General features: G+C 62.1%; 3 protein-coding genes across 7 annotated transcripts; 1 reads left to right on the top strand and 2 right to left on the bottom strand.

The window, feature by feature from the left end:
* Window positions 1-15,094: 15,094 nt before the first annotated feature.
* On the bottom strand, window positions 15,095-30,524 carry LOC123827956 (basic proline-rich protein-like). The gene is made up of 7 exons (XM_045852397.1): window positions 30,506-30,524; window positions 29,097-29,304; window positions 28,830-28,956; window positions 27,339-27,484; window positions 26,660-26,850; window positions 19,163-19,239; window positions 15,095-16,867 (listed from the first exon to the last, which is right to left on the bottom strand). Exons 1-7 carry the CDS (start codon window positions 30,522-30,524, stop codon window positions 15,095-15,097), a joined length of 2,541 nt encoding a protein of 846 aa, XP_045708353.1.
* BACH1 (BTB domain and CNC homolog 1) lies at window positions 15,717-53,236 on the top strand. Of its 5 annotated transcripts, none has more exons than XM_045852505.1 (5): window positions 15,717-15,831; window positions 35,574-35,869; window positions 38,523-39,860; window positions 41,436-41,642; window positions 49,803-53,236. In XM_045852505.1, the coding sequence occupies exons 2-5, from the start codon at window positions 35,633-35,635 to the stop codon at window positions 50,274-50,276; spliced, it is 2,256 nt and encodes a 751-aa protein (XP_045708461.1). In that variant the 5' UTR covers window positions 15,717-15,831; window positions 35,574-35,632; the 3' UTR covers window positions 50,277-53,236. The 5 variants fall into 5 exon arrangements, with proteins under 5 accessions (XP_045708461.1, XP_045708462.1, XP_045708464.1 ...); XM_045852506.1 differs by lacking the exon at window positions 15,717-15,831 and adding an exon at window positions 15,963-16,019; XM_045852508.1 differs by lacking the exon at window positions 15,717-15,831 and adding an exon at window positions 16,281-16,301.
* Window positions 53,237-82,980: 29,744 nt separating this feature from the next.
* GRIK1 (glutamate ionotropic receptor kainate type subunit 1) lies at window positions 82,981-268,581 on the bottom strand. Its single transcript, XM_045852535.1, has 16 exons — window positions 268,464-268,581; window positions 167,745-167,912; window positions 163,525-163,782; window positions 157,786-157,967; window positions 144,712-144,765; window positions 141,782-141,955; window positions 137,350-137,493; window positions 126,125-126,232; window positions 119,430-119,543; window positions 117,740-117,943; window positions 116,847-117,070; window positions 112,078-112,196; window positions 107,904-108,121; window positions 98,689-98,914; window positions 95,762-96,015; window positions 82,981-83,136 (listed from the first exon to the last, which is right to left on the bottom strand). The coding sequence occupies exons 1-16, from the start codon at window positions 268,579-268,581 to the stop codon at window positions 82,981-82,983; spliced, it is 2,721 nt and encodes a 906-aa protein (XP_045708491.1).
* Between the last annotated feature and the right edge of the window lie 8,418 nt (window positions 268,582-276,999).

Here is a 276,999-nt window from a genome sequence, read left to right as displayed (position 1 = left end):
CGAGTCACCCAGTCGCCTCAGGGTCTAAGAGGTCACTGCCCAGAATGAGCCGGTATCATTTCCTCAAGGTCTGTGGCGTGTTTCTTACCAGACGGTTTGGAAACCGGCACCCGCCCAGCACGCCTCCGAGGGCACTGCCGCCCGGGCCCTCCCACCCCGCATCGTCCTGGAGACCCTGCCCAGCGGGGCCGCGCCGGCGTGAAAGTACCTGTTTCTTTTACAACGGTTTTTCGGAAATGTTTCCAATGTGCAATTCATTCATTCATTCATCCATCCCAGAAACGGGTGCTGAGACGGCGCGGGAAAACCCAGGCGCGCCCACCACTCCCCGCTGCGCCCCCCAGCGGAGGCCCGCAGGCACGGACCCCGGCCGGGCGCGCATCTCACTCGGCTCTGAGTTACCGAGAATACTATTGCATCTTGAAACAAAATGGCTGTGTTTTGGAGTAACAAGGAAACTTTTTTACGAATTTTTTTTTGTGCAAGTCACTTGACTAATACAATTTTTAAAAGATTTTATTTATTTATTTTTAGAGAGGGAAGGGAGGGGGAGAGAGAGAGAGAGAGACGTCAATGTGGGGTTGCTGGGGGCCGTGGCCTGCAACCCAGGCATGTGCCCTGACTGGGAATCGAACCTGCGATGCTGGTTTGCAGCCCACACTCAATCCACTGAGCTACACCAGCCAGGGCCGGAAATGTTTTTAAAACTTAGTCAAATATGAAACTTTGACACCATCTTGAATTTGCCCCCGGCCCCGCCTTGCTGAGGGGGCCGGGAAGGAGTTCTGGAGGCCCCGCCCGGGGGTCTTCACCGAGAGGTCGGTCAGGGGGTCCTCTGCCCCCCCGGCGCAGCTGCCCTGCTGCCTGTGTGATGTCTCGGAGCTGCTGCCTGTTGGTTTCAGACACGATTTTTCTTCTTATTCAGATTGCGTCGCTCCCCCAGGACGGGCGATATTCCTCATTTGCTTTTTAGGACAGTAGTAGTTTTTGATTACAAAAGAAAAGAAGTCTTGAATAAGTGCTGAGTGTTTATGTGTCACTCGTGGGAGAATGCAGAGTTAGAAAACAGATGGACAGTTCCCCTCGAAGGACCAAATCCACGAGGAACTGCGGCCCACGTGTGCTGGGCAGTGGGGGGATGTTCACAACGGCCACGCCTGGAGGGACCCAGGGGCCCGGCCGTGGGGCAGCGGGTTGTGGAGCCGCCGTCCCCTCACACGGTTTGACACCATCTGGCATTCTTAACCAATCAAGCACCGCGACGCCCACACCTGGGCGAGTCTTATACGTGCAGGCCCGAGTGGGAAACACCACAGGGCAAGAGATTGTCCTCAGCGTGCTTTTTTAAAAAATGAAGCCAGAAACAAATAAAAGTATTTACGTTTTAGAAATACAGATAAAAATGTTAAAAAATACTTGTTTTCAAACCTCTAAATGTCCTGTGTATTACTTCCAAAGTGTCAGATTTCAATCACAGTTCATGGTCACCAGTCCCCAAGATGGTCCCTGACGGCCCGGGGCGCCCGTGTCCACACCCCACTGTGACCAGCATGCGGCTGTGCGCCCACAGGATGTCGCACGGAGACCGCGTGGGGCTCCTGAGGCTGCGCCCTGAAAGCAGCGTGGGTCCTGCCTCGCTCCCCCCGATGACTCCCTGCGGCGCTGGCTGTCACCCTGTCGCGGGGATGTCCAGGCAGCTCAGAAGAGGGGCCCACAAAGCCTCTTGATGACGATAGCAGTAGGAGAGTGGTCATCTCGGAGAAGTCCGAATCCCGTCCGGCCTCCGGCTGACCATGGCCTGGATGACGTCAGGACTACAGCCTCGGGAGTGGCTCTCGGCCAGAGCCACCAAACCAGCTGCTCCCGAAGTCTGACGGGCGGCAACTGCGCGATCATGAGCGCCTTTGGCTCCTCTGAGCCGCTGCCGTCTGCGACTGTCAGGTTACACAGCGGCCCGTACCCGATGCAAAGTCAGCTGGTTATTGTTCCTTGAACTCCAGGCTTCCACTGGTTGGCTTCTCCCCACCCCCCGCCCCCCCCCATAGATTTTGGAGACAGAGGAAGGGGCGGAGGGGAGAAGGGAGAGAGAGAGAGAGAGAAACATTGATGTGAGAGAGAAACATCAACTGTGGTTGCTTTCTCATAAACACCCTGACTGGGAATCGAACCTGCAACCCTGGGAACCCTGGGAACTCTGGGACGATGCTGTAACCCACTGAGCCACCCTGGCCAGGGCTGGTTATTCACTTTCTTTATACCAAGAACCTTGTTCACATTTTAATAATAAATTGTTTCAGAACAACTTATTGCTCTGTTATGTTTCTTTATTTAAAAAAGACATAACACTATATTGAACGTTATAATTCCAACAAGTCATTATAACAGGAATGAATTTTTCAAAACTAATTCAAGCTAAAGAAATCAGACAGAAGACTTTTTACTACATAATTCCACTTGTAAGAAGTTAAAAAGAAAAGCACAACTAATTTGTGGTGTTAGGTTTCAGTACAGAGAGTGGTTATCTTTTGGGGACTCCGGTGATTATTGGGGAGTCATCCGGGGCAATGGAAACTCCTGTCCACAGATCTAGGTGTGGTTACACGGGGGTATGCCCTTTGTTAAATGCTCTAAGTTTTAGACTTGATGTGTGCATTTTCTGTATGCATGCTTTATTTTAAGAAAAGGTTTATACTAAGTTAAAATAAAAGAAACAAGGGAGGCCCAGAGCAGTGTGGACACGAGCAGGGGAGGAAAGTGCCTGACGTCAAGGATGTTTCAGAGGCAAATCGACAGGACTCGGCGGCTGGCTGGGAGGAAGCCGGAGGCGCCGCAGGTGAGGGCAGGTAGCCGGGAAGGAAGCGGTGGACACCATGAGCGGAGAGTGGGGGGCAGACACCGGGGAGCCCGAGTCCGGTGGGAGGGGACGACGTGGGGGCAAGGAGAGATGCGAGTCCGGCGTTAAGAGGCTCCGGGCGGTGACCCTGCCAGGGGCAGCTGGAAGGGAGGACCTGAGCTCGGGGCGGGCGAGGGGGGCGGTGTGGCGTCGCCTGCACTCGGACGGAAGCGTTGGGGGGGGGCCATCCTTTGTGGCGACGGAGGTGCTCCCCACACACTGTGGTCTGGCCAGTGTGCGTTTCCTCTCGGACGCCTCTGGCTGCTCCTCCTCGCGCCACCGCGTCTGTTCCGCCTTGACTGGACGGAGGTTCCTGCGTCGCCCGACCTCCCCCGTGAGAGCTCCGGGGGCTCGTTGTGACTGTGCCTTCGGGGGCATCGTCGCCTGACCCCGGGCACTGCCTGGCTGTGCGACCAGTCCGTCCTGACTGTGTGTGACCGGGGCGGCGGGGGGCAGCCTGCCCGCCCCGTGCGTGAGGCTTGTCGGGTCCTTGGACGTGCATGTCTGTGGGTGCCCCCAGCCTGGAAAAGTATTCCGGCGTCACAGCGATAAATCCTGTCTCTGTCTCCGCCCTTCCTGCGGGGGCTGCAGCCGCGGGTGTCAGGCTGCTGGGCCGGCCCCTGGTCGCTGATGCTCTGCTTTTTCTGTTGTTTGTTGTCTTTCATGTTGGGTGGTTTCTATCACTGTGTCTTCAAATCAGCCAACCCTTTCCTCTGCGTCGCCCAGGGGTGCCTGAGCGTGTGGCGTCTCTGGGCCACCCACTAACTACACAAACACTGATGAGAACTGATGAGCAAAAAAAAAGGTTCTAAGTAAATTTATGGTTGTGCGTTGGGTCACAGGTGGGCCGTGGGGTGCACACCCCTGGATCTGTTAATTCCACCCAACTGATGAAATTTTCATTTAAAATACTGCATTTCCCTAAGAATTGGATGTGTATCCTTTTACTATATCCCACCTTTCTACTTAAAATGTTCGATTTTTCCTCTACCTCCTTGGAGATATGAAACGTAGTTACAACACTAGTGTAGTACCCTCGCCTGCTAATTCTGTCATGTGTGTGTGCCTGTCATTTCTGGATCCGTTTCTGTTGACGGGTTTTTCTCTTCATGACAGATGGACGTGTTTCTCTGCTTCTTCGTATACCTGGTAATGTTTGACTGGATGACATTCGTGGTGAATTTCACCTTGTCGGGGTGCTGGGTACTTTCGTAATTCTCCTGAATGTCCTTGAATGTTATTGGGATGAAGTTGTGAAAATGGGCTGATCCTTCCAAGGCTTGTTGTTACACTTTTCAAAACGAGACCACCGCCGCCTTTAGGTTAGAGCTCCCTCCGCCCGCTCCCGAGGGGCAAGGTCCGAGACCCCGGCCCAGCGCTCCGTAAGTCCAGAGACTTCCCCTCTGGTGTATGGGCACCGGGGTCAGTGCGGCCGCGCCCGAGCGCCAGCCTTTGCTCCGCTCGGCCCTTGTGCAGGGGTTTTCCGGGCGTTTCCTGCGTCCACCAGCGTCTCCCTCGCAGGCAGGCGAGCACCGACCGCGCCGGGGGGCCGCCGGCTCCTGTGGGGGACGCTGCGGACTTTCGGGTTCTCTCCGCGTGTCGCCCCCTTCCCGCAGCACCCCACCCTGCCTTGACCCGCCCCCAGCCGGCCAGCCCCAGCCCCAGCCCCAGCTCCCCGGCTCTGGCTGGCCACTGGGCACCGCCTGGGCTCACGCCGTCCAGTTAGCAGTCCAGGGCGCACGTGGGGCTCGTTGGGCGTGTGCGTTCCGTCCCTCGGGGAGCACGGTCCTATGTTGTCTGCTCCTAACACAATGGTTTCGTTGTGTTTTCTTAGGTTCAGGCCGTTTCTGCTGGGAGGGCCCGTGGTTTGCTGTGTACAGTGGGCACCCACATTTTTGTATCGGGGTACCCTTGCTATGTAAGCATTATGCCCATTTATAATACACATCCTTGGTTTTCCCTCAGAAATTTGGGCAAGAAATGCACCTTGCACATGGCAAAATACGGTAAGTATCATCCCCTTTACTGGATCTGGGTCATGAGCAGAAATCTAGACGTCGTCTCCGGCAACGTTTTTGCTGCTTGCTGCGCCTGAAACAAGGTGTGTACAGAGGACCGGCCCTTTCCCACCGGCAGCCTCGTAAATCTTACCTGCTTCTGTTTACGAGCCAGCAGTAAACAGGCCGCACCTGTGTGACTCTCTTCCCCGGGGACCCGGGGCCGCATGCCTCGCATTTCTCAGGTCTCCTATCGCCGCGTTCTATCTGCGTGACTCCTGCCGTTTCCTGCTCCTGCCCCCTTGCTCTCCAGGGCCTCCTCGGCTGCTCCGATGCTATCTGTCCGCTCTGCTGGCTGGCGGGCGGCGGCAGCCAGTCGGGGCCGGACCGGAGTCCCGGCTCGGTGACATTCCTCGAGCCCGAGCCGCCCGGCCGGACACTGTCTTTGGGGCTTTTGCAAGGACGCTGCACTGACCTCTCAGGACGCCCCTCCCGCTCTCGACGCTGGCGTCAGCAGGATGAGCTCCAGTGTGGCTGCCAGCAGCATAGAGGCCAGAGCACCTGAGTCCAAGGCCAGCCTCCCACCTCGCTAACTTCATGTTACTGGGGACAGTCCTCAGCCCTCCCAGCCTTGGGCTCCCCGTCTGGGACGGGACGGTTGGGTGGCTGTGCGGACCTGAGGAAGAGCGGAGGAGGTGCTTAGCAGAGCGACGGGCGCACAGAAGCAGCGACACAAGGCGAACTTGTACAAGCTGAGGATAAAGGGGTGTTGCTCTGTGACCTTCAGACGTTTGGGGACTAGATCAGTGGGGACACACCCCATGAGGACCTGCTCCTCGAGGGGCCATTGTAACGGGTCGGGGCCCCCACCCCCCGGTGGTGGGCTTTGAGATGCTGTGGGGCCTCTGGTGCTGGGCGGTGCCCCCTCGAGCCGGACGCCCAGGTGGACCTGTTCACGGAGCCGGGGCGCCCGGGCCACGTGGGTGCAGGCCCGGGACTCGCTGGTGGCTGTGCTGAGGCACCTGGACTCGAGCCCAGGCCTCGGCCCTTTCCTGCAGCCTCCTCTCGCTGCCTGCCTTGCCCGCGTCCAGACTTGCACCGGGGCCGTGACTCCGCCAGTCTTTCCTGGCCGCGGCCCGACTTCCTCTCCAGCAGGCGTTCCTGTCCCCGCCGCACGGCGAGTCCAGGCCTGTCTCGCGTCTGCTGTGCGCAGGGCCTGGAGCTCCGCCCTGGAGCTCCGGTCTGGCTCCCGCTGGTAGTCACGCTGAGCTCACGGTGCTCAGAGCGTTTCTGGCACCCGGTGGCGGGGCGGTGGGTGCAGACTGCCAGGGTTCCCTCTCCAAGTCTCTCTCCGTCCCTCTGGCGGCTCCTTCCGACTCCCTCCACTTAATCCCCCCCGAGTTTTAACACGGGAGCCCCTCCGCCCCCATCCCCGGTTTCCCCTCCTGCCAGCTACATGGGACCGCGCCCCACCTGCCCCTTGTCTCTGCCTCCTGCAAACCTGGAGCTGCCCCCTCGGCCGTGTGCCCGGGGGTCTCGCGCTCGCTCAGCTCTCAGCTGCAGCCTGCTCTGGCGAGTGTGTGTGCTCCGCAGTCCTTCGTACAGCTGTGCTGCCCACAGTGCGGTTTTCCCTTTCCACGCGATTCCTCCCTTGGACTTGCACACTCGTTTGGTGTGATGCCGGAGAAGCAAATCCCTTCTTTGGCCCTCCGGTTCCTCATCGTGACACGGGGGGGGGGGAGTGCCTGCAGGTGCCCCCCGCTTTCCGAGGGTCTGTGCTACGCTGCTTCCCTTTCACAAAGACCTGCATCACTGCCTGTTTCCGCTCACCATAAGAAGTGCAGAGCAGTTTTCATTTCTGAGAGAAAAGGCAGAACCAGGAACAGTGGTCAGTGTCTCCGCAGCTGTCCTGGAGGCCGCGCAGCCTGGGCAGTGAGAGTGGCCGCCGGGCCCCTTCCGTGGGAACCACGCTCAGCCTCAGGCTGCGTCGCTCCGGACCATGTCCGGGACCCTCGGGGCTTGGTCTCCGTTTATTTTGTGCGCCCGGGCAGAGGTGTCGGACACCAGCGGCCTCTCCGCTGTCCGCCGCTGCAGCTGGTGGAGGGTCCCCCAGGAACCCCTGCCTTTGGGGAAAGGGGGAGCCTGTGCCCGTTTTGGCTGCTGTGAAGGTTAAACACTCCAGCTCCTCGGTGAGCTCCTACCCTGCCCCCAGCGTGGAGCAGCCATTGGTTTGTCCCTCTGGTGGGGCAACTGGAACCCCGAGACGGCCCTGCTTGTGTTCAGAGGGAATGATGCACCCCCCCCCCCTCCGCCGACACTGGAAGCAGGCACCGACGGGGAGCAGGCTCAGAGAAGCGGGCACGGCCTGGACCCGGAGGTTGCCCCGCGTACCAAGCACTTACAAAGTAGGTGAAAAGGTACGTCTGCCTCGGTCTTGGGTCTGGTTTCCCAGAAGCGGGTCCCGAGACGAGGATTCCCTACAATTCATTTATTCGTTATTGTTTCCTCCCGGAGAAGTCAGGGAGAAGGGAAGAGGAAGGACAGAGAGGAAGGGGGCGGGGAAGGGAAGACCCCGAGCAGGGGTGCAGGAGGCTGGGCCGGCCCCACGGGGACGTGGAGAGAAGGGAGGCGGCATCGGACCAGCCCGAGGCAGGGGAACCTGCTTCCACACTCCTGTGCCCTGCCGCCGGCCTTGACCCGGGGCGGCGGGGCCCAGGCGCTCCTGGGTCTGCGGGTCAGTGAACGGGGGGAGCCCTGTGGTGCTGGCCATTGGGAGCAAACCCCGTGGGAGCTGGAGCGGGCCCGGGCGTGGCGCAAGGGGTGGAAGGGCCTGGGCAGCCACCGACTCCGTCCTCTCCACTCCCGCCCACTGCCTGTGAGGTTGTTCCTGCCGGAAGCTACTTGTCTCGGTGCCCAGGTCCGCTCTCCCCTCTGAGCACCAGAGAGTCCAGCCAGCGCGTCCCTGAGATTCACGTCGACTCCGCGAGCGGAGCTCCCAGAGGGCTTCCCGCTCACAGGTGACGAGTGTCCCCCTCACATAACCGCAGACCTGCACCCGAGGCCCTCGGCTGCACCTCCTTACCGCCCCACGGGACTTTCTGTTCTCTTCTCCGCACCAGCAAACTGTGGTGGGCGGGACCTGACCTCTGCTCTCTGTGACTTCTGTCTGTCTTTGTGCCTAATGCGTTCTTGGCTTCCCTCGTAATACGGCCAACTCTTACGTGACCTGCTCTGCGTGCTGTTCACAGTGCTCTCTGGACACGGGTTCACTTCCCGCCTGCAGCCGTGCTGGCGACGAGCGTGAGTGCAGGCACGCGTGGGGGTCAGGAGTCTCGTCCTGGGGTCCTTCCGCATCCTCACAAATGACTCCCCTCTCCCCGCGTGAGCTAGTAACACCCCAGACGCGTACACGCGCAGTGCCTGAACTTGCTGGTCCGGACAGCAGGCAGCCCACTGAGTGGGCTTCTCCGGCCTCCACCAGCTGGCTCCACACTCCCTCCCGACAGGGAGGCCAGGGTCCTGCCACGAGACCCTCGTAGGTGATCGTGATGTAGAAATTCTCCTGCAACTCTCACTGTAGCATAGATTCATGATTTTTATGGAAGTGATCGCAGATCATACTTTAAAAAAGGATGTAACTGCACATTGTACGATGTGAAGCTTTTCAACATACTTATAAATCAATGGAAGAGAACAATATTGAAATCCATGGATTTGAGTTTATTTACTTGTGTTTACTTGCGGGATCTTCAGGGCAACTGTCAGGTGGAGGAAAGGGCTCTCGGTCAAGGAGCCTCGGCCCGAAAACTCGGTTCCTCTTTTGGAAAACGGGGCTACTTCTACCTCATCTGCCCCAGAGGGGTGGCGCGTGGAGGGAAGCGAAAGCTGTGACATTGGTTTGTAAACCCTCAGGTGTTAGATGCGCACACAGGGGAAGGAGAATGGCAGACAGATGTCTCTGAACCCTTCCTTGTACTTCTGTGATGTTTGCTGTCCTTCATTTTTCTGCTGAATATGGTGAATTTGTACTTCTCAGAGTATTGTTTTTAATGTCATACTTAAAGATGGTCTTTTAATGCAAACCTCACTGAATAGGTAGCACTCGTCCTCAAAAACTGCGCCCGCTCTTGGCCACCGCCTGCGTGGGACCCCGCGGGCCCCCTCAGGCCCCCACTGGTCCATCCGGATGCCTCTCCGGCCGCACACTCTCCCAGCCGCGCTGTCCTCCAGACGCTGCCGCCCACCGTCCTGTTGAAGTGCACTTGAACCCGGCTGGTGGGAGGGTCTCCACAAGCTCATTCTTGTCAGAGTGATGGGAGTCATCCATTAATGTGGTGTAATGTGCTTGCCCTTTGAAACCATCTTTGTGTGAACAGAGAATTTCAGAGCATGCAAAGCCTTCATACCCCCCAAATGGACCTCCAAGTGATCTCAGGCACCACCCAATAGAGAAGAAAGGCAGAACTCCACCTGCCCGATGTGGAACAGAAATGTTTCAAGTGGATCTTTGTGATTAAAGCGAGAGAGGGGTGCGTGCTAATTTTTTCTTCCCTCTGCGCTCTGTCCTGTGCTGCTTGCAGATGGTGTTCAGCTCGATGTCTCATTGCTGGGGGCGGGGCTCCAGTTACGTGAGAGCTCATTTCTGGGGCCCAAGGGGCCACATGGTTGGCCAGAGACAGGCACCCAGTGCCTGTCCTTGTCTGCCCAAAGGGATTTAGAAAGATTCCCAAATGCATTTCTTCTGGACACCTCTTTAAGCCTGGAGGCAAATTTCTATTCTTCTATTTAATTTAAAATGATGCTCTTAGAACTTCATTAATATTACTTTGAAAGCCTCCTTTTACATAGATGAAATTTGCAACTTATTAGTATATAAAAAGACATTTCCTCTTACGAAATAGCACCGGCCACCTCCTCCTTCCCACGGCCCCCCTGCCCAGATGCCGGTCTCTTCGCGCCGACGGCCCGCAGGGACTCTGCCTGCTTCGGTGCACGTGCTCTGTTGACTCCGTGCAGGTTTGACTCCTCAGTTATGAAGTGCATATAAGAGGGAAGAATTTAAGTTACCAGAATGATTCCCAATAATTTCTCAAGTTCTCCTCGTGTTTTTCTGGTGCTTGAGCCCGTGACGTTGTTCCGAAAGATCTGAGCTGCCCTTCCTCCCTCCTCGGCGCCCGCCCCCCATTTCCAGAGGTTCGCTCCCTGGGGTTTTATGGGAGTGTCTCCAGGGGCTTATCTGCGACCCAGCTGTGCCTGCGAGGGCAGTCCTGGACTCCACAGCAACATTCCCCGCGATTTCATCGCAGGATCTGCTCGTTGCCTCTGTGACCGGTGACACGGTCGCGCTGCTCTTCACAGCGAGTCAGTGTCTGCCGGTCGCCTGCTCTTCACAGCGAGTCAGTGTCTGCCGGTCGCCTGCTCTTCACAGCGAGTCAGTGTCTGCCCGCTCTGGGGTCCTGCGCGGAGGCTGCGCGTCTGCATGGCAGCCCGTCTGCATCCACGTAGGCAGGACGCCGGGCTGCAGGGTCCTCGAGCACGCCTTTGCATACTAGGGTAGAGCGGCCTGCCCACGCCCTGAGGTCAGGAAGGGTGTCAGCTAGGAGTGTTTCTGGCCTCCGTACTGGAGATGCAGCTCCAACTCTGGAAGCTGGACAGAGTAGGTTTCCCTGTCTCAGGATGAAAGGGGAGGCCCCAGCGCCCTGAGGGGCGGCCAGCTGCTCCGGAGCCAGCCTCTGCTGTCCAGCCTCGGGGCTGAAAGGAGAGCGCTCCACCTCCCCTCATTCCAGGCGTGAGGGCAGAGGGCAAGCGTGCACAGCAGCTCATTTGCTCTTTTTTTTTTAATCAGGAAAGGCAGAGCTTCCCCAGAAGGTCCATCGAGGGCATATGTGCTACATCTGCTTGACCAGAACTAGGTCACACGGCGAAGGGAGTGGGAGGGGGTGCTTTATGTGAGAAAGGAAGAGGGGAGATGGACATTTGCTCACCAATGAGCGGAGTCTGCCAAAAAGGGGTCTAGGAAGAGGGAAGTCCCTGCTGTCACAATGGACAGTCCGTGAAGTAGGCACCACCTGGACCAGCCACCTCAAGCGGTGCCCGTCAAGCTCACCTTGAACTCGCAGGCGCAGAGACTGAGCTGTGGACCTAGCCGTGGGGACCCATCTTTAGATGCATGTGCACTGGAGGCTGCAGAGAAGGGCAGAGCGTGGAAAGGTGATGTGTCAGTTTACTGTGTGAATGCTGCCGGCAGGTGCGCCAAGCGCTGGTGCCCAGCCCCTGAATGATGTCTGCCCCAGGGACCAGTGCAAGCACGAAGCCAGAGCAAAGGGATGTGAGCAGCGTGTGTGTGTGGGGGGGGGGGGCCTGCGGGCTCTCATGGCGCATCTGGTGGAACCGAGCCACGGAAGGCTGTGGCTGCCCCCACGTCCTGCAGGTCACAGCCCTGGGAACAAAACGCTGTGTCCTCAGCCGAGGCGTCCTCACCCCTGGGCAGTGTCGGGCATGCCTTGCTTGGGTTGGTGTCTCTGGCTGTCGTTTTAGGCCTCAGACCTTGATGAACTCTTGACAGCCCAGTTCTAACCTCGCATGTGCTAATATGTTCACTCTGGTCACCCCCAAGTCTTGACCTGGTCCATCAGCCAGGGAACTGGCAGGAAGCACACAGACCACTCACAAGGGTGAAGGGGCTATCCTGGGGCCGACCCCGGCGTGGCTAGGTGGAGGTCACTCGATGGAGTGGGGGGCTTTGATAGGCGAGCGCAGCCACAGCCAGTGACTGGGCAGGGAGACAGCTGTGGTCCGCTGACACCTCCCATCGCTCAGATACACCCCAAGTGATGGAGCAGGGGAACCCGTCCACGCCGGGCCTAGAAACCTGCCTCCTGTGGCCCGAGGCAGGGCAGGAAGGGCTGGCCAGGGACTCCGCAGTGGCCGGTGGTGCAGAGGCAGCCTCCCCGAGGGGTGGTTCTTGCTCTTTATGGTAGCATGTGAGTCTCTGCTGGCTGGTGGGTCTCAGTGTATAGCTTTCAAATGTCAGAGGTCAGTCACTGCTGTTTCCAAAGCACGTCCTGCACAGGCCAGCTCAGTCCAGGCAGCGGGCTGTTGGGCTGGGCCATGGCCCGCACCCCTCTCGCTTCTCCGGGACTTCAGAACCTCCTCCTCCAACTGGGGTCGCTCACGCCCGACTCCCCCCACCCTAGTTTGCCTGTCATTGTCTTACCGGGTTTCCCTTTGTCCCCGGCTGCTGGGGACCTAAAGCCAGTTCTGCAGCTCCTCCTTGTCAAGGCGTATGCTTTGTGGCATGCATTTGTAGCTTCTCCCTGGCTCCACTGTATTTTCTTTCCATTGTTTTTCTTTTATTCCTTCTTCCAATCTACACACACACTTCTCATATGGAAGTGCAAGGACATCTTCTCCACCTTGGCTTTATTGACACTGTGGGCCAGAGAGTTCTTTGTTGTGAATAGGGGACAAGGTGTCTTTATTCCCAGTGTGTTAACTGCGGGGGTGTCCTGTGCATTGTAGGATGTTCAGCACCTTTGCCCTCTACCCACTAGCTACCTGCACCCCCTCCACCCCATATCAATACCAGCACCTCCTGGGGGATATGTTGGGCAAAGGAGGGAAATCTGGGACACAGCTAATCTGTAACTGAGGAATGTCTCAAGTGTCATCTCAGGCCAAGGAGATCGATACAGGTTCACAATTAAACAGTCCCTTTCCCATATTCTGTTTTATTTAGCTGAACTTTCCTCTAAGCCCTGATCATTGGGGTTGTGGTTCTTCTTACACATTTAACTACATTCTCAAACTTTATTCCATCATCAGATACTTTAACCAAAACACCCCGAAACTTAGTGGCTTAAAACAACAATCATTTATTATGTCGTGATTCTGAGCTGATGGGCTTGGCTGGGCTGGAGTCCCGCGTGAGCTCGGCCAAACGAGCACAGCCCAGAGGGCTCGCGCCCACGCCACGTGTGACGCTGACCACGGCTGGTTGCTCTCTTGGGTGTCATGGGCGTCCGTGGGAGAGGCGGTGGGCGGTCCCTCGCTGGGCCTCTCACTGCGTGGTGGCAGTTTCTGAGGGGGGGTTCCAAGACAGATGAGGTGTTTCAGGAAAGACGTGGGAGACGCCAATCTCCTGAAAGGCCAGACCCAGAACGGCCAGAGCATCCCTTCTGCCGTCCTCTTGTCTCCACAGTCACAGGCTGGACCCACTCGAGGGATGGCGATCAGACTCCCTCCCTCGATGGCACAGGGACAGAATCTTGAGGCCACCTGTAGGCCACTGGGGCTCCAGCTGACTCTGAAGTATCTCCCTCCTTGGGCCCTCAGTTGAGCCACTTTGGTGGTTGTTAAATCTGGTGTCTGAGCAGCACGTCGGTCCCACTGAGCTCTTCTGCTCCGACGCTGTCCCTGCCTTTCCTTTTTCTGCTGCTTAAAAAAAAATCTTAGACTGTGGACATCATCTCAAGCCTGAGGCTACATTCCCTTCACCTTGTCTGTTTTTTTGTTTAGGTGTCAGGCAAACATAATGGCCAGTTCGCCCATGTGCTCCTTTTCGTGTTCAAATAAAATACGTTCTCTTTGTACAAAAACCTTCCGACCTGGGGAAAGGGGTCATCCCTATTACTTTTGAAGGGAGATGTGTGTGTCCATTGGCAGTTTTGTTTTTCAAGTTAGTGAGACTGACTCTTATTTTATCTTCACGCCCCCCCCCCATTTAAAGCTCATTTTTATCCTCCCATCCCCAATTTTGTTGATTAAATTAGTGAATGAACATTTAAAGACAAAGGGAGCCAAGGCCACTGGAGTTGGACTGAGCTCTCTAGAATTAGCCTGTGAAAACCACCCCATGATGTAGACACCTCTGCACCATCCCTCAGCCCACGGGATAAAGTCCAAACTCTAGGCAACTGGGTGGGGCCCTTCCCGTTCTGACTTGGTTTTATTTCACTGTCTAGTTTCATTTTTCTCCCTGGCCTTATGACACACCACGAGTTCTCCCTGGGGACCTCTCCAGTGTGGCCTAAAGACCATCTGTGTCACTGCTGAAACTGCAGATCCTTGGGTCCCAACCAGACCTACTAAGTCAGACTCTGGCAGGGCCCAGGAGCCTGCATTTCACAAGTGTCCCAGGGGCCCTTAGGTATTGAATATATTAACATTTGAGAATCCCTCCTAACTCTCAGTACCTTGGTATTGTAAGGCTTTTCACACTATGACACATCAGGTAGAAAATATCACCACCATCATCCAGGGGTGTCCAGATCACAGCCCACAGGCCGCACACAGCCCAGGATGGCTGTGAATGTGGCCCAACACAAAATTGTAAATTTACTTAAAACATTATATTTTTGTGATTATGTGTCACAATGTACTTAATGTGTGGGCCAAGACAACTCTTCTTCCAGTGTGGCACTGAGATACCAAAAGGTTGGACACCCCAGACTCCTCCCAAAGAGGAGGGTCTGTTCTTCTGGAAGAAACAGCCCACCGGCAGGTGGAAGGAGAATGAAGCCTCAGGAGCTGACTGTGTATAAGGGCCCCAGCCCTTTCAGGGCCTGCGCCGGGCTGCCCTCCCCTCCTACCTCACTGAGTATCTGTCTGCACCCCACCATGAACGCAGGCGGCCTGCAATGCCACCGTTGTTCCCTCTGGACTGCTGGACCCCATTCCTTCCACTTAAGTTCCAATGCAGACATCACCTCCCGCCTGGCCTGAGGTCATAGGGACACCCACTGGTTGCACCCCCATACAATTTCACTCATGTCATTTTCTTGTGGATTTTGGATGTAACTCAAATGTCCCCAAGTGTGGGAGCCTGTGAGTGCAAACACAGCCACTTTCGTGATAACACAGGACTCTCATCCTGGTCTCCTTCGCTGCCCCCCCCGCCCCCCACAACCCCCCTTCCTGGAGCTCTTGTGTTCAGTACCAAGTCCCAACTCTCTGAAGCTGCTGCTGTTCAGCCACCAGTTCCCACCGCCCCTCCCCCGTCTCTTTCTCCCCCCCTAAACTCCAAAGCCAAGGGCCAAATTCCTTCGTAAAGCCCTGCGGACCCTAGTCAGGCTAGTGGCTGAGTCACCGAGTGGCCGCATCTTGTCCAGATGGATGGACAAGCATAGACTTTGCCACGGGCGCATCTCTCCGTAGAGACGACGCTTAGAACTGCAGAAGTGCTGCGTGGCTCCGGAACGTAACTTTAAAACTGCCGCCGAGTGAAGGCCAGAATAAGCGGCCGTAGACGAAGGCCGAGCAGGCGCTGGCTTGGGCTCCAGGGTCCGGAAAGCCGCAGCGGAGGGGACCCTGTGTCTGGGCGAGGGGCGCGGTGCTGCGGCATGCTGCCCAGGCGCCGGGCGCAGGGACGCTCTCCCACCTGCGGGTGGCAGTTCTCCGCGAACCTGGGCGCCCCGCCCCCGCCTCGGGGACAACGCCGGGCCGCCGGCCTCCTCCTTCCCGCCCCCAGCAGGGAAGGAGGCGTCCTCGCGTGGCCGGAGCTTCCAGCAGCCGACTGAGCGGACCCTGTCGCCGCCTCCCGAGTTCTACTCCGACCCCGTGGCGCGCGTCCCCTCCCCGCGAGCACGGCGCGAGCGTCAGTCTGCGCAGCCACAGCCACCCGGACCCTGGCGAGAATCCCTCCGCTAGGCGCTCCGCGGCTGCGGGGCGGGGCGAGGTCGCGGGAGGCGGCCTGGAGGCGGGGCCTCGGCGCCCCGGGAAGGGCGGGCCGGGGTCTCGCGAGGAGGGCCTGGGGGCGGGGCCTCGGGAAGTGGGTGGGGCCCGGCGCCGGGAGGTGGCGGCGGCCGCGGGGGCTGAGGGGCGGGGAGCGGAGCGGAGGGGAGGGAGCGGGCGGCCGGCCTCCGGGAGGCGGTGAGTCACCTGACCGCTGCCCGCCCGGCTCGCTGGCTGCAGTCGGTCGGGCCGCGCCGCGCCTCGGCTCTGGTGAGTGGCTCGGCCGTCCCGCGCCCCTTCCCGGAGGGTCCCGGCGGCGGCGCGCGGTGGGGGCTGCAGGCCTGTGCCGGGCGGCGCGGGGCGGCGCGGGGCGGCTGCCTGCTGGGCGGGGAGCGCGTCGCCTGGCCGTGGGGGTGGTGGCGGCCCCGGTTCCTGGAAGTGGCAGTGTCCGCCGGAAGGTGCGACTCGCCGGCCTGAGGTCGTTGACCGGCCCGCGCCGTTCTTCTCCCGGGTCGGGCTGGGCGGTTACGGGCCGGAGCCTGCGGTTTGGGGCGCCGCCGCCCAGCCCGCCTGCGGGGCACCGGGCCCGGCCGGGCCGCGGGGATTCCGAACAGCGCCCGCGGCCGGCCGGCTCCGCGCGGTCCTCCTGCCCCTCCCGGCCCCGCCGCGCGGTGTGTGCGGCGCGGGGCGGCGGCGGGAGCGTCTCGCGGGCCGGGCTCCGCCGGGACGCGCCGGCAGAGGTGCGGGCGCGCGGGGTGGGGCGGACACCTCGCGAGCCGTGGCTGGCGCGGCCCCGTGACGCTTCCTTGTCGCTGGGTGCAGCCGTGCGGGGAGCCTGGTGCGGGGGCTCGGGCGGACCGGGCGCAGGGACTGGGACAAGGAACAAAGACTCTTTGTGCGGAAGCTGACGTTCGAGAAGGGTGTCGGGCCGGGACTGGGACCCGCGGGGCCGCGTGCGGGGACCCGCTTGCGGGGCCGGTGCGCGGCTCTCCCCGGCCCCTGCTGCCTCCCGAGGGTCTGCTCGCGCGCCGGGAGGAGCGGCAGCGGCGCGCGCGGCGGGCGCCGGGGCGCGTCCCGGGGTCTCGCGGGAGCCGGCGGCGGCCTGCCGGCTTCCTGCGGGGCCGGGGCCGGGGCCGGGGCCGGCGCCGGCCGGAGGCACCTCTGCCTCGGATGGCAGAGCCCTCGGCGGAGAGACTCGCGGTGACTCCGCCTCGCGTCGGATGGTCTTGGTTTCGGGGTCGCATCGCGTGGTGTGTTGTTGCTGTTCCTCACCTCGGGCTGTGGCCGCGGTTCGCCGCGGTGCACTCTGTAGGTTGGGCAACAAGGTAGCATGACTCGTTGAAAAAGTTGGGCTGCTGAGTCATTTGTCCCAGCCCGCGAGGGGACTGGGAACAGCTGGTGCGGGCCCTCGGTCCGGGCCTGCGCTGCGAAGGGACCCACCTCCAGGGGCGGAAGGGGGCCCGGCCGAGTGTCCGTCTGACGCAGGCAGCCGTGGGTGAAGGGCAGGGTCGCCCGGGGGAGGCGGCCAGGTAGCGCCCAGGTGGCGTGTGCGCCCCGGGCAGGTGCGGCCCGGCTGAAGGCGTGTTGGTGGCGGCGTCGCTCCCGGGGAGCGCCACCGAGAGCGGTGTTGTTGCAGCGTCTCTTCTCATCTGGGCTTGTTTTTTTGTTTCTCTGTGTTTTTTTTTTTGTTGTTGTTGTTGTGTGGCTTATCCATTTCGAAAAGTGAACTTCAGTTGTTCTTCGTAAGGATTCTTCGTGAGACCGCGGGAGACTTCCCCTTGCTGCTCGGCCCCGCTGCCCATGCGCACTCGAGCGGGTCCTGGTGGCAGGTCCGAGGTGGGGCGGGGAGGGGGGGGTCGTGTGGGCGCAGGTACCAGGTCTCCTTGGGTCCAGCCAAGGAAGAGCTTCTGGCGAAAAGCAAACCCGTATCTATTCCTCGTCTCAGTTATGGTGCGAGTGTCTTTCCATCTGTGGCCATTGCTTTGTGCTGTGAAATAGGACCGCTGCCTACCGGCCCGTTGCTGACAAAGTTCAGGAACGGGAAATGGGGGTGGCATCTGGCCCTCACCTGTGGTCAAAAGGATGACGCGGTAGTTCTTTGGTGGTAGTTTATTTAACACATTTGTATTTGAAAAAAATGGTTAGGGAAGTGTTGCTGTTCTAAGTTTGGGACTAGAAGAGATTGGAAGTCTCATTTTTTAATCAGGGTCTCTAAGGTGGGGTGCAAAGTTACCCATTTGGAAGAAAATGTGAAAACATTGATTTTTAAAATTTAACTTGTATGTACAGTAAGAAAGACATTAACTTCAATCACTGTTAACAGCAGTACATGCATGTAACGTGGGTGCATGACCCTTGTCTTCCGGGCACACGGACAGTTTACTGACCACTGCCAGTCACAGAACAGGTGGCGCGCTGTTTCAGAAAAGCCCCTGGTTTCCCGATTCGTTCAAAATGTTCTTAATTTTCACCTAATTTTTGTTTCATGTGTAGTCGTATTCTTTTTTATGCTTTAAAGATTAGAAGCTTGAGTGTAAATTTCTTATTGTATTGTTGATGTGGGGAATGGAAGCACCAAAAAGATAGATTTGCCCATTACATTGAATACAAAATACATAGTGTATTTTGAATTTGGAGGCAAACCAGGTGGTTGGTTTGTTTAAGGACGTGTAGGAACACATGAAAGGATGCAGTGGGCACACCTGAAGATGCCCGCACGTTGGAGTGTGCTTTCGGTATGAAAGTCTTTTAAAATTGCCCTGATTGTACGTCTGCCTCTTTCGGGCCGAGTGCACACCCTCCAGCAGTGATTAATACGAACAAGTTGAGCAAATCACTTGGCAAGGGGCATTTCCCTTCCCAGGAGAATGAATGTGCTGTAGTCAGAACATCGGCCTTTTGGGCAGCGGGGGTGTGGGGGTGATTAGTACCTGGGGCTCCGCGCAGCCTCCTGGCCGGGCGCCAGCTCCCGGTGCCTGGTCTGGGAGACGGGAAGCTCAGAGTGAGGCGTGCTGAGCCTGTTCGAGTGCCCGGTGGTCAGAGTCTCCCCACACACAGTGCTGATTCAGGGCGTTCGGGAATCTTCTCCTGTAGTCTCCTGACTAATACTCTGGTGGGGGGGCCGGGGGGATTGCTTTAGCCCTACCACTTGCATTTCCTGAGGGCTCTGCTAGACGGAGGGTGTGTTTTATGAGGTGCAGTCGATGATTTATGAAACTGTTTTGATTTACAAAATGTGCCGAATAAAGTAATCCACCGGAACCCAGGATACGGTAATTTGAGCACCATTTGCCAAACCCGGGACCCTTGGAGAGAGCAGGTACTGCGGGACTGCAGACGAAATACAGACCCGCACGGTGGGCAGGCACGCAGTGAGCAGAGTGGCTGCGCGGGGTGGGAGGTTGCAGCCAGACTGGCTGAGGGCAGGTTCCGGCTCGGTCAGCAGCTTTGGAGCCCTGGGCAAGCTGCTTCGCCTGCTTGTGCCTCATCTGGAAAGTGGGGATGATGATAACAGAGTTTGCACCATAGAGATTGCTTGCAAATAAAATGCATTGTTACGGGTTACGTGGTTAGGGCACCCATACACGTCAGGTGTTGTTACCTGTCGCTCCAAATCCCACACGGGTTTGGTGGCACAGCCAGGCTCTGCAGGCTCCTCGTGCTGAAGGATGAGGGGGGCTGGGAGGTGGAGAGAGCGGGTGGTGAGCTGCTGGGGAGACCGCTCAGGTGCAGGGTCCAAGTCAGACGGCCGAGCTCCTGGGGCCGGGAGGACTCGGGCAGCCACAGCCACGTGCGTTGGAGGCGGTCAGCACCAGTTCGCTGGGACTGGCTTTTGGAGGAAAAACACACGTGCCGTCTGCCTTTGGTCCACTCCCCACACGAAGGTCCAGGACGCCGTGGCCGGGCAGGCTCGCTCGCGCCCCACTGCCTCTCCCAGCGGGACAGGCCTCACTCCTGGGCGGTTTGCCGGGAGCGTCTGCGCTGTGAGTGCGCCTGCCGGTTACCTCTGAGTTTGCCTTCTCTCTGCGCGATGTGTCTGTGCTAACGGAGGACAGTCCTCCGTGGTCAGAGTTCCTCCTGTGGCTTCTCGCGCCTGTCGGTGGTTCAGAAAGGTTGTGTCCGACGTTTTGGCCGCCCTGCCTCTGAGCGGGTGGGCTCCTCGCCCTGAGCGGGTCCTCCGCCGAGGCTCCCGGGGCGCAGTCCACGGGCCTCGGTGGTAGTGTGTTCCGGAAGGCGTTGACCGCTGCACTGGTTGTGCAGAGTGGGTTCTCTTTTGTTCTGTGCTTTTGAAACTTCAGAAGTTTTAAAAGCGAAGGAGAGAACATTATGTGTTGTATCTATTAAGCAGTGTTAAATGTGTACTGAGTTGAAACTCTCGATCAGTTAGAATTCTGCTTTCTGTTTTCGTCATTGGTGTAAATATGGAGGAAGCAGCTGAATTTAAAGCATCTCCTTTTAGTTCATCTCCTGAGATGGAAAGAGAATTTGTTTCGTGACTTTTTTTTTAACCTGTAAGTGACCTGGAATCGAATCAAACAAAATGTGACTTGGATTGTCCGGGTGTTAAACCTCTTGTGCGTCTAATACTTTTCCTTGAGTGTCATCGCTCCTTAGAACAGGCCTCATTTTGTGTGGGCCAGGGGCAGTTTGGAGAACGTTGACGGGATAGTAGAAACTGCCGCTGAGCGAAGACGAGGGAGGAGCAGAGACTCAGCGGCAGCCGCGTCCTGGCCGCCGCCCCTTCCTCAGCACGGGCGCCTTCCGGAAGGCGTTGCCCTGATGCAGCCGAAGCTGCGCGCAAGTCACGCTCTTCTAAAAATAAACTTAAATCGTTTTCTTAAGGCCTCAGGGAACTCACTCAAAAGAATTTTTCATAATAAATATTCCCACCTTGTGTCTGATAAAGTTATTTGTACTTGTGTATTTGTCATTTCTTACACTCGGTCAGTTATAGTGGGTAGTTTCACTCCACTTCCCTGCCCCCTGTTAAAGTGGAGTTACACTAAAAAATGTTTTATACAGGGGCCATTTTTTCAGTTCCTTTTCACACTGTCCCCCTTCCAAGATTTCAGACTGAACAGTAGAGTTAAGGAAACATCCTCTCTCTGTCCCCGTGTTTTTCTCACTGATTTCTTTATTTCTTCTTTCTGTTGACTTGTCTCCATCATCACCCACTGGTGTGGCTCAGTGGGTTGAGCACCAGCCTGTGAACCAAAGGGTTGCCAGTTCGATCCCCAGTCAGGGCACATGCCTGGGTGGGTCCCCAGTAGGGGATGAGCGAGAGGCAACCACACATGGATGTTTCTCTCTCTCTTTCTCCTTCCCTTCTCTCTAAAAATAAAAAAACACAATTTTTCAAAATTAAAAAAAAAGATGTATTGGTTTTTAAATAAATTTATTAGGTTGTAATTTTTGGGAGTCATTTTATAATAAGCGTGTTTTTTTGTTTTGGTAAGATCAGTAATTTCATTACTGTGTATTTTGCACTTAAATATTATTTTAAAAATGTGAAGTGCTTATTAAATCTTGGCCCAGGAGACTTTTCATTTCCAAGGCACCTAAGATCTGTTAACTCTGTTTTTCTGACAAGTGTTCCCAGCATGGCTCAGGACTCTCCTCACGGTAGAATTTATCACTTAAATTAGGAGGAGAAATAAGTAAAAGAGCAGTTTTTAAAAGAAAAATTATTTATTTTTAGGCAGAGGGAAAGGGAGGGAGAAAGGGAGAGAAACATTATTGTGTGGTTGCCTCTCTTGCGCCCCCTACTGGGGACCTGACCATGTGCCCTGACTGGGAATCAAACTGGTGACCCTTTGGTTTGCAGACCGGCACTCAGTCCACTGAGCCACACCAGTCCGAGTGAGCCATTGGCCCTGTTAATCACTTTTTTTTTTTACATTGACAAAAGACTTCTGAAGTAGAAAAGCATTTTTGCCCAGATGACTTAGTGTTGCACCTGTCACCCTGAGAAGTCAGAGGAAACACCTTTTGGGAGTGAGCCTGCAGGTACTGTTGTTTTGCCTACTTCGTTGGCTCTTTGTGGTAGAGGACTGCCACAGCACTATTAAAACTAGATACATTTTTTCACTTAAAAAAATGTGTCTTGCCTCTGAGGGCATGCCTGTGGTTCTGGCCTATCTTCTTGTCTGTTTCTGACAGCAGGAGTCTGGGGACCCTTCCCTCCCTGGAGCAGGTGGGGGGCTGTGCTCAGGGGCCGGGGTGGGGGCCAGGGAACTCCAGGTCAGCCCCCTCTCTGGCACTCCGCCGCAGGTGGCAGTGTGGCACGTGCTCCAGCTTCTGTTTGTGTGGGCGCTGGGCAGCTCTGATCCCGGGAGGAAGTACAGAGTGATTGTGCTTCTGAGTTTCAAGGCACTTGGGTCTCTTCTTCCTGTGCCTGCCGCGCCCCCCCGCAAACTCCTCACAGACACAGGCAGCCTTCGGAGCACGAAGATAGCAGGCTTGCTGACTTTGTTTCAGCATGCGCGGTATGCTTGCATGTCTGGTATTCAGTTCACACTTGATTTATGAGACAAGCATGTATCCCTCTATGTGCCAGGAACTTCTGTAGGTAGTGGCAGTGCTCAACTTCTCAGAAGTTACAGTCTGATGCAAGCCATCCCTCTCGCGTGTGAGGTGTGCCTTGGAACCGTAGACGGTGAAATCGGGAAAGCCCCAGGAATGTCCGAGGTAAATGAGTAGTTGAGTCGGGGAGGCCGCTTGTTCTGACCACCCTTTTGGGGGGCTTAGCAACGGAGGGGAGTAGAGAAGGGGGAGAGGCTGGTTGGGGGAGGTCGGGTCAGGTGGGCGTGGGTCTGTGCATGCAGCTGTTTGAAAACCAGGTCAGTGGGAGAAGCTTGGAGACGCAGGGCCCGTCGTTAGTTTGTCTTACGATGACCGTGACGACTGCCGAGAGTCCAAGTATCGCCGGTGAGTGTGGCCAGGTTTCTCAGGAGACGACTGTTTTTCCCCGGGTTTCTCTGGGTCGGTGAGGCTTTCCCTGGAGCCTCACTGTGGAGCCGCCCTGACCCAGGCCTCTCTGGAGGCTTGCAGGCCGACCTGGCACTCGGGCCCGGGCCTGATGCCGCCCGTGTCAGCGGGGGTGGTGCCGGACGGGCACAGGTGGGTGGCCATTCCTCCCGCGTCGGGACTGGGTCTGCCCCCCCGGAAACACGCGGCCTCGGGCGGGAGCAGATCTGAGCGCGCACTCGGGCGGTCGGTCGCGGGGGAACACGGGGGCACGTGGGGGCGAGCAGCGCCTCCCGCTGCGCACACTGCGGGGGAGGGGAGTCGGGGTCTCGGGCGGCTCCTTTCCCTTCTGTCTCACTGCGTTTCCTCCAGTGACCACGTGTTAACTTCAACGTCAGACCAGTCACAGGAATGTTTTATTTAGAACTTCCTTGAAAATGGAAAATGCCCACTGTCTCCAAGAAATGACATATGGAAGGGAGATGTTTCTTTGGCTGTTCTAAACAGTTGTGAAGTTCTTTGCCATTCTCTTAACACCACTGTCAGGGAAAGGAGAAGAGATAACGTCTCACTGCGTCTGATTGTGCGACACACCCACAGACCTGCTCTGAGTGTGCAGGGCAGGCCACCCGTCCCGCCTGTGGCTCCCACGGAATCGGGGTACAGACAGGGACACCGCTGCCTCTGCACACACACTGCCCTCCCGGGAGGGAAGGCGGTCTTGAGTTCAGCCGGCTGCCGCTCGTTTCTGTGGACGGTGTCCTGGGGGCGCCCCCAGACTGCGAGGGCGCCCTGGCGTGGTCAGAAGACATCCGTGTGCGGTTCCGGTTCCTCCCGAGTCCCAGGCTTTGGTGCCTTGTGTGTCACGTGACAGGCGAACAGGTGACGTAAACATGCCGACCGTGTTGCAAGCTCATGGAGCAGAAGTTACTTGCTGATGCACTTTTCTCCGTGATAGTAGCTGCCGAGGCTGTGCCGCCTGGTTCGGGGGGGCTTCTGGAGTGGCGCTGCTCCTTAAGGTGGAGTTTAGAAGAGACTCGAAATGTGGCCAAAGCTACTTCTGTCTCCAACAGAAATATAATTAGTTGTCCCTCAGATAGTCTCTGAACCAGCAAACATTTCAGTTTTTCGTTTAACAGGCCTCCAATTACTATTTGACTGAGTTCTGCAGGTACTGTGTTTTGGAAAGCGACCGTGTTGAGGGCTTAGGTGGAAAGTCTGCAGCTTGGAAACCCCCGTGTTAGAGATGGCAGTTTGACTCCCCAGTTAACGTAACTCACAGCGAGCGGACTTAAACATGTTGGTTTCAGCTGTGTACACTGAGACATTGTAGCACCATGGTGGCTGTCAAGGATTAGTGGATTAGGTTTTTTAAAATAAATCATTTTAATTTAATCCTTCTACTTCAGAAGTTTCACATCTATGATTCATGCAGTGTTCTAGTTGCTCCCCTGCGACTGCTGCCTTGTTAAAATTATTACCTAACTTTTCTTTTGCTCTTGACCCTTTCTTGTGACTCAGATGGGTTATGAGTTGGAGTGAGGTGGTGTTTAAGGAACGGCTGGGAATTCGAAGGTCACTTTTTTGGTGGTTGTTTTTTCTTGTTGTTGTTGTGGTTTTCCCCAGTTACTTTGCATACTGTATGTGTCAGGTCTTAGAGGCTCATTCTGACCCTGATCTTGTTTTAGGGCTTTTGCTCCCACTACGTAATCAGAAATAAATAATTTGGATTATGGTTATAATTTGTATAGTTTGAAAACAAAACAACATGAAGAACCTCTGATATTTCCGTTTGGGTGCAGGACACGGACACTCAGGGCTCTGTGTGGAAAGTCACCTTTGATGACGTCTCTCCTAGCATTCTGTCCTTGAACTTTCCACGTGTTGTCGGGGGCAGCTGTAGGATTTGATCTAAGTTCAGCACAGCTTAGCGTTAGGTTCCCCTTAGCACTCTATGAGATTGTTTAATCCTAATCCAAGGAGTGTTAATAAGAAATTCATTAACCAAATATTGAGTAATAAGGGAACATTTGCTATTTCTTAAATATTGGGCTGGCCAAAAAGGTCATTTGTTTTTCTCTGTACGATGGCTCTAGTGGTGCTTAGCTTTTAATGTCACGTGAAACAGTGTTGTTAGATTTGTTGTGACAGCTGTCATATCAGTGCGCATTAAAAAAAGTTATCAGAATTGGTGAACTTTTGTGCAGCCATTTTAATATTGAGGATGGAAGAAGACATACAACATTTTATTTGTATTACACTTTATTATTTCAAGGAAGGTAAAAACGCATCTGAAACGTAAGAAAAGATTTGTGCAGTGTGTGGAGAAGGTGCCGTGACTGATCAAACATGTCAGACGGGGTTTACGAAGTTTCCTGGGACTATTTTGGCCAAATAAATCTTTGCTGTGGGGCCGTCTGTGCACTGGAAGATGTTTAGCAGCCCCCTGGCCTCTGCCCACGAGAAGCCCACAGCGGGAGAGAGCTGACGTGCTCAGAGTGGCCAGATCAGTGAGGTTATTGGTGAAAATGAAAGTGTGTCTTTTACTTTACTGAAAAAACTAAATGGATGTTTCGGCCAACGCAATAATACCCTTTTAGTCTGTTTGACGTTGTTCTCATCACCAACGGGACACTCACGGCATTCCCCTGTACTCCTTGTTTTCCCACCTGTCTTCGTCCCTCCCTCCCCCTTCCCGCACACACACACACACACACACACACACACACACATAGCACACGTGGCCCTTTGGTCACAGAACGTGGATTGAATGTCCTCTTTGGACCTGGAGGCAGAAGAACTTGTCATCCTGCTGAGCTGCCGACCCTTCAGGGGCCCCCGCCCCTTCACCTGCAGTGGCACTGTCACGGTGGGCCACGCGGGCACAGTGTGCTCTTTCAGCTGGAAACGCTTTAGCCTGTGAAGTTGGCGGTTTTCTCGAGCAGACTTGGCCAGTTTTAACATTTTCTGTTTACTTTGTTGAGATCTTAGGCTTACTGAATTTTTATTTTAATTTCCTTTTTAAAAAGATTTCATTTATTTTTAGAGAGAGGGAGAAAAAGATGGAGAGGAAACTCAGTCAGTTGCCTCTCGCATGCGCCTGTCCGGGGACTGAACCTGCAACCCAGGCCTGTGCCCAGACCGACACTGAACCAGCGACCTTCACCTGGTGGAACCACGCCCCAGGAGCTGAGTAGCCACATCAGTCAGGGTGACTTCTTATTTTTAAAAGTTTAGGAATCTCTGCATTTTGTAACTTAATTTGTGGGTTTGTAGAACCTTTTAAAAAGGCAGTTTTCTTTCGGTCACTCACATCGCAAAGGTGACAGTCATGATAAAAGATGGATCTGTGCGAAGCTCGGGGCTGCGAGGTGTGCCGGACCCCCCGGGCCGTGGAGCAGGTGTCGGCGCCCTGCCGGGGGCACTGGGGTTCGACGTCCGCCACCTCACGGGGGCCACGCAGCGCTCATCTGTCACGCCGTGTGTCCCCGTGGCGTCCCGTGGCAGTGCTAACACAACCTGGAGTTGATTGTCTTTTGCACCTCATGGTTCTGTGTATTTTTTTCACACTCGACCCTTTCCAAAGGGCTTCCTGAGACCGGGGGCTGGGGGCACCCGCCTGTCCCCGCCGCACCTCGCCCTCCTCCCTTCGCCGTCCGCGGGGACCCCGTTTCCAAGCCGTGCCCTGCCGTTCGCGCTCCTGTCCCCATCGCCGTGAGGGCGTCCTGGTGGGGGCTGTGGTGCCCGGCGTTGCCGTGAGTGTCTGCGCAGCGGCGAGCCCGCGTCTGCTGGCGGCTGGAGGACGCAGTCGGAGGACGCGTCTCGGGAGCCCTCGGGCGGGGGAGCGAACGTGGACTGCGTCGTTAACGGGGGCACGCTGCTTGCGTGTAGTTGTTGCCTGTTTTATGTTTTTGGTTATAGTAGGTGTTCGCGATTGAGAATCTAAATGCAGAAACAAACAAAACTTACCCAGGGGTAACCACTGTTAACACTTGGACACACATCCGAGCTAAAGGGGGAGGAACTCGGGTTTCTGCACACGCCAACTGTGAGGTGCCGTCCATCGGCAGACGCACAAGTGGGCACTTGTGCGTGTGAGTGTGCACTTGGGCACGTGAAGCTGCGATTAGACCCAGTTGGGGCGTGAGCGTGCCCCGCAGTCCGTGAGCGAGCGTGTCTTCGTCGTGGGGCCGGGGGAGGTCACGCAGGACCTGTGTGCCCACAGGAGGGGGCAGGCCAGGGCTCGGCCCTGGGCCCGCCAGCGTGCGCAGCAGGACCACGGGAGAGCCGGGCCGTCGGAGGGTGCGGAGGCCTGGATGCCGACTGCGGGAGGGACCCCGAGGGCCTGAGCCGCCTGCGGAGCGTTGCTGGGAGGCTGTGCGAGGAGACCGGGGTCACGGAGCCTCACAGAGGGTGTTCCTGGCGTGGCCGTGGAGGGAGAAACCTGACTCTGGCGGGGCCACAGGACACTGGGAGGCCGGCGAGGGGGGGAAGGGGGGGAGGTGTGACCGTGAGCGGCCCTGTCGGCCGCTCGCTGAGGGGGAGCAGCGCCTTCCACTGTGGGCGGCAGCGGCTGGGCAGGGTCCAGACGCTGTACTTTAAGAGGAGAGTCGTAGCAGTGTGTTTTGTATGGTAATGGGAACAATGGAAATGCTGCATGTTCACTTTTTTCATGTCTTTTCCTGCGAGACTTGGGAGACATTTGTTCATTTTGCTGGTCTTCTGAGAGAACCGGCCCGTGGTCCAGTTCAGCAGTCCCACCAAAAGCAAACGCAGTTTGACGCCGTGAGTGGGTTCCTGTGGGGACCCACAGGAGGCTGCGGCCTCCATCAGGCCCCGGGAGGCAGGTCCTGGGGTCCTCCGTGTGGGCGCCGTCCAGGCCGGCGGTGCCGTGGGCGGTGCTGCTGCCGGGCACGAAGTCCTCCGTGGGGTCCCCTGCCTTCCCGCCCCCTGGCTTCTACGTCAGTATGCAAGGTTTCCGCTAAAGGCTGATTTTCTTCTTTTTACCAAATTCTTTTTCTATTTGTAGAATCTTCAAAAAGTTGCATTTAAGACTTGCAACCAAGTTATCAACAATGTAGACTTAATCGAGTTTTTACTTTTTTTGGTTTACCGTCTGTTTGTGTATCTTTTTAGTTTATGTTTTTAATGAAAATGGTACATGTTGTTTTTTAAAACATACAGAGATTTGTCGGAAAGAAGCCTCATCTGTTGCGCCCCATCCCACCTCTGATGCTGGTTCACGGTTAATGTTTATGTTTATCCATTTTGCTCTTTAATTCTTTAGGTGCTCACTTCTGTGTCTCTAAGACGTTTATGCCTGCGTGTTTATGAACCTCAGACGTTACCTGTTGGTTTCCTGTTACCGGGGTTGTTGATTTTTGTTGGCGTCTGCCGTCCCTCTCACCTGTACTTACGACTCTATTGCTTTTATTGTGTTACTTCTGTTCCTGGTTGCCTCTACAACTCGAGATTATTTTTTCAGCTGTCTCACTCGTCTAAGGAAGCACCTTTTTGACTTCGGAGAGTGTCAGTCACACAGACACACTGCTGCTGCAGACAGCGGCGGGGAGGGGGCGGCTGGGGGGAAAATGAAGCAGGGACCCGGCGCCACCTCTAACGGAGAGCTTCACGCAGGAGGCAGGAGGCTGGGAGCGGGAGGAAGTGGCGTCATGACTCAGCGGTCCTGAGCCCGGTCGGATAAGACGGTGGGGGTGGGGGGGGCAGCACGTCACCACGGGGACCGTGCAGGAGGAGGAGGGGAGTCCCCGAGGCTCTGGGCTGCGGGGCGGGGGTGTGTGTGGGTGGGTGGGGGGTTGGGGGGGGCCTCTGGAGCAGTTCCACTGACAAGACAGAGGCCTTCGCCGGCGGCGGGGAAACCCTCTGTGGCTGCGCACTGCCCTCAGGTCAGTGGGGGGGAAGGGGGGGGGCCTAGAAGCCGGCGACGTGTAGCGGCCCGGAGCCCCGCCGTCAGCGCACTCGGGTCTGCACAGCGCCCACCCGCGGCCCCCGCTCCCGCGGGTGACGCGGACTCACGAACAGGTTCACCGACAGCTTCACTTCCCTCTACGTGGGGCGTTCAGACACGCCCGGCACCTGCCTCCGGCTCTGTGTGTGCGTGTGCGTTTCGTGAGTAGACTCGCGCTCGCGTGCCCACCACACGCGTGTCTCCTGTGTCACGCGCCCGAACGCGTGTCCTGCGAGTGGGAGAGGAGCCGGGAACGAGCTCGGGCTGGCGGGGCCCTGACTCCGTCTCCTCCCGGAACAGCTCCCCCCTCTCCCTTTCCGTTCTCGGGGCGCACCTCCCAGCCGCCGTCGGCGTCACTTGCGTCGTGCCGAGGCTCCCACACACTCCGTTCTCCGGCAGCCGCCACGAAGCCTCGCAGGGCCTGTCTGGCCTGCAGACCGGCTGGCCGTGTCCGTGTGGCTCTGCGGGCGGTGCTGGGGCTTGGCAGCTGCGGGCGCGCTGCCCCCTCCCTCCCCGCGGCCTCCCCGGCTGCCCGTGCCCCTCAGAACCTTTCCTGGCGGGGAACGCAGGTGCCAGCCGATGGCTGGCGAGCACTCAGTACCTGCCGGCCAGTGTGCTTAGGACACTGCGCGTGTCACTGGGCTCCCCCGGCTGGGCCGGCGGGCATCGCGCCGTGCGGGCTGTGCCGTGCTGTCCGCGCGGGGACCCCCGGAGCCAGCCGCTGCTGCCCTCCTTGTGGGCTTGGGGTGGAGGGGTGGAGTCTGCGGTCCATCGCCGCTCCCTGGTGACCCCCGTCCTCTGAGGGGTGCCTGCGGCGAGTGCAGACCGGGTGGTGGAGGAATGAGGGGGCCCCTGGAGGAGGCTGAATTGGGGAATTTTCCTCCTTTTGGGGAATTTTTTGGGAACTTTTATTCTTTGCTTTTCCCTCCCCTCAGTTTCTTCTGGAAACTCTGCGTTAACCGGGACAGTAGCTTCAGCATGTCCCTCTCTGCTCGTCAGTTGCTCGTCCCAAAAAGCCTGCGGTCAGCATCATACTTGATGGTGACCCACTGAGCAGGGAGGGAGGCCAGGGCGCCCTCTGTCTCCACGGTCACCGGTGGGTCATTGTAACGGGGACAAAGGAAAGAAAGGAAGGTGGGACGACGCACAACTGTCTCTGTGTGCAGGTGACATGACTGCCCGCGTACATAGAAGACCCTAAGGAATCTCCGAAGCAACTATCAGAACTAATAGGCGAATGAAGTAAGCTTGCAAAATTCAAGGTTAACATTGAAAAAGCCAATTTTATGTTTAGCAGCAAAAAGCCAGAAAGCGAAGTTAAACAACTCTGTTTATAGTAACTACAAAAAAACATAAACTACTTGGCAATAGATTTAACGAAAGATGTGCCTGACCTCTCTTCGCTGGAGACACCGGGAGAGTTCTGAGAGAGGCGAGAGGAGACCCAGGGGAGCGGAGGGTGGGCCGTCCGCACGCGTCAGAAAACCGGTTGTCGGGTGTCCGTTCCCCCAGGTGGACATACGGAGTCACTGCGGTCCGAATCAAAGTTCTGCTGGCTCCTGAAACTCAGTGAGAAGAAGAAAACAGCCCAGTTAAAGGTGGACAGAAGACCTGAACGGACGGTGTTTCACGAAAGAGGACGTACAAACGGCCAAGAGACACACAGGCAGATGCTCCCACTGTCAGCCGTCGGGAGGTGCAGATGGGAACCGCAGGGAGGCCCCACGGCGCATGGTTAGGGCGGCCGGGAGTGCCGCCGGCAGTGCCGGGCCGTGGAACGAGGGGCAGCTGGGCTCCTGCGCTCTGCCGGAAGCAGCGTGGAACGGTGCCGTTGCTTTGGAAGACAGTTCAGCAACGTCTAAGAAGTTCGACGTAAACCTGCCATAGCACCTAGCTCTCCACTCCCAGGTGTTCGTCCCTTCTCCCGAGAGCAGGAAGTGCGTGTCCAGGCAGTTGTTCACCGAAGCTCTGTTACCATGGTCGCCGACTGGAGACAGTGCAGCCGCCCACCTTGATCACCGTCGTCCATCTGTCCGTCCGTCCGTCCGTGGTTAAGTGGGTCAACACACGGTGGGAGATCCGCCAGGAGAGAGTTGTCGAGCAGCGAGAAGAGACGGACAGTGTGGTCGTCACGGAGCTGCGGGGAGAGCCCGAGCCAGAGGACGCCCGTGTGGTCCCCAGGCAGTGCACGCCAGTGTGGGGCGGCGCCCGGCAGGCTGCTGGTCCCCGGGAGCCCGGGCCGCGGGGAGGGGGAGCGACCCCACGGGGCTGGCGGCGTTTGGAGGGGAGATGGAAATGTCTCTGTCTTGACCGTGCACGTATGCAGATGTCAGAGCTCACTGAGCTGTACACCTTAAATAATGGTTTGTTCTGTGCATTCATCACCTGGACGTGGATAAATGAAATAGTGATGCACGAGTGCATGGTAGAAATATGTACTCAGTCAACTAGCTCTATTGGCACGGGCCAGTCCCACTTGCTAGTTCACATTTTCTTGACATGGTCCTGTTCCGTGGCGATGCCACGGTCCTTCCAAGGATCAAGTTGCTCCTAAACATGTTAAGCAAATGAAAGACTTCATTGTTTTTCAAGTTCTTTGTACACTAGTAAGAAAATGTAACAGCGGCATCAGTGTTTCTGGTTTGGGTTCTGGAGCTTGGCTTTCCTGTGCTCCTTCTCCTCTTTCCCCCTTTCTTCCCCTCCAAGCCACTGTAAACTCACTGCCTAGGAATCTCGAGGTTGGATTCGTTGGCTTGGGAAGTGAAAACCTGCCTTTTGTCCCTGACCTCTCGGTGGGTGAGTCTGTGGCCTTCTTTAGACTCTGTAACCGTTGGGACTGCTCCCCTCTAAGTGTAGCTGCAGCTCTGTACTTTAAGATGTGGAATTACACCAAGCGAATGTAACAAAAGATCCGTGAATACGTAATTTTTAGTATTAGGAAGAGAAAGTGGAAAGAACCTAACTTTCCCCATACGGAACCTGACATGATGTTGCAGAATCACGAGCTGCAGGAAGTACAGGACCTCCCGCCCCCGCCGACTGGGGTGCCTGTGGCCGCAGCCCTGGCACCGAGCGCCGGCCCGCTGTCCCCCGTGTCACCGAGAAGGCGCCTCCCACCGGCGTGCCGTCTGCGGCGCCGCTGGGAGCCTGTCTGCTGCTCGGCTTGCGGGGGCTTCCGCGTTCTGTTTCCACTCAGCCTTCCTCGGCGGGCTCATCCGTGAGCCTTGTCTAGTCGTACTTGAGACTTTCCTGTGCGACCGAGGGAAACGGGTTTAGGAATGTGGTCACCCCATGCGGTGTTTAAACACGGGTGACGTTGAAGGTCTGCGGGGGCTTCAAGAAAACAGCGGGTCTCGGCCCCCGGGTCTCGGCCCCCGGGTCTCGGCCCTCGGGCTGCTCTTCCCGGCAGCTGAGCTGAGTCTTCGGGTGTCGGAAGGAGGCCGACTGACATGCCGTCTCTGATTTAAGTGCCCGCAGACTTTTTGATGTTACGGTTCTTTCAGAGTTGGGAATGATAACAAGAAAAGCCCTATTTTTACAGAAATTTTTTCCTGTGCACATCTCCACTTAAACTAAAGAAGTTCTTACAAGGGCCCTTAAAGGAAAGACGAAGGACCAGTGGTGTGCGCACGCAACGCCCGGGGTCTCTGCCTCCCCCCCGAGAGCGCGAGGATCAGGCTCGCTGGGCGTCTGAGGAGTACGTGCCCCCTGGGTACCTTGGGGGTCCTGCAGCTGGATCTGGCTGGGGGGTGTTGTGGGGGGCCCTGGCCTGCACTGGACTGGGGTACAAGGGAAGGGCGGCTTCTGGGTGCAGGGGCTGTGAGATCTGTTGTGAGGGTCCTTGGGGGTCTCCTTCGGCTCAAGGCATCACTTTTCCTTCCGGCATCTGTAGGCCCTGCTCTCCCTGAGCGCCGGGCCGCCCCTGCCGCGAGGCGCCTGCTCTGCTGCGCGCAGGGTGGGTGCTCGTGGGAAGCACAGGCGCCGCTGCCCAGCGGAGACGCGGAGTGTCGGGGTGAGAGTCTCGTCTTCTCGGTGAGTCTCCGGTGTGAGGCAGTTGGGGGGCAGTCTCCTCCGTGGAGACTCTGGAAGCACGGCCCCTGAGACGCGAGGCCGTCCATGCAGGTGGACTCGGCCCCCACACAGCTCCTGCCGAGTTCCCGCCGCGGAGGGTGCAGGCCGGGCTACATGACCGCACAGCCGCCGGAGGTTTTTGAAGTTGTTTTTTTAGGTTAAATGATCCGTGAAGTCTCTGACATGTGATGGAGTCACAGTATCATTTTTCATTTTCTTTATGATTTCGAAAGCACGAACCTCAAGTGGCTGCTGCATCAAAACGGGGGGTAGTTGAGCAGGAGAGCAGGGGTTATTTGTAGAGGGGGTTCGGGGAGCTTTGAAGTGTCTGTTCTTTGTCAGCATTACTGATCGGCAGTTTGCCGAGGTCAGCAAACCTTTGTTTTGAATTTTAACGATAGTCTGTATATTTCTGAGAATATAGAAAAAACCATGGGTAACAGAAGAACCCAAATGCGGTGTTAATCGGGGAACAGAGTCTGAGGTCTGGAAGGTCCCCTGGGGGAGCTGGATCTTACTTTGCGAGTCTGGGAAGTGGTGGACGGTGGCCCTGGTGGTGGAAGAAGGTGGCTCTGGTGGTGGACGGGTGTGTGCTGGTCTCACCTGTCTACGCACAGCTCGGTTGCACTGCTGGGTGAAAATGGATCAGTGACCACTCGAATGGCTCTCAGAATCGGGAAAAGTGAGTCTCAGAGGGACCCTCTGTGGTGCCCTGTGCCGGGGAGGCAGGGTCTCGGGGCCTCGCCTGCCCGAGGCGGCTGTGGTGGCCGTGCCCGCAGTTGCCACCTGGGGTCACTTGTCCTGCAGGGAGGGACACCTCCGGCTCCCAGAGGGCCGAGCAGGGGCTCCTGTCACTCGCTCCCTGCGGCCCTGGACAGGCTGCCCCTGGGCAGCGCGAGTGCCTGTCCCCGTGGCGCGTGCGTGGAAGTAGCGGCTGCGGTGTGTTCGAGGACGATGCACACGACCTGGGGTTTGGGTTCGCAGTGAAAACACTAAGTCACTCGTTCAGAAGCAGGTCCCTGCATGGGGCCAGGTGCTCCGTTACGGGCCTGTGGTTAGAGAGCGAGTCCGGCAAGGTTTTCACGTTCGAGCAGAGACCTCAGAGTTTTGAGGCATCAGCCAGCGGGAGAGTAGGAGCCGGGCAGAGGGTGCAGCCCGGGCCCTGCGGCTGGGGGGAGGCCGGTGTCTGTGGGGCAGGAGGGAGGAGGGTGGGGCTGGGGAAGAGCGAGGGAGGGAGGCAGGGACGCGAGAGAACGTTGGATTAGTAGGCGGGAAGTCTGACCACGCACACCTGAGGACCTGCCGAGGGTTGAAAACCGATCGTAAGGACTTTGGAAGACACTGTAGGATTTTGGGGAAGGGAGAATCCCTTGGACGTGGGAGAGTCGGTTGGAGGGATCGAGAGGGTGTGAGGGGAAGGGAGCTGTCCCTGTCGCTGGTAGCAGCGGGCGTTTACCCTTGGCTTGCCGTGGGCCGGACAGCGCAATGACCCCTCCCCAGCCCCGTCCCAGGTGGCCACACGGCAGCCCGGGGGGGCGCCCCCTGGCTCTGCTGCGGGCGAGCAGGCCCGGAGGGCAAGCAGCTTGCCTCGGGCCAGTGGTCAGTGGCCCCCGCAGGGCTGGGGTGAGCCGGACGGTGTGGGACCCCGAGCCCCGGGCCGCTCAGCTCACGCTCTCAGGTCCTTGAAACGGAGCGGGCCACCCCCGGGCACTCAAGAAGTGGAACGGACACCAGAGTGCTTGCACCGGGAGAGGTGAAATGCTGACGTGTGAGACTTGGTCCCACCTTCTATTTCACGTAACTGCGTTCGTGCACGCGTGAGCTTGGGAGCGGCCGCAGAGAGGGACCTGCGTGTCTGTCGACGAGCAGTGCTGGCGTGGACAGGCGGCGTGGACAGGCGGCGAGCGGGTCTCAGTGTGAAGGGTGGTGGCGGCCACCCGGGTGGCAGAGCGCACACGGGGCCCCGTGTGGGGAGGGTGCGCCTGGCGTGGGTGGGAGACCACGGTCCCGGCGCTCGCGCTCCCGGCCGGTGCAGGGCCTGCCGGGCCCCCCCCCACTCCCCGGCCCCTCCCGGCTGCAGCCGGTGGGACGTGGGGCTGGTGCGTCGCCAGACGTCTGTGTCTCACGGCCGGTCTGGGAGCTGGGGTCACTGCCTGCTGCTGAGGGACCGACGGCTTAGCTACGACTCCGTCGAACGCCTTGAGAATAAACACACGGGCGGAGTGGGGCTTGTGGGTGCGTTTCACGTGCCTGTGCCTGGGGGGTGGAGTCCGGGGACCTGGCGGGGCCGTGGGAGCGTCGCCACCCTTGTTCCCCTTTCTCTCTCGGAGGAAGAAAGGGGAGGGGGTCTGGGGGTCTGGGGACAGTGACGCGGCCCAGCCGCGGGGCCCTCGGGGACCTTCCTGCTCCGGGCAGTGAGCCAGGTGTCAGCAGAGCGGAGGGGCTGTCCCAGGAAGGGCCCGGGTCCCAGGGCACACGCCCCGGGGGGCCCCCCACTCCCCCAGCTGCGCGCTCCGCAGACGGCCGGAGACCTCCTCCCCTCGCACGTCCGGGGCGTCTGGGGGCTGGAGCGCGTGTGCTGCGTGCGGGGCTGGCAGTGCCGCTGGGACACACAGGCGAGCGTGTGCTCACCTGCTAGGGTGGGGCAGGTGCTCCCCTGTGACCGCGACAGGAACGGGGTGCCCCCCGGCGTTCTCGGACACGTCCGCTTGCTCATCGGGGTGCTGTCTCGGGGTGGAATGTCTCTCTCTCAGAGACCGGTAATTCTTGGCTCAGAAACTCCTTCCTCCACCCTGAGGACCTCATACCCAGAACTAGGGGGAAAAGGGCTGCGAAGGCCCGGTTTCAAATGACGTAGGTTGAATAAGCGCCCCTGGGGTCACCGGAGGCCTTTGTCGTCTTTACTTTTGCTTCCGTGAAGAGTGCTTCCCTGTAGGCCTGACACTGCCCTTTCTTAGAGCGTTCGTAGCAAGACTGGGTCTCAGCGCGGTCTCCTGTGCCCCTGCAGGTCGACGGCGGCGAGGAGAATGCGCTCACTGGGCCTCCCGGCGCCGCGAGGGACGCAGGATGTCGCTGAGCGAGGGCGCGGCCTTCGCCTATGAGTCCTCCGTGCACAGCACCAACGTGCTGCTGGGCCTGGACGAGCAGCGGAAGAGGGGCCTGCTGTGCGACGCCACCGTGCTGGTGCAGGGCCGGCCCTTCCGCGCCCACCGCTCCGTGCTGGCCGCCTGCAGCAGCTACTTCCACGCCAGGGTCGTGGGCCAGGCCGACGCCACGGAGCTCCGCATCTCCCTTCCGGAAGAGGTGAGGGGCGCCCTCTGGGGGTCTCCCCGGTCCTCGTTCAGGGTGACCCAGTTAACCCTCCGCGGCTCGCCGAGTTCAGAGTAAAGCCATCTTGTTCCGAGACCCAGGAACAGTTCCTAGGTTCCGCAGCAGTACACTTCTCTAACTTTTTAAATAACAGGATGACAGTCCACGTGTAAAATCACTACTTCTGGGTGTTCAGAGTGTTTGCAGAGCAGGCGAAGAACTCACATTGTTTCTGGTGCAGGGACCAGAGCAGGCACAGCTGGTGGACGTGGGGCGTTTGCACAGGCCGAGCCCTGGCTCCCACCCTGTGCACCGTCCGCTCCCTGGGACCTCGCCCTGGGACGGGAGCCTGTGCCCGGCTCGGGGAGCTGCCGGTCCTGCCCTGCGCTGACGCACATCCCCGGGAGGGGCGGGGTGGTCGGTTGGTGCTCTGAAGTGTCCTTGTTCCCTCTCTGCCCTCTTTCCTCGAGACGGTGCCTGCGCAGGGGCAGGAGACAGCCCGTTCTGGCGCCAGAGCCGGAGAGAAGGCCTGTTTTCACGGGCCTCCTGCCGGCCGGGGCCGGGGCTCTGCCTCCGGGAACCCTCTCCCGGGCCTGGCGGCTGGCTCCCTGAGCCCGAGAACAGGCAGGACCCGTCAGGTGGGGGCTGTGCCAGGAGAACCGGGGCCTGGGGAGACTCGGGCCAGAGCTCGTTGAGAGGAGTTTGAGGAAGTTTCAGAGCCCCGTGTGCAGCAGGCCTGCGTGGCGTGTGCGTGTGTGTGCAGTCGTGCCCGCCGCCCAGGGAGTCCCCCGGCTGCTCGGCGGCAGAGCCGGGAGTGGGCGAGGCAGTGCCGACCACACGGCAGGGGCGGTCGGCTGTGGGGCAGCCGCTGTCTGTAAAGCGCGGTGGTGCATGTCGCGCGGGGGGGGCATGCTTCTGGTGGCCTGCAGCTTTGGTTCAGTACCGCTTTCCGGGGGCGGCGAGCTGGACCCCTGGGTGCGGGAGGCGGGCGTGTAGGGGCGGGCACGTGTGCGGGTGCGTGTGGTCATCCGTGCCTTCTGGTTCGAGTGTGAACCCTGTACATTTTCGGATCCTGGCAGTAGTGACAGATTGGAAACACATGAACCACTATTGTAGAAGCCAGTTTTGGTTGTTTCCCTGCACTTTCCAGAGTTGCTGACTGAAGTTCTATTGAGACACTTGCAAGTTCACAAAGACGTGGGCGTTTCTTTTGCACTCTGGCCGGCCTCCTCCAGGGGTGACATTTTGCAAAGCGACAGTGTGACGCCACAGCCAAGACATGGGCGTTGGTGCCGCCCACCTCCTTCCGCGGGTTCTTTGGTTTTGGGTGCACTAAGCTGTGTGTGTGTGTGCGTGTGTGTGTGTGTGGTTCGGTCAGCCCCCCCCTTGTGAGGTCCACGTGTCCAGCACAGCAGAGCTGCTCAGTGGTTCCGGGGTGGCCACCAGGCTGTCCTTGTGTCATCGTTTCAGAAATGTCACACAGTTGCGGTCACGTGCTGTGTGACCTTTTGGGGTTGGCCCTTTTCCCACTTTCCTCAGTGCCCTGGAGGTTTGCCTGGGCTGCACGTGTCTGTAGTTCTTTGTGTTGCCCCGTAGTGGGCCTGAGTGTGGATGTGTCAGCTTTTATCTATTTACCGGTTGAAGGAAATTAGGCTAATTCTGGTTTTTGGCTATCACAAATAAAGTTACTTATGGATGGACGTTTGTGTAGAGGTCATTTCTCAAGGGTAAAAGGACCCAACCACAGTGGCCGGGACACACGGTCGCTGTGTTCCTGGTTTCCGGGAGAACTGGGGGCCTGCCCGTCGCACATCCCGCCGGCAGCCCTGCAGCCCCCGGCTCCGCCGTGTCCGCACCAGGGTCGCTGGTTGTTGCTGGTTTTCTGTTGTATGCCGTCTGGAAGCTTAAAGGTTTTGTTTCCTGGAGTCCGTGAGTCTTTGCCAAACAGCATTAGGCATGCGTTTTAGACTTCACTTTATTCACTTTTTAAATCTGAATCTTTAAAAATTTTATTAGAAATTTTGGCATGAGAGAAAGATAATGGTTACATTTACTGTGCATTTGCCGTGGTTCAGGACCACTGTAAGTCCTTCGGATATATTTGTTTATCTTCAGCATTTTCACTGTTGCGGTTTAGGGCCGTTGGGGTGTTTGGGGCCCTGACTGCGTGGAGGGGGGCTGGCCGTGGATGCCTGGGACTGACCGTCGTCCAGGCCGCCCTGCTCCCCCGAGGACGGGTCTCCGCTGACGAGGGGGAGTCCTGCTGCTGCTCGTCCTGTTCCCTCGCGAGAGCGAGTCACAGCCCACGTCTCCATCTCCGTCCCAGTGTGTGCGGGCTCTGTTCAGAGCCGGCTGGTCCCAGGACACTGGTGTGACCGGCCGGCCTCCCCTACTCCCTCAGCCGCACGTCCCCCAGGGGCCCGTGTCCCCCCGGGGGCCCGTGTCCCCCCCGAGGCCCGTGTCCCCCCAGGGGCCCGTGTCCCCCCGAGGCCCGTGTCCCCCCAGGGGCCCGTGTCCCCCCGAGGCCAGGTGCCCGTGCCCTCGAGCTCACAGGCCAGTCCTTCGTCTCTCCGCCCCTCCTCCTCCTCGTGCTCATCCCTGGGCAGCTTTCAGGTGACGCGTTTGTTTCTGTTTCGTGTGTTGACAGGTGACGGTTAAAGGGTTCGAGCCGTTACTCCAGTTTGCCTACACGGCTCGGCTGCTGCTCAGCAAGGACAATGTGGACGAGGTGTGCAGGTGCGTGGACCTTCTAGGTGTGCACGACATCGAGGAGTCCTGCTTTCAGTTCCTCAAATTTAAGTCTCTGGACCCGTCTGCAGAGCAGCAGGAATGCCCAAGGCAAAAGTGCTTCCCGCCGCACTGTCAGAACGCAGACCTCAAATTTTCACTTCTGGACCGGAGGGACGCAGACATTGATGAGGTGGAGGAGTTTTGGAGACACAAGAATGCTCCGGCTCCCCAGTGCCAGCTGCCTGAACGTCAAGGAGACAGAAAGACGCCGCCCCCGCTGCAGGACGGCGCCGGCCAGACGTGGGAGGCCATGTGCCTAGGGAAGGACGCTGCTCTGGCTCTGCCGTCCTTGTGCCCCAAGTACAGAAAGTTCCAGAAGGCATTTGGGACGGACAGAGTCCACCCCGTGGAGCCCGGGTTCGGAGACGTGCACGGGTCCCTGCAGCCGGGCGAGACGCCCGAGGGTGAGTGTGCGGGGGGCTCCCGGGGCTGTGCAGGCCCGCCGGCGGCTCTGAAATGTGAAGAAGGCGGGACGGCCATGGAGCGAGCAGACGCCGAGGGAGACCCTGCCCCTCCGTGCCCCCCAGGAGCGGCCGACGCGGCCCCCCTCCCCCACAGCTCCTGCGCGGACGCCGCTTCCCCCGGGCTCTACTCGCTGCCCCTCCTGCACACCTACGGCCCGTACGGCGACCTGAGCTTCGCCGGCGCGCAGGGCCCGGTGGCGCTGGCAGAGAAGCCTGAGTCCGGCCCGGACTCCGGAGGAGAGAGGGCCTGCGCCGAGGGCCAGGAGGCGCACCTGGAACCCGACGCGGGCCCCGGGGAAGAGAGCGGCCTTGCCCGGAGCAGCGTGGAGCGGGAGGTGGCTGAGCACCTGGCCAAGGGCTTCTGGACCGACGTCTGCGGCCTGGCCGCTCCCCGCCCCGCGCAGGCGCACCCCGGCGCGGCCAGGGCCGGCGCGGAGCAGGCCCCCGCCCAGAGGCGGTCGGAGTGCCCCTGGCTGGGCATCCGGATCAGCGAGAGCCCAGAGCCGGGTCAGAGGACTTTCGCCACGCTGAGCCCCGTCAGCTGCCCCTTCATGAGCACTCTGGGTGCCGAGGGCCGGCCCGGCCGCGCGGACCTCGGCACCGACGGTTACGCCTCCGAGCCCCAGCAGGGGCCCTGCCCCTACGCGTGCGTGATCACCCTGGGCGACGACTCGGAGACAGACACCGAAGGGGACAGTGAGCCCTGCTCCGCCCGGGAGCAGGAGTGCGAGGTGAGGGCACTCGCGGGTGTGGCTGGGCCGCGGTTTTGCCGCCATTCGTGGCAACTGGCGGCGTCAGCTCCTGGCGCAGCACGAGGGGTGGGTGCAGGTCAGGGAGGAGGAAGCCCACACTCCGACCCCAGTGGTCTTCTGTGCCAGGGTGTGACAGGTGAGGACCTCGGCGTCCCCAGAGTCCGCGCCAGGTGTGTTACGTTAGCTGTGGCGTGAGGCCACACCTGGGCTGTTTGTGTCCAACGCCGTGTCCCAAGAGGAGAAGAATCATGGTTCTGAGGTCACCGCATGGCCCTCCTAGAAAGCGTGGCCGGCGCCCAGCCTGACTCGTGGCCGCGGGGCTCCACCCCGGGGCCCGGGCTGGTCGCCGGGGGGCAGCCGCTCCTGTGGAGTTTTTTCGCGTTAGTTTTTCACAGCTGTTGCTGTTTGCATGTCCCCGTAGCCCTTTCGGTGTTCGTGTGGTGGGCGTCTCCCTAGCGTAGCGGGTTCTGCGTGCAGCTGGAACGGTGTCCGTCCCCGCAGGTGCGCTCTGCACACGTCACGTGTGGGGTGTGTGCGTGACGGCTGCCCTCTGCCAGACAGCCCTGCGTTCCCGTGACGGCGGGGACTCGCACCTCCGGGCACTTGCCGTTGCTTTCACAGCTGGTGGGCGGCGCGGGTCTGGGAGAGGACCAGGGGCCGCTTTCCACCTCGGCTCCCGGAGGGGGCGCCGGGCGACCGGTGGAGGAGCCGTGTGCGCGTGTCACGTGGGCGGGCTTCCCTGCGGTGGCTGCCGTCCGGGTTTGGGGCTGGGAAGAGAAGGTTAAAAATAGAACATTGAAAAGAATTAAAAATCATTTTGTTTCATTTATGTAACAAACTAAGCAGGTTGCCAGAGAAACTGACCGGTGTATTATTTGTATTTTTGGTCATTAATATAATTAAACTGTCCCACAGTTTTGTCATTTAAAAAAAATTTTTTCCTTTTCCAAGTTGATGTATATTGAAAATGAATGATAATATTTACAGGGTTTTTCTAATTATTTCTACATTAGCAAATGAGATGTGTAGCTTTTAAAATGAGTTAAGTGAAACTACCAATTCCTGACAGAAAAATAAATTTTTTGAAATGCTTTAGAAATACTAGAGTAATTATACTAGATTTGAGTAAGAACCACACCTTAATATAAATCAAAGGATAAAATAGATTTGTGGGGGGAGGTTGGGTGAAAACACATTATAAAAACACTTTAGAAAGAGGCATAAAGATATCTGTGGGGTATTATTATGTCCTAGTAGCGTAAGTTCTGTCTTTTTATTTTAAATGTATTAATATTTGTGTTAATGTTTGATTTGCTTATAAAAATACCTGCTTCTCAATTTATTGGTCTTCTGAACCCTCTTTAAAAGAGACCAGAAATATCAAGAACATGATCAATCTTTAATATAAGGCATCGTGTGGAGACTGGGAACAGAGGCCACTTTTTCCTGAGTCTGAGTGAAGGTCCCTGGGACACAAAGACTCGTCTTTCTCCTCCTGGGTTCAGGTGTATCATAAAACGTAGCAGCAGCCACTGATGTTTTTTCACACCCCAGGTGAAGCTGCCGTTTAACGCGCAGCGGATAATCTCGCTCTCCCGCAACGACTTCCAGTCCTTGCTGAAGATGCACAAGCTGACGCCCGAGCAGCTGGACTGCATCCACGACATCCGCAGGCGGAGCAAGAACAGGATCGCCGCCCAGCGCTGCCGCAAGCGGAAGCTCGACTGCATCCAGAACCTGGAGTCGGAGATCGAGAAGCTGGTGAGGGCGCGGGGCTCCCCTGGGGGACCCCACCCCGTCCCTTCGCTCCCCCCTCCTGTGTGGTGGAGGAGAGCGCGCTCTCAGTGTCTACGTCGGGTCGTGACGTTCGTTTACACACTGATTTTAGGTTTGCCAGTCACCCTTTTAGGAGTATAAATTATATGACGTTGCCAGAAAACTTAGGAGATAGAAAAGAGGGTGTTCGCAGACTATTTTACTTGTGTACGTGTTCTGCACGCTGTAATATGCTGTACTGTGTAAGGGGAGAACGATTTCTGGGAGCTTCTTTAATGATTTACAAGTTAAGGAGCATTTTACTGTCCACCTGAGTCTCACGGGTTGAGTAAGGACCGAAGAGGTTGTGAGGCACTCCAGTTCCTTGGTGCTGCGTTTGGCAGCTGTGAAACTTAACGGTTCAGTTGTTTAAACAAACTGCGGACTCGAATAACTTGTTTTGGTTGACACCGAAACAAACCAACTTGGATCTGTTATCTAAGGGAAAAATTCACATGCTGATATGAAAGGAAAAGTGTAAGATCTCGCGAGACCTTGAGTGTGAAGAAGGCTTCCTTTATTCAGTCTATTCCAGCTTCAGAACATAAATTAACGGAAAAGTGGATTCGCTTGCACCTGTTCCTCCGCCCCCTGGTGGCCGGCGGAGGGAGGCACGGCAGGAAGGGCTGCAGCTGGCAGTGCTGGTCGGGGTCGGGCAGGGGCGAGCTCGCCCTCAGGGTGCAGGGCGGGGGCTGGGTGCGTTATCGTCGCAGATCTTTAAGCATGAACATTCTAGCTATGAGTTACATACAGTTAACGTAGAAAAAACTCTTTTATGTACCTTCAAAAAGTGGGGAAAGTCACGCATTTCGTATATATTTTAATTGTGCAGAAAGAGGAAGTTGTGTAACCGTATAAAAAGATGTAGCAGAAAGCAGATGCTGTGCCAGTGCAGGCGTGAGAGAGGTGAAAACAGCCTGTGTGAGTTTACTGAGTGGTCAAGGTGGGTGGGGTCAACGAGGAGAAGGTGCAAGTTCAGGCATGTCTGCCCAGGATTGGGGGGGGAGGCGGGTGTTGGTAGTCCGTACTGAACGCTCTGGTACTCTCTCGTGTTGTCCAGCCTTAACCAGCCACCTGCCTGCCTTCAGGTGCCTTTTACCTTCCGTGGTGATATTCTGCACGGAAGCGCAGAGGTGCTTTGCAGACTGGTGGGTCCTGTCGAGCTGCTTGGGATCCACACAGAACTGTGCTGTTACCGTTCCTGGGCCTCCGGCTTGTAGGTGCTTCCTCCTCAGTGGGTGACAGACAGCGCAGGTGGGACTTCCTCTTCTCCTAAAGCAGACACAAACGAAAACCTTCAGACCTGTCAAGTCTGCTTCATACGTGACGTTATTTGTAAATGGCCGCTCGGCAAACGTACTGGGGAGCAGCTGTTACCTTTTAGAACTGGTCTGGTTCTGGGCCCATAGGTCTCGTTTATGTTTTCCGATTGACAGAGACCCTGGGTGCCGGGCACTCGCTGTTGCGGCTGCGTCTCAGGCCTCCGGGCCGGAGGCACTGTGCGTGCTCCCTCCTCTGGGCTCGGCCCCTCTGCCTTCGCCTCAGCAGCGGGGGCGGGGGGCAGGGACGGTGTCTCGAGTGCGGGGTTCTGACTCCAGCTCCCGCCACTGGCCCCTGGCGGCTGTGGGCGGGCTGTGTACTGTCTGTCTCGGGTGTCTCGTCTGTGAAATGGGCTCGCACTCACTCTCGCTCCGTGGAGTGGGGCTCACGAAGGTCAGATGAGTTAACGCAGCTGAAGAGCCCAGGAAAGTGCCTGGGGCACAGTAGGCTCTCAGTGACCATTACCCTTGTCTCCTCCTTCTTGCTGTGCTGTTCCTTCCCCGCTTCCAGTGTTCTCTCCCTTAGTGTCGTTTTTCTTCACGGCTCTGCCTAAACCGCGCTTCGGGTTTGGGCCTCGCGCTCACACGGCGGCCTCTCGCGGTCCGGTGAGGCTCCTTCCACACGGTCAGTGGAGTGCCTGCTGGTTGATTTCCAAAACACAGGCGTGTTTGGTTTCCCGGGAGGTTTTACAAAATAAAAAACCAGACTGGTCAGTACCTTGTTTCCCAGTTTTATGGATCTGGACTCCTTGGTTGCAAGAAACAGAAGCCGTCTGAGTGGATGATGGATGGATGGGTGGGTCGGTGGATTTGCTGTGAGGATGGAGGCGTGTGTCACCGAGAAGCCAGGGGGCGGCTGGCCTCATGAGCGCAGCGCATCCTCTCCCAAGCTCAGGGCTGCACCCTGCATGGCCCGGGGCGGCTGCACGTGGCGGGAGTGGCTGCAGCACAGCCCCTGGAGACCTCCCGGCTCCAGGGGCTGCTCAGAGGAGACTGCGGGTTTATTCAGCCAGTTAGTGCACGTGGGTTTGGACTGACACCAGTGCGTTCCGTTCCGAATGCCCAAGGAGGAGAGCGTGTCGTCAGCCCATTCCGGCCCAGGCGTCCTGGTCTGACACACAGCAGACACGCTGTGTCTGCCCCTAGGGGTAGCCCAGAACCTACCCCTCCGGCAGGCGGAGCGCACAGCCCCGGTGGGTCTGGCCACCCGATGTGGCCAGCTCCGCTGAGCTCCCTCCGCCTCTTCCTCCTCCACAAGAGCCCAGAGGAGACGGCAGGGTTGCTTTTCTGAAACCAGAGTGGCATGCCCTGTTTCTGCTTCCCTGAGCTCTGCTCTCAGGTCCGGTGGTGTGTTCAGGCAGAGTCCACCTGTGGAGTGTAAGGGGCGTGCGTGTCACAAATCTCCCCAGTGCTGCAGCGTCTCCCGCAGCTGAACGCGAGCAGAAAGTGGGCCGTGTAAGAAAGCTGGAAGGGGAAGAATCTGATGCCTGAGATACGCACGTGAAGAACTGTCCCTGGACCCTGGTCGCTGGCGGCGCCGTGGATCCTGTCGTCTGTGGAGAGAGAACGAAGACCAGCGCGGCCGCACTCCTGCCTCCCGCTCCGTGTCGCGGCGCGGGGAGAGGGGGCTGCGGAGGAGGGGCGGGCGCTGGCCGCTCCAGCTGAGAGTCCCTTTCTGGAAGCGTGGCCGGTCGACAGGCCGTGTTGTCCCCCAGCCTTCCCAGCCTGGGTGGGAGTTCAGCAGACTTACCTCAGGGAAGTCAGGTGTTTCCTGACAGTCACTTTGCCGAGGCCGGCGATCAGTCAGGCGAACACAGGAGTGAACTCCCGTCCACGTCGCCCAGCCCGGTAACAGCCGGCCGAGGGGCCTGCTCAGCCGCCCTCTGCCGCCCTGGGTCCCGAGAGGGCGGGCAGACCGGGTGCCTCCGCACCCGCAGGCCGACAGGGTGCTCGTCACCATGAGAGTGATTGTAACACGTCTTCAAGCTGCGTCAGGGGGATAGCTGTGTGCAGAGGACACTTTCACGGTCTTAACGTGCTGAGAAAGTCAGGGGGTGCCAGCTCAAACTCAGTAAGTTGATGAGTTGTATTGTTCAGTAAGTAGTCCTGTCAGTGGCACCGTTGGGGAAAAGGAAGCTTGTGCATCGGTTCAGTGGAGAAGTCGATGGTGATGACTTTCCACGTGTGTTTTGGGTTTGACGGTGTGGTGGCGGTGGGCTCTAACTCCGCATTCACTGCGAGGTTGGATATGCCAATGAAGGGCAGGAGCAAAACCCCGGACCGTGCAGCTCCTGTCACGTGTTTGGCTTACAGAGCTCTCGCCTTTGTAAGATGCTTTAGGAGGCCCACGTTCATTTTCTTCTGGAAGATTAGTCTGGACGTTAGAAGACACTCATCTCTAATCCCATTTAAGCCTCGAACAAAGGAAATCTGAACTGAAGGGAGCCTTGCTTCCAAAGAAGAGAATGAAGTCACCACCAAGCATTTCTCTCAGAAGTTGTCCGCGGCTGCCTGGTGCCGACTCAGAGGCGGTCGGCGGTGGGACCACCACGGAGCATGTGCAGTGGTGCCCAGGCGCACTGGTGCCCAGGCGCCCGTGGGCTGCACCGCCTGTGCCCGTGGCGGGGCCGCGGGACCCGGCGCCCCAGAGGTCCCGACTGGCGTCTGTGGTGCCGACGGCATCGCGTCGTTAGAGACGAGTCTGTTTCGGGCGCATGCAGCTGGCTGCCTTCCCACACGCACACGGCCCTCTCCCACTTTTGGGGGTGCCCTCCCACTTCTGGGGGTGCCCGTCAGCGTGCACGGGGCGGGGGGAGACCAGGGTACGCGCCCTCTGTAAGAGGTCAGGGTCGTCCGTGCTGTGCACGCTCGGTGCCAAGGACCTGCTGCACCGGCTCGCACAGGTTGGACGGAGGCCGAGGTGCTTCCGGGGACAGACGGCCGGGAGCTCTGCCGGCGCGTGGCGGGTTCCTGGCCTGGGGGATTACGGTGCCTCCGGCGGCACACCCCTCCCTGGAGCGGGGTGGGGGGGTGAGGATGGCAGCTGCCCGGGGGCCGGCGCAGGGGCCAGGGGCCTGCAGGGGCGGCCACTGAACTGCTCAGCACCTGTTCAGGGCTCAGTAAGTGCTAGCGGTTGCACTCTAAGTGAAAGCGGTTCTCGCTCCAGCTGAGCACTGCTCATGAGTGTTAAACGTTGCCCTGGGTGCCCGGAAATTAAAGACGGGTGTGACACAGTCCTTGTCAGTTGAGCACTTGTACAGTGGTTTCCTAGGGAGCCAGGGTCATGTGTTTTGATTTTTTCTTGAGATACATCTTTTCCCCTCGCGTTCTAAAAACTTGCAGCTTTCAGAAAAGCTGAGTGAATAGGAGAATGAACAACCTCGTGTGGACTCGGCGGCTGCGGGCATTTTTGCCACACGTGCTTTGTCTTTCTCTCCGTGGGTCCGTCTGCCGGGCAGGGGGTGTCTCCCGCCCTGGGGCGCCTGCCCGTGCCTCTCGGCCTCTTCTGACCACAGACGGTTCATCTCGCTCACTGCCCCTCCCCCGCCCCTTCTCTGCGGTTCTCCTTTTCTCTTCTGAGTCATTGGAACCACACTCTGACACTGCACCCGCCTGCCTGCGCATGCACCTGCTGAAAATAGACGTTCTCACCTCTCCATCACATCGGCATGACCCCGGATCTGGGTCACCCCCGAACGGAATAAAAAACCCTCACCGTTGTCTGTGGCCTCTGTCCACACCACCGTCATCATTTCCCAAGTGCATTTCACGCGCGCGCGCTTTGTTGTTGTTGTTGTGCGAACGGGGTCCACAACTGTAAACCTGCTTTCGCCCCCCGCTGCGCGTGAGACGTTTGTGCGGTGCAGAAGTCAAGTCCAGAGTCTCGGGCCAGTCCTCGCTCTGCACCCTGTTCGTGCCTGTGTCCTTAGGTGGCCAGGTTTTTAGTTGCTGAACTTTCTCCTTGTGTTTCTTGCCCAAAAACAAGGAAAAAAAAACCCGGTTAATATTTTATGTGCATTCTTCTTATCCTTTCTTGCTGCGTAGACGTGTCCTGTACATAGGTCTGCGCGTACCTCTCGCCACTTACGCGGTGAGCTCTGGGACGTGCTGGTCACCGTCCCGAGAGGCTGCCCCCTCCCGGCAGCACCGGCGCGTTCGCTCCGCTGGTTCTGGCCGCGGACTCGGGGGCGCCACGCTGTGTGCGTGTCGCCGCCGCTGCTGCCCCTTCGGCCGAGGAGCTGTGTTTCGGGAGGGACTGCCGGAGGCCGGAGGTCAGAGGCCGGAGGCTGCAGCGTTTCCCCCTGCGGCGTGGGCGCATCTGTCCAACGCCCGCCCACAGCTTCCTCCGCGAGGACTTCGTCGTCAGCCTTTGCTTTTCCCCTCGCGAACACTGACCACTGATTGTTCCTGATCGCTTTCATTTTTACGTTTCTTGTGGGTGAGGTCGAGAGTGTTGGTTCGGGTTCGTACGGATCACCTGTGTGTTTCCCGGTGCTGTCCGTTCGGAGGTTCTGCACTGCAGGGGGCGGTGCCGCCTTCTTCTGCCAGTGCGTCCTCCCCCGTCTGCAGTCCGTCGTCACAGCCCCCGGCCCCCGGTGCCCGATTCCCCCACTTCCCACCTTTCCCGGGTGAGTTCTACGTAAAACCTGTCCGATGTCTCATCTCTGAGTGGAGGTTAACGCTAGCCGTTGAGAATGTGGATTGCAGCGTGAGTCTGTTTTGTTACTAAATGTGTAACGGCACCAGAACACCAGTTTTACTCCTGTTGTAAAAGAGATCTGTGGTGAAAGCACAGCACTTCAAACTGATGGCCCGTGCCGCGCCATGGGGAGGCAGCGGAACCACACTGTGGACTCGGGCCGCGGGCCGCGGGTAGTGAGCGTGCCTGAGCGGTGTCCCGTGGTGGTTCTGAGGTGGTTCCGCCGAGTCACTGCTACCGATTTGCCCGTCAGGTACCGAGCCGAGTGCAGTTGCAGCGAGCCTGTGTTTCCGATCAGGGTGAAACGGCAGCCCCCGCGGGCGCTCCCTGTGGGCGCTAGTGCGGACGCACCGGAGCAGAGGGAGCCGCCGCCGCGGAGGGAGTCCAGGCAGTTTCGGGGCCGCCGCTGCCGCGGGGCAGGAGGCCATGTTCGGAGGGACCCGCGCGAAGGGGGCCGCAGGGCCATCCTGCGTGGAGCGGGGGCGGAGGGGCGGGAATGTGTAAGGCACGGGGGTGTTGACCTGCAGACACACACAGAGGCCGTGAAATGCCTGGAACCGGCCTGGTGCCAGAGGGTGGGCGGGTGCTGACCACACCACAGTGTCCTCCTCCGACGGGCGGTCGGCGCAGACCCGGCGCGAAAATGTCCTGCTGGACATTGACTTGGGCCCCACTTACTTACTTACAGATAAATATGTGATAAAACATGTTGTTGACCTGTACCTGTTTTTTCAAAACTGAACAGTCGTGTAAAAATCCGAATTAGAGAACATTTTACAATATAAAAATGTAATGCTTTGCAGCCACTGTACATTTTCTCAAAATCTTAGATGCCATGAAGAATCTAAAAATGGCCATAGTTGGATTTACAGTTTTTTAGAAAAACTTTCATATAAAACAGTGAGAATACATTATTATAAAGCAACTTTCCTTTTACCCTTCCAGCTACTTTTGTTCCAGAAAAGAGTCTGTTTAGAGATTATCACTGTGAAGTCACCCACCCACCTGTTACCTGGCAGCTTCAGCTTTTAAGAACCTGCCGATGAGCAGAAAACCGAGAGTTGTCATAACTTCTCAAGAGAAGCCTTTGACCTTCCCCCAGCACCTCTCTCCTCTCCCTTACCGCGCTCGGCTCGGTGACCTGGCGACCTGGCGACCTGGCTCCGCGCAGTGGGAGGCCGGGTGCAGTGGGCAGCAGGAGGGATGGCGATGGGGGGGGCATGCTTTCAGCGGCGGGGGCGTGCGCAGGAACCAGCAAGGCTGCTGGAGAAATTCTGTGCTGGACTTTCCTGTAGAGATAAAAGTTAAATAATAATAATAACAGCAACAAAAATAATTGACAGACTGAACCCCCCCCCCCCATACACATGCCCCAGTTCTTCCCACGTCAGTAACTAGGACGTTGGCTTCCTGGCCACGCCCCGCCTGCGTCTCCCCGTCACGCGGGCGCAGGGCGGCTCCAGCCAGCAGGTGTGGGCTGCGGGGCTGGGACTGCGTTCTGAAAGCAGCTGGCGCGGTGTTTGGCACAAAGCGAATGCTCAGCAGACTGTCCTCATTATCAGCGTCTTCGGGTGATTTGTGCGACAGTTGTTCTGATCGGCGTGCTTGCACTTTTTTGGGCTCTATTTTAACCAAAACGTCAAGTGCACACTTGTTCACCTATAATCCGTAAATCCAGAAAGCCCTGAAGACTACGAGTGTGTCACACACGGTTTTGGTCAAAAACGGATGCAAATGACATGGGGCTGTGTTATTTTTCCTACTTTGCACATTATTTGCTGTTTTAATATGTTCCACGTAGAAACGTCGAGATGTCTGACGTGAGGTGCTTGCTCAGACCCTGCCAGAGGGGGGTGTGTGCATCCCTATCACTCACCAAAATTCCAGAAAGCCCTGAACCCCAGCATGCACCTGAGCCTGCGAGCTCCGGGTGAGGGGCCTGAGGTGTTCATGCTTCAGTTGGATCGAAAGGGAAAGCTCTTGTGGTCTTGTTTAATGGGAGGGAGCTGTAGATACAGGTGTTGGATCTCCTTAGAAGTGCCGGTCGAGCTAACGAACCCGAGTCCTGTGTTCTCTCTGCCCCCGCAGCAAAGCGAGAAGGAGAGCCTGCTGAAGGAGCGGGACCACATCTTGTCGACGCTGGGCGAGACGAAGCAGAACCTGACGGGCCTCTGCCAGCAAGTCTGCAAGGAAGCCGCGCTGAGCCAGGAGCAGATACAGATCCTCGCCAAGTACTCGGCCTCCGACTGCCCCCTGTCCTTTCTCGTTTCTGAGAAAGGAAGGAGTGCGTCTGATGGTGCTGCCGCGTTTCCCCCAAGTCTGAGTGTCCTCGAGGGCCCTGCAGCTGCGCCGCCCGCGGGGGAGGGAGGCCCCAGCGGCCCCAGTGGCCCCAGCGGCCCCGGCGGGAAGGGCAGCGCGGCCGCCTGCACGCTGGGCCAGGAGCCAGGGCCGCCTCCCCAGGCGGCCCGCGAGCCTGCCGGGCGCACGGAGCCGTGCCGGCCGGGGGCAGGCCTGGCGGACGTGTGTCAGCAGATGACGGACAAGTGCACCACCGACGAGTGAGCGCGCGCCCCCTGCCCTCGAGCCGCCGAGTCTCCTGCCGAAGTTCCGGCATTGGCCTTGGAACCCGGTACAGGCACTTGTCTCCTAGCAGCGCTGCCCCTCCCCGGGTCGTTGGCGGGCCGGGGGTTCCCGAGCCGTCAGCCCCGGCGTGTTCTCAGCGCCACGGGAGCCGTAGGGGCCACGTGCTCCTGCACCCCGAAAAGTCGCCTGTGAGAACGCAGCGGCGACGGCTCTCAGTGGCAGCTCCTTCCCGCGCTCAGAACAGAGACGCGAACGGGCTCCTGTCGGACAGTGAGACGCCGCGAGGCCTCTGCCCGCGGGCAGACCCGCTGGAGAGGCAGCCGGGCGAGGGGGGCCCACTGGTCTCCGCAGCGTTCCGACGCGAGCGGGGACGTGTCCCCGGCGGAGGAGGAGGGCCAGAGATCTGCTCGGAAGGGGTGCCCGCTACCCGGGGTGTTCGGGTGGGGCGGTTCGCTCTTCAGGCTCCACCAAATCAGGGAGTGGGCGGCCCGCCCGCCCGGGGCCCTGAGCCACACGGAACTCGGGGGAACAGGCAGGCGGGCGGCCTGGGGCAGCGGCGCCTGCTGCGTGTCTGTGTCGACGGTAGAGGCCCTGGGAAGCTTCATGCCCCCTCTTTCTCTTCAGTCTCCCACGTCTGGGTCCACCGGGGTCTGGGTTTCCCGGCGCCCTGTCCCTGTGCAGGAGGAAGTGGGGCTGGGGTGCAGGGCCCGAGTGCGCGCCGACCCGGCCGCCGTGGGCTCCCAGGATGCCCGAGAGCCAGGCGCCGGGGCGGCGGCCACCACCTGTCCTCCCAGGTGAGGTCCGAGGGCTCGCCTGTAAGCAGCGTCGTTCTGGGTGACAGTGCCTCTGGCACAGCCGTGTGGGTCTGTGAGACGGGAAGACACTCGGCCCTGTCTCACGGGGGGCTTGCAGGTGGACCCCAGCCGAGGCCTGCTCTGGCCCCCGGGGCGGGTGGGTCCGGGCGCACAGGCCGTGTTGCCTCGGGCATTTCAGGGCGCCCTCCGTGTGCACCCAGCCCTGCTCTGAGGCGCTGCTTCTCGCCCGAGGGCTCGCCCCGTGACGCTTCGCGGTGCTTCTGGGGCGGCCGGGGGTTAGACTTGCTGGAGAGTCGGTGAGAGCCGTGGACCGCCGGCTTCCTGCCGTTGGAAGGACTGCGTGTGTCCTCGCACAGATTCCTGTGCGGAGCCCAGTGTTAAAGGGTGCAGGGGAGTCATTTATGGTGTTGGGGCCAGAAAGCACCTCCCCAACACGAGGCACCCAAGGGGCTTCCCCGAGGGCGGCTGGGTGCGGCAGAGGGCCAGGCGGCCCGTGCGGGCCTGAGCCTGTGGGGACCCCCCGGCACGCTTCCGAGTCCTCTGTCAGATGTCACCCTTTTGGGGGGGGGGTTAGGTGGCATCCCAGTGCATTCTCAGTGGTCTGGCGTCATCGCTGGTATCGGCCTAGCTGCTCCGAGAGAGAACTAGCTGGGCTTGTCCGTACTCCAGAGGCTTCTGTAAACACACTCAGGAGTGTGTCGGGGGGAGCAGCGCCGTGTGACGCACGCCCACCCCACGAAGTGTGCACACACACACCCCACGTACCTGTTCCTGCGATGCTTGTCATTTTAAGGTTTAGCTTCAAAACCCAACGTGGAAACGTCTCTGGTTTACAGGACGTAACCCTCACACCAGCCAGGGAGCCCTCGATTCCTACCTCAGCGGCACTCGCACCCGCGCGGGCGCCCCGCCTGCCCGTGCGCACGGCCCCGAAAGCTCCTTTCCCCTCCGGCGGCCAGGCCTGCTCGTCTCCAGAGTCGAAACGTGGCTTGTCAGGCGTCTCGTGTGAATTTATCTCCGCACACGAGCAGCGTAGCATTAGGGGTTTATTCCGGCGGCATTCTGACGACAGGCCAAGTGGAGTGTTTCGTGCAGCGCGGCGCTGTGTCCGCAGCCAGCATGCAACACCAGCAACCACGCTACCTCACTCCTCCACGGTCTGCGCTCGCAGAGGGGCGGGCGGGCGGGCGGGCGGGCGGCAGCGGGGCCCCTCTGTCTCGGGCTGTCGGGTGGAGACCCTCTGTCTGCTGCATACCCTCACACACCTATGCCTCGCTACCTTCTCAGCAAGACTTTCGTAATGATCAGTTTTCAGTTGACTATTTTGGGGGTGTGGAAGACAAGTGACGGGACCGTGTGCACGCAGTGTGCCTCTCCTTCACGCGGAGCTCCGGAAGGCTTGTTCCCGGTCGGCGGGCGTCCCGTCCGGGCCGTTGCCCCCGTGTAAACCGGCCTTCCCGACGTCTCCCAGCCTCCCGGCGCCCGCGTGTCCGCCTCGTCACCGTGCACCCGCAGCGCTGGCTCGTGCTTAGCTCGTCCCGTGCGAGCAGACGTGGGCGCAAGCCCCGATGCCCGTTCGTGGCGCCTGACCACGGTGTGCGGGCGGCCGGCGTCCAGCCAGCCGGCTCGGAGCGAGGAGGCAAAGGTGTGGGCGGGCGGCCGGGCCGGGCCGGGCCGCAGGCGGACACTCGGCCACACCGACAACTCCGGAGGAAAGTCAGACGACGGCAATGTTGTCATGAAGTCTCAGGTGAACTCTTCTCAGTTACAGAACATCTATTTTGAATTTGTAAATATTTTAAGTGTTTTATTAGGCATGTAATAAACTATTCTTTGAAACCTGTCAGGTAAATGAAAATTTAAAGCCGTAATGGCATACTTATTGTAAATAAACATCTGTTGATTTTTTGTATCTTTCTTAATATAATTTTCTAACAATGCAATAAAACCACTAAATTTATATATCCATGTTGTATTAAGGTCATGGTTCATTAAAAGTAAACATTCATAGTATTTAATTTATATTTCCTCCCTCATGTGCTCATCCAAGTGTAGCAAAATGACGACTGTTGGATGTTGGCGATGAATCAACAGTTAAATAAAACTCCTTGAAACTGCTGCTGACCCAACGGTGTTGTACATTCCACTTCCGCCTTGCCGGCGTGTGCGAGCTCAGCGACCCCCCTGCATCGGTCAGTGACTGGGGCCTCTGAGGGACTCTGATGAGCTGGTTCCCCTGCAGGGACACTACTGTCACTGTGATAAAAGCTTAGAAGGGTGCACAGCTGTGGGGGGGGGGCCTCAGACACCATGGATGAGAATAAGTCTACCAAGACCTGATCTGCTTGGGGAGGAAAGGTGGCCGATCTCAGAGGGGAAGGGCCAAGAGCCTTTTCCTCAATGGGCTTTTATTGGGTTCATTTGCACAGGAATGCGGATAAAGCTCATCAATCATGGTCAGGCAGTAAGGATCAAGCAATAGATAACAAAGAACTATGAGGGCTTGTTCTGAGTCAGGGTCAGATAGCCAAAGAGCTATAAAACTTTGAGGAACAAACTCACTTCTTGCTTGGACCCTTATTTAATTGAGAGCATTCTTAGCAAAGCAGGTTTCACAGGAGTTTACATGTTCTTTCTCAGGCCTGATCACCCGGGGAACCCACCCTTTCCAGCACAGGGCTGCACCACCCTCCGCCATTGTTTCAGGCTTAGGTGGAGCAAGGGAAGTAAGGCAGCCAAGAGGTTAGGAGACTTCTTGCAGACAAGATGAGGACTCAGGACTGTGTCAAAGCCGAGGGGCGAGGGCCCATCACCCCCTTTTTCCATAGCCCCCCAAAGTCCTTCCCTGGGGCCCCCCTGTGATACTGCCTGTCTTCAGTCGTTGCCCCCTTGGGGAACCTTACCCGTGATTGGCTAACCCATCAAGCACTGGGGGCCAGGCGGGGTGAAGAGAAAGGAGCAGAAGCAGGGCCCCTGCCAGGGAGATAAGCTGTGTCTCCTCAGTGGCTTACGGTTCGAAGGTCGCTCCCTCAGCCTTAGCCACGGGGGCGGTTACAGCTCCTGAAACCAGGCAGGGCGGCTCCCAACAGACGGCGGGGGAGGAGACCGACCGGGAGTGCTCGCCCACCTTCCTCCCGGGTCAGCACACGCCCCGCCGTGAGTGATGGGGCTGTTTTTAAGGTCGTCCGCAGCTGATCCTGAAGGCTCCCCAGTGCCGTCTCCACCTGGCCCCAGCCCCTCCCCAGCTGTTTCCACCAGCTGCTCGGTGATCCGCAGGCCCCTCCTCTGGCTGCAGGGCCAGGGGCGGCCCCTGGGCCCAGGAGCGCAGGTTTGTCCTGGCCCAGACTAGAAGCTGGGAGCAGCGTCTGTGCCCCGTAAATGAGAGCGGCCCGCCCTCCCAATGCCCTTCCCGGGAGGCCAGGCTGCCTGGCTCTCGGGGGCCGGGTCTCCAACGTGGCGTCTTCCCCTGGACCAGCTGCCCCTGCCTTCCCAGAGACGTCCTTCCCGTGGGCTCTGTCCTTGTCCCATCTGCTTCAGTTTTGGGTGACTTCCTTCAGAACCCACCTCCTCCCACTCCAGCCGCCTCAGTAAACCTGCCCTTGGCCCCCCCCACCCAGTGGCAGCCAGTCCCCTGCACCTGCGTGGGTGACACAGGTGTGTGGTTGGTCCCAGGCCTCCCCGGCTGTCACGCACCCAGGGAAGAGCCCCCTGTGCCCACCTGTTGCGTCTTCCAGGCCGCTCCTCCCCCAGGTGGTGCGGGAGGCAGGCCCGGCCCCCAGGCCCCAAGGCGACGAGCAGGTGCACAGAACCACCCGGGTTCGTGGGTGGCAAGCGCACCTCGGGGTGCACGCAGCTCTCCCTTTGGCGCGACGTTCAGAGGCACGGTTAATAACCGGTCCTCACGGGCGCTGCGATGGAACTGGCAACAGACCCACCCCGGAGGCCGGCCCTGCCTGGGGTGCGGAGTGCTTGTGCCGCCTGCCTCTGAGCACCTCAGGTGGGGCGCACCTCCAGGTGGGGCGCACCGGTCCTCCTTGCCTGGCACCGGAGCCTGCCGCCCCGCTCGCGTTACGCCGTTCCGAAAAGTGTCTGCCCGCGCCTGGTCCTCGGACCTGCCCTTGGGGTCCGGTCCCTGTCCGGGGGTGTTAGCAGCCACCAGAACATCAGAGTTCGGCTCTCAGCGCGTGGCTCGGGTGGGGCAGGCCCTGGTCCAGCGGAATCACCCCAGGGCCCCTGGGGTGGCCGGCCCGCCCCCCGCAGCGGGGCGCACCCCCTTCTGGGTCTGAGTTCCAGCGACGTCTCAGCTGTGCGAGACGTTGCAATCGACTTGGAAACGATTCGGAAACTAAACATGCAGACGTCACAGCCGCCGGCCCAGGAAACCCGCCCGCGCCGGGCAGCGAACCACCCCGCAGCCAGCCCGCTCTGGGCCAGGCGTGCAGGAGGTCGGACCACACACGGCGGCCTCCGGCCCCGGCCCTGAGTGGACCTGAGCGACTGGCAGCCCCGCTTTCCACCCAGGACCGACCGGAGGAAGCCAGTCGTGCGCCCCCACCCACCCCATGGGTCGCCCCGCTGCCAGGGAGCCTCCCCAACCTCCCCAGGCCCAGGCCCAGGCCCACACCTGCAGCCAGCGCACACCTGAGCCCCCCGCCCCGCCCCCTTTTCCACTGTGACGCCCTCCCCTCCCCTCCCCCGACTCTGGGCAAGTGACAGGGGCGGCTCATCCTCGCGCGGAAAGCGCCGAGTGACCGGCCTTGGCATTCAGTTGGTCTTCCTTCATTTCTGCGGGCGGGACACACCCATCTGGATACTCACAGCGATGACCACACACCTCGGGGCGGGGGGGAGGCAATGAGAAGGTGTCGGACTCCACAGAAGTTCTCGGGGTGTTGGGCTGTTCCCCTCGGGGTGTTTGAACCTCCTCTGGGGTTGCTTCTCTCCTTTTTTCTGTCGCCACAGAAATTTGTACCAAAACAGCCCACTGCAAAATGGTGAACCTCGTAGCTTTCCAGCTGGAAACTTTTTTGGAGCTGAAGGCAGTTATTTCCGCAACAGATGGGTTCCGGGTTTGTTAATTAAAAAGAATGGCAGGGAGAGTCGCAGCCGAGTGCCGTCCGGGGGACTTTATTCTACATTCACAAACGTGGTCTCACCATGATGGAGATGAAATGGCAGGAGCTTGAAATATAGTAACAGCTGAAAATGTAAAAGTAATTCTGTTTAGCATAAATACTTGTCCTAGCAGTTTTATGACCTAATAAAAATCAAAGTATTAATTAAGAAACCCCTGAGCATTTTCATGATGAGAAATCATATGTATTCTGGGAAAACAGAAACATTCCCCATGTATTCGCACTGCAGGAACGTTCTAGAAATTCTTTTCCCCGGGACTTTCGCAGAAGCGGATCCCATCGGCAGGCGTCTCTACGGGCCCCAGCAAACAGAAAGACCGATCGGAGGTTTAACCCAAACTCGGCGATTTACCTCACATTTTATCTGAGATGCGGAGTAGAAATTCATAGTCATTAGATATTGTTTCTCTTATTTGTCCTAAAAATGTACATTAAAAAAAATTTTTTTTAGCCCTGGCTGGCGTAGCTCAGTGGATGGAGCGTGGGCTGCAAACCAAAGTGTCGCAGGTTCGATTCCTAGTCAGGGTACATGCCTGGGTTGCAGGCCACAGCCCCCAGCAACCGCACACTGATGTTTCTCTCTCTTTCTTTCTCCCTCCCTTCCCTCTCTAAAAATAAATAAATAAAAATATTAAAAAAATTTTTTTTTACTGTAGAGAGAGGGAGGCAGAGGAGAGAACACCGTTGAAACGCTGTGATGGTCTCTAACTTCGGGAATCCCTTCTGAGTGGACGGCAGCATCGCACACACACACACACCGCGGTCACGCTACACCTTTAAAACCATGGGTCGTTCAGGGAACCCCCTGCGTACGCCCCTTCTGGGTGCTCCCACGGGCTGCCGTGTGTTGAAGAAAGGGACATCGAAGGTGTCCAATGAATGCTCGGTGAATGGATTCCGTGCAAACCAATCTCAAATTAAACTCAGTTTGGAGGATGTGCTGAGCCCAGAGCGGTCACTGAACACGTGTGCAAAACCCTCTGGCCCGCCCCGCCCCACCCTCTCTGCAGTTCGCTCCCGTGGCCTCTGTGACCGCCGGCTTCCCGGCCGCCCCTTTCCTCTTGGCTGAGTGGGGCCGTCTCCCGCTCCCCGGCGCTGGGTCTCAGGGCGGCCGCCGGGTGCCCCCGACCCGGCCCTCCCTCGGGCGGGCCTCAGGGGCGAGCAGTCCTCACCCAAGGGGCTGCCCAGAGCCAGGCCGCCGGGGCTCCTGGTCCTGAGCCCCTCGCTGCACCCACACCCCCTCCTTCTCCGTCGCCGCGTGGCTTCCGATCCGTGGGAAGCCAGCTCAGATCCTGTCTGTGGTGTCCATGCCTCTCCGGCCGCTGGGCGGCATCTCTGTCCATCCCGGGGTCAGCTGATCGGAGTCCCTCTCTCGAGCCAATGGCTGATTTTTAATGTCGTCTTCCCCAAACACAGTCTCTTCCCCTGTCACCAACGTAAGCTCCAGCGACCTATTCTCGGGAAAGCCAACTTAAACATAAAAATGCTGGCTTTGATTTCATAACAGTTTCGTGCGGAGAGACTCGGATTCAGGTTTGAACTTGGACTTGTTTATGTTTAAATCCACGCCTTTCTCCCCGTGTCTCAGCAGACAGGCGACAAATCACAATGTGTGAGACAGGGTGGAGGTGTCGGGGCTTGGAGACAAGTTAACGGGGCGGAGGGGCCGCGGGGTGGGGGCACGGGGGCGGGGGGCAGCGCTCCTCCGATCCCGCGATCACCTGTGAGACGCTCAGCTGGTGGGTCCAGCCTGGGAGCCAGGGCACCGGCCGGGACTGTTTTGGGGCTGCAGAGACTCTCAGGGGTCACTGAGCTCACGGGACGGATTTACCCACAGTGCAATAGTCATCTACCACTTCAGTGGGTCCCTAAACCGCGCCCCCCCCCCCCACTGCAGCTCATTCCAATCACCAGAAAGTTTAAGCTTTTTGGTAAATAAGTGTCTCCGTGTAGCTTCCACCCACCATCCCTGGGCAGCCAAACGGAGGGAGACGCACCTGTTCTCCCAGGGCGTCGTCCAGGGGTTGGAAGGTGCCGACCCCAGACCGAACGGTGGCTGTGGATTCAGGGGTGGAGTGACGATGCCGACCAGCCACACCCAAGGCCTCTGGACGCCCCCTGCCCTCATCGCCCCGGGGCTCTGGGCTGAGTGTGCAGAGCTGGGGTCCTCCCGTGGCCCCCGCTCTCTCAAGAAAGGCTTCGCTGGGGCGTGAGGATGAGCCTGGCGTTACTGCCCGTAAAACAGCTACCAGTTGGGTGTCTGCAAAGACCTTGTGTTTCATGTATGTTCAATTTTTTTAAGATTTTATTTATTTATTTTTAGAGAGGGAATGGAGGGAGAGAGAGAGAAACATCCATGTGCGGTTGCTGGGGGCCATGGCCTGCAACCCAGGCATGTACCCTGACTGGGAATCGAACCTGCGACACTGGTTCGCAGCCCGCGCTCCATCCACTGAGCCACGCCGGCCAGGGCTCTGTATGTTCACTTTAATCCACACAGCATCCTTGGGTGGTAGCTATGCGTTTGAACCATATGAAATCGTCATCTTTACAGGTCAAAAATGGTAGAATCTGAGCAATTTCAAGTGGCTCAGTTACTGCTAGTCTGAGTTTATTGATGAGGAAAACGGAGCCTTGGAGACGTTTCATCCCTCGTTCATGGTCCACAAGGAGCCAGAACAGCCGGCGCCGGTGCTGGCCCGGCCCGGCATCTGCCACGGGCAGACGCTCACTGACCCCCAGGAGGGCGAGTCCGCGGCCGCACGGGGGGGGGGGCGCTCACTGACCCCCAGGAGGGCGAGTCCGCGGCCGCACGGGGGGGCGGGGGGGGGCGGCTGCACGTGGAGCATCTCGGCCGTCCTGTTCTCGGTGTTCATCCTCCTAGAATCCCCGATGCCGTCCGTCTGCACCGAGGACCTGGGCCTGGGGTGTGAAGAGCGTGGGCGGGGGATGGGGGGGGCGGCGAGCTGCCGCAGACCAGGGAGGAAGGAGGCAGCTTCCGTCTGCACACGAGGTGGCAGGTCCCCTCGGAGGTCCGACCAGGACGCACAGTCTCGGGATTCAGCACCAGCGACCCAAATTGGAAAAGGCTCAGCTCCAGTCCCAGACGCCTCCAGGGGCCCTGCCACGCCCCCCCCTCCCCCGCGACGTTAAGCTGCTTCACCTTGTGGGACTGGAGCAGACGGTCTGAGACTTCAGGTCCCCGGGCCCTGGTCACCGCTCCGTCAGGGTCCTCCTTCGGTCACCGGACAGTGAGGCTCGCTTCCCCTCCAAGCTTCCGTTGACCCCACGACTGGGTCCATCCCAGCGCCTCTGCAGGAACTCGAGGGCTTGGCGACCGGCCCTCATCTCCTGCATGGTCACGGAGCGTATCTGAACACAGTTCCCGCGTCTGTTTTACAAAACGCCTCCCTAGTCACCCCCGTGGTCGTGCGAGCACCTGGCTCTCCGGGCGGCTGCAAACGCGTCGCTCCCTCCCCAGAGGCCCCGGCAACACTCTCTCCCTGCTGCCCGGAAGGCACGTGGGCAGAGTGCACCATTAACAGCTCCTCGGAGAAGAGGTGAGTGTGGTCGCAAGGCGTCGGAGAAGTAAAGCCGTCACGGCTTAATCAAGGGCTTTGATCCAGGCATGCACTTGCCTGGTGACGATGGAATAGCTCTAAGGTAACAGATCAAAGGGCCAGCGAGGACAATGTCGGCCTCGGCTCCGGACTGGGATCTAGAGTCTGCAGGTGTGTTTTCCTGATGGACGAGGGTGAGACCCACTGCTCTTTAAGTTTTTACTGCAAGAAAATGTGAAGTCCAGGAGACTGTGCGGATGCTGCGGCCTCTGACAGTTTCTGGGCACACGGGACTCTTGGGGGGCCTGTTGGGTGGGGCCCCACCTCTTCAGGGATGAGGTGGTCAAGCAGAATCATTTATTATATAGGTTTCCCTTTCCCTATGCAGGCGGGCACCATGGGCTTGAGAAATTCAGGGTCATTTAGAAAGGTCTGTGTCATCTCCTTCTTCTTCTTCTTCTTCTTCTTCTTCTTCTTCTTCTTCCCCTCCTTCTCCTCCCCCTCCTCCTCCTTCTCCTCTGTCTCCTCCTCCTCCGTCTCACTAAACACCAAGAGGACGAAGAGAGGTGTAAGGAGACGGACAGACGTCAGTGAGGCGGGAGCTAGATCACAAACCCCAGGGCACCACAGCTGTCCACAGGCAGCACCCTGGTTTCTGAGGGCCGCCTTGTGACCCCCTGATGGGAGTTAGTATGTGGTCTCCTCCCCCAGTGGACCATCCAGGAGGACTGTGGGAAATCGCATATGCAGAACCTTCGGTAAAAACCCCATAAAGCCTGCAACCATTCAACAGAAAAGGGCCCTTCCCTGGCTAGAGTCGGCCTGCTCCGTGTCTTGGGACAAGGAAGCCAAGAGAACTAACGGAAGTGACTTTTCCTTTGGTTCCCAGAAGAATGAAGGTTTTGTGAGTCAGGGTGATTCTGACTTTGGCATTCGTAAGGTACGTGATCACTTTGGAATTAAATATTTCAGTGTAACTTTTGTTATGGTAGCACTTCCGCACGTAATTCTTAATTGGTAAAATGCAATTCCTGAGACTTCCTGTGTGATTAGAGCTCTTATCCCTTTTTTCCCTTATCTCCCGAGGCTCGGGCCGGGGGCTGGGAGCTGGGGAGGGAGTCACGACTAGGAGCAGAGGAAGAGTCGACGTGGAACTTGGAGACGAGCCCTGACTGACTGACCGACTGTGGGGCTGGGCTTTCTCCTCTTCAACTGGGCCGGGATTTTCCGGCCTCAGAGCCCGACCACGTCAGCTGCGGGAGGCCTGGGGCCGTTCCAGGATTTCACTTCTCTCTGACTCATGGATCCCGATGGTCAGGCTTCCCCTCGCTTCCCCGGGTGTGCTGATGGTCAGTGTTGGCTCTGGGGGTGCTCCTGGCTTTAGGGTTCCTCCTGTGCTTGGAGGATTTGTCAGTTGTGATGCCAGAAACTTTCCTGTGCTTGCTTCGCTCCTCTGTGCCTGCGTGGCCCGAGCAGGTCCTGGTCCGCAGCCGCCAGCGGCCTGGACGTGGCCCCGTCTGCAGCCCGCGGTTCCTGCACGAGGTCCAAACATGTGGGCGAGGACACGCACCGGCCCGAGGCCTGCCTGGTCCCGCCCCGGGCACTGTCAGATGCAAGACAACGGGCCTCTGCTTAGTGGACACCCAGACTCTGAAGGAGCCGGGACGGCAGGGGCCGCCGAGGCGGACGCAGGCCCGACGTGGTGCAGCGTCGCCAGGGCGCCCGCCGCCCAGTGCCGTCCCGCTCTCCGCACACCTGACGGGTCCACCTTCCTGCCCCTGGCTGCTCCCCTGTGGGGGGACTGGTATCGCCGAGCAGACTGTGCGCTGGTCCTTGTCTCAGGGCTCGCGGCGGGGGGGGGGGGGAGCCCCGACTCAGACGAGGGGTGCCGGGGGGTTGAGGCCACGTCTGCCCGTGAGCTTTTCTTGGCTCCGTGTGGATTGTGGCCTGAGGCTCGTTCCCTTCACGTCACCAAAAACCGGCGTGTGCCCGTCACGAGGCTCGGCGCGGTGCTGCCTGCGCCCCGGGAAGTCTCCAGTCCCCGGTGGCTTGTCGTCAGGTCACTGCGAGGTGTTTCGAGCGTCCCCCGTCACCAGAGCCCGAGGAGGGAGGGGGAACGACGGGGACGTGGGGGGCTTGGTGGGCGGCCGACGCTGCACCTCTGCGAACACCCCCCGTGTCCCATCCCTCTGCGTCGTGCGCCTGGTCCTGAACGTGAGCAGCGAGCGGGGGCCGCTGAGGCGGGTCCTGTGGCCGCTGTGCCCGCGGATTGCTCGGACGGCTTCGAAAGCAGGAACGCGTCACCCGCACGGCTGTCTCGGGGCGAAGCCAGCTGTGCTGTGTGGATGACACTCGGCGAGTGAAGTGCTCACAATCCGACACTGACACTCCCGAGCTCTGGGTTGTGGGCTGGTCACACAGTCGCTCTGACCCCTGATGTCTCCTTCCCTAAAGGGGACACGGTGTTTGCACCTGCAGGTTGTGCTGGGACAGGACCCCCCCCCCCCGCCCCCAACAGGACCCCGACTGGGCTGTACTTGACAGTTCTCAGCAGTGTCAGTCAGGCCCCTGAGCCTCGGGGGTGGTCCCGGCAGGTGGAGTCAGCGCCGGCATTGGGGTGAGGATGGCTGGTCCCGGTAGTGAACCCCCGCACAGGCTGGGACCCCTTATCTCTCTTCCTCAGGATGTCAGCGGGGATTCAGGAAGGGTGTGCAGCAGGGAGGCGTGGGGGGCAGGGGTGGGTGTGAGGTGGACGTTTTGAAGAATCCGTGACATTCAGCTGACCGCGGTGCTGCCGTGGTCCGAACGCACCAAGCCCAGGCGTCTCTGCGCTGGGTGTGACCGGCGGCCCCATGGGATCGGCTCTGCCCGGGGCTGGGCCTGGACTTGACCTCCCCCAGGCCGGCCCTTGCTTCCAGCGCCAGCGGCCCCGGAGGAGGACGCCAGCTTCCACTCCCGCCTGCGTCTCCACCTCTCTGGCTCCTTCTTCCAACCCCGATGTTCACCTGGAGTCTGCTTCCACTTCTGACACGCGGCAGGCGGGGCTTTCTTCTTGCCGTTCGTCGGTTTAAGGGAGTTTTTCTGTATTCGTATTTTTTTAATTTGTGTGTGCACTTTTCGTTTTCACATTCCTGCTATTCAACGTGAAAAAATGGAGGAAAGGAAACATTTGTTGGGTTCTGAACACCACGCTATTCCTTTTGATTGTGAGCCTATCTCCAAGTTCCAGTGTGGCTGGAATTGGTTTCACAACTTGAAATAACTCAGGAGTCTTGGTTGAAAATGTGGACTCAATGCCTTTTTGGTGGAGAGGTTTTGCACCTGAGCAATGAACAGACTGTTCTTCGTTTTCATAACCAGCTGGGGAAACTCCTCACCGCCCCCCGCCCCCCAGCCTCCTGCCATTCGGCCCATCCTGGAGGTGCATGCAGTCCACTTGAGAAACACTGACGGAAGTCAGGCCATCCGTGCAGATTACCCCAGGAGAACACATCCAGGGTTAAATGTACAGACAGCATGAACAACTCACTGTGTGGGCAGTGAGCCCGTGAGCACAGATTCGGAGCAATTACCAAACACGGGGCACATCAGAGAGACCCGACTTCTCCACCGGTTCCCCGGTTCCGAACCAGGGGGTTCACGTTTGCACAGTGAGCGGCGTCCTTTTCAGTGGGTGTCTGGGGGAGGTGGGGCGGCGGTGACACCCCAGTGCAACTGCCCTCGTTGCTTTAGCAGCTGCAAAATCAGCAGACCTGGCGTCCGTGTCAGGGGCAAGGTGTTTGCTTCGTCATCGTGGGAACTTCGAGATCTGCATCGGCTTCAAGTCTGTGTCCTGCGCACGTCAAGGGGGCGCTGCTTGGTTTTTACTTGGGGGTCCCACTGATCCTCTCCGCAAAGGCTTTCGCTTGCGCAGTTTTCTTCCGGTTTTCGCAGACCGTGTACAACTTACCGTTTTCGAAGGGCTGTCTTTCTGGTGAAGCACCAGGAGACGGAGTTTCGGGGTCTGATTGTAAAACGTGTGTTCAATATGGCAAGTTCGGAAAATGCAGAGAGAAACCCGATACGCAAGTGCTGCCCCCGGGCAGCACCCGCAGCATGAGAGCTGTTTCCCTCCAGCCACTCTTTGTAGTGGTGTGTGTGCGTGAGTGTGCAAGGCTTCTCTGAATGCGGATCCGCTGTCCTGCTTCAAACAAGCGTTCTCTTTTTAAAGGTTTTATTTATTTATTTTTAGTGATGGGGGAAGGGAGGGAAAAAGAGGGAGAGAAACATCAGTGTGTGGCTGCCGCTCTTGCGCCCCCGACTGGGGACCTGGCCCGCAGCCCAGGCCTGTGCCCTGACTGGGAATCGAACCTGCGACCCTTTGGTTCGCAGGCCGGCACCAACCCAGTGAGCCACGCCAGCCAGGTTACAGAAACATTTTCTTGTGTCACAAACTATTCTTTAATTTTTTATTTTGAAATAATTATTTCATCACAGAGTAAAGGGAGGTCCCATGCACCCCTCACTCCGGTTCCGCCAGTGCTTGCTCACGTGACCCTGGTGCGACATCCAAGCCGGAGCGCAGGCGGGGGCACAGCGTGCACGTCCCTTGGTGCACGTCCCTCCGCGTCGGCGTGCGTCTGCGTCCCCAGTCACGGCGCAGGCGCAGTGCAGCTCCGCAAAACGCAATGCAACGTCACCGCTCGGGCTCTGCCGACACCGACCCTGACACTTCCTGTGACACCTGCTACCGACGCCCCGCGCGGTTGGCGAGTGCGGTCCGCCCTCCGTCCCGTGACGCCGTCGACGTCGCGCGCTGAGGAGGAGGTAGGAGCGCGGTCGGTCGCTCGGCGGGCGGGCGGCGTTGGAGCCGGCCCTTCCGCCGACTCGGGGACGCCCTCGCGGCGTGTGGTGCGGCGACGGCCGGCCCTCCCCGGTGCTGGTGCTGCGTTCGCCGTGCGGACGTGCCGCCTGCGGAGGGGCGCGGCCGCGTCGGTTCGGGGTGCTGCCTGCCAGCGCAGAGGAACGGCCGCGTGTGGCGTTTCCGGGGGCCTCGGTCACGTTTCCTCGGGACACGTTCCGGGAGCGGGATTTCTGGGTCACGCGGTGGACGCGTTTAGTTTGGTTTTGGTTTTGTAAAGAACCGGCCACGTGGTCTCCGGTGGCGGAGCGTCCGCGCCGGTCCGCGGGCGCCGCTCGCCTCGGGCGGTGGCGCCTGGTCGCGGGGCTGTGCGCGCTCCCCTGAAGCCCGGGTGCCAGCGGCTGGGCCGTCTCCCCGCTGCGCGCACCCACCCGGGCCCCGACGGGAGAGGTTCCCGCCGCCACCCACGGCTGCCGTTGCCCCCGGACCGGCCCTTCGCTCCCACTCGCCGCGCAGTGAACTGGCGGGGGCACAGCGGGCGGGCGGTCGTCCCTGCGTGTACTAGCGGAAGTCGTACGTGCGCGCCTCTGTCTTTGCAGGGACAGACGGACAGACAGACCGACTGACAAAGAGGGGTCGGAGCGCGTCCTGACTTGAGACCGATCCTCACGGCTGCTCGGGCGCAGGCGTGGCGGGCTGTGTGGGTCCTGCCCGCCGTGAGCCGCCTGCGTCGGCTCTTCCCGGCCTCGCACCGGGGTGGCCCCCCAGGGTGCCCGGGGAGTGGCCCCTGCGCTTGGGGAGGCCACGGGCCCCGTCTGCAGCCTCCGCCAGCCCTTGGGAGGGCCTCGGGGGAGCAGCAAGAGCCAGGCCGGCGCCAGGAGGTGGGCACCGACCGCGGAGGCCGACGCAGTGCCCTGGAGAAAGAGGTTCCTGTCCGTGGGAAGACACGCAGGAAGAAGACACGACGCTCTGGCGAGAGCGGGCCCAGAGCTGGGATGGTGCGGACCTTCTCCTACGGGGTCACGGAGAAGGGCAGCTTTTGGTCTTTCCTGGGACGGTTGGTGCATTTTAACGGGGCTCACGATTCCACGCCCGCCCGTGACCGAGAAGGAGGTTCGGAGGCTCCAGATGCCGCCAAAGAGCGGAGGAAGCGCCCCTCGGCCCACGCACAGGCCGCCAGAGGCCCGAGCGGCTTGTGCGCTGCGGAGCAGAGCCTGCCTGTCGCTCTGCGGACCCCTGACTTAAGGCTTCAGCTTCCTGGCCCTGATCCCGGGGGGCTCCGTCTGCCTCTTGGCCGGTGGCGGCTCTCTGCCCAGGACCCTCATGGGCACGTGTGTCCCCCAGGGCCCCCCTTCTCAGGAGCTCCCTCCTGCCGTTGCTCGCGGCTTTGCTGAGGGCCGTGGGAGGACAGACATACCGGGGTGACAGCAGTGACGCGTCTCAGAGAGAGGACCCGAAACTACGGAAAGATCCAGGTGACCTCGGGCAGGGTTCCTGGCAGGGCCTGCGTGTCCGGGACATCAGAACTATCTGTTCCCTTTGGGGCGACCGGCCACACGGCCGGTGGGCAGCTGCCTCCCGGCTGGCCGGCTTGTGAGGGACTCGGTCAGTGCCTGTTGGCGGCGCGTGGGATTCACTCCCTGTTGGGAGTTGGTCTTTTCTCCTGGTGCTTTTTAACCCGACGGAGCAAGAGCTCCTGGACTCTGAAACGAGTTTTCTGGACGTGGAACCTGGGCTTTGCCTCTTAGCAGCGTGACTCGGAGCATGTCCTTTGACCTCCCCATGGCTCTGTAAAGTGGGAAAGTGGGTAGTGTCCCATTCCACAGTGCTCCGTCCTGAAGGTCAGAGGGCAGTTACGCGTAGAGGATTTACAACGGACGACAAGTAGTGGGTACCGTGCGTGTGAGCTGTCGTTGCTCTTCTTTCTGCTTTGAGGTGCCCTAAATACCTGGTGCGTAAACAGCACGCCCCTGCGTCTCACTCAGGAAAACCCCGTCTCGGTGTGGCCCGCACCACTGGGACCTGCTGCTGGAGGAGGCCACGCTGGGCCCACCGCTGCTCCCTCTCCTGCGCTGACCGCCCCACGCCCACCATGGCTTCTCCAGAGCTGACAGCCACAGTGCTGGGCGCTGTTGACCGGTGACAAAGTGGGTGTCATCGTACTGGGTGGGGGGGTGGCCCATGTCCACGGCTGATCCTTTGTCTTGTGGGACTCGCTTATAGCTTTTTTGGAGACCCCCAGGGCGTGCCATCCCCTTCCCCAGCAAGGCCGGACCCCTCCAGCTGGCCGCTCTCTGTCCTGGGCACAGGCGGCCGGTCCCCTGCTTCTTCAGGCACGTTGGTCCCCCAGCTGGAGGCCCGCAGGCGGCTGGCCACCAGGGCGATGCTGTCCTTGGGCTCTGCCTCCTGGCAGGTGCCGCAGGCCTCACACCTGTAGGCTCCCTGCGAGTGGAAGGGACACCTGTTGTCCGGTTAAGCCTCGTCCTCTGCCCCGTGCCGGCCCCTCCCTGCGCTGCGTGGGGAAGGTGCGGGCAGGGCCTTCAGTCTCCCCATGAGGTTCGCCTTTCAGACGCTCCTTCCCTTCGAGCTGATACTCCATGCCTGGACTCCATGCCTGGGGACCAGTCTGGAGGCACCAAGCTCAAACAGTGAAAAAGCTTCCTGCCCAGGTGTTCCTCCTGCCTCCTCTTGGCTGTCTCTCCTGGTAGGGAGGGTCTGTCACAGGCTGTTGGAGCTGGCTGTAGCCACTCCACTGCAGACCCCCTGTAGACGTCCCCTTGATGGGGAAGGTGCTCCCCAGGGCCTGTTCTGCACTTGGGCGTCGAGTGGGAATGCGTGACAGGAGGCTGTGGTGTGAACCTGCCGCACAGCCTCTCCTGGGCCCCACACTCTGTGGTCGTGGGAGTGTTTTCTCCTTATCAATAGATCTGATATCAAGAAGATCAAAACCCACTTTGAAATAATGTTATTACTCAGTCGGTTTCGTGTGTGTTGCACTTCAAAACAAATGCCGCAGGAACCTGCTCCGCAAGCTCCTGCCACCGGGGTTTCCGTGGCCCCACAGGCGGTGAGGGCGGCTGACCAGTGAGAATCAATCGAGAAGCTAGAGAAAGGCCTTGAAACTGTGCTTTTGCGTTTAAGAATTCCTTTATGGTTAGAAAAACCATATGGTTGGAAGAGGCTTGTTTTGGCCTCTCAATCCAGGAAACCCGGGGGTCCCAGAAGCTGCTTTGCTTTACCCCGGGGCGCGCCCCACCCCGATAAAGACAGTGAACAGACTTGAACAGTGTGCCGGTTTCCCACGAGCACACGTTCTGCCGGGTAAGGCGCAGGTCGCGTGTGGGCCCCTCCGCGCTGTAAGACGGGCTCGAACTGTTGCAGATCTTCTGGAAAAAAATTGGTAACATGCGCCTTCAAACAGTTCTTCCTTTTGAACTAATAATTTCATTCCTGGGAATTAATCCTAAGAAACTAAGTCCAACTAATGAAAAAGTTTTCTGTTTAGAGATGTTCTTCTCATGCTTTGTGTAATAGTTGAACTTGGAAACCATTTAACATACCTCATGATGAAATAGTTCAGTAAGGTCAGGTCTTAGCACTCAGTGGGATATTATGCAGTTGTTTTCATGTGCTTTGTAAAAACTTATAATAGGAGGAATGTTCTTGCTATAGCAAAGAAAGCAAGGTAAATGTTTATAGAAATATAAGTGTATGCTTATAAAGTTCCATATACAGAGTAAACACAGTTATGTAAAACCAAAAAGTAAAAATGATAAAACAGACCCCCAACTTCTATTTAGATAAACAAAAAAAGAAAATTAACTCACCAAATGTCAAATTAATATTATTTTGTATAGTTGGGAGTAAGGTTGATTTTTTTGGTCCACTTTTTCCTGTTATTTTCCAAAATGGGTACAGATTATTTTTAGAATGGTTGAAACAAAGTTTTAAGAAGTAACACACCCACATAAAATGCTTTCCCAGTACTGATTCACATTAATGTGTGATTTTATGAGACAGAAATCCATTAGTGCCAAATCCACTTTTTATTGGTTTGTCCCTTTGGGCAATCACTGAGAATCCGTCCCACCTGGAAGAACATGAACCTGTGTCTTGAGTTCTGCAGCCGAAGTGAAAAGGCGGGGCAGGTGCCAAGTCTCCTTTTCAGAAAGCCCAGTTTCAGTGCAGAACCCCCTCCCCCGCCCCCAGCACTGAAGGTGCCACCTGGAAACTGCACCCTTCACCGAGACGCTGAGAGTCTGGATTATTTGGAGGAACCCATTCAGATTCACCAATAACATGCAGAGGCCATTTAATTGCGAAAGGCCTGAACAATAAAATGAATTGCTTTGAGGTTGGTTATTTCTGAAGATGAGATTTTTTTTCCCCTAGAAATATTTGAAAGAGTGAATTTGGCCGCTGGAAATCATTCCATCGGTTTGTGGGAAGCGGAGCTGGAACAGGACGAAGGGACGACTGAGCAGTTAGGACGCAAGACCCCACGGAAGGTGGCGGCAGCAGCAGAGGCTGGGAGACGCGGGCCGCGGTGCACAGCGGGGTGGGCCGAGTCCCGGGAGGGCCCTGTGAGCAATGCGGAGGTCGGGCCTCAGAGCAGAGGTCTGTGCCGCGAGACACCTGGTCTCGTGAACCTGGGAGGTTGTGCGTTAGGGCCTCGCTGAACATCTCGTCTTCGCTGCCATTTCAAGGAAAAACCATGAACAGGTATTGGCAGTATGAGTCAGCCTAAAAACACCTGAAATTGGTTTGTCTTAGTATTTTAAAAGCATTTTCACATGCAATCTAAAAATTTTAACTCATTCTGCCACCGTGAAGTGCAGAAGAAAATAATTGTCTTTTCTCTGCAGTGTATCTGGGTTTCCTCTTGAGAGCTCACCTTCCGGTTAGTGGGGGCAAATCAGCCTGAGGTGCAAACCAGTTTAAACCGAGACCAGCTGGATGAGTGAGGCAGCCCTAAGCGGCAGTGAGGCTCCGTGGGAAGTGGTGTGCAGAGCAGGTTCCCTGGGACGGAGTCCGGGTGCGGGGAGGACCCTGCTCGTCCCCAGTGACGGCCGGCGCTGGTTCGGGCTGCTCCCGGGTCCCGTCTGGGGTGCCATCTTCCCACGTGATGGGTCTGCGGCCGGAGAACTCCCAGCCCCTGTAATAGCTTCGGCCACCTTGCAGAGTGACCTGCCATTGCCCCTCAGTCCTCGGTGGCGTGAGCGTTGTTTGATTAAATTAGATCCTTAAACTGCCATGTATTGGGTGGGCTACAAAGTTCGCTTCTTTTTTCCTATATGATGGCTCTAGTAGCGCTTAGTTGTCTTTAACCTCATTCAAAACAATTTTGTTAGAATGTATTGTGACAGCTGTCATATCAGTGTGCATTAAAAAAACCATCAGCATTGGTGAATTTTTGTGCAACCATTTTAATATTAAAGATGGGAGAAAATATGCAACATTTCTGGCATATTATGCTTTATTATTTCAAGAAAGGTAAAAATGCAAAAACGGACTTACACAGTGTGTGGAGGAGGTGCTGTGACTGGTCGAACGTGTCGGAAGTGGTTTGCGAAGTTGCGGCAGGAGGTTTCTCGCTGGGCGATGCTCCAGGGTCAGGCAGACCGGCTGAAGCCGACGGCGGTCAAATCGAGACCCAGAGAACAGTCAGCGCTCTGCCGCGTGGGAGGCAGCCAGTATACTCAGGATGCCCAAACCAGTAGAGTTATTGGTGAAAATGAAAAATGTGTCTGTATTTCACAGAAAAAAATAAACTTTTTGACCAACCCAGCAAATGGGTGTATGTTTGTATGTGCGCGCGTGTGTGCGTGCATGTGTGTGCGTGTGCATGGTCATGGGTGTGTTCCGTGGGGGCAGCAGGGAGGGGAGGGGAAACACAGGTGGTGAAGTCGGTTTTGTGTCTTACGAAGAACGAGGCACATGGAGGCACCGTCGTCGTGCCTGACCGTCCCAGAAGCCTCAGTGGCCTGGCTCCTTCCGTGGAGGAAGTATATCAGGCTGAGGGGGTGTCTCCAACACAGAACCCGTCTCCACTCGAACTCAGAGCTGACGCCCACTCCGGTGTCTCTTGGCAGTGGCAACAACGGAACACGACGTGTTGGGTCCCTTGGTGCTCATTCTGCAGCATTGCCACCGAGTCCGCTGTGCCAGTGTGCAGCGTGACAGACAGCGCAGGGGGTGCCGGGGTGGCCACATCGTCACCGAGTGTGGGCGCTGTCCCCAGAAATGTTCTCTCGCTCACAGGCGTGTGACTAGTATTCACGTGCCTACTGAGAGTGGACATGTTTTCACGCCTATTTTCAATGTTAAGGCTAAGGTATTGTTGCCGTTCTGATCCAGTAAGTTTTCACCTATAAATTATCCTGGTTTTTTTCCTACTCTCCCACACAGGATTCTTCCTTAATCCCAAATTGCTGCTTTTGATGATAAGTAGTTCTGAATCTTCACTCGCCATTTCATTAAGTGAAATAAACACATTCCCAACAAGGTGGAATATATTTGCAAATGAATGGCAAGGGGATATATCATTAATTTGCTTCTAAGTCTTTGCAATCATGTGTGCTAAAGTATTTAACTGACTCTTTCCTCTAATGGAATGAGAAGTGGCTGTTAATTTTTTATCACCTCCCTAAACAGACGGCACCATCCCTAATGGATGCACAGGCAGAATTAATCTCCGACGGAACTCATTAGCGATAGCAATGAGGAAGGAGCACGTGGGCTGCTCGCAGCGTCCGATCCAAAAAGGTGTGTGTGTTCCGGGGACAGCTCACGTGTGTGTTCGGTGGCTTTGGCCTTTCGCTGTGCATTTTGATTGTGACACAACTCGGGCATGCTGACGTTGACAGTGCTGGCTCGCGGAGGTCGTGGCGGTCTTCCGCGTCCTCCCTGGCAGGCACAGCCTCACTCTGAAATTTCCTCCCCTCAAGGCTGGGACTGGACTGTCCCCCCCAACCCCCCCCGCCCCCGCCCCGGCACCTAATCTGAATACCGAACGACACGGTTCTGTCGGTGTTTTCTCTGTCTCACAAACAGTGGAACTGAAGCGCCTCTTGTCGTTTTTTACTTCTCAAACTTCAAGGTAGAAGGTGAGCAGTGGATTACAATTCTTCATAAAGTTGTGAATTTATGGTAAATTCATGAGTTTAAAACCATGAGTTTTTTTGTTAAACTCATCAAGCTAAGGTTGCCTACTGTCCATTTTTTATCAATTTCTTTAGAATGATCCTTTATCACTTGTTCAGTTTTCACAGTCAGAGCCGTATCTATGAATGCGGTCAGTCTCTCCGGCATATTTGTGAAATATTTAGGACAGGTTCTGTCTGGAGAGGTGAGTGTGGAATTTCAATGCAGGCAGCTTTGAGACCGAGTTCCAGGGGTGAGGGGAGGCTGCTGAGGCACCTCTCGGGGTGGGAGGAGGGTCACTGGTGGGGGGGGACGGTGAGAGGGAGGCCCCCGACGGAAGGTGCTGACCTGAAGCTGTCGGTGTGCTTCAGGCCCTTGTCCTGGGGCGGGGAGCTTGGAGAGCACTGGCAGGACGCCCGTGAGCACGGAGCCTGTGGAGGCCCGGGCACAGCAGTAGGTGGCCAGTGGTCAGTGTCCCCCCACCCCCTGCCCTCGCTCCCCCGGGTTGGGGGGCAGGTCGGCTTGCAGGGGGCCCCAGGAAGCTGTCATGAGCTAAGCTGATGCGAGTGAGGCTCAGGGCACTGTCTGTGCACGGCAGGCCGAGGACAGCGACGACCTGGTTGCTGGTCCACAGCCCATCGGGGACGGTTGCTCTGCAGGGCGGGGCTCTCCTGGGGACTGTTAGGAGGGAGACGGTGCCCAGGCTGGAGCCCGCCTCCTGGGACGTGAGTGGCTTGCTGGGGACAGAGGCCTCAGTCCACGCACGGCAGCCCTGAGCCCCAGTAGCGCACTGCACCACGTAAGCAGTGATGGACGGTCCCATACTCCCCTTTGCGGTCTGTTTTCTGGGGGACAGCAAACATCTGGGGGGAGCTTAGTTCAACTGCCCGAGTTTGGAAGAGGCAGAGTTGCTGTGTTATCCTTGGGTCGCAGGTTTCGATGGCTGCAGGCAGGACGTAAGTCCTCTGCTCCCCGCGTCCCTGACGCAGCTGCAGAGCCGTGTGCGAGGCTCGACTGCAGAGACACAGCAACAGGTTTGCACATTGGTAGTGTGTGTGTGTGTGGGGGGTTATTTTCCACATATTGAGTAATACAGAATGATGGTATTTCCCTAGCATTTTAACCTCAGTATTTGACAGCATAATTCTAGTGCCTGGGACATATTATTTAATTGTTTGCTTTGCAGACAAAGTTGAAGAGCTGGTGACAGGTGTCCGTGGGCGGGGAGTGGAGGCTGACCTCGCACCATTGTCTCTGTGTTGGGTGAAGCTCTCTTTCGCTTCGCCTCCTTTGCGTTCAGGAGTCCTGTGCTTTTGTCTTCGAGGTTGAAAACCTGATTTTTATCTTCAGTTCACAGTGTGACAAATGCCATAAGACGGACTGGATACTCTGAGACGCGCAGTGGTCTGTTGGGAGACCTGCCCTGCTGGCGGCGGGCCCAGGCCAGCTGTCACCAGTCAGCCAGGGGAGGGGTGGCTGTGTGTCCCCAGAAGCTGATGTCGGGGGGTCAGTGCAGGCTCATGAGAGAGGGGGCTGCCAGTCTGCGTGTCTCCAGTCTCAGCAAGACTGAAGTCCTTGTGGCCCAGCGACGGTGCCGGTCGCCTCCGAAGCACTTTCTGTTCTCTGAGGATTTTGCATCTCGTGAGCTAGTTAGCAGGATTTTCCCCATTATTGGTGCTTTTTAATCCTCACCCAGGATGCTTTTCCCCTGTGCTTTTAGAGGGAGAGGAAGGGGGAGAGAAGAGCACCAGTTGGTTGCCCCTGAACGTGCCCCAGCCGGGGACCCAACCTGCAGCCCAGGCGTGTATGCCCTGGCTGGGAATGGACGCCCCCGCCTTCTGGTGTGGGGGACAACGCCCCAGCCCACCGCGCCACACTGGCCAGGGCATCATTATGGGCATCAGTGTCACAGCTTGGCATTTTGGTGCACTGTCCCTTTCTCTCTCATATTTAAATACCAGCAAGTGTGGTCTGAGCTGCAAATGAAAACCTGGCACCTCTGTCAGCTGGAAATATCTGCGTTCAAAGTTGTGTGAAGCTGAGGTTCATCCTACATTGGCGACCGGTCCTCCTGGCCGGTGTCGGGTGGGCGGGGACGCTGGGAGCAGCGGGGGCTTCCCCGCCCGCTGTGGGGCCTGCAGGCGTCTCTCTGCTTCAGCTGCGTGCGGAGGAGGGGCTGCAGGTGCGGTGGTGGTTTTGTTGTGCGCACATCACCCTCTGTCCTTTGCAGAAGTGCGCGGGGTTCACTGCCCTGAAAGCAACGGGAAATCTGGGTGGGAAAGAGTTGCCCGCTCCTGTGACAGCCGGCCTGGACCAGGTGCTTCCTGGGGCAGGGCAGCAGCCAGGAGACCTCGGCAGAAGGGGCGGGCGGGTCTCTCTTGAGTTCTGCACCCACGAAGGCTCCTAGTGCCGTCCTGCTGCGGGGAGGAGGCACCTGAGGGTGAGAAGGGGAGGGGACGTCCCTGTGTGGGTCTCTGCTCTTCACCGGGGAAGAAGCATCCCTCCCTGGTCTATGATGAGGCCAGTGTGACAGGGCCACGGCTTTCTGCAGACTGCCCGGGAGGCTGGGAAAGGGGTATTCGAGGAAGGCAAACAAGGGATCAGGGCCCGGGGTGGCCTCACCCCTGGGTGCTGGCCACACCTCCCAGCTTACCTGCACAGCTGCGACCCGCCAAGGGGCCGGCCACACAGGGCCCAGCCTGTCGGACGGTCCCAGACACGCTCCCTGGCATCGTCTGTGTGCACGGCGGGGGAGGGTGCTTCCTTCCTCAGTCCAGGTGTCGAGAGAGAGGGAGTGAGGGTTCCCCAGAGACATAGAGCTGACAGGAGATGTGCACAGAAGTAGACGGACAGACAGGCATTAGTTGTGACTGATTCCAAGTTGTTGGCTCACTCAGTGGAAGGGCATTTGTAGAGTGAGCATCCGCAGGGCAGGCTGCAGGGTCAGTGGCCCAGGGACAGAGGGGGCTGCAGACTGAGTCTGGAAGCATCTGGAGGGAGGCAGACGTCTCTCTTCCTCAGGAGAGGGGGTGTCTGCCTGTCTGGTTCCTAAAGCCGTCGACTGATTAGACAAGGCCCACCTACATTATGGAGGGCAGTCTGTTTGATTGCGCTCCACTGACTAGAATGTTACCCTAACCTAAAGATGCCTTTGCAGCAACAGCTGGACTGACATTTGACCACATAACGGCGCACTGTGGCTCAGCCAGGGTGACACACACGTGTGATTTTGTCACAGAGAGGCTTTTAGAAGGCCGCTGGGGGGTGGGGGAGCTGACTGTGTTACCCTGAAGTGTGGTGGGAACGCGGTAGGGTGTCTTGACTCCCACGGGGAAGTTGGGGGTGAGGGTTGAGGGTTGGGCAGGAGGGAGGGGATAGCGCAGCTGCCGTGGGTCGGTGCTGCCCCTGCGCCTGAGGACGGGGAGCGCCCGAGTGATCCTCGTGAGCAGCTGTGGCCTGGCCAGCAGCGGCCCGCACAGCATTCTTTTCAGTCCCGTCCGAGAACACTTCCCGGAGAGACAGTGTGGTCTGGGCGGAGGCCCAGTGGGTATGGGTGTGTCCCTGGGGCTGGGGGGGGGGGTGGCGAACCGGCCGGAGCAGGGACACCCTCACCCGGCGCAGGAGCCCGCCTGGCCGCCCTGGCAGACCACAGGGGGCGGCTCGCACGACAGATCCGTGGTCTCTTGTCCTCTCACTGAGACTTCGGTGCCAGCGTGCTGGGGTGTCAGGCTGGGTCTCCTGGGGGGTCAGAGGCCACCCGCTCATGTGGCCTTTCCCCGGTGTGCCATGGGAAGAGCCAGAAAGCTCCCGGGCATGTCTTGTAACGAGGGCTCCGTGGCCACCATGAGGACCGCCCTCAGGACCCCACTGACCCTAATTGCCTGCTCGAAGCCCGTCTCCGAACAGCGTCACACCTGGGGCTGAGGCTCCCCCACACGGGGGCTCCGAGGGCACGCAGGTCCGCCCAAAGCACTGGGCCTGGGCGGGGCGCCCACCTGGCGGCCGGGTGCGAAGGCTCCGCGAAAGTGCGCAGGACGCAGGCGGTCGTCCGTCCACCAAGTCGCACACTCCCGCTCCGCGCTCCCTCGCAGAGCCGCAGCCGTGGGGGCGGGGCTGGAGGCTGGGGCTGGGGCTGGGGCTGGCAGCGGGAACTGGAACTAGAAATGCGGAGCGGGAGGGGCCCCTCCTCTGGCCCACAGCCCGCGGTCCGCCCCACTCCGGCCGCGCTGCGGTTGGTGCGCCTTGCCTGCCAGGCCGCCGTTCTGGCCGGCACACGGCCCCGCCGTTTCAGCTACCGAATTTCAGCGACGTCTCACGGAGCCAGAGAAATCCTGGGCAGCCTGAATTTTTGTCCTGAAACGGGGAAAGAACCCTCCTCACGGAACACAATTTCAGGGACAAAAATAGACTTCTGTGCTATGAGGCCTGCCTGTCCACTCTTGACCTCTGCTTTGCCCCATCCAGCTCTCAGAGGGGAGCCCCAGTTTGTCAGAATGGCGGTTCGCTAGAACGAGGAACAGTCTCGGAGCCGGACTCTAGATGGGGGAATGCGCACAGGTGGTTTCCGCCCCGGGGGCGGGGCGGGGGCGGGGGCGGGGCGGGGCGGGGGCGGGGCGGGGCGGGGCGGGGCGCGGGGGCGGGGGCGGGGCGGGGCGGGGGGGGGGGCGGGGCGGGGCGGGGGCGGGTCCTGGACGCACAACTCCAGGAGCTGCAATTCCCGCAGTGGCCGCTGGGCGGCCGCCGTCCGCGCGCTCTGGAATCCCCATTGGGTGTAAAAAGCAGTTTTTGTCTCCGCCCGGCCTCTGGTGGACCCCCGTTTCCCCCCAGCCGTGCGTGCGTTCCTGGGGCGCCCTGGCGGTGAGGCCGATGTTCGCGAGGCATCCTGAATATCGTGGCTTCCGGCTCTGTGTGTGCAAATGCAGTTTGCCTGTTGGTTTGGAGGTTTTTCTCTTGTTTTCTCATTTAATTCAGACACTGACGGACCGTGAGGATACAAGGTGGCTCCTCCCGGCCCCTGGAGAAGTTTTCTCCGACGGCGCGGTGCGGATGAAGTCCCTGGGGGAGCAGACTGTGTCCCCGCCCCCCACCCTCCCTGGACTCCCTGGGGCGGGGCCTCATCCGGCGAGGGTCCTGGCGCAGACCGGGAGACAGGACACACAGGTGCGCGGGAGGGCACAGACATTTCCTTAGCTGAGGTCCGCCAACACTGACCTCGTCCACGTGGTCCATTTCTTGAGCGACGCAGGCTAACCAGCCCGTGGCTGCTCCCTGCAGCCCCGGACGGCAGCGGGGCTTGGCCAGGCGGCCGCCCCTCTGCGGCTCCTCGGAGGCGAGAACCGAGTGGCCTGGAGCTCGGAGGCCGCACAGCCGCGCTCGCCGTGTGTTCTCAAGACAGCAGTTGGTTCGCCCCGGACTCCTGGTGGGGTCGTCTGTTCAGGCCACAGACCTTGTGTGTCTGGCAGGTGCAGCCGAGTGCAGCAGGTGTGGCCTGGGCTCCGGAGCCAGCAGGTGGGCACCGGGAACAGCACGGTGTCCGAGGGACACCCGAGGAGCTGCCGTATAAGCACAGACCTGGTCCCCAGCGAGCCCTGACCCAGGCTGGGGGGTCAGCCTGGGGCTCCCTAAGACGTCAGACCTGTGGTGAGATCTGAAAGCTGGTTGGCGTGAGTGAGCCCGGGACAGGGCCGTGGTGCCGAGGGGACAGGTGGTGAGAGGACGAGGGCACGAGAGGGACCGAGCCCGTGTGCCCGAGGGGCCCCAGGTGGAGTGAGAGGAGGGTGAGGGCCCAGCAGTGAGGCCCCGGGTGGGGGGTGGGGGGGCTGTGGGCGGCTGCGGTGGCCCTGATGTGCACAGACGTGAGGAGGGCCCTCTGGCTGCGTGGATGGGACGTGGCAGTGACAGGTGGGCGGGGCTGTGCCGGAGCAGAGGGCACCTGGAAGGGGAGTGTGGGCCAGAGTGGGGGGACCTGGGGGCCGGACAGTGTATTGGGGACCTGGGGGGGACCCAAAGGGACCACACATCCAGGGACTGAGTGGGGAGTGGATGTTAGGAACGGGAAGGTCACAGGTCGTTTGGACCTGAGTCAAGGAAAGTTTGGTATCTCTTCTGTGAGTGAGGGAACCCAGACTGAAGACACTGGGGAGAAAAACAGGACCCAGTGGCCTAAACGCAGGGACAGAGGAGGGCAGGTGCGCCGGGAGGACGTGGACAGAAGGCAACGCAGCTGGAACGGAGTCGGGAAGGCCTGCAGGGGGCGCCTCCCGCCCCTGGCCCTGCCCGGGCATGGGGGAGAGCTCCTGCTCAGCAGCAGCCCAGCCGGCGGGGACCAGGCCGCCCTGACCCCTCGGTCTCCACCCTCCCCCGCCCCCAGCTTCCATGCAGGCCCTGCCCACACCCTCCCAGCCTGGTGACAGCCAGGTCCCAGTTCTCTGGACTGGCTGGCCGGTGGGAGATGCCATACTTTGCATTCCTCTGCTGTTCCCAAACCAACCCGTGTTGCTGGTGAACAGGTGGCTCCTTCATTGTTAAGGATGACAAACGGGACGGGGCAGAGGCACGGGGGCCAGGTGTGCGGACCGTCGCGGCCTTCGTCCTGGAGTGAGACCAGCGTGCTGCCTCTCTCCTTTTTCAGAATCTTCCCTGAACTCGTTCCGGTTGGACTGTGGAACGTCTCCAGTCTTTGTACCTGATGGATCTCTGCAAGGTTTGCAGAATTCTTGGAGAGAATTTGTACACGTGTTGGTACACCTGAGTGATTTTCCCGGAGGACAAGCCACCTGGACCAGCTGGTGATTTGCCAGCTAAGATTATTTCTGTTCTAATGCTTCAGTCCACGTTTTTGCACTTGACTGCTTCTTTTAACTGCAAACGGTTGATTCGTGGTGCCATTTTGGACGAGTTACTTCTCTTTGTGTTAATTTCTTAATTTGAACACGAGGTTGATGATCTGACGGTGGAGTACTTGCGCCTTCCCAGGGGGCTGGGCCGAGGGTTTAGCAAGGTCACGAGGTGTGAAGTTCGTCACCGGTGCACAGCAGGCGATAGCCGGCGTCGTCAGCAGTGGTCGCGGGACCGGGAGGAACAGTGGACGGCGCGGCCGGGAGCTGCAGCCAGGGGCGGGGGGGGGGGGCTGAGCCCTGGAGGCTGCGATGATGTGAAGGGACCGGAGGTGCCGGGCAGGGTTTCCCGTAGCTTACGCTGTGGTCTGTGCCCCCAGGGGTCTGGGAGGTGGGAGGGTGTCCGTGTTCATCACGCCCCTTTGCGTCTCCTTGGAGAGGCCTACCCCTAGGACCGTCGGAGCAGCTGGACACCAGCAGCCGTGAGGACAGACGCTGCGCTTCCTGGGGCATCACCCACCCCCCATGGACACTGCAGTGACCACGTGGCTCCCGTCTACCCCTGGTGTGACCGCCAAGCCCTGGGAGGTGTGAGTGAGAGGGGCTCAGGCTGGGCTCTGCAGGGCTGCGGTGAGGGGGGCGGGAACGGAGCGGCCCCCCTGTCGTGTGGTGGGGCGGCGAGGAGGGGTCCCAGATGCCTAGGCTCCGGCGGGGGCGCACAGAGGCGGCTGGAGCCTGCTGTAGCTCGTGGTCGTCTTCCCTCCGCGTGCGCTGCCCCTGCGGCTGTCCGGGCTCCTGCTGCACCTTCAGGAAGACTCGTCCCCTTGTCCCCGTCCCCTTGTGTCCGTCCCCGAGGACCGGAGCGCTGAGCCATGTCGGGGCTTCCCGGCCCGGCCGGGCCTCTGGGACGACCCTCTCCTGCTCTGCTGGCCATTCGCCCGGGGGTGCCTGGCTGTGAGGAGACGAGGTCCTAGTGACCCTGCGGGGACACCGCCTCGACCTGCAGACGGGCTCCTGGGCTCTGTTCTGAGCAGCGGGTGGGGGTGGTTCTGGGAGGCTTGAGGCTGGTTTTCTTCAGAGTTTCAAGTGGGAAGTTTATTGAAAATAAACGGTTAGCAAAGCATGCTGCCCCTGCCCCTGCACCTGGGCGTTGCTGTGTCTTGCAGAGCATGGCACCGACGCAGGAGGGTGCTGGGTGTGGGGTGGGGGGTGGGGTGCCCTCTTCCACCACCTGGGTTACGGAGGCGCCCTGGCCCATTTCACACTGCTGGCGTTTGCAGGCCACCCCCGGCCCCCGAGGATGCACCCAGCCTCCTCCGTGCGTTGCTGCCTACCACTTCCTCCGGGCCCCATCACCTCTCTGTGCCTCCCCTCCCCTCTGCACCCGCCCTTTGTTCCCGAGGTCTCGCTTCGTGAGGCTCCGAGAGAGACCCCCAAAGAATGGCAGTGGGGTCTCTGGGGGTGACGCATTTCTCCAGCCTCCTCACCTCTCCAGCAGAAGTTTAAGAAGAAAGGCAAGCACGTCTGTTCGAATCCTGGAATAAATTTTTCCTTCCCCTCAGCAGGTGGCTCCGTGGACGGGGCCCGCAGGTCGGCTGGCGGGAGCAGCTCTGGGCGGGGGCCAGGAGAGCAAAAGGCTGCACTGCACGCAAAAGCCGTCCAGGCCACTTCATCGTTCCAGGGGCGTGAGATGCGAGCCCGAGTAGCTGGGACGGGGAAGTTTAAATTAAACTTCAAGACCATTTAGTGTTTTAACCGTCTGCGACGTTCTCAGCACTGCAGATAAGGTCCCTCTCTCTGGAAGCCCAAAGAAGAACCCAGAGCAGGAGGCTCGCCGGGCCTCTCCCACCCTCCCGTGCTCGGCACACGCTCATGCGGACACTGGCTTGCCCAGGTCCGAACTGACGCCCCGGGACCCCCAGGACGGACCTCTCGGCCTGGACGGCCCCAGCGAACGGCCCTCCCCAACCGAGACGGGGCTCGGGGCAGGATCGCCGCGTCCCCGTCGGCCTGGCCAGGCGCCGGGCGGGCCCCTCCGCAGGGTGTCTTCTCCTGGGCAGGTGGGCGGTGCCGGCCGTGCGCGGGAAGGACGCCCGTCTGGACGCCTGAGCTTTCTCCCTGGAGCCAGAGCCCCCGCAGACACTCCCACCCGCGCCAGAGCAGGGCACCCGCCCCGCCCGGGTCAGTCAGGCCGAGATCCCCCCCCCCCCGGGACCCAGAGTCCTGCTGCCGCGCCGAAGGTTTGGGGCCCTTCCCAGAGAGGAGGTTCGGTCCCCCAGAGTCTGAAATTCAGGTGGCGAGCTGAATGCAGAATGCCGAGTGGAGTGAGTCAGGTGTCGGTTCTCTGTTTGGGAGACATAACCTGGGCTACCTGGGCTGCCACGTAAGGTCTCCCGTTTCTCTTTCCCACGCCCACGCTGGGCGTGGCGTCTCCCGGCCGCACCACCCGCACCGTCTGAGCCGCGGTTCTGGAGTGAGAGGGAGGGAGCTCCCGGAGACTGGCGAGTGTTCTCGGGGGCTTTTCTGGGCCGGGGTCCAGAGACGCTGTGCTTTCTTCTTTTCCTCTGAGCTCCTCAGTGCCCTCTGTTGTCACCCGGACATGCAGACTCGTGGACATGCAGACATGCAGACACGTGGACACGCGGACACACACGTGCCGCGTGGGTGGAAACGTGGGGAAGGAGAGGTGACTGACTGTATGTGCAGGCTGACCAAAAATGTCACGTTCTGCACATGTACCCAGTCTGACACACTGTTTAGAAACACAGTCAGCCTTAGGACATGGTGTACACCCTGAATGCACATCCTGCTGTCAGTCACTGAAGAAAGTGGTTCGTGGGCCTCAAACTCTCTGTAAGCCAGATGGATATATTTCAGCCATTAAGAGTTGGTGTACTCATGTTCCGTTTCCCACACGTGACCGTGACAGGATGTGGAGGTGTGCAGCAGTGTTTGTGAACGAGAGACACGGGCACACGGGCGCCCTGGGAGGTGTGGAACCCAGTGCCTGTGGTGTGGCTCTTCCTGCTGCTGTGCCCCCACCCCGGCCCCGCCCCAGGCCCTCGTGCATTCTGACGAGCTGCTCTGTCCTCCCTCCGTTGTTAATGAACCTCAGGTGGACCCCGAGTCTGAGTGTTTACTGCGGTCACAGAGAAACACCTGCCCAAAGTGTTCCTGCTGCTTCACAGGTGGTTTTCTTTGTGTGTCTGGAGACGTTTTCGGACTTCAGCTCCACAGGGACTAGATTGGAAGTTTCCTTCCATTGTGGAGTAATCCTACAGAGACCAGCGGGACTTTATTATCTGAGATATTGATCCAGTGTTGCCGCTTTTCCATTTGGTTCCCGACACAACGAAGGACCCCTGGGCCCCCCAACCCCCCCCCCATCCGGGTGCTGTGTGTTCCGTCCTCTGGGTTATCGAGAGACTCTCCTCGGCGACCCCCACTTCCTCCCCGTGGTCTTCTTTCCCGAGCTCTTTCTCCGCTCTCCGCCAGCCTGGCTGTCACCTGTCGGCCCGCGGCATCCTGCCCCCCCCACCACCGTGGCAGCCACCCTGAGCTCCCTTTCTCCGTGCGGCCCTGCCGCCCCCTCAGCCCAGGCCTCAGTCACCGGGTCCCTCCGGGGTCCCTCCCCACTCCAGACTCGTCTCCCCCCAGGCTCGTCTCCCCCCAGGCTCTGGCCGCTCTGACTCCCTGCTCCGAGGAAGGGGATGGTTCTCCTCTGCGCGTTGCCATAAACTGCGGGAGAGCAGGGGCCGCGTCTGGCTGCCTGTGTGGGCCATCCCCAGAGCTCGGACCGGGGTCCGGAATGTGGTGGACACTTTTTTTAGTGAATTTCCCTTTTTAGTATTCTTTTACCTTATGCTCACTGATGTTCTGAGCACCATTTAAACTATGTATAACATTAAATGTTGAAACACAGAGATGAGTGGTCTCACTTAACTATAACAACTAGGTACTTGGAATAAACCAAAAGTGTATTTGCAAACTCAGCCAGAAGGGACGGCGGACTCGACAGCCAAGGACCCCGGGGCTGGGGGCCGGTCACAGGAAACACAGCGACACTCGGGCTCGTTCTAGGAAAAAGCTATGTTTTATTCGTGGTTAGAAAGCACACACAGCCGCTCGCCGGGGCCAGAGAGGACACCTGTGAGCGCACGGGTTCGTTCGCGTGCAGAGGGCGGTGTCTCCTCCCAGGAGGCAGCTGCGCAGGCCTCTCCGGCTTCGTCTTCCTCCGGCCTGCGGACACAGCCCGCCGGTGTGTGCGGACACGCGGAGACACGCCGGGTGCCCGTGAGAAGTCTCCGCTCCGAGGACCGTGTCCCCCCGAGGCCCCCCCCCGGGGCTCGGCCGCTCAGGCTGCGGTCTCTTTCCTCAGAGTCCGTCTCTGCTGACAAGTAAGGATGCTGGTGAAGGAGGGTTTCCCCTTAGTTCTCGGCTTCCTCTTTAACTCCTTCTGATTTCTGGGTGTGATCCCCAGCTCCTCCATGATGGCGTTGAAGGACAGGCACTGGGGGCAGGAACGAGAGGGTGTCAGTGGCAGCAGGCCCCGCACGCTCGGTCTCCCGCCCGCGCTCGCGCGTGAAAGGTGCTGCGGGAAGGCAGCTCCCCTGCGGAGGGGGGTCCCGGCCCGGCCCCTCCCGGCCTCCGCCCACCAGCCACCCGCCTCTCCCACCGGGGCAACAGAGGCCGCGGCCAGCTGGGCAGAGTGTGGGGTTTCATTCACGAGGACGTGATGCACACCTGCCCGGGAGGCTCTCAAAGCAGACGACTCACCTTTGCCGGGACACGGGAACAGAGTTAAATTACGCCCTTGCCCCACCGAGGGGTCCAACCACTGAGGCTCATCGAGGCCCATGAGCACTTTCAGAAAGTGAACAAACCTCCTCTACACCAGGCTCTGCTTTTTTCTCCCGTGAAACCTCACTTTGCTCCTAAAATAAAATCTAATTCTCGATGACTTTCCTTTCTGATAAAGAAGGAGGAAAAGAAACAACTTTGAATTGTATTATTTTCTCTGGAAAGACGGAGATGTGCCAGCAGCCACGACGCAGGTTTGCGGCTGGAATGAAAGCTGCTGGTGGACGCACGGGGACGATGGTGCACGATGCAGGGCGACGCGTGGCGCTGCTGGCCTGCCACACGGGCTGGGGGGGGTAGTGCATGAGGGCCGCACCGCCCCCACTCGCAGGCCCAGGACAGACGGGCGCCGCGCACGGGTGGCTGCCATTTCTTCCAGCCAAGACAAGGTCGTGGGCAGATTCCTGCTTGCGGGGATTTCTGTAAAGGTGCACAGTTTTGGGCGAGCTCACCCCTAAAACTCCCTGTAAACACATCCGCGCCTTTGGCGCCGTGTGCAGAAGAGCGAGCGTTGCCCCTTCACCGGAAAGCCGCACTCGGGCAGGGGTGGGAGTCACACGCCCCCGTGACACACACACACACGCGCACACGCACACACACACTCTCTCTCTCTCTCTCTCTCTCTCTCCCTCCCCCTCCGTGAGCGCTCCAGGTGCGAGGCCGCGGAGTGGAGCCCGGCCACGGGCTCCGGGAGAGAGGTCACGTGGCTTACGTGAGCCGCGCTTCCAGTTCTCCTGCTTTACGTGGGGACCGGAAGTGCACGTTTAGGTCCCGGATGTGCGTCATCGGCCTCCCGGACCCGCGCCTGCAGAAGCACCCACCGTGTGCCTGTGACTGTGTCTCTCTCACGCGTGTGTCCGAAATCTGAACTTCGTGTCTGTTTCCCGTGATGCTAACAAATAAAACTTCGGGTCTGTGCGTCAGCTTCCTTCCCAGCGGTGCGCGGTGGCGCCAGGGGACCGGGGACCGGGACACCAGGCGACCTCTCAGAACCGGGTCCTGCGACCGACCCTCCGGACGAGGCCCAGCCGCGGGGGAGGGGCGGGCCTGGGGCGCCACCGGCGGTGCAGGGGGTTGACGCGGCGCCACCGGGGCCAGGCGCGCGTTCCGCAGGGTCGCGGAGGTGGGCGGTGCTGGTGCCTTGCCGCGTGGCTCTCGGTCGCTGAGGCGCCTGTGGGCGGGGGCTGGCGGGGTTCTTCCAGCCGCCGGGGGTGTGGGGGACGGTTGTGGGGGTCTCTCACCTCCACGTGCGCGGCGGTGCGTTGCTAGGAAACCGGAGGAAACCGGAACTCCGCTCCAGGCCTGCGTCGCCTCCGGGCACGACGGAGGTCTTTGCTCTTCTGAACCCCCGGGACTCCATTCCCTGCTGCCGCGTGGGAGCGCGTCTAAAGACGCTGCTGTGGGTGCCCCCGTTGCTCGCTCCTGGGCCCCAGACGAGGGCTTCCTTCGGGTTTTCCCCTTGTCTCCAACGGCCAGAGAGCAAGTGCCGGGCTCCAGGCCGGCCTCTCCGCTCGCAGGTGCCCTGCGGGCACAAGGAATGGTGGGCTGCCTCCAGGGCCCTGCCTGCCTGGCGCTCACGGGAGCCGTGTACTCTCGTGTCCCCTGGAAACAGGCCCGTGAAGGTCCCCCTGAGTCCGTGGTGGTGAGGGTGGACTTGTCTCCATCCATCTGCTCGCCTGTGATGATCTCAGAATTAAAGGCACGTGTAAGGTGCAGATTGGGCGTCTGCATTAGAGCCACAATTCAGAGTAGCTCTCCAAAGCTTCTGTGTCTGGACTTGGTTTTCCAGAACCCCCTTATGGTAAAGGGTCACAGAAAAACTGTGTCTAAGCATGAAACCCCTAAACTCTGACTTCAGGGAGTATCAGGCGGACTGATAGTTGCCCAGCTGCCCTGCTCCCCGGGGAGGGGACTGAGGGGCAGTGTGCCCGGCGCCAGCCCCCAGGGCTCTGCAGACGGGAAGTGTCCCTGGCAGCCGGGGCCCTAGCGCCCTCCTCTTTCCCTGGTGGACGGAGTTCTCGTGTGTAGTGGATGCGCACGTACGACCGTGAATGACAGTTGCGAGTCGGCTCCCGGTGTCAGAATGCTGACTCTCCAACCTCAGCCCTGCCACTCAGGTGGCTGGGCTGGGCTGGGCAAGGTGTTCACTTCGTCTTGGACTCAGTTTTCTCACCTGCACAGTGGAAACAAGAGTGGAACCCTTTCCCCAGAGCTGCCGTGCAAATCGGAGCGGACGGATGTAAAACGCGTTGTATGTGCTCTCTCTTTAAAACAAGACTTTATACCTCGCTGAAAATATTTTGTCTATAACACTTGCTGATATTTTTTTTAACGGAAGGAACAGAAATTTGCAGCGTCTCTCGGGAAGGACGGGTGCTCAGCAACTCGTATGAAACGAGAGCCGGCAGCAGGAGCTCGCCGCCGGAAACACGGTGCCTCCGCGCGGACCGCCCCTCCCCGCGAGGCCCTCGGAGGCGCAGGTGCGCGGGCTGGCGAGGGAGGACTTGGTAGTGAGCGCGCACTAACCCACAGTGTCACTGCCCCTGAGGCTGCTCCTGACGGTCTCCCAGCACGAAGTGGAGTGTGCGCGTGTGCACGTGTTGGCGTGTTTGTGAGTGTGCGAGTTCTCTTGCAGAAACAAGGAGGCCGAGGAACACAGATCGGCCTGGGAGAGGCCGTGGCTGCGGCCGACTGGGCCTGGGCGCGCCCGGGCTGCAGGGGACCGACCTGCTGTTTGTTCTGCAGAAAGCACTCCTGACCCCCCCGCAACAGTGCCTTCCCCTCCCCATTGGTCTGCTCTTCTCCGGGATTGCTGGCTGCACAGCCGTCCGGGAGTCCCTCCCCATGTGTGATTCCTTGGCACCCGCCGAGCCAGACACAAATGACCCCTTGTGTGCCTGTTGCCCGGAGGAGAAGGAGGACCTCCCGGTTCTTCCTGCTTCGAACCTGTAACAGACTGCCCCGGAGAGAAGCCTGCGGGAGGAGAAGGGCACTTTCCAGCCGTGTGGGAGCCCGAGCTGCAGGATCTGGGATGGGTGGGTGTCCGGGATCAGCTGCCACCCCCGGGCCAGCGGGGCCTCAGCGGGCGCCCAGCAGCCGCCGTTCTCAGTGGGCGCGGACACTTCTGTGCCAGGTGCTTCCCTTGCTGGTGTGTTTAGGAGGACGGCGCTGGGCGCAGGCCTGCAAGGGTTCTCCTGACACACGTGTTTCAGAGGCTCTGGCCTAGCCAGAGGTGTACCTCTTCCATTTTGAAGCTCTCTTTCTCCTTTGAGCTCTCTTTCTCCTTTGTCACGCAGTTTATTTATAGATGCCTGAAGGGATCTGTGACATCGTCTGATACATTCCCATGTCGCGCGTGGAAGAAGAATAGAGAGGTCATTGTACAGACCGAGAGCTCTTACTTTGCGGGCACACCTGTTATGACTGGAAGGTAAGCTGTGACCTGAAGACTTTTCGTAAAGAGCATCTTCGGTGGAGTGTGGGGCACTGAGGGGGGGCCGCCGGGGAGCCGTGGCCTCACCGTCAGCACCGGTGTGTTCTCGGTCCGGTCAGGTGGCCGCCAGCTTCTGCGGAGGCAGCGGCTCAGTGGTTCTCTTTTCTAACGAGAAGGTCGAAGCGTCCCCTTTCCCGCCCTTTGTAGCCCCGAGGTCTCGTGTGGGACGAGCCCAGCCTGTCAGAATGTTCTGGGGCTGCGGTCAGCAAGTGCTGCAGGGAGCAAGGGCAGAAGAGCCCTGTTCACACATTCGCCGTGTGAAGACTTCGGGCGTCCGGTCGCCTGTCTGCACAGGGATCTGACATCCTCAGGGGACGGTGGAGGACCCAGGGGCGGAGGTCAGGCTGGGGTCCCCAACCACGTGGAGGGTCAGGGAGGAGCTCACGTGGCCGCCACCTCCGTGTGAGGTCTGTTCTTCCCCATCTCAGGGTCTGGGCACCTGTGACTCTGGTTTCGCCAGTTTACCGAACTTACTCAGAATCCCTGGACCATCCTCTGTACAACTGCCCTTGGAATTAGAGGAGAGTGGATTGCAGAGGCTGAGGGTCTGCCGCCCCTGCGGCTTCCAGAAGATGGGCCACGACGGATCGGGACCGGGAGCCCAGGAGGTCGCTGGCCCCCACTGCCGAGCCGGTGCCCACAGCCCCAGGGTGGAGGGGACCTAGACAGAACCTAGACTCTGCGCTGGACTTCCGGGTGTGGTCCCCACCCTCACCTGCCTGTGACCCAGAGCCCCCCTGCCCAGCCATCCCCGGTGCCTGTGGGGCCTGTGGGGCCTGTGGGGCCCTCAGCCCCGTCTGCCCCTGGGCTGTGGTGCCCGGACTCACTCGGTCACTCTTTCTGGCCCCGCCTGGTGCCCTGTCCTCACCACCTGGTGCCCTGTCCTCACCGCCTGGCTCGCTGTCTGTCTGCCTTGCTGGGCCTGGGGCCCACAGCTCCGCCCACTCAGGTCCCAGCTCTGTGCCTCCCGTGAGCCCTGGAGCTGCCTGTCTCCTTGTCTGAGCGCTGTCCATCAAAATGTGCCTGAAGCCCTGGCTGGCGTAGCTCAGTGGATTGAGCTCGAGCTTCAAACCAAAGTGTCGCAGGTTCGATTCCCAGTCAGGGCACATGCCGGGGTTGCAGGCCATGACCCCCAGCAACCGCACATTGAAGTTCCTCTCTCTCTCTTTCTCCCTCCCTTCCCTCTCTAAAAATAAATAAATAAAATCTAAAAAAACCCCAAAACGTGCCTGTGGATGGTGGGTAGGGACAAAGTTACTCCTGACACACAAAAGTCGCCTTTCTTGGGCCCGTGTGTGTTTGAGGATTTTGTCTAGAAAACTTTTCTCCTGGTAAAATAATGTAAGTATATTGCTGGGTGGTATTATATGTGTGTGTACATATATAAATTTACTTACTTCCAAAGAACTCTTAAAGAAAGTTTTTTTTTCCCCCTGGTGTGGCAGCCCAGGGTGACAACCCAAACTCTTGGGGTACAGGAACAAGTTCATTCTCCTCTAGCATCAGGGATACTTTCATGGGAAACTTTGAAACGTGAGGTTAATGCTAAGACAGTGTAACATTTGGTTAATCCATGTGCTTTTCTCCAATTCTTCTGAAACCAAAACCCCTTTTCCCACCTCTAAAGTTACAGGAAGAGCTTTTATACACAGTGCCCTCAGGGCAGAGATGAAAAAGGGAGGGAGGGAGGGAGGTCAGACTGGCAGCTGTGTGCTCCTACACAGCTTCGTGGGTCTGGAGAAACGTCTGCCATCTTGGAAGCTGGGGGCCCCGGCCAGCCGCTGGGTGTTTGACAGAAGGAGGAGAAGATGCTCGGGCCGAGGAAGTTTGCTTTAGCGCCTCGGGGACCCAGAGTTTGGGGGTGGGGGCGGGGAGGGAGAGAGGACTGTTCCGTGCTGCTTCCCAGGGGAACCGTCCCGTCTAGCCAGGGTTCCGAGGAACCTGGGAAGGGTCCTCACCCGCCACGTGGGCGGTGACGCTCCCCTGGGGGGAGGGGTCGCGGCAGACAGACGTGGGGGGCTGGGAGTGCAGAGACACCGCGCCCACTGCCTGTGCTGCCCCCACGACGTGGGATTTGCCGGCGAAGGAGAGCCTCCTCGCACAATTCCAGGGGTAACGTGATTAGAGAGACTTTTCCAGGCGACGTGTTAAACCGAGTGCTCAGACCAGAGAGAAGTGGGGCCCAGGGCACCTGGCCGTCAGGTAATGAGGTGCCCGGGGAGAGAAGGAGCCCGGGCCAGCGGCAGCCCGAGGCTCTCAGGTGTCTCGGCCGATGAAGGCCAAGCGGTCAGGGGAACGTTGTTGGTGGACCTGGAGAAATCTGAGTATTTGAACTGGGAACACCCCCGCTGAAAAATTACAGAGAAAGCAAATTCTGGTCCAGCCGAATTAGACATTTTTAACCGATGGGGAAGCAGCAGGACTTCACCACGTCACTCAGGTGTCGCTGCTCCTCCCGTGAGTCCGGATGGGCCGGCAGCAGGGCGGCTCGGGCTGTGGGGCCGGACACCCCGCCCTGCGGTGTGTGTGCGGACGGCACCACTCGCCCGCAGTCTGTCCGTGGGGCATGAAGCACACGACGTGCCCCAGGAGCTGGTTTCCTGTCGCAACAAGGCCCTTGTCTTCGTCAACAGACTTTCTCAGGGCGTTTGGAAGAGAGGATTTTGAAAGCAAAATGATCTTAATATGCTCGTGCATCTGGACATAAAATTCCCTCACGGTGCAAAGCCTAATGAGAAGGTTCCCGCAGCACGCTGAAACTGCAGCATCCAGCAGAAATTCTTCGTTATCCGCGAGAGCTAATTAACGGTGCCACTTGGCACAGTCGGACGCGCAGAGAAGAGCATGAGGAGGAAGAGCCCTCCGCTCCCCCTCCGCTGCTCAGGCCGTTCGGGCTACTTCCAAATTGCTGCTAGGGGCGCGGACCCCACGGTCTGGGGGTCACGGGCACGGCAGCTAATTGAGACCCGTCGGTTGCCGCTGTGCCCCCGCCGGCTCTGGCAGAGCGTCCTCGCGCTGGCCCAGTGCAGCTCTCGGCCTGGAAACCGCTCTCTCTCGCAGCCTCACAGCCGCGTCACCTGGCTAATTTTCCGGAGGGCATGACCTCTGCCCACCACGCACTGCTCAGGTAGTTCCAGTTTTGCTGGAAGAACACTAAAATAATCTAATTTATGATTTTCCTCCAAAACAAAGTAAGTTGTATTTCTCCCCCCTCGTTGCATCAGCTTAGAGACAGGCTTGTTACACAGTAAATTAGACACCCCTGCTCCACGGCTGTTGAAATGCTTGCTCGATCTGTCCATACCTCTCTGTTCCCTTCCGGAGTGGAAACAGCGTTTCTCGAGGTGTAAGCTGTGGACAACTTGCCGGTGCTAATGGAAGCTCCCACCACCGAATCGGAAGCCAAACTGCCGTGTTTAATTGAGGTGAAAAGAAAACACTTGCTCACCAACTACTCTTCACAACGGTGTTTAGAATTGCTGTTGGGGAAAGTCACATAGGAAGATGCTAACATAAAAACCCCCAACCCTCGCACTGGGCAGTTTGAAGAAAGTGTGTGCGTGTGACCTGATTTTGGAGAGCTCTGCTCTGTGTGAGTCCGTTTTTGTGAAAGCCGACCGGCATGTTCGTGGGAGGAGCCGCTCCGGGCTTTGTTAGCGGTGCCCGTGCTGGACTGCACTCCTGGGGGGCGGGGGGGGGGCGCGCGTCTCTGCAGGGAGAGCCTGCGACTTGTGTTCTAAGTGACTGTCCCCAGGCGATCTGAGGGACGCAAAGTCGGGGGGAAGTGATGTGAAATAGAGTCTGAACATTCTTCTTTCACATTCAAGCCCTTTTCCCCTGACTTCCCCGTGAAAGGCCCTGGCCCCTGTGGGGCCGCTGTGGGGTCCGTGGTCACCGACGTGGCAGAGGGCCCGGCTGTCTCAGGGCAGGAGACGCAGGAGGAGACGCAGGAGGAGACGCAGGAGGAGACGCAGGAGGAGAAGGGGTTGGGACCGGGTCCGAGGCCCCTGGTGGTGGCGCCCGGGGGAGGGGGGAGGGTGCGCAGAGGCCAGCCGCCTGCCTGGCCGTGTGGAGTGGGCCCGGCCTGTCCCCCTCACCGACACGGAGCTTGTGGGCGGAGTGCAGTGATGGTTCTGTACCGGAGGGGTGCGTTCTCCCTGGAAGGGCCCACTGCGCGCCCAGTGCTGAGTGTGTGCTTTCCCCACGCTCGGACCCAGCCCAGCCGCCTCTGGAACCCGCCGCGGGCAGGGGCTGCAGGAGCCGGTCGCCGGCGGGGTGGGACTCGCCCTGGGGTCTGCCGCCCGCCCCGCTGCCCTGCCGCCGACCCAGTCACGTGAGAACCCCAGGGGGGCGTTCCGGCCGCCGCCGCGGAGCCTCGTGTGGCCCAGCTCGGGCCCCTCTCTTGGGTGCAGGGCAGTGGCCCCTGGACACGGGCTTCTAAACCCGTGGGAGGAACGGGGCCAGTGTGGCCCTCCGGACCGGGAAGCCTGCCCCCCAAGCAGCCTGTGTTCCGACGCCCGACGAACTGTGCTCGCCGCCGGCACGACCGAGAGCAGCCCTTGGCTCCCCGGAGGGACCGGGCTTTGTCAGCGGGGCTCTGGCCAGCGGTTTCATTTCGGTGCCGTTATACGATTTAACGCTCCTAGCAAGTAGGAGCCCATGTACCGCCCCAACTTTACAAATGAGGGGGGGGGGCTCAGAGGTGGTGAAGGAATCACCCCGGATGAAAACGCCGTTATTTGTTGAGTGGCAACAGCGTGCGGTGCGGGGCGGGCGTCTGGACTGTCAGCGGGGCCGTCACTCCGCACCCGCGCCCTGGGGTCCGAGCAGTGGAGCAGGGGTGGGGGGGGGCGGGCGGCTGGGGGCTATCCCGTGATGCAGTGAGTCTGGGAAACGCTGGGCGCTTCTCCACCCGGCTGAAACTCCACGCCACACGGATGAGCTGTGACACACGCTCTCCAGGCCACACGGATGAGCGGTGACACACGCCGAGGCGCCAGCAGTGACAGGACAGCGGGGGTGCTGCTCCGGGGTTCCCTGACCGTGAGCGTGTATTGGAGTAGCTCTTGCCAACGGAACCTCCTTTGGAAAATGCTCCCTCCACTGTTTGACCTAGAAACCGGGTCCCGGTTTTTCACGGCAAGAAGCCACGACTCCGGAAGGCCCTCGCGTGTGCACAGTCACCCGGCACGCGGCTGCGCCGGGACTCGGACCTCAGTCCTGACTGACTTCGGAATCTCTAGGACGTCCTCCTCCTCCTCTGTCTCCAGAGTCCGGGACTCCAGGTCGCCAGCTCTGACCCCGACGTCCCGGGTGGCAAAGCTGAAATAAGAGTCTTGAAAGGCTCGAGCGTAACGCCGTAGGTGAAGCCCTTTGTGAAGACCACAGAACGACGTATAAATGTCGGAACCAGGTCGCTTCCAGTGCACAGAGTCACAGGAACGCCCGCGGGTGGGGGGCCGTTTCTCAGTCCGGCCTCTTCCTCACACTCGGGAGGAAGGGCCGGTGGAGACACATGCTTTGTCCCCGGAACTCTTGGTAGCACTTTCGGTTTGTTAGATAACCCTTGGGCATGCGAACTTCTGCGATCTGTGATTTCTATGTGCAGAACCAACACATTTGGAAACTGAAAACAAACCATATTTAACCAACGTCCGATTCCACCGCCGGTAAAACTGCGGTGCCGACTGAGGGCGGCCGGCACGTGGCTCCCTGCACAGCGCAGCACGCACGCGCCGGGGGAGGGGGAGCGGCCTCCTCAGCCGCAAGGCCGGGCCCCCGCCGCGGCCGGGCCCTCTCCCGCCGCGCGGGGCAGAGCAAGGGGGTGTGTGGTTCGGACGCCCCCGCTGATCCTGCCGGCGGACCTCCCTGCCCCGGGAACTGCGTTTGGGGGACGCTTCCCGTTGGAAGGAGCCGCTTTAGGGAGACAAGGGGCAGCTGATCCCGGTTTGGGGGGAGATGAAAAGCCTACCCCTGCCCTGCGCACGGTGGGGAGGAGACAGCCCCCACGGGAACCAGGCGGGCAGCCTCCCCGCCCCGGGCTGAGTGGGCGGGGCTGCCCCCCACGCGCTCCGCACCGCGAGTGCAGCTGGGGGCCAATCTGCAGAGAGCCCCAGCGACGGTGGGTGGGGCTTCCCTCCTCCGCGGCCTCCCCCTCGCCCTCCTCCCCGAGCCCGTGGGGTGAACGGGCCGTGGCCAAGCAGCCAGAGAGGCCAGTGTGGTCGCGGCGACGCTCAGGAAAGGCTGGCCCGGAGCCCCTGTCTGTCCGGGAGGGACGGACGGCACCGCGTGTGCGGGGAGGCGCTGCTCCGTGCGGAGCGGGCGAGTGGGAGGGCTCTCTGCGAGCGCCCCTAGCGCAGGAGCTCCGGCGTCGGCGCAGAAGAGCAGGCGGCAGGGACAGACCCGCGGGTCCCCAGGGATAAGGGCACCCGCGCCCCCGACACCCGCAGGGGGCTGCCAGGCTCTGCTGGCGAAGGTCGCTTGAAAGGCTGGTGTCCGTGAAGGTCTGCCCAGGGGTCGTCTGGACGGCGTGCCGCCAAGCTCAGCTGGTGGTCTTCCGAGACAGACACCGGGTTTCACTTCATCCCCGTTTCCTGGAGCACGTTTCTGAGTCTTTAAAATCTAAGACATCTTCGGATCTTTGTCTAAACGACACCTTTTAAATAGTGAAATGGATTTGAATTAAAAATTAACACTGTTACGGAGTCACAATGAAAATACAGGGCTTCAGGTTACTGGAAAACATGGGACTCGACAGAACTCTTGGGACAGAACGGAGGAAACCGGAGAAAAAGGCTCACAAAGGTGAAAAACGTCCCCAGACGAGCATCTCGTCGTCACACTTCCCGCTGTTGAAAGTCTGAATCTGCCTTTTTTTTTCCACGAGGAAACAGCTGCTCAGTGTCGATGCACGAAGGCGGAACGGAGGCACGTTGATGGCCTGGCAGGTCCTGGAAACTTGGTTCTCGGGGGCCGCAGGTGCCTCGTGCCCCACCTGTCTCCGGCGCGCCGAGCGGGACGCCCGCCGCACACGGGTTTTGCCGTCCTACAGGGACGGGGAGTCGGGCTCTTCCTGCTCCGCGGACTCGGAGAGCGCCGGCGGCGGCGGCGGCCACAAGGGACAGTCGCCACGGGAGCCCCTTCCTTCAAGCCGGTCACACAGTGCGAGCCGAGGGCTGTGTCTGAGTCCCCCTCTCCGCTCGCATCCACCTGCCACGCCCCACCCCCGTGGACACAGGGGTCCCAGGAGTGGGGTTGGGCGGGTGGGTTTGCTCACACGGCGGCCCATGTGAGAGACAAAAAGGCTTGCGTGCCAGAGAAGTGAGAAAAGAAACTCGGAAACATGAGTAAATCAGACGCAGAAGTGAGCGTTCCGGTGGAAGTGCAGATGGAATGAAGCCGGTGGTGTGAGAAGCACACCGGAGCCCGACACACGCAGGCTCCTCCCTGTGGGCCGAGCCGCACGAGGCGACACACTCGGCAGCACACTCGGCAGCACACTCGGCAGCACACTGAGAGCTCACGCAGAGCAGACGGTCCGCCCTCCCTGCTGATACAGACGCTTCCCTCTCGAGGTCCCGGGAAGGGGCGTCTAATCCGCTCTCGGTTGCCTGGCCGTCTGGGGAGCGTGTTCGCGGTGAAGCCGGGTCAGGCTCGACCGTCGGCCCTGGGAGCCCCCCAGGGGGAGCGTCCGCGTCACAGAGGCGGCGAGGCCGGTGTGAGGTCAGCCGTCAGCATCGGCCCCGGCGTTTGCAGGGCCCGGGCGAAGCGCAGACGTGGGGCCCTCGTCCCGAATTACCGGGGGTTTTAAACCAGCCCCGCTGCTCACAGCCCGTGTCTCAGAATCCCAGCAAGGCCTCTGGGTGCGAGGGGCGGCCCCCTGCCCGGGCGAGGGCGCGAGTCGGCGTTCTGCCTGTTCCAGCACGTGTGCGAAGGAGTGAGCTTTCCTCACAACCACCGTGTTCACACGAGCGTAAGCTCTGGTTTCCATCGAAAACAGAACTAACAGGCAACAGCAGTTGACTACTGAAATCAACCGTGATCCGGAGTGTGATCTGGAGAAGGGGCTTCTCGTGCGCTTCACTGTCATTTCGGGTTGCTCATCCTATTTCTGGCAAAAAATTTTAGTGAACCCTGGCTGGCGTAGCTCAGTGGATGGAGCGCGGGCGGTGAACCAAAGTGTCGCAGGTTCGATTCCCAATCAGGGCACATGCCTGGGTTGCAGGCCACGACCCCCAGCAACCGCACACTGATGTTTCCCTCTCTCTCTCTTTCTCCCTCCCTTCCCTCTCTAAAAATAAATAAATAAAATCTTTTAAAAAATTTTAGCGAATTGTCTTTTGTAATTACACGTCGATAGAGTTGAAGGCTCAGTTTGAAAACACTACGTTGACACCTTTATACAAATCGCCCTGCTCTAGTGTGCGGGCTCCGCACCCACACTTGGGGGCGCTACCATTTCTCTCCGAGTGTTTGCCAGTCTGGGGCTCATTTCTCCCCACTCTGTCTGCGGAGCGCGTGACCGGGAGAGACGGCGAGTCTGGGCCCCGCCCTGCCGCCCCAAGAGCACAAGCCGGGCTCCGCGGGCACGGCGCCGCTCTGTCCCCCGTCACCCAGGGAGAGGCCGGGCTGCACGTCCGGCAGCGCCTGGGAGGGGCTCAGGAGCTCCGGGCGTCTGACTCGACAGCCCGTCACAGATGCGGGCGAGCGTCCCGGCAGCGTCCCAGACTCAGCACAGACACTGCAGACCGACGCCCGCCCAGTCCGGGAGAGAGGGACTCACCTGCTCCACGTCGCTGTGGTTCTGCCGTGACTTGTACATAAACTCTCCGATGGCCACGAACACGGACAGGACCAGCCCGGCGGCCAGGACGATGAAGATGCCGCCGATGTTCTCCACGCCCAGGGCGCTGGCCTCCTTGCCGTCCTCTTCCGGGCAGCCGCTGCCCCGCCACCACTTCTCCTTCATCATGTGCAGCTTCCCCTGCTCCTGCAGCTGCAGGATGGCGATGGTGATCTTGTCCCGGTAGGGCGAGCCTGGGGGCAAGGTCACCGCAAGGTCAGAGGAGGCCTGAGGCAGGGGGCTGTCTTAGGGGAAGCCCAGCCCGCATGCTGGAGGCCAAGGGCACTGGCGGGGGGGGGGCGCTACAGGACCCCGGGAGGGGTGCCGCCGGGCTGGGAGGAATTCTTGTCCAACTCCCTGCCCCTTTTAAGTGAGGAAAGCAGAGCTGGGACTTCGGGGGCAGACCTCTGCTCCGGGGAGCTAGTCACGAGTCTTTCCCACATGAGGAGGTCCGGTCGCTTAGGCTCTGCTCTTTCCAGGCTGCTGGTTGTCTGATATTGTGACCGCCTGGCCAGAGGACACTCGGTCACCTCCTCTTCCCCCTGGGGAGCAGCTGACACTCCCCAGTCTCCGTCACAGTGCAGGGCGTGGACCATGGCCCGCCTCAGCCACAGGGGTCCAACCCTGACTCACAGTGCCCCCCACACCACCCTCTGCTCTGGCCCTTCCCCAGCCGCCCAGCAGGACGGTGAGGAGCTCACGGCCCCGGGACAGTGGGACCCCCAGCTTGAGGGTCCCGGGTCCCGGGCTGCTGGCTCTGGGCAGGCTCTTCCAGTCCGCGTGGGACCGGGACGAGGTCGAGAAATAGACCCCGACGGCAGGAGACGCCGAAAAATGGCAGATGTCGGCTGCAGCCGGTCTTCTGTGCTGGCTAGTGCACCTGGCACTGTTCAGAGCGGGTTTTGATTAAGTCGAAGGTCTGACCAAATTCATTGTTTGGAAAGTTTGTGAGGACTCTATTGATATTATTTATAGTTTATGCTGAAATGATGCCACGGAACCTGTAGGGTCAGAGAGCGCCACCGCTGGCCTGCAGCTGTGGCTTGCCTAACCCTGGACCCCTGCGTGGGTTCAGAGGAAGCCGGGAAACGATGGCAAATTTCAGTCACCCAGTCTGTCCTTGGGTGCTCGGGGTTTTTGTTTGTGTTTCTTCTACTCAGTAGGAAAATCGCTTTTTGTGAGCAAGCTTTAAAATTATTGGTAGAAACAGAAGAATGCCAAAAAAAGAGCAAATAGAAAAATGTGGTGTCTCAGAACCAGAAGAAACCCCAGGACGCGTGCAGTCCAGTCCCCCGAGTTTGGAGTGGGCGGGGTTTGGTGAGTGGCAGGCTCGGGAATCGGGGCGGAGCCAGCGAGTCCGCGGCGTGGTCCCCGCCCCGTGCGCGCCCCGCCCCCTCAGGCCCCGCCCCCGTCCCGTGCGGTGGGGGGGGGGGGGAAGCGGAGGGTTCGGACGTTTCGCATTCACCGCTGTGTTTTGTTTTTCTTTTCCCCAAAGGCGTCGTCAGCGCTCAGAGTCAAACTCGAACAAAAAGCCGAGGGTGTCCTAGTTGGACTGCGGCCCGCCCGATAGGGGTGTGGGTTCCCGGTGAGAACGCGGCTCTGCACAGCCGGGCCAAAGGCTCGGGCTGCTGCGGGGCCCAACAGCAGCGCCCCGAGCAGCAGCGCCCCGCGCGCCAGCGCTGGGGAGGGCGGGGACGAGGCGGCCCCTGGCGGGCGGGCGCTGCTTCCGGACCGGGCGTCGGGTCCCTGGTTCAAGGCGTCTCCGGGGACGGTGGGCCGTCCAGGCTCCTGGGAGCCCGTGGAAGCCTCGCCCGCTCCCGTTCCCTCGAAGGGTCATTTTCGGCCCCCGTGCGGGGCTCCTGCCCTGAGGGCCCTTCAGAAGCAGAGTCCGCACTTCTGCGCGGTGACCCCTGACCCCGCCAACCTCGGACCGCTCGGCAGGGGCTGGCGCCCGCGTGGACTCGGCCAGGCGGGACCAGAGGCTGCAGCAGAGGGTCCTTCACCTCCGAGTCTGCTGCGGCGTCAGGCCTCGCTGTTCCTGCCCAGGTGGCCCGAGCGGCCCAGGGCGCGACCCCGCGCACGACCCCTGGAAACTGCAGGGGTCGCACATGGTCTCGGCCCGCCCGCCCGAGAAGAGCCCTTTACCAGTCCGTCTGTCCAGCAGCCTCCTCCCCACGGACGCGCTCGCTGGGGTCTGTCCCCGCCCCCCGTCACTTCTGCACGGGGACTGGTTCGAGAGCACCGCAGGTCTGCAGCCTCCAGGGCAGGTTCCTGAGCGCGCGTCCTCCCACCCGGGGTGGGGAGGGCTCTCCGGCTTCGAACCCGTGTGTCTGAGTGTCTGAGTGTCTGAGTGTGGGCGGGCCGGCCGGACCCGCAGCGTTTGGGTCTCTCGTCACCGACCCGATCCGGCGTGAGGCCTGAGCAGATGATAATTTAATCTGCATCCGTGTTCCCTGAAAGATGCACCTTTGTTTTTACTGGTGTGGCCATGGAAACTCAGCCCTTTAACTTTTGTCACCCATTTGCATAATTAATTTCGTTGTACTGTAATACAACTTAAGGTAGGAAAGTACACAGACACATATAGGTAGTAAAGAAAATAATGTCCAGAAAATTAATCAGAAGGTATTCCTTTGAAAGGGTCTGGGGTAAAATAATAAGACCTGTGGACTCAGACAGGTATCTCCCGGCAGAGCCTGGGAGAGATGGGGATTCAGAGCTCGTCAGCTGGGCTGTGTTTGGGGCTGCACGTTCAGAGCCTGCCCCTCCTCTGCACGGGCAGATGCCCGTGGGCATCCCCCACGCTCGGCCTGGGAGACCCTGGGGGTGGGGCCCCCGCACCGCTCCCGCCCCTGCCCCGCCCTCACCTATGGGCGTCCCCACGCCGTAGCCCTTGGAGTCGATGAGGCCCCCGATCTGCGTGAGGTTGCAGTCCCTCTGCGTGGCGTACTCGATGCTGGCGGACTCCATGAGCAGCGCGTAGTCGGTGGCCAGCACCCGCCGGACGCCCTCCTCGCTGCTCCGCACCAGGGCCGTGTGCGGCCGGCTGCTCATGAAGGCCCACATCCTCTCGTAGGTGGAGATCCTGGACTTCTGTGGGGAGAGGGGCAGAGGGGCTGAGAGCTGCGTCCGGGGCCTCGCACCCCCGGGGACTCCCACGGCAGGGGCGCCGCCCTGTCTCCGGGTGGAAGCCGGCAGGCACGGCCCCGGGGCGGCTGGTGGGCCTGGGAGGGGCCCCCTCTGCTGCAGGGAGGGGCTCGCTGGCGCCGTGGGGGCCGCTGAGAAAACAGAGACCGTGGCCGGCTGCGGAGACGTGGGCTGGAGGTCCCGGTGGGGAGTCAGCTGGGGAAGGAAGAGCCGCGTCCCTGAGGGCACCTGCCTGAGGAGTCCCAGTGCTCAGAGCGGGTCCTTGAGGCCCCGGGGCCCCTGGGCTGGACTCAGGGGCTGCCTTTCCCGTCGCCGCATCCCCTGTCCCTTCGCAGGGCGGCCGAGTCCCGGGCCTGACCCACCCGGGCTGGCGAGGCCCCGGCGGGGGAGGTGGGTGCCACGCTCCCTCTGCCTCCCTCGCCCCCGTCCCGGGAAACCGAGACTGCAGGGCTCTTCCCGGTGGGAACGCCCATCAGAGGACTCTTCCGAGGGTGCTCCTGTGCCTCCTGTGTGTTCAGTCTCCAGTTCCCAGGTGATGAAGGCTGAGTACTTTATTCCAGAGTGTTCTATGCTGCTGTCTTTTCCCTCGTTCACTTTCTGGATGTATTAACACTAAACCACGTACGGCATACATGCACCCATGTACTGCACTCCCTCACTAGCCTCTCTCTTCGCTAAAACACACCCCCAAGTCTTCACCTGTTCCTGCTCAGCCCGGAAGTCCGTCCGTCCTTCAGAGCAGGGGCCTGTCGTTAGCCTCTCCCGGTCGCCCCTGTCGCTCGGACCCTGCTCCGGCTTTCCTCTGCCTGTGTCTGCACTCGCGCCAGCTCCCCTCCCCTTGCCGGGGAGACGGAGGGCTTGACGGGGTTCTGACAGCCTGCACCCCCCCGCACCGACCCCCACCGGCTCTCACCCACGGACTCGGCCCACCCGCCAGGCAGCTCCTTGGCTGGCGCAGCCGTGGACTCACGTCGGTGCAAACTAGGAGCCAGCCTCCACGCCAGACGTCCCTCGAAACACCCGTGTTCTCACTGTACGTGTGATGAGTGTCGCAAGCACCGGGGGGGCTGGGCATTTGGTCTGCGGGAGGACGGGGGGCAGTGGCGGCGAGTGCACTCCCGGCGAGGAGACAAAGCCCAGGAGGCCGTTTCGTCCCTCCCACACCGGAGGCCGTGGAGGCCGTGGAGGCCGTGGAGGGCCTCATGTCGGGACCCGGGCCTGCTCTCCAGCCTGGCGGGTGTGGCCCTCCTGTCGCCCGCTGTCCCTCCCTTCAGCCCGAGGCGGGCCTGTCGCAGCGGCCAGCGTGCAGCTCAGGCAGACATGACCCCAGGTGGGCCCGGACAGCCCTGCAGGTCGCCTACACACAGGGTGTGCCGCCCACGGCCCACACAGTGGGCGCCCCACAGAACCCAGGGCCACCAGACCACTCCTGAGCCATCACAGCCCATGTCCTTCCTGGCCAAGTCACGGCCTGGGGACGCCAGGTGGCGTGTGCGTCACCCACACTCTGGGTAGCGCTGCTCTGTGGGGCTGGAGCCATGTGTTGAACTCAGCCCCACCCACCCTTCCCGCCTGGGGTGGGAGCCCTCGAGGCCTGAGCTCCGGGCGGTGCTGGGAGGGAGGCTGGCCGCTCCTGCAGCTGCGGGGGCAGGGCCCCCTGGCGAGGAGGCCGTGGCTCAGTGGGGGATGGGGTCCAGGTGAAGGCACGAGGACACTTCTCAGGTCCTTCGACCTTCTCCTGCCCCTCTCGCTCCACCTGACAGCGGCGCAGACTCGGCGGGTCAGAGAGGGCGGTTTCTGCTTCCACCCCGCGTCCTCCCGCACCGCCCACGGCGCCCCGAGCCCAGGACCGCCGGCAGCCCCGGTGCCCGGGAAGGCACAGCAGGGAGCTAAGGAGCAGCATTCCCCCAGGTCAGGGACACCTGTGGGTGGCCCCCGCTCCCGGGGTGGGGGTTCTGCCCTTGGAGACCTGCAGGGGCGCCGTGGTCGGGCGAGAGTCACCGAAGGATGTCCACCCAGCAGGCTGGCGTTTCGAGTGGGCGACGTGGTGCCCACCTCAGAGCGGGAGGCCGCCCCGTCCGTGCGGGAGCTGGGGCAGGCCCACAGCACCTCCCGCCTCGGCCCTGAGCTCTGTCCACTTCATGCCCTGTCTGCACTGCCTGCTTTCTGTTAGGTCGAGTTAAATTAGATTTATTTCTTGAGTAGGTTTTCCACGTTTAATACAAAACTTAGGACTCCTTAAAAATAGGAGGGTAGTTCGTGGAGGATCGTCATGAGTGTGAAAATTCCAAGCAAACCCTCTGAAGGACAGTCCGGAAGTTTTCCCTTGTGCTTCTTCTGTGGTTTCAGCCGCGTTGCCCTCAATGATGCGAATTTCAACCGTAGAAACAGTGACCGCCTCTGGTTTCGTTGCGGGCGTCAGAGGTTAGTGAGGACACGTGTGAGGTACTCCGAGCTTCTCGGCCGAAGTGACTGGAACTGAAAAGGCCTCATTTCTTAAATCCGAAATCATCAGCTTCTTTTAATCCTGGAAGGGCATCACGTGGAGATGAACTCATTCTGTCTGTTTAAACTTGACCATGTGGCTGTGCCGATGCTGGCGAACGTTACTGGCGAAGGATGAGTGATTTTTCATCCGAAACCTGTTGTAAGGAACTGTCACTGGATGACCACGGCTTAGTTCTCCTTTTCCCCACGACGCCTGCAAGGCCAGCACCCGGGGTGCTGTGCAGCGTGTCCGTGAGCCCCTACGACCAATCCGCTGGCCGCCAGCGGCAGTGACGGTGCCCCTGCCGCGCGTGCTGAGTGCCCGGCGCTGCTCCGAGCACCGCGCGTGTTAGCTCACCTCGTCTCCACGGGGCTCCCACGGGGAGGACGCCCTACAGTCTCTTCTCCGCAGACGAGGAAGCAGCGCCCCACGGAGACGCGGTGCAGCCGGGATCTGGCCCCAAGGGGGGTCAGCCACGTGTCCCCGCACACGGGGCGTCCCACTCGGGCCGTGGCTCTCGTGTCCACCGGACCAGCCACGTCCCTGAGCGAGGGCTGCAGTGGCCACTGTGGCCTCTTCTGCGGCAGCCGGAGCCGCCGGGTGCTCACGGTCACCCCACGGCCTGCGGGGACGGGTCGCACGGCTTCGGGCAGCTCACGCTCGTTCAGACAAAAATGCAGACGGTGTGACAGGAGGTCCAGCAGCCGGAACCGGGGCGACAGCACGGCCGCCATACGTGTCTGTCTACCCGACGGCGGTCTGCACAGTGCGTGGCCTGTGCTCTCCGGCCACGGGGCTGCAGGTGCAGCAGGGAGAGTGCAGAAGCCCTGCAGCTCGCGTGGTCCCGCGTCTGCCAGGGGCTCCGTCTCCCGAGTCGGCCCCTCAGCTCTCGTCTTCACTCGGACGCCCACTGTCTGTCTCGCTGTCCGTCGCACTGTCCGCTCGGCCGGGGCGGGAGGCTCGTGCACGGGAGACGCACAGCCCACCCTGCAGACCAGCGTGTCGGAAGGCTTCGTGTTTATACATACAGATCCACGCTCACTCACCTATTTCCAGTTATCTCCCTAATCCCCCCCCCCCACACACACCCTGGGCAAATTACTGATATTTGATCTTTGTCGTTGTATCAAAAATGATCTTACAAATATGGTAAATATATCCGTATTGGACAAATAAAATACCAGAAACCATCACACTGAAAAGTCTTCAATATACCGTTACTTTAAAACCTTCTGATTTAAGGAAACCTTCCTATCAACCAAAGACGTGGAAGTTACTATGCGGAAGTCCAGACTTGGGAAGCAGGTTCCTCCGAGCTGAGCATTTCCTCTAACACACGCGCACACCTATCGTGTCGTTAAATGATGACAGTTCCCACAGCGCTTCCAAGCACGGCCTGACACGCAGAGCCCACCGCGCAGGAGGAACTGCAGGGAACGGCGGTCGCGGCTCCCAGCCCGTCTCTCACCCGGGCGTGAGGTCACGGCCGCAGCCGGTGTGCTCTGGCCTTGAACCGAGAGAAGGACGTTTGCAGAGCCTCCAAGGTCGAAGGGGGCACCTGGCCCTTTAAACAGTCGCCCCCATGGGTCGGACGGCTCAGCTGAGACATTTCTCGCGTTTCCCTCTTGGGGGCAAGGGTCGGTCCGTCACTGGTGATGCTCTGGGCTTCCTTCAATGGCTGTCTCCGCCTGAGACCCGCCCCCCCCATGTGGCTCGTTGCTTCTGCCCACCCCCCCCACCACCCCCCGTCCACACGCCCAGGGACTTCCCTGAAACGTCTTCTGGGTGGACGCCTGCACCTAGCCCCTCCCTGGAGGAGGCTGTCGAGGCGAGGCAGCCCGAGCCCCGCAGCTGCCCCAAGTCCCCACGCAGGGGAGGCCAGCAGCCACAGGTCTGCTGGGACTGTGAACTCCGCCCCCGCCCCCACGGCACTGCAGGCTGACCTGTGACCTAACCCGTGGGAGCTTCTGGCTGCCGTCTGGCAGGACGGGGATTCGCTAGAGAGCTCCTTCTCCCGGGAAGGGTTTCTCCCACGACGACCCCGCAGCCAGTGCGCCTCCCGCGACCCCGGACGCACCCGCTGCGGCTCCCAGTCCCACGGGCGCCAACCGCTCAGGTCCACGCACTCATCCCTGTTGCTGTCAGGTCTTCGGGTCCTGCACACCGGTTATTCCCCCCCCCCCCCCCCACCCCACAGTGCCGGCCGGGGCCCTGGGCTCCCGGGGAGCCTGGGAGAACCAGTGCAGCTGAGTGAGGTGAGGGGCCGCAGCCTGCCCCTGGGCTGACGGCTGAGCCCCGACCTGCCCCCCGCCCTGGGGAGGTCCGGCTCTGGGGACAGCGGGAGGCCCCAGGCACCCCCGGCAGAGCTGAGAAGCCAGGAGAATTCGTATCGTGCTGTTGACTAAACTCTCCCCGGAAGAGCAACCGAAGGAAGTTTGCGGAACTTTCTCTTAAATGCAGTCTCCTGGAGTCCTGAGATGGGAACGCACTGGCTTCAGAGAATTCATTGACTCGTCAACGGCGGGACACGGGGAACCCAGTGGGCCCCTGGCACCGGGGGGCGGAGCTCCCGAAACGGGCCCCCCACCCCCGACCGCGGGGGAAACGCTCCACCCTCTTCAGCCTCGTCCGAGCTGCTGGTCTCCCGGGGCGACGGCGTCCTCTGACCGCACGGGCCGCGTCATCCAAGCACGCGGACTCCGGAGGGTCGCCGACCTCGAGGGGAGCTCGCGGTTAACTCGCGTCCCTCGCTGCGGGGCGGTGGCCCCCAGACCCCGAGCCGCCCTTCTCTCTGCAGGCAGCGTGGGCTGGAGTCCCGGCGTCCGACAGGCCTCGTGAGCGTCGGGGGGCTGAGGCTGGGGCGCACCCTGGCTCTCCGAGTCGGCAGGGTCCCCGGGACCCACACAACCACCCCGCACACGGGCGGCGCCGTGCAGGAAGCCCCCACCGCGGCCTCGACCCGACCTGGCCTGGCCACCCCTAATGCGCACGGCGAGAGGGGAGCCTCATCTGAGCTATTTTTTAAAACTGATTTTGTTTTTATTTCGTGTTGAAAATCCAGTGTCCCAGATGTGGACTCTGAGGCCACACTCTGCAAGCACCGCAGACTCTCCAGAGAGAAGTCAGTGGAGTTTGACCGACATCTTGGCGTGCGCTTTCCCGGCCACATGGTCCGAGGAGACAGCTCACTAGGGGCATCACGGAGGCCAGGGGGAGGGGTCAGTAGTCCTGTTTGTTCGCGGGTCGGTAGTTTCTATGGGCCGGCCTGTGCTCCTGGTCACTGCCCACTTCTCTGTAAGCCGTGAGACAGGGCAGAGTGGGCTGGAAAGCGAAGGGACGGTTGCTGCCCAGAGGACACACGTGCAGGCACATCCCTCCCGGGAACAAACGCCCCTGGTTGCCCTGTGCCAGGCGAGCGAACGCTGCCTGTGAGAGGCCCCCGCGCGCGAGGACACCGTCGCCCGGGGAGACCAGCAGCTCGTCTGGGCCCCCCAGGGGTGGGGTTGGCGCCGGCAGACGAACCTTTTCTCGCTCATTCGCGGCGGCTCAGGGGGGACCTCGCCCTCGACTAAGAGGGGGTGGGGGGCGTCCACGGGGAGCCAGGCCGGGACCGGCTCCCTGGGACCGTGACTGCTGCTGCCACGTGGGGGCGTGGGCGGGAGGCACCCGGCACGTGTGTTCCCCTCGGGGGGGCCATCGAGTTCGAGGACCCTGAGTGGGGATCGGTCCGCCGAGGCTTCCTGGCAGCCGGCCTTGCTGGGGACGGCGGGGGGAGGGGGGCGGAACTAAGTCGGATTTAGTCCTCGTTCTTTTGTGAATAACCCCCCCCATGAGTGGGGCCGCCGGGCCGCCAGCCTCCTCGCAAACCGAGGAAGTTGGCCGCGGAGTCTCTCCTGCGCGGAGCTCCGTGCGCGCCCCTACTGCGGGCGGAGCGCGCCCCCCACGTCCGTGTACCAAAGTTCACTCCCAAGGGGCGGGGAGGAGGAGGGCCGGCCCGTGGGGTGCTCGCGCCGGCAGGGCAGAGCCCTCGTGGGGGGAATCGGTGCCCTGCGCCAGAGGCTCCGGTAGGGCCCCGGCCCCCCCACCCCCACCCCCACCCCCACCCCCACCCCATCGTGGCCTGGGAGCGGCCCCGCCTGCCCGGCCCGGCGCCCCGGCCGCGGCCTGGCCTCCAGGGGGCGCTGTGGGAGCGCGCGGCCGGCCGTGCGGTCACCGCCGACGGGGCGGACAGACACCCGCCCACCCCCGCCGGCCCCCGACGGAGTTCCTGGTCTCCGAGCTCACAGCGCGGTGGTGGTTCATCTTCTGGAGACGCCGTCTGGGTGCCCACCGCGGGCCAGACTCTGGTTCAGGGTCCGGGAACGTGGTGGCCAGCGGAACAGACCCATGGTCTCCCCTCCAGGAGCCCACCTTCTGGAACTTCCTGAGGCTGGACCGAGTCCTGGCTCTTCCACGGCCAGTTCTGCTCACTTGGGCAGGTTCTGGCGGGGGCCGCGCCCCACTCCTCACCGCACGGTGGGCGGGGGCCCTGTCGGCGCGCACCCCGCGGGCCGTGGGAGGACGAGAGGGGGTGGTGCGCGGGCCGTGCCCGGAGCAGGGCGTGGCCCCGAGTCAGGGCCGTGCGGGCGGCCATGCCCGCGGTCATCCTGGGCCTGCCCTCACGCGCTTTCCTTCCCCCGAGGTGCTTGTCCCCGCGTTTCTCGGGGACCCGAGGGCGCCGGGGCACCAGGAAATGAGGGCCCGCTCGGAAAACGCGCGTCAGTGGGTGACAGCGGCAGTGGGCGCCCAGGGCCCCGGGGGCCGGCACCGGATGGGCGCGGGGGCACGGGGGCAGGACCGCCCGGCGTGGGGCCGGGGGACGCGTGGGGGGCACGCAGGGGGCCGGCCGCCGCCTCTCCCGTGTCTGTTCTCAGAGGGCGGCACTGGCGTCCTCCCGCCCCCGCCTGCCCGTCTCCTGCCGCGACAGAACTTTCTGGTGCGAGCAGACGAGCGGAGTCACCGCAGAGGGTTCCTCCGACGCGCCCGACGCCCCCCTGCGCGTCCCCGTGTCCTGTCGGCCTTGCAAGCGGCTTCCCGGCTTCCGACGAGTGTCGCGATGAGTCCCCAGCTGGGGGTCGCGCGGCTCTCGTCGCAGCACCGACTTCTGAGCCGTCCAAGCTCCGCTGGCCAAGCAGCTGGTGTCATTGTCCTCACACCCCTTGTCGGGGGAGGAACAGTCACCGCGCTTTTTCACGCTCACGGAATCAGTGACAGATTTCTTAAAACGAAAAAAACGTGTGAAGGTCACCTGCTTAACGCAGACAAAAACCAAATCCTACCTCTTTTTAAACCATATTCTGCTTTTTTGTAAACCTCCTGGTGCAGTTCACTCTCAAAGGAGTTTTTGTCAATGATTGTTGGAACCGAACTTCCTGCGCAGGTGAGGCCTGTTGGGTGAGCTGCTGCTCCTGCTGCTGCTGCTGCTGCGCCAGGAAAGCGCCCCGTCTCTTGCCCCTGGTGTTTCCTTTCTGCTTCAACAGTCGTCCGAGGTCGTGCCCACTCAGCCCTTGGGGACGGCTTTGTTTTTGGCACCTCGGGTCTCTCGACAAAGGCGTATTTACAGTTTCTTTTGGCTACAGCGGCTGTCCGCCCCCTCCCCCCCCCGCGTTTGTCACCGTCCCCTCCTCAGGAAGGTTCCCGCCCGTCTGTCACCGACCACGCGTGTGGCTCTGAGCGGACGGTGCGGGCTGTGTTCTCCCCACACGCGAAGTGCAGGGCTGAGCCGCGGGGCCTCGGAGGTGGGGTGCGGCCCCAGCCCTCCCCGGTCTGCTGAAACCCCCTTTCACCCGCGGGAGCGGCAGGATCTGAGACTCGGCGTTACCAGCACGAGGGTCGTCCCACACGCTGGGCGGAGACCCGGGCGCTGAGACCGGGGGCTCGAACGTGGTTCCCGCGCCGGGCCGCGGCCGTGCCAGGGCCGGTGCAGCATCGGATGGGGGCCCCCGGGATGACCTTGGTGCCACTTCTCCAAACAAACTCCCGCGGGGACACCCCGCCGGTCCTGGTGTGGTCGCGTCAAGCGCGGACCAGAACGGACGCAGCTTCGGTGCTCACGGCCCCTGGCGGCCCGCCTTCCCGGAGAAGGTCTTTATTCTGGGCGTTCCGAGCACGAGCGATCCATTCGTGGGCCTCAGACGGGGTTCAGTTTTGGTTTTTTGTCGTTTGTTTGTTTCTGGCCTAGCGGCGAGGGGGGGTACGGGAGACGCTGCGATGCCGACCTGGGGCTGCGTGGTGGGTGCGCGGCGCGGAGGGACCAGAGGAACGGCTGCGCGCCGGCCCGGGGGCGCACGGCTCCCCAGCGACCCGCCTGCGCCATTAAAACGTTCCCGCGGCAAAGCAGACGCGCTCCGTCCGCACGCCCCGCCCCCAGCACGCGGTCTCCGCCGAGGGGACCCGTGGGTGTCCTACCTTGAAGAAGGTCATGGTGGAGCCGTCCCGCACCGCCCCGTACTCGATCCTGGTCTGCTTCGCCAGGTCGTCCGCGGAGTCGATGGGCGACTCCATCCTCTCCACCGTCAGGAAGGCGGCCAGGTTGGCCGTGTAGGACGAGATGACGATGAGGGTGAAGAACCACCAGATGGCCCCGACGATCCTGGTGGACAGGGCCCTGGGCATCAGCTCCGACCCTGCGGGGGTCACAGAGCAGGGGTCAGACGGGGCGGGCGGGGAAGGGAAGGCGCGGCGCGACCGAGTCTGGGGGGACAGTGCGCTTTCGTGGCCTCGAGACTGTGGATCCACCAGGGACTCGCTCCCCGGGGTGCAGGTAAAATGGGAGCATTTTTGTTTTTAGGAAAATGAAGCTCAGTCTGCACGATCTTTTATCATCAGTCCCTGCTCTGCCTCAAGCGCAGCGTGCTGACACCGGCGGTTCCAACCCTGAGATAATCGGGTCCCCAGTTTGTGGAGGTAATTTAGCCGCTTCGTCCTGGCCGACAAGCTGATCCCCACTCCCGGCCTGTCATCGCTGCCGGGCGCACATCCTCGCTGGAGGGACAGGGCTCCGGCCTCGGCAGGACCGCGCCGGCTTCGCCGCGCTGCCGGTTCCGTTTCCGGTGGTGAACGGAGGGAGAGCTGTCCCGCAGGCGAGCGTGTCCCGCCGTCCCCCGTGCGCGCACCTCCGCCGAACACTGGGGCCTCGCAAACGCGGTGAGAGAGGGTGCAGGTGGACTCGGGAGCCGATGAGGTGATTTTTACTGTTTTATGTTATTTTATAGTCAAAATTAGTTTTTCTAATGTAGATGATTTGAGTGGAAAATATATTCACTGAAAAGGCGTAGTTTTGTCCTTAAAGTATTACTTCTCAGTTATACTTCAAAGACTGGCCGTTTCCCAGGTGAAAGAGCCCTTCCTGGTAAAGGCGCAGATTTTGGAGACCTCAGGTGACTCCCGATTTTTTTTTGCAAAAGGACCAACAGAGGCACGTAAAGTGCTTACCCAGAAAGCCTTTCTCTGGGAAGACAGGGTGTGAGCCTAGGCTCCCAGAGGGGACAGGCAGCTGCGATGATTCTCGAGCTCCAAACCTGTGGTCAGACGGGGCTGCGGGGCCTCGCTAACCCAGGAGGAGATTTACGAAGGGTGGGGGGGTGGGGGGCGCAGAGCTCGCTCCAGTGATCCCCGGGCATGCGGGGGGCATTTCTGGCTCCTCCACTCGCCTGGGACTCCCATTGGTCCGGTGCTTCGAGTTCCCCCTGGACCTACAGGCAGAGCAGCGTTTCCGGGACCATTTAAAACACTCAGAGTTTAAGAACCCAGAGGGGTAAGCACGGCAGGTGGAGCGTCTGATCTGAAGAATTCTTTCACTGTTCCGATCGTGTGTTTCAGGGTCTCGTCGTCAATGGTTTAAGAGAGGGGAGGAGGTCGGAGTGTAGCTTTCTGCCGATAAACGAGTTCACGCTCACGTTCAGTCTACAGACACAGACACACACATCTTGCTCGTGAAATCAGGAGCAGCCCCGGGCCCTTGGTGAGCAGGTGGAGGAGGACAGAGGCTCTGAATTCACGGGTGTGTTCTCGCGCTGTGAGTGGGGTTCGAGCCGCGCTCTCTTTCACGAGGTGAGAGGCTTCCCTGCGCTTCTGTCCCCTCCTTGGCTGTTCTGCGGTTTGGATTGGGTGTGTGCGCGTCACTGAGATTCAGAACAGTTTCCACTGAGCTGCCCCCGAGGCTTGGGTGAGAGAGTTTGTTCCTGTTGTTTTAATCTTGCGGTTCAGTGGGATTCATGGGCCTGGGGGGGGGGTGTTTACCACCCAGGGCCGCCGCCTGTCCCCCACCTAAGTGATCCAGCAGCCTCGTGGGTGCGAGACTCCTTGAGATCTGCCGTCAGCTATCATTGAAGGGCCATGTGTTTCATAGAACAGCCACGGGATGGAGTAGCAGAGGTGACAGATGCATTTTCTCAGCTTATAGGTGTGGGTTTCCTGCGGCAACTTCACCCTCATGCTGTTCGCATGGGGTTATAACACGGTAAGGTTTAGGGTTACTACTCGTGTAGCTCCTAGCACTATATGGACAGTAAAACTGGACAGATGGACGGATAGCCAACTGGCATAACAGAAATAATATGAACTCTCATCTACCACACTTAAAATAGTACGTTTGCACTTTTGGTTAAAACTGTCTTGGGAATGTAAAAGTAATGGCCATTCAGATACAGTTTTTGCCCTTGGTACAGGGGGTGCATTACATTTCTGGACATTTCATCGTGTTCCTTATTTTCACCCATTTTTTGACTTCCGTGACTCTTAACATCCACTGACGCGCTCAGGAGCGGCTTCCCCAGTGGGGACGGTTTGTCTGCATTCAGAGCTCGGGAGGGCGAAGTTACGGGGACAGTGAACGCTGAGTGGAAGGTCGCTGGAAAGTACCCGGGTCTGGAGACGGCACTCGCTGTCTCTGTGGGGGGTGCTGGCGTCACAGCCGCCCCTGGCACAGACGTCGCCCAGGCTCCGACCCTCCAGCTCAGTCAGAAATGGAAGGGGCGGTCCGCCCACGGAGGACAGGGACGGGCTCTGCCAGCAGGGGGCAGCGCAGCAGGGGGTGCAGGGTGCGCTGGCCGCCCCGCACCGCGCGTGGGGACAGACGGGCCGGCCCGGCCCCGTGCTGTGCACACGAGGACAGACGGACCAGCAGTCGCCAGCACCGCCCGTGTCCCACGGCGGAGTCTGGGTCGCCTGGTAACGTGTCTCCGCCTCTGGAGGAACAAGCAGAGCCTGGCTGCGGCTGACTGCCGTGCGCCCAAGGTATCGGTCTCCGGCGGGCCCTGGGCGCCGCGGTTTGCGGTGGGTGGCGGTAGACTCCAGACAGGTGGGAGCGGGAAGAGGCGTTCTGGGGGCGGGCGCCCGTGTGGGACGGGGCGGTCACAGTGCTCTGCGCACTCGGGGACGCCCCGGCTGTGATTTTCTACCCGGTGGCGCGGGCGACCCGCGGAGGGAGGGGGCGGCCCCCTTCACACCCCGAAAGCCACTGCGTTCTAGACAAAGGCCCGGAAAGCAGGCGCGCGGGCGCCGCGGTGTGCGGCTTCCAGCGGGGTTTCCGGCGGGATCCGTGGCCCTGCTCCCCGCCGTCGCGCACGCGCCCTCTGGGAACCCGGGGGCGGGGTCCGCGCCTGCCCGGCCGCGCCTGCGTGAACTCAGCTGCGCTGCAGGGCAAGACTTGGTGCTTCCGCACCAGAGCCACTCGTTCCCCCTCTGGCTCGCACACGTGCGACACGCACATCTCAAGTCGTGTAACAGCCCCGCACGGCCCAGCCCCAGCCACACGCGGGCAGCACCCACCCCGCCCGAGTGCCCCGCCGCCACGTCCCTCGCGGCACACGGCCAGCTCCGCGGATGCTCGCGCCGGGGCGCACTGCGACTTTCTCAGGTGAATGCGTTTCACGGGGGGCGGGGGGGGGGTTCTACACTGGACGCTTGTGACTGAAGCGGAGGAAAATCTGTAAAACGGCTGGATTTCTCCAAAGCTTAACGGAGCTCACTCCCGCCTGCTCAATGCAATCCCCCCCCCCACGCTATCCAGTGTGTGAAATCTAGTGCATTCACTTCTGTGGCTGGAGCCCGAGCCCCTGTCCCCCGCACTTTCCCGTCGCTGTGGTCATGGGGGGGGCGTGTGGGGGGAGCTGGTGGGCAGCGGCCTGGGAGCCTGGACGAGTCCCAGCAGGGCTGGCCGCAGCGGTCAGCAGCTGACGGCTCAGGAAGAGTGCGGCCAGCTCCACTCGCAGAGGACCCCGGTTGCACTCCGTGGGGTGGACAGGAAAAGAGGCGGCCTCCCCCTGCGCGGGCCTGTGCGCAGTTTCCCAGGCACCTGAGGTCCGCTCCCCCTGCCCCTCCCCCCGGGAAAGCTCGTGTTCGCTGCCTGATGGCAGCCTCACCCCACACACCCAGCAGACCGGTCCCACCGAGGCCCCTTTTCTGACTCTGCCACGTGTGGGACGGTTCTGCATTCCTGGGGTGGCCTGGCCCTCTGCCCCCCGGTGGAGCTGACCAGCACGAGGGGCCGTCTGTCCCCAGACCGTGGGGCGGGGCGGGGCGGGGCGGGGCGGCGCGGGGCGCGGGGTGTGGGGCAGGGTATGGTGGGCGGCCGGAGTACCTTGCTGCAGGAGAGCCCCGACTCCGAACCAGAAGCTGTTCAGCAGCGTGAAGCGGTTCTCCACCACGTCCGGGTCGGGGCTGCAGGGGTGCGGGCTGTGCCACTCGTAGGGGGTGAACCTGCGGCAGCCAACAGAGACAGCCGGTCAGCGTCAGGGGGGGACCCCACCGGGCGGTGCGGAGCAGAGCGCCCAGCAGTCACCGCGGAGGGCCCCGGGCCCGGACTGCAGGCCACGGTCGCAGACGAGGGGCTTTGGCGGGGAAACTGGGAGGGGGCCCCAGACGCGACATTCACCAAACTTCTCACTCCTAGGCCCTCAGATCTCTGTGTCCCGGATTCCACAGAGTCATGGCTCGCTTTCATTTCACCGGGCGGCTAACGGACAGTGGAGAAAGGGTCACTCATCCCGAGTGTTTACCCCTCAGCGGGCGAAGCCAACGACACCTCTCGTTGCCCCTCCCTCCGCGTCGAGACACCTGCTGGGGGAGGCGCGAGCACGAGGGGTGGCGGCCCCCACGGGCACCTGCGGGCGCAAGCCTGACAGGGGCATCTGTGGCCTAGCGAGCTCCTGGGGCGTCCGGGGAGCCGCAAGGCTGGGCAGAGTCACCGGAGAGAAGGCTGGAGGTCGGAGCACCAGCATTCGGGGGCCGGCTGGGGAAACGAAGATCAGGACCCCTAAACGAGGAGACAGGCTCGCACTTCGGAGTGTGTCCGCCGGACGCAGGGTCGTCACGGCCAACCCCACAGTCCCAGGCCGCTCGTCCTCGTTTCCACGTCGGCTGTCCCGGGGACTTGCTGTGGCCGCCCGCGGGCCAGCCCCGGGCAGGACGTCGGGCCTCAGTCTGCTCGTCAGTGAGGAAGGGGGAGTCCAGGCACTCACGACGCATGTTGAAATAAAACCTGGGGAACTTCACAGGGTCTTTCTCCATTTCCTGAGCATCTGTCTGACTTCGACAGCCCAGAGAACGTCCCTGCTCCGTGGTGGTTTTGGGGTCGTCTTGCCCGGGGCACTTGTTTCCCCAGAGAGACGTCAGCAGATGCTCCACAGAGTGAGCCATGCGGGGATGACCTAGAACTCGGTCTGCAGCGCAGGCAGCTCAGCCCCCTGCCGCTGTGTCCCTGACCCACGAGCAGGTGCCCTGGAGCAACGCCGACATGCCCCCACGCCCAGGGGGACCACCGCGTGTGCTGCAGCCGCAAGGGGAACGGTAACCCTTGTCGGCAGCCAGAGGCGGGCGCGCTGGGGGGCCCGGACAAGGACACTGCAGAGGGTCCCCCCAGTGTGCAGCCACCGCCCCTGGCTCCTCCCAGAGGCGCAGCCGCTCCTCTCCGGGTTGGGGGGGGGGGGGGAGCAGGCCTGGGCTTCTCCCGCAGCAATGGGACCCGCCCCTGTCCCTCCCCCACGGCTGCAGCGCACGGGGGAGGCTCCCGTGAAGCTCAGGCCACGCCACGCCCGTGCGTGTTAATGACTGTTTCAGCAACGTTAACTACGTTGTGAATTTGCATGCCCTTGTGAGCACACCAGTTGGCTGAGCTGGAGAGACGAATACCAGTGCTAACGACCCTGCTAATTGCTGCGACGTGCAGAGCGAAGATGCCGCCACTCAGACTCCGCCGCCGCTGCCTGCGCGATCGTTTAAACACGGTCATTGTGACGGATTGGAGGCTCCCGCGGTCAAGAGCAGCGGGCTTCCTGAGCGCACCTGCCGGCACCCTCGCGTTCCCGCCCCGACCGGCAGCCCCGGCCGGCAGCCCCGGCCGGCGGGCTCACCACTGTGCTCGCGGGGCGCTGCTGTGAGCGTGGCCTTTGTCAGCGTTCCGCACTTCGCAGTCGGGAGCACACAGCTTGTCTGGTTTTCAGAGGCTCAGGGGACAGCCGTCCGAACAGCAGCGCGGTCCCGCCTGCCCCGCAGAGATCGAGGGCTCTCTCTCTCTCCGGGACTCTCGAGGGGCTTGTGGTACGTGTGGGCCGAGGGGTTTTAAATGGCCACGGAATGCTGTCCTTTAAGATGTGGGTTTCTCCTTTGCAAAGCGCCTGCCTGGGGCCTGGACGCGAGCATCTGGAAATCCCTCACGTCTGCAGGGAGGCGGGCGGCGGCGGAGAGTGTGGGGGGAGGGCCACGCACGCCCTTCCCGAGACCCCGTGGGTCCTGGCCCCGGTGAAACAACAGAGAAGGGGACGCCAGCGCTCAGGATCTGTGGGCACTGCGTAAGAAGGAGCCGCGTTGCGTTGGAGTGTGGGGACTCACTGTGCGTGTGCGTTCACAGGAGCCCGCTGCACGGAAGCTACAAAACGGTGACCGCGCCGAGGGACCTCCGGCGAGGAGCCCCCATGACGGCCGAGGCCGGGAAGCAGGTGTCCAGGGGGACAGGGCGCCGCCGCCCGTCTCTCAAAGGAGAGGAAGCTCTGACTCCCGAGGACACGGCTGAGCTCCGCTACAGCCTTGGCCTTGCAGGCCGAGGGTTTCTTGTTTTCTTGTTCTGGCCAGGGGTCAACTTAGAACTGTTTATCTTTAAGGAGACAAACGTCACATGGTATAAATCATAAGCCGGCAGTGTATCTGCATTTTTAGTCCATTTAAATTGTTTGTTCACGGTAGACACAATTTCTGGCCTTAAATAGTTTTCAAGAGACAGTGTGAAAAGACATCCAGCCCGGAGCAGACCGCTGACTGGCCCCGTGCCGAGACAGGGCACCCGGGATGCCATAGGGCTGCGGTCAGTTTGGGCCCTGGGGGCCGCACGTCACAGGTTCAGCTCAGTTTGGGAACGATTTCTGGGCGTCTGTCTGAGAGCCCGCTGGCCCGCGCGCAGGGACAGGATTTATTTCCCCGGAAAGGGCAGGTGGGCGGAGCCTCTCTGGGCAGAAAGGTGGTCCCGAGGCAGCTTCCCACCTCGGCGTCACCACTGGGGCCGGGGGACCCTCCGCACTTGGTGGGTGCCGCTGAGGGGCTTTCCGCACTGGCTGCTGCGGGGTCCTGGGGCCAGCAGCGGGGGTCCTCCCCTCGCCAGTTCGGCTGGGTGGGCTGCTTGCCTCTTGGCGGCCCTGAGGGCGTCGCTGACTGTCCCTCGAACCCTCACCCCCCAGGGTGGGGTCGGCACAGAGACAGGGAGCGAGAGGCAGCCCACGATCTCTGTGCACTGTCAGAGGGGAGGGTCGTCACCTCCCGCCGTCACTTCTAGGGCCGCACGGACCTCATCCCGGGGCCAGTAAGGAGGCGTGAGCGCCCGCGGGGAGCCACCGGCCTGTCACTGGAAGTCTGACATTCAGAACCACGTCTTCCGCTGCTGACAGCACGGCGTCCGGGCACTGGGGGGTCACTCTGGGTTGTGGGGCGCACCGTCCAGTGCCACAGGGTGGGGAGCAGCTTCCCTGGGTGCCACCCACGGACACCAGGACCCGCCTCGCCCACAGGTGTGACCACCACAATGTGGTTCCGGAACACGGCCAGCTGTTTCCCCGGAGACAGACCCTCTCCTCGATGAGAGCCATTGACTCAGAGTCTCGGCCTTCAGACGGTGTCATTGCTGTGTCACTGTCACCGGGTCACGTCCCGAGAGGAGGCGGTGGGAGTGGAGCTTTGGTCTTCCTGCAGACGGCCTCAGCATGTGGCTGGACCCGGGACATGGTCTGGGGTCGGGCGCCGGCGCGCTGTGACGGGCGTGGAGAGGAACTCGGGGTGCGTGCACACACACCCAGGAGCAGCCCGCCCCCCCCCCCGCCCCATCTCGCTGGTTCACCTGCGTCTGCCCGCCCTCCGCCCTGGGTTGTTTCTCTAGCCTTTCTTCCTAATCGCACCGGGGAGAGGGCTACCTGGCATTAATCAGAACCAGACAGTGAACAGTGGTATGGGGCGAGCATGAGAAACACGTCTCCCAGACATTCCTGGAGGGAGAACAAAAATTGATCAGGGAGAAGTTCACTGAGCTCCGTTGGAAGATGAAAAAGACGGAAAACGAGTAGGGGACACACAAAAGCAATTTCTGTTTTTTACATGGTTTATCTGCGGGCGTTGAATGTGAAACTCAGCAGAAAGATTAAGCAGCCGCCTTAAATTCGGCGTCGGAGGCACTGAGAAAACACGGTCTCCTGAGAGGAGGCATCAGGCCCTGGAGGAGCTGCGAGGAGCAGGGTGGCTGCACCCACCCTCAGAGCAGGGTGGCCCGCGCAGCGCCGCCGCGGGGAGTGGGGCTGCGGGCCGCCCGGCTCTGAGCGGAAGGGGCCCCGTCCTGGTCACCTCCGGGGTCCCCTCGCCTCTCTGGTGCTTTTCAAGTAGAGGTGACAAACATTGCAGAGCGTTTTTCTCTGTTCCCGAGCATTTCACAGCTTGAGTCCAGGGGTCCTTACTCGCTACAACAGTCCCCAGCCAACTTGTTTCTGCTTTGCTGGGTAGAGTACTCCGGGGCTCGGCCGCATGGGCACGGCTGTGCTCTTCTTGCCGGAACGTTTCAGGTCCATTAGTGGAGCCAGCGCCTCTGCTGTGACCTAACCCAGCACGGGACATGCACAAATCACCATTCTATCTTGCCTCAAATGCTGGTGCAGTTTGTGTAAAACCATCTCCTTATTGTCTTTTAAAGGCACCTTTGTGGAGAGCTAGAAGGTGTCCGCTCACAGAGGGGCTTTGGTGAGCGGGGGCCGACAGGACAGGGCAGAGCAGAGCACCGGGCAAGGCCGAAAGGCCACCTCCGAGTCCTCAGCCCGCGTCGGCCTCGCGAGCACATGGGCCGCCCGGAGACCGGCTGTGCTCTGCAGCGCGCGCACTCACCTCGCGATCACGAAGAGCACGCAGCTGACCCCCAGGCAGGCCAGGAGCACGTACACCCAGACGTCCGGAGACAGGGGGCTGAGGAAGGAGAAGACGCCCGGGTTGGTGCTGTTGGGCTTCCGGTAGAGGATGCCGATGCCCAGCGTCATGAAGGGCTTGGAGAAGTCGATGGCGGTCTCCCGCACGTACGTGATGGTCAGAGGAGCCACCGCCAGGTCTGCCCTCTGCAAGAGCAAGTTCGAGGTCACGGCCTCGGAGTCCGGCCTCCCGGCAGGAGCCTGGCCTGACCCTGGCTCCTCCCGAGCCTTCGCCTCAACGCCAGCCACGCCTCCTGGCGAGCAGCCCCCGTGAGAACGGCTCTGTTGGAGCAAAGGCCGGTTCACGCGGTTGTGTTTATGAGCGTGTGTCTGCAGGGGACAGAGCCTAGAGGGACGGAATGCATGCATGCATGCAGACAGACAGACAGACAGACCCAGACGTGCAAACATCCTGGGACGAAGGGAATGAGAAAGCGGCAGAACGGACTGTCCTACGAGAGCACCCGAGGGAGGTGGGGACAGGCAGCCCGGCCGCCACACCCATCAGCTGATGGGACGAGGCTGCCCTGAGCCGCAGACTCGGGGTCCTTTCTGTGGCCCGGAGTCGCTGGACGTTGTCCCCGCGGGAAGGACGGCCTCCACCTGCTTGTCCTCTGTCTCTGTCCTCACCGGCCCCCCTGAGCGAGCAGACGCCGTGTCCAGGCTGCCTCCTCCTCCTCCCTTGAAGCCAACGCCTCGACCCAGAGGAGCCCAGGTGTTTCTTCGGACCTGATGCCACTGCTCCCTCACCTTTCACTGCCCAGCGTGCACCTCTCCGGCCCCGCGCCCACCCGCAGGGGCGGCCCGCCTGCTCACGTGGTCTATGAGCTCCTTGACCATCCCGTTCCACTCTCCCCGGTCGTCCTGGGCCCCGTATTTGCCGTCGGGGACGAGCTTGATGTCGTAGAGGAAGCCCAGAATGCTGGACAGCTCCTTCAGAAGGTCCAGGCAGTACCCTTCGAACCGGTCGTTCCCGTGCAGGGGCGTGTCCGACTTCCTGAACATCACGTAGGGCTCCTCCTGCGCCAGACGGACCCCGCGGGAGCGCCCGTGGGGCGGAGGCAGGGTCACTCCCGCCAGCGCCGGCCGTGCACCGCGGGAGCGGTGACGCGCGGACAGTGAGCGCCCGGGTCGGGGCCCCCCTTCCCGCCACTGCTGGGCCCTGAGCAAACGGTGTGCCAGAGACTCGGGCTGGCCCGGGGGCGGGGGACAGGTGTCTGAATGTCTGTCTGGACACAGCTGTCCCCACACCCAGGCTGCTCTGTGTGACCCGCCCTCCTGCGCAGCTTCTGTCTGAGGAGAGCTTCACCTGCTGACAAGAGGGGAAGCTAAACCGGTATAGTAGGGAGTTTGAAGAACTGCGGAATATTCTCGCTTCCTTACCTCTCAGCTAAGTCTCACCTCAGACTCACTCTTTGCTTTCCCATCTGCCTCCTTCTGCTTGGCTTCCTGCCGGCTGTCTTACCCAAGGGCTATTTCCCTGTTGTTTTTATCATCAGCTTCATTTGATTAACCGAGCGCACCCGAGATCTCACAGCTGACAATTCTTTGCTCGTATGCTTAAATGATAAATCTTCTATTTCATGACTGGTGGGCCCTTTCTTATTACCACGCATGATGTAACCTTACTTCTCATCTGACTGAAGTTTGTCTTATTTTACACAAGTCTACCAGTTGCCATACCACTGGCAGGCCCTCTTACTTCCTCCCGTTCACTATGCATCTCCTCAGGCATCCGTGACCGGTTCGGGTCTGTCCCCGAACGGACAGAAGGGGAACGGGTTTCCCTGGGACAGTGGGGAGAGATGGCTTTCCTGCGGGCGAACCAGGGGCCGGGGCTGGCGATTTCTGGAACAAACTGGCCTGACGCCAGGGGCCGAGCCGCCCACGGCGCGGACGTCGGGGACTGCGGGTTTCAGGCGGGGCCGCAGGGGTCCCCCAGCGCGCACAGCGGCCGCCAGGTGTGCGGTCGGGGCTCCCCCGGGAAGCCGGAGGCCCCCGCTAACCGGGCGGCAGAAGAGTGGGGGAGCACGGGGCTGTTCACCGAGGAGCGGCGGCGGTGAGACCAGAGGCCGGGGACCGGCCGGACCGGGGAGCGGCACCGCTCTGGCGGGGGTGACGGCGGCGAGCGGCTCCCGGCGCCCAGACACCTGCGCGGAAGCTGGGCCCCGGCAGGGACAGGGGCCGAGGTCGGGACGAGTCTGACCGCGCGGGTGGGAGCAGCGGAAGGAGTCCCCTCCGCCTCTCTCCGCCCCACGCTCCCAGCCTCTCTCAGCTGAGCGCCTGGGGGTCGGAGCCCGCGGGGCGGAGGGGCGGGCGGAGGGGCGGGACGTGCGGGGTTTCAGGGGCGCGCACGCGGCCTCCGGTGTCCGGACAGCGCTCCACCTGCGCGCGCGGACCGTCCGCGCGGACAGGACAGACGGCGGAGGAGCCCTCGAGGTCTCCGCGGGGGTGCGGGTGCGGGCGCTCCCGACCACACGCCCGGGGTTCCGCGCGGCCGGCTTACCAGGATGGTGGTGACGACGAGCGTCCTGTTGGCCAGCGCGTCGGTGACGCTGTGGGGCCCGTCCCTGCGGCCGTCCGTCATGTTGAGCCCGCGGTTGGAGTTCCACACCCCGACCTGCGCGGAGCACAGCGGTCAGAGGCCGCGGGCTGCAGGGCGGCGCCCGCTCTCAGGAGCGGCCCCAGGTCCCGGGGAGGGGCCGGGCGCGCAGAGTCCGGGGCCAGGACCCCGGGGCGCCGCGGCGCGAGCTGCTCAGGGCGGGAGACGAAACGAGGAGCCGCGGAGCGTGCAGACGGCACAGGGAGCGCCTGGGCTGCTGGGGTGGAGCCTGGGGGGTCGTTTTGTTGTGAGTTTATGAAACATACTACTTTTAAGTGAAGAATCCTTTTAACCCCACGAGCATCGGATTTTCTTCCCACACGCACGTGGCGATCACCCGCTCACGGCCGGCACTGCGCTCGGCTTTGGGGGCGGAGGCAGTGGGCGCACCGGGCGGAAACGCGCCCTCGCAGTGCGCGCGGTCGATGGATAGGAAGCTCGCAGCGCCCAGGTGGGGCCCGCAGGGCCCTGCAGGGGCGTCCCGGGAGGGGGCGGCGGGTGGTGGGGGGAGGGGCGTCTGAAGAGGAACGGCAGGTGGAGGAGCCAGTGCTGGCAGGAGGGGCCTCCGGACGCTGGGGGGAGGGGGTCCGTGTGTCCTTCTGCTCCGGGCCTCTCCAGCTACTCCCGTGCACCTCCTGTCTTGTCCGTCCACTGGACCGTGGACTCCATCCGTGAGCGCACTCACGGTCACTGCTCACTGCTCTTGGCACCGCGGAGCCACCCCCGGCGACGGGCAGCCAGGGAAGCACAGTCTGTTTCAGGAGAGAGGGACCACAGTGCCCTCGGGGCGCCGTGTCCGCTGGGTGGAGGGGCTCACGGGCGGGCGCTGAGTCGCTTAGCCCTGGAGGGGCCCAGAGTCGGGCCTTGGGGCGGAGTGGCTGGCCCGCAGCTCCGGTCGGCCCTTCCTGCTGGCCCGGTGAGCCGGGACAGGACGGGCTCCTAGCCGGGTCGTCCGCCGGCCGGGGGACCTCGGGCAGGACGAGACCTCGGGGCTCCCTGAGCTGGGCCCCCTGCCCGGGAGGAGCGGTGCAGGGCAGGTGCAGGGCAGGTGCCGGCAGGTGCTCGGAGCCACACAGACGCGTCTCGGAGGACGGCCCGAGGCCACCCGGCAGTGTCCCCGGGCTCGCCCTGTTGTGGAAAGACGTGGATGTGTTTTTCTTAAGTTTAGAAGCAGGTAACACAGGGGAGGCATGAGGAGCAGGGGCCGGCTCTGGGGCGGGCAGGGCACGCCTGCACTGGTCCGAAGCCTGCCCTGGCAGCGGGGGCACAGGCGGCTGGCGGGGGACGGGGGGCTCCCAGAGACCCAGGTCCAGGCCCAGGCCCTGGCGTGGGGGTCTGCCAGCAGCGGGACCTCGGGGGGTGGGTGACTAGCCCTGACGGTTCAGTAAAGCAGCACCCGTGGGGACGCTGGGCCTCCTCTTCCCCCTCCCGGTTCTGGGCTTCGAGTTTCTGCCTAAACGCAGCGGCTGGGCGTTCACCCGGCTGGACAGACGGGACAGCAGGCTCCCCGCGGAGGCCTCCGGGACGCCCGCCCTGGCACAGCGGGCGAGCTGCTGGGGCGGCCAAAGAGCCCGTCACACTTTTCCCCATAAACTTGAGGACGCATTTTCACGTTCACCAACGGCTCTGTCGATCTGAGCACTTTGAGTGTGCTGGCCACCCCCCCCGCCCCCCTGTCGGCCTCCAGGGGCCGAGGCTGGGGGCTGCTCAGCATCTTCCGGCGGGCGAGACAGCCCGCAGCAGAGAGCGGTTTGGCGAGCACGTCAGCGGTGCCGAGAAACTCCGCAGACCACCTCTGGCGTGTCTGGTCCGTCCAGCACCTTCCCCGTGCACCGCGTGGCTCCTCCTTGGCGTTGGAGCTGTGTCTCCACCTCTCCCGATACAACCAGGTGTAGCAGGCCAACAAGGTCTTGGCGTACCTTCTCCCATCCTCGGCATTAAAGTGGCTGCACAAAAGTTCACCGAGTTTGATGTTGTTTTTTAAATGCACGCTGATACGACAGCTGTCGCAATACGACCTGACAAAACTGTTCTGAGTGGAAACTACGTGTCGCTGGAGCCGCCGTGCGGGAAAGCGGAGGGGACGCTTCGGCCGGCCAGGGTCTCAGTTTCCCGGTTCCCTTCCCTCCCCAGCAAGGGGCCGTGGGCGGAGGCCGTCCAGGTGGGCGGGGGCTGGAGACAGCTTTGGGCTGGAAAGTGCGGGGGCCTGCCCGTCCAGAGGTCACTGGGGTCGAGCTGGGAGGCGGGGCTGGCTGTGGGGAAGCCCTGTGGTCTCTGCAGGTGGGGACTCCCCCTTCCGGGACACGGACCTCAGGCCCGACAGCCGCTGGGCCCACGGGTTCCCCAGGCCCCGCTGTGGGTGTCGGGAGCGGCTGCTTCTAGCTCAGTAAAACGGGCGCGCACGTGGGTCCTGGCCCTTCTTCTGATCGAACCTTGACTCAGGCGCTGGGGGGACGGGGCCTAAGTGTTCGCTGAGCGTTGACAGGGAGGTGGAGACCTGACCCGGCCGCAGCCAGGTCACGGAGCAAGAGAGCGCGTTCTCTCGCCGCTTCTTCTCGACGCCCAGCGTGTGTTCAAGGGAACTGCACTGACCCTTACTTCACCGTGGCGACGGGGACACCTCCCAGGGCCGCTCGCCTCTGGGACTCGAGTGGAAGCCATGGGCAGGCGCGCCCCCAGCGGCACAGCGGCCCCCACGTCCGCCCGCAGCCCCGCCGAGGGCTGGAGGGCAGCCCCCCCTCCCCCGTGGCTGCGTCCCACTCCCCGGCCCGGGCCCCAGTGAGGACGGGTTTCCTCCACAGAGTGAGGAAAAGGGGTGTTTTTCCTGCCGTCGTGTGCCCGGGGTTCCCTCATGTCTGGACCACGAGGGTCTGGCCGCGGGCGGGCTGTCCCCGGGCCGTGGGCAGCGCACAGGCAGCGCCAGTGACCGCGGTCCTGCGCTCCGTCTTCCGTCTGTCGGCAGAGCGTGTGTGTGTGTCTGTGTGTGTGTGTCTGTGTGTCTCTGTGTGTGTGTGCATGTGTGTGCGTGTGTGTGCGTGTGCACGTGCTCAGCCGAGGCACCTAACTCTGTCTGCCGGGGAACGGGGGTGAGCGGGCACGTCACAGCCGGACGTCTCCTTCTGGGGAGGCAGGTCCCGCGGTCCGGGTGCGTTGGGAGGGGGGCGGGGAGGCTGCAGCTACCAGATGCCTGGACAGTTGGCCTCTGGGTCCTGTTCACGGGCCGCAGACACGTGTCTCCGGGAAGCGGAGCTGCAGTTCCAGAAAGCGCAGCGAAACCCGGCAGCAGGAACCCACCCGGGAGGGGGCGGGGGGGGGGGTGGGCAGGGGCAGCAGCCAGGTCTCTGTGGGGACAGACTCCAGGAGCTGTGCGGGTGGCCCTGTCTTTCTCTCCTCGACGGGCATGTGCTGCCCCAGGGGCCGGTTGTGGGCCGCGTGTCTGGGAGGGCCCGGGTGGCGTTAAGTGACACAGGTATGTTCGGGAGGGACCAGGGTCTCTCCTGCAAACCCAGCCCGTGGTTCACACACACTCCGGCCCCGGCTGCTGCGGGGACGGTCGTGGGTGTGGACAACCCTGGATCCAGGTCCGTCTGGTTTCGAGTCGGGAGCCTCGACTGGACGCGCTTTGCCCAGACGGCGGCATCTCCCTTCTGGGAGGAGCCTCGGTGAACTGTCCTGTTCAGCGAACGGACAAGGGCCATCGTGCGGGGACCCTTCTCTCTGGGGGCCCTGCTGGGAGAGGCTGTGCCTGGGGGTCTGAACAGTGCTGGGTCCTGGCCCCCGTCACAGGGGGCCGCGGCGATGTGGTGCAGGGTCAGCGGGAAGCAGGCGGGGGCATCGCGGGTGGGGGCTGGGCGGTGGGCTGGCCCCGCAGCTCAGAGACGAGCAGAGGCCATGCCTTCCTCGCACGTCCTCCCGGGGCTCGGGGGTCTGTGCCCTCGGGGGCTGCCTTGAAGCGACTCCACCCAAGTGCCCGCATCTCCCCGGGCTGGCGCACTGCGCTTCTTCCTGGGAGCCAGGCGGGCTCGTCCAGGCTCGGGCCACGAGGAGAGGGGCCGCCTTCCACGGAAGGTTCGCACAGGGCGGGTAGTCGTCACCGAGCTCCTGGTGCCTGATCCCCCGACGGCCAGAGCAAGGGCAGCAACCCCGGGTCTCCTTCAAGCTCGAGAGGAGGACACTTCAGCATCCCTCCTGGAGCAGGACCCGCGGGCAGCGGGCTTTCTGACGGTGGCAGACGCTGTTCCCACTGTCTGTGATCTGAGCCACGGTTCGGAAGGTGGCCGTGAGCCCGGCACAGCCGTCGGAGCCGGACAGCCTGGCGTGGTTTAAGCCCGTCTGGAGACCCACAGATACCGCAGCCGGTCGTCTGGGAGCGGGAGGGCATGCAGGGGCGTGTCCGTGTGTCCTGGGACCTTGTCCCGTGCCCAGCGTCTGCTCACGCGGTGAACCTGTGCACACTCACCGACCCCGCGACCCCATGGGCCCGCTGGCAGGAGAGTGGGTGCCACGGCTCCCAGGCGCCTCTCACTGCCCTGTGGAGTCCCCCACGGTTTTGTCCTCTGTCCGGACGAGGTCCGAGCAGCTCACCGGGCGGGTGTCCGAGCCAGGACCCCCCCCTGCCCCGTTCGAGGGGGCCCCAGTCCCCTGGCCTCCGCCCGTGGGGCCGGTGCATGGAGTGGGTGGTTGTGCCCTGCCCCTGCGGGAGACAGGCGAGTGGTCTGAGACGGGCGTAAGCAGACCAGTGGACCGGAGTCCGTGCTTCTGCCGCAGTCACGGCTGTCTCCCCGCACAGAGACGGGCCCTGCCCCGGGGGAACAGATGATCTCGGGGGAAACACGGATCCCTGTCAGGCCTGTTCTCCGTTCCCGGGTCCCGGCGGGCGGCCAGCCGGTCCCCCCTCGGGCAGCACCCGCCTCTGCCTGCACCCAGAGCGCAGCTGCAGGCCTGGCGGCCCGCTGGGGACCGGCATTTCCTCAGCCGCCCCGCCCCCGTTCCCGCCCCGCCCCCGTTCCCGCCCCCGACTCCCCGCCGACTGTTGCCGGGGACAAGCCGCCTCTCGCACAGTTCGTGGAAGTGTTTCCACGCCTCACCAGCAGCCTCGGTTTCCGCCGGGAGAGCAAAACGACACTTGGTTAAAGTGGAGCACGGAGCCCACGGGGTGTCAGGGTCAGGGCTCGGCGTCTCACCCCCCACCCGCCGCTCGGAGCGCGCCCCACGGGGCCGGAGTGGGGGAGCGGAGACAGCCAAGCGCTCGGCCCCACACGCGCTCCTCCCGCCCGGCGGTGCGCCAGCCGCCTTCCACGTCTCCTTCCGCGCGTCGAGCGCGTGGCCTCCCGTCCGTGTGGGAACGCACAGCTGGGCCGGAGCGCTCCAGGGCCTCGTCACTCCCCACGGAGACCGGCCACGGCGTTCGCCCCGGTCACCGGGCAGACACACGGCACGCCGCACGCGTGTGCACTGTTCCCCCGCCGGACGCCTCATCCTTTGGTCGCGGGCTTCTCCGCAGTAGAAAGGGGGGGAATGGGCTTTCCCTGCGGCCGGAGGGGCTGCGTCCTGGCCGGGCGGGCGTCCCCTCCCTCGGGGCAGAGCAGGGGCCGGCGGCCCCACCCCCTGGAGGCCCAGTCAGCCTTCCCCGGGCGCAGCCCCGTCTCCGGAAGAAGAAAAAAGTGTTGCACACGAGGCGGCGGCGGCGAGGGACAGGTGGAGAGAACCCTTTCCTCCAGTTGGATTCTGCCTTGGCTGGGAGAGAACCCCAGGGGAGTGCGCGCGCCACGCAGGTGTCACGGGCCGTGGAGGCACGGCAGAGGCTCATCCCTCCGCCACCCGCTGGGCCCACAGGACGTGTGTCCTTCACGGCCCTCCTCCCCCTTCCCTCCCGGACGTGCGGAGACGCGGAGACGCGGGAAGGAGGCGCGCACAGAGGGGCGGTGCCCGAACTCTCGGGGGCACTCGGTCCCCGGCAGGTGCTCCCTGTGCCCTCCAGCGCGCACCCCACGTGGGGCCGGGAGGCCGCTGTGGAGCCCGGGGTCTGCGCCACCTCCTAAGGGGGAGGAGGGGGGAGGGGAGGGGGAGAGGGAGGGAGGAGGGAGGGGAGAGGAGGAGGGGGAGGGGGAGGAGGCGGGGCAATTCTGAAACGGGAGCCCTGGGGGGGCAGTGGGCGCCCCCAGCCTGCAAGCCGCCCCCCTCACACATCCCGGCACCGGCGGCAGCTGCTGTCCATCAGCCGAACCCCGTGGCTCTGCCCCAGCCGGCAGCCGGCAAAGCGGAAACGGGAAATCCGTGTCATTTCCAAAGTCGGCCCGAGTGCTTCGGCGAGGTTGCTGTTCCCAGACCTACGCTTACACCGCGCGCAGCCTCCTGCCCACTGCGGCAGAAAGGGGAGATGTCGGAGTACAGAGTTCCGATGTTCACGTGACCATTAAGAGGCCTCGAGTGTTTTTCCCTGTAAGTTTGTGAAGGGCAGAGTCGCAGCCCGCGGGAGACCGCCGAATGCCGGCGTCGGCCCACACGCCGAGGGCGGGTCCCCCCCCCCGCCCCGCGCCGCCTCTGCGGTGGACGTGCGGGGGCGGTGCGCCTCCAGCGCGCGCCGCGGAGGGGCTTACCTTGGCCGTCCCCTCCTCCTTGAGGCTGATGACGTCCAGGTCGAAGTCCTTCCTCGAGCCGTCGGTTCTGTTGAAGGCGATGCGCCCGGTCAGGCCGTCCCACCGAGCCTGTGGGGAGGGGGCGGGCCGTTAGCGCGCGGTCCCCGTCCCACGCCACCCCGCCTGCTTCCTCACGTCCGCCGCCGCCTCCGGGCACTCGGCTGCGCCCCGGCGGGCGCGGCAGGCCCGCTCCGCGCAGGGACGCCAGAGGCAGCCGTGTGGGCCGCAGGTCCTCGACGCGAGGGAAGGGACGCAGGCCGTGCTCGGGGGGGGCAGGTGGACGCCCGTTCCTGAGGGTGTGAGCAGCCCGGCCCGTCTGCCTGGGTGCTGCCCTGTGGGCGTCTGGGAGCCGCGGGAGTGTCTTTGGTGACGTGGGGAGCTTTACAGGGAGAGGACGGCCCCGAGTGGGGCAAGATCGTAGGCTGGCGGCTCTGAGGCAGTTCTCCCGGGTGAAGTGTGTGGACACGTTTCAGCATCACGGGGCCAGCACCGCGGCTGCGTCTCCCGACTCCCACAGCGTGCACCCGGCCCTGAAATGCGAGAGGAAGCCGTTCCCAGCCGGGCGGACAGAGGCTCTCGAGGGGACAGTCACCCCTGAGAGTCTTCGTGAAGAGTGTGCTGAGGTGGCCACTTACCGTCCGCTCCCACCCTTGCTTCCTGACCACTGCTCGGGAGGAAGGGACACGGTGACAGAAACACGGGCTGTGCCTGACGAAGCTGGACCTTAGCGCCAGCGACGGCCAGGACGGGCAGCCAAGAGGGAGCGGCCTGCGCTCCCACCTGAGATGTTGGTGCGAGCACAGGGGCCCGGGACCCACTGCCGAACGCCGACCCCGCCTCAGGAACACACGGCGTTTCCTACGGCCGCCGGTCCCCGCGGTGGCTTCCCTGGCCGGGACTCCGGTGAGCACGCTCTCTGCACTGGGACAAAGAGCCCCCAACCCGCCAAACACAGGGAGGGAGCGCCTGGCGGGTGTCTACGGACCGGCACTGCCGTCCCCGACGTCTCCAGGCCGGCGCCTTGTGCTCCGGTCACGTCTTACGTCACAGGCCCAGGCTTCTCCGAGGGCTGACGGTGAAGCGAGAGTTGGTCACCTGCTGCTTGGGGGTTCCGGCCCCCGGCCGGAGGGTGGGCACGGCCTGTCGGAGGCCTGGGCCCAGCGGACGTCGCCATGGTGCTGGGGTCTGGACAGAGTCAGTTTCCAGCCTCCTTCAGGCCCCTACAGATGCTCCCGCACCTGCCTCCCGGTCTGCCTGGAGGAGGCAGTCGTCCTCGTTCAGTTCCGCAGGATCTTCTGCAGGCTTGCTCCTGAGGGCCGCCTCTTCCTCGGGGGTCGCGCTGGGAGTCAGCCCGACCCGGTGCAGCGCTGCCGGCGGTCTCTGCGCACGCGCAGGCCGGGCGGCACTCCCCTCCACGCAGCCCGGAGCTCGCGAAGCCCAGTCTCGCGTCCACCAGGTGTGTCTGCTGTGTCTCTGAGACGCGGTCGTGCTGGCTTTATCCTTCAACTGAGCGTTCCCATCACTGGGGCGGCACAATTCCCACTTTCTCCTGCTTATCCTCCCTGCTCACCCAAGCGGCAAAAAAGCTCTTTTTCTTCCTCTGCTCCAACAGCGCCTCCTCCTCTGCCCGAAACGTCTGCAGAGATTCCCTCCTGGATCTTCCCTGAACTCCAGCACCTTCCGCCTCCCAGGTCAGATTTCCCTGCCCCACCATTGCCGCACCCTCCTGCTTCCCGCCCAACAGGACCATTTCCGTATGGTTCTTTTTTCTTTTGCAAACGAAATGTTGGTAGGTGTGCATCGCCAACACAGTGCTGGTTGGGGCCAGCAGACCAGGACGCGTTCCCGGGCCCCGTTGTCTGGGGCGAGGCGGCAGCACAGCTCGTTCAGACGATGACACGCAGTCACACGGACGGTCGTCGTCCCCGTGTGCCCGCCCCCGTGGAGGTGTCTGCACGGGGGACGAGGACGCAGCCCGCCAGGGGACACCACACTCGCACCCCCGTCCCTGTCGTGGGAGGCGGCCGCCGCCCCCGCCCTGCGCAGACCCCTCGCCGAGACCCCCGAGCGGCAGTGAGCCCGGCGCGCGGCTGGCAGCCAAGGGACAGAAAGGAAACAACAAACGTTTCCGCTCACATCTCATTTCTGTGCTCTTTTTCGAGATGTTTATTGCCCAAATAAAACATATATATGTTTTTAGCATCAAGGAAGTAAGTAGCTAGCACTTAACTCTAGGCTCTTATAACACTCAGCTTTCAACTTCAGTCAGAGCGGTTGCCTGCGCTTGCTTCTCCCGCAGGGACCTGAACACAGAATCCCACCCAGCCCTGCATCTCCCGGACTCCGTGCTCCCCGGAGGGGGCCGCGGGCTCTGAACTGCTTCCTGCGGGAAGACGGACGTCGCTTTCGGAGAGGAGAGGGGAGGGGCTTTTCTGGAAGACACGGCCTTTTAGGAACAGCAGTTTCACCCTGGCTGGCATAGCTCAGTGGATTGAGCTCGGGCTGCGAACCAAAGCGTCGCAGGTTCGATTCCCAGTCAGGGCACATGCCTGGGTTGCAGGCCACGGCCCCCAGCAACTGCACATTGATGTTTCTCTCTCTCTCTTAATCTCCCTCCCTTCCCTCTCTAAAAATAAATAAGTAAAATCTTAAAAAAAAAACACAGCAGTTTCTGCGGCTTGTCCGGCGATGTCTCAGAAACAGTGCTGTTGTGTGAGGACCTTACGAGCAGAAGGTTCGAGGCGCACCCCAAAATTAGCTCCTTGGAGGATTCAAGCAAGCGAAAACTCATTTTTAAATGACTGGGCCGTGTGTTAGGAAAACACAAAAACCTGAAAATAAAGGGAAACGCGGAGAAGACCTCGTGGCCTGTCTTGGGGGCAGCGGCCGTCTGCAGGCTCACCCCAGGAGGCCGACGCCCCGGGGACCCGGGAGGGCACTGCGGAGTCTGTGTGGAGGGGGAGGGGGCTCGCCCTGAGGGAAGGGACTCCCCCAAAGGTCCTGGTTGCCGTCGCTACCGGGGGTCCCAGTGAGGACAGCTGAGGTCTTCTGGGACCTGGGAATCAATTCCTGGCACGTCCACAGACCGGGCTGTTTCTGTTTCTCTTTAGTTTTGTGTTTGCAGGTTTTAATTTCCCCCATGTCCCCGTCATGGGGCGCTCGGTGGGGTGGGCTCGACCCTGGCGCCCTCAGCGTCCCCGCGCAGACCACAGTGTGGCCGGGATGTGGCCGGGATGCGCCCGCAGGGCCGACCGGGTCCGGGGCAGCGGGTCAGGCTGCCTGGGTTTCGGCCCCGGCCCGGCTCTGTGAGCAGCTCCCTGCGGGGACCGGGGCCGCCGGTCGTAGGTCGCACGTGGGCGACGGGGCGGCAGGGAGCAGGAGCCCCGCTCCCTCCGATGTCAGTGGTCGTTGTCCCACACACGGGGCTCGCGGGGGCACCGCACGGTAGCCCATCCTCGGGCCGGACATGCGGCCTCTCTGCCCCGGCGTCCGGCCTCACCCAGAGGTCGGATGTGGGAGATGGGTGTTAGCGGTTTCCGCGGGCACACGCACGACCGAGACTCTGGGGCCCACGGAAGGGCTGAGGGTCTGGAGCTGCTCCCCCATCCGTGTTCCCCCTCCCCCACCCGTGTTCCCCTCCCCCACCCGTGTTCCCCCTCCTCCATCCTCGTCCCCTTCTCCGTGACCTTGACCCTTCCTCTGCCTCCAGCAGCGCCCCTAAGCCCCGCCCGCCCCCACAGAAAGATTGTGAGCGCAGGGACCCCCGCTGCCCCCCAAACGCCCGCAGCCCGTGGGCCATTCCCGGCGGGATGCGCATTCGCCTCACGCCCGCTCCTGCCTGGCTCCGCCCCCCAAGGTCCGGGCAGTCCCGCTCGCCCTGGGGGCGGCTCTGGCCGCCAGCCCCCCGCCCCCCGCGCATGTCTCCCTCTGCGCGGGCTGGAGGAGAGACGCCCCCAGGGATCTCGGGGAGGGTGCGCCGGGGGCGTCGCCCTCCACTGAACGGGTCTGCTTGGCGAGAACTTCCGCGCGTCCACGGCCAGACGGGCGCCCACCGTCACCGTCCTCCTGGCTCTGCGCCGACGCTGCCGCCCCCTGTCCCGCCGCCGCTGGTCCCCGCGGTCGGGGCGGGTGGGGCGTGCGGGTCCTGCTCCTGCTGGAACGGGGCGTCCGCGGTGCAGGAGGAGGCAGCGCTGGACGTCCCTTCCCCGGCTTTCGCCCACTGGCCCGCCCGCTCTGGTCACAGTTCCCTGATCGGCATCCGCGGTGAGCGCCGTCCGCTCTTCACGGGGCCGGGCACAGGCCCCCCCGCCCCCCGGCCTGGGGGGCGCTGAGAACGGTCACCGACTCCAGCCAGCGAGTCACCCGGCAGGTTCTCAGCGGGGCCCTCGGCACGGAGTCCTCCTCCTCCCGGCGGCTGCCTGCCTGGAGAGCGCGCCCCAGGGCGGCGAGGGCCTTGGGACCGGATGCCACCCGGGGAGACGGCCCTGCGCGCCCGGTTCAGAGCGCGGCTGTTCCGGGCTGCGCAGCTGCAGTCACCGGGCGAGGCTGGGTTTCCGAACGCCGGCACGTCGATAGAGGACAACACGGTCTCTGTCCTTGCACTTGTCACCTCTCGGGCCGCAGGAGAACTATCACCTTAAGTGTTTGCATCACACACATCGACTGTGAACTCAGACACGATGGTCGTGTTTCACGTTAACTGTCTGGGTTAGCTCCCTCTTCTCCGGCTGACGTTTCCTGGTCGCTGAGAGTGTCCACTCGTCTTCGGATCTGACAGGTAATGTCCGTGGAAGGCGGGAGTGAGCAGGGGGCTCTCCGAAGTGGTGAGAAGGGCGGGGGGGGGGCGTCGGCGAGCGAGACCCGGGGGCCCCAGGGTCACACGAGGGAAGCAGCTGTCGGTGCCCAGGTCGGCGTCCAGTCCCCTCTCCTCTCCTCCCGAGACGCCGGGGCCAGCTGGCCGCACCACCGGCACGTCCGCCCTCCCCGCGGCCACGGACTTGGGGGCGTGGGATCGGGGAGCAGTCAGACGTGGGCCATTTGCGCCCCAAACCAGCTCCCGTCCCTCCGTCCAGCTCTAAGGGAAGCTCTCTCCGCCGTGGGAGGGCTTCTCGGGCTGGGGCGCCCTGAGCGTGCCCAGGGGAGGGCCTGCAGGCACTCACCGCGTCCCCCGCGAGTGTGGCCGCTCCCGCGTCCTGCGAACTTCCGCTCTGCTGGCGCCCGCCGTGGAGGGACTGGCAGAGAGACCGGGGGAGGGGGGAGTGTGTCGGGGAGATGGTGCCGGGGAAAGAAGGCCGAGGGAGAAGTGCGTGCATCTCAACTCTGTCCTCTCTCTGCTCTGCCTCCCGCGTGGGGCAGTCAGCAGGTGCAGGTCTCGGTCGTCTCCCTTTGTTTCAACCGGAGCGGCTGTTCCGCAGCTGCCGTGGGAACGCACGCTGGCCCCTGCACAGCCACGCCCCGTCCCCGGGGGGCGCACCCCCCCTCCACCGCAGCAGCGCGGTCTGCCCCGTCACCCTCAGAAAAGCTGTTTCAACACAAATCCGGAGTCCATGCAGTGACGGGGTGAAAACAAGCATTGAGCCAAGGGAGAGACGAGAAACATAACCTTCAGACCAGAGCTTCCTGGGAGGTCAGCTGTTCCGGGACCCGAGATGACGCACTGACCACATCCCCTTCTGTCCAGTATATAATTATTTTAACTATTGTGTGTGTGTTGTTTATGAGCCACTACCTCGCAGTAACTGCTTGCATGGATCACTGCATAATTTAAAAACATAATAGCTTTTCTTCCCAATATTTGATTCCCAACTCTGCATCTGCTGACTTTATTTATTTACTTTCAGCATCTGCCGACATTAACTGTGTCTGTGCCGGGCGCTCCGGGTGAACAGTCCCTGACGGTTTATCTCAGAACGTGCGCCGCCGGCTTTGCTTCTTTTCATGGCGCTGGTTCTGGGGTGACCGGTGTGTCAGAACGTAATGAACTGGCCTCTGAATCTGCGCGCCGACCGAGTGGGCAAGGACACTCAGAGCCCGGGGGCGCGCAGACCGTGGGGACAGGGCACCGGGGTGAGGTGTGGTGACCGGGGGCACCTGGAGAGCAAGGCACTCGGTGTGGAGTCGCTCAGGTTGCACCGGTCGTATTAATCCAGTTATTGTCTTTGTTGGGTAGATAATTAATTACTTTTTATAGATAATCAGTATGTTCTTTTTCAATGGAGATAAGGATTTGGATCCGGCATGGGTTGAATTTATATCTTTCTCTAGTTAGCCTGGTGAGTCGGGCTGTGGTATTTAGACATTTATTTCGTCACCAAGACGCACACACTCAGCATTGGAAATGTGGCCAGCCCAAGTTGGGTGTTACAAGCTTAAACTACAAGCTGGATTTAGAAAATCTATTATGAAAATAAATTAATAATTTTATGTTAAAATAATGTTTTAACCAATTGGGATAAGTAAAATACATGATTAAAATTAATTTCACCCGTCTGTTTTCATTTTTCTAATGTGGCACCGAGAAAGCCTCGCAGCTGCGACAACGCGCACCGCTTCTCCCGGGCAGCGCGGGCGCCGTTTCCAACTGCCTTTTGCGCTACGGGGACGCCCGCTCGCCTCCGCAAGGGCCTCTGCGCGCCCCGCCCCCTCGTGAGCTCTGACCGCCCTAGGACGCACGGCCTGTCCTCACGTACAGCGCGTACGTGTCCTCACGTGCAGCGCGTGCGTGTCCTTGTGCAGCGCGTACGTGTCCTCACGTGCAGCGCATGTGTGTCCTCACGTGCAGCATGTGCATGTCCTCACGTACAGTGCGTCCATGTCCTTGTGCAGCGCGTGCGTGTCCTCACGTGCAGCGCGTACGTGTCCGCTTCTGCCAGTGCATCGCCGCTGGCGGCAGCAGCACGAGGGTCTGCCCCGGCGCCCGGCCGCGGGGTCAGCGCGCCCCGCCCTCTGGAGCCCCGCAGACGAAGTCCTGGGTCCGCCCAGGACACCTGCACGGCCCACGGGCCCCGCGCGCTGGGCAGCAGCAGCAGCGCGACGCCGACCCGCCCAGTGAAAGCCCACGTGCACGTGGAGGCAGACGCAGGGGCCTCCGGGGAGAACTTTGCCTTTGACCCTTTGATTTTTAAAAGCTTGACTTTAAATCTCTCGTTCCTGCGTGCAGATTTATAGCCCTCGCTCCAGTGAAACAGGCCCGTAAATCCGTCTTCCCCGCGGAGCGGCGGCGGAAAGCTGCCCATGTTTGGGGCGGCTCCGGGGGAGCTCCCTGTGAGCGGCGTTGGGAGACAGCTCTCACCCCCGAGCAGCAGACCCGTCTGGGCCAGGTCACCGGGGAGCTGGTCCCGTAGTTTAGGTGTTAGTTTAGCGACGTTTACTGAGAGTTTGCTTGCTGGACCGAGGCTCCCTGAGTTCGGTTCCGCGGGAACCTTCTCAGCGCTGCCGGGAACAGCGAGGGCTCCGAGGACGCGGAGAGCAGCGGCGGCGTCCTGGTCCCAGTGGAGGGTCTGACCGCGTCTGCACGGAGCTCCGTGAGCGCTGACGGGCGCTGGACGTCCAGGGGCTCCGGGCAGCAGAGGGCCCACCTCTCAGCAGGGGCTCAGGGGTGGCCCCACGGAGAACAGGAGCTCTGCAGGAGCCCCCACATTGTGAGCGCCAAGACGAAGGTTGCGCACGGTGCGGGGTCTGCAGCAGGAAGGGAGAGGCCGCCTGCGCACCGCCCCCCCCCCCGTGGAGAACCCAGTGGTGGGAGCAGGGAGCTGCGGGGGTGTTTCCTGTGCCCCAGACTTGGGACCGCCCCCGTCACTGTCAGTGGGACAGGGTGGGGGCGAGGGGACTCCAGCAGACACAGCACGAGGGCGCTCCACGGGGCGCCGTCCAGGGCCGGGGAAGCATCCCGCCCTCGCTTCCCTGCGAGACAGGCCGGAGACACTCGGGGACTCGGCGGGCCGACAGAAACCTGTCCCGTCGGGGAGTGTCGGGACAGAGGGCTCGGGGAGCCGCCCGGCCCCGGGGCACTGCTGGTCGGTTGCCCGCCGTCCCCGCGAGCACGGAGAGCTCGGAGCCGCCCCAGTGAGTGGCCGCCAAGGGCCTGGGGGGGAAGGGTCAGGGGAGGCGGCAGCCGGGCCCCGGTTCCCCCAGAGGGCCGCTCGCGCAGACGAGAAGCTTCCTGTTGTTCCGTGGCGCTGGCTGCTGGGGAGAGTGCCGGGACGGACCCTCTGCTGCGGGGGGAAGGTCCCGCTGAACGAGACCCCCCGACTGCCGAGGCCAGGAGTGGACGGTCCCGGGCTCTGCCCGGAGCTGCGCCGACCGCCGAGGCCGGGCAGTGGGGGCGAGAGTGGGCCGGTCCCAGTCCGTCCGTCCTGTCACTGTTGGGAGCTGCTGGCCTGACCCGAGACCTCTGTTCACTTCGCTGCCCCACCATCTGCCCCCGCCATCTGCCCCCGGCCCTGCCCAGCTCCACGCAGGGCCCCGGCTGCCCCAGCCCTGCCGCACCCCCTCGCTGGGCCGATTCCACAGCCAGGGGACCTCTGGCTGCGTCCTGGTGACTCCCCTGCCCCCCTGCAGGAGGCGCCCCAGCCCCGGCCCGCAGTCCCCACCTGGACCTGAGATGGGTTGGCCGCCAGGGTTCTCGGTGCGCAGGGAGCTCGTGACCCCTCATGGGCTTGCTGCCCCCTCCCCCCCAACAGTCACGTGCCCTCGACTGGAGGTGCCTCCCCGCTCCATGGAGAGGGCTCTCGCACACTCGGCCTGTCCGGGGGCTCACCGGCTCGCACTGGTGTGACCAGTGGGAGTCACTCTCACCGGTGTGTGGGGGACGGTCACCCCGGGACAGGCTATTTCTGACTGGAGCCACGGGGACTCTTTAGAAAGTGATGGCGACCAAGAGAGGTCGGGGACGTTTCAGGACCGACCAGCCACCTCAGGTTCGGTGTTCCCCAGCCGACCCGAGGCCGGCAGAGATCAGCCGGACGACGCATCCCTTGGGAGAAGCACCTGCGTTCTGTCGCCGTGGTGTGTGTCCGTGCGTCTCAGGATTCCCTCGGGGTGGTCCTCCCACCGGGCAGCCCCTGGGCGCCCCCAGTCCCGCCTTCTCTGCAGGCCCCGCCCCCAGCTGAGGGCAGCACTGGCCTTGGGGACTCAGGGACTCGGGGACTCAGGGCAGCCGAGAACAACGGCGATGAAAATGGCAACAAGTTCTGTCACGCGCCCTCCCCCTCCGGCCGGGGAGTCTGAGAACAGGGAATTGGCCTTTTCGGTAAATGAATGTAAAATGCTGTTTGCTTTCGATGCGGCCCCTCAGCCGGGAGCTCATCATTGCCCCAAATGAGCCTGGACGTGGCTCGGGAGCGCCACCTCCTCACGCAGCGCAGAAGGGGCAGGCGTGCCCTGAGCGCTGGTCCCAGCTGAGGTCGGCGGCCTGCCTCTGCCTGCCCTGCTCTGGGACGCAGGGGCCAGCTGTGTCCTCGTTGGCGATCGAGGTGACCGGGACGGCCGTGATTCTGGACGAGCCCGCGACCCCTGTGGGGCGGGCGGGGGCCGTGCCGCTGTCCTGGTGGTCACGGGACGTCAGATGTTTGTACCGTCCCATGGGCGCGTCACTCCACGATGGATGTCTCGTGGTTTCTCTGCTGTGGCTGCCGGCTTTACAGTCCTGGCATCGTCACAGGGAACCCAGTGAGGCCGTTACTCACGGTCCGTTGCAGGGGTGAGAGAACAGCCCGTGTTTCCGGTTCTTCCTGTTTGAAGGTGTCTCCTTCTCTTTATCCTCACAGTCCCGCTGCGCGCCGGAGGTGTTGTCCCACTTTACAGATAAGAAAACTGAGGCACGCGGGGTCGGAGTGGCTGGTCCGGGTTGTACTGCCAGCAGCATCGGTGGGGCTGGGACCAGGGTGAGGGGAGCCAGGGGCACCAGTAGGAACCCTGGGCACGTACCACCTCCCGACCCGAGGGGAAGGGCCTCCTCCCACGGGTGCTCAGGACACCTGCTTGCCGCCTCCTGTGTCCAGGGCCCGGCCACACCAATGACCTCGGTGTGGACCCTGGGCACTGTCACCCCTCGTCCTTCCGGGCCTCGCCGTAACGGATCGGCCTCCTCTTTCGTGGGGGAGCGGACGGAACAGCCCGAGAGAGAGGCCAGCGCGGGAACTGGCCTCACCGGGGGCTCCTCCCCCGGACGCCTCCCGTTCTCTCTCGTGGCTGCGACTCCTCCCCGGCCGCGTGCAGCCTGCCCAGAGCGGGGGGGGGGGGTGCCCTGCTGCCGAGGTGCGGCACCCACCCCCTGCCCCCGGAGGGCCCTGGAGCCGCCTCCCGGAGGACGGTGCAGCCCGGCCGGCCTGGCTGCTGCCGCGTGTCTCGTTCGTGTTGTCAGGGGCAGACGCAGCCTGCGCGGCCCGTGCCGGTCAGAGACAGCCCGCGGCTGCGTGTGAGTGGGGACCCCGGGCCCTGCAGCGGCGGGCCCGTGTGCAGGGAGAGCAGGTCCCTGCAGGGGCCCAGTCTCGCGGCGTCCCCGGCCACCACGGAAGGAGAGTTGTCTCGGATCACACGTTAAATGCATCGTGACACACAGTCACAAGGAAAACCTCATAACCTTTTACGTACATTTACGGATTTACGTTGGGCCGCAGGCTGGGCACTCCTGCAGGACAGGGGAGGGACGCCCAGGACCCCAGAGCCGCAGGGAGGCCCTCCGGCCCCAGCACCCCGTCCTTCCGCAGGGGTTCCGAGCGTCGGGTGGGCTTTGAGTGGAGCTGGACTTTCCAGCGAGCTGACGAGTGGCAGAGCAGTCTGAGCGCCGCTGGGAGCCAGGACCTGTTGCTCAGTCCTGCACAGCCCGGGACGCGGGGGACAGACCCCGGACGGTGGCTGCCCCTCCCCGACTCGCCAGGCCCAGGAATAGCCCCTGGGAGGCTGCAGACCTGCCGGGGCAGGGGGCCCGCCAGGGCAGGGGACCCTCGGGCAGGGGGCCCCAGCTGGGTGCAGGGTGTGGTGCTGGGGGCCGGGGGCTTCTTCAGATGGCTCAGCCTCCCCCAGCAGGACGCCTGGCAGCTCCAGCCACCCCTCCCCCTCCACCCACGGCCTGGAGGGAGGGGCCCTGACGGACACCCCGCCCGCAGGGCTGCCCCAGGAGGCACGCCGAGGCCGGCCCCAGGGGGCCGAGAGGGGCGCAGGTGCGGGGAGCACGCGGCACTTGCCTCCCGGATGAGGCTCATGAACCGGGGTCCGAGGCGCCAGGGCTTGTGTCGGTGGCACTGCAGCGAGCTGACGGCCAGCTGGGGCGCCCGGTGCGCGGCGAGGGCCACCACGTGCACGGCGTCGAACATCAGCGCCGCGTCCGTCTGCGGAGACACACACCACGGGCTCAGTGCGGCCTGCACCTGCCTCTTCGCCTGCCTGAGCTCGCCTGCCTGTGCTCACCTGCCTGAGCTCGCCTGCCTGAGCTCACCTGCCTCAGCTCACCTGCCTGAGCTCGCCTGCCTGTGCTCACCTGCCCCTTTACCTGCCTGTGCTCACCTGCCTGAGCTCGCCTGCCTGAGCTCGCCTGCCTGTGCTCACCTGCCTGAGCTCGCCTGCCTGAGCTCGCCTGCCTGTGCTCACCTGCCTGAGCTCGCCTGCCTGAGCTCGCCTGCCCCTTTACCTGCCTGCATCCGCCTGCCTGAGCCCGCCTGCCCGCGCCCCGGCCTGTGCCTGTGTCCCCAGCCCCTGGGATCTCAGCAGCCACTTGCTCTGCTGCGGGACAGTTTTTGTTCCCCAGGGGCCGCCTTTCTCCGAAAGGCTGACCGACCACCTCGTGCCCAGGGGCAGGGGGGGCACAGCTCTGCCCTGTTTTCAGTCGTCAAGAAAATGCAGCTCAGATCGGCCACCAAAGGCCGGGTTTGGGGCGCGCACGTTTTCAGAGTCTTCTGTGTTAAGCCCGAGGTTAAGCTCGCGAGTTAAAAACTAACGCTCATATTTCAGTGTCAGATTTCGTTTCTCGGAATTTCTCTGTCTCCTCACCCATCTGTGTGCTTGTGTGTGTGTGGTAACTGCTAGAGGGGACACCACAGGTGACTTTCCGGTGAGTGTTCCCCTGCTGGCAAAGGCGGCTCTCGTTACAGAACCCCCGGTGACAGCGGGGGTGGGGGCCCCTGGAGACCGGGGGCGTGTGGCACGCTGGACGTGGGTGCCCAGTCAGAGCCTGCCCCCCGCCCCCCCCCAACAGAGATGTGGGTCCTCATTCCCCCTGGGGTCCGGCCTCCCCTCCTCCTTTCCTGTGACCTTTCTCTCCTTGCAAAAATTCACACCAGTACTTCCAGCGTTTCTATGAAATATACGGCCCTGTGGTCTCCTTGAAGGATAAAATCTTGTAACACCTTCGCATTTTACTGGAGGGTTTTTGTAGCCACTTCAGATGTGTTAGTTCATTTGAAGTCCTCAGGGTCCCGGGCACAGGCTGTCGGCACGGATGGGATGGAGGGCTCTCTGCCAGCGGGGATTGCGGCCTCCGGGGCGCGTGGTCTGCAGGGTGTCGGGCTGGCAGTCCGGGGAGCTGTTGGAGCTCGAACATGTTCCGACTGTTTCAGGTCACGGCTGAGCAAGTCCATTTCAGAGATGTGGACACTGAGGCTCAGGGACATCGAGTGGCTGGATCAAGGCCATTCTGCTCCTTAGTGACGTGGCCAGGGTGTGAGCCCACGGCTGTCCGGCCTGACCCCGTGGTGGCAGCTGCTCTGCTCTGTGCAGCTCTCGGGGTTCGGTGGAAGGAGGGGGGTCGGCCGGCGGAAGGCGAGTGTTCGACATCCATCAGAAATGACAGCCGACCTTTACCGAGCGCTGCCCGTAGTCCGGGAGCCGTCCTGGACACCCTGCACACGCTCAGACTTCACCACGACCTCCCTCCTCCGTGGACGAAGGAGTAATGTGGGTAAACGGTGTCTTCAGACTCGCGGGGGGCCGGCCAAGTTCAGGCCTGGGAAGGGACGCCGGGTTGACGCTCCTCCCCACGGAGCTGAGCTGCGTCTGCCCTGAGTGAGTGTCCGTCCGGTAACTAAAGACCGTGCTGGCAGCTCGGTGACGGCCGGCGTGCCCCCGGGGTCCACCCGGCGTGTCGGCGACAGCGTGGGCAGTGCGCCCTCGGGGCCCTCTGCGCCTCGGCGGCCGGCGGCACCTCTGCCCTCTCCTTCCTGGTTTCCCTCACTCGCTCGTGACCCTTCCCCCCCCGCCCGTCCTTGGGGGCTCTGGCTCGAGGTCCGTCAACTTCGTTTCTTTCCCAAGAGACAGCTTTTAGTGTAATTGTTTTTTTTATTTATTAGTTTTCATTTTATTTATTTCTGCTCCGATCTTTATTATTTCCTTTTTTAACGCACTTCAGGCTTTTCATTAGTCACCTGAAGCAGGAGGTTGGACTGTTTGTTTCCCGTGTTCCTGTTTTCTGGGGCAGGCCCGTGTCACCGAAATTCCCCCTCAGAGCTGTCTTTGTTCTGTCCTGTAGATCTTGGGCCACCGGTTTCCGTTTTAATCAGACTCGGGAAATTTCCCCCCTTGATTTCCGCGTTATCCATTGGCCGACTGCTCGGTGGTAGCCTGCGGTTCAGCCCCCACCTGCCCGTGTCTTCCCGGTTTTGTTCCCGCAACCGGTTCCCAGTTCCCTAGCGCTGTGATGCGAGAAGGCGCTTCACACGGTTTCAGTCTCCGTGAGCTCACGGAGACTTGCTGTGCCGTCCGACACAGGCTCTGTCCTGGAAAACGTGCTCGCTGCACTTGGGCATGCGCCCCCCGTTCCAGAGGGAGGGTGGCGGTGCCCTTGCCCTTCAGCCTTCCCGTGGGTCCGTGCGGGCACCCCCACCGGCACCCCCACCTCCATGGAGGTGCCCCCCCCGGGGGCAGAGACGACACTGACCCGCACACCAGCCTCGTCGGGCGAACCAGGGTCACCAGAGGCCCCGCCTCTAAGCTCTGTCTGCAGGGCTGAGGGCCCGACTGGCAGGGCCTGCGTCCTGCTACGTTCTGGGGAAATTGCGTTGACAGGTCCTGGCGAGGCTGCTGTGCCCACTCTTATGGCCCCCGGTGAGCCGCCCTCTTCTCTCCCGCAGACCCCGCCTTCCTCGTGGGGGTCTAGCATCGCACCAGCGAGAAGGCTGACGGAGCCGGAGGGCCCCTCTTTGGGCGAGACGGCCGCACCCCCCTCTGGGCCGCGTGGGGCTCTCCACCCACCGGGACGTGGGGACGTGGCTGTGCCCACAGGACGGCCGGGGGCCCCCCAGGCTGCCCGAGTCCGATGAGAATTTTGGGGCTCACTCTCTGCCACTCTTTCAGGGTCTGCTCTCCCGGCGGGCACTTGCAGACGGCTGCCAGCTCAGCACGTGCGTTTCTAGGGGGAGGGGTGTAAGTGGGGCCTCCCCTGTGATGAGCATTTAATGTTGGGTGCGAGTCCACACCTGCATGGGTGGTCCCTGCCGCGTGTGGGTGCAGTCAGTTTTGGTCTCATCCTGTGACAGCGATGTTTCAGGGAGTTGGGGGTGGGCAGGGGACTTGGGGACATACTGGAATCACACCCCAGAGAAGAAGAGAAACCCAGCGCACCACCTCCTCCCCGACTTCCCTGCCCCCCGGCCCCCGAGTCCAGTATTTCCGGGGCACCCCCTGCTTGTCCTTGCCCACGGAGATGCCCCGAATCACGGAGGGCACGTGGGCAGCAAAACACTTTCCTTCCTTGTCTCTCGTGTCCCTGCGTGAAGAGTCCTCTCAGGCTTGAGGAACGGCCGGCGACCTCGAACACGGGGTCCCGTGGAACCACTTCGTTCACTCGTTTATCTGTCCTTTGAATTTGTTTCCCATTAAAAGAAGCAGAAAGAGAAAAGGACCCCCGGTTCATCTCTCTGCGGGGCATCTTTCTGTTACCAGTAAACTGCGTCTGAAAGCCAGAGTGTTTCTGGGGCGCGGGGAGCAGGGAGGGAAGGCCCGGCCAGTTTGAACCTGCCTGCGCCGCCCGACGCCCTTTCCCGCAGACGACACCGTTCCCACGCGGGAAGCTTAGAAAAAGATTCCCTGCTCTTTCCCTCATCACGCGGGGACTTCCGGTAGGGAAGCCACCCAGGGGGGGTGACAGCGAAAGACAGATGATTCGGGCAGAAGCTGCGGACATGGAGTGCCCCCCTCCGACCCGCCCTGCCCCGCTCCCCCTCCCGCGCCGGGGCGGGCCTGGCACCTGCCGCAGAGTGACTAGCTCGGGCCTGGAGCACCCCCGAGTCTGAGAGGGGGCCTCTGGTCCCTGGGACAGCGCGCGGGGATGCGGCCACCAGGCGTGTCTCCCGCACTTTCCACGCGCTGCCCCCTCCCCGAGGTGGAGCAGGGTGTCGCCCTCCGCCCCTCCCCACTGCCCCTCCCGCGGCCGCGTTCCAGGCGTGGTTTCCGCTCTGTCCCCCACTCGCCCGGCCGACCGCGGCGGCGACTCCAGCTGTTCTCACCCGGGGCGCGCGCAGCCAGAAAGCCGAAAGCAGCAGGTGTCAAGAGAACCGTGCTCAGGCCTCAGAAACCCCAGGTGCCCTCCCCGGGTCCCTCGTCTGAGTCCCGGCCCCGCCCCCGGGGGACCCCGCCCCCCTCCGGGGCCCGGCTCCCACCGCTGACCGCTGACCGCTGACCGCTCACCGTCATCGTGCCGTCCAGGAGGCCCGCCTCCGGCCTGGGCGGCGCCTGCAGCCGCTCCATGGACCACTTCTCCGCGACGGCGGCCACCCGCGGGTCGTCCACGCCGAGCAGCCGGAAGCCGGTCATGTTGACGCCGCTGTACCGGTAGAGCTCCAGGTCCAGGGCGAACAAGTCCTGCGCGGCGAGAAACGCGAGAGGCGTGGGGCGAGTTGGTGCGGAAGGCGGCTGCCGACGGCGGAGGGACCGGAGGGGTCGGTGGCGCCGTGGGAGCCACTGGACTGGCTCGGGGAAAGGCGCGCTCCCCTGCGCTCTGCCCGGGTGGTGCCGGCCCTCATTGATCTCTCCAGCTGTCCAGTTTGCACAAACCCAGGAGAAGGACTTGGCTGCCCACCAGCAGCAGCCCTTGGGCCCAGCGTGTGACATTTCTGGGACGCTCCGGGTCCTCTTTCTGGGGCAGGGTCACCCGGGAACAGGCAGGCACCCCTGCGTCCATCCAGTTCAGCGCCTTTATTTTATTAACGAGGAGGCAGGCTCTGAGGGTGAGTCCTGCACCCGGGAAAGGAAGGTCCGCTTGTCAGGGCGGCACCACCCTGGTCAGCACATCTTGCTGTGCCCCGCCCCCCCCCGGCAAAGGAGGGGACATTGGGGAATTGCATATCCCTGGGTGGGAAGGGGCCTTCAGCGGGAAAGAGCAGCATCTCCCTGAAAGAGCCCGCATCCCCCTCAGTGTGGGCCTGGGGAAGGCTCAGTGGACCCTCTGGGGATGGGGGCCAGAGGGTTCTCCCCGGAGAGGAAGCAGGAGATGGAGGACCTTGGGAGTGGAACTCGCTCAGCCCTGGCCTGGCCTGGCCTGGCCCACCCCGCCCGGCAGTGTCGGGGAGGAGCTCAACCCGCCACCAGTTTCCAGGGCCGGGCAGGGGCCTGCGAGTCCACTCCCAGCTCACGCACACGCCCGTGACAGCCTCACTCCTGTGCTCGTGGAAGAGGGCTGCGCCGCACACTGCACGGTCACGGATGTGCAGCCCGCCCCAAACCTTGCAAGTGGCATTTAACAGGAAGGAAAAACCTTCACCAACGTTTCCTATCAGCGCGCGGAGCTGGGTTACGGAAGCGCGGCCCAGGCAGCCGCCCGCACGCTGACCGTGGTCCCCGAGCGGAAGCAGCCGGTGGGAAGCCGCCGGGACTGTGTCCTTGGGAGACAGACACCCGATCTTCTGAGGGCCCCCCACCCTGCCCTGCCTGACAAAACTTGGGGTTCGCTCTGCGCTCCCAGCTCAGGGTCAGAAAAAGTGTCCAGCTTTGGAATGTTGTATCACCCCCTCCCCCCAAGTAACGTTCTGTTTTCTTCAAGTTCTGCTCATTCTCACGGGAGGGGCAGGCTTCAGGCAAAACCACGGGGAAGTGTGCAGTAAGCAGGTCTGAAGCACCAGTCCCAGCCACGGATGCTTCCCTTATCACGCTCAGTGAGCGGAAGGATAGTCGCTCCAGCTGGCGGGGCTCAGCCAGAGGCTCCCAGGGGTCCCTCACGGGCTCCCACGGACTCCCCAGCAGTGAGTGTGACCTGCTGGCTCGCCCACAGCCCCAGGCGTGTGGGGCTGGGGGGCTGCACGCCCAGGCTTCCGGGCGTGGAGGGAGTTCAAGCCCCCTGTGCATGTGGACAGCCCACCTCTCCCCACCAAAGGACCTGGCCCGAGCCGGCCTCCAGGTGTCCGCGCCCTTCCTCCAACTTCCCCAGAGCCTGACCTCAGGGCGTGGCCGCTGCGGGCGACAGGAGTCTGGGGCCGAGGTCACACCCTGTGTTCGAGGTGGGGGAGGGGCTGGACCTGTGAGCGGTGGCCTCCTCTCCCTTCCTGGCGAGGAGACACCTGGAGGGTGGCCACGAGGGTGGGCAGCCAGACGGTTTCAGAACCCGGGCCCTTCCCTGGCCCCGGGCAGCCCAGAGCAGCCGGGCCGTGACAGGCGGCCCCGAGCCTCGGCGTCACCGGCCCCTTCGCCCTGCCGCCCTCAGGCCTTCCCGAGTCGTGGCCTGGGTGGCCGCTGCTGGCCCCTGTTCCTGTTCCGACTCCTCCTCCCCCCACTCAGCAGGCCCCGGCCAGTGGTGTTCGGTGCATGGCGCTCTGCCCGGGTCTCCCCGAACCCGAGCAGGTTTCAGCCGCACACCTTACAGCCAGAGGAGGAGTCGGCATTGTGTTTCCACGTCACAACGGTGTGGGGTGTGTGTGTGTGTGTGTGTGTGTGTGTGTGTGTGTGTGTGTGTGGGGGTGTGTGTGGGTGTGTGTGTGTGTGGGGGTGTGTGTGTGTGGGGTGTGTGTGTGTGTGAGTATGGGGTGTGTGTGGGGGTGTGTGGGGGAGTGTGTGAGTGTGTGTGGCTTGATCGAATGAGCGCTAGGACGTCTTTCTGATGCATTAAATGCCCCAAATCAGTCTCCCTTGACCTGGTAACCTCTCAAAGTTTAAGGTGTCACAGCCTTTAAGAAAACTCCTCCATCTGAGTCTCATGAGTGTCCTTGGGTGCAGTGTGTTCCATGTGCCAGTGTCTCGCCAGCTGCTCTTTCCGGGTCTCCCGGATGCCCCGGCAGGGGGCCCCGCCTCTCACCAGCTGCCCGAGGTGGCCCGGGGCGAACTGCGTCCGGCCACAGGGCCCCAGGCCGCCCTCCAGGGGCGGGCAGTGTCCGTGGACAGTGTCCACGGTGCTTCTCTAAGGAGGATTTGCGCTCTGACAGCTTCTGTTTCACGGAAGTTCCACTCTCACCCCTTTCCGGGTGCGCTGCACGGCTGCTAGTCAGAAACAAGGAGGAGAGAGACCTGCTTCCCCCATTCCCGGTTTCCGTGAGCGCAGTCCCCACGACCGGTCCTGCCTGGGGCGCCGGGGCCGACCGCAGGGGGCCCGGAGCTGTGCCCCCCGCACGCGCGTGCACTTGCACACTCACCAGGGTTGTGAAGAGGTAGTGGTAGTGCTCCGTCATCATGCCCATGAGCAGGGTCTGCAACAGAGAGAGGGCGGGTCAGGAGCGGGGCTCTCATGGGGCATCAGTGGGCAGTAGGGTGAGCGCCACAGGCGGGAACCAAAACGAGGGGCCCTGGGGACCCGTGGACGCAGTCCCCGCGAGACTGAGGCGAACCGAGGGCTGGCCGCAGCGCCCCGAGACCCAGCCCGCGGGCCTCCCTCCGGCGCTCTCCCCTCGCGCCACGTCCGACCCGCAGGAGGTGGGTGCGCTGATGATCAGAATTCAGCGTGGTCTGAGATGAGCCAGTGTCCTGCGTGGGGTTGTCCCCCGCGGCCCGGGGCGGCCCCCACCCGAGTAGCCCCAGGCTCAGACGCGCGCGTGCGGGCCCCCAGCGCCGGGGCTGTTGGTGCTGCCTCGGAGCGGGGCTCAAAACGCGCGCACCAGGACGGAGACGTTCTTCGACGAGAGCTTGTAAAGAAGTGAGACTCTGGAACGTTCCTCCTCCCGCCCCCCGCACCCCACAGACCGCGGGGAGGACGGACGGGGACGTTCGCGCACACAGTCCACACCGCCCCGCACTTGGGTCTGGGCGGCATCCTGCCAGCCCCAGGCCGGCTGCCCTGTGGTCCCGGCTTTTGGTGAAGGAGGGGGGCGGGGCGAGCGAGGGGGCGGGGCGAGCGGGGCGTGTGGGCGGGGCGGGAGAGGGGGCGGGGCGAGCGGGGTGTGTGTGGGCGGGGCGGGAAAGGGGCGGGGCGAGCGGGTGTGTGGGCGGGGCAAACGGGGGTGTGTGGGCGGGGCGGAGGAGGGGGCGGGGCGAGCGGAGGCTCTCAGCCCAGGTCGTTCCCTGAGCCGTGGGCTGCTTTTGGGATTTTTGCGCGTGGCGCCCACGGAGAGGAAAAGGCCCCCGAAGGCCTGGAGACCAACGACTGATTCTCAGCTCCCCGAATCGAGGCGCTCGCCCTCCTCGGGCCAGGTCCCCAGGAGGACGCTGTGGGGGCCCGGCGCGGAGAGGCCTCGGGCATCACACCTCCCGGGCGCATCTCCGCGCGACCCCGCTGCAGACGAGCATGGGCCCGGGGGCTCGGCAGCCAGACGCTCTCAGAGCCCGTGGCAGGCGCTCGGGGGAGTTTCCGAGTGTGGAGCCGGGACTTCGTGTTTCCGCGCAGTGGGGAGGGTCGCCGCCCCGTGGGACGCGCCCATTTGCATCAAAGAATAAAGGCTTTTACTACCCCAGTGAGAAGAGGCCTGGGACGGTCTGGGAAGAGGCAACATAGTCAGAAGAGACGCTGGAAGGCGCCCAGGACGCGTGAGGAACGAGGTTCACGGGACAGGGGACCAGAAAGGAGGAGGGTGGGTGGGTGGGGGGCCCCCTCCCCCTCCCCCTCCCCCTCCCCCTCCCCCCGCAGAGCGCACCCCGCCCCCACTGCTCCGCCCTCTGCGGCCGCGGGACCAGACACACTGTAACGTCACGAAGATACAACGAATGCCCGGGCACTCTCCTTGGGAGTCAGCAGCCCCCAGCGAGGAAGTCTCCCTGCGGGGATGACGGGACTCGGCTCCCGGGGGGTTTTACCCAGGGCAGAGCTGCTGTCCGCGGTGGATGAGGTTCGGGGCGCGCTGGGAGGCGGGTCAGCCGGTCTCGGATGCCCCTGCGGAGGGCAGAGCTGACCAGTGCGTCAGCCAGGAGTCCAGTGTCTCTCTTGAGTCCTCAGGTGGCGTAAGGGAAGCAAGACTCGCCCCCTGAGGGGGCGCCGGGGCGAGTTTTATGTCAAGATACAGAGCTGGACACGGGGGTTTGAAATGTTGCTTCTGCCCTGGCTGGCGTAGCTCGGTGGATTGAGCTCGGGCTGCGAACAAAGGGATGTAGGTTCGATTCCCAGTCAGGGCACAGGCCTGGGTTGTGGGCCAGGTCCCCAGTGGGGGCCATGCGAGAGGCAACCACACACTGATGCTTCTGTCTCTCTTTCTCCCTCCCTTCCCATCTCTAAAAATAAATAAGTAAAATCTTTTAAAAAAATGTTGCTTCTGGGACTGGAAAAGAACCACAAAGCCGGCTGTTTTCAGCTTTTCACCTGGGCTGATGCTTCTTTGAAAACAGCCTTGGGGGTGTTGGACCGCCCCTGGAGGCACAGGCCTGTTCAGAAACGCTGACACTGTTGCAGTGATGCGCGGAACAAAAACCCAAGCACAGCACCAAGAGCACAAAGCGCGGGGGAGGGCATGTACGAATGCGATCCTCGTGGGATCTACTTGAACGTGAGCACGTATGGGCTCCCAGGGAACGGCCGTGGATATCGGATGCTGTGCGTAACCCTGGGTCGCCGCAAACCAGAGTCTGCGGGAGGTGCGCACAGAACCGAGAGAGAGCGACCCAACAGAGGGCCCAGAAAACCCGCAAACTGCACAGGAGGGCGGTGGAGGAAGGGGCAGGGAAGAGTCACAGGCGTGAGGGGCAAAGAGGCAGCGAGTGCCTGCCGACCAGCAGTTACTCCGCCCGTGAGCCGGTTAAACGCCCCCCCAGGAGGACACGGGGCGCCTGGATGGACCACGGGTGCGGCCCGTGTGCGTGCTGCTCACGCGAGGCCGGCTTCAGGTCCAGGGTGCACAGACGGGAGGTGCAGGGTGGGGGCCGCACTGCGGGCAGACAGAACCGGAAAGAAAGCGGGGGCAGCCGGGCTCGCATGGGACAGAGCAGACTTGGAAACAAAGAATCCGAGACGGGAACATGAGACGTTACATTGTGGCGAAGGGGTCGGGCCACAGAAGGGCTGAAACGGCCACGTGTATCTATTCGCCCAGCCTGTGAGCACGTGGACGCAAAAGGCGATTATTAATAGACACAACGACAGAAATTGACAGTCCTGCAATAATGGCAGTGGATTTTACACGCCACTCATATCAATGGATAAACCACCCAGACAGACAATTAATAATAAAATAATGACCTTAAATGTGACACTGGACATTTATAGAACATTTCACTCAGAAACTGGTTATATTTCGTTTCAAGCGTCCATGGAACGTTCTCCAGGACAGACCATGTTATCCGGGTACAAAGCAAATCCGAGAGGGTCGAAGTCAAACCCAGCATCTTTTCTGACCGCAGGGGCGTGAGCCTGGCGCGCAGCTGCGGGAGGAGAACGGGGAGAGGCAGAGACCCGTGCAGACAGACGACCTGCCACTGGGAGCCCGGGCCCCGAGAGGAGGTCAGACAAGAAACCGGGCACCACCCACCCGGACACGGGGAAACACGACTTCCCAAAAGGCACGGGACGCAGCCGAAGCTGTTCTGAGAGGAAGTTCCCTGCTTACACAGGCTCCAGAAACAATGGAAACCTCAAGTAAACTGGAAAAAGAAGGACAAACAGAACCCGAAGTGATGGAAGGAAGGAATAAAGATCCCAGTAGAAATAAATGAAACAGATTTAAAAAAACACAACAGAAAAGACCGATGGAACTAGGAGCTGGTTCTTTGAAAAGGTGAACAAACCGATACACCTTTCGCCGAACTCATCACGGAAGAAAACGGCCTCGAGTGAGCGAAATCGTGAGGAAAGGGGGGGTTACAACCGACGCCACAGAAGCACCCAGCGCCGCTGCCGATCATGACACGCCGACCAATTGGACAGCGTGGGAGACACGGGTACGTTTCCAGAAGCATTCAGCCTTCCAGACGGACCCGGGAAGAAGCGGCACATCTGAACAGAGCAACGCCTGCCGTGACATTGGGGCGGTAATCAAGAGCCTCCCGAGAGCAACGGCCAGGACCAGATGGCTTCGCCGGCGAATAAAGCATGGAAGCTTTTTTTTTTTAATATTGTATTTATTTTTAGAGAGAGGGGAAAGGGAGGGAGGGAGAGAGGGAGAGAAACATCAGTGTGTGGTTGCCTCTCCAGAGCCCCCTACCGGGGGTGGGGGGCGCCGGCCCACAACCCAGGCGTGTGCCCCGACTGGGGATCGAACCGGTGACCTTTTGGTTCACAGCCCGCGCTCCATCCACTGACCACACACCAGCCAGGGTTGTGTGATGCTTTTTAAAAAGCAGCCAGGCATTCAACTGACTATTTTCATTAGCGGTTTGTGGCTGTGCTGGGAGGCGCACGCCCGTCTGCTGTGCCCCGTAGTCACTGTCGGAGGGAGCGCGGAAGAGGCGGGGGGAGACCGCTCGCGGGTCCGCCCCGTTCTCATGGGTGAGCCGGGGGAGCCGCCGGTCTGGCTGCCCCTCCCGGGCCTGGGGCGGTGCGCTCCGACCCCGGCCCCCCCGTGAGCCTCCTGGGCGGGGAAGTGGAGGGACAGGTTCAGCCGGGGACCGCTGACAGGCCACGCTGGAGGACTCCTGAGGACTGGGGCGCAGGAGAAGCTTCCAGAAGGGAGGACAGGCGGTCCTGCGAAGGTGGTGCCTCTTCACGGCCGTCTTCGGGGTGGTCGGTCCGCGGGCGGGGGCTCTGCGGTGGGGAGCCGCGCGCTTGATGGATGGAAGCACTGCAGCCACGCGGGAGTTTCCCTCCGTGAGCTGGTGTGTCAGCCAGACGTCGTTGGAGGGTTAAGGGAGTGTCAGAGCAAGACAAATAATAAGCGGTTTTAAGATAAAAAGTGTGATCACGATACCGCAGTTTTCTGACAGCTCTGTGCAAAGCTGACTTTTCCCTTTGAAACTGGAGCTCTGTTGATGCAGCGCGGGGCGGCGGGGCGGCGGGGCTGCGGGGCGGCGGGGCGGCGGGGCTGCGGGGCGGCGGGGCGGCGGGGTGGGGGGGCCTGGCTCCGCCGAAGTCGTCCGTGGTGGCACGGAGCGCGTCACACCACCACACGCGGGTGTGACGACGCGGCTGCGGGTGCGGTTCAGGCGCTGCTGCTGGCGCGCGCGGACCCGTTCTTCGAGCAGCGCGGCTACTGCTCCCGGAGCCGCCCCGGGGAACGGCCCGCGGCGCCGCAGCGCGGACCGAGCTCCACGGCGCTGCCCAACCCGGCCCACGGGCACCGACCGCCGCGTGCCGCCCCGGGGAAGGTGCGGAGCACCTCTCTGCTGGCTCCGACGGCCCCGCGCGTGGGTGTCTCTGCTGCCTGTGCTGCCCCCCCCCCGAAGGGCATGCGAGAGGGTCGCAGGCCCTGGCTCCTCCGTGCACACACACGCCTGCCACGGGCACGTCCCCAGGCACAAGCCACGCGGGGTTTGCCCTTCCGCGGACGGACGGACGGAGAGACGGGGGACAGGCATCCCACCCACAAACCCAGCCCTTTCCTCCTGCCTCCCGGCGAGGCCAGCGGAGCGCAAAGGGTTCCCCACGGGGTCCTCCGGCGTTCGGGGGGTGGCTTCGGGCTTTAGCGCCTTCACAGCCTCCTCCCTCCCGCGGAGGGTCAGGGCCGGGGGGCCATGGGGCGGGGCTCCCCAAAGGGAGCGGGAAGCAGCCGCTCGTTTGGCTCCAGGAGCCGATCTCGCCGAAGGGCCGGGCCGCTGGGGAGAGGCTGCCCCCCCCCTGCCCCCGCAGAGCACAGGCCCGGCCGCCCGCGCTGCTCGGGGAAGAGGAGGCTCCCGGGCGGCGGATGGAGCGGCTGCCCCGAGCCGGGCTGCGCGGGACCCCGTGGGCCGAGAACACACTCCGCAGCCTCCGTCCGGGACCCTGGGGGGGGGGGCGGTGGCCCGGGGAAGGCGGCGGCGGAACCAGGGCTCCCGCCCGCAGCGAAGCGCCGCACAGGCCTGAGGCTGCCGCGTGGACGGAGCGGGGCTTCTCCCGCGGCAGCGACGGCGGCGAGGACACGGGAGCCCGGGGCCTGCCTGGAGGGGCGCTTCGGGGGGAGGGGCTGCCGGTCTTGGGAGCTGTTCACAGCCCCCGAGGTCGTGGTGAGCGGCCTCCTCCTCTGATGGTTTCTCCTGTCGGCTTCAGTGTGCCCACTCGTCCGTGACTGCCAGGCTCATGAAAGAATTACGTGTGCCGCCGTTTCTCAGGGCGCCAGGGTCTCCAGCTTTGGAGGAAACACCGTGACCGCCGTGACCCCCACCCCAGACGGCGTCGTGTCCGTGGCCCGAGGTGAGCCCTGGGCCCCGCCGCCCGCCCGCCCGCCCTCCGCCCTCCGGTGACGCGCAGCCGGCGTGGGAAGCACCAGCTGCTGCGAACCAAACCCAGGTTTTAAGCGGCAGCACTGCCGAGAGCGGCCTTGTGCCGGCTGCTGCCGCGTGTCCCCCGCCGCGATGGGTTGTCCACGTGGTGTCAGGGGTGAAGCGTTACCGTCCACCCGTCCACGTGAAGACCAGAGCGTAGGGAGAGCGTCGGGACCAGGTCTGATTTCCGTGCTGGCCCCTTTGTGCGACACCCGTCTGTTAATTGGTCGCGGTAGGTGCGTGTGCAGGAAGGCCGGGGACTTGCACAGAGCCCCTCTGGACCTCGAGGAGCCAGGTGCTGTCGGGTGCCAGCCAGTCGGACGGGGGCGGGGGGCGGCTGGGTCTTGAGGAACGGGCCTCCGGAGCCAGGGCCTGCTCCCGAGGAGGCGACCTGTCCCGGACCCTGCGGGCCCCCCTCCCTCCGCCTCCTTCCGTCCCAAGTCCAGACCTACGAGGCTCTCCAGTCACATCTGTCCGGACATTAAAATCGATCAGATCCTCATTCTAAACCCTTCGGCGACATTTGGGAAATTTAATCACCTAACGGAGTCACCTTTCCCTGGGAAAGGGCAGTTTGTACAAGCACTCGTAACACATTCCTGCTGGAGTCACGTAGCAGACACAGCCACGATGGTGCCTCGGCGGCAGCAGGCTGGTCGTGGTGGGTGTCCCCCTGCGCTTAGCCAGCGGGGGCTGGGGGCCGCTCGGGAATTCGGGTCCCAGGTTTACTCGGAGGCACAGCTGCTGAGGCTCCTGGAGGCCGGGGGCGGGGGAAGGAAGGAGGACAGGGACCCGTGGCCGAGGGAGACCACAGACGGGTCTCTAGCTTGGGTGCGGTGAGGAGAGGGAGGGACGCCAGGAGGCTGGACGCAGAACGCACCCAGAAGGCAGAGGAAGGCGTCTGCGAACCATAAACAGGACGATGGGACCCAGGGCCCTGCTGGGTCTCCGGCCTGAGGAACTGGGGGGCGCTTCTAGTCCCAGGACAGATGGGGAGCGGGAGGGGGTGGCTGGCTGGGGGGGACACAGCGTGTTCCGTGCGGCGCGGAGGTTTCAGCCGGTCGGGCGAGGTCTCCGTGGGACAGTAAGACCCTCGGGGCCGGCTGGGGCCGGCGATCCCTGCGTTGCCCGGTGTCTCACTGACGGTGACGGTGACGATGGGCCAGGGCAGTCTCCAGGCCAGGGCCCGTGCCTCATGGGCATCGTCACAGCCAACGCTTCCCCCGCCCAGGTTTGTGTGACGTGGGCGCTGTGACCTCCCCATTTTACAGACGCAGCAGAGCTGTGGAACAACCTCGTCTAACACACGGGGGTCTTTCGGGGTCTTTTATCTGCCCGTGATGCAGGTGGAGCCGAGAAAACAGCCAGCATGCATCGGCTGGGTAAATGGCCAAATCTGCCTCCCACAGGGCCGCCCTCGAGATGGGGGACTCGGCCACCAGGCCCGGAGGATGGAGCGGGGGAGGGGGGGGTCCTTCCGTGGCCTCGTGCATCTCCTAAAGGAGCCTGATGGAAGCCACAGCCCCTCCCCCGGGAAGGCCGCTTGGAGGGGCACGAGGCAGAGCCACCTGTCTGTGTCGTCTGCGGCAGGGGCACCGCGATGTGGCTGGAACTGGGCGCCGGAGCCGTTCTGAGGCGCGTGTGTGGTTTTTACGGCCGAGTCGGGCCGCAACAGACCTCAGTCCTTTCCAAGTCTGGGATTCGGAGGGTTTCGAGGCTCCTCAGGCCCATACACCAAAAATGTGGACCCATTCCAAACCCTTCAGCGAACCGCTGGTTTTCCACAGAGACCAGTAAATTCTTGTGCGCGTGTAATAACACGCTCACATCTATGGACCGCCCCTCACAGCCGAACTCTGTGCCCAGGGAACGTACATCAGTCTTAGTGTCAGCCCGAGAGATACCTAATTACAATGGGAATGCGCCACCACAGTAATTATGTAACACGCTACGCATTATCGTCCCGTTACTATTAGGAGAGATTCATCATTATGATGTTGCCAGGATTTACCCAGAGTAATGAGCTCGTCACCAGTGAGCTGGCTCAGGCTCCCAGAGGCCCTGGGAGCGCTGAGTAAGAGCGGCCTGCGTGGTCATCCCCCCACGTACTTGGGGCCTCCTGAGCCTGAGGCCGGGCGTGAGTCCTGTGCGTCCGGACCAGCGAGGGGGCTCGGACCACCGGCGTGCGTGGGCACCCGGGGCCGCTCCGCGGGGGAGAGCACGGGGGGGGTGGGGGGTCTGAGAGGCGAGGGTCGCAGGCGGGCTGGAATCTGCTCGGAACTGAGCCTGTGCGGCCCCGGGTCTTCGTGCTCCTCCCCTGCACCGGCAGGTGCGAGAAGATGAGAAAGCGTCATCCCGGTCGGGTGCCCGGCTCAGCCCGGCGCAGAGCGGGCGTCCGTGAACGGTGGCGGGTCTGCCGTGTCGGGGGACGCAGGATTTGCTCGCGGGCCTCCCCACTGTGCCGAGGCTCTCGGCCCGGTGGCCACTGCTCAGGGATCAGCTTCGGGGCCTCCGCCGGCGGGCAGGCTCCCGGGGGCGGGGGGGGGGCGGTGCTGTACTCACGACTGGTTTTCAGGCCCCTTTCTGTGTTAAGGGGGCGGGGACCCCAGTGCTGTTTTCACTTCCTGCGTCTCCACCTCCTGCACTCAGGCCCAGAGGGGGTGCTGCATGAGAGAGCGAATGTCTCCACCGGGCGCCTGCCACCTCCCTGCTCAGCTACGGCTTCCGAGACGGCCAGCGTTTTCCTCGGGGACATTTAGACTCGAAAGGACTGGGTGTTTGGGAGTGAAGTGGAACATCACAGTTCACGAGCTGCAAAGGTTAGCAGTGATTTGTGTCCGGGGCCGGCTCCTCTGAGGACCAGCCGACACCTCGGAGCAGAACAGGATGTTTCCCCTCCGCCTCCTCAACCCCGAGCTGCGTTGCCGGTGCAGGCCGGCCGCTCGCTGGCCTGGCCACGGGGGAGTGACCGAGCCTCTGTGGCTGCGTCCGCCCCTGAAGACAGAACGTTCTCCTGTACGTGGAACGCGGGTGCGCCTCCCCGCTGGCGCCGGGCCGGCCCGGGCGAGGTGCGCGCTTCCCGGCGGCTCCTGGGGCCTTTGGCCGGTTCTGTGTGTCGCTGATCAGACGGACCCCGGAGATCGGACTCAGCGGGTGCCGGTCCCAGGTCCCAGGTCCCCGGCACAGGCTTGGGGGCTCCGTGTGGAGAGGGGAAGGATGGGGGGCAGATGGGGGGGCACGACAGGGAACCCACCTCTCTGCCCCGTGTGCGGAGCTGGCCGCCGTGGGCGCGACTCCGCGGAGGGAGGACCCGAGGCACCGAGTTACTGGGCTAGTGGGCGCCGCCCCCATGCATGCGCGCCGAGGGAAGCCAGGCACGAAGACACACATTTCTTCCCGGCCTTGTTTTTATGTTAACGCGAAGAAAAGAAAAGAGAAAATGCGATGTAATTGTGCAAACGGTCCTGCTGCGGAAACGTGTTACGGAAGCTGATGGCTCAGTCACGACATGTCATTGTCGCCGCAGCGCTGGGGGCGCGGGCCCGCCCCGACCCCGTGACCCGGGAACAGACGGCCCGGCCGGCCGGGCAGAGGGAGGCCGGGCAGAGGGAGCCCGTGCAGCCTCGCCCCCGGGCGGTGTCCTGCGGCTCCAGGACGGCCCGCCCGCCCTCCCTGAGGGGCGCGACCCCTCCTCCCCATCCAGGGCCGGCGGGGGCCAGTCCTCCGGGTGCACCGGCAGCGGTGACCTGCTTTCCCAGCCCCGTCGCGGGATGGGGTGGGGGGGCAACGGGCAGTTCTCCGGAAGAGGCGCGTTTATCCTCAAGAAGCAGAACAGCGGGCTCACGTGCACCACAGTTCTTCACACGCAGGACTCCAGGGCAGCGGGAGGCTGTCCCTTTGAGGAGACCGAGGCACAGAGGAGAGACTCCCTGAGCGGGCGGAGCGCCGAAAGGGGGGAGGACGGGGGGGGGGGCGGGAGACGCCTGCGGGACCCCCAGCTCAGGGCGTGGCTCGGGCCGCGGGTCGGTTCCCCCCTCCCCTCGGCTGCGCCCCACCCGCGCTTCTGGCCAGCGGGTCACAGGAGGCGGCTGCCCTCCAGGGGCCGGCGGGGCCGCAGGGGATCGGGCGACGCGGGTCCTGAACTCGTTACAGGTTTCCCTTGGGCTTGGGCAGCGCCAGGGAGACGGCAGGTCCGGGAAATGACCGGCCTCTGCTCCCGCTCCCGCGGGGAACCACGGGCAAGGCCCCGCCCGGAGAGAACAGCCCGGGCCGCGGCAACGGCCAGTGGGAGGCAGTGAAGTGGGCACGGGACGGGGTGCCGGACCTGCCTCGGGCTCCTGGACCTGCCGTGGGCTCCTGCCTGGACGCGGGCTGGGTCGGGTCAGGCGGCCCAGGACCTTTGCAGGAGGAGCAGCCTCGGTCCCCGCCCCCTGAGCTCGGGCTGCATTGGCAAACCAACCACAATGCCGGTTCCCAGGCGGCTGTGCTGGCCGCCCCTCCCCCGGCCTGGGCCGTCAGGCTCCGACCCACGGCCTTCCCTCCCTGGGCTCCTCCTTACGTTCCTCTCTGACCAGCCAGAGCCTGCAGGGCCTGAGCGGGGGTGACCCTGGGCGGGGTGAGCGAGGGGCAGCGTGCTGGCGGAGCTGCGTCGGAAGGAGCCCGGGTGTGGGGGGGGGCGCTGGGGAGGAGAGGAGCCCGGAGCCGGGGTCTGCACCTGGGGGCAGGGTCAGGAGACAGAGCAGCTTCCTGGCAGAGAGCGGCGAGGTGGCCGCCGTTGCGGCCGGTGGGCAGGGGGAGAAGGGCCGCGCTCAGACGGCAGGGACCGGCGAAGGCACTTGGTTTGCACAGGAGCCCTGAGCATCCGGAGCCTGATCCAGTCTCGATGCTTGAATCTCCAGCTGGTTTTTGGGAAGTGGCTTTTCAGATGCTCATCACACGGTGCTTGTTCGATATGAATGGAAATAATTACTTTTTGAGAGCGATTAGCATGCCCAAGAATAACCACAGACTTTCCCCCAATTTTTGCTTTTAGATAAATGTCAAATATCTGCCTTAAGTTGGATTTGATGTGTTTTTTCCTTAAGGACCGTTACAAAGTGGTGAAATGTGATGAAGCCCCAGGGGAATGCTGGGAAGTCGTGAAAAGTGTGCAGGGAGAGAAAGCCAAGGGGACCCCCCCCCCGGGAAAACGCCTCAGCGGTGACCTCGGTCTCCGAAGAGGTGACGGCACCAACACCAGCGCCACCTGAGTGCACCTTTCCCCGGCTTCTCCGCTCTGACCGGGGCCTGCGCAGGTCCCTGGGGTGCGGCGCGGGGGCCGCGTGGTCTGGAGACCCCACGCAGGCTGGCGGTTCAGAGTGGGGTCTCGAGCGGGCACCCGGCCTCTGCCCCGAGGAAACCGCGTGCAGATCAGGAGGGCGGGAGCTCGTGGGGGCAGTTCCACGGGGCGCAGGGGACCCTCGGGGCTTTGGTGTGCCCTGGGCGAAGGGGCGGAGCCTCCCCCCCTTTTCTTCCTCAGGTGAAAAGACGGCGGAGGGGCGGCTGGAGTCGGGACCCTCATCTCTGCCCCCCGGGGCTGCCCAGAGGGGCGGGCACGCCTGTGGGGGGCGGGGCGTGGTCTCCGTCTGCGTTTCTGCTGGTGCTGACCAGGCCCCGGGCAAGTGGAACCGGGTCACTCAGAGCCCTGGGCCCCCTGCGAGCAGGACGGGACGTCCAGTCCCGGCAGCTTCCTGGGGGTCCCGTGAAGCCCCGCGGACCCCACCCGCTCTCCTCGCGGCCGCGGCGCCCAGCCCCACGCAAGCACGCGGCACACCGGACCGGTAACGCAGGAAGTGCGGTCACGGCCGTGTCCCCCTGGGGGCCTTGCCGCCGCCGCAGGGACGATCACAGCTCACGCCCCCGCCAGGCCCCGTGCGCGCAGCCCGGCCGCGCTTCCCTGTGCTTGTCCGAGCTTCTGAGCCCCGGCGCCTTCGCCCTCGGCCGCCTAGGCTCTGAGGGGGGCCGCCCGTGCAGCCGCACCCCGAGCCCCCTCTGCCGGCGGGCCGCCAGGCCCCCAGAGGGGCGAACAAAGAGGTTTCCAGACGTTGCCCAGCAGCGTCCGGGGGGCGAGAACTGGTGTCTCCGCTTCCTCTTCTTTTCCGGTTCTGAGTTGTCTTTCTCCAGCGTGAAAACGGGGCTGTATCCTCAAGTGCTCAGAGGTTTACTCTGTGGTGGCAGTTATTTTTTTTTTAAAGACTTTTTAAATTTTTTTATTTATTTTATTTTTAGAGAGAGAGGAAGGGAGGGAGAAAGAATGTGTGGTTGCCGCTTGCACGCCCCCTACTGGGGACCTGGCCCACAGCCCAGGCCTGTGCCCTGACTGGGAATCGAACCTGTGACCCTTTGGTTTGCAGGCCGGCAATCAATCCACTGAGCCACCCCAGCCAGGGCGGTTATTATTATTATTAACATCACTAACATCTTCCGTGTAGCTCAGAAGGCAGTTTGCCCAGGGCTTCCTCCCACACTAGCCTCGCTGTCCGGACAAGGTAGACGGAGAAGCACCTTCGCTGGGACGGAACCTCCGCCTGCGCTTGGAATCCCGCACGTGCGGCAGAAAAGCCCCGCCCCTCCCCAGGACGCTGAGCTCAGGACGCGTCAGGCTCTGCGCACGGACACCTGGCGCCGTCTTTCAACAGGTGTGAAGACGGAGAGAGAGACCGCGCTGCACCGGGCCCCTCCCCTGCCCCCTCTGCCGCCGGATCTGCCCGCGCCCCGCCGTGCGCGCACGCGCGGGGGACCGCCGACCCCTCCGCCGTGGCAGGAGGCTTCGGCAAAGACGCCCACACTCCCCGAGCCCGCGGCTCCGGGAAGGAACCCCGAAAACCGCATCTTCCAGCCCGGCCGGGCGGCCGGGGACCCGGGCTGCGCGGAGGAGCGGAACCCACCGCGTCCCGAGCCGGCCGCGCCAGGCTCCTCACCTGCTTCAGGACCTCGGCGGCGCGGCGGTGCGAGCAGTCGAAGACCACGTGGAACTCCCTGCCCTTCTTCATCTCCTTCAGCAGCGGCTTCGCGTCCTTGCTGCCGGCCGGCAGCTGCCGGATCCGGACCCGAATGTTGTGCCTGGAGGGAGCTTTGATGAGCTCTTGCAGGCGGATCAGCCCTGGAAGAGAGTCCGAAGCACGTGTGTTTAGTGCCGCTCGCGGCCACACGCACGTGGTCCCCGACGCGAGCCGAGGGGCTGCCACCTACGGGGCACCGTGCTGACCCCTCTCTCCTTCCTCATGCCGGCGGCCGATCCCGCGGAGCCGGCCGGCGGAGGGGGGGGTGACCTGTGACCCGCTCCCCCGCTCCCCCGAGCGCCTTCTGAGCTTGTTTGGAGGGAAGTTCCCCTCCAGGTGGCAGCCAGCAGCTCGCGTCCTAGCAGGTTAGGTCTGGACCTCACAAGTCGTGCGAATAAAAAGGTGCTTGAAGTTTCCAACGGTGCTTAATGACATAGATAGCACCTGCTCCCCCAAAGCGAGGGTTTGGGGGGCTGTGCACCTCTGCAGGCCGTGCACCAAGTGTGTCCCTGTGACCACCGTGTGCCTGCTAATTAGCTGGGCGGCTCCGTGCAGCCTCCCAGGTCTTGCCACGGAAACGACTCAGAGGTGGTTCATTATGTTCTCTCTCCGCCGTGATTGCCTGTTGAATCGGAAAATCCTATCTTGATTGAAGTTAGACTGTCGGCCGGTTTCTCGGCAGAACCTGTGCGGGCCGGGAGGGCCTGGCGAGGAGCATTCCCAGTGAGGAGAAGGTGGGGGGCCCAGCCCAGGCCGCTCTGCCCGGTGAAGCTGCCCTTCAGGACCGGAGGGTGGACAGAGGGTTTCCCACCCAAACAGACGAACGCGAAGGAGTTCGTCCTCACCAGACCAGCACCATTCGAGGTGTTCAGGGGTCTTCTCGAAGGAGAAAAGAGACATGAAATATGAACAACAAGCCCTGGCTGGCGTAGCTCAGTGGACTGAGCGTGGTCTGGGAACCAAAGCATCGCAGGTTCGATTCCCAGTCAGGGCACATGCCTGGGTTGCAGGCCACGGCCCCCAGCAACCGCACATTGAAGTTTCTCTCTCTCTCCCTTCCCTTCCCTCTCTAAAAATAAATAAATAAATCTTTCAAAAAACATGAACAACAAAGTGGCAATAAATGCGAATCTGTCAACACTTGAATCTAAACATAAAACAAACAAGCAGAACAGAAACAGACTCGCAGACACGGAGAACGGACTGACAGCCGCCGGGCGGTGGGGTTGCCGGGGGAGGGGAAGGGACAGGGGAGCGCAGCTCGGGGGCCCTCACAGAACAGGCACGGACGTGAAGTCCGGCGCGGACTGTGGTCAGCGGCACCGTGATGACCACGTGCGGCGCCAGGTGGGGGCACAGCGTCCGGGGTGACGCCCCCTCCCTGGGGGGCAGGCCTGAAACAGACGGCGCTGTGTGTCGGCTGAGGACATTAAAAAGGGGCAAACAAATAAACAAATAAATAAAAGAAGTCAACAAACTAGAACAGAAACAACACCAGAGACCACGGCGTTTTAGGGGCCGCGACGACAAGAGCCGGAACAGCAGAGCCTGTCAACACCTGCGGGGGGTGGGGGCCGCGGGAAGGGAAGCGTGTGCGGGGGCGGAGCCCCCAGAACGTCCACCTGGCCGCGGGCGTGGCCCTGTGGGGCAGCCCGGCGTCGGCGCACCGGCTCTCCCGGGGCGGGACCACCCTTGGCGCCGCAGCCCTCGGGCCGGAGCTGCTGGGTCAGCGGCTGCCGTCCCCCGGAACACCGGCTTCTCCCTCCTCTTCCTGCGCGCGCTCTCTGCCCCCCAAGATGGGCTGGCCGCGCGCCCGGGGAGGGAGTGCCAGCTCCGCCTGAGTTCCAGGGGCGCTGTGGGGGGCGCCCAGCACCCCTGGTTTAGAGCGGAGCCTTCGTTTTCCGGTTTCCAGCTTCTTCCCCAGAAGACACCGTTTTTTGTTTGTTTCGGTGGCGCACGGGTGAAAGGCTCCCCCGGCGCCGTGCACAGGCGTGGGTGTGCCCTGCGGGATGGGCGTGAGCTGGTCCTCAGGGTCCAGTGGGGGGGGCGTGCAGGGGGTCGGAGAACCGGTTAAGACCCAGTGCTCCCTGTCCTTCTTGATTTTTTAGCGTAAAATAGCCGCTGTCAGCACCACAGCCCCCCGGGCGCCTGCCTCTCCTCACGCCAGTCAGCGTGGCGGCCGGATGACCAGCCGCGGGCCTCTCCCAGGCTCGCCTGTCCGGAGCCGCCGACCCTGCGGAAGGCGGAAGAGAGCCGAGAACGTGAGCGGGCCCCTCGGTCAGTCCCGTGGCCGCCCGGTGGAGCGGGCACTGTCCCCTCGGCGCCGCAGATGAGAACCCCAGGGCTCACCCCATGGCGGAGCTCCCTGAGGCCCCGGGGCGTTCGCAGGGGCCGCGGAGCCGCAGGTCGGGGCTCTGACCCCCGCAAGCGGAGCCTGTGCCGGAGCGGGTGTAAGTCCGCTGCCACGGGGCTGTGGGGGGCAGGGACCCCTCTTCCTCTGTGCCGGCAGGTGCGCTGTCTCCTTCCTGAGCCTCCTGCCTCCTCCTGCCCTGCCGTCACCTACACGTTTTATTTCACCTGACCGTGACCCCAGGGAGCTACTCGGCCTTTCCGTGGAATGGCAGAAACGCGGTGAAAGTGCATTTCGTGTCCTGCAGACGGGGCGTCAACCTCGGAGGGCGTGTTCCCGTGGCGAGGACGATAGGACGCACACGCGCGCCGATGGCATTGGAAGTTGGGAGCGTTTCCTCACCTCACTCGTGTGTTTTTACAGGAAAACATGGGGGGGGCGGTGCCCAGGACGCGGGTGCAGAGAAGGGCGGACCCGCCCAATCCGGCTTCCTGGTGGGGGCGGGCGGTCTGCCGGGCTGCCCAGCGGTAGGTCCGGGCATCCCTCGGCCTGGGCCCGTGGAGTCCTGTCTGTCTGTCTGTCTGCCCGCCCGCAGGGGAGACGGCCTCGGGGCACGGGACCCGCAGGCTGGGGGGTGGCTGCGGACCCGGGGGGGGGGGCAGAACAGCAGGCGCACCCTGTTGTTCCCGGAGCAACATGTGCTCAGAAAGGCCTGTGGGCGCCGCCGTCAGCAGAGGCTGCAGAATCCACAACTCGCAGGCTCCTTCGGTTCACGGGGGACAAAAACGGGGGGGGGCGTCCCTTCTGTTTGCGTTTTGCCGCTCCTCATCGCTCACGGTCGCCTCGGCGTGAAGGAGAGGTAACGGTTACCTTCTGAACAGCTTCTCCAGCGCGGCGCAGCTGGGTCAGCAGCGGCTCCGCCCCGGCCGCGCCGAGGGCCAGGCCTCCGGAAGCCCGCCCTGCTGACAACCCGAACTCCTCAGCGGCTGTGCCCGCACCAGCGTCGCACTGCTGGCCGAGTGAAACCCAGGAGTCCCGTCGCAGTCCACCGGTCTGTGCCCCTCTCTCGGGTGGCCCCGCTGTGTGGAGGAGGCGCGGCCGTGAGGGAGGGTGACCCTGCGGTGCCCACCGCGGGGTGCGGAACCGCGGCCTCCCTGGCTCACGCGCCCTCTGTTCGCAGGGCGGGCGCGCGGGGTCTGGCGTGCACGACGCCGCGTCCTCGGGGGCGCATCTGCGCGCCGCGCTCCTCCGGCAGCACCTCCTTGGCTCACCGCGGGCGGGCAGGCGACGCTTCCCAAATACGATTGCCGGGGGCTTATCCTTCCCGGGGGGCTGCTTTTAATATAATCACAAGTTACACATCAGTTACCTGCCCTTCTTCCTGAAATGAGACGATGCGTGAGAAAACACGCAAGTGCGTGTTTCTGGCCAGAAGGGCCTCTCTGTTCCGCCAGTCGGAAATGGGGCGGAGTTAGTGCCGGAGGGAGGCTCCTCCGCGGGGGGAAGAGGCGGTGCGGGCGCGCGACAGAGGCGGAGAGACGGGCTATTGAAAAGTCTCATGCGCTTTGCTTCATTCATTGTCACTGACCATTTTCTTACTCTTACTACCAAGTGCGTATGTCAAAGAACGGAGCTCATTTCAAGTCTTGGAGAAAAATACTCGGGAAGTAAGTGCAGCCGTCCTCGGGGTCCGCGGGGACCGTTCCAGGGCCCGGGAGCGCCCCGACCTGCGGCGGCTCCCGCCCCTGCGTGAATGGACGCGGACAGCGCGCTCCTCGGCCCTGCGCACCCGCCGCTCCCAGGGCTGTTGGCGACCCGCCCTTGGCTGGGTCCGCGGCGGCAAAGCCCAGCCTGTGGACGCCGACTGCGTGTTTATTGCAGAAAATCGGACGTGACTGGAATGCTTCAAACCCGTGTTGCCGCAGGGTCGGCTGCAGTGGGAGCCCTTCCACGCCCCATTGAGCCCTGGCCGGGCTGAGTTAGGTGTCGGGTTACAGAAATAACTGTGGCGAGCCCTCCGTTTCAGGAATCCCTAGCCTCGCAGGCACGTGAACAGACAATTGACGTGTGATACGGGGCGGCATTGGCAGTGACCACCGGCCCTACAGTGGGTTTGAGGGCTGCCATGGAGAAGCGGGGAGAGGCACCCAAAGTCGGGACCCCCCCCCCAAACTCGGGGTGGGGGTGATGGGGCTTCGTTCGCGCCAGGGCGAGAGCCTGAGCCGGGGAGCGGCGCTGAGGAGGAGGGGCCTGCACCTGGCTGTGTGGACGATGGAGAGCCGCCAGCCAGGCTTGCCCTGAATGCGGGGGGCTGGACTCCCACCACCCCCGGCCTGTGCCCAGGCGGCAGGCGGGAAGGTGCCCTTAAGGAAAGGTCAGGTGGGCAGGGTCGGAAAAGCGTCCGCGGGGAGCAGGTGCCGGAGCCACCCTGTCCGCACCCCCAGGTGAGCAGGTGCAACAAGGAAGGCTTTGTGAGGGGCTCATCACCCAAAGACGGGCCACGCCGCCCTTCCCGCCAGGCGGTCAGCTTCATCCACACGCCCTCTGTCGGGGGGTCCGACCTGCGGCCCCACGGCTGAATGCGGGCCAGGAATGTGGCCGTGAATGCAGCCCGACGCAAAATCGTAAATTTACTTAAAACGTGATGAGACTTCATGTGCGTGATTACCAGTCGCAGCGTATGTGAAGTGTGGGCCAGGACAACTCTTCTTCCCGTGTGGCCCCGAGCGAGATGCCGAAAGCCTGCACACCCCCTGCCTTAGAAACTTCCAGACACACGGGTGCAGCCAGCGGTCAAGTCAGAAACCTCCTCTGGTCGTTTCCCAGCGTGCTCTGCTCCAGTGAAGGGGTGGCGTCCAGGCCCCAAGTCGGTCGAGTTGGATACGCAGTGAGGTCTTTAACGTTCTGCCTAACTAACAATATACATCAAAAAGGCGACATTTCTCCAAAAAATCCTCCTAAAATGGTTGGTGGAAAACCCACGCCCCAGACGGACCTGGAATGAGCCGGATGGGGTGCCCCTGATCGGGAGACCCCCCAAAAAATCCTCCTAAAATGGTTGGTGGAAAACCCACGCCCCAGACGGACCTGGAATGAGCCGGATGGGGTGCCCCTGGATCGGGAGACCCCCCAAAAAATCCTCCTAAAATGGTTGGTGGAAAACCCACGCCCCAGACGGACCTGGAAAGAGCCGGATGGGGTGCCCCTGGATCGGGAGACCCCACCAGCCTCCGGAGCCCTCCGCGCGGCAAGGGGATGCGACGCGCGCGCCCCGGGCTCCGGGCCCAGGCGGCGCCCGGCGAGCGTACCTGCGCTGTCCTCGTAGACCAGCGTCACGGCCCTCCAGCCGAAGTAGAGGACCAGGTCCAGCACCGCCCGGCTGATGGCCGCGGCGTCCGGGTGCAGGTTGACGTGGAAGGGGTCCCGGCCGTCGGCCGCCGGGGGGCGCCAGCGGGTGTGCACGTGTGGCACCTGCAGCGCGTTGCACACGGACTGCACGGCGCTGGCCGAGGAGCTGTGCGCGGGGCCCAGGAGCGCGGCGACGCCCAGGGCCAGCTGGTCGCAGGCTGCGTCCCGAGGCGGGTGGGATGGGGGAGGGGGCACAGGAGGGGAAGACAGAGAGAGAGAGAAAGACCCGTGAATTCCCCCTTTCCTTTTCCTCCCAAGACCCCGCACCTGCGCTCTCAGTCCGGCATCCAGACCCTCGAGGGGCTGAGAGCGGAGGATGGAAAGTGGGACCCGTCACAGACACCTCCTGGGCCGTGGAGGGATGCGCCAGTCCGCGGGCGTCCCTGCAGTCCGTGGGGACTAAGTGCAGTGCTGGCGGGTGGCTCCGGGGGCGGGCAGAGGTGCCGTGGGGAGAGGCGGGGCTGAGGCCGGGGGTCCCAGGGAGTCCCGGGGGGCGGGGCCCTGCAGGCTGCTGCCGCTCCTGTGGGAAGAGCCGCGAGGACCATGGAGTGGCCCTGACGCCGCCTGGCCACAGAACGAGGAACTGCCTGGCAGACAGGGGGTCAGGAGACCCGGTCGGGTCCCTGATGTCCCAGCCTGGGGGGTGGGGGGGCGGAGGGGGCTGGGAGGGCCGCGGTTGCCCTGACCCCGCTGGGTCCCAGCGGGTGTAACAGCTAACAAAACAGAGTCAACGTGTGTGAGGAAATTAGTTCAGCATCCATGCATTTTTCTCAGAGTAAGATTATGTACACTTAGGGAGAAAATTTAGAATATTTAGAAGCGTGAGAATAAAAGTCCGTGTTATTCCATCTTGGGCTAATTTTTTTTTTGGTGTTCCAATTTCCAAAAACAAATGGAGTCATCGCACAGACGCACTGCTTTCCTCACTCTCGTCGGAACCCAGGAGCGCGCCTCCCGCGGCCGTCACGAACTCCCGGGGAGCATCTCGGGGGTCCGGGCAGCCCAGGGCACCTCGGAGCGGCTTGTCTCGCTGCTCCCGAGACACAGAACATCCCCGCTGCTCCCGAGCGCTGGCCGCTCGAAATCTTGTCACGGCAGCTACCGTGGTTCTCCCGAGCGTCTCAGAGTTTACGTGGAGCCCATGCCCAGCTGTAGCGAAAGGGTGTCGATACTTTTCGGTCACTCGAGACAAATCGATTGCATCCCCTTCCACGAGGGTCAGGAGCGGTTATCGTCCACAACCACCGCAAGCACTGCCTTTGCGTTGCATGCTGATGTGAGTTTGGGCTGGCATCTAACAGGGACTTAAAAGCATTTCAAACGTATACTTTAACGCTAGTTTAAAGGAATTTGAAACTGCTGAGAGATAACTGAATATTTGAATCAAATTATGCAAAAAATTTATACGTGAAGTTGTGTTAATATTTATGAAGATGTCTTTCTACAAAGGAAAGTAAGTTGAAAAGCTACAGTGCTTAGTCAGGATCGTCTAAGTTGATTTAGAGGGAAAAGCCGGCAAGGACAGCTTGGAGAGCCGTCCCCAGGTGCCTACGGGGCAGCCAGGACAGCCCTTCGAGGGGAGACTCGCAGCCCGGGGCTAGGAGGCCGTAACCTGTGCGCTCAGCACTGGCTGGAACTTCCCCTTGTCCGCCGTGGCAGCGTGTGTCCTGGAGCCGTTTCCGTGGGTGAGGGCGAGAGTCTGCAGATGGCTGTTTTGTGCGGCGTGGGCGACGGACTGAGACTCCTGCTGGTGTTCAGCTCAGACTCAGCCAACCCTCCCGAGCTCCCCGTGCCAGCAAACCACTGGTTTTAAGCAGCTTTGGGGGCGTTTAATTTACAAGCACTGGCAGGTGCTTCAGATCACAAAGAGAGCTGTCAATTTTGTGTGGCTGAAGTGTGGTTGGCTCCCTGAGGTATTTACTCAGCGATGCGTGTGTGTGTGTGTGCGTGCGTGTGTGTGTGTGTAAGAGGAAGACAGAGTCAGAGGGAGGGAGGGAGGGAGATTTGACCCCTGGAGACAATTTGTGTGAGGATGCCTTGAAAACTTGAAAATGCCATTTAAATATAATGTATAAAGTTTTATTGTGTGTTTAGAGACAACCGTGTTCCATATATAGGATTGGCCAAAAGCCCATCACATTTTCTGCATAAAATAAAAGACACATTTTTTATTTTTCACCAATAGCTTGTGATCTGGATATTTTGAGTGTGTTGGCTGTGTCTCCCGCTGCTGGCTTCTACTGCAGGGCAGAGGCCGGGAGGCTGCGAAACATCTCCCAATGCCCAAGGCAGCCCCGCGGCAAGGAATTACTTGGCCAAAATGTCAATAGTACCAAGAAACTCCACAAACCACTTTAGACACATTCGATCAGTCACAGCACCTTCCCCACACACTGAACAAAACATTTTTTTTGCATTTCAGTTGCGTTTTTACCTTTCTTGAAATAATAAAGCATGGTATGCCAAAAATGTTGTGTATCTTCTTCCAGCTTCAGTATTAAAATGGCTGCACAAAAATTCACCCATTTTGACAGCTTTTCTTTAAAGGCACGCTGAAACGTCATTCTTTAAATGACAGCTGTCACAATACAGTCTAACAAAATTGCCTGAAATGAAGTTACAGACAATTAAGCACCACCGGGGCCATCGTGTGGAAAAAACGTAACGAACTCTTTGGCGCACCAACAGTGCAGGCAGCTCCTTCTTTAAAACAAAACGCTCCTATTACTAAGGTCACGCGGCGGAGAGAAGGAAGTCCTTGCACTGTTTCTCTTCGTCTTTGCTCCTGGGAAGCGAGTTCCATGTTTTCTTTGTCAAGACCACGGAGACTCTGGGGAGAGCGCGGGGCGGGGGCGGGGGGCACATGCAGCTGGGTTAGTTCTAGGTGGAAACAACCAGTGTTCAGCCGCTGCGAAGTCAGCCCGAACTTGGCCGTCGCCGCAGCCGGTTTGTTTGGGTGCTTTTGTTTCTCCGAGACAAAGAGCCGCCCGCTCCGGGCGGGAGCAGCCTCCGCCTCCACTCGGAGCAGATCCGGCCCGGAGTCCGTGCGCTCTGGCGGGAGGCACCGAGCGTGGGGGTGTCGCCCCCCCCCACCCACGGCGTCTGAGGGCGCAGGCCCCGCGACGGAGCGCCTGCCGGCGCGGACAGCGGTGGCAACTTGTAGTTTTAACTCCAGCGTCTCCCGAGTCGCCACGCGGCGTGCTTGGGCGCGGCGCTGTTGCGTCACAGAACCGCGGGCGCGGGGTTTGTGACGAGCGAGTTTGGGACGAGTCAGGGGCGTTATCTGTGCCGGGCCCCGAAGGCCACTCTTCAGGGACCTTCCCGTTCGGAGCCAGGAGGGCCGCCCGCAGGGACTGATCTCCGGGTTTAATCCTTTTACATTTAATTCCGATTCCGACCCACGCACTTTCACCGCGGCTCGCGGGTCTCCGCGCTGGGCGCCCGCAGAGCGCGCCCTGGCCTCTGACCCAAGCACCCCGTTCGTGTGTGTGTGTGTGTGTGTGTGTGTGTTTGTGTCGTGCGGCCCCACGTCTGTGTTCTCCCGCTCTCACTTCTGTACTGACGCGTGGGTCGACACGGACGCCGTCACTTTCTGGCGTGTCGACCGGGGTCTGCAGCCGGCCTCCCCCCACGGGCTCGCGCACGGGGGCCAGGAGGAGGAGTCGGGAAGGCGAACCCGGAGGGGCCGCTGTTGGACTTCGGCGGTGACCGAGGTGCGTCGCGGGCGTTTCCCCGCGCTCCGTGGAGGCGACCGGGCGCGGAGTTTTATTTGATGGCTCTGCCCCGTTTCACGGCGGCGTCTCAGCCTCGGGAGGGACCGCAGGTCCAGCCAGGGGTTTGCCCTGCACAGCCCTGCAGTGACTGGCAGAGGGGCGGGGCGGGGCCACGGCGTGGGGGCGGGGCCACGGCGTGGGGGCGGGGCCACAGGGCGGGCGGGGCGGGGCCACGGTCTGGGGGCGGGGCCTCAGGACGGGGGCGGGGCAGGGAGGGCCCTGGACAGCCAGCACCACCCCCCAGGGGGACAGGGCTCAGGCTCCCTGGGCCCAGTCGCGCGAGGGCAGGCGACCCGCGGAGCAGACGCGGCCCCCAGAGAAGCCGTGGGAATTGCGGCCACGGTTACCTCTCCGCGAGGCCTCGAAACTGTCGAACAGGTTGACCCTCTGGATGTCGTAGGTCAGCGTGGTGTTGGGCATCAGGGTCCGGTTCCTGTTAATGCTGGTGACCGCGAACTTGAACGCCAGCTCTTCCACGTTAACAGGCTCGTTTTCCACAGTTTCAAAGATCCCCCCTGCAGAAGCAAAAGAGATGCGTGAGAAGCGTCAGTCTCATTAAAAGAAGAATAGAAAGCGTTCAAACAAAAGGCCCACAGCGCCCGGCTGGCGTGGCGCAGTGGATTGAGTGCGGGCCTGCGAAACAAAGGATCGCTGGTTCGATTCCCAGTCAGGTGCCCAGTAGGGGGCGCGTGAGAGGCAACCACACACTGATGTCCCTCTCTTTCTCCCTCCCTGCCCCTCTCTTAAAAAAAATCAAAAAATTTAAGGCCTTACAGGCTGGCTGGTCGCAGACCCCAAACCCGGTGCAGCTAGCTCATCAGCTTGCGTGACATGCAGATGAGGGGCCGCCTCTCCCTGCACGCGCATCTGGCTCCAACCCCACCGAGCTTCCTCACGAATAAACCTCTGTCCCCCGGGTCCGCAGCTCACGGGGTGGGCGGGGCCGACAGCACCAGACGGCGGCAATCAGCCAGGGCAACGCGGAGTGGCCGCGAGGGTTCCGGAAGCATTTCTTCCGGGGCCTAATCTTCTCCGAGGACCGAATGGGGTGTTTTGTTATTGGGGCTAGAATTCAGACTCAGCTCGTCACAGAGCAAGAGACAGTGAGCTGTAAGGGGCCGCTGGGTGGATTCTGAAACGGGCGGAGGAACACCTGCCCGGGGTGTGGGAAGGGCCCCTTCTCGTGGCCGGTAGCTCAGCCGAGCTTAGGGGTCCGCGAGCCCGGGGCGCAGGCGCGGGGTCAGACCACAGCTCTCCTCCTCCGAGTTCAGGCTGCGCTCCGTGGTTTCACAGCCCGGGGGGCTCGCCTGTGGCAGTTGGTGGGGGTCAGCTCAGGGGGAAGGGGCCGCACCCTCCGACGAGTTGGGCCCAGAGAGGGCGTCGCAAGACCCGGGAGCCGGGGTGGGGACCAGGGCGAGCCATCCACGTGTTTGCCTCCCAGGTATGTTTGGGGGGGGGGCCAAAACTGCTAATCAAGACAATCTAATTCTCAACCTAAAAATATCTAATAATGCAAAGAAGCAACGATGAACAAAGCATTTCAACTATGAATGGAGTGGACTCAGCTCACCAGCCTCCTCCTCCCCGCCCTGCCGGTCCTCTGCCGCCCCGCCAAAGCTCTTTCACCCTGCGAGGTGTTTTCTCTCCATTTCACTGCCCTGCGATCCCCCCGGTTCATTGCCTCGTGGGGCCGACGCTCTCACCCCTGCTTTCTCGGGGAGCGCACTGAGGCTCAGAGACGTTGCATAGACGCCCACTGCGTGGCTGGGACACAGCAGAGTCTGCACTGGGACTGGGCCCGGACGGCACAAAACGCTCATTTTCACGGATTATTTATGCACTGTCCCCCACCCCCAGGCACAGAATTAAGGCACGTGAGTAAAATCTACAAGCACATGCTCACGGGGGTCTAAGACAGGGACGCCCGACGAGAAAAGCGACAACGCAAACGTGTCTCCCGGGAAATGTGCGCTCAGAATTGATTGACAGGCAGGAACCGGGCCGCTGTTGGCGTCGCTGCTGAGCAAGTGACGCCGAGAGGCCGGATGACTCGGGGCCTCAGGTCCGTCCCCGGGCCGCTGACTCTACGGGGGCTCCACGGCGTGCCGGCATGGCTCGCGCACGTTTCAGGACTTCCGAGCCATTTGCCCCTTCCCCTCCTTCCGGAGAAGAAGATTGTTGATCTTGACCTGCTGACAGATTTCGGCAGCCCAGAGCCGACTGCGGGGACGCAGGTTAAAAGCTGATTACATTAGGAGGTCATCTCCGAGTTCCCCCTTCATTTAAAAACTGTTTTCAACTGGGAAAGACACCCGAGGTGCTGCGGACCGCACTGCAGTTCCGACCCTCTGGTTTCTGACTGGAGTCTTCGGGTCATGCTTTCCTCCTTGTAAAAGGGGCAGAAGATAGAATTGTTTACCCAGGTGGCAGATGGACTCTGCACCGTGGCCTGTCAACGCCGAGCTCCGTTGACCATAACTGCTAGGTCATCCGATGCAAATGTGGGTTTTGCTTCTGAAACCGCGTGTCCACGTTTCTCAGCGAACTGCTGTGCTGTTTTCCTCCCTGTGTGACACTTGGCTTCTCTGAGGTCAAGCCATCCCGTCCTGCTGTTCGCGTCCATGTCAGGACGGCACCGAGCCTCCCTCTGATGCAGAGAGCCCCGCCCCTCGTCCCCGAGCGAGGCTGCGAGCTGTGGGGGTGCAGCTCCGCCGCGTCAGGCACCGCCCGGGGCGCGGTCATTTCAAGGTGACAGAGCCCCCCGGAACACGTGAGCAGCTGAGGCTAGGGAGCGCACCGCAGACTAGACTGAAGCCCCCAAGAACTCCCGGACAGCCGGTGGGCATGGGACTTGGGGTGCTTCCGAGGGTGAGAAGGTCGTGCCACCCGCAGCCGGGCCCCCGGGCAGTGGGCCCCGCCCCCGCTGCTGGGACTTCCTGCTGGGCTCGGGGGTGTCTCCACGGGAGATCGCTGCTTCCCAAGTGCCACGAGGCCTCCAGGGCCGTCGCTGGAATTCCCGCCCGCGGGCACCGCAGGGCAGCAGCTGCCTGCTCCCGTCCAGGGCCTGCGGCGGGTGGACGTGCAGACCTGTGGTCGATGAAATGCCGGTAGCGGCAGTCCATTTCGGGAAATCGGACTGTGGGTGATGTTCAGTGTGTTCTTCGTATCTGTCTCAACCTCAGACTTTCCTCACATAACATCAGTCACTTGGTAAGAAGGCATTTTTACTCGTTTCCGTGGGAAAATGCACAATTTGGATATTTCCCACTTTAAATGGAAAAATAAATTCTGTTCATTCCTTTCGTGGTGAAATTTGCGGATGCCTCTGCATTCTCCAGCGAACAGGTTGAGTTACCCGCTGAGGGAACTCCGTGCTCTTTAAGGAGGGGCCGAGTAGAGAATCTTCACCATCAAGTTTATTAGTAGTCTTTGCTTTTCAAGAAAAACGTGATTTAATTTTTCATGGTGTTTTACGAACGTGGCAAGCCATTGGCTTTTCTTTCCCTCATCAGCAGTTTCAGAACAACTTCTCAGATTTCTGAGAAGATAAAGATCAGGGGTGTGTGGAAGGAAAGCTATGAAGACCCCAGCGCAGGTAAACAGCTTCCCAGGCCCTGCCAGGGAGAAGCAGAGAGATCCGACCTCAGCTTTAATGCCCCCCCCACCCCCGGCGGGTTCTGGTCAGAGAAGTGGACACTCTGTTGGAGGTGGGCGTCCAGCGCTGTGCGAGCCCGCAGCCCACCCTGGCCAGCATGCACGGACCCCGGGGCTGGCCGGCGTCGGTGTTCCGGCGACACAGAGCGAGCGGGGGGCTGTGCTCCTGGCACTCCCACCCCTCCCCGCGCCCCCCTTCCTGACTGCCGTGCAGTTTTACCCTCCCTACGCCTTGTGGAGCGTCTGCGGACGACCCCCGGCAAGGACGCTGCCCTTTCCTTCTCGGTGCTGGCCTCGGAGTTCCGCCGTCATGGACACTCGAGCCATCAGAGTGGCAGCTGGGCCCACAGGCCACCTGTCTCCGCACCTGCCACCGTGAGCGGACATAACCAGCGAGTGCAGCGGTCCAGCGGGGCCCAGCGCGTCGGTCTGAGGGGCCGTGCCCGCTCCAGCAGGGACGCTCGTCAGCGGTTTTCCTGGGACTCACTTGGGGACCTGAGGGGCAGGCGGCAGCTCCCCCACGAGGGAAGCTGCAGCTGCCAGTCGGGGCTGACGGCCGGGCCGTTAACGGGCTTTTTCCTTCGGCACAAGATCGGTCGAAGTGGTGTTGCCAGGCCCAGAATTTTGCAGCGCGTGCGTGTTTATGGTGTGGAAAATCACAATTGCACTAATTGTCCGTGAGAAACGCCTGTGGCGCTGGCACCTGGCGGGGGTGCAGGCAGAGGGAGGGCAGGCGTCTGAGGTCTGAGGTCCGTCCATCACACAGCCGCCTCCCGGGAGACGCGCTCCTTCCTCCGCTGAGGGCGGGGGGCTGGGGGCTGGGGGCCTCGCCCTCGGCTTCAGGGCAAGCCCTGAGCATGTGTGTGTGGGTGGGCTGCGCCCACGCTGGGCTCCCGGGGGGGGGGGGCTGAGTCACGCAGAGCCTGGGCAACCCGTCGCCGCAGCCGGACCCCCAGCCGCACGTGGGGGGAGGGTGGGGGGCGGTGCCGACTTCTTGCCAAGGACACAGCCGTGTGCACGTGAGGCTGCGGTTCCTCAGCGGGGACGTGGGAGCCCTCGGCCCTCGTCGGCCAGGCCAACCCTTTCCCCGTGGCCTGGGGACATTGGAGGGGAGCAGCCGACGGGCTCCGAGTCCCCTCGGAGGGTCCGAGCGAGGGGCCGCCGGCCCAGGTGAGGGCTTCCCACGCTCTCGCTCCGTGGGCGCGAGTGTCTTCTCAGCCGGGTGTCCCTCGGGTTTTCTCAAAGTCCCTTCAAGGAGGAAACTCGGCATTTGCCGATGCACTTCGTTTTCACGCAGTTAAAGTGGTTCTTCGAGGAACCCAGTGAGATCCCTTTACCACACTCCCAGGTCCTGGGCCGCGGCCTCAGCTCTCCTGACACGCGGGCGTTCACAATCGTCGGCGACACCTTGTCCCAGAGCCTGCTCAGCCCACGCCCCAGGTGTGCGCTCATCGGACGCTGAGGCACCTGCGGGGCCGGTGACCCTGCGCGGTGGCCACTCGATGACGGGGAAGGAACTGAAGGCGTGGGGACACCGTCGGCGCTGGGGGGAAGGGCCGGGCGCCCGGGGACACGCTGCTTGTCCCGAGCGAACACCGGGCACCAGGCGGCAGGACGGCACCGCCCTCACGAGGGAAGGGGGGTCGCCCCCCGTGTTTCTGTTCTCAGACTCCCTCCGAGAGGACAGTGCGCTGTCGGGGCTTCTGCGGCCCCGCGCGCCCCCGCTGCTGAGTCCTGGCGGCACAAACGGGCGGAAAAGGCTGCGTGTGGGGCTGAGGCGCGCGGGGGCGGGCAGCTGGGGTCTGTGACCCCCTCCCCACGAGGTTCAGACTCAGACACGGCGGAGCCCCCCCACCCCCCCACCCCCCCGCCGGGTTGCCGGAGCGCCGCCCCGCCAGAGCCGCAGCCGCACTGTCAGAAACTGCATTTAATTGTCCATAAAACCGCCGAGACGCGGAGGATGAGCTGTAATGGCCTATAATTACAGCCGTGCGTGAAGTGTGCCTCGCGGCCCATTACGGAGCCGTAATTGCAGCGTGAAAACCATAAACCGCGCGAACACGACTCGGCAACTTCCGAGCAGAAGTGCCGCTTCGGCGGCCGCGCGGGCGCTGTGTCGCTGGCTCCCACCGCGGAGCAGGGCCGGGTCCGGTGGCCGGACGTCCCCCCCGCCGGGGGTCGCCGCGGGGCTGGGGTGTCAGCACGTTCCCAAGAGAGAGCCCACCCGGGGCGGGGGCGCTGCCATTCACGCAGGTCGGCTGGGGGGGCGTTGAGGGGAGGCTCTGTGCCCCCAAGTGAGGCCGAGACCCCCCCGCCCCTCCAGGCCCAGAGCAGGGACAGACCCCCCCCACACCCCGGGGCATGCGGTGGCCACCCGCCCACCCACTGTTCACTGCACAGGGAGCCGCAGCCTGGACCCAGGCGTGCTGTCCCCAGACTTCCGCCCCGCCCCCGCCTGTGGTACGTCAGACCGTCCCCCCCCACACCCCCTCCTCTGGGGATGCGCGAGCGGGCAGAGCCACCCCCCCCCCCTTTTCAGAGCCCGGCCCCGTGGGCTGGCGGCCGGCCTGCCTCCTCCCATTGCAAACCCTGCGTTTCCCCATCCATGCACTGAGAGAATATTCTAGAACCGAATGAAGGTGTGTTCTTCCGTCACTGCACTCCCAGCCGTCCATCGCCCAGGGCAGTGTGCGCCTGCCCCCACCTTGAGCGGGAAGGAGGCGCGGGGCGGGGGGGGGGGGATGCCGCCCAGCAGCCGCGGGGCTGCCCTTCGAGGGTGGGTCTGAGTGTGACCGGTCTCGGGGACCGGGCACATCTGGGAGGACAGAGGTTCCCAGCTGGGCCCGAGGAAGAGGGGCGGGGGGCGGAGGGGAGGGTCCGTCCCAGCCGCTCACCGGGTGTCAGGACGGCAGGTGACACAGGAAGGGAGGCCGCCCGTCTCCCTCCCTCCCTCACGGGGCCCGGCCTGGACATTAAAGGTCTAAGGACCCAGACAGCCGGGAAGGTCGCTGGGGACAGCTGGGTCGGAGTCACAGCTCGCTCTCGGGCCAGGCCTCCCGCGGTGACCGTGGCGGTGATGGAAGGAGGCGAGAGGGACCGTTCCTGCAGAGGGAGGCAGGCGCCCTGGTGCGGGGGTTTCCTCTGGGGCCACAGGCGAGGTTGCTGGCTGCAGGTGCGTCCCCTCGGCCTCGGGGTCTTTGCCCGGGAAATGGGCACAGCGGTGTTTTCGCCCTCAGGAAAACTTGTGAAAATCAGATGGCATCTGAAAACCACTATCACTAGTCTTAAGGCTATGCTTCATCAGCTAGGTTAAGTACATGCTAAATGGGCATTTTTAGGAAAGGAAAAGTGTGGCTGAGAAGTTAGCTCGGCTTCTGTGGGTCACCGAGCGTGTGCCGCCGGCCGCCGGGAGCGTGGGCGGGTCAGGGTGCAGGCGTGTCCGTTCCGTGTTCTCCGCCTGCGACGGTCCCACTCCTGCCCGAACAGCTCCGTCTGCCCAGGGAGTGCCCTCTGCGGTGGCCGGCCAGACCTGGCCCCGGGGCTCACCGGCGGAGCCCCGCGGCCGGTCCCGTCTGTGCAGAGGGTGAGGGGTCGCAGGAGGCGAGGCGGGAGAGGGCGAGGGGCGGCTCGAAGGACTGTCCACCGTGTGGAGCAGCTCGACTTTAGGAGGAAAGATCGCTGCGCAGAGGGAAGCTCCAGAAACCAGCCCCTTCTGTCTGCGGGTCCGTCCGGTAAGCGGCCGCCTCCGGCCACGGTTGGAAATCGGAGCCCGAGGTTTTGCGGTGTTGATCGGACCCCTTTGGGGTTCAGGGCTCGCCGGCTGAGGTGCGTTTACTGGAGTTCGGGGGCAGGTCTGGTCCCAGGGCGAGCAGAATGGACGGTGGCGGCAGGGGCGGCGAGAAGGGGAGCATCCTCTCGCCTGGGAGATACGTTTTAAAAACATTCATGTCGGGGAAAAGTCTTTCCTCGTTCCGTCCCTGAGCTCTAGAACCATTTTTTAAACTGTCCTGTGGGTGGGAAATAGGTAACTTAAATGTGAACAGACAACAGCCCTCCCGGGAGACATGCATTTCTCGGGGGCACGGCGGCCTCCCTGACACATTAATTTCGTGCCAGAGGTTTTCAGAGCCCATGGGCTGAGCCATCTGTCGGGACGTGGCCATTTTTATTAAACTGTCATGTTGTAATGTAGCCGTCAGTGGCTTTTCTCATGCAAAATCTCACCAGGGGTTTTACACGTTCCCGCTGGGAGTGTGGTGGGAAACTGATTGCTGTTGTCCCCCTCGGCCGGGCCTGGGGTCCCTGGGCACGCTCTCGCGTTTGCCTGGGAAGGCAGGCAGCGAGAGACGCCGCGGTGACTCTGTTCTGGGCAAGCCTAATGAGCATGTTTTCTTTAAGGAATTTTTTTAACTCTGAGCAGCTCAGCCCCGGAACGTTCAGCGACTGTTCTGACCGTTTCTCGGCGATGGCGGAGAAGAGCGCTACCGCTCCTCGGGCGTCTGCCCCAGCCCTGCCTGCTCTCCCAGCTCCGTCCTGGGGGCACTGCTCCTCGGTGGGGCCCCCCGGGGCCCCGGGAGACCTCAGCCTGGCTATGGACGCGGGCTCTCTGACCTCAGGGCCTGCCTGGTTCTCTCTCTGACACGTCCCCGCCTGTTCCGGGCTCGCGGCGGGCGGCGGAAACCTTTGCCGGGAGCCAGGAGGTGGCGATGCCTGCGGGGCCGAGCTGCGGCTCGGGCGAGTGCCCCTGAAGCCTGAACCACACGCGTGCCAGGCCTTTACACACAAGACACGGGTGTGCTCTGCCACTCAAATGCACCGTCCAGCGAGAAACCTCCGGCACGAAACCCCACAAACCACTCCTGACACGTTTGACCCATCGCGGCACCTCCCCCACACACGGCACGGATCTTCTTTCGTGTTTCAGTTGCGTTGTTGCTTTTTTTGAAACAATAAAGCATAATACACCAGAAATGTTATGTATCTTCTTCCATCTTCAATATTCAAATGGCTGCACTAAAATTCACCAGTTTTGATGTTTTTTGTTTTTTTTTTTAATGCACACTGATAGGACAGCTGTCACAAGACAACCTAACACATGTGTTTTGAGTCAAGTTAAGGACAACTAAGTGCTACTAGAGCCATCGTACAGAAAATACCAAGCAAACTTCTTGGCCGGCCTGATACTTCTGTGGGCCTCTTCTTCTGTCCTGATGTTTAAGGGCCAGGAGGGGTGCCCTGGCTGGTGTGGCTCAGCAGATTGAGTGCCGGCCTGAGAACCAGAGGGTCACTGGTTCGATTCCCAGTCAGGGCACAGGCCTGGGTTGTGGGCCAGGTCCCCAGTGGGGGGTGAGGCAACCACACACTGATGTCTCTCCCTTTTTTCCTCCCTTCCCCCTCTCTAAAAAAAAAAAAAAAAAAGAGCCAGGAGGGCGAGTTGCGTCGGATGGGGGAACAGGAGCAGAGTTTATTCCTCTGCTTCAGTACGGGGTGAACGTCCCTGATGGGCATTCCAAGCCCCCACACTGACCAGGCAACGGGCAGGTGAGGGGCTCCGGCCTCCGGCGACGGTTTCGGCGTTGCCATAAGGACTGTGCCAACACGGCAGGCACCCAGAGCTCGCGTCTGCCGACGAGGGCGCACACGCCTGGATTTCCGTGCAGCTCGGGCACTTGCTCCGTTTGCAGCAGTCTCTCACCGTGGGAGCTGCCGGCGCAGAATGTTCCAGAACCTAGTGCTTCCTGAGCACACTGCAGGTGCCGCGTGAAGCGTTGGTTAAAGGGACAAATAAATGAGTTAGTCGTTGAAGAAAGACACGATCGCTCTCAGATGCCTCGGCTCTGCAGCCGCATCAGGAGGGGAGAGTGGGGGGGGAGGCTGGGGCTGGAGGGGACCCAAGGCCAGGGCCCCTGGGTGCGTGGGTTGTTTGGGAACCGGGAGAAGGCGATGCCGGAGCTTCCTGCCCTTTTACAGATGGGCAGAGGAAAGAAGGGGAAAAAAGTATTGGCTAAGGTTAAACACCACTTTCTAGCTTAACAGCCCCAGAGAAAACCTCGTTTTCCCCCAAAGCTCGGAGAGCCTCACCCCCTCCCCTAACCAGCGTGGTGAGCACGGGCCTCGCAGGACGCACCGTGACCACGGCGTGCAGCTGCCGGGGCCTCCGGGCGGCATTAGTCAATAGCACCCTGCGGCGTCCCCAGGGTCCCTGTTCCCATGAGACAGGACTCTCCCTGCCGCAAAGCCACCCGGCCCCGGTGGCGGCCCAGACGGCCCTGTTTCCCCGGATGCCATCCAGAGGGAGCTGCACCGAAAAAGGACGGTTAACTTTCGCAGACATGATTCCTAACTTCAAAATCCGATGCCCGGATTTCGGGAGCAGGTTTTCATGGAAGATACCCCCCCAACCCCTGCCACCACCGATTGCCATGCCCTCCCTGCAGGCGAGTGACCTTGGCGTCAGGGTCGGGGCCATCGGTGCATGGGTTTGCACCCAGTGGCTCAGAGGAGAGGACATCTGCCCGGCTGGAGGGCGTCAGAACCGGAGACACTGTGACCTCGCTTTCTGGCAGTTTGGACACAGACGTCAGATTCGTCGTCGTGCACGTGAACCTCCCCAACCACCACCAGCGTGGACGCCGCTCACGCCGGCCGCTGTCCTTGGGCTGCGCGGGCGGCCGCTCCCCGACGGTCCTCTCTCTCACCCGCCTCCACGAGGAACGCGTCAAGGCCAAGGGCGTCCTCGCCTGCCTGCTGAGTGGTGGTTCGTGCAAACCCGCACAATGAACAGCACTTGCCTTTATTCCCAGCCCTTTGTTTGTTTTGCAGGAAACAGAAAACAGACTCTTTCCTGTTTAATGAGGCTCTGGAACTTGTGAGCGGGACACGTCCCGGGGGGGTGGCTGACCCCAGTGGGTAAGACCGATGCGATGAATGTGATTGTGCTCGAAAACCTTAATCAAACATGGCTTCGCGCTGCAATCTGTCCTGGTATTTTATTGACGTGTTTCCGTGTGGAGCTCTGAAAATGCGCCCGCCGCGCCCCCGCGGTTTCCAGCCGCTGGAGGTTTACCCTAGTGAAGCGTTTAAATTAAAAACGGCGCCACCGTTTCCTTTTATTTGATGTATCGCAGCTCCGGCGAAGTGTTTAAACCTCCCGACACGCATATGCACTGTGTCCCCGTCCCCAGGGAGCTGCGCAGCCCGTTGCGTCCTGGAGACCTTCGCACACGTGTGGCGGAGCAGGGCCCCTGCTCACGCGTGCACACGAGGACCTCGGCGTCTGGCGGTCGAAGGTGTGGGGGAGAAGCTTTGTGGGGGGGGGAGTCGGGGGAGGGACGCAGCAAGGCCCCGGGGGAGGAGCCGCCGCTGTCCAGTCCCGGCGGCCGGCCGGGGTCGCGGTGGGGGTGGACGGAGTGGGGCTGGCCCGGGAAGGGCACCCTGGGCCCCGACTTCTTCCTCGGCGGCACGGGAGCCCCAGGCGGGACCGGCGGGCGCCTGACGCTCGGCCGGGTCCACATGCTCTTCGGTGCCCCAGCCTGCGGCGTCCTGGACCCCACTTCCCCGGGAGCCGGAGATGTCATTCCTCGCTCTCCCGCTGAAACCTGCGTCCCCCGCTGGCGAGTAAACAGGTGATGAGCAGGTGTCGTTCCGAGGGCGGCCCTGAGGAGGGGAGGCCGGCAGGGAAAGCACAGTCCAGACCAAGTGCAGACGGAGGAGGCGTCCAGTGAAGGTTCCGTCCCTGGGAACCGACGAAAACGTCGTCCTGCGTTCGTTTCACGTTAACTCCGGGCAGTGGGGCACGCTCTCGGCCGCCCCGCCTCGGGGAGCTCTGTGTCGGCCCCTCCTGTGGAGAAGGGAGCGGGCGGCAGGTGGGTGGCACGCAGGGAGCCGGGCGGAGCGTGCCCTGGGCCTCTGCACTGTGGGCCTGTGGCCGAGTGTCTGTCCCGGACGTGTGTCACAGTGAGCCCTGGCCGCGGGGCCCGGCTGCCTCTCCTCAGCCCGGCGAGGTGACCAGCGTCACCTCCAGTGGCCCCGCGTCTTCCTGTCTGCCGGAGCCGTGCAGAAAGGTCTTTTTCTTCTATGTGGCTTCCTGTCTTTTGGCAAAGCAGAGCCATGAGACGTTTCCTCCTTCCTTCTCTCGCCCACATCTCTGCCCGCACGGGCACTGACCGGGTCGTCCCACCGGGCTCCTGCACGTCTGCACGAGGCACAGCCGGTTCCTCCCCGTTCTTTCCAGCCTGACGCCCAGAGCTCATCTGCAAACGGTAAAGTGTGTCTGGCACACACACAGGGGCGAAGGCCCGAGGGCAGCGGGCCAGCACCCCAGCACACAGGGACCTGTTCCGGGCACTCGTGGCCTGGAGGGGATTCCGTCATGAACTCGGGCTTCGAGATCTGCCTTCCTCCAGCTGGTCACGTCTGCAGATCCACGCACCTCCAAGGTCCAGTGCATCCCTCTCCCGCCTGAAAGATCATTCCTGATTCAGTCTAGCCTTTTGTTTTTAAGATTTTATTTATTTTTAGAGAGAGGGGAGGGAGGGAGAAAGAGAGGGAGAGAAACATCCATGTGTGGTTGCCTCTCACATGCCCCCTGCTGGGGACCTGGCCTGCAGCCCAGGCATGTGCCCTGACTGGGAATCGAACTGGTGACCCCTTGGTTCACAGGCCAGCACTCAATCCACTGAGCTACAGCAGCCAGGGCAGGACCTAACTCTTGTTGTTGGGTGTGTACAGCCAGGGCCCACGCCTCTGTGCCAGGCCAGGCATGAACCACGGGGGAGCCGTGTTTGCCCCTACATAGTGGGTCTGCTTATTTCTGGACAGAAACTCTGCCGGCCCGACGTTCCCGTCCCTCCCCCGGCTCCCCCACGCCGCTGCGGCCTGTCCTCGCCGGCGCTGGGTTTGCCGCCAGGAAGCTGTCAGTCCCCTGGGCTCACTGAACAGGCAGCCTGCTTCTCGTCCCTAAATGTACGAACATGACTTTAAAATATTGTCAGACATCTGAAGCAGCTCTCGGACTCTCTCAGAAACAGAGCTCCGTACGCTCTCGGGACGACTTGTTAGGGTCAGTGCAGGAGCCTGTTCTGCGCGGCGTGGGAAATGCAGCCCAGCCCCCACTCGGGAAGGCGGGGGGGGGGGGCGAGGTCGGGTGCACAGGACCCACGCCCACGGACGGGTTCTCCCGCGGGGAGTCAGGCCTGGGTTGTGCCTGGGCTGCTATGAGGCCTGCTTTCTGCTAAAACTCCCTCACCCTGGATTGAGGCAGCAAACGTTTACCGCATGTCTTTAAAGTCACTTCCTAAAGTCTGAGCTGAACCTCCCGAGTATGGAGTGTAACCAGCTCAACCACTTTTCCCTTTGCACTTGCAAATCTCCTTCTCCTCTGATGTGATTACCGGCATCCTCTCCTTTGTTTTCTGTAAAAGGTAACCACCTAACACGAACCTGTGCGTAGGGAGTGAGGCCCACCCTGGATGCAATGTGCCCAGAAAGGCAGTAAAAGCCCGTCGTCCAGGCGGTGGCCGGGGCCTCTCTCTCACCGGGAGAGCGGCCGTGCCGTCCCTTTTTCTGCACAGGACTCTGCAGTCCGTGCGAGTGTGTCTCTCTCATCCGTAACGCCGTGGACACTGTGGGCGGGCGCCCACGTCAGGCCGGCAGCACGGCCAGCTGCGCACGCCGAGAACCCTGTGTCGTGTCTGGGCCTCTCGCTGCTCGAAGCCGCAGCCCTCCGACCCGGCAGCCTTCCCGGCGGCATCTAGGGCTTCAGGGCTGCTCCAGCCGTCTTCCGAGTCTCACGCGTCGTGAACAAGGGCCGGCCATTGTCCCCGTGCCCTGGGCCGGACCAACTGCCCGGGGGTCAGCGCACCCCCGCCTGCCTGCCAGCTGCTCCTGGGGACCGCCGGCTGTGAGGGCCGTGCATGGGCTTGGGCTGCGAGCGCCGGCCAGTCCGGGCAGCTGCAGCCGTGGGCCCGAACTGGCCACAGGCCCCTGGAGGCCCCAGGAGGTCCTGTGTCCCGAGTCCAGCCACCCTCCAGCGCGGTCCGTCCGCAGAGGGGCTCTTCCTGGGACGCGCAGGGAGATGCTCACCTTTGGGTGGCATTTCTCTGCCACCCGCATTCCCTGAACCTCCCGCCCAGACCAGAGAAGAGGAAAAGAGAGGAGAGGAGAGGAGAGGAGGGGGCCTGTCGGGCCGCGTGTGTTTCACCTCCAGCGGAGGCCCCGGGTTGAGCCCGTTTCCATGGCGATCGGCTCCTCTCGGCAGGCACTTCTCGCCTTCCTGTTTCCTCGGGAAATCTGTGTTCTGTTTTCTCCGCGGGGCCTGTTCTCAGCCGCCCCCCACCCCCCAACTGCTGCCCTTCTCCCCCGGGGGCGACCGGCTTTCCCTTCAGGTTCAGAGGAACTCGGCCCCTTTGGAGAGGTTCACGCTGCGTCTGTACGAGACTTAACCATTTTGTTCACACGCCTTCATGGGACACGGCGCCGCAGCCCCCGGCACAGCGCGGCCGGTCGGACGCGGGGGTCACGCCGACAGAACACGGCCAGTTGGTGTGTGTGCCGGGCGCCCACCTTGATGGGCTCTGCCGTGCGGCTTTAAAAAGTGCAGCGAAGGGGCAACCAGCGAACAGTGTCCCAAACGGGCGATATTTCTCCCAGTTTGCTTACGGGGCTGCAACGTGCATCTGCTCGGCCGTGTGCCCCCCGATTGAGACAGGAGACAGAGCCACCGAGACAGAAAGCTCGAGGACTCGCGGGCGGAGCAGGCGGGTGGGTTTGCACTCGGTGCGGCCGGCTGCCGCTGGTCCTCCAGCGTCTGCGGGCGAACATGGCGAACCTGACGCGTGGAGGTGCTGGTCGCGGACAGGTCAGCAGGCGGGTCCTGTGTCCCCTTTTGTGAAACAGACTCACCGGTGGGAGTGGTCGGGGCTGCTCTGGCAGGGACCTTGGCCGAGCGCCCCTCCACACTTCCTGTCACACGTGTTTTAACGCCGCCGCCGCCACGGCTGCTCCGGTGCGCTGCGGTGCCTCCTCCGCTGGCCGGGCCGGGCCGGCCCTCGTTGTCGTTGCCCACGGAGGGTGTCGGGCGATTAGGGAAGGAGACAGAGGGGTCCAGGTCGAGGTGGACACGGGAGGTTTCGGGACTGGACCGAGGTCAGGCTGAGGGCGATCAGGCTGCTGCATGCTGGAGTCGTGGGGAAACTCGAAAGTCGGACAACATTCAGTTCGCAAGCCCCTTCTGGAGTCTGGCATCTGGACCCGACTCTGCAGGTCACAGGGGTCTCGGGAGTCGGGGTCACGTACAGGGCGGCGGCCGTGGGCCTCACTCGGTGTCGGGATCCCGGAAGCGCTTGGCAGCCACACCCTGTCGGGCTGCAGCCGGGATTCCGGTTCGGGTCTTGGGTGCAGCTGGGAGCTCCCCCGGCTAGTGGGCTCCTGGGGTTCCCCAGCTGTGCTGTCTGTCCGTCAGAGCCCGAGTTACAGAGGTCGTCGCAGGGAGCCCTCCCGACAACGCGGCACTTTACCCAGGACCCGGAGGATGTGTGGATGGAGAGAGAGAGAGCAGGTAAGCGGGGATGCCGGCGGGGTCGGCGGCGCCTGGGCCTCTGGTCCCCTGACTCGCTCCTCTGGCCCCTTTATTTCTCGTACTACTAAGCCGGGGGCTTTGCAGAAAGGGCGTTGGGACTATTCCAAGTGATTTTGGGAAAATAGTTTCAAGTCCCCTTCCTTGAAACGCTGCATTTTGGACGACAGGATGGTGCCCCCGAGATGAACGAACTCCTTCCTGCTCGGTCTGAGCCCGTGGCGAGCCGGGCAGGCCCGTCCAGTGTCGCGGGTCACAGGGGATTGCTTCTGCGGGGGTGGGGGTTGCGGGGTGCGCCCGCCTGCAACCGAGACAAGGGAGCGCCCCTTGGGGAACCCGGGCGAGCGCCCCGCGGGCTCGGCGTCACCCTGCTGCTGGGGTTCGGTCCGGAAGCTCGTTCCTGCCGGTGCGGCGGCGTCCGCAGCTGCCGAGGGGGCGGCGCCTGCGCTTCCACCAGCCTCGCTCGCGCACTTCAGCACGCTCCAACACAGTCGTCCTCGCCCTGTCACGCCCGCCCCACGTGACGCACCGGAGACCACGTGTGAGCTTCAGCCCCGCCAGGACGGGGGTCTGCTCCGCCGGCGCTTTATTTCTTCCCGCGCGCCAGGCCAGAGAGCACATCCCGTCCGAACACGAGAGACGTTTTACAGACAGAAACGTCCCGGTCCCACTCCCAGGGGCGACACCCCAGGGGGACATGTTGCTGAGCACGCTTTCCGACCTTGCTTTGTCGGCACAACTACACGCACACACACGTCCACACGCACACGCATGCACACAGGCGTGTGCATGGCCCAGCATAATGGGGTCACGCTGTGTGCCCCTCTGCAACACGCCCCCCCTTCTCACGCCTCCTCCTGCCTCTCTGCCCCCTCCTGCCTCCCCTCCCCCCTCCCTCCCTCCTGGCCCCCTGCCCTTCTCTCCCCCTCCCTCCCCCTCCCCCCCACCGGCCAGAAGCAGGAGCCCATGGATTCTGGCCGTCCATCACGGCCTGTCCTGTCGCTGGTCTGTGTGGTGACCCCCCTCTAGGCCGCGGGTGCAGGGCTGCGCCTTCGGTCCCCGCCCCGCCCACAGCCGGCGACCGCGGGACACGGGTGACGGGGAACCTCAGCAGCTGTCTCGTCCGCACGCGTGTTTCACGCCCAGAAGCGTCACGGTGCGGGTCGGCTTCTGCTCCGCGCCCTCCCGCCCCCACGGGCAGCGGATCTGCTGCCTCCCCGCGCCCCCCCGCGCCCGGCACTCTGGGCCCCGCCGCCCCTGCCCTCACAGGGCCCCGCGACACGCGCAGTCTCGGGTGCTGCCTGCCGGGCTGGGGGCACACCGCTTCGGGGGGGTGCGCCGGGAACCCAGTTGCTGAGCCGTGGGGCAAGTGTGCAGAGCCGCTCCCGGTCAGCGCGAGCGAGCCCAGCGCTGACGGCAGACTCGGGCCTGGCCGCACAGGGTCCCGGCCCTCGGCCCGACCAGCGGTGGGCAGGCCCCCGAGGTGGGCTTCCACCCTCTGGACCCCGGGTGACGGGACCCACCGGTCCTGGGCTGGGAGACAGGAGCCCCGTTACTCCCCAGACCCATTTGTATCGGGGATTCGAATTAGTTATTTCTCACAAAATGAGCACAGATTTCCCCGAGGAAAAGCCTGTGGACTCGAAAATGGATTTTCCTCGTGACGCGTGAAATTCTTTCCCAGCCAGTGAGTCCCCCCCCACCCCACCCCCGGCGGCCCCAGAGAACCGCCCGCGTCTCCTTCCCCTTCGCTGCTCTGTTCCCTGGGCCCCCGGGCCCTGGCCTGGGGCTCAGCCTCCGCCCGTTCTGGCCGCTGCAAACGCCGCTGGGTGGGTGTCGGCGCTCACGTGGTCTATGGGGCGCTCCGCCCGAGACCCGGACTCGCTCCCGCAGTTGCACTTTGGTGGGCGTGGTCGGACCCCCCCCCCCCACCCAGGAGAGCCTGTGCGTTTGTCCCCCCGCCCACGGCCCGTGCGAGGCGTTCATCTCCCCGCTCTTGCCAGCGCCCGATTTCCTAATCTCTGGCCGAGGTGCTGGTGGCATTGATTTACCGATTCTCTGATTTGCGTGCAGGTGAACATTATAAACGTACCTGCTTTTCCACACACTTTTTGTTTGTGTGCTTTGCGCCTCATGTACTAGCGCACGCGTGTTATCTCTGTGGTTTGCGGGCTCCCTCCCCGCTCTCGGCGGCGGCGGCGGCCTGAGGAGTGTCTGTTGACTGGACGCACGTGTCTGCCCCACGCGCAGGGGCCGCCCCTGTTTCCTCCGTGTGGGCTGCGGCCGGGCTGACGGGGTCCCCGTCTCCCTCTGCGTGGGTCTGGGCCGCTCTGCGCGCGTAGCCCTCCGCCGGCCCAGGGTTACGGCCGCTCGGGAGCCCTGCTCCCTTACTGCGCTGCCGTGTTTCAGCATCGGTGGTTCTGGTCCGCCCGGAGGTCCGCCCGGAGGTCCCCCCCGAGGTCCGCCCCGAGGTCCCCCCGGAGGTCCCCCCCGAGGTCCGCCCGGAGGTCCGCCCCGAGGTCCCCCACCCCGAGGTCCCCCCTCCTGAGGTCCCCCCCGAGGTCCCCCCCGAGGTCCCCCCCCCCGAGGTCCGCCCGGAGGTCCCCCCCGAGGTCCTCCCCCGAGGTCCCCCCCCCGAGGTCTCCCCCCCGAGGTCCCCCCGGAGGGGCTCGGTCAGTGAAACGGAGACCTCGCTCGCTCCTCGCTTTCCCAGCCGCGCCGCCCCGCGAGCCTGCCCTTTACCTGCGATGTCACGCGCTCGTCTTCCAGGAACGCCCGGTGCGCGCTCGGGCCGCTTGGGAATTCTCTGTCCACACCCACCCGCTCGTCACTTGGAACCCTTTCTCTCCGAGAAGCGCTTCGGTCGCGGTGTGGAGCCCACGGCGTCTTGTAGCCCCGCCCCGTGTTGCCCCGGCCCCAGCCCCGCGTCCCCGCAGCAGCCCCCGGTCTGCGCCCCTCAGCCCCTCCCCGTGTTGCCCCGGCCCCGCCCCGTTCCGGCGGGGGTCGGACGCCGGTCGGCCCTTCTCTGCGACTGGCGACTGTTTCTGCTGCGTCTGCCCATTTACGTTCTTCTCCAGACCCCACGCGGGAGGGAAACCGCGCGGCACCGGTCTTTCTCTCACCGGCTCGCTTCGCTCGGCGCGACACCGTCCAGGCCCGCCAGGCCGTCGCCGGCGGTCAGATGTCCCCCTCCCCGCGGCCGGGCTCTGTCCCGCTGTGAAGGCACCGCCGGTGTTGTACCCGCCTGTGTGCCCGCGGGCCGGGGGCCGCCTCCGGGTCTTGGCCGTTGTACACAACGCTGCAGCGCACATAGGGGTGCGTGCGAGGGGCACCGACAAAACCGGAATTTATTTATAAACCACTGTGTGCTTATTCTCACACGTGGAAACTGAAGTCACCTTCCCAGTCCTCTCCACGTGACCCAACGCATCCACGAGACGTTTTCCCCACGGCTCAGAGCAGTGTTTGAGCTCCTCGAGGTCGATGCCTTGTAGTGCTCCTGCGTTTTTTGTTTCACCTCGTCCACGTCCACAGACTGTTTTCCTTGGAGGATTTCTGTCACCCGAGGACACAAAACAAAGTTGCTCAGGGGGAAATCAGGCGAACAGGAAGGTGGGACACGGGGTCGTGCTGGTTTTGTTAAAAACTGCTGAGCACGCGGCGCAGTGCGGGCGGTTGCACTCGTAAATCATCATCATGAAGTGGGCAAACAGGCTGAGAGAGTAAAAAATATTCACCGAAGCCAAACGCAGCCTCTCACAACACCACCAGCTGGCGCACTGATGCGGATGGGTTCCTAGAACACCCCCCTAGCAGGGGAAGCCTGTCTACGAGGGCCTGCCCTCCAGAAGACAGCTCCACTTTGAAGGGCACCCCCTCGCAAATTCCTTTGAATCAGTGTTTCCAGAGTCTTAGGATCTGTTCCCAGGAGTGGAGTCGCTGGGTCAAAAGGCTGTTCCATTTTTAATTTTTGAGGAGACTCCACACTGTTTTCCACAGCGGCCGCCCCAGCCTGCACTCCCACCAGCAGTGCACGAGGGTCCCCCTTTTCCACAGCCTCACCAGCATTTGTTTGTTGATGTGTTTATGATGGGCGTTCTGACCAGTGTGAGGTGGTGTCTCACTGTGGTTTTAGTTTGCATCTCTCTGACGGCTAGAGGTGTCTGTTGGCCGTATCTGTATCCTCTTTGGAGCAGTGTATGTTCAGGCCTTCTGCCTGTTCTTTAATTGTATTGTTGTGGGTTTTTTGTGTGTGTGCGTTAAGTTGTGTAAGTTCTTTATAAATTTTGGATACTGACCCCTTATGAGATGTATCATTGGTCTATCTTTCTTACAATTTAATTTTTTTAAAGATCTATGTATTTATTTTTAGAGAGAGGGGAAGGGAGGGAGAAAGACAGAAAAGCATCAGTGTGTGGTTGCCTCTCACGCGCCCCCTACTGGGGACCTGGCCCGCAACCCAGGCGTGTGCCCTGACTGGGAATCGAACCGGCGACCCTTTGGTTTGCAGGCCGGCGCTCAGTCCACTGAGCCACACCAGCCAGGGCTCAATTTAATTCTATTTTCTTGGGCTGCATAGTGTAGTCACATGGGTCAAAGTTCAGAAGAGACCCCAGGGTGCGCAGGAGAGTGTTTGTCCTGCCTGCTCTCCCACGGACCAAGCCCACGAGCAGACAGTGCGGCCCCTGACCGTCCTAAAGAAACAGTCCGCGCGAGGGGTCCCGACGCATCTCACAGGTTTAGGCTCGACCGCGGCGCGTGCTCTGCCGACGCGGAAGGAGCTCTCCCATCCGCTCCCCGGACGGGTGGAGTGCGGCGTGTTTAAACAGCCTCGTGCTGACGGATGTTTAGGCTTCTCCCGACTCGCTGTCACAGAAGATGCTGGAACCAGTAACCTGCACAGGCCTCCCTTGCACGTGTGAGTGTGTGCGAAGCACAGCTCCTGGACGTGCACGCACCAGGGCCAAGGATAGTGCCCTTGTGTCTCTGACCGGTGTGGGCGGGTCGCCCTCCGCCGAGGTCGGGCAGTTTGGCCTCCGCTAGTCATGGATGCGAACGCCCCCCACCTCCCCGCCGCACTCCTGCCCTGCGTGAGCTGGTAGTCCATCTTTACCTGGGCTAGTGTTTAATCCCACTAAATAAATAAACGGCAGTTTTTTTTTAAGCTCAAAGAGTTATGAACTGTGAGACATTTCTATTTAATAAAACATGCCAGACACGGAAAACCTCTTGGGTTTTTTATTGTAATTTTAACAGACACTCACTTTCCTATCTGTAGTGGTCTGTTTTTGTTATGATTTATCAGGATTAAATAAAATACAGATGGTCTATTGTTTAATTTATGTCATCTCACACATCTAATACTATATTCTGGCAATCCCATAAATGTTTAAAGTTGCGTGTTTCAACTCTGAGACCATAGAGATTTGGAGGTTTTATTAAAGAGAATGCAGTGAAAATGAACATTATACATCCAGGATCTTTCAAGTTCTCTGGTTTTTGTCCCAGAGGGCACTTTGTAGCTCACGGGCAGGGTGGGAAGCTTCAGACGGGAGGGAAGAAGAGAGGAGGCCTGGGCCACATCCCGCGGAGGACAGACCGCGGTTCAGCGGCGGTTTCCGTGGTGATCACCCACACGTCCACCAAGCCAGCCGCACGTGGGGTGGCGAGCCAAGTCAGAAGCGGCTCAGAAGTGATTCTCATGCACAGTTTTTCTAGCGCACTTACGATGTGTGATTGCATTTTTAACACCTTTTCCTGACACAGTATCAGCAGCAGAATCATTTTATACAGAGAGACTTGTCCAAAGTCTGCTGTCAGGAGGGACTGGTGTATAAAAAGTTTAGACTGAACTTTGAGGATTTATTTTTACTTTTAAAAAGTCGCCTCCTCACGTGTTGTTTTATTCTGGTGTCGAGGGGTGTCGCCCGCCCAGTGAAGTGTGTGAGGTGCCCCCTGGTGTTGGCGGCCGGCGTCCCCCACAGCCGCCTCTCGGTGGAGACTGGAGTGTTCTCCGCACGACCGGTGCTGTGCACCCTTCCAGGCCAGACCTGCCCGCCCCAGGCAAACCCTGGCGTGAGTCCTGTGGTTTCCGTAAGAAGTGGCCCCAAACTTGGTGTTTTCAAATAACAGAAATTTATTCTCTCACATTTTTTTAGAGGCCAGGAATCCAGCATTAAGGCCTAGGCAGGACTGATCGCACCCCCAACCCCCGAAGGCTCCTGGGGAGACTCCTTCCTGCCCCCTTCATTGTCGGGGGGCTCCTGGGGTCCTCGGCTGGGGGCCACCCCGCTCAGTCCCTGCCTCTGTCTGCACAGGCCCTCCTCTCTGTCTCCCTTCGGTGTGTCTCCCATGGGACACCCCCCTCTGGAATTAGAGTCCATCTGAACAATTCAGAGTGAATCTCATCCCAAGGTCTTTAACTTGATTGAATCTGCAAAGACTCTCCGAAGGTCACGTTCATTGGAGGGTAGGGATTTGGACATAGTCTGGGGTGGGGCACTTTCCACCCTGTTCTTGAACTTGATGTAAATGGGAGCAAGCTATGAACTTCTTCTCGTTGTCTGGATTCATTCACTGTTCGGCTTGTTTGAAAGCTTCCCCAACTTGGTGAAGGAAATAGATGTGCAAGTTCAGGAAGCACAGAGAGTGCCAAACAAGATGAACCCAGGCAGACTCCCACCAAGACACATCATAATTAAAACGCCAAAGGTTGAAGACAAAGAGAGAGAATCTTAAAAGCAGCAAGAGAAAAGCAGCTCGTTACCTACAAAGGAGTTCCCATAAGGCTGTCAGCTGATTTCTCAAGAGGAGTTTTGCAGGCAAGCAGGGGCTGGAAAGAAGTCTTCCAAGTCACGAAAGGCCAGGGCCTGCAGCCAAGATGACTCTCCAGCAAAGGTGTCGTTCAGAATCAAAGAGTGGGTAAAGCACTTCCGAGACAAGAAAAAGCTGAAGGAGTTCACCACCACCAAACCATTATTACATGAAATGTTAAAGGGACTTATTTAAGAAAAAGATCAAAACCATGAGCAATAAAATGGCAACAAATGCATATCTATAAACAATGAAATCTAAAAAGTCAAACCAAGGAAAGAAGAGCAGAGACAGAACCATGGATGCGGAGAGCGTTTTGATGGTTGCCGGATGGGAGCGGGGCGTGGGGGAATGGGGGAAGAGGTGAGGGGATTAGGAAGTTATGAACAGCCGTGGGGCTGTACAGTGCAGCACAGGAAACGGGGCAGCGAAAGAGCTTATACACACGACCCACGGACGTGAGCAATGGTGGGGGGATTGCCTGAGGGAGTGGGGGTGCTGGGTGGAGGGGGACAGAGCGGAAAAGTCAGGACAACTGGAATAGCATAACCAGTGGAATGTAATTTAAATTAAAAAAAAAAAAGAAATGTGAGCCCTGGGTGGCGTAGCTCAGTGGATTGAGTGCGGGCTGTGAACCAAAGTGTCACAGGTTCGATTCCCAGTCAGGGCACATGCCTGGGTTGCAGGCCACGGCCCCCAGCAACCACACATTGATGTGTGTGTGTGTGTGTGTCTCTCTCCCTTCTCTCTCTGAAAATAAATAAATAAAATCTTTAAAATGCAAATTAAAAAAAAAGAAAAGAAATGTGGACACAAAGGGCCTCTGGTGAATCTCTGCAATCCCTCTCCTCTCCTGTGACATCAGAACAGTGACCACTGTCCACAGCTGACAAAGTCCGGCCACACCCACGAAGCACGTGCCAGCCCAGCCCCCATGGGCCTCCTGCAGCAACACCCGGCACTTGACACGGACTGTCGGCCCGAGACTCCCCAGTGCTGACCGACTCGGTGTGCGGAGATCGAACCCACGGCCCGCGGGCCCCTGGAAGACCGGCGCCTCGGAAGGGGTCAGCGGAGGGACGGCCTGGCCTCGGACAACAGCACCCTCCGACCCCACGTGCCCGGGGCCGTTTCGCAGAAACCTGCGGGTCCCGTTCCCCTCGCCCGCCCGGGTTCGACCGATGCCTTTGTTCCTTCCCCTTCACGGGACGGGCAAGGCCTCCCTGAGATCCAAATTCCATCTTCAAACACGTATTTATGACACCACTGTCTGTGCCCACGCAGGCAAGTTTGAGATGATCCTCTAAGTAGGACGAGGCAAACTGCAGCTCAGATGGGTTCTGCCAAGATATTTATCATCCATCTCGGAAGCCTTGCCGGGGCGCGTATCAACGCCGAGGCCTTTGAGTTAGAATGCGGTGATCCTTCCTGACACATTAAGCCATTTTTAATTTGCTCTTATCGCCGGAAGCCCCTGTTTTCCGAAGATATTCGATTACTCTGGGTGTTGGGCGGCACAGTGATGTGAGGGGGTGGGGGGAGCAGGCGGAGTCATTGCTCTTACGCAAATGCGTGTCCAGCCTTCAGAGCACCCAGGCGCCCGGCAAAGGGGGAGATCCGTGGCCTTTCTCCGGGGTGAGGGATATGGGGGCCAGCTTCCGGCTGCTGTAACCGTCCTTGTGGCCTTCCCTTTGGCAGGTGCAGTTCTCCAGGTGTGTGCACAGCGCGATGGTTAGGAACGTCCGCGTGACGTTGGATTAATCCGGTCTCCTCAGAGCTGGAGCCCACATCGTGCATTTATTCCCACAGCAACACCGATCACCACCCTTCCTTTTGCTTTTCGGCGTCGTTGGAGGTCTGCGTGACCCCTGCACCCGCAGCCTGCAGGCGCAGCAGGTCTCTGCGGGCTGGGTCCGACCCAGGGAGGCCTCCAGGCCGATGCATGGGGAGGGCGTCGGGAACCTGTCCCGGTTCTGGGGCTGGTTGCACAGGGGTCTCAGTGAGCCACGTGTTTCTGCGCTGGTTTCTGTGCTGACATGAGGTGCAGCGTGTTGTAGCCCCCCCTTGCCCCGCCCTCCTTCGGTCCCCGGTTTCTGAAGGCCCCTGCGAGAAACCCCTTCGTGAGCGGTACTGGCCCTTCCCGCAGAGCTCGCCTGCGTGAGACCGCCCGTCTGCTCGCGCGTTCACCGCTCTCGGGCAGCTCGTCCGTGCCCCTGAGAGACGGACGGCTGTAGGGAAGGGCGGTGCAGCGGAGAACCGGGGAGAGCCGCCCCGGCCTCTCGCGGTTCGTGAGTGCCGGGACCCACCGCGCAGGGCGCCCACCGCGGGGGTGTGGTGGGAGGGGCCGGAGCGAGGGTGGCGGAGCTCGGAGGCCCGGCGGCGTTGAAGAAGGGTCATCATGCGAAGGCCGAACGTGGTTGGACGGTGAGGGTGGGACACCCGCGGGCGGTGAAGGAGGCGGGCATTCCGGGCGGAGCGTTCAGGACGGGCAGGGGGCTCGCTCGGACAGGTGAGGGGGAAGGTCTTCCCTGGTGGGGGGTCCTGGGGAAGGCCACGAAGGAGGGGTCGTGGCCACGGGGCTCCGGGCACAAACCTGCTCCACGTGGAGACCCAGGGGGCCAGTGGGCCCTGCTGGGCGGGGGCAGGGCAGCTCAGGGGGGGGAGGGCAGCAGTCGGATCCCAGGGCCTTGCAGGCCACCGAAAAGTGCTCGGTTTTCCTTCGGGCTGCAGAGCCCTGGGAATGACCGTGCTGACCTTACTTGGGCTCCGGACATCAGCTGTGGCCTCAGGCACCCCAGCCTTTGGAAATGGCTCCCCGCAAAGAACTGTCCTCCCGCCCGGGACCGAGACGGACTGGGGACGACGACCTTGTTCACTGGGGCGGGGCTGCCCGCTGACCCTCCACGTTCGGTGCCCTCGCCTGAGTGATCAGCTGACGGGCCAGAGGGAACCAAGTACCTGCTGGCTGGACTCGACCCCACCTCGGCTGAGCTCCTCCCTTCACCACCGGGCACTGGACTGGACCTGCCCCTGCAGTTAGACAGACACTGGAATTCAGAACGGCCCCTCCTTCCTGGCCCCCCCAGGACCCCCCACCCGGGAAGACCTTCCCCCTCACCTGTCCGAGCGAGCCCTCTGCTCGCCCTGCCCCCCCGGCCTGAGCACGGCGCCCGTGGGCCCTTGCAGGACAGCAGCCGCTGGACGTTTGCTCCAAGGGTGATGGAAAGGCAGAGAACTCGGCGGGTGCTGATGTCGGGGGCCTCTCCCCCTGTTAGCAGTCCCTCCGCCTCTGTCTACTCCCCGGGAGGAGCGGCGAGGGGAAGAGGGAGTGTGGGGTCCTTCTCGGCACCGGAGACGGGAAGTGAGCGCCGTGGGACACGGGGGGCGGTACTGGGCAGGGGAGTGGGTGGGGGCGCAGCGCAGGGGTCCCTGTGCTATGGAGCCCTAGCTCTGCCGGTCCCAGCCCAGACCCCTGATCCGGGTCCGCCTGTGGAGTGGGGAGGGAGGGGAGGGGAGGGGAGGGGGTACCTCTGGCAGCACAGCCCCAGCAGCCCAATGAGCTTAATGGATTGATGTGAACTGGATCCTCGTGAAAAGAAAGCATCAGCATCTTATCGGATTCTCAGCCTTGGCGAAAAGAGGGAGATTCACTCTTCAGGTGGATACGCCATCGATCAGCGAGAGCCCCGTGGTGCTCAGCCCCAGGGAAACCCTGGCGCAGGCGGAGGCGCAGGCGGAGAGGCCGGCCCGGCAGGATGCTGCGGCGGCTGCTGCGCGGGCGAGGGGGCAGGCGGCGGAGACGGGGCAGCAAACCCTTAGACAAGTTCCTGAATATGAGCCGTCGGCACGGGAGTGTGGGTCCACGGCACCGTGAATGCAATGTTTACTCGTGCGCCAGCGGACTGGATTGTGCAGCCCGGACCCCGTATCCCGGCCACTTGCGGACACTTTCAGCGGCCCGCGCACGATTTTCGCTTTAAACCCGGTTTCAGAGCGGGACCCCGCTAAGTTGGATCTTCTGTTTATAACGACACGGTTGGCAGGGAAAAGAGGTTTTGAGTCCTCAAGTAACTTACACATACATTTTAGAAGTTGACTCGTTTGTAAATTGAAAGTCGGTTTATGTGCCAAATACACACGAGATAGCATGAGCATTTACAAATTCTTACACGCGCACATTTGCACACACTCGGGCTTCCGCGGAGTGAGAGCCACGTCCCTCCGTCTCTCAGGGGGAGAAGGCGGGCTCCAGTGGGGTCACGCAGGGGGCAGGGGGCAGGAAGTCTCGGGAGATGAGAGCTCCTGGACACCAGCACTCGACTTTCTTGGGGGCGACCTGAGGAACCGGGGTCCTGAAGGCCCGCGGCCCCTCGAGGGGCCCCGCCCGACGCCCGGGGCACCCAGCACCGCAGAGCGGCGCACCTGGGGCGCAGGTGCGCTGGGCGGGCGCTGCTGTCGGACTGGGGGGAGCGCGCCTCCTGGCGGAGCCTGCCGGCGCTGCAGCGTCAGCCGCCCGGCGCTCAGCGCCTGCGGCGGCCTCACCAGCGACCAGGACGCGGCGGTGCCGCGGTTCCGCGCAGCCTCTGGGGGTCGTCGTGGCGGCACCGGTGGTCACAGTCTCAGGAGCGGCGTTTGCTGGAACTGAGTTTACGGCCGAGGAGTCGATGTTCTCCTGGGGAGAAAGAACTCGCGCTTGTTTATTTCTAGCGCCTGTCCTCAGGGCGCGGACGGGCTGGTCTCCTCTTCTGTCTCGGTGCCACTTAGCGCCGCCAAACCCACTCAGTGTCGCTTGTCCGTGTCTCTGTCGGAGACGGACTGACTGATCGCCACCACCGAGTGTCTGCCGTCGGGGCCGCCTGCTCACGCCGCGGCGGCGGAGGAAAGCCGGCCCCGTGACCGTGACCGTGACCGGTCCAGGGCGATGCTCCGCCGCGCACACGGTGACCGTGACCTTGCGCCCGCGCAGCTCCGTGGGCATCGCTGAGCTGCAGCCGGGACCCGCCTGCGCGCGGGGTCCTGCCCTCGATCGCGCCGGCGAGTGTCTGCTGTGGGGGTCTCTCTCCTCCCTCCCGGTGTTCCGCTTTCCTCCCGGTCACCCTGCTGCTCCTTCCCGCGCGCGTCTGTGCGCTGCCCCCTCGTTACCACGCAGAGGCCGCGGCGGGCGAAGGCGCACTGGGAAAGAGAAGCTGACTCCTCCTACTGGGAGGAACCGATCCTGACGGTGTAGGTAAACGATTCGGATTAGCTAGGAAGTGGTTAAGGAGACAAACATACTTTAATTTACTCAATTAAAAATAAGTCTTAACACTGTGGCTTTCAAGTAAGCACAGCAAGCGGGGGCCCAGGAGACGCAGCGCCCTCAGCCGGCTGGCTTTCCGGCCGCGCGCGCAGCTGTCGGTTAAATGGGGGCGTTTGGGGGGCGTCAGAGCGTCCTGCGCTTGGTCGACCTCCTTCGCAGACGCCGCCCCGCGAGGGACCGAAGGCTGGCGTTGCCGCGGCTCCGTCCAGACTGCGGCGGGGTCGGGAGCGGGCCCTCGGCGCCGCGCGTGGGCGCGGCCGTGTCAGCGCCGGGCGCGTGGGCGGTGGGACGGCAGCCCCCCTGGTTTGCACCTCCAGCGAGACCCCGGCCCGCCGCTCACCCTTGGTGACCACGAGCCTTTTGTTTGGAGAGAGAGGTGTGATTACACCCCCTTTTATTTTGTAACACTCCGGCGCTGTTGTAACCATCAGAGAACAACACATGTGACAGCAATTTCCTTGCAGCGGGGACCTCGGCACATCCTCGTCGGAGTTGGGCGCACAGGAGTCGCGCTGGCCGGTTAAGTTCAAAGGTCGTTTGAGACCTCTGACCCCGGGGCACACTGCAGTCCCGGCGGCGCGTGGCGGACCACCTTCGCGGGACTCTCCGAAACCGGCGCACGTTTGCGCTGGTTTGCGCGGGTCTGCGCTGGTTTGCGCGGGTCTGCGCCGGTTTGCGCTGGTTTGCGCGGGTCTGCGCCGGTTTGCGCGGGTTTGCGCTGGTTTGCGCGGGTCTGAAGTGTCATCTGAGGCTGCCGTTCGGGTTCGGTCTCAGCTGTCGCTGTTCCGAGATCACCGCGCCGGAGACGTCACTGTGGCCGGGGACGAGGAGCCACGCGGACCTGGTCCCGGGTGGGCCGGCGAGTTCGCCGCCGTGCGGAGCCGCGCGGGGCCGCTGGGCCGCTGCCTTAGGCTCGGGGACGGCTTGTCTTGGAGGCTGGGAAGCTTCTGGAGGCAGGAGCGCACGAAGGACTCACTGGGCTTTAGGTGTATTATGTGCGATTTTATGGCAAGGAGAACACTTGAACCAAGCAAAACTTGTCTCTGATGTATTAATTAGCTCGGTTATTGGTAATAATTCCACGAAAGTGCTCTTCACGGGCCGGAGAAAGCCAGTGAGAGCAGCTTCCTCCGCATCCGCTCCTCTGGACGGGCGGCCACAGCCTTCGCTCACCGCGCAGGCCCGGGGGGCTGGGCACCCCCTGAACCGGGACGTCCTGGGAAGACGGGCGGGGCCAGTCTGTCTCCTGGCGCACCCCTGAGCTCCGGCAGCTCCGCTCCCCGAACCTGAGGGGTCACCCCAGTTTCCACTCTCCCGGTCCCTCAGCAGCCCACCCAGTGTGGAGCTGGCCCCGCCCCCGACCACCCTCGGGTCCGCTTCCCTGACAGTGTCCCCGGTCACAGTGGCCGGATGCCAGGTCCCACGCGGCTGTGACCTTCCGTGCGCTTGTCCAGCTTTCTCGCCGCCGCCGCACGTGGGAGCAGCCTCACTCTCCGCCCGTCCTGTGACCCCAGCCCGAGTCGATGTGAGCTGGTTTGGGACGGACGGTGCCCCAGACGCTCATCGCTTGGACAAAGCCCTCGAAACGGCAGCTACAAAATGTCTCAGACACCACAACCTTGCCACTTCGCTGCTTTCTGCACGGAAATAACTTGTGACCGCCGTGCGAGAGAAAGAGACTTTGCTACCTTCTCGCTTTCCCCACAATTTCCCGATTTCCTCCTCTTGTCTCCTAGCAAGGTCATAGGAGCAAGTCGTCTCTCCTGGGGGCCAGGGCGCCCGGCCCCTCCCCCCGCCTCCGGCCGCCAAGGCCTGGCCCAGACGTCCTCACGAGTACAGAGCAAGCCCCCGGTTCCGCCCAGGGTCTCCCAGGTCACCCTCCCTTCCCGTACGCTGATTGTGTCGCACGCCGACTGTGCACAGCCACCCTCGCCCACCGGGTGCCTCTTTGGACGTCACCCCAGGATGAGTGCGGCTCTCCCCTGGGCGTGGCTCCAGTTCTTGGCCGTGTCTCCTGAAATGCGGACGGGGCCGGCTCTGCTCTGCCCTCCGTGTGGGCCGGTGGTGGCGGTCCTGCTCATCGGGGCGTTCGGTGGGAACTCCCTCCCGCACACCCAGAACCCGCGGGTGATCGGAAACGAGCACCCGGCTCGCGGCGGGACACGCGGCGCGGAGGAGCCTGGGTCTGAGCACGGGCCCCCCCGCGCCCCCGGCCTCGCTGAGCTCCGCCGACGCAGCACGCCGTACGGTTCCAGGGGCCCTCACCACCCCCTGATGAGGCCCGATTAACTGACGGAGAAGCAACCAGAATCTGGAGAAAGACCCGGTCTCCCGGGACAGTTTGGTGACGGTGAACCCAGGCCGACCTCGTCCCGTATTTTACGGTGTTAACTTCCATCCCGACGAGGATTAAAATGCTGGGGCGGCCACGGTGGGCTCGCTCACGCGTGTGAGTGTGCGAACACAGCTCATCCTCGTGTTGTTACGTATTGGTTACCGCAGTGTTTCCCATACGAACAACCGTAAACCTGCTTTTGCCCCGCCCTGCGTTACACACCACACACAATTATGCGTATGTCCTGTCGTACGTCATATAAAAATGTAAGCTGTGACAGGTATAAAGTAATACACAAGCTAGTTTCTAATTTTAGGCACTCAGCAGTTGATCTGATTTCTACTCCGATGAGCGTAAATCGCCTGTTTTTCTTTTAAAAAATTGTTTTATGACTCGCAGTTAACAAACCACCTCTACAGCAGAGCGTACCAGCTGCTCACGGGCGGGACAAAAGTGAAGGTTTGGAGGCCCCGGGAGAAGGTGGCCGTGCACCGCCCTCGGGAGCTGGGAGCAGCGGCACAGCGGCCCCCCCACGCGGGGGCCGGACTGATTTCAGGACGGTGTGAGTGTGACTGCTCCTTAGCTGTGAAGGAGCTGAAATTACATTCGGCCCTTTGACGGCGATCATGAGGCTGGTGTGGCCCCCAGGGAGCCTGAGTCTGACGCCCCTGCCCCAGGGGGTCCGTCCTCCCCCCCTCCCCCGCTTCTGTCTCAGCCTCACCGAGCCGTCCTTGCCAGAAAGTGTCCTCGCGGCCCGCCTTACCGCCGCCTTGCCCGAGAGCCTCTGTCAGCGCTTTCACTTCCGGCTTCACGGCTACCTGCCTTCGATGAGGGCTGGGCTTGTTACTTCTGCGCTTGACAATTTATTTGGCTCCACCCCCCACGGCCCCCCCCGCCCACCGCCTGCAGCCACAGCTGCCTTCCCGCACGCGCGAGTGCACACACACACACACCCACAGCAAAATGAGTTCTTCTTCAAAGGAAAATTGCTTCCATCACTTTCCTGCTCAGCAAACACTTCTCCCAAATGAAAATCTTTTTGTCCGGGTTTCTCCATCCTTGACTCACCCTCCGATGGGCCTGGTGACGCAGCGGCTGTCTGCAGGCGGCACCGGCTCCTGAGCCCCCGGTGCGGTGCGGTGCCGGCTGTGCACACGGCCGCGGTGCGAGTCCAGCCCTGCGGGTCTGCACCGGCCACAGGACCAGAGACGCCAGCGAGTCCCCTGTCTCCGTCCGTCCCCGGAGACCCGATCCAGCCCCGGGTCTCCCGGGGGGGATCCTGCCGGCCTGGCCGACGTGACGTGCGGAGCGACGGCTTTCCCACGTGCAACCCGGCATGTAGTCCCCGGTCCTTCTTTCGTGTCTTCACTCGGCCCAGCCGGCTGCAGGTGGGTTGGGCGGCCTGCACCGCTCACGGCGTTCCCGGCTGCGGACCTGGGGCCGGCCGATCCGCGGCGCCGGCAGGGCCGTCTGCGGACGAGCAGCACACTCAGTGCACGAAGCTGCAGTTCCACTGGGACCTGCGGGCGGGCCGGGTGCCGCTTGCCGTCCAGGGTCCAGGCCGGGGGAGCGGCCGTCTCTCCTCCGGAACAAACAGGGTCCTGGGTGTGTGCGGGGGGGCTCGGGCCTCCCTCCCCCCTGTCGGGCTTCTCCGCGTGAGGTGCGATGTGACCGTAACCCCAGCTTTATGCTTGTCTTCAGACAGCCGGTCCCATGAGGGGCAGAAAGGGCGCCCGGACGGGGCGGGAGGTGCCGCCGTGACGGCTCCGGTGGGGCAGATGTGTCCCTGCGGCCCACTCTTGGAGCCCAGCTGGCCAGCAGTCGAGTGCCCGCACCGGCACGGGGACCACTCGGCGACAGGCAGGCCTCCCACCTGCTGGCCCCTGTGCTCTGGGCGGGGCTCAGGGAAGCATCTGGGACCTGCGTGGAGCCGACAGGTTGTTCGGGGCCGGGAGCCGCTGCCGGGCTGGGCTGGGTGCCCGCGGCCGCGCTGGGGCTGCCCTCCCCGGTGGGGCTGGCCCACTGTGCGCCCCGCAGAGCTAGTGCAGGTGGGCGGGCGGGCTGCCTCCCCACTGCCGGGGGGTGGTGTTCAGCTCTGTCCAAACCACCACGGTCTCACTGCCTCGCAGGACTGGCCGACCAGGAGGAAGTCCCTTTGGTCTTCTTCCCGCGGACGATTCCCCAGCCGCGGTGGCACCTCCGTGTGCAGCATCCTCCCCCGAGGCCCGCCTGTGCCCCGGCCCCCCTTCCAGGCAGAAGGAAGTGCGCGGGGCTGGGGCGGGTCGGGTGGACTCTTCCCCTGGACGTTTTCCTGCCCGGAGTCGAGGACGCCACGCGGCCAGCGGCCAGCCCAGTATGGACCAGGGGGTTGGGAGAACGCAGCTGGCACGGGAAGGCCTCCCAGCCCCGGCCCTGGCGTGGCAGCCTTGGGCAGGGGGGTCCACCTCTTTAGCTCGGTAGTGACCCCCCGGTAGGTCCATTTCCCCCCACCAGCACCTCGCCGTGAACAAAGAACGCTTATGGACGTTTATGACGACCGGAAGCATCGGCCGCGGCCGGTGCGGAGGGTCGAGGCTGCAGTCCCGCCGAGGAAGGGGGGGGGTTCTGAAGACGCTCTGCACGCGTCCCCCGACGGCGGGTCCGCCCCGGCCCTGCCTGCCCCCAGGGCCTCCTGAGGAGCCGCGAGCCCAAGACACGAGGTTCAAGGGCGCCAGCAGAGTGCGGCTTGTTTCCAACCGCCATTCGAAGAAAACCAAACCCAAACACAAAAGCTTCCTCAGTAAGTGCAACGTTACTTAAACGGAGGGAGTGTAAAGCCTGCGTCTCGTTACGAAGGCTCCAGACAATCACGTGAGGACACGGAGGTTAACATGTGGAGGTTAACGTGTGGAGGTTACCGTCGGGAACACAGCAGGGCAGACCGTGCGCACTGACTGCGCCCAGTGTCACTGCCAGCCACCCTTGGAAGAGGGAGGCGGCCCGTTCCACACTGTGGGTCGCTCGCTCCCGGTGAGTGCTGCCCCCCGGCCGGCCGTCAGGAGCATCTCTGTGCAGTCTGACCCCCTGCAACCCCAGGCTGCGTGCGTCCGCGGGAGTTAATGCCGCAGCCAGGTGTGGGGACACCGGCAGCCCTGCATGGCCCATGGTTCACCCCACGCGCCAGATGCCCCTCCAGGTCCCCACTTACTTATGCAGTTTCATTTTCTTCCCCCACCGTCCTCCGCACGGCGATCACCCCCATGCTGCAGGTCCAAAGGCTTAAGGGTTGGGGTGGAGGGGGGTCCCCTGGGCCAAAACCGGGCTAGCAGGAGAGGACGGGGGGGTGGGGCGTCCACGGCAGGGTTCGTGCTCCGGAGCTCGCTCTCCCGACGGCCGGCGGGAGCCCTCGCCTGTCGGAGGCGGCCCTCTGCCACCGAAGGGGCCCTTTGGGCGGCCTCCCCAGACTCGACACGGCCCCCCCCCCCCGCTCTGTCTCCCAGGAGCTCCCAGGTTTTTGTGGGAGCCCACGGTCCCTGGACTTCCCGCGAAGCTCAGCTGCGGCACGCGCCGAGGCTGAAGCCCGGCTGGTGAAAGGCAGCGAGTGTGTGCCGTCACCCAGCCCCAGACACGGGTCGGGGGCCGGGCCAGGCTTGCACCCTCCCCGGCACAGGCGGTGTGTCTGCGAAGCCTGGAGCGGCTGCAGCCACTCTGCCACCACGAGGAACCGGGCGGAGCGGCTGACTGCGTGGGATGCAGAGACAAGTGATGACAGTCCCCGGGTCCGTCGAGACATCACCGAGCCACTGACCAGCCTGCCCCTGAAGTCCGACCTCCGGGAACGCCCAGGCCGAGAGCCAGTGCGTCTCTGTCAGGCTGCTCTGAGCTGACCGAACCCAGGGGAATCCGCTCACGTCGGCATCTGGGGACTGAGGGGAGGTCGGGAGTGTCCTCCCAGTGGGAGTGGAGTGACGCCCAGGCGCGTCCCGGAGCTGTGTCGGTCGGTGCAGCTCGCCCGTGGAGCCAGACTTGTGGCCACGGCATCGTCCGGCACGTGGCTGTCAGATGGCCCCGCTGACCCTCTGACCCCCCGACCCTCGTCAGCTGCTGCGTGTCAGCGCGCTCCAGTGAGGAAGGGCGTCACCCTGGAGAACGAAGAGGAGACACCGGGGACCCGTGTGTTAGAGCAGCCGAGTCCCTGGGCCGCCATCGAGACCCTAAGGAGTGAACCCTGAGGCCGCAGAGCTGGACTTCCGGGCGGAGACAGCCCCCCGAAAGCTGTTGGTTTTCAGAAATGAGTCTGAAAGCCTGTGACGCTGGAGGAGCGGTAAAGCAGAGGGCACGGGAACCGAACCTGCGCACAGCCCGGCGAGTCGCTCCTCGCTCCGTGCGACTGCGCGGCTCCCAGCACCAGCCCCCTGCCCGCCCGGCTGTCCTCCGGGGCCTGGGGCGGCCGCGGGCGGCCGCGGTCACTTTCACCAAACCCTCCAGCTGCGTCTGGCCCAGCGGCCCGGCAGCGAGGGACAGCCTGGTCTGGGGGCGTGGGCTTGCTCGGTTTCCGCGGTGACACACGCCCGGGCACAACTGAGGCCCCCTTGCCGAGGAGGGGGGTGACCGTACGGAGCGGACGGGTCACAGTCCCCGCAGGAGGCGAAGGGAGGGGCCCCGAGCTCCCAGAGCCGGCTCCTCCCCGGGGACCCCCAGGCTGTCCTCCCGGGAACGACGGACAGAAAAGGAAGGCAGGAGAAGGTCCATCCCCACTTCCACGGAAATTTCTAGAATAAACGACACAAGTTTTGTTCTCGGGTGAGAGCCGGATGGACGAGGATTAGGCAGATGCTGGAGCCCCAGCCAGAAGTGAGCTATCTCCTCCCTCCCACCCCGCGGTTCTGTGGGCGGGTTCCGGAGCTCGGTGCCCGCAGAGCAGCTGGAGACCAGCCGCTGCTGGCAGAGCTGAGGGGTGTGTGCCTGTGCGTGTGCCTGTGCCTGTGCGTGTGCAAGCCTCTGGCGTGCCGAGGAGTGTGCCGCTGGGGCCGGCCCTGGCGGGAGCCCGCCCTGCCCGCACTCGGACGAGTTCTGTGTGTCGGAGGCACTGCCGGGGGCTCAGAGGGAGGCCGGGTGATGGGAGATGGGCTGTCCCAACGCCAGCAGGTGGGTGGGTGGGGCACAGGGCACCGGGCCAGTCTGCGCTGCCGGTCCGACGCCGGCGGCCCTCGCCCGGCTCTGGCCCCTCCCGTGAGCACGGGAGGGAGGCCCATGCCTGCGACACGGGTCCCATGTCCGTGACCCCTTCTGCAGGGGGGCCTCCCTGAGTTGCCACTTCAGAGCCAGACCCCCCTTCCCAGTGTCCCCCGTATTCCAAGGTGCAGTTCATAACTGTCCTCGCCCCCGTCCTCCTGCCTCTGCCGTGAGGGGGCGTGGCGCAGGGTCGAGGCTCCTTCCAGGACCTGGTGGGCCCCTCGGCGGGTCCTAGCGGACGGGCTGCACCGTGCATTCCTGGTGGTGCTCGTTCCATGCGAATAGTTGGCGCTTGTCTCCCTCTCAGACTGTCTTTTCCTCAACCCGAAGCTTCCTCTCTTGTTCTGACGGGCCAGAGCGTCTGCGTCATTATTTCTGTCTCAGTGCCCTTGACAGAAGCGTGCTGGGCAATGGGAAGAAACACAAGCAAATCGCTGGAATTTTATCTAATGCTTAACAGCCACAGTTTGGTCGCAGGCGAGACCGTGTCATGGGGCGTAGTTAGCGGGGTGGCTCCGCTTTCCTTCTGCGGAGCCGGAGGTCTTGTGCAGAGAGAGAGCGGCAGCTGGGGGGCTTCCTCCCTTCGCCTGAGCTGGGCTTCACGTGCAGCCCAGCCGATGCCGGGCGGGGGCCAGTCGCCGGACTGTCCGCTCAGCGAGGTTTCCTGCACCTGCTCCTGTCACGTCCCCGCACCTGGAAGCCGCTTTTCCCGAGTCCCAGGTGGCCTCCTGACTTCCCACATCAGGTCCCTGGTGAAGTGTCACCTCCCAGAAATGCCTTTTCAGACTGTCCCATTTAGATAAAACGGTTCAGCCCTGGCTGGTGTGGCGCAGGGGACTGGGTGCCGGCCTGCAGATCGGAAGGTGGCCGGTTCGATGCCCAGTCAGGGCACAGGCCTGGGTTGGGGGCCGGGTCCCCAGTGGGGGGCGCATGAGAGGCAACCACACACTGATGTTTCTCTCCCTCTCTTTCTCCCTCCCTTCCCCTGTCTCTGAAAATAAACAAATAAAATCTTAAAACTGGTTCATCAACCTGCTGTCAGACTTTGTGCCTCACCTGGTGCGTTTCTCACATGTCCTCGATGTGAACACACACACACACACACACACACACACACACTTCCTTTGAAATTCTCTACCTCTCTCAACAGAAAAGCTCTGTGGGCCTTCGTCTGTTTTGCTGCTGTGACGGCGGCCCCTGGAACGGCGCCCGGCACACGGTGGGCTCCCCCCTCACTGGGCAGGTCGCCGAGCCAGTGGGGTGTGGAACGGTGAGCACGCCGCTCACGTGGCCCCCAAACAGGTGCTGCTGCCCGCACCAGGGACCCACGCACCAGTGCGTAAACGTCAGAACCACGGAAGCATGTCCTTGGGTCCTTTGTGATTTATTTTTCAAAAAGCAGCCTTGACCTGCAACTTACTTGGAAGTGTCCCTGGTGAGGGCTTACTTCCGGTGGTGACAGCGGCGAGTTCTGACTTCTGTCCTGAGCCCGACGTTGTGGACGCAGTGCAGCCAGGTCGGGGTGACACGCGGCCCCGCCCTCCCTGCGAGCACCCTGGTGAGCCGCGGCCCCTCTCCCACCCATGACACAACCAGCATCTCCCATCCGACACCAGCTCCTGTGGGAGCCCCTGGGAACCCCCCAGGCGAGTGGGTGGTGCTGCGGCTTTGAGACGCACTGGGGGCGCCCAGCCGCACGGAAGGGCTGCTGCCGTGCACCCCCTGCGTCTCACGGACGGTCTGCCCAGCGAGGGGCGGTCATGTTTCTGACGGGGAGAAAGCTGCGGCGATCGTGTGGTCGATGCCGTTGGCATCACCTTAATTGTTTCATTCTCTGTGATGTGGACACAGCGGGTGGGTGTTGGAATTCTAAAGGATTCTGCAGAGGGGACGAGATGGCCGGGGGGAGGGGGCGCCCCAGCCTGTCCTGGGCGTCTGTGTGGGGAGAGAGAGCCCGGCCCCAGGGCGGCCGCTGGACGGCCTGGCCTCCCGCTCCTCCGGGCGGCCGTCTCCGACGCAGGGCTTTCTCTCCTCGAGTGTCCGGCGTGGGCGTGTGGACGCCGCCCAGGTTGGGGACAGCCGGCGTCCTGCGATGGCCGGCCTCCGCTGCCCGAAGCCTGGACGGCGCTGCCACCGAACAGCCAGAGGCAGACCCGGGAGCGAGTTCCTGCCCGGAGCCCGGCAGCTGGCACTGGGGCCGACAAAGTGTGAGTCGGGTTAGTGCTGGCCGGCACGGGTGGCCTCCCCGCTGACGCTGGTTCTCTGGGAAGGAAAACCCGGTCCCTGCCACGGACGGTGACGAAAGGCTGGTGTGTGTTGTTGGGAAACCAGGTTTCAGCCACAGCTTTGTATCGGCATAGAACAGCGGGTTCAACCGGCGTGCCGCGAGAGTGTTTGAATCACGCGACACCTGACTGTTGGGGACACTGACCTCTCCTCCCCGAGATGGTGAAATGGAGAAAACGGCCACATCCAACATGACGGCCACCGTCGGGGTTGGGGGGGGTGCCCTGTCTCGAACCACGGCACGTGGGGCATGTACCCGATTTGCACTCCACTGGTCACGCCGCACGGCGAGGTTGCATCTGATGGTTAACCCTCGGCGCTAGGAATAACATTGTATGCAAGTACAGGCACCGAATTTTTTAAGAAGTTACTTTGGAGCAAACTATGGTAGATAATTACCATTTTTTTTGTAAATCAGAATTATACCTATTATTTGATCAGCAAAAAGTATTTTGTTGGTTTTTTTAAACTTTTAAATTTTTATTTCTATTTCTGTTTTGGGGTAGAATTATGGAGTTTTAGTTTTGAAAAAGCATGGACATTGTCCGTACAGACATAGACAACTGTAGAATTTTACACTGTAGTATAATTTTTTATTATGGTATTTATTGGGGTGACCTTGGCTAATAAAATTATATGAGTTTCAGGCATATGATTCTACAACACATCATCTGTACATTGTCCTGTGTGCTCATCTCCCCAAGTCAGGTCCCCTTCCCTCACCATCTACCCCCTCCCCCTCCCCCACCTCCCCCTTCCCTTCCCTTCCCTCCGGCCATCGCCACACTGTGGTCTGTGCCGATGACGTTTTTTCTGCTTACTCCTTCGCCATGTGTGTCCAGTCCCCCAACCTCTCCCCTCTCACTGCTGTTAGTCTATTCTTTCTACGTATGAGTCTATTTCTAGTTTGTTTGTTTGTTCGTTTGTTTGCTCATTAGGTTCGGCAGATGAGTGAGATCACATGGCACTTGTCTTTCTCTGACTGGCTGATCCCACTCAGCATAATGCTCTCCGGGTCCGTCCACGCCGTCGCAAGGGGCAGGAGCTCCTTCTTCATTGCAGCCATATGGTATTCCAGTGTGGGAATGGACCACGGCTTTTATATCCACTTCTACTGATGGGCACTTAGGCTGCTTCCAGATCGGGCTATAAAAAGTGCTACAATAAGCATAGGGGAGCTTATGTTCTTTCAGAGCAGTGTTTCAGGTTTCTTTGGACCTATTCCCAGAAGTGGAATCACTGGGTCATAAAACGGTTCTATTTTTAATTTTTTGAGGAGACTCCACACTGTTCTCCACAGTGGCTGCCCCAGTCTGTGTTCCCACCAGCTGTGCACGAGGGTCCCCTTTTCCCCACGTCCTCGCCAGCACTCGTTGTGGATTTATTGATGACGGCCCTTCTGGCAGGCGGGAGGTGGTGTCTCACTGTGGTTTTAATTTGCATCCCTGATGACTAGTGACACCGAGCATCTTTTCAGATGTCTGTTGGCCAATTCTGTATCCTCTTTGGAGAAGTGTATATTCAGGGCCCTTGCGAATGTTTTAATTGGATTGTTCGTGGTTTTTTTGGTGTTGAGTTGTATAAGTTTTTAATAAATTTTGGATATTAACCTCTTAGCGGATATATCATGGACCTGTTCTTCCCATTCAGTGGGTGGTCTTTTCTTCTTGTTGGTTTCCTTTGCTGTGCAAAAACTTTTTAGTTTGAGATAGTCCCACTTGTTTATTTATTTTTTTGTTTTCATTGCCTGAGGAGATATTTCAGGAAAAAATACCACTATGAGAAATAGCCAAGATTGTACTGCCTATGTTTTCTTCTAGCATTTTTACAGTTTCAAGTCTTACATTTACATCTTTTATCCACTTTGAGTTTATTCTTGTGTGTGGTGTAAGAAGGTGGTCTAGTTTCACTTTTTTGCAAGTATCTGCCCAATTTTCCCAACACCAGTTATTGAATAGACTATCTTCACTCCATTGTATGTTCTTTCTTCCTTTGTCAGACGTTAATTAACCACAGACACATGGTTTTATGTCTGGGCTCTCTGGTCTGCTCCACGGAGCTACGTGCCTGTTTTTATGTCAGTACCACGCATTTTCGGTTGCTGTGGCCTTCTGTTACAGCTAGCATGGCTATTATCAATGGTTATTATAGATATCAGGCAGCGTGGTTCCTGCGACTTTGTTCTTCTTCCCCAAGATTGCTGTGGCTGTTTGGGGTGTTCTGTGGTCCCACATACATTTTTGAAACATTCGTTCTAGTTCTGTGACACATGCCGTTGGTGTCTGGAGGGGAATGCCGCTGAGCCGAAGGGTGCTTCCGGCGGCTTGGCCATGTGAACGCTGATTATGCTGCAGTTTCTCTCCTCGGCGTCTTACAACTTTCCAAGTCCACGTCTCTTACGTCCTCGGTGAAACTTATTTCGAGGGATTTTGTTTTATTTTCTGATGTAATTGTACATGGGATTATTTTCTTAGTTGCCTTTACTGTGAGTTCATTATTGGTGTGTAAAAATACAACCATTTTCTACATGTTAATTTTGCATACTGCTGCTTTACTGAATTAATTTACCAGTTCTCATAGTTTTTTTGGTGGAATCATTACGGTTCTTTATGTACAGAATCATGTCACCTGCAAATCATGACAGTTTTACTTTCTCCTTTCCAGTTTGAATATCTTTTTTTTCTTCCTGTCGGATCACTGAGGCCAGGCCTTACGGTACTCAGTGGAATGAGGGAGGCGAAAGCGGACATCCCTGTCTGGTTCCGGATCTCGGGGGAAAACACTTTGCGTTTTTGCCTGTGCAGTATGATGCTGGCAGTGGGTTTGTCATGCATGCCCTTTATTTCGTACAGGTATGTTCCCTCTGTTCCCACTTTGCTGAGGGTTTTTTTTTTTTATCATAAATGGGTACTGGATTTTGTCAAATGCTTTTTTGTGTCTTTTGATATGATTGTGTGGTTTTTAGCCTCCATTTTGTTTGTGTGGTGAATCATGTTTCTCGATCCGTGGATGTTGTTCCGACCTTGCATCCCCAGAATGAACCCCAGTTGATCGTGGTATGTGATCTTTTTAATGTATTGCCGAATCCAGTGCACTAATATTTTCTTGCCAGTTTTAGTGTAGATGTTCATCAGGGATATTGGCCTATAATTTTCTTTCTTTGTAGTGTCTTTATGTGGATTGGGATTAGGATAATGCTGGCCTCCTATGGTGACCTCAGGAGTCTCTTCTCTTCCCGAAGTTTTTGGAATATTTTGAGGGGAGGTGTTCATTCTTCTTTGAATGTTTGGTGTAATTCACCTGTGAAAGCTTCTGGTCCAGGACTTTTGTTTTGGGGAGTTTTTGATCATGTTTCAGTTTCGCCAGTTGTGATCCAATATATTTTTTTGGTGTGCAGCAGAAGTTTGGTAATTGGTTTTTGTGTGCCATGAGATGAAAATGGTTGAAAATCGCTGGTGTAGAAAATTAAACTGCTGCCCCCAGTGTTGCCAGGTGCTGGGAGAGCAGGGGTGTGGCGTGAAGCGAAGCGGGGGTGCGCCTCCGGGGGGCTCCCCGTGCGGCCGTGTGCACCATCCCACGCACCTCAGGGCAGCGGTTCCTTCCTGAGGCACAAGGCTCGGGGTCCCACAGAGATTCCCGCACGTTATCCGGTCTCCTCACACAGGAGTGTGATGCAGACCAGGCCCGGGGTCAGTCCTGGTTCCAGACGGCAGAGCAGACCTGGCTCAGAGCGAGCCCGGGGGCTGCAGGTTGAGCAGAGGCCTGGCGGGTGTGGGGGCCCCGGGACGCCGGCAGGCTTCCCCAGCTGGAGTTCATGCAGCACGTTTTGGGGAAAGAGCCCCACTAGCAGGTAAAAGAAGTTCACACGTATCCCTTTGCCTTGGGGAAAATTCTTTTTCTTTAACTTTTAATGAATTTGTGGGGCAGCATTGGTTAGTAAAACTTTGTAGGTTTCAAGCGTGCAGCTCCACAGTACGGGGAAACTCTCCCGTCCCGTACACTAGTGGGGGTGGGGGTGGGGGGCTCCGTACAGAGCAGGGAGAAGCTGCTTCCGGCCCCTGAGCTCGGGGCGAGAGCTCCTGGGGCCAGGGTGCCTTTCCTGGGCGTTATCTCTCTCTCTCTGTTCTCCAGACTGGGCAGGCAGCACGCTGATTTCTGGTTTGCTCATTCCATTAAGTCAGGAGAGGGTCTGGAACATTCTGTTTCCCCATTTGCTTGCAGCGGCCGTGGTCAGTTTGGGATAAAGGAGAGAGAGGCAGGGGCATTCCACGTGTCCCGTACTGACGCACTGACTCTGTCACTTTTCATGGACCACAGATGCCCCTCCCACTCGGAGTCTGGGTGCTGCATGGGGCGGGGGAGTGGGTGCAGCTGTCCACGGGGTCCCCTGCTGGGTGTGCACAGAGCAGCTGCCGGGCCGCAGCCTCCTGGTCGGTTGTAGGTCACAGGGCGCCCAAGTCTGCCAGGAGGGGACAGAGAGGTTGGAGAAGACCCCCGAAGAGATACCCCAAAGCCTCTCCCTCTGCCTGTTTCAGTAACGATTCCAACTGGGTTTTGCAGGCCGTGGGTTGTTATGGTGACAGGAAGGGAAGTAACTTGGGAGGAAAGGGATGACATAATTGAAAAGGAACTCATCTTTGAAATCTGTGCACGTGAGGTCAGGCAGGTGCATCGGTGCAGAGCGGGCCTTTGGGGGTCATGCCTTCCCCTTTTCTCACAAAGGCAGAGTGGGGAGAGTGCAGGGAGACACCAGACACCAGACACCTCGCCCCCAAGTGGCCTCTGCCCTCCCCCGCTGTGCAGTCCTGGCCTGGCACTCGCACTCTCTGGGCCTGGACTGTGGGGGAGACGACCACACCCATACTATCAGCGTGTTTTGAGGAGTAAATGAAATGATGATGGAAACGATGCTGCACCCACCACAAGTGGCCAGTGTGCTCGGCCGTCCTCGTCCTTGTGCACTCCCACCGGTGGGAGTGCAGGACACGGTGCCGGGGAGGCCCTGCGGCCGGCCGCCTGGCTTCTCGTCCTTGTGCGAGCTCTTCCCCGCCGCGTGACTTCACGCCAGTCACTGACCCTCTCTGAGCCTCAACTTTCGCATCTGTGAAATGGCGATATTTGTAGTGGATCTTTCTAAGGGCACTTTTAGAGTAAATGCAGGCACCTCTTTAAAACCGCAGTGCCTGCCACGTTGCAAATGCTTGGTGGGTGTGAGCTGTCACATTTCAGGGAGGTGACAGGGTCCTGGGACTTGGGGGGGGGGCAGTTGCACTGCCCACTGGACTGCGGTGAGAGACCATTCAGGATTCGGCTTGCGGAACATTGTTCTTCTGGAATGAGAGTTTCCACTGACAAAAGACACGCAGTCTGAAAATTTTGCCCTCTGCACTTTTAAATGCTGTTATAAGAAAGTGCATAGAGAAGACTGTACTCATAAAAGCAGCGTCCTTATCACTCCATCGTAGGGAATGTTAAATGTTATGATTATTATAGCTGTGAGCACAGCTAAAAATACCCAATGGCTGCCGCTGGCCAATATTCACGGAATAAAAATTACATGTCAAAATGAAAGTACAGTGACTCCTCACTTCCTAATTACCATCAAAATGGACATTTAACATGTTTTGAGTTCATGGTTATCACCTAATAATAGGACATTCTTTTACATTTATAAAATCAGTATTACTATTTGCTACTACAGGCGTGTCCGGCCCCCTGTCCGCTCGGCGGAAGGCGGCCGGCAGTGACCCTGTTCTGGCTCTGAGCAGGTGCGAAGCAGCATCCTGGGTCCGCGTCCGCTCTGGCACCTCTGCGCCCACGAAGCCGGTGGCAGCCCCAGGGGACCGGGCCGACCCCAGAGGCCACACGCAGCCGGGGTGGGCCGAGTGGAACCGGCAAGTTCACGGCCGACCGGCAGCCGGCGTGGAATGTGGGCGGTGAGCCGAGCGGCCGCTGTTGGGTCGGGAGTCGCGGGGGTTTAAGGATGTTTGCTCCGCGGCAAACGGAGCCGAGTGACGAAGACAGAGCCCGTCACAGTGGGTTTGCGCCGAGCCCCGCACCTGGGGAGGCGTCCCGCGCAACCTCCCTTTCTCCCTCTTGCCGCCCGGTGGGCGGGGCATCGCGACGGGCGGGGCATCAGAGGAGGGCGGGGCATAGCGATGGGCAAGGCATGGCGATGGGCGGGGCATGGCGATGGGCGGGGCATCGTGATGGGCGGGGCATTATGACTCCCGCTGAGCGGGGGGAGGGGCGGAGCCCCGGTGTTGAGTGACGCGCTACACAGCGAATTCGCGCTCAGCTCACGTCTGCCTCCTGCCGACGGCTGGAGCCTCTGGCGACGCAGCACGCTGCCCTTTAAGGACGAAAACTATCGGGGAAAACTGTACAAAACGGTGGTTCTGCAGATGAAACATGTCCACATCCCAGCCTCTCCAGACCGCTGGGCCCAAGAACTCCACACGCGTGTCTGAAACCCGTGGGAGACAGTGCGCGCAGCCTCTTCTGGCCGGAGCCCGAGGCAGGCCGCGAGTCCTGGAGACCACCCGCCCGGACGAGCGGCGCCCTGGGGAAGCCGGTTTCCTAGGTGACCCAGCAGGTGCAACCCAAACCAGGCCCAGTTGTCCCCAGATGCTGCGAATGCTCATGCGAGAAAAGCCGCTGGGTTTGCAGGCTCCCGCTCCTCGGTTCCCAGCACAGTCGCCCCGGCCCCCTGCAGAATCCCCGGCCGGAGGGGGAGCCCTGGGCCTCCCTGGCCTCTCGCCCGGTCCGCCTGGAGGGCTTCCCCCACCTGAGAAACGGGTCGTGCAGCGTCCACTGCTCCCGCGCCCAGCCCGGGCTCACCCTCGCGATGGGAGGAGCGTTCCGGAAGGCAAACGGGTTTCCATCGTTGTCGTCTAACGCGCGAGGCCCGCTCCTGGGAGTTCCTCTCAGCATCCACTTGTAATTCAGAGGTCAGCTCCACGCCGCTGGCGCGGGCGCACACGGATTCCGCGGGACTCGCTCCTCCTGATGGACACGCGCACGCAGCGGCAGAGCGGACCAGCCTGGGGCCCTGGAGGTGGTGCGGGTCACGGCTGGGCCCGGTCTGCCCGCACCTGAGTGCTGAGTCTCCGCGGGTCACTCAGAAAACCGGCCCACGGACTGCAGGACGCCCAGGAGCTCACGAGCCTGGCAGAGGGCCGGGAGGGGGGTCACCAAGGGCGCAGCTTTCGCTACTCCGCGCCGTAACCAGCCCTAATAGCGCCGGAATGGGCTTCTCCGCGAGGTGGTTTGGGAAAAGGTGGCCCCGGAGAGTCGTTCCGGCCTCGCGCGGGTGCAGGCCCGCAGGGTTCCGGTGGCCGGCTACCCGTACACTCGCCAGGGCAGCCTCGCTCCAAGACGTTGTGTATTGAAACATTATTCAGCAAGAAAGCTCTTTCCCAAGCAGGCGTGGGCGATGATCATTTATTAGATTAAAATGCATCCTCACTTCCATTTCGAATGAGAATAATCTCGAAGCGCTCCCCACCCCCACCCCGGCCTGGGCATGAACATGGGCTGCTTGGACGCGAGGGCGCCTGAGCTCCGGGGAGAAAAACGTGCCCATAAAGTCGCGGTGTTTATGGGAGATGCTTGTTTCCTCCCAAACACGGCAGGTCAGGAGTCGGAGAAGACAGACCCAGCGCTGCCTGCAAGGTCTGTGTGTGTGTGTGTGTGTGTGTGTGTGCTCGTGCGTGTGGTGAGTTGGCTTTTCCTCCTCTGTTCCCCCTGTGTGGTACTGGAGTTCACCGCGCAGGTGATTTTTAATCAAATCGCATTCGCCTCTGGAACAATGTAGAGGCTGCCAGCAGGGACCATCGTGGGTCACGGACCACAAACCCTGCAGGTTTATTTATTTATTTTAAAAAAATATTTTATTTATTTATTTTTTCAGAGAGAGAAGGGAGGGAGAAAGAGGAGAGAAACATCAAGGTATGAATGCCTTTCACATGCCCCCTACTAGGGGACCTGGCCCGCAACCCAGGCATGTGCCCCAACTGGGAATCGAACCTGCGACACTTTGGTTTGCAGCCCGAGCTCCATCCACTGAGCCACGCCAGCCAGGGAAATCCTGCAGGTTTAAATGGTGGCTGTAAAACGGACATCTCTAAGGTCAACAGAACCCCTCCTTCCCGAGAGAGACTCTGACAGCAACTTTGGGGATGAAGCCTTGGATGGAGCAGCCGGCAGCACTTGCAATAAAAGCCAAGAGAAGAAATTGGACTTCCAAAGCAAACAAGCAAGGTCAAGGGGTGGCGTGTCCGCGGCAGACCCGCCGTCCGCAGCGAAGACGACCCTCCAGCCGCCCCGCCCCCCGCCCACCCCGCACTCTCTCCCGGCGAGCGCTCGCTCAGCCCTCGCTCTCGGCGCGGACAGCGGCTGGGAGGGGTCTGCGGCGGAAGCCCGGCAACTGTTTTAACATTAGGTTCTCAAGACTGGGAAATACGATGGGACCACAGCAAGTTTTTTCTGGAACTTCCTTTATGCTCGAAAACAGCTGCACGCTGGCCTACCGAGCAGTCCCCGTGAGACGGGGGCTGTGCGTGGGCCCCGCTCCCCCACACCACTCCACGCACAGCGAGGGTCCGCGGAGACCACGGCCTCCCCGTGCCGGCGCCGCGCGCACGGGCTCCGTTGCTCCGTGGTCCCTGCGAGCGGCGGCTGAACTCGCCACTTCCCACTCCCCTCCTGTTGCCGCCTCCAGGGCGGTCAGGTGTCCACCCCCAGCCCCGTCATCGCGCTCACGGCGGTCACCGGGGCCGCCCTCGGCCCCTGCCGCGGTGGATGCGGTGGGCACGCGCGGTGTGCATGTCTCTGACCCGCCCGCAGCGGCTGACGCAGCGTTTTCCTACGATGCTGAGCACAGAGCCCGAGGGGGGGGCACCGCCCTGAGGGACGGCGTCCGGACTGCCCTTCGGAGGGCCCCAGGAGGGCGCGCCGGCCGAGCCGGTGGTGGGTCGGGGGAGGGGAAGACGGGACAGGGCAGGACGAGCCGCCCGGCCCAGTTAGGGCGGCAGGAGACGGCTGCAGACGGAGATGTTGTCAAAAACTCTGCGCTCTGCGGGCTATCGATGCGACTGGCATCCCTCTGGTGCTGATTACATTTAATCTGTAAGCATTATTGATTAGCAGAAAATAGTAGATAAGATGATTCACTTTTTAAAATGGGCCAGACACCGATTTAAGGTCATCGCACGCATTAGCTGGTTTGCTTCTGGCAGCCTGTGCTGTTGTGCCGGGTTCAGGGACGGCAGACCGAGGCGCCGAGAGGCCGAACCTCACCCACGGCCGGCCGCCCGCCCGGACGGTGCATGTGCCAGCACTCGACCCTCAGGAGGACGGTCATCCTCCTGAAACCCACAGCCTGGCCGTCCGTCTGGGACACTCCGATGACCGTCCTGTGCAGTCGGGACCCAAGGAAGTGGCCAAGCACGTGGCCCCTTGCTGCCGGGCGGCAGCTGCCCTGGGGCCACCCACGCTGGGCACTTCTCTGGGGTCTTCGCACGCGGCAGCCTGACCCTCGTGCCGACTCCAGGAGGCGTGTCGGCGCCGCGAGGCTCCCCGCCTTACGAACGAGGAAGTGGCGGCAGAAGCGGTTTGCCCCGATTCTCATAGTCAGTGCAGAGAGGGATGAAAACCGAGGGACATCCCATGTCATGGCATGTTTATTATGCAAAAATGCATGCACTGGGGCTGCCTCCGGGGGGCGGTCCTTTCTATATTCACACAGTTGGGTAGCCCAACACACTGAGTCTAGTGCACAAACTGGAGCCCCCGGGTCTGGAGCAACGGTCAGGAGGCTTCTGTAAGCGGTCACACGGTCAGTACTATGGGGCTTGTGGGCCGTGCAGTCTCGGTCCCAACTGCTCCCCTCCGCTGGGGCAGCCTCGTCAACACGGGGTCTGTCCAGAAAAGTCCGGCCACTGTGAACACAAGGACAGTGGCTTGTGTGACATCGACGCAGCCTGGCAGCCGGAGGGGGAGTGGACTGGGGTGCGCAAGCTGGGGTTGCTGAGCCAGCTTCCAGACAGAATTCCCTCCACGTTTCTCTCCGAGTTTGCATCTTTGTGTGGCCCTGCTGCTCTTGCCTCTGGGCGGGATGCCGACCTAGGAGTGGTAGAGGGATCTGATCAGTTACCACTCCTCAAGCCCCAACAGATGCTGTTTGCAAAGCGCCAAGAGGACAGTCAGCGGCTTGTGTCGTAAACGTAAGTGATACTTTCTGGAGTCTCTACCAGGCGACACCAGATCTGACGACAGAGATATTCTTGTGGGAACTCACGTCTCCATTGCCATCGCCAACTGAGCAGCCTTCGCCCCAAACCACACGGCGGCACTACAGAGTGACCCCAACCGATAAACCTTTGGGCTGTTCAAACTCATCTTTAATTAAACATGAGCCTGTCCTTCAGGGTTACTTAACTGGCTAAGTACAATCAGAAAAGCTCGATACTATGCAATATTTAATATTATAATAAAGAAGCAAGAGTCAAGGTGAAGAGATGCACTGAAAGTCAACATCTGAAATTCTTGCACTGAGGGCTTGCAGTTGCTATTTTAATTCCGACAACGCCACACATTTTCAAGCAGAGCTACCAGAAGCGAACAGAAGCAGGCAGGGATTGGGGGACAACGAGAGTCCGCCAGCACGGCTGCACACAACATTTGACGGCCCCCAGCCACGAGGAGTGCCCAGCTGGCGGAGTCAGTCACCTCCGTCCGTGAATCTGAAGCTGAATCCCAAAGAAACCCCCTGGGTCTGGGCCGGAGGGGCAGGGCCCTGCAGCAGGACCGGCCGAAGAGCCAGCCCCGCCGGTCTGTCCACGCGGCATTTGTGATGTGTGTGCGCGTCGGGTGAGATCTGCCCCTCTAAGGCCCACGCGGCGACTTTCCACACCGTGGAACGTGTCACCGAGGACGAGCGTGCCGGCGATGCCGCGGTGGTGGATTTCCGGGGGCGCACGCTGTTTGCGAGAGGCGCTCGCTCCACGGCACCGGGTGGGAGAAACGCCGCATGGACTCGGGGCGCTTGGCTCCGGCGCCTCCAGCCCGGCCCCCCTCCGCCCACCCCCCAGAGCCCCGCCCTCCGTGCCCCTCGAACAACTGCCTTTTCTACCCCCGCCTCCCCCACTGCCGTGCCTTCCAGCCAGGCCCCGCCCCCCTCGGAGCTCGGTGCGCTCCCGCTCGCTGCAGGCAGGGCCCGCTGCCCTGGGGGAGGGGGGGGGGAGGGGGGAGGGAGGCTCTCAGTTCTGAGAGACCGAAGTGGGAAGCAGAGAGCAGCCAGCAGGAAACGGCAGCGATGCCCCGGAAAATCTGAGAGAACGGTGTGTGGTTTCTGGGTTCTGGCCCACGAAGAAGCCGGCTGTGAGGAGCAGCGTCCCTCCGGGGCCAGGCCGGGAGGGGTGGGGGGCAGCGCAGGCGAAGCAATTTAATCTGCTTCGTGAGAAGTCCCCATGGACAGTGGGACAGTCGTGACGATGGTGGTAAGATGCCTGTGGAATGACACAGTTTCTGCTGGACTCGGACGCAGTGCGAGGCCTGCCCCGACCGGCCCGGGGACACGCAGACCCTTGGCTCACCGCCCAGAGAGCCGCCGAGTGTGGGGACGGCTGGACGGGGCACCCCTGGGTCTGGGTCTGGGTCTGGGTCTGGGTCTGCGTGGGGACGCTCAGGCCCGGGCCGGCGGCGCTCACAGAGCTCATGGCAGGAGCCACCGGACAGCGTCAGGCCGACCCAGCCCGGTGTGGACGCTTCTCCCGGGCTCCACAGTCCTTTCGCCGGTGGTGCCGGTGCCGGTGATGCGGGGGGTGGTGATGTGGGGGACGGGAAGAAGCGTATGGTCCTCCCTGGAAGTTCGCCCGCTGCCGGGAGCAGGGGAGCGGTGGGGGCAGAGGAGGACAGGACCTGCCTGCAGTCCTGTCCCAAGGAGTCCTGGGCATGTCACTTCCCAAGCCACCCAGTGTGGTCAGCTGGCTGGGGCCTCGCCTCGTGCACCAGAAGGGTGCGGGTTTGGTCCCTGGTTGGGTGCACGGGAGGCAACTGGTCAGTGTTTGTTTCTCTCTCTCCCCCTTTCTCTCTCTCTCTCCAAAATCAGTGCATGTATCCTCTGGTGAGGATTTGGAAAAAAAAAACAAAAACCCGCCTATAGCTTTAGTGACAAAGTCCAAACTCTCAGCTCAGACGTGTTTCTTGCCGGTCCAGAACCGGTATCTTCTTGGCCACTTTGGCCGATGGGGACACCCCAAAACCTGCAATCGTCGGAACCTGAAACGCTGCTTCATGTTCTTCCCACATGGTTTTGTGCTCCGGGTGGGGGAGGGGGGCTCCTTCTCCTCTGTTTCTACCTGGAATTGTAACTCACAATGACCTTCCGATTTCATTATCTCGCAAGTGCACATCTTATATTTTCTGGTTTCTCTTTCCCATTAGCAGGAGAGCTCTGGAGTTCAAGGGCTTGCTCTGCAACGACCTTGTGTTTCTGCACCCGGCCCGCAGAACAGGTGCGGTACAAGGTGGTGGAGGAAGCAGGAGAATGAGTGGTTGGCATCGAACTCCCCCTCCCCCTCCCGCTGGCCAGCAGTGCTTGTAGCAGCATCGACACTTGTCGACACACACATGCGTCTCCGGGGGAGAGCCACTTCTGGGCGCAGGGTCGGTGTTCAAACCTGAGTCTTTCAGGGTCTGTGGAGAATGTGCGAAAAGGAACAGAACACGTTTACGCCACGTCGGACTGACAAGCAGGCCCTGTGGAAATAAGACTTAGAACACGGAAATCCGGGGTTCGGTCAACAGCTTGACTGGCCCACATCCGTGGGAACTGGGGGAGAGTGACCACGCCCCCCACAGCTGGCCTCCCGGCCCCGGGTGCCGGCACCCCCACCGCGCCACACCCCTGAGTCGGTGCGGATCTGGCTGGGGCAGCGACGCCCCGTGCTCCCCCGGGTGGAATGGTGGTTGTTACGGAGACGGACCGCGGTCTGCCCGCGTCCCAGTCCCGGGAACTGGCTCATTTCCGTCGTCAGAGGCGCGTGGCCCAGGGACCACGGAGACAGAGCTGACCGTGGTTGGGCTGTGGAGAGACCTGGCAGTGTTTTCTGGTGTCGCGGGCCAGACGGGGGAGAACGTGTCCTGGCAAGTCGCTGACAGGCGGAGCCGCTGCTCCTGACGAGCGCGAGCTGACGGACCAGCACCGGGACCAGGGGGTGTCCCCGAGTGTGTCCGGGTGCGGGAGTCTGTCCACGCCATGGCCGGCACGTGCATCCAATGCGCAGGAGACCGGAGACGAGGGAACCTGGGGGCCGGAGCTTGCAGCAGACCCCGCGGGTGGCCTGCGTCTGAACGTTACTGGAGTGACCCCTGTGAGGCCCTGTTCGTGGACTTAACAAGCGAGCAGAGCCCCGGCTGGTGCGGCCCGTCCCAGTGGGTTGAGTGCTGGCTTGCGAACCAAAGGGTCGCCGGTTCGATGCCCAGTCAGGGTTGCGGGCCAGGTCCCCAGTAGGGGGCCAGGTGAGAGGCAACCACACACTGATGTTTCTCTCCCTTTCTTGTTCTCTCCTTTCCCCTCTCCCTAAAAATAAACAAAATCTTTAGAAAGAAAAGCAAGCAGACAATTACAGGAGGCACAGGCGAGGCCGATGGGCGGTGTTGCGAGCCCTGGGGATGGGAGCGGGCGCTGGAGTTGGCGTGACTCTCCGGTGAGAGGTGGTGGTGGGGGCGAATGCAGGGACCCCGGTCCGGGGCGGCCACAGGGATGGGGCCCAGGAGCCCGGCTGGCCCCGACCACACCTGAAATGCGGTCCTGCGTTTCAGCACTCAGAGTGAACCTGGGGGGAGGGCCACTGGGCGGGAGCCCAACGCACATCTCGGGAGGGCGGGCGGCGGGACTGGTCACGTGCGGTGAGAAGAGCTCTGGGCTCTCCGGTCACGGGGACGGTCACGCGTGTCTTTGGTCTCATGGGAAGGGTTTTCGCGTGGCAGGGGAGTTAGACTGTGGAGTTCCAAAGGCTCGGCTGAGAACAGTTGGGTGGAGACCTACAGGAGGTTGACTCTGACGGTAGTAAGAGGTCCTTCAACGCCCAGTGATGCCCAGTCCCGGGCTCAGGGCCGACTGCAGACCACACGGAGCGGGAATTGAAGAGAAAGAACGTGACGTTGGCCCTGGTGAGTCACGGCGCTTTTCACACTTGGGATGAAACGAGTCTGCTATTTGGGTTGGGAGAAGCGTGTCTTCTTCCCTGTTCCACCTCTTACTGTCCCCGTTCAGAAGGAGTCCGTGGGGTTAGGAGACATAACCTCCCCAGCCACGTGGGTCTGACCTAAGACGGGGGGTTTGACGTCTCAGATTGTTCGGGAATATCAATACCTTCTCCAGCCAGGTCCTTCGAAAAGACACGGTCCCTTACCTACCTTCTAGAAAGGCAGCAGAGGGACGGCTCCAGATCCACGCCGTGAACAGCTGTGTCTCCGTGTGGGTTTTCTCACCGTGACGGCCCGTGAGGGTCTCGGGAGGGGGTGGGAGACTCGGGCTCAGCCACAGCTGTTCCTCCAGCCGGGGTTCCGGAAACCGGCCCTCTCAGAGGTGCCGGCGGTGGGCGTGAGGGAGCGCGACCCAACCGACAGGGTCACGTCATTTCAGAACAGCCCCCCGCTGCCCGGGGACTCCGTGGGCTCTGCCAGGGACCAGGAGCTGCGCGAGATGTTTTCCCGCGTGCGCTCGCCGAAATGCCGAGGTGGCTCTCCGTGTGGACCAAGAAAGCTGCAACGAAGTAAACAAACACCGCGCCGGACAAAACAGCTCCCAGCACGGCCACCCCGAGGCCGCGACTCTGTCACACACACTCCGGCTGGAACAGTCGCAGACGGGAGGTTGACTGGGCAGGTAAGTGGGGGAGGGTGTGGCTCGGCCAGCGGCCGGTTACACCGGTGGCGGCTGAACTTGACCTCACGTCCGGGTGACTGGGCAGCGTCTGCCGTGCAGCGGAAGCCGATGCAACGTTTGGGTTTTCTCGCCTTCTTGCTCACTTGTGTGAGTAAGTCAGAACGTCACACGGACTGCATCTTAAATTTTGTGAAACTGTGCGGCACGCACATGGCGGCAGATTGGACGGTGAGCTCCACTTCTCTGGGCGACAGCAACCGTTGTCGACGGCACCCCGAGACGCCTTCGCCGACTCCGGCGGAAGGAAGTCGCGTGGACCCGTGGAGTGTGCTTCCCGCCTCGTGAAACCCACGCCCACGCCGAGACGCCGCACGGGCTGGTCCGGCGCTGCTGCCTGTCCGAGGCCGGGGCGGCGCGTCCGGAGGCCGTGGCCGGGGCGGGCAGGAGTTTTAAGACTTCAACACCATTTTCATCGCCCCCACACCCCCCGCCCGAGGACGGCGGGCCGCTTCTGCTGGGAGACGAGATCCCTGACACCTTCCCGGCCGTGCGGCAGGTTCTCTTTCCGCAGAGGTCGGACGTGTGAGCCGCCCCTTCCCTCTGGCCCGTGTCCTGTGACGGGGTGACCACTCCACCTGTGGCCGTGGCCGGGTTAGCCGGCCCATGCGCGGCCGGGGCCCACCGAGGCCTGCCAATCACTCAGGAATTTAACCGCAGGAACCTCTGGCCTCCGACACGCCGGGGCTCGGTCCTCCCCACCCTGTGCCCCACACTCGTGCCCTCGTTACCGTGAAAAGGTGGTCGAGTGTGTATCGATTTCTCCTCACAGTTTCAACAAACTTCCCGCTTCTCCCGCAGTTACGTGACGGGTGGCCTCTTCCTCTCGGAAGCCTTTCCTCCCCGGCGCCCACCCTGTGTCCTCCGGCTGCGAGAGGGCGACCGTCCACTCCTCACGACTGCCTTTCACTGGCCCTCGGGCTCCACCCTGCCCACGGGTGTCGGCTCTGTCTCGCCGCGCAGTCAGCCTGTTATTTCTGGGCGGGTTGTGACGGCGTGCTGGACTCTGGGCAGTCGTTTGTCCACGTGCGTTGCCTTAGCCAAGGCAGCACCTGGCCTGCCAACCACGGGACACGCGTCGCACAGCAAACACGGGACACGCATCGCACCGCCAGCGACAACCATCCTGTGAACCCGCCGCCTTGAACCCCCGGGCACTGGGTGCCCCCGTGGTGAACGGTCCCGGGACTGCCTGCCTCCCGGTTCCCTTGGTGCGGCCCCGAGAGCTCAGGACCGGAAAGGCAACGCAGGGTTACCCCCTTTTCTGTTCGTGGCCACGGTGACTCGGGAGTCTGTTGAGAATCAGACACGAGTTACTTGTGGCTGGGCGTTGGCGTCCCCTTCCGTAGGAGCGCGGAGTGACCGCAGGAACCGCGAGCGAGGCCAAGGGGGGGCTGCTCGCTGGGTACCAGTCGGGGTTCTGGGGGTGCTGGGCGCTGGCCGGACGTCGTCCGAGGTTCGGCCCACTTTCGGGGCGAGGGGGCCCGTTTGAGACGGTTAGTTTAAAGAGCCTTGTGCCCCACACTCGGCAGAGCAGTGCTTAGATTTAAAGTGTGCGTATCTTCGGTCGCGACAGGAGGGCCGACCACTGCTGGGAGTAACCTGCCGCCCGGTCAGCCCTGGCCGGAGGAGGAGGAGGACCGAGGTTCGCGGCGACGTCTCAGACGTGCCGCTGGGCGGCCGAGTCCGCGCCGGCTCCGTGTGTCTCTGCCGCAGCCAACACCTTTCCTTCGTGGCGGTGGACCTCGCTGCCCGGCAGGGGCCTGGGGACCGGGGCAGGGGCCTGGGGGCAGGGGCCCGGGGGCAGGGGCCTGGGGGCTGGGCCCTGAACCCAGCAGGGACGCTCCTAGGAGGGACCCGCCGGTTTCACGCCTCATCTGAGGCCGAGGGACCTGCTGGGTGACTTCCTCGCCGGGGACACAGGTCTCATTCCGTGCGGCTGTCAGGACCCCAGCGCGGGGCCAGGCTAGGCACAGGAAACAGAGTGTGTGTTTCCTGTTCCGATCTTTCACCCTGTCACTTGTTTTCCTCCGTTTTCCGCCTGTCGCCCGCCCCACCCATGGCCTGCGCACAGTAGGGCTCCATACACTTGCGTTGAATGCGGGGGTGAACCCTGGGCAGGCTCTTCTGAGTTCAGTTTGCGGTGTCGGAGTGTGACGTTCGTGGGGCTGGCGGGCGGGGTGGCTGGCGGGCGGGGTGGCGAAGGGACATGGAAGCCCCCGGGAGCCCCCGGGAGTGGTTCCGTAGCTCAGCACGGGGCTCGCCTGGAACCTGGGTCCGGGTCGCGGTCCCGGCCCGGCGCTGCTCGCCGTGCGGCCCAACCTCGGAGGACAGAGCCGTCCCCTCGTCCTGGTTCTGGTTCTGGTTCTGACTTCACTGTTCTCAGGGAACAGACCCAGCGTCTCCTCTGTAGCAAAGACCAATGGGTGTGTGAGGAATGAGAAGTATCGTACAGATGCGATACCAGTATCTGATGCTCACCTAACTCCACGCCAATGTTTTGACATTTGTTGAAAGTGAATTTTTTTATGTGAGGAGCATTCGATGTTTTCCTGGTGTGTAAGCAGCGTGGGCCTGACGGTTTAAAGGGCTTCTTATTTTAGAATCCTGCTTGCTGCTGGAAGCCTCCGGTAGCATCTGGGACAGACAACTTCCGTTTCCATGGGAGAGAACCCCCAGAGGAGACGGGGTGGGGTGTTCACGTAGCAGGGCAGACCTGCAGACCGGCCCACGGGCCGGGGTGGGAAGGGCCGCCCCTGAGGGCGGTGGTCTGGATCAGCTGCCACCGTCCCTCTGTCTGTCCGTAACTGAGCTCCGCAGCCCTGCTCCTCCTGGACTGACGTGCGGTCCCCGCAAACCCCCCACCAGGCGAGGCAGGCGCCGGCCCCGCCACCTCCAGGCTTTGCCGGAGTCCCTGCGTCGGGAGCAGACCGGACGCAGCCGCCTGTCACGGCTGACAGCCGAGTGACGCGGGGTGGCCTCCCACCCGCATCCCGCCGCGCAAGAGGCGCCGGGTCTCGGGCGCGGACGCTTGGGGGGTCCCGGAGCGTGACTGGATGTTGGCTCCGGTCCACAGCTCTGTGAGTCCGTTCTTCCTCTGGCTACATTTCATCTTATCTCCTGTACATACGCTTCTTTTCAACCGGAGGAATCTAGATGGGAGGTGGTGCGTTCTTGCAGACCATGTAGCCACAGACACCAGTGCCTGGCGTCCTCTGAGCCCGGGCACCTGACCCCGCCCCCGAGGTCAAAATCACACCCTCAGCTGGGGCCCGGGGAGGGGGCCCCCCCACCCTCCACGTTCGATGGGACATCGGACGCCTTCTCTTCTTTCTGTTGCAGATGTGAGTCTATGAGGTTTACAGTTGGGCGTCCTTAGGGGAAAAGACGCTCAAGTAAAAACTGAAGGGATTACTGGGCTTCAGGAAAACGTTTTTTTTTTTTTTCAGAACAAGTTAATAACAGAAAATCCCTCTAGATTTAGGGAAATTTAATGAGAAACATGGATGCGGACACAGTGGGGGTTTCTGGCTCCAGCCTCCAGCCGCCGACAGCGCGTCTCACGCCGGACGGCAGAGCGGACGGCGGCACCTGGCGTTGCCACTGGGCGGGGGGAGGGGGGAGAGCCGGTCTGCGGGCCTGTGCCCCCGCCCCTCGCCCCCCACCACAGGGGGAACCACACTGCCCCCTGCAGGTCACCGGCGTCTGTAACGCCACCGCGCTGTTCCGTCAAACTAGTTTTCAGAGGTGGGCGGCTCTGGGCTCGGCTGGAAGACGTTAGGCTGCTCCCTGGTCTGGTTACTGCACTGCTCGGTCTCCTGGGCCTGCGCTGAGACTTGCGTGTCCCCGGGGGGCGCCCCCCCCTTGCCCAGGGAACTGCCGGGACAGGGATGAGCTCTCGCCCGCCCCGGGGCCCGTCCACACTTGAGGACCAGTGGGGGGGCCGGGGGGACCATGGTATCTGGAGGCTGCAGGCTCTTCTCGGACCCCGAGTGGCGTCGGCCGGAGAGGTCGAAGGCGTGGCCACCGCGTCACCCCTCCCTCTGCCCTCGGACACGTTTCCTTTGTCTCTGGGGTGGGGTCACCTCGCTGGGGCATCTCCGAGTCGACCGCGCTGGTCCCGCTTCTCGGGGCGGGGGGGCGCTGGCCTGGGGGGACTGCTGCTTCATTTGGGGCCGATTCCTTCCTCCTACAGCCTCAAACTCCCCCCCTCCTTGGCGAGGAGCCTTTCTTTTCGGGAACACAGGTCAAGCAAAGACGTGCTGACCATCCTCCCGTCTGTGGTGTGAGGTTCCTCAGGCCGTCCATCCCCCCCTCCCCCCGCGCCTCTGCTCTGGGAGCTGGTTTACCCAGAAGTCCTGCCTCCCACGCTCACGCCGGGCAAAGCCTTCCTCGGGGCCCGTCCCTGGCCGGGTGGCTCTCTCGGCCCGACGGTCCCCTGCCAGGCCACAGGGGCCTCGTCCTCTGCCCTCGGTTTGCACACCCCGCCCACCGGCCGCTCTGGGTCCGTCTCCCGAGCTCTTCCCTCCTTCCGGGTGGTCGGTCAGCCGCCCAGTGGACCGGAGTGGACCCTTCGCCTCCCCCTTAGACAGCGCCACTCCCTCTCCAGGGCCCCCGCCTCCGCCCCACCTGCTCCTGCTGCCGCCTCACCCACCACCTGGGGGCCGGAGCGCGCGGCTCTTGGTCGCAGCTCCCCCACTACCATGCCTGGACGGCGCCTGGTGCGGACGGGCGGGCGGGGCCCAGGGCTGCGGTCCCCGCGGAGGCGCAGGGCGCGGTTCTCGGCACTCGGCGGTGAGGCGCCTTTGCTGAGACGTGAGCGGACTCGGGAGGGAGCGTTTGGTTCACGGTTTCCTTGTCGCGTTCTGCTCTGTGACGCGGCTTCCGATGTCACGCCTCACTGTTACGTTCACAGGGTTTTGGGTCCTTTCCAGTGGAAAGAGGAAGCGGGGTGCCCACCGGGCGACCCCGCCACCCACCCGAGCTGCCGAGGCCCGGGAGCCGGAGAGACGCTGGACCTGCGCTGGCGGGTCCCGCCTTCGGGACGAGTCGCTGCCAGGACGTCACAGGTGGTCGGTGGGCGGCGGCCTCTCCGGCCGAGGGCTGCCGGGGCTGCTGATGAGACGCTGTCAGCCGGGCCCCGTCGCCATGGGGACGGCCCCGGAGGGCGAGACCCACTGTTCCGGAGTCCCGGCGTCGTCCGGTCTGTCCCTCCCTCCTCCGGCCTTGCAGCACAGCTCTTGCGTGCCACCGCGCACAGGGCGGGGGTGGGGGGTGGCAGGGAGGAGAAAGGGCAGTGAAAACAGCTGTTTCTGGAGATGTCCTTCTCGCCTCCAGACCCCGGGTCTGGGTGGTTCCCCCCCTTCTCCTCACCGACCGCCCAACCTCGCCTCTGGACGCACCTGTAAGGGCAGAGAGTGCGTCAGGCTCCAGGTGCGGGCCGGCGGGCGCCCCTAGCAGACGGCGGGTCAAGTGCGTGCCGAGAAAGGTGCCCCAGGGTTCCGCGGGGTTGCGAGGGTAGGAGCGGCCTTCAGCAGGGCCACCTGTGTGCGCGGGGCTGCCCCTGGTCTGTGCGCCCTGCCGTGCCCTCTGGGGCCTGCAGGGGGCCCTGCTGAGCCACAGAGCAGGTTGCCCAGCCGGTGGGGCCGTGGGACCCACACGCCTGGGTGCGATTCCGCCGCAGGCGGCCCCGGCAGAAACGCAGGGCGTCTCACTGTGCGGCCGGACACCCGTGGGAACCCCAAACAGCAGGTGGGGTGTGCGCGCGGCTGACCCTTTCCAGGCCCCGGTCTTCGGAAGGATCGCCGCACTCTCCCCGCCCCGTTACCTTCTGCCGGCAGAAACCGCGCAGGAACCACCTCGGGTCTTTGAACGACCTCTTTCCCGTCGAAACCACCTTTGCCTCGAAGCCCCAGGTGCACGGGGGCCTGCGATGAAGGCTTCCTATTCCTCCAGGAACAAAGGTAAGTCAGCGGAGCTCGGCTTTTCCTCTGCGGACGCACCTCGCGCGGCTTCTAGGTTTGTAACAATCCCCGCTTTTCAGGTCCCGTGGCCGCGCGCTCCGCATCTCAAGGCTGAAGGCGCCGCTGCGGCCGCCCGGCTGGCGCCCGTCTCACACACGCCCCTGCACCCGGCGCACCCGGCCCACGCGGCCCGCGCCGCCTCCTCCGCCGACCTCTTCCGTTCCAGCAACAGCAGCGCCCGCGCCAGTGACCACCTGGCGGCTGGGAACAGACGGGACCAGGCGTGGGGCTGTGCTCACAGGCCCTGGGGGGCGGGGGGGGGGCGCGGCGACCGGCTCTGAGCCCCTGCCTCGTGCTTCTCCAAACCTGCGTTCTTGCCCCCAGCCCCCGCCCCGAAGCCCCCGCCCCCCCCAGCCCCCGCCCCGAAGCCCCCGCCCCCCCCAAGCCCCCGCCCCGAAGCCCCCGCCCCGCCTGTGACAGGCCCTGGGTCTCAGGACACCCGGGCGCGGGAGCGCTCTGCGCTGGCGGTTGGAACCGCGGCTCCCGTTTGGTGAGGACTCCTCACTCCCACCCTCAGCTCCTCCCTCGGTGGAAATCACCCGTGGGGAGGGGCGTGGGGCGGTGTGTCACACGGTGACCAACAGGTGACGCTGCTGCCGCAAGAGCCCGACTGTCCCCAAACGAAGTGCCCGTTCCTGGAGCGTGGCCTGGGAGCGAACGCCGACCCCGGAGACCCGTGCAGGTTAATCTAGAAGACGCCGCAGCAACACAGTTCCTGATCGTGTAACCGTCAGTTTTGCAGACCCTTAGCGCATTTTAGGGTCGATGAAAATATGCGTCTGTCACAGCGACTCAGCCACGGACGGCCGCCTGGGACGAGAGAGCGGCGCGGTGACAAGCGCAGCGAGCCGGGAAGGGGAGCAGATCAGTGCAGGCGCCCGCGCCCCGACCCGGGGGGCCTGGCTCCGTGGGGGCCCCTCGGCCGCCTGCTGTGGCTTCCTGCGCGTCGCCTCCGCGCCCTCCCCAGCCGCTGCGCCCCTGCCTGCCCGGGGCTCAGCAGGCCCCACCGTCTGTCGGTCCTCGGACCACTGCCCTCGGGTCAGGACTCCCGCCCCCCCCACCCCGCCCCGGGTCCTGATCCTCAGGCCGCCAGCTCGACCCTCGAAGTCCGCAGGAACCTGACCCCACTGCGTCTCAGTAACCCGCCCCGGCCACAGCAGACCCCGCTCTGCCGCCGCGCTCAGAACCGACCAGCGAGCCGGTCCCCGGCGCCCCTCCTCCGTCCGCGGAGGCCCCGCCCCTCTGCGCCCCTGCTCCTCTCCCGGGGCTCGCAGGGAGCCCGCTGCCCGGTGCGGGCCTCCCCCGCCCCCGTCACCCCCAGACTTCCGCGGGGAGTCCACCCCGAGCTCTGCGAGCCGTCCTCGCCTCTCTCACTGGAGGACAGCACGCGGGAGAGCGCACAGTAGGACCACGGCAGGCCCCGAACAAGCACGGCCCCCGTGTGGACGGGAGAGCGGAGACACCCACGGGGACGTGCGGGCCGAGGACCCTTGAGTCGCCGGCGTGGGCCCCGGGCGGGCCGGCGGACTCCGGCCGGGACGTCGCGTGGACACGGCGCCGGGGCCCGCGGGAGGGCGTTTCCCGTGTCAGCCCGAGAGCCGGCCGGGAGTCTCGGCGCCGGGGTCGGCGTCACGGCGTTTCACCCGTGGGCTCGAGAAGGCGGCAGACCCTCATTTTCAGTTCAGGGCTCCTTCAGTCATCGCGCTGCTCTGATAAAGACCCCGTTCTAATCAGTAAACCGCGCGGTGTCTAGATGGGAGCCTTGGGCGACGTAACTCACGCCGATTACAGACCTGACGCCCTCACGATTTGCATAAAATCAACATATACTCTCGCTCCTAGCGTCCTATTGTGCACCGTTCTAAGAGCAGTAAAAATATGTAATTTCTAATATAAAAGGGGTTCTGGCCTCAGTGAGCAGTTAAACACACGACTTTCCTCGTCCCTGCACCAGCAAAACGTCTCACCCGACCCTCGGAAACACCCGCCGTTCGGGGGAAATGGCTCTGGAGCCGGCAGCCTGATGGGTCTTCCTCCCACGTGGACGCTGGGGACGTGGGTGGAGGAGGGACCTGAGGCCGCCGGCTGCTCCGCCCCACTGGGCTGTGGCCCTGCCGGCCCTTCGCTCTGGGGGGCGGGGCATTTGGTTGTGGGGCGTCCAGTGCGCCCGGGGGTGTCTGGCAGCAGGCTGCCCTCTGCCCACCAGGCGCCCGGCCTGTGACGACCCAAAGTGCCCCAGACACCCATCCCCCAGGGCCCACAGGGGCTCGGCTCCATGGGGGCTGCGCGGCCAGGGTGCAGCAGGCGCTACTCCCGCTCATGTGGTGTCAGTTAGTCTGCCCGCTCAGCTCACTGGGGGGTCACCGCACTCTCTCCCCCCACCCAGAGGTACCCGGGTCACAGAAAAGTCCGCTGTCTCCTCGGCTGGGTGCTGGAGTTGGGGTTCTCGGGGTGCCCACTGTGGCTGGGTGCTGGGAGCTGGGGTTCGGGGGTGCCCATTGCTGCTGGGTGCTGGCAGTGGGAGGGCAGCTGTTGGCTTACAGTGAGAGCGTGAGGGGGCGCCAGGAGGGGAGGGTGACGGGGTGACGGGTGACGCGAGGCGGCAGTGACGTGCGGGGGCCGACGGAGCAGCAGGTGTGGGGACGGAACCCCCGAGGGGCCCCCACGCCCCGCCTGCTTCGCCACGGGCTCCCCAGAGTCCTGCTCAGAGTCGGGCCGGAAAGCACGCCGGTCCCGTCCGTCTGCTGTTTGTCGGTGCCACGCTCGTCTCTGCGGGGGTGCGTGACACGCGGGAAACGTCCGGAGGGAGGGGTCCGTCTGCGTGAAGGGACACCGGCCGGGACACGGCCGCGTCCTCCGCGTGGCCCCCGCCGCCACAGGCCGGGCACGGGCACGGGCATGGGCACGGGCGTCCCCTTGGGAACGAGACCTGGCCGCTGTGAGGTGTCTGGGAGCCTTCTCTTACGCTTCTGTTGTTTCCAGAGATCTTTCCGGACTCCGGGGTCCACTGAAGTTTCTCTGCAAACGTATCTTCTTACTGGTCTTTGTTTTTCTCTCTGTCCATGTTCATGGAGCTTGTGTCGCAGATCACTGCTCTGGCATCTGCCCGAGTGACCCTGGGCGTCCCCGCGGTCGTGCGGCTGGGCCCGATGGGACGTGCCGTGTGCTGTCCCCGGTCTTCCTTCCCTCTCCTGCGGTTTCCTCTGTCTCCCAACGGAGAGGCGCGGAAGCCCAGTGGGAGGAGGGGGGCGAGCGTCCGCGCTGGCCCGGGGGGAGGGCGGGTGACTGATGGAGGCGGGGGTGGGGGTGGGGGGGCGGCGGAGTGCCGAGTGCGGTGACGATGGGCTGAGGATGAGGCACGGTGCTGGCCTCGCTCCTCAGGGGCCGCCGGAGGGGGCTTTGTGTGGGACCGTCACTGCAGGACCACGGGACACCCTCCCCCACATCTCTCGCGGCCACTGCCGCCGTCTACAGACGTAGAATCAATCACACGTAAACACAGAGGTACACAGGGTGGGCAAAGCAGGGGCGCGGTTCGTGCAGAAAGTGCTCAGAAGGGGATCGCACTTTCTGTGTTTAATGTGGCGACCCCACTGAAACACGCTACGTGACCCACCCTTCCTGTGTCATAGGAGGTAACGACTGACGCAGGGATAAACTCCGCTTTGTGCACTCGCTGCCGCGAGCCCGCTCTGGCCCACCCTGCGTGCACACGCTTTTCTGCTGGTGCGGATAACCCACGCTCATCGTAGGAAAGAGAGCGACAAAAAGATTACAAACAAACAAACAAACAAACAGACAACAAACCTGTGATCGAATCCCACGACCAGTGACCACCGATTTCGTCTCGGTGTGTCTCCTAACAGTCTTTCCCAGGCGTGCCTCCACCCTCCCTGAATGAGCCCACTTCATGTGTGTGTGTACACATGTACCATATACATCCGTACACGATCTTACAGATGCTCGGGGCTACCAGCCGCACGTCTGTAGGCTCTTTGAAACTAGGGTTCTCAGGTTCAGCAAACGAAAATACAAAATACCCAGACCCATTTAAATTTCAAATAAACAATGAATAACTCCATAGTTCACGTCTTGTGAAATACTTGGGGCATACGCATGCTGCACAAATTATTCACTGTCTCCCTCAAATTCACATGCAGCTGAAACCCCTGTGTTCAGTCTGGCGATCCCATTCACAACACAGAGTGACTGTAACCTCCAGTGTCTTCAAAATATTGGATAACAGTGAAATATCATCGCGGAGTATTTATCCGTTCCCTTTTTGTTGGAGATACATATTTTCAATTTTTTATTCTGATAAGCATCGCATGCTACATTATTTCTCAGAAGAGATGGCTGGAGATGAAATTATTCGGCCCAAGGGCGAGAACAAGCTTCTCCATCCATCAGAGCAATTGCCAAATTGTATTTGCTTCCCTCTTTCTTTTGCCAGCATTATAATTACTTTTTACATTCCTTGTCAGTTTAGGTGAATAATAGCACATTTACTTTACACTAAATAAAATATATTAATGAAATAACCTTATGTTGAGATACACGGTTTCACAGCCCACGTTTTGAAATCGCTGGTAAACTGCCCAGCAGCCGTGCAGACCTGGGCGGCCCTGGGGCGGCAGCGAACTCGCCCGCAGGTCCCCGCTCGGAACCTCTTCCCCTGACCCAGCCTCCCCCGCCACGCGCCAGAACCACGTGTACAGAACCTCACCTGGTCAGGCTTCCCTCTGCTCTAAATGCACCTGCAGCGACCTGCCCCTTGCCCCGCCCCCCCCAGGGGGTGTCAAGTGCGAGGGCCTTTAACACACGGAAGAAGAGTTTCCGTCTCGGCTGTCTGGGTTTCCAGCTCGCTTCCTGCCCATCGCACTCCAGGTGCTGGTCACGTGGACGAAGTTCAGGTCCCCCAGTGCCCCGGCCGGGGGACACACCCTGCCCCCGTGTGCCCTGCCCTCGCCCCTCAGTCGTCCTCTGGGCTGGGCCGGGCGCCGCCCGCCCTGTGGCGGCTCTCCCTGGCAGGGCCCGCCTCCCCACCCCCCCACTGGCACGCTCTCTCACTTGACACAAGCTCCCTGGGGGCAGGGGCTGCACCGGGTCCAAGGGTCCAGGGGTCCTGTAAACGCCTGGGACTTGGGGACTCGGAAGGTAAGCGATTCCCAGCACCAGCACCAGCACCAGCACCGACGATACGTCCGAGTTTTAGAGACCGCGGAGTGCCCGGCTCTGCGTCAGCTCACTTCAATTTTGCACAACTCCAAGGCGTTAGCGAGAGTCATCACCCCCGCGCCCTTCACAGGGGTGCGGCTGAGTCCCGGGGGTCGACGCCCTGGTTCAAGGACTCGGCCGGCACGTGGAAGAGCTGGTGAGCTGAGCTTCGGCCCAATGCTTCCACTGACCGGGGTCTGTCCGGGAAGCGGCCGGCCACTGTGAGGACAACGAGAACAGTTCGTGCCACACCGGTGTGGCCGGGCAGCCGCGGAGACTGGACTGGAACGCACACGCGTGAACAATGACGACTTCCCTGCACCAGTCGGTGGGGGCGGTGGACGCCACTGAGTGAGCGTGTGTGCTGTGTGGCCGTCACACTCAAAATGACTGAGTGAGCAGAGCAACAAATCTGCTTCCAATTTTGCGTTAAGCTTGAACATTCCTCTGGAAATTATTTGAATGATTCAGAAGGCTACCACTCTAGGCAACTGGTGATTGGCAGCTTCATCATGACAACGTGCCCGCTCATGCATGGCATCTTGTGCAGAGTTTTTTGGCGAAAGATCAAATCACCCAGATGACTCAGCCCCCCTCACAGCCCAGAATTCGTGCCCTGAGGCTTCTGGCTTCTCCCCAAACTACAATCACCTTCGGAAGGGAAGGGATTTCAGACCGTTGATGAGATTCAGGAAAATAGGACAGGGCAGCTGATGGTGCCTGGGAGAACTGTGTGAGGTCCCAAGGTGCCTGCTTTGAAGGGGACTCAGGCGTCATTGTCCTGTGTGCAATGTGTCTTGTATCTTCTTCAATAAATGTCCCCATTTTTCATAGTTCAGGGCAGGACACTTCTGGACAGACCCCGTGTAAGTGGGCCAGGGACGGGAAGCCGGCAGGTCTCTGCCACGGAGAAGCTCTCAGCACAGAGCAGGAGCGAGGCCGAGGGTGCAACGCTGCCGGGCGTCCAGGGAGACGTGTGGTGGGGACGCCGAGTTCGCATGGTGGCTCCCGGTGTCCACCCAGGGTCCGCCCGCAGGACGGGACGAGGAACCAGGGCTGCTGGCCGCACCCAGCGTGTCGCTCGTGCAGCGTGACTTCTGTGCCTGAAGACACTCCAGACGCCCTCTGCCCGGAGGAACTGAGGGCACCACCCCACACAGCCTGGGCAGCCAGAAAAAGGCCCGACAGGAGACAGGATGTAAGGGGTGCCGAGGGTCCCAAAGGGTTAGGGCAGAGTCAGATGGGGGGAGTTCCAGGGACAGGGCACGAGGTCGGACCTACAGCACTTTCACGAACTTGAGATGCGGCTGTGTCGGGGGTGGGGGCGAGGTCACTGGGCGGGGTGGGGCGGTGGAGCAGGCGCTGGGCGGAGGGTGTCTGAGGGGGCAGAGGAGTCAGAGGTCCCTGCGCTCACCCTTTCCTGAAACGGGCTTCTTGAAACCCAGTTTTGTGGGGCTGCTAAAAGGCATTTCGGAAAACGTATTTTCCACAGCGAAGTAAGACCGACTGCTCTAAGCGAACCACGTGGTTTTGTGTGCCAGGACGTCTCGGGGGTGAGACCACGCTGACACCCAGGGAGCCCACCGGGAGGACCCAGCATCCTGCACTTCAGAGCTTGGAGCTGGGGCTGACTCACCAGGGTTCAAATCTCCGCTCCGACACCCCCAGGCATGGAGCCTGAGAGAGGGTCCCGGCCTTTTTAAGCCTTGGCTGGCTTTCCTGCCTGCTAGCCAGCCCGGCGGACGTGGGAGGAGTGAGGGACACAGAGCACACGGTGCCCCTGGTGTCTGATGCAAGCGGGACCCCTGACAGGCGCTGGTTCCCTTTCCCGTGTATTATCTCAGCACCTCCGTCTCCCCCGTGCGGCGGCGGCGGCGGCGGCGGCGGCGGCGGCAGGTCAGGGTCCGGCACGCCGTCGGGGCGCAGTGCTCCGTTCACTTCCCGCCCGCGAGAACAGTCGGGGCCAGTTCTGAGGGGCCTGGGCTGTCGGGACGAGGGGTTTAGGCGCGTCCTCCAAAGAATGGGGAGCGTCCGGTCGCCCAGGGGCCCGGCGGGCAGAAGGCTCTGTCTGTTTTCGGGCAGCGTCAGCCTGGGTGGCAGGGCAGGAGCGGCGGGCGGAGGCAGGGGCTCTGGGGCGGGCCTGGGGCTGGAAGGGTGGGGAGTGTGCACGTCGCACACCCCAGGTGTGCGTGTGCAGACGGAGGGCGCTCGGCCATGATTCTCTGCGGGCCGTCCGACAGCCGCTCTCGGTGAAACGGCGCCTGTGGGGGTTTGTGCTGCTTCGTAAAAGCCGCCACTTCGGAGTTTCAAATGCAGTTTCCAGAAGTGCTGTTCATGAAGGACAGGCACGGTATTGATTTCGGTGTTTTCCCTACCAGTTTGTATGTAACAGTTCCAGTTTTCCAATGGGGAGAGAGAGTGTGTGTCCGGCCAGTCTACTCTCTCTGTGTCCTTCAGAGCAACGGGGGCCGCGGAGGGTGGGTGCCCCTGCCTCCGGGCCAGGCCATCGGTCCGGCCTCTGGCTGCAGCCTGTTTCCCGGGCGCCTGAGGACCAGGCTGCAGCTGCGCGGGCCTCTGTAATTGGCTCACGAAAAGCGCTGAGTCTGGGGGCCTTGCTTCCACCAGGCTTCCTGGTAGAAATGACTTCTCTGTCTCCTCACTCAGTGATGACTGAGATCAGTGACGACCGCACATTCCCAGGTGTCGGGAGAATCTCGCCCCAGGACCGGAGGCAGCCTGGGCTGGAATCCCCTCCTCCTGCTGCGCCCGGGGCACCGGTTCGATGACCCCGGCCGGCAGATGCCAAACGCCCTCTGTACTGGGCCACAGCGCCGCGTCCTCTGGGCTGCGGCACCCACGGTGACGTCCGTCAGATCGCATGACAGGCTTCCACTAGAGAAGCTTCTAGAACAGCGGCTCCCGGCATTTCTCCTCCCCCTGTCCCTCGCCCCCTAGTCCTCCTCTTCCTTCTCTGTTCTTTCCCCCTCTCTCCTGCCGTGTTTTAAGCCACCAGAGGGTCGGAGCTTCTTGTGGCCCCACTGGGTGTGGGACCCCTCCCGTGTCTGTCTCGGTTTAATCCGCCTGCACCCTGGGAGGCCGGAGTCACTCTGTCCGTTTTGGAGACGAGAGAAAAACCTCTCAACTCTCCAGTGGGATTCGGGAGCCCGGCTGACTCTAACACTCACCGTCGGCCGCTCAGAGCTGGGGGCTCTCCTGGCTGGCCACGCCGGGCAGCTGCCTCAGAGCCTGTGATGGCCAGAGGCCCCTGCACTGGCACCTCGGCCAGCTGGTCGCCCGGGAGGGGCTTGTCAGTTTTCCTGTTGCACAGTCCCCAGCGGGTGGACGCAGATATAAATCTCCCCACAGGGGCTGGTCAGGTTCCCTGCACATGGACACAGATGCAGATGAAGGAGGAGGCTCATTACAAGAACAGCTCCCATGGCGATGGGGCCGAGGGTCCCACGGTTGCCTTCCGGGAGCTGGAGGCCCAGAAGGGCCCCTGGCGAGATTCAGCCCAAGCCCAGACCTGCAGAGCCTGGGTGCCTCTGGTGTGGGTCCCGGAGTCCCAGCACCCAGGACCAGCAGCTCCGCTGTCCCAGGCCGGAGAGGGTGGACCTCCAGCTCCAGGAGCCAGAGAACCCGCTGTTGCCCCATCCCGGCCCCTGGTGGGCCGGTGACGCCCCCGTGAGCGAGGACTGAGCTGCACTCAGTCCCCTCTAGTCGACCCTTGATCCCGGCCGCGAGCCCCTCACACCGCACCTGGAGTGCCAGCTGCCTGGCCCTCCCCCAGCCCCGCCGGGTGCGCATGTGCGGTGTGTGTGCACAAGGTGACACACTCAGGGAGGAGACACGGATACAGACGCATGCTGCTGCATTTATGGGTGCGTGTGCGATGTGTCCCCGCAGCTGCCAGCTGCGAGTGTGTGAGTGCCTCTTGCAGACATTGGATTCACTGTTTCATGCGTAAAAATACTGTTAATGATACTGACCCCAGAGACTGCCGGGCGTTTCCTGACACAGCGTGTGCAGCGTCCTCAGCAGCGGGGCACCCGGGTGCCCCGAGGAACCGGCCGCTGGTCGCGATCCCTCTCTCCCCCCTTTGTCTTAGGGCAAACCCATGATTTCCCCCAAAGCAGCAGCGGCAGACCTGGGCCTCGCCGTCCCCAGTGCTGAGCGTGGCGACCATCTCGGTCCCACAGAGGCTCTGACGACGTCAGTCTGCCCCCCCGCCCCCCCAGCCAGCGTGCAAGGTTGTTAGTTCACCCTCGTTGTGAGACGGCGCCCCGCCCACCTGCCCGCTAGCCCCGCCCAGTGCTCCGCGCTGTCGCGCCTGCGCACAGTGCGCGGCGCGCGGGGCTGCGTCTTCGCCCCGGATGGTCCTGTCTTAGCTGCGCGTCTCCGCGGTGCATCTGGTATCGTCTTTGGAGTTCACTTGGCGTCAGACTTAAAAAGTGACGTGAGCACAGTGTATTTTTTAAGAAATCTATAACGTTTGGGAAATTCGTCGCTGTACCACACTCATGAATTCAGTAGCCGAAGTTGCATCATTCCTGGAGCTTTTGGGAAATAATTATGGTTCATCAACTATGCTTCCTAGAAGAATCATTGAACCAAGAATACGCTCCGCGTGATAAATTACGATCTATTTAATAACCTGCAAATTAAGAAGAGTTAGCTCCCAGGAATGCAAATAAACGGGCTCCGAAAATAAAGCTCACCTAACGCTAAACGACGCCTTCTCAGAAGATACATGTCAGAAGTGTACTCTCAATTATATTCAGAACAAAAACTTGCCAACACATTCCTACAGTGTGTCTCAGAAATCCGCGCCTCTGTGTGCAAAGATCCATATTTGTTTTTGCATTTACAGCAGAAGCTGTCAGCTCTTCCTCCCAAAGCTGCGGAAACAAAACAGTCAGCCCCCTCAGACTGTGTCCCTTTAACGTGTCCCTGCGGCCGGCGGAGGAGCGATGCAGGCCTGTGGCCTTCCTTCTGGAGGGATCTGAGCCCCTAATTAATCTGCAGATCTACCACAGATGGGTCTTTTGAGGATTAATGAGAAAATATTTCAAAGCATACCCTCATTAATTCTCCAAATCTCAAATAACAGGCATTGGATAAAAGGAGAGAGATGGTGCTGCTGTTGCTCACGAGGAGAAAGCCACAGGGTCGAGTCGCCCCCGACCACGTCTTGCAGGATGAACCAGAGCTGGCTGAGCGTCGGGTGAGGACTCGGCGGCACCCAGTCCCCCAAAGGACACGTCGCACCGGGGTGTGGGCTGGGAATCGGACGTCTTCAGGGCTTCCCCAGGAGTCGCACCGGCGGTGGACGTAGCTCCTGCTACCACGTCACGTGGTCAGCGCTGGTCTGCGCGCCGAGAGCTTTGGAGTGACGGGTGCAGCCCGACGTGAAGCCGGTGATTCTGCGGCTGTGTCCCCGTGAGCTGAGACTCGTGAGTCACGCCTAAGAGTCGCCGGCTCAGCCCAAAGCACTCGGCGCGCAGAAAGCGTGGGAGAGACACAGTCACCTTTCGTGCCTCCAGTAACCGGGAAGGCAGATCCAGGCTGGCAAACGGCTGGAGCAGGAGGACAATCAGAGATGGAGAAAGGAAGCAGGGAGGTGCTTCTGAGTGCGGGCGGCACGCCGTGGCCTCAGGCCTGTCTCGGAGGGAGCCCTGGGGCAAACGCAGGAGCAGGGTGCCGGAGCGTGGGAGGCGTGGAGAAGACGGGCAGTGCAGGCGTTTGTCCCGGGAACGGGCAGAGGGGCAGAGACCCGGGAAAGCGCAACTTAGGGAGCAGAGCCAGGGGGAGAATGGGGACAGTGTCCAACCAGCGACCCCGTGCCCACGTTTGCTCAGACTGTGGCTGAGGGGCAGCAGGCCAGAGGGGCCCGCTGCAGCCGCAGCAAGAGCACAGGCGGCGGCGGCTGGGAGGTTTGCACACAGGGAGTCCCCCTGGGTGCCCGGCCATGCGCACAGGCCGGTGAGGAGGTGGTGCTGCAGCGGGGCTGGGCTGGGATGGCTGGCGCCCCGAGCCTCCAGGGGGTGGGGGGCAGGCAGAGGGGGGCGGTGTCAGAGAAGGGAACGGACTGTGTGACTTCAGGGGGAAGCCACAGGTTCGGCCTCTGAGGGGCCGAGGGAAGAGCAGGAAAGGGCTGCGGGGGGGACGCTGAAGTCCCCGCTGTGACTCCGGAGGAGGGGCCAGCGCCGCGAGCAGAAGGAGCGACGCCGAGCGGAGCCAGAGGACACAGCGGCGGACGCGTCAGGGTGGAAACGGTCGAGGAAGACCTGTCTGCAGTAGGTTCTCAGACCTCCCCGGGGGTCGGCGGTCTGCCGTTCCCGGGACGTCAGGTACCGGGCACCCGTGGGCGCCACTGACCCGGGGAGAGGGCGGGGCCGGCGCGCCCAGCGGAGGCTGCGGGCGGCAGGCAGGAAGGCACGGCGCCACCCCAGGAGCGCGGGTGTACGGGTCAGGCCGAGGAAAACCCCCAGACAGCCGGAGCGCGGATGGGTCTCGCCCGGCCGGCACCCGCGGGGGAGCCTCCTCCCCGCCCTGCTCCCGGACCCGCGGGGTCGGGGCCAACTCCAGTCCCGCTCGTCGCGGATCGGCCCGGGGCGCCGCTGGCTCCGCTTCCTGGGCTGGAGCGGCCTCCCCCCTCCCCCCCCCCCCCCCGACGGCGCGGCGCAGAACCATTCCCCGTCCTCCTCCCGTCTGGAGGCCTTTCCCGGAGAACGTCGCTCATCAGACACTGGTTTTACTCAAAGGAAACGGGGTAATGAAGGCAGGCAATTTTGCAACGGTCCCCGACTCATCTCCCGTAGCTGGAGGCAGTCGCAGCCTCTTCGCGCAGCCCCGGGTCTGTGTGTGTTTTTAGACCAAACGCTCGAAATCAGGCGGGAGACCGAGGGAACCTCAAGCAAACAACCCCAAAGCCAATTAGCATTTACCCTCTTAACATCTTTTTTGTGAAAAAAGTTTATACGTGCAACTGTCACAATGATAATTTCCCGAATCTCTAGGGGGGCCTAGATATCACAGCAGAGCTGCAGATTTTCAAAATGCAATTCTTATAACTCTAATCAGCAAACAAATCATGTCCCCCAGTATTTTAAACATTGCACTGGTCCGCCGCTGATGTAATCAATTATCGAGGGGCTAAATACAGTTACAAACTTTGTATTATTAAGTGCACGTTTATATTCCGTAAGCATCGACAGGAAGTGGATATTTATCATTTATTTGCTACAAAAAAAAAACAACACCCCAACACAGAACGATGCCATCATTAGGAGAATCTCCACCGAGTCATCCCGTGTTAGTCTGCGTCTCGACGATCCCACTCTCCGCCGAGGCCTCCCCCGACTGCGTCTGCGCGCTGAGAATAAATGGCCCAGCAAGACAGCAAATTCCAGTTTCCTGTGATCCGAGAACCCCATCACCTTTATCCTCTGCCTTCCTGCTCACGGAGGACGTTCAGGGGTGCCGTTTGGTGGGAGTCTGCCTAGCTCTGCACCCTCCCGCGTGGCCGGCGCGGTTCCGGGGAGCAGCCAGGCCCTGACGGCCCGGCCCCCGGCCCCGCTCCACTCCTGGAGGCCGCTGAGTCCCCGCATCGGCTGCGAACCGTCCAGACTGCAAAGCAGCCTATTGTGCGCGCCGACTCTGCACAGTGGCGAGAGCTGCAGGTGGCGCGGCGTTGGGATGTGATGAGCACCTAAGGTCACGCTGATTTGTGGGGGTCGGGGTGGCGAGGGGGCTCCGCGGGCGCGCAGCTGTCTTCCCAGCAGGCCGAGGGGCCGCCCGTGAGCGCGCGACACGGCCAATGCGAGCGACTTTGGTTCTTCAAGAACTCGGCAGGGGACGGTCCAGGAAGGCAGGAGGAGGAGGTGCAGGCCCTTGGGGGGGGGCGGAGCCCTGGGCGGGGCTGCTGGTCAGCACCCGGTGATTCGCTCTGCGCGGCACCCAGCGGCCCCGCCTGAAGGCCGAACTTCCACAGGACGGTCTGAGCGTGTTCGCCTCTGTGAGCAGCGTGAACCCTGGACTCCGTGCGCCTCGTGAGCGCTTGCCCACAGAGCGGGAGGAGCCGCAGGGCGTCGGGGGCCTGGACCCGCTGTGCCTCGGCCGCCCCGCCCCCCGGGCGGCTGTGTCTGGGCCGCCTCCGTCCGCCACCCAGCAGCTCTGCTAGGGGCCTCTCACTCGACTCAAAACGCTGGTGGATGTGTATTTATTTGTGACCGTTAGGAGGGTTGAGCTAACTGCATAAAATCGTCCTTGATTTTCCTAGAGCTTCAACCGCAGGCAGGACTGATAGAAAAGTGAACTCTGAAGTTTAGGGCGCTCCGGTTCCAGAGGAGGACTCGGGCCCAGAGGGAGCGCGTGGCTCGTTCCACGGGGGCGAGGCTCCTCCCACACGCGTCTGAACTCTGTTGGAGATGAGACGGGTAAACACCTCGCTGAGCCATCCCTGGGCTCCTCCTGGGACAGACCAGGGGGCCACTGCCCGTCTGGCCGGAGGCCCGAGCGGAAGGCGGTCAGTTGGTCGGGCGGTCAGCAGGAAGAGGACCAGGCGGAAGTCGTGGCCACTGGTCTCCTCCCCGCCCTCTCCTGCTGCGTCGTGACCCCCGGGGCAGAGGGGACCTCAAGTCTGTCCCCCGAGTTTAGGTCGCCCCGGGACACACAGGACTGCACACACTTGTTTGCTTTGGTTGCCGAGTGTCTCCCCACGTGACAGTAAAAAAACCTGGGCAGTTTTTAATTCAGAAGGAAAATAGAATGGAAACGACTCTACACTCCGTAGGTGGCACAGCCCCCTTTTTCTCTGGGCCGCCGCCCGCTCACTTGGCTCTTTGGTCTGTTTACGGGCCCCCACGGTGCCCCGCACGCCGGGTCACGGGGATTCAAAAATCCGTGAAACTTAGCCCTGGGGCGGGGGGGTGGTCAGGGGGCAGCCAGCGCAGTTCTGGGGGGCAGCGGGGGGTGGGGGGAGCCTTCGGCGGTGGGAGCAGAGGTGAGTTCCACCGGCCGCAGGACGGCAAATAGTGGAATTAGTGGCTCCGGCGGGCGGAGGAGGCGACTCAGGAAGAGCCCGGGAATTCGGGAGGTTTTACTCGCTGGGAAGGAGGGGCGTCGCCCTGTGGGTGGTGCCTCCGGGAGCTGCGTCACGCGGCCTGTTCGCGAGCAGAGGCCGACGGCCTGTCCTCGCGGGTTGCGCCTGGTCTCCACCCTCCGGACTCCATGCCCGGCGCCCACAGGGTCAGTTCCGCAGCTGCCTGTTGACGCCACATCGGTCCGGGTGCCTCTCGGGCCTCGTGAGAGCCTGGCCCCCCTTGGGGCGGTTCCCAGCCTCCGGACTTCGTCCGCCCCGCCCCCCTCGCTGAGCAAGTGCGTGGGTGTCAGACGGGCGTCCCCGGGTCGGGAGGGTGTTGGAGGGAAAGGCTGCCGGGCGGGAGCTGCCCGCGGAGACAGCTGTGCTCTGGGGGTCCCCCTCTGTCTGCGGCTGGATGCCTAGAGCAGACCCCACTGGGCAGAAGCCCCCGGAGGAGGGTGGGTCTCCGTCCCCGTCACCCTCCCATGAGCCCTCCTTGGTCGAACGCCCGGAGCAGACCAACGGCTGGAGGGTCCGCCGTGGGCACCGGCTCTCACAGCCCCGTCCTGTCCTGCCTCCGGCTGTGGGCTCACTTGGAACATCCTCTGGCCGTGAGACCAGAAGGCCCAGGTCAGGCCCAGGTCAGGCCCGCGCCCTCCAGGAGAGCCTGCTCCCGCTGCCCGGTGGGAACCAACCGGCCCCCCTCCCACCCACGTAGCACGACGGGGGTGCGCCCCTCGAGTCTAGGGTGGTCTCACAGACTGCGATGCACCCTGACGTTTCGCTCCAGATGCGGGAGCTGGTTTTGTTCTCATCTTCGTCTCTCAACGCATCACCAAACACGTTTCGTGAGGACCTACTGTGTGGCAACTGCTCTTCTTCGTGTGAAGAGAGAGAGCAGCCAACAGTGCAGATGAAATTCCCGCTCTGTGTAGCTCAAGTTACAAAAACCTGACCATGGTAACACAGCCCAATGTGTCAGGAGCGATGACCAAACCCGGGGCGGGGGGGGCGCCGTAACAGAGAGGGTGCGTCTGCTCCCCGGGGAGAGGGCGGCGGACTGGACCCGGGGCCCCAGAGATCGCGCAGGGCGGCGCTGCTTTGGGCGACGAAGGGGCCGGCCATGGCAAGGCCCACAGCAGCCCCTTCCCGTGACAGCGTGGGACGGAGCCGGGCGGCCTCTGCTCCCTGGAGCTCTTGGCCTGGCCGGGGATTGGCTTCCGCCAGTGGGGTGTGGGGCGACTCAGTGGGCCCCCACTTCTGCTTCCGCACACTTGGGACGCTCAGCCCTGAAGCTGTGGGGGGCCCGAGCTGCACAGAGAGCGGCCCCCCGGGGGCCCCCACGGCACCAGCACCCCCGCCGTGCACAGGCCACCCGGGGGGCTCCAGCCCCAGGGGCTGTCAGGTGACTGCCGTGCCCCCAGGCCCAGGCGAAGCGGGACCAGCCCCCTGAGCTCGGAGACCCGCGGAGTCAGGGGGGAGAGTGCTCGAGGGTCCTCGGTTGGCCGCTTGGTTTCGGGCCCCGGAGCGTGGGGCAGGCGGGGCGACTGGGCCGGGTCGCCGGGGAGGCCTGGGTGAAGAGCTCGTGACGGGAAGGGGCCTCCCCGCTCACAGACCAGAACGAGGACCCAGAAGGACCCCCGTGCATGCTCCCTGGGGGTGCCGCCGGTGCCAGGTCTCCACTCCGCACCCGCGGGACTCGCCTCCGACCTTTGAGACCCGACTGAGACCTGGCCTCTCGGAGAAGCACACTCTGTCCACCGCCAGGGAGACCCTCGGCTCGTCTCCTCGTCTGCCTTCCCGCCGACAACCGGGGACCCACCCGAGAGGCCCAGCTCTCCAGCTCCGACTCCTGGGTGGGTGAGGTCTGCTCTCCAGCCGCCTCCCCCGCCCTCGGAGGCAGAAGCCCGCCCTCACCCGCGTGGCTCCGGCGTGGAGCCGGGCTCGTGAACCCCCCGCCCGCCTGTCGCTGACGCCCCAGGGGCCCGCTGACGTGGGAGTCCCACAGCGCCGGGCCCCCCCGGAAGCAGCTTCCAGTGCCTGCGGGAGGCAGCCGGACCCGCCGAGTGGTTCTCAAGCCCCGAGGAGGGCAGACAAACGTGTTCGCCTGTTTGGGAAGTGGTTCTGCTGACCCAGCCTTCAGCAGCCAGTTCCACTCCGCTCTCAGGCTCCCGAGGTTCCAGGGGACGGTGAGAGAGAGAAGCACGGACTGGCGGGGCCAGTGCAGACCAGGACAGGAAAGGGGGAGAAGCTGAAGAACTCACACGCACGCCCCAGGACACGAACCGAAGGGGGGGTTGCTGGAGGGAATGGGGGGCGCTGGGTGGAGGGCGCTAAGGTGGAAAGATTGGGACAACTGTAATAGCATAATCAATAAAGTGTATGTATTTTTTAAAGATTTTATTTATTTATTTTCAGAGAGGGAAGGGAGGGGGAGAGAGAGAGAAACATCAATGTGCGGTTGCTGGGGGCCATGTCCTGCAACCCAGGCATGTGCCCTGACTGGGGATCGAACCTGCGATGCTTTGGTTCCCAGCCCGCGCTCAATCCACTGAGCCACGCCAGCCAGGGCCAATAAAGTATATTTTAAAAAAGAAAATGAAATAATTGAAACAGGAGCCTGCTGAGTGAAGTGGAACAGCAGTGTCGTGCACGTGACCTTGGGCAAACACGGCCTCCTCGGGGAGTGAGCCCGCCGCGGTTTTGCGTCACCGGTTACTCAGCCTCCGCTCGGCCGTGGGTCTGGAGAGAAAGCCGCACCCGGGGGCGTCACGCGGGCCCCGACGCGGCCCCAGACCAGCCCCAGGGCTGCAGCGTGCTGCTGCCCTCGAACGGGAGGAATGCAAAGTGAAGCGCGAACGCCGCTCTGTCCGGCTAACCCGCGCCTTGCTGTGTCCACACAGGCTCCCCCGGGGTGGGGGGGGGGATTAGCGGGAGCAGCTCCCGGGCTGTGAAGGAATCACAGTGTAACCCTGGGGGACACGGAGCGGGATTCTAAGGCTTGGGCTCACGATGATTTAAAATGATTTAAACGTGTATTAGAATGTGTGTGTTTTCCTCCTCATTACAGAAAATCAGCACAGACACATTTCAAAGGCCCTAATCCCGCCCCGAGTAAATACCAGGGGAGCAATCACGCGGAGCGATCACAAAGACCCTGCCCAGCCCCACAGCGCCGGTCAAAACATGCCCCACGGGCCGCGGCCACAGGCCTCCTCAGGCCCCGCCCCGCAGGGGGGCCGGCGCTTCCCGCGTTCACGGGGTGGGGGGCAGCAGGGCTCCCTGCGGTTCACGGGGTTCGCTCTGGCGGGCGTGGTCGGGTATCAGTCCGTGTGGCTCCCGGTAGCCGCGTGAGTGGGAGGCGCTATTTCTGGCGGAAGTGAGCGAGTTCCCGGACAGCCGTGGGTCCAGCCAGGCCGGAGCCCAGCACAGAGGGGTGTTGTCGCCCAAACGCCCACGCGTGTCCGTCACAACAGGCCCTTCCTCTCCGGGATGCCTTGGAGAGGAACCCCCCTTTCCGCGGTCTCACGCAGAGGGTTTCGGGGGGAGCCAACGGGCCTGCGGGCCGCGGTCAGCACTTCTCTGCGCCCGCAGCCGGGCCGCAGCGGCTGGGCGGGTCTCTCCCGCGGGGTGGGCCGGTTTGGGCCCCGCCCCGGCCCCGACCCTGACTGCTGTGGCCGGAGAAATGGGGGGAAAACCGAAGACAGGGTCGGAGAGCGTCACCTGGCAGCCGTTCTCCTCGCCGTCCGCCGTGGGATGACAGGACAGGTGGGGAAACCTGAGGACAGGGCCCATGTTTCTCACCCAGCCGACCCCGCCTGTGCCCTCGGGAGCCGCTCATTCGGGTCCCCCGGGCCGCGCTGCCTTGGCAGCGACCACTTCGACCGGGCGCGTTGTCGGGTGGGAGGGGAGCTGCGGGGTGGGCGGCAGCAAAGCCCGTTTCAGGGAGAAGCGCCCGTGCCCGGCGCTGGTGCAGCCGGACGGTCAGGCGGGGAAGGAGAGGGGTCGTGGGGTGATGACCCCCGTTACAGACGCGGAACCTGGGGCGTGGCGCCTCGGACCCGCACCGGACCCCGGCTTTGCACGCCTGCCGCCCGCTGCATCCGTGGAGCTGTGCAAGCGTCTGGACGCCATGGAAGTAACTGGGGGAGCCCCCTGCCGCCCCTCCACCGTCCTGGGCTGCGCTGGCGAGGATGCGCCGAGGCGGACCCCGGGCCGCGGGCGCCGTGGGGTTCAGACGGAGACCGGGACTTCTCAGCTCCGCGCTCTGCCAGGCGGGCGCACCCGTGTTCGCAGGCGCGTTCCCTGGCTGTTTCTCACGTGTCAGTGGAGCCCGAGCCCCCCTCCCGCGGGGCGGGCTGCGGCGGTGCCGCAGGCAGGGGCGGAGAGAACTCCGGCCTGGGCGAAGAGCGGTTCCTGTTTTCCACTCGGGGTTTCCAGGGAGCAAACGGGCTGCCCGAGGGAACTCGTTTCGCAGAAGATGCCGGCGGGAAGGTCGGGCGAAGGACGGGCAGTGGGAGAATCTCTGCGGTGTCCTCGGTGAGCGTGGGGCCCGGTGTGCACCGGGGGGGGGGGGGTCCTGGGCCCCCGTCGCCGCCAGCGCCTCGGTGCCCGGAGCTCGCTGCGCTGTCCCCCGGGAGGCAATCAACCGCGGCAGGCGGCCGCGCCGCCAGAATCAATCAGAAGCATTGAACGCTGTCATCTGTTTGAACTCCGCCGATTACCTAAATTTGTAACTGACATAAACAGGGAAGCCCGAGTCCGATGGTTCCACTGCTGCCTCTCGGCCGTGGGGTCTCCTTTACCTCCGCATCAGGACCACGGGGGGTGCGGCGGCCGCACCGATTCAGAGGCGGCGCCGGCGGGAGGTCCGTGCGCACGGCCCCCGGGGCCGGTGGACGCCAGGGTGTCCCCTCCGGCACGGCCCTCGGGTGGGTCCGCCCCGTGCTGGTGCGCCCCCCCGCCCCCCCCCCGTTGCTGCAGGGTGTTCAGTGCCCAGCGTCGTGGTCAGATGCTCGCTGGGTGCAGTTTTTCAGACTTTCATCCCAGCACAAGATTAGCCGGACAGAACTCGAATTCAAACCGGACGTGCTTGCACGTTCCTGGGGGTCACGGCCAGCAAAAACGCACTTTTATTTTATCCCGAGAGGAACCACAGACGTCCACGCATTCCACACACCCCCCCCCAGCCGCTTTCTGTGAGCTCGCTCACGCCGGCGGGAGCACCGGCTCGGTGCAGGTGGGGCCGGCCGGCTCGGGCATGCTCGCGGCTCAGGTGCCAGGGCGAGGGGCTCCCGGTGCCCTGACGGGGAACGGGACGGGGCGGGGGCAGGCGGCTGTCTTCCCCCGAGTGCCCCCCACACACGAGACGCTGCAGGGGCCCAGAACTGAAACCACGTTCCTCTTTCATTAGCAAATACTCCGCCGCGGGCAACTCCCAAAGAACTAGAACGCCCACCCTTTTTGCTCCCCCGTTCCTTCTCTCGGGTCCTTTCAGCCCCTGTCCGCGGCCCGTCACTTCCCCCTCGGTCCCCAGGTCGGCGGAGGCCCCACGGCGGGCTCGCGCGGAAACCTCTGCGCGCGCGCGCGTCCAGACACGAGGAGAGCGGGCGGAGTTACCGGGGAGTACCGGGGCGCTTCAAGGACGGGTGCGGGACAGGCCCGGCCGGGCGGTCAGCGCGGGAAGAGCGGCACCGACTCGGGCGTGGGGAGTCCTTGTTAGGCCGGTTCCGGCCGCTGCTTGGGGCGGAGCCCACTGCAGTTTTCTCACTGTCCCCCCGCGGGCACGCGAGCGGCCCGTCGCGCGGGGGTTTTGCAACACGGCGCGAGGTTTTCTGGCTCCTTGGTCCGAAGCGCGGCGGGTCTGAACCGCTCCGCTTTGGAGTCTGCGTCCACGCTCCACGACCCCGGGAGGGCCGGAGAGTCACGAGTTCTCGGGCCGCTACACCCTCATCCCGTGGCTTCCGGGACACGCGAGGCACGTCCCAGTGTCCTTCCCGAGAAGCCAGTGTCACGCCTTCCCCTCTGGGGAGAGCGAGGGTGTTGGGAAGCTCCGACGCGGGAACGCCGGCCACGCCCACGGCCGTGACTCCTCCCCCCACCCCCCTTCTCGGGAGCGGGGGCAGGGGGTGGGCTTCCCGGGCCGGCCTCACCCAAGTCTCCCTGGTCCCCGGGGTTCCAGCCCGGGTTTCAGACATCGATGCGACGAGACAGAAAACAATCAGAGTGGACCCCCGAACCATGCGCAGGCCCAGCCCCGGCTCGGACCCATCTGGGGCGCCGGTGCTCATACAGCAAGACCGTCTGAGGCCGGGGCGGCCTCCACGCCCCCCCACGCCCCGCGCACGACAGCCCACAGCCGGCCTGGGCCCGGTCCCACCGTCCTTCCCGCTCCGTCCCCTCTGTGCTGGGGGGCCGAGGAGCAGAGGCCGGCCCGGCCTCCCAGCGCAGGGAGGAGGGCTCCCTTTCAGCACAGAAACGGCAGCTCCGACAGCCCACCCCCAGGCCTGTGAGCCTCCCGTGCGGTCTCCCCGAGAATGCCCCGGCTCTGCCAGGCCCCTGCTTCCCGAGTGTCTGCAAGGAGCTCGACTCCGCGGGGCCGGGGTCTCGGCAAGGACCCCGACAGGGGGCGGCCAGCCTTCTAACATCTCGTCTGCGTGGAAAGTGAACCAACTTGTTAAAAACATGTAAGTTTTTTAAAAGGTACAGAATACAAAATAAACTTCATATGATGATTTAATGCAATAAACAGATGTGGAGGGGGTAACAAAAAAGAAAATTTTATGACACAATGAGAGTAATGTTTTTTCTTTAAAATATTTTTTCTTTGAAATATTTTCCCCTAAGAATCTGTTCATATGTGTTTTTAACTTTAAAAAGATGAAAGAGGTATTTACTCCTTTTTCCTTTTAAAAATTCCCCCGCAACATAGAGAGAGCCCCTGTTTGAGGACGGAGGGTGCTTGTCCGCGTGGCCCCCCCCCCCCCGGTCGGGCGGACCCTGGGGCTCAGACCGCCGGCGTCTTTCCACGGAACCCTCCCGGTTCCCCAAACCCGCGCTTCCCTGGTTCTTACTCCGCCCCCCCCCGCCCCTCCTCCTCCTCCTGTTCCGGGACACACTCTGCTGGACACCAGGCATTCCACGGTGGGTGTCAGGGGGTGCCGTGGTCTGTAAGTCCTTGATTCACTAACGAGGACTTCGTAATGGACGCCGTCTACATTCCCCCCGAGTGAGGAGAATCGCTCCTCGTTTTGGAAAACTCCTCTCATTTCTGTGGCGGTGGCTGTGCAGCCCCTCCTTGCCGAACGTAAAGCACTGCGTTCCACCGAAGAGCAGGCAAGAGGAGCCAGGTAAAGGCTGATTGACTTTATGTTTGATGTCCTGTTTTTAGGTAATTTCCAAATACACTCAGACAGAATCATTACCAAAGAAGAAAGATAAACACTCAACATATAAGTCCGTAAACATGAACATCGTAATTATAAAAATTAACAATATATGTTTTGGAAAACTATGTCCATTTCACAGGATGTTTTTTTTTTTTTTTTTTTTTTAAACACCAAGGCAAGTCCTCTCTCACCTGCGAAACTGTCTGTACCTCCTGGGCCAGAGCGCTGTGTCCTCCTGCGGATCCAGGGTTTGCCTTTCGTTTGACAGCGAACCACGTGACCCTCTTGTCTGGACTACAGTTTAATTTCCAGTATCGTAAGTGTTTTCGCGTCGTCCTCATCTCTCCAATTAGAATGCAGAATTCACAAACTCTTCTGCCTCTCCTCTCGACTGGCCCTTCCCCAAAGGAGCGGCGGGTTCTGCGGGAACAGAGGGGACCCTGTGCGGTGCACGTGGAGGCCACCTGGTGCAGGGAGCCGGCGTGGGAAGCCCGTGCATCTCTGACGCGCTTGCGGAGGGTTTCCACCGGGCACTTCCTTTCAGGCCTCCGGAGGGTGGGGGAGTCGGGGCGCCCCGCGGTATCACCGCCCCGTGGCGGAGACCAGGCCTGTGGCCCCCAGTGCCGGTGTGCTCCGAGCTCCGCTGGAGACCTGCGTTTCATCCAGAAAAACCCCGACAACATGCGTTGGGTGGAACCAGGACGGGGACGTCCGAGATGAAACGTTTCTGGAGAGTCGGAGTTGAGGTGTCCGCGTTCCGACATGCAGCGATTTTGGCAATCTGGTGGCAGTGGCCCGGTGCTCCCGGGACCGCCGCCGGGGCTGCAGCTCGCCCGCTGCCCAGGAGTGCCGCGTGTGCGCACACACACACACACACACACACACTTGTGAAAAAACAGCTGGGAGCAGGCGCCCGTGCGACACGAGCGGCAGGAAAGAGTGGGGGTGCAGAGCGCCCCCCCATGTCTGCTCAGGGTGGGGCAGGGGTCAGTCACCAAGGGCACCGGCTCCCAGCCCCTGGGCTCCACCTGGGGCCCACCCGCCTCCAGCGACCGTGGGCCCCCCCCCCCCGCACTTGCAGACGCCGTGCCTCCGTATCAGGCGACCAGACGATTTTCCACCGATCCCCACGAAGTTCCTGATGTAACATCTCTTTTGACATTTAATTCTAACATTAGCTTAGATTCCACGCCTCAGCGAACTGTGTGATTCGGTAATAGCGTCTGTCAGAATGAGACTAATCACTTTACATCACTTTGATAAGAACGGCCCTTCCCTGAGTCCCTTCCATCATCTCTCTCGTGAAAAAGCGCGAGAAACTGTCGGGCACCTGAGTCGGTCGTGAAAAGTGAAACATCTCCGGGAGGAGCAGCACCGCTCAGCGCCCTCGAGAGCCTCCCACACGTGTCTCACGTGAAATATTTTCATCTGAGTTGTCTGGTGGGGGGGAGAGCCTGCGCTCAGCGCAGGCAGGCAGCCGGCGCCTCATCCACACCCTTAAAATCTGGGTTTCACTCTAAACATTGCCATCACAATGGGAGCCTGTGGGGGCACACCGCACCCTACATCTGGGGGGGGTGCTGTCTACGAGCCCCTCCCCCGCTCTGCCGTGGTGCGGGTCTGTTCCAGCCTCACCCGCAGCCGAAGCCACGGTCACCAGTGACCATCGGGGCTCATCGCAAAGCCGCAGGTTTGCGCAGAATGCCCCATCATTGCGCTTGTTCGAAAGTCCGAGCACCTGTTTGGTTCCACCAACCCGAACCCCCGGACGGCGGAGTGCGGGTGGGGGTTGGCCCCGTCGGGGAAGGGGGGGTTCTCACTTCCTTTTAAACTGGAAAATGTGGAGTGAATGAGTTCGTGCTTTCGGTGGATGAATATTCTTCATCCTCTGTGGGGCTGAGTGCTAAGGCCGGTGATTAACACCGAAACATCGGGCGCTAAACGGGAAAACCACGAAGGCCTGCCTTCGATGGCCACACGTGAAGACCCGTCACCCTTCACCGAGAGACCGACCGTGTTATTCCTGGGGCAGCGTCTGCACAGGGCGGGTCCCAGCGCGCAGGTGCTGAGCAGACCGAGGTGGGATCAATCTCCATGGGGGGGGGGTGTGACCGTGTTTCCACGTCGCAGACGAGGAAGCCCGAGGCTCAAGTGATTTGCAGAGTCTGACTCCGAGCCACCCCTCCCCGCGGTCTCCCCGGACGGCGAGCAGCTCGGTCTGGGACCTGATTCCTCAGGTAGCGACCCCGCAGTGCACACGAGGGGGAGCAGGAACACCGAAGCCTGGGGCCCGGGGGGGCACTGGGCTGGGGAAACCGGCCGGGGGAAGTGACTGTGAGTAGTTTTCAAGCAGGAGCCACGGCCGGACACTCTGGGGTAAAGGGGGAGGACGCAGGAACTCTGGGGCAGGACCGGCCACGGCCGGAGCAGGCGCAGGCGGGGGAAGCGATGTCTCGGTTTCCGTGGGCGGGGGAGGGCTGGTGGAGAGATTGGACCCGTGTCACTGGGAGCTGGCAGCTGGCGCAGCAGACCCGGGGGGCGGGGCCGGTGTGACCGGAACAGCGGCAGCGGGGGAGCCCGCGGCGGGGTGCAGGGTGAGGCACAGGCCACCGGCTCGGCGGGCGCAGCCCAGGCCGGCGGTGGGCGGCGGGGTCGAAGCCGACACGGAGAAACACGCTGCTGAGACGGAACCAGCTCACGGCGCCCGCGGCCCCGGGCCCTGCCCCTCCGCCCATGGGGCGGCGCCCCACCCCGTCTTTCTGCCCAAAGCCTCAGCTTCCAGCATCGTCGTCTTGGCTCAGGAATGCGCGCGTGAACAGAAACAAAACAATCAGCTTTCTCACAGACGCACCTGCAAAGCCAAACAAGCGTCTGGGTCATCTAAAAAATAAAAATAATACAACGCGCTTGCTGGAACTGGAGGAAAATTGAAAGATTCTCTTGTTTAGCTGTTTCATTGTTATTCTTTATTTACTTTCTTTTGTAAGACAAGGAGTGACTTCATCCATTAACTTAATACAAGTTCCGGAGTCGGCTTCATCACAGACTTGAGGTCTGGGTAGTTTAGAGAAGTCATCGACGGTCTCGGCTCCCTCGTCCACGAAATGGTGATCAATAACAGGGCGCGATAATCTCACAATCAGAACGAAAGGCTGTTCTTCAAGGTGCTGCCGTGGGGGGTTAATGGTGCCCGCGCTGGAGCCGGACAGCGTGGGCTCCCTCCCAGCTCAACTCACGAGCGGGAAACGCGGCCCCTAAGGGCGCACCCCCAGACTTGCCCCCCAACCCAGGGGCCGGGGGTGGGCGCAGCGCGGCTGTGACTGTTGGGGGGTCGGCGGACGCCCCGGGAGCGTGGGGCACTGCGTTCGCTGCAGAGGAAGGTCACGTGCGCGCAGGGAAGACGCAGCAACTCCTCTCACGCTGCTCAGGGGCCACGGCGACCAGCCCCGCAAACCGATGACATGGCCCCGCAGCCCCCTCTGCCCCTCCTGGAGCCCAGAGTCTGGGCCGGTCAGGAGCCAGGCTCTGTGTTGGGGGGCCGGGGGGCGGCGGTTGAGTCGACAGAGCACAGATTCAGTCGGGGCGAGTGTTCTCCTTCGACGACTCCGTAAGGATGGGATGGTGTTCGGGGCTGGAGACGCAGAAAAGGGACGATCTCAGGAGCTGGTTGGGTGAGAAAGTTGACCGGAACGGGAGCTGGAGGCTGGGCTGGAGGCAAGAGGGAGAACTCTCTAGAATGATCTGCGGACGCAGAGTCTGGCCGTCTCCGTGGACCATGGCAACGGTCACCGGGCGGGAATGCCCGGCTCTCGGGTGGAGGCGAGGGCTTTCCACCTGCGCGGGTGGGGCTGCGGGACCCGCAGGTGGCAGGCGGGCACCCAGGAGGCGCGAGGAGGGGAGACGTGCCCGTGACGTCACAGGACGGCTCTGCGGAGACGCCGGCCCCCGCTCCCACGCCTGCGGCCCGGTGCTGCCCCGCCGACCTGTGCTCTGGCGCCAGCGCGCTCGAGCGTGTGGGCGCCTCCCTCTATCTGATACGTGCCAGACGGCCGCACCGGGTGGTGCCAGACAGACAGACAGACAGACAGACAGACAGACAAGGTCTTGGCCGAGTGATCTGGGGAGGCAGCGCGCTCTCTTTAGCCTCAGTTTTCACCCCCATAAAACTCACAGGGCAGCACCCACGGGGCCGGAACCCGGCACTTTCCATCGCGCTCAGCGCGGCGTCGACTCCTCCGCCTCTCCGCTCCCGCCACGCCCACCTCCCCACCGTCTCTGTGACCGCCCAGCGATCCGGGTCGCTGCCCCTCCCTCTCCCCAGACGTTCCCACAAAGGTCGTCTGCTGTCACGTGCGTGGCCGTGGCAGAGAGGAGCGCGCGCTGGGCCTGTGTGAACACACGCGTGCCCACGGGCACAGGCAGGGAGGGGTTCACGCGGAGGAAACTCCACGGGGAGCGGACCGTGCACAGCGTGTGCCCCTGGTGCCTCACTGCCCTTGACGCCGTCTTGGCGTTGGAAACGCAATTAGCAGCTCAGCGGCCCACCTCCCCTGGGTCTCCTGCTCAGCATTTCAGTTCCAACCACAACACTTTACACCGACCTTCGCTGCCTGAAGTCTTCTCCGTGGTGTTTGTTGACGTCTAATACGCAACTGTGCTCCCTGTGTATGTCTGTGCACTGCACTGAAAGTAAGACTCTTGAGAGGGAGGTTTGTCCTGTCTTCATTGCTCTGTCCCCGGCGCCTCGAGTATCACATCTGTGGCGCACAGTGAGGCTCCAAATACCCTGAGATGAGCAGATCAGGTACTTAAGAGGGGCACCCGGCATGCGCCAAGCCCTGATGAACGGGTAGCAGTTATTGTTGTGACTTTTGCTGATATTTCACAAGATCTTGAGAAGTCATGAAATACCCAGGACTCGTTATCTTATTACTACGGTGGATCCTTAATGGATGGATGGATGACTGAATGAATGAACCAACCAATCAGATGTGAGGGTTTGCTCCCTGGGTCTTGATTGGTGAGGTGCGGCTGTCTCCCAGGCAACGGTCCAGAGTGAGCCGCTGGAATGCCCCGACCACCCCCGCCCCCTCCCCACCCAGCCCCCACGGCCCAGCTGCCTCGCGAGGACGTGGTTATCAGGGGGCCTTCGCAGCCCTCACAGCCTCTTCCGTGGGTCCCAGAGGCTGAGGCAAGAGGTGAAATCTTTCACTGTCTGTTAAAGTCAGATGGCCTGGAACGAATCAGATTGCCTTCGCAGAGGACGAGAAACAGATTTCGGGCGACCGGAGCGCACCGCCCTTCCCCCTTTCCCGCAGGTGCGCTCGCGCTCAGTCCGGGCCTGGCACTGGCCGGTCTTCCCGCCCGCCGCGGCCCCGGGGATCCGTGGCAAGTGTGGAGACGGCCCCGAGGTGCTGTTAGTGACTTGGAAAGTGGAAGGGCGCCTGTGCAAACCGACTCCGCTGGTCGGGGAGCAGGCGGCGGTACCCAGAAGCTGCGTGAACTCCGAGTTTAAATGACAAAGGACTGTTTGTCCGGACGGCGAGGCGTGCCCGGGAACGAACTTGACCGGCCATGAGTGTGACGCTGAAATACGGTCCTCGCACCCTGCAGAGCCTGCTGGGGGACGCCGCTGCGCCTCGGAAGGGACGGGGAGGAGGAACAACCGACTCGGTGGCGAGGGCGCAGGGCCCAGCTCCCTTCGCCCGTAATTGGTCGCCCGGGCTCCTCGCCCCTCCACTTAATCAATGGCCAGCTTCCACGGTAATGTAGCTTAGTCATTAGGAAGGTCATTAGGAATTCACGGGAAAGTCCAGACAACTTTTAAAAGCGGCGGAAGGAATTCGAGTCCAGGTTGCCCCCGAGAGCTTCGGCGCAGGACTTGGAGTGGAGTCACGTCGCCCCCACGCTCTGCGCGAGAATCCAGGCCCCGGAGCAGGGGCCACGGCCCGAGGACGTGGTGTTTGATCGCTGCCCTCCGGGCGCCGAGACTGTGGAACGGGAGCAGGCCAGCGCCCCCGCGCTGTCCGCGCTGTCCGCGCCGCAGCGTCACGGAGCCCGTGGTCGGGCCGGGCGCACACGCAGGCTGAGAGCATCCGCACACGTTTGCGCGGAGCGGGCCGGGCGGCGGAGCTGCAGGAGGCCGGGGGCGGAGACGAGGAAGTTGCGCCGCAAGGGAGGGCGGAGGTGGGTTACAGCCGCCGGTGCTCGGAGCGGAGCGCTTATTCTCGCGTTGCTATTGGTCAGTTATTGGGTCACCGTGTTTTCCGCACGGACAGCTCCAAACCCACCGTTTCCCCACCCAGGGTTTTACAGACGCGGAGACGTGCGCGGAGGGGGCGAGCAGCTTGCCCCAGACAGCACGCAGGGTCAAAGTTCATGCCTCCCGCTGCTTGGCCTCCTGTTCCTCTTCATGCAACCACCCCGGGGGCTCCCGCAGTCCAGTCCAGGCGAAGGCCGTGAGTGTCCTGGCAGGACGTTTTCTCTTCCCTTTCCCGAAGGCCTAACCACTTCCCCGGCAGTCCCCACGCGCCGGCAGCCGGCGGCAGGACAGACGCGTCTGCCCATGACGCTTGGCGTGTGGGGAGGTGGTTCATCCGGTCAACGTACATGAGCTGTGACATCGTGGGTCGGGTCTGGGAACTTAAAGTGTCCCCGCGCCCTGCCCCGGCCCTGCGGGTGCCGGGACGGACCGGGAAAGCGGGGGGTGGGGAGGATGGCAGGCCGGGATGGTGGTGGCGCAGCCCAGGCGGAGGGCGAGGGGTTAGCGGGCCCTACGGGGCTCAGACCCCGACGGTGAGCTTGGTCTGCGAGGACGCGAGGGTGTCCCGGTCACTGGAACCCGGGCGGAAGTCTCCGTCCGCCTGGGAAGGGCCTCCCCTGCTTTGAGAATGAGCAGCTTTGCTCCGCGACGGAGAGAACAGAGCGGGGCACCTGCCGCGTTGTCAGACGGTGTGAGCTTTGGGGGCGACGGGGCTCCTTCTCCATGGAAGGAGGTTTGCTGTGCCTTCACAGAGTGCCTTTTCCGTGGGATCAGAGGTCACGGAGGGGACCTGTGCACGGCTGACGAGGGCCGAGTGTTTGCGTCTCTCCGCCCTGGCACGCGGAAGCCTTCACCCCCAGTGATGGTATCCGGGGTGGGCTCTTCGGGGTCACTGGGCGTTCGGTCACGGTGGGAGGGGCGCCCCTGTCGGAAGGGGCAGGCAGAGCGCCCCCTCTCTCTAAGGGCGCGCCCAGGAGAGGCTGCGTGAGTCCACGCCGCAAAGGCAGCGGGTTACCTGTGGGACGCAGGCCCTCGCCTTGGACTCCCCGCCTCCAGCACCAGGGGAGGCCGCGGCGGCCGTTCGGGCCGTGTCTGCGCAGCAGCCGGAGCTGACCCGGGCAGCGGCGAGCCCTAGGGGACGCTCAGGGAGAAAAATGCGCTCGCGATTGCGCGTCGGCCGGCGCGCGGAGGGGGACGGACAGGCACTGGGGAGTGGATTCCCGTGTCTGAGTTCGCGTGATGGGTCCGTGATGAAGGTCGTACAGTGGGTGGTTTCCCTGTCCGTCTCTAACGGGCCCCCCCGGCCCCCCCCGGGGCAGGTCCCAGCCGCCCCTCTGCGGAATGATTCACCGACTTCCAATGGGAGTTGAGTGCTGCCGTCAGCGGAACGCTCAGACAGGACTCGGGAGGACTGGTCAAAGACACCTAAGTTCGTGGTGAGGTTTCCGGGGGAATCACGGCTTTGCGTTATTTCTGTGTGTTTTTTTAACTCCGGGAAAGCTTGGCTTAGCTTCCGACCGCAGGCCTGGAGTGCCCGGGTTTCCTGGGGCTCTTGGAACGACAGTTGCTCCTCGCCGGCCCTTCCTCAGCTTCCTGTGCGGCGGCCTCACGGGCCCCTTTCCTTCCCCACCCTGTTCTCCGCGCGCCTTTCCCTCCCGCGGCCGCCCCGGCCCGTGGTCAGGGGCCGTGCGGCTGGAGGAGGCACCGCGTCTGTCCGAGCGAAGGGGCACGTGAGTTCTGTGCTGCGTGGGCGTGTCTACACGCGACCCCGGGGGCAGGCGCGGCCGCGACAGTGTTTACTCTCTTAGGACGAAGTCTGGGGGACCACCCGGCGGAGGCGGGTTGTAGGTGCCGCACATTCGGGCACGAGGAGGGGGACTGTCCGGGGACGTGAGGTGTGCCCCGTCAGAAGTACAGGAAAGGGCACCCGCGAGGGAGAGCTGCCTCCCCAGTCACACGCCTGGGTCACGTCTCGGCCCAGGAGCACACGTGTGCAAGGGCTTAGCAAGCGTCCCTGCACCGCCCTGTGCCGGGCACCCCACTGGGTGCTGGGGACGCAAGGGTCAGCAGGACACGTTCCCTGCCAGAGACGCCCCCGGCCTCACGGACGTGCATTCTGGGGGGGGGCCATATATACAATATATAATATAATGTTAGATATATAATATTTTATATAATATTTTATATATCTATATCTATATCTATATCTATATATATATATCAACGTCCGGGGCGCTCACAACACAGCAGACGCTGCTCTCAGCGTCCACATCTGCGGACGAAGCATCCCCGCTCCCTGGCCGAGTGTGCACAGACAGACCCTCCAGAGAGAAGAGGGAGAAAACGGTCTCTGGTCCACGGGTTTGTGCAGAGTTTACTCGTTTATAATCTGGTTAAAACAAAGACACGACCAGACCAGCCGGCCGCTATTTCCCTGGCCCTCCCTCAAACCACTACGTTTCCCGGACACCCACCTGCCTTTGCACCACCTTCCGTCTCTGCCAGACCTCTCGCTCTCCCCTTACCCCCACTGCGCCTCCCCGGGCCCCGCCCCTCAGGGCCTCCTGCGTCTGGTCCCACGTCTGGTGCCCGAGGCCACGGGCCTGCTCCCGCTGGGGCCCTCCCGGGCCGCCCAGCCCGCACGGTTCGGGGAGGAGCCCGCACCGCCCGCCTGCTCCTCCCGCAGGAGGCGCCGCCCGTTCTCCAAGGCCGGCTTCCCCGCGAGTCTGTGCGGCCCGCTGCCGCCTCCCAGCCGAACAGGGTCGCCGGCCAGGCCACTGTGCGCTGTGGCGTTCGCGCCGAGCGATGATTTACAATTCTGTGATCATTTATAATCCACAATGTACGTATTTCTAGGGTGCTGCCAGGAACCACCCGACGGGTGTGAGTCCCCACTCCTTGAACAGAGACAGTCACAGTCCGATGTCTCCATCGCCCAGTCACTCCGGCCCCCAGGCGGGGCCTGCGGCCTCCCGGTCGACTCTGTATTCCACGTGACCGACGCAGACAGACGTGGCCTCGCTCGCAGGTCACTCACACGCGTGGTGAACGCCTCTCAAGGCCTCCCTCGGAGCCCTGGCTGGTGCGGCCCCGTGGGCTGAGCGCCGGCCTGCGAATCCAAGGGTCCCCAGTAGGGGGCATGCAAGAGGCAACAACCAATGTCTCTCCCTCTCTCCCTCCCTTCCCCTCTCTCTAAAAACAAACAAATCAATAAGATCTCGAAAAGATTTTTCCTCTGAAAAATACCATTGGTAGATGAATTTTTACCCGCAGATGTACACATTACATAAGCTTTCAATTGTAAATACAGAAACATCTTTATGAAAATACTTTATAAATGCTTAATTTTTAAAATAAAATTATATTTCACTAAAAAACCCTTGTCTGAATTTGCTTCACATTGTGTACCCATTTTCAGAGAAGTGTTTTTTTAACAAACAATCCAACTCTAACAAGAGTTTGTTTCTACTGTTGCATGCTAAGCTACCGATTTTTTGAGTCAAACTCTGCTAAAACGGCAAATACGATGTTTAGCAGTGATCTTTAAGTGTCGCACAGACGTTTAAAGGCTTCAAGATGTTAACAAATAACTTTATTGGCTGCGCCATCTCAGTTTTTCTTTATTGCTTTATAAAATATTTAATTAAATTATTGACTCTTCTGTCAGATAGTATAATGGTTATTGCAACAGAAGCAGAGGCACATTTTCTGACAGATCGATGGCCATCAGTGCGCGGTCACGTGGCTGGAACCGGCCCGCGAGGCGGGGGGAGCTGTGTGTGAGCGCCGTTACCCAGGTCGGCACATTCCAGTCCAAACAGCTCCCTTTGGCTCGTTCAGACCCGGCGGAAGCGACAGCCATTGGAAAACCACGAACGGACAGCGACCTTGTTAGACTGCAGGCGTCCGGCTCTCTGGGCCTACACGTCCTGGGCAGCCGGCGGGGGGCAGCCGGCGGGGGCTGCCGCCGGCACGGGGCGCTCATTTTTCCTGCTCAGGGAGCCACAGAGAAGAAGCGCGAGGCCCCCCGAGTGGCGGGGAAGCAGCAAGGTGGGGCCACCGTGGAAACATCTCCGTGGAAATGGTTGCGGATCATGACCTCCTGTCGTACTTTCGTCCCCAGAGGACTCAGGGAGGAAGCGTGCCCAACCCGCCTTTAGTTTCCAGGCCCCTGGGGGAAGTGCTCATGTAAAGCAGGGGCTGCACACCCGTCTGAAATCGCCCCAAAGGGACACCTTTCCAATAAAGAACGACACGGTAAATCCGCTGCTCTGAAGTCTCAGGAGTGGGGTTCTTGCGAACCGCAGTGAACACCCACGACGTGGAGCAGACTCGGGTTTTCCCGCCGGATTTGCCTGAACACCTGGGCGCCCCCTCTACCCGGCCCGGCCTCCTCTCACGTCGATGAAAACCAGGCTCCCTAAATGGGAACAACCCCAAGTTGACTTCCATCCGTCCGTCCGGGGGTCTGCAGAGGGCAGAAGTGGCCAGCATGCACCACGTGTCCCTCGGCTGACGGCGGGGGGGCTGGTGCCCTCCCTCATCACACGAGGTGCTGGCGGACCTCTCTGGCGCTGCATCCCTGGGTGAGGAGGCTCACTGAGTTGGGGTCGGTCAGAGGAAGTTCCCGTCCGCACAGCTGAGCGAAGAGAGGGACTTAATGCGGCAGAATGTTCCGTTCCCTGGCAGCAGCCCTTCTCTCCCGGATGTGCGGCAGCCTGGTGTATGGGGGGGGCGGGGGGGGGGCTCTCCGCAACTGTTACGGGCCGGGCCGTGCTACGTCCTGCACCCACTGCCAGGTGGAGTTTTTCGCCGGGTGCCGTGATTTTTGCGGCCCTGTTTGTCCCGACAGCGCGTGCCTGTAAGGAACACGGCCTTTCTCCTGCCTCCTGGAGAAGCGTGAATAGAGAAACCAGCTACTTTTCTTTGTCTTAGAGCCATTTCCTTGGTCGGAAGTAGCCCTCACCAGGAGTTCACACTGGCAGAACCCCAGCCACCCCCCATCCCAGATTCGGGTGGCCTCGGCACCCTTTGGAGTCTCACTGGGACACTGTATTGGGTGAATGCTCAGCACCCATCTCGACGACGCCAGCAACGAACACGGAGGGCTCTCTCCGTGTCAAGGGCCGCTCCCCCTGCGTCGTAGGTCCCGACTCACCGGGCCCCCCGCCCCCCCCATGACCCTGTGCGGCGGTGGCCGTGACCGCGGCTGCTGCTCAGAGTGTGGGAAGAACCCCAACCACAGAGCAGGTTCACGGGGCTGGGAATCGGCGCGGCCAGGCAACGGGAGGCCAGGACGTGGGCCGTGGTTAACCGCCGCTGGTCTGTGAGTGCGGATCGGAGAGTTCCTTACGGCCGAAGGAAGGGTCCCCCACGGCACAGCCGTCTTCAGCATCAGCCCCACGGTGCGTGGGAAGGCGCTAGGAGCTTCAGGTCTGCGCGGAGGGCGGGGGTCAGGGCGGGGAGGGTTCCGGCCGGTCTGTCTTAGCATCTCCCTGCAAGGCCCTTCCTGAAGCGTGATGTCCAGAAGAGTTTTATTGTTTCCTTTTCCTCCTGTGGTGCCCCTTTAGCTGCTCTGGTCAATACCGGGCGATCGTCCCAGGCTGGTTCCCCGATGTGGACAAACGCGTGTCACCCGCTTGTGCATGTAACGTGAGAAACTCAGGGGGGTTTCAGAGCAGGACGCCGGCCCCGCTCCCGAGGGTGCCCTCCACACGGAAGTGGGGTGGGCTTCTGCTCCGGAGGGCGTCTCGCTCGGGGCTCGTAATCCCACAGAGGGGCTTCTCTGCCTCCCAGGTCTGCGGCCCACCCGGACCAGGACAGCCCAGCCAGGGACACGGCCGGGGCCTCGGACCGCCAGCGCTGGGAGGGCCCTTCCTCAGCTCACCCCCCCTCGGCCTGGCTGCAGGGGCAGGGTGGCTGGAGCAACCCGGAATCCCCAGAGTGGCTGCCGTAACCAGTCGCTTTTACGCTGGGCGAAGAACCCTGCTAGGGAATCAGAAAAAGACAAATTTCACCCGTGGTTCCACGGCTGGAGCCACACAGACGGGCTTCCGTCTCCACATTCCTTCGCCCTGAGGGGAGCGCTGGCCTGTAAGCCAGAGTCTGCGTGCGCTTCCCGTCCGTCCGTCCAAAGGGAGTGCGGCCACGGGCTCTTTCGGATCATTTTCCAGTTTAGCCCAGAGTCCCATCCTGAGGATCAGACGAGGAGGCCTCTCTCTCTCTCTCTCTCGAGTCTGTGCTGTGTTTTCCTAAGCATGGCCCCCCACCCCCACCCTGGAGATGCTGCACAATCGGCGACAACGGCTCTTGCCGGTTCAGTGGCCACCCATGGAAACCGCCTTAGGGGTCGGATACGTCCCGAGAACAAAAGAAACTTGAGCCGCCCGGAGTTCAAAAGGCGAACACAGCCGAGGGCTCTCCCGCGGTTAGCAGGGGGGGCTCGGTCCCGGAGGTGGACGCGGGCGGGTCGTCGGGGAGGACCCCTGCTCGTGGGGGGCTGCAGTGTGGAATTCCACATTTTGGGAGCTTCAAGCTTTACCAAGGAGAAAAGATAACTCTTAAAAGTTGTGACTGAGTCTTCACAACTAAAAAAAAATAACCAGCTGATTTTCGCCATCCCTTCCCCATTTGAATTACAACGTCCTTTCTGGCTCTGGGAATTAACTATTGACATTTTAAAGATGTATTTGGACAATTTTGCTCAGAAAAGGGACTTGCGTACACCGTTTGCTGTGAGTACCGGGTGGGTGTTTGTTCAAACACATCAGCCCTCCGTGGCCCTGCCAGACGGGCTCCCACGCCCGGACCAGTGTTCAGAGTCAGGGGGTCTGCAAGGGAGCCCAGAAAGCACATCTGGCTGAAACCCTCTGTGCTGACGGCAGAGGCGCCTGACCCCCCAGCTCCTGCGGACCCGTTACAGGAGTCTCCAGGAGACGCACGACGCTCACCTCTCATCAGCAGCGAGTTTTATACCAAGTTCATTTCTATGATGGTTGTTCTGACTGATGTGCTGTTGTCCTCAGTTTAACGATGCTCTCAGGAAGCCCTCCACGTGGCGTCCCTCGCGGGGTTGGGCATGGCTTGTCCGTTCCCCTCGGTGCCGTCGGTCGCCAATCCGAGTGCACTGCCGAGGTGAGGGGACCCGCCATCACAGAGGGAACCTCGCGATGGGGTGGGTTTTCTCCAACGGACTTTGTTTCTTCGCTCTCCAGAGGCGCGTTGGGTCTGCGTGACAGGCGGGGAGGCGGAGCTGGGAGTGCGCACACGCTCCGCCTCTGGCTTCTCTGTCTGGGGCCTGGGTGCGGGTGAGCACGCCGACACTCACGTACACTGTCATCAAGCAATATCCCTCTTTATTCCAAGTCCCATCTCGGTTGCACGATCCCGGTCAGCACGCATCACGTGTGTTCGTCACATGTGTTCGTCACATGTGTTCGTCATGGCTGCGTGGCCGCCCCTCGGACCTCCTTATTTCTCCGGTCTTCGCGGGGCGGGAGGGCGCAGGCCGAGCGCCGTGCAGAGGGCCGCCCGTCGGCACTCGGCGTGTCCCTCCCCCTCCCCCCGGGACCCGGGGGGGATCTGGGTCTCGGGAAGGAAGACCGAACGGGCGGGGGTGCCACCGGCATCCGTCCCAGCGCAGGAGGGCGACGCCACCCGCAGGAGGGCCCTGGTGGGGCCACCCCCGCCCGTCTCTGCCTCTGCTCCCCGTCTGGGCACCTGATTGCTGCCTCATCGATTCGACCACTCATCCCTGTATCAGCTTGGATCCCTGGTGGTGCTTTGGTTCGGTGCCGTCCACCTCCCACGCCGTTACTGCTGGAACGATGCCGGCTGTGCCCGTGGGGAACACGGGTGCCTGCACCTCTCCAACACGTGCCCGTCGGTGAGGGGTTTTCAGCGCCTCCTAACTCTTCTGGAAGGAAAGGAGGACGCTCCTGGAGCGTCCTTCCGACGGCCTCCTCTGGTCCCCACACTGTCCGCCTCACCGAGGACGCCCGGTGCCCTGAGCGTGCGCTTCGCCCTGGGCCTGGGTCTCCCCGCCCTTCCCGCCGGCATCTAGGGGGCAAATACGCACAGTGACCCCTTTAGGGGCTGAGCTCAGATCCGTCAGATAAAACAGGCGTTTCGCTTTAGCAAACACGGTCTATAACTTTGAACTTGCTCGGTGCAATAAATAAAGAATTTTAATATTTCTTTTTTAAGGAACATAGTAGATGGTAATGAACTGCGGCCTCCAGACCGATCACTGATGAAAATTATAGTAGTGCATCACGGCATTTCTATTAAGCAAGTACAGACATATACGACTCTGGCGTAAAAAATCAGCATGTTTGCGCTCCTTCCGAAGCACTGTCCAGTAGAAATTCAGAGCGTCGACAGGTTCTGTGTGCTGTTTCATTTTGCTTTGCTCCGCCCCCGCCCCCCGGCAGGATGGCGGTCGGTGACGCAGTCATTCGTCAAAGACGTAGGACGGGCGTGCATTCAAGGGTCTGTAGCCCCAGCGGACCGCACAGAACGTCAAAGGTGTGCAGAGTCGAGGACGTGTGAGCACTGGTCTCTCCCTGTGAGTGGGTGCGCGGGCGACGGGCTGACTCCCCAGGCCCCCGCCGCCGCCGCCGCCTCCTCCAGGCCCCTGCGGGACTCGTCTCCCCGCCTGGGGTGCCCGTGCTAACAGCCTCACCCCAAAGCACGCGCCTAGGATAACCTTTAACCTCCAATAAGGACAAAGAGAGAGTGAAATATCGTCCAAGTGACTTGGAGAAGCTATTCTAAAAGGTTTTAATTTTTTTTAGTAGTTCACAAATAACGTAAATACAAAATCAAATATTTTTCTCTCTTTACTGTTTTTGTCTTTGCTCCAGAATAGACGGTTTTTCCGACTGACATATTATTACTAATGGTGTCGTGTTGATGTGATTAAACGGTGGTTCTTTGCAATTTGGTGTGATAACTTCATCTCTAGTAAATCAAGACAGGACATGTGTGAAGTTTAGGTAGCTGGTATATGGTCCTTTTAGTTTAAATATCTCCCCATCTCTCTATGAATATTTATGACTAAAATCAGATATGCACTTAAAAATAAACAAGTAGGTTTAACTTTTAACTATAGACTGTTAACTGACTACAAATTACATCCCTGAAAAATGTACTGTGAATCTAACACAGTTTCCCCCTAAAAACAACATTAAAATGTGAGTCCAGTGGGAAAAATAATCAGGGAAAATGATCCTATATCACGTTTTAAGCCAATAAAAACGATGCAGTTTCAGCACAGGTTGTGGGTTTTCAAAAATATTTTCTGCCCACGAGAGAACATTAAAACACCTAAACATTTAAACCGACTCGTAAAGCTTCCGACCCAGACGTGCTGGGGGGGCAGGTAGGGTTGGGGGGGCACCTTCTGAGTGAGGCTGAGACGCGGGGGCGGTGGTGGGTGGCGGCGGGAGTTTTGTTTCGTTGGCCAGTTTCCTCCGGTTTGTCGCGGAGTCGGGGGAGGGCGCGGGGCATGAGTCCAGGGGGCTTTAACCGGTGTGGTTCGAGTAGCGGACCTCCGGGCACCGCGATCTGGGCGACAGGGGCTTGAACCCGAGAAGCCGGGTCTTCACGCGGAGTCACGGCGAGTCACAGGGAGCTGCAGAGCCGCAGCGAGCCTCTAGGCGGCGCACCTGCCCGGGTGGCGGACGGACGGCAGCGCCCGCACTGACCTGAGCGGCGACCTAGCCCAGGGCCAGGCACGGAGCCGCCCCCCCCCCCGCCCCCGTTTGCTGCCAGAGAGAAGGGGCGCCCCTCCCTCCCTCGGCCCCGCCCCACGCCGCGCCTGCCGCGCCGCCACGTCCCAGCTCTGCGCCGCTTCTCTGCAGCCAGCGTCACGCACACACACGCGTGCACACACACGCGCGTGCACACACACACGCGCGTGCACGCACACACGCACGCACGCCCGCACACACACACACACACGCACTGTCACGGTCAGCCCCTCGGGAAAAGGCGGGCAGTGGATGCCCTCCACCTGCCACTCCCATCACGCTTCTCCTGGCTGAAATAACGTCGGGACACGCGTGGGCGGAGAGGCCGTTCTCTGCGCGGTGGGCGAGCGCAGCAGCGACCCAGCGGCGGAGGAGGACTCGGAGGCCGAGGACACGGGCCACCACGGCTGCCGAGTCCCCGAGCGCCCCTCACAGCCGTTCCCAGTGAAGGTGCCAGCCGAGGGAAACGGCCCCCCCCCCCGCAGGGGAGTGCCTTGCCTGACGCCGTGTGAGAAACTCCGGGGTCCAGCGATGACAACGTCCACTGTCCCCTCTCCCCCCCGCCCGGGGTCCGCTCCGACCCAAACCCCTCACCCGCCCGGGGCAGGGTTTTCCCCGCATGACGAGGACCAGCCCTCGTGTCTCTCACGCCTGGGGCAGCTTCGGGGAGCGGTCAGTTAGGGAGGGGCACTCACAGGGCTGCACTCGGCACAGCCCGCTCCGGGCCAGGAGGCGGAGGCCAGAGGGGCCAGCGGCCGGCCTCAGCGCCCCGCACCTGCGACCGAGCACCTGCACCTAGGCACAGCCACCACGCCCCTGACGGTCTTCTCGGTGAAAGGGTGGGTCAGTAGCCATGCAGGAAACAGGGACGGCGCAGGTCGACACCGTGTGAGCGCCAGGCCTGTGCAGTAACTGCCTAGACAAAGGTGAGCTATGCAGACAAACGGTAAGGCCAGGAGTCTGCCCACTCGGAGAAACCCGGCATCGCTGGCCCGACACGCCCCCCGGCCCCCCCATCAAGCGGCGGGGCTCCCTCCCCGGGTTGTCGGCAGGAATCCCGACCAGCACGCCCTCTCACTGTCTCGGGGTGACGGCCCTCAGGTCAGAGGGATCTTTCTGGGCCGCGGTCGGAGCCCCTGCCCAGCGTCCCCCAGACCCACCCTGCCCGTCCCCCAGGCCTCGGGGCTGGAACCCGTTGTCTCCGACGGTGCCGGCGACGTAACAAACGACAGCAGAAGACGAGCTGGAAGCCCTCCGAGGATCGTATTTGGAGCAAAAAGTGAAAACCATCCGCAGGGAAGGCCTGGGGAAGAATTCTCGTCCTGACGAGGGTTGTAAATCCCCCGAAACCGGCCCCCGGGGCGGCGGCTGCTGCCCTCTGACCTGCACCTCGCCCTCCACCCCGCAGCGGCCGGCTCCTGGCAGGCGGGTCGGCAAGTGTTTGTGGACCGAAGAGCTAACGAGATGAAGGGATTCGGCGACTGAGGTCGTGTGCTTGAGCGACAAACAAACACACAGGTGGTAGACACTGCTCAGAGCCAGGGGTCCTCGGGGGTAAACGCTCGAGAACGGTGCTGCGGCGAACTTAACCGTCGAGGCGGGAGGCGTCTGGGCCTCTCTTGAGGAAGTGAAAGCATTTGGACGATTGTATTGTCATTTACCTTTCCCCACTGTTGGTGTCAGTTTCCACACTGCTGTGTGCATGTGCGTGAGGGCAATGTGCTGTGTCTGTTCCGCGGTTTGCCGCAGACACAGGGGAGGGCGGCCCGACCCTCCCCGGGACCGGCCCTCCCCTGGGACCGGCAGGAGCAGGCGCCCGGGCCTCTGCTGGTTCACAGATGGGGAGCCCTGAGCCCAATGTGTCGGATGCCTGGTGAAACCACACCGCGGCAGCTCCTGAGTCCCCATCAGACAGAATGTATCGGTAACTTTTAAAAAGTAACAACAAAACATCAGCAACAGCACAACTACAGGCGACTCTGGAACAGAGGTGCAGGTTTATGGGCGATGGCCACTGTGCGCCTCAGAAATCTGTGACTAGCTTCTTCTGACTCCCCCAAAACTTAGTTGTCCCTTCATACCCACAGAGATTGCATCCGGGCACCCCCCACCCCACCGAAACCCCAGGCAGCCCAAGTGCCCGTGGGAGTGAGTCAGCAGTGCCCTCTGCCAGCCCGCCGCGCCCACGGACTCCCACTGCCGGGCGGGTGTTCACGGAAAAACCCCGAGTCAGCGGCCCCGTGCGGTTCAGGCCCACGTGGTTCGGGGGGCAACTGCGCCCCCTCCCCCCCAGCGCCGTCCCGCAGCACGAGGTCCACAGCTGTGTCCAAACCCAGCCCCCCCGCCGCTCACGCTGCAGACGGTGCCCTCCCCCCCGGGCCCGAGCTGAGGTGCTGCGGGACCTGGGTTACGTCAGCACGCCCTCCTGCTGCTGTTGCTGGTAGAAACGCGCTGTGTCGTCCCGTCCAGGAATTGCCACCCACGTGGGACTTTCTTCCCCCCCCGGATGGTGGCAGGGCTGCTGTTGGCTGAGGCCGCCGAGACCCCACTGTGTCGGGGGAAGGCTGTGCGGCCACAGGAGGGGGTGTCTGTGGCTGTGACGCTCAGGTGCGTGTGTGACGTTCGCTGGCTGGTCACGTGTCTCGGAGAGGGGCGGGGAGAGGCGGGAAGGCCTGGGCACCCCGCGGAGAAGCCCCAGGAGGGGCGGCACCTTCTCCCCGCAGGCTGCCGGGGGCCCTCTGGGGGGTGGGCGTCACACCAGCGCGCCTCCAACCTGCAGGACCCTCTTCCCGCCCCCGGACTCCCGACTGGGAACGCCCCCACACACGTGTCTGTGCGGGAACGGGGGTGGGTGTGCACCCCGATGTCCGAGCACTTCACCCGCACGTTACACCTCCCTTCACGGCCCTCAGCAGCTGGAGTGTGAGTGTGAGTGTGAGTGTGAGCAGACGCTCCGGCAAGGAGAGCGGACTAGCGATTAGTCCACCGAGCACTCAAGTGCCTTTCCTGCGAGAGCACGGCGCCCGCGCCCCTGCCCGCCGGGACGCTCCGACCAGCGACCAAGGGCCCTTTGTGTCGGGGGGTCGTGGGGCCACTGGTGCATCGGAGAGAGACGAGAGGTGATGAAGATGCACTTTAATCCTTCTCCTTCCTGCCCTGCACACACTCACACACACACACTTACACACTCACGCTCTCCCTCACACTCACAGGCGTTTGGATCCCCAACTCATTTAACCCTTTATGTCCCGCGTCGGACTGAACAGACCAGAGAAACTGCTGGCCCCCAAGCTGCTCCCCCCGCTGCCGAGACGCCCACTCAGGGGTGAGCAGGTCCCCAGCGTGAGCCGGGGCCGCGGTGCCGGCGCCACCACGGGCCACGCGGGGCCAGGGGTGAGCCGCCCGCCCTGCACACGGCCGCCCCCAGGCCCTGCGGTTTCACGTGCTGCCGCCGGCCGTCGTTTAGGAAAGGGAACCTCATTGTGTTGCCACATGCACTTTAAGGCCAGTGAATAGTGTTGTTTTCACTTTGGAAACTGTTTCTGGGCGGACGAGTGCGAGTGCTTGGAGCCTGGACGCAGACCCAGACACGCGGACAGACACATCTTAGACCCTGGTCTCCGCCGCCTCCTGGAACTCCCGCGGACCTGGGGCGGGGGGTGTGTCCTTAGGTTCGTTCGCAGGCAGGTGGGGCTGTGGCGGGCCCACCTCCTACGACCAGAACGGTCCCTGCAGACCGTACACGAGGTCGCCGGGTCCGTGGGCGCCGGGCCCCGGGGCCCAGTGTGCGTGTGGTGCCCAGCGCGGCAGCGGGGAGGGCGCGGGGCTGCCGTGGCTACGGGTGGGGTTTCTTCTTCATAACAGGGAAACTCGGGGCTCTTCCCATTCAGCCTAAACTATCTGGAAGTGCACGGTGTCATTGCCCACGGCCTGGAAACGCATGTCTTTCGTGAAGTCGGCGCTCAGGGCCTTTCCTCGAAAACCAGATCTCGCACGCCCACAGGCAGGACGCTCCTGTCAAAGAAGTCAACTTCCTTTTTCTTTCTTTTTTTTTTTTTTTTTTTTGTAAAAAGCAGGCACGATCGGGGAGGGGAACCGGGAGCTGGGTCTCTGCAAAGAGTTGGCTCCTCGCAGGCCAGACCCAGGGCAGCCGCTGGGGGCGTGAGCGGGGAGGGGAGGGAGGGTGGTGCCCTTCAGGGTCCCCAGCACATCCATGGGTCCTGGCCTGACCCTCCGGCGGGAGCCTGGAGCAGCTGCGAGACCCCGGGGTCGCCCCTCACCTGTGGCTCTCCGAGGGTCTCTGCGGGGCACAGTGGGAGCAGAGGGAGGCGGACACCTGTGGGGGGAGGGGCTCTGGCTTCTGCTGGGGCGGGAGGGCGTTCCGGGGGATGAGGAGCTCGCCCACCCCACCAGCCTCCCCGAAGCCGCCCCGCACCTCTGCACCCCGACCCTGGCGGTCTGCCCTGTGCATTCCGGCACCTGCACCCACACCGGCACCACCCCCTCCTCTTTGCCTCGTCCAGGGCTCCGGGACCCCCGCCTGCAGCTTCCAGCCCCTTTCATCTCCGCTGAGGGGGAAGTCCACACTCTTTCCCGAGGCGGCCTCCCCTGAGGACTGGGTCGCGCTCAGTGCCAGGCGGGCAGAGTGGGGAACAGAGCAGGCACTCGGGTGGGAGCTCATGGAGCCGACTGAGCACGCTCCCCAGTCCTCGACCCCCAGCCGGGGGCGCCTGCCGCCTGCACCCTGTGGGGAGCCCTCCAGACTTTGGAGACTCCCTGCGGAGGAACCCATCTCAGCGATGAAAACTTGGGGGGTGGCGGCTGGCAGGTTCTGGGAGACCCCCGCCCCCACCGGCCCTCGCGGTCCCCTAATTCTACTCGAGACTCGGTCTGCCAGCGAGACCGAGAGCCGGGTGGCCACGGACCAGGGCTGCGCATGTGGAGCGCCGACATCCCCCAGATGCTCCGTCTGGAGAGCGCATCTCTGCGCCCCAGGCTGCAGCCGCGCGACCCTGCAGCCGCAGCGGGCAGCCCGCAGGGCGACGGGGACCCTGCTGGAGCCCAGATGGAAAAGCCCGCCAACCGTGCCTGGCGGGGACGCGGGGACGCGGCTGCCTCTTCCCCGAGTCCTCCGCGCGCGCCGGTCACCCTCGCGCCCCACCACCCAGCGGCTGCCCCCGAGCCCGCGGCCCGGAGCGCCCCGGCTCACTCACCGATCCTGAGCACCTGCGGGGCGGCCTGCGGGAGGACGCAGCAGAGGACACAGAGGAGCGCGCGGCCCGGGTCTCCGGCCCGGGGACCCGGCTGGCGGAGGACCGCGCGGCGCCTCATCTTCCGAGCGGCTCAGTTCACGCGCTCCACGCGCAGCCCGCCCGGGCTGGGTCGCGCCTCATGCTCCGAGGACGCTCGGCGTCTGCGCCCTGCGCGCTGCCCGCGGACAGACCGAGAGCACGCGCGTGGGGACGCGTGGAACGCAGCGGGCTGTGCGGGGCTCTGGCTCCGCGCTAGCTCATCGCCCCGCCGCCCCGCGTCCGGACCGCGGGTCCCCGCTGTCCGCTCCCAGAGCCCGGAGCCAGGCGGAAAGTTGCGGCCGCTGTGCGGGGCCGTCTTCCCCGTTCTTCCTGCGATCCGACGCGAAGTGGCGGTGGGTGGAGGGCGAGCGACGGAGGAGGGCGGGGCGGAGAGGGGCGCTGGGGACTGGGTGGATGCAGGGCGCCTGCCCGCCTGCCTGCAGGTGAGCGGGGATCGCGGCCGCGCTCCGGCTTCTCCCCGCCTGCCCGGCCCTCCCTGTCCCGCCCGCCCGGCCCCGCGGAGACACCCCCCCCCCCGCGCACACGCGCGCGCACAGCCTCCCGCCCCTCAAGTTTGCGCCGCGCGGGGGGGAAACTCGGCCGAACGGCGAGGGGCGGGGCTCCTCGGTGATGTCCCTGCGCTCCCGTGGAGGGTCGTGGGCACGGCCAACTAAGGACGCGCCCCGTCACTCGGTGGAGAAGGGCCGGCTGGGACGCCGGGGTTTCAGGAATGGCCGAGGAGCCCCTGGTTCAACTCGGAGAGGACGAAGAGCAGGAGGCCGAGGAGCCTTGATTCCAGCGTCAGAGCGCGTCTGCCCGCTCGCTCGGACCCCACACCTTCTCCTGCGAACCATCCGCGGACACGTGCAGGCCGGCGGGGAAACGGGCAGCTGCGCGCCCTGGCTCCTCCCCGCCCCCTTCCTTCCCCTGCCGGGCGCCGACGGGAGAGGCGAGCTATTTCAGCAATGTGGGTTCCCAGACTGTTCCTCCGTAGAAGGACAAGGACACTTCCCCGGGGAAATCACCAGCGTTTGATCATTTTGGCTTAATTTCCTTTGAGCTTCGCGCGAGTGTTCCGCATAGAACTAACTGGTGGCTGGTTCCGCATTGACATTCAGAGGTTCCTGTTTTTCTAAGTAAGGTTTTTGCAGAAATGACCGAAATCGAGTCAATGGATCTGAAAGACATGCCCATACACGTTGAGCCTCGGAGAAGAACCAGCGACCAAATAAATCTGAGATGCAACCGTTCGCCATTCACTCCTTCGCTCGTCTGACCGATGCCTGGGCCGCGCCAGACAGGTGCTTTCCACGGACTCAGCAGTGGGGAGATGTGCCGTGCGCCCTGCCAGAGGCGCTGACCGCGCCGCTGGAGGCGGGGGGGCTCACTCCGCCTGGCCCCAGGTGCCCTGGGGGGAGAGCTGGGGAAGTCTCTGTCCTGTTCTCTTCCTCCCAGACACACGGGAGCGTGTCCCTTTCCGGTTCGGTGGACCCGTGTGACTGCTCTAGCCAACAGCCTGTGAGTGGACAGGGTGCGCGCCGTTCCTGGACGAACAGGAAGGCAGTCACAAACGAGATTTCATGTGCCCCCCCAATGCCTCCCCCCACCAGGACTCTCTCCTCCGGCTCCTGCCAGAGTAACCCTGAAAGGCACAGGCCCCGGGCCGAGGGAGCCCGGGTCCCTGCCTGGCCTTTGGGAGAGGAGCCGCTCCGAACAGTTCTCAGGCCACAAAGGGGTGACAGGCCAGTGGCCCGTCAGGTTTGTGTTTGGTCCGTGAAGGTTTGGAGATGTGTCTGTTACTGCAGCGTAGCCTGCTCCGCGCTGACTGGTAAGCTCCGTGAGACCTGAGGTTCTCCTCCGTGAAGTGAGGGTAGGAGCGGCGCAGCCAGGCCGCCGGCGGACTGCACGAGCCCATCACGGAAAAGCGCTTTCCGCGTAAAGTGCGAAGTGTTCTCCGAAGCCCTCGCTACTCAGCACGTATCTGTTCACTTGGCAATTACTTTTTTGGTTAAAAGAATCTATACATGCGTTTCTAGCTTAACTGTAACCACCATGGCAGAGACTGATGTAACTGCCCTCACGGGAAAGGAGTCAGGGATGCTGGTTCCAGTAATTGCAGAGGAACGGGCCCAGTACCGTCTAGGGAAATGTTGCCACATTGTACCCGTATGTATCACCTTCGGTCTGGGAGGCAACAGTTCCCCGGGGTTGTCAGGGATAATGGAATGGTTGCGCTTCCTGCCGTGGGTTTCATAAAGAATGCACGGCGGCGCACTCAAGTTTCTCTTCTGTATCATCTGTGAGATTCTGCAGAGCTGAAAGCTAAAATGTATTTCCTTGTTAAAATGCTTCCGTCTGCTGCTCCTGCACAGAGCTGAGCTGCTCGCGAGTGATCAGCAGCTGCTGTTAATTTGTTCCCTGCTTTTGACGAGAACTGTGTTTTGTGTGTGTGTGTGTGTGTGTGTATAGTGCATGTATAAATATACATAGATATGTGCATGTATGCATCGAGTCATTTTTTTAAGAAGGTATTTTTTTTAAGATTTTTTATTTATTTATTTTTAGAGAGGGAAGGGAGGGAGAAAGAGAGAGAGAGAAACATCAATGTGCAGTTTCCGGGGGGTTCTGGCCTGCAACCCAGGCATGTGCCCTGACTGGGAATCGAACCTGCGATGCTTTGGTTCGCAGCCCACGCTCAATCCACTGAGCTACGCCAGCCAGAGCCTCGAGTCATTTTTTTTTTTTTTTGCCCAGAACGACTGTGTTCACCCCCCCGAGTCACGTTTTCCATAGTGCCTTCCCGAGAACAACCATGTCGGCTGAACACAGGTCATCTTCTCCTGCCCCCCTCCCCCCACACTCACGCCGGCGCTCGGGGCTGGTGGTGAATCGCTGCGCAGGGCCGGCGCCCGCAGCTCCAAGCTTCCTGTGGGGGCGGGGTGTCGCTTAGACCCTAATCCATTCAAAATTAACCTGAGTTTTAGACGATAATTAGATGCAAGAAAAACACCTTGGAATGAAGTGAGGGGCCCAAACAGTGTAGCTGTGCCCTCAAAATGCGACGAGGGCCCATGCGTCCCCGGCCAGCCAGGCCAGGTGGCTCCAGCACCTCCCGGCCACGGGGGCTGATTTAGGATCGGAGGCCTCCGCTCCGGGCTGCTGATGCGTCTGCCTTTTCTTCCCCAGGTGCTGCGGGCTGTTTCTGAGGTGTCCAACACCTTTCAGCCGGGGACCCCCGATTTCCTCTTTGGCCGAGACCCCCTTGTCTCTGAACTCCAGACTCACAAAGCCAATTCTGTGTGCTGCCTTGGACACAGCACGCGTCACACTCCTGATTCCGTGCCGCCTCGTGGCCCCCCCCACCCCCCAGGGCCTCTTCCAGGCAGGCCGGCCTCCTCCTCCCGCCCAGCTGCCGGAGGGGGCAGCCCAGCACACCCGTTTCAACTTCCCGCACTTTCTCTCCACCTCCAGTCCGCCTTCTCACCCCCTCGGCTTGGTCTCCAGAACGTGTCTTCCCTCTCCTCGCCCGTAGCTCCGCTGCGGTCACACTGACTTGCGGGTTCTCGACACCGGGGCCCCCGAAGTTAGCTGCGTGCACGCGGCTCTCCACACGGTGTCAGCGCCGGCCGGCCGCGGACTCTGTCCACTAGATGGCGCCAGCGCCCTCCTCCCGGGCGCACCAGCCGGCCCCACCAGCCGTCCCCGGGCCTGGGAAGGACAAAAGCGACAGTTTGAGACCCTCGCTCTGGCCGGCGTCTCCGTGACCTTCCGTCCGGTCTAGTCCAACGGAGTCTTAGTTTTCGCCACGCGCCTCTGCCCACCCATCCTGCCCGCCTCCACCTCAGCGAGCTGCCCGAGTTCCCATCAGTGTCTCCCCCGCCCCGGGGTGTGCAGCCCCCCTCCCTGTGCAGTTGCTCCGCTGCAGACTCGCCGGTGGTGGACGGTGTGTGTGTGTGTGGGAGGGGGTGTTAGCCCCGAACCTCCGCAGCCGGCACTCGGGGCGCTCGTGAGAGTCGGCCGAAGGGACCGGCCGTGAGCCACGCGGCCTGGAGCTCAGCAGTGTGCAGGGCGAGCCCGGACTCGCCCACGCGCCCGACGTCCCCTGTGGTTCCACAGAGGCTCCGACCTGGACGGGCGGGCGTCTCGTGTCACACTCGGGGCGCCGCGCAGGGCCCCGCATGGGGGTCTCGCCGTGCCCCCTAACCATGCCCCCTAACCGTGCCCGTGTTTCCTCTGAGCTCGGGGGTGGGGGTGGGGGGGCTCTGTGTGGAGGGGGAGCACCTCCTTTCCAGCGCCGGGCGGCCGTGAAGCCTGGACGACTTCACGCTGGGGTCGGACTCGCGCCGGTCCATCTGCACATCCATCTGCACGGCCCCGGGGAGCGCACCCCGAGCGAGGGCCCCTGGGGAGGAGGGCAGCGTCCTCCCTGTCGGACGCTTCACACTCATTGGGCGTGCAGAGGAATTCGCGTGCAAGGTCACACGCAAGGTGACAGGAAAGGCCCCCCACCGACGTGAGGGGCTCCTCCGAGAGCGGAGAAGAAGAGGTGCAGGCGGGGCCCCAGGGAGTGGGGAGACCCGGCCCCACCACGACCGGGTCCCCATCCTGGAGCCTCTGTGGCCTCTCGGGGCTGCCCTGCGAGTCGGCGGGGACGGCCGTCTCGACGCCCCCTTCCAGGTCGGACGCCGCTCTCGTCAAGGACGGCCCGCTCAGCTCGGCCCCCTGTGGTGGTTCCAGGGATGCGGGGAGCGGGCCTTCAGCTCACGCTCGCGTGCGCCCCTGTGCCCGGTGCCGACGGAACCTCGGCAGGTGAGCGCTCTCACGCAAACGTTGCCGAGGGGGAAACTGAGGCAGAGGAGGGCAGCGACCTGTGGGACGCGGCACAGCTGAGTGGCGGACCCCAAATGTGAGCCGGGCCTGGCCACAGAGCTTCCACTCTCGCGCAGCGGAGGGGAGATGGGCGCACGGTGGCGACACTGACCGTCCGGAGGTGAGCGGTTCGGCGAGGCGGCGAGCGTGGCCGCCCCGGGGGAGAGCCACTGTGCCACCAGCCAGGACTCGGGCGCTGGGAGGACTGCCCTGTTGCTCTGGCTGCAGTGGGGTCCCCGACGGGCGGATAGAAGGGCGGCCCGGCCGGGCCTGTGCTGGGTTCTGTCTCGGGGGCCGCAGGAGGCGCTGCGCCCACGGCCAGCAGGTCCGGCGCTTGTCCTCGCAGAACCTGGAACCAAGCGAGGAGCTCTGCAGACGCGCCTACGATCAGAGGTTACGTGCGTGGCGACAACAGCTGACTGCTGTAAATTTTTAACGTGCGACGCGTACAAATCCCAAGTGGGGCGCTCTGTGACGAACTGTCACGAAGTGAGCAGCCTCGTGCCCCCCCCCCGACCAGGGGCGGCGCAGGGCCACATCCCGAGGCCCCTCTCAACCACCCCCCCTCCCCCCGGTCCCTAGGCATCACCATGAGCCTGGCTTTCGACAGCAGGGCGAGTTCCGCCGGCCCGGGGACTCCGCCTGAATGATGCTGGCTCAGCCGCAAAGTCTGTCTCGTTTCCTTCTGTACGACGGCTCTAGCAGCGCCTCGTGTCCTTGAATTCGTTTGAAACGACTTTGTTAGGTTGCATTGTAACAGCTGTCGTATCAGTGTGCATTTAAAAAAAAACTTGAAAAGTGGTGAATTTTTGTGCAGCCATTTTAATATTGAAGATGGAAGAAAGCAAGCAACATTTTCTGCATGTTATGCTTTATTGTTTCAAGAAAGGTAAAAACGCAACTGAGACACCCAAGAAAGATCCGTGCCGTGTGGGGACAAGGTGCCATGACTGACCCAACGTGTCAGAAGGGGTTTGCGGAGTCTCCTGCTGCAGAGTCCTCGCGGGACGGCGCCCCACCGTGGGGCTGACGGGCGGAGGCTGGCAGGGACCCCACTGCGACACTAACTGAGAACAGTCAGTGCTGTCCCGCTCAGGAGACGCCGACGTCTCCAAACATCCAAGTCACTGGAGTTATTGGTGAGAATGAAAACTGCGTCAACCACACGGGCTTCTCCGCCAGCCCCGTACCCTATGCATCCCTCTGCCCCCTGCTCCTTTCAGATTCCAGAATGTTTGCCGACCCCCCCACAGGCCGCAGTCTGAGGGGTGCTCATCCCCCGCCCTGACCCTCCCAGGGGCTCACTGATGTTGTTACCCGGCCCCCACCCCCCTTTTACAGGACAGGACACGGGGACCGGCAGAGGGTGCGGTAGCTGTGAAATGCCGCCCCCCTCTGGGTGGGTGCGGACAGACCCACGTGAGGCCGAGCCCTCCCCCTCTCCCTGGAGGGGCTGGTGACCAGGGACAGCCCCCGCAAGGACAGGGCTCCGCGGTGGCAGGCTCCTCGCCCCCTGGCGCATTTCCGAATGGACTTCCAGCAGCTGGCAGCGGGGCAGGAGGGGGCCTGGCCCTGCCGAAGGCGGCGCGAGCACTGAGTCTGGAAGCCGCGTGCCCGCGCCACAGTTCTGGGCATCGCGACTCTGGCCCTTCCCGCCGGGCCCGCGGCCTCAGTTTCCCCCGCGCCTGCGCCTGCTCCTGCGGGGCCCGCCCGGCCTCCCTCCCGCCCCCCTTGGGCCTCTCTTCCTGCGCACGGGGTCCCTGTCCCTCCGTCCTCGATCACTCCCCACGCCTCCGTCTGGGGACGCTCCGCTGCTGCGCCCAGCGCCGGACTCCTGTCCCCACGCCGTCTCCGATGAAGGGTTACCCGTGCTCGCCTCCAGGGGCCATGCACGCCGCTACCGGGTGGCGGTACTTGGTCCCAGCCCCTGGCGGAGGGATTCTCGCCCTCCAGGGTTTCCTCCCCGTCCGGCTGGGGGCGGGGGGCAGGGCCTGTGCCCACAACGCAGCGCCCCGCTGCTCCAGGTCAGGGCCAGCGCGCCCTCCCAGACTGCGGACACAGACCCACTGCCCGGGCCCTCGTGCGTGGGAGGCCGCGAGCTCCGAGAGGGCACCCGGAGTCCGGGTTCGGGAGGGGGGGCGTCGTCCGCCCAACGTTTGCTCCGCCCCCTCAGGGTTTTAACGACCGAGGTTCCCCGCGATCGCGTCCGTGGAAGCTGCTTTGGCCTTAGGACGAGTGACTAGGCGCCCAGGACCCGCGAAGGGCGCGCGCCGGAGACCCCGTGCTCGCCGCCCGCAGGTTGAACTGGAGCGCGCGGCGGTGACTCTCGTTCAGCCACGTGGGCTCGCAGTTCACGCCTCCCCGTAAAGCACACGCGGCTCCTTCGTGTTTAAATCACATAAATTAAACCACATTTCCAATTATTACATCTTGGTTTAATTTCTTTCCCCGCGAGCTCTTACTGGAAGTGTCATGTATTTTTTAAACGATTTTTAAAAAAATTTATGAGAGCAAAGCACATAACTGGGGAAGTCCGCTGGCGCTCAGGGAAACACAGCTCAGCCCCTCCCGCCCCGCCCCCAGCCGGGTCCCCTCCCCCTCCCCCTTCAGCTGCCGCGCGGCCCTGCGCACTCGGTTCCACGGGACGAGACCCACCCACGGCTCTCGCCGGGGTCCCTTTGCGGTCACCGTCGCCCTGTCGCGTGAGGAGGCGTCCGCTCCCACAGCCTCCCCTCCGGCCGCCCTTGCTGCTCCTCTTCACGCGGGGATCCCGGGCCCCACCGGTCCCGCCCGCCGCTCTGTGCGCTGGTGCGCGCTGGGGCCGCTGCGCTGCTGCCGCGCGCTCCTCCTGCTCTGTTTTTTTTTCTCTGAATTTCCCGTTTTCCATGATCTTCATTCCTCTGTGTCTCCCGTTGTGCGTAGAGGCCAATGGCCCTTTGACCCACTTCCCACCGTTCGCTCGGGTCACTCCCCACCTGTCCGAGCCCCTCCGCGGACTCTGGCATCGGCCTTCCTGCTCCCGGCGCGCACCGCCGCGGTGGGGCGCGCTCCTTCCCCGGCTCTGCGGGCCCCTCCTGTGCTTGCAGTTTGGGGGGTTTTCTTGATCTCATGTGCCCGGAGTTGGCCAAACGGTCAGGTTTGAGGGCGGACTCCCCGAGATTTCTCCTTCCTTCTCACCCCAACCACCCCGGAGCCCGATGGTTGCTGGAGAGACTCACAGGGCTTTCTAGAAGGTGATGAGTTCGGGGTTACCGTGTACTCCAGGAAAAGATGCAGATTAAGTCAGCAAAACTGAAACCCAGGACGGAGCGCGGGAGGACCCACAGGCCAGGCGCCTGCTGTTCCGCACGTGGCCGACCGGAGGGGCTGCCTGCGCCCCAGGGTCGGGGGTTCCTCATTTCCGGGCACCATGGACGCTCCACAGGGCGGTGCTCACGCTCCAGGGGCACCAGGGACCCCCGGGACCCCCGTCCCCCTGAGCCGCACGCTGGGACTTCGGCCCTGGCCGGCCGCTGCGCCAGGACTAGCAGGCGCGGCGGGCCCCGGGCTCCGCAAAGACACTCTGGGCGAGCGAGACGCAGACCGGCTG

The sequence above is a fragment of the Phyllostomus hastatus genome, unplaced genomic scaffold (genome assembly GCF_019186645.2).
Source record: "Phyllostomus hastatus isolate PE091 unplaced genomic scaffold, TTU_PhHast_1.1 phas_contig_948, whole genome shotgun sequence".
NCBI lineage: Eukaryota > Metazoa > Chordata > Mammalia > Chiroptera > Phyllostomidae > Phyllostomus > Phyllostomus hastatus.
Note: the sequence above shows the minus strand (reverse complement) of the source record. Positions and strands in the feature narration are given on the sequence as shown.

Excerpts from the sequence above, each read along its gene's own strand:
- LOC123827956 (XM_045852397.1), bottom strand. Across the intron at positions 28,957-29,096 it reads CTAAGCACACTGGCCGGCAG|AGCCACACGGACACGGCCAG; the intron begins GTACTGAGTGCT and ends CACCGCCCGCAG. Across the intron at positions 19,240-26,659 it reads CACGCTCACGCCCCAACTGG|CCCCCCTCATCCTTCAGCAC; the intron begins GTCTAATCGCAG and ends TCCACCTCCCAG.
- BACH1 (XM_045852505.1), top strand. The coding sequence starts at position 35,633 with ATGTCGCTGAGCGAGGGCGCGGCCTTCGCCTATGAGTCCTCCGTGCAC. Across the intron at positions 35,870-38,522 it reads GCATCTCCCTTCCGGAAGAG|GTGACGGTTAAAGGGTTCGA; the intron begins GTGAGGGGCGCC and ends GTGTGTTGACAG. Across the intron at positions 39,861-41,435 it reads CCCGGGAGCAGGAGTGCGAG|GTGAAGCTGCCGTTTAACGC; the intron begins GTGAGGGCACTC and ends TTCACACCCCAG.
- GRIK1 (XM_045852535.1), bottom strand. The coding sequence starts at position 268,581 with ATGAGGCGCCGCGCGGTCCTCCGCCAGCCGGGTCCCCGGGCCGGAGAC. Across the intron at positions 163,783-167,744 it reads TTTCGAGGCCTCGCGGAGAG|CCTGCGACCAGCTGGCCCTG; the intron begins GTAACCGTGGCC and ends CTCGGGACGCAG. Across the intron at positions 117,944-119,429 it reads TCGTCGTCACCACCATCCTG|GAGGAGCCCTACGTGATGTT; the intron begins GTAAGCCGGCCG and ends CGTCTGGCGCAG.